General features: G+C 45.2%; 1 protein-coding gene across 1 annotated transcript; it reads right to left on the bottom strand.

Moving 5' to 3' along the window:
• Positions 1 to 5,556: 5,556 nt before the first annotated feature.
• LOC309550053 (von Willebrand factor A domain-containing protein 5A-like) lies at positions 5,557 to 225,655 on the bottom strand. The gene is made up of 20 exons (XM_082250520.1): positions 225,576 to 225,655; positions 209,178 to 209,380; positions 202,093 to 202,315; positions 186,189 to 186,358; positions 185,810 to 185,930; positions 151,193 to 151,362; positions 149,761 to 149,849; positions 136,479 to 136,623; positions 123,338 to 123,417; positions 122,811 to 122,925; positions 115,769 to 115,927; positions 101,022 to 101,125; positions 99,996 to 100,204; positions 78,900 to 78,971; positions 50,983 to 51,039; positions 44,027 to 44,077; positions 40,495 to 40,560; positions 29,522 to 29,676; positions 14,921 to 15,047; positions 5,557 to 5,809 (listed from the first exon to the last, which is right to left on the bottom strand). The coding sequence occupies exons 1-20, from the start codon at positions 225,628 to 225,630 to the stop codon at positions 5,730 to 5,732; spliced, it is 2,451 nt and encodes an 816-aa protein (XP_082106646.1). The 5' UTR covers positions 225,631 to 225,655; the 3' UTR covers positions 5,557 to 5,729.
• Between the last annotated feature and the right edge of the window lie 62,703 nt (positions 225,656 to 288,358).

Here is a 288,358-nt window from a genome sequence, read left to right on the forward strand (position 1 = left end):
TTCCCAGCTATTAGCAGAGTTACCCAATGCGCCGTGAAGGAAATGTAACGTCCCTGTCCATGCCTGCTGGACCAAGAGTCAGCAGTAATGTGATCCTTCCTGCTGACTGCTCTGTCCAATGAGGCCAAAACACTACCTTCCACATGATGGTAGAGAGCTGAAATGCCTTTTTGGTACCTGCCACTGTGGTACAGCACATTCCACAAATTCATAAAAAGGGAGCCGAGTCTACCAGATGAAAACACAGCAATTGTAATGCTAGCAATTTGGCCAAGCTAGCATTAGGATGCTGAACATGTGGATGGCTAGGACAGTATTTTTTTTCTACAGTTCAGCAACTGGGGTAGTGAAATTTGCCTGCTGCTCAAATCAAGTAGCAGATTGGGTGCAAGTCTCTGTGGCACTGATTGCTATACCATCGTCCCTCTCAATGCAGGTATTTGAGAAGACATGAGGTATAGTAGAGTTAGAGATCCCAGATGAGGAGCAAGTTGAAGTATGCTTGTTTTTATCTTGTGGCTCTTTCAGGTGCTGTTGCCAAAAGACTGCATGGCAAATCGTCTTATGTCTTGTCATGCATGTGGTGCCCAAGCGGCTGGTGTTCTGGCCACGCTTGATCGGCTTCAAACAGATGTTGCAAACAGCACCGCTGCGGTCTACTGCACATGTGCTGAAAAAAGCCCACACTAATGAACTTTTGAGTTTGAGTTTGCAGCACCCTGCACCTGTGGAGCTCTGTGCTGTGATGCAATAGGTTGGCAACACCTATTGCGGCCCTTGGAGCACATCCTGCCTCATTGGATTTGTGCCTCCTCCTCCTCCCCCTCACTTTCCTCTTCTATCCTGTCAGGCACCCACGTACAGTCAGTGACCTCATTATCCCCTCCCTCCTTGTCACTGGAGCAAACTTGGCAGTATGCTGCAGCTATGGCAACATGACAGGAGGGGCTTTTAAACTAGGTGTTGGGGGGGAGGGCTCAGAGGTAGAGTCAGTTAGTAGGGAGCAAAGGACAGAAGGTATAATTGGGGTCAGCAGCGACAGTAGAACCGTAGCGACAACCACTGGGGGGTCTGTGCGGACAAACCTCAGACCAAACAGGAATAAACTTAAATACAATGCTCTATCCACTTCCACAAAACTAAGATGGGTATACGCAAATGCCAGGAGCCTAGCTAATAAAATGGATGATTCGGAACTGTTAATGCATGAGGAGGACATAGACCTTGTGGAAATAAAAGAAACTTGGTTTGACCCCTCACACGACTGGCTGGCCAATATCCAAGGGTATTCTGTGTATCAGAAGGACCGGGAAGGAAAAAGAGGGGAAGGGGTATGTTTCTATGTCAAAAATAATGTAAGGGTGGTAGAGAGGAGTGACATTATGGAAGGGATGAGTACGTAGTAAGAATCTGTGTGGGTAGAACTCCATAGGGAAGAAGTAAAGGGGAAAATAATAGTGGGGGTATGTTATAGGCCATCCAACCAAAGGGAGAAGGTTGAGCTGGAATTTCTATCACTGTTGGGTAATGAGGCAAAGCTGGGGCCAGTCATCATATTGGGGGACTTCAATTATCCCCACATTGACTGGGAAGAGGGGACTGCACACTCACTAAAGGCCCGTCTCTTCATGAACATCTTACAGGACAACTACATGTCTCAGTTGGTGGATTCTCCTACTAGAAAGAATGCAGTGCTAGATCCTTTAATTACTAATGACACACATCTAATCTCAGATGTAGGAGTCCGGGACAACTCGGGTCCTAGCGATCACAGGATGATCACATTTAACGTAAATCACAAGATAGCAATGCAAGAGGGGAACATAAGAACCCTAAACTTTAGAAGGGCAAACTTTCCTAAACTGTGCTCAAAAATAGACAAAATAAACTGGGACCAAACCCTAGGAACACTGACCACGGAGGAAAAATGGGAATGCTTTAGGAACATATTAAACAAAAGCATCTCACAGTGCATTCCTATGGGAAATAAATTTAGAAGAGCCAAGGCCAAACCAGGGTGGCTAAACCGTAATGTAAAAAACTTATTAGGGAAAAAAAATGGTCTTTAAGAGATATAAATTTAAGGGGACTTTATCGGCTTTCCACCAATACAAGGAATCAAATAAGAAATGGAAATACGAAATCAAGAAGGCTAAAATCGACTGAGAGACATATAGCTGAGCAAAGTAAAAGGAATCCTAAGAAATTCTTTAAATATATCAATAGCAAAAAAGCGAGGTCAGAGCATGTTGCACACATACTGTATTTATCGACGTATAACGCGCGCCGGCGTATAACACGCACCTAAATTTTAGGGCAGAAATTTCAGGAAAAAAGCTGAAATTTAAAATAAACAGCTTTGAACTCAGAACATTTTTTTTAATTAAATGTAGTCTTACCAGTGCCCACAAATGCAGCCTCATCAGCGCAGTGTCCTTAAATGCAGCCTCGCCAGTGCAGTGCCCATACATGCAGCCTCGTCACTGCAGTACCCATACATGCAGCCTTGCCAGTGCCCATACATGCAGCCTCGCCAGCACCAGTGCCCATACATGCAGCCTCACCAGCGCCAGTGCCCATAATTGCAGCCGCACCAGTGCCCATAATTGCAGCCTCGTCAGCATCAATGCCCATACATGCAGCCTCGCCAGTGCAGTGCCCATACATGCAGCCTTGCCAGCGCCAGTCCCCATAATTGCAGCCTCACCAGCGCCAGTGCCCATACATGCAGCCTTCGCCAGTGCCCATAATTGCAGCCTCACCAGCGCCAGTGCCCATAATTGCAGCCTCGCCAGTGCCCATAATTGCAGCCTCGCCATCGCCAGTGCCCATACATGCAGCCTTCGTCAGTGCCCATACATGCAGCCTTTGCCAGTGCCCATACATGCAGTCTTCACCAGTGCCCATACATGCAGCCTTTGCCAGTGCCCATAATTGCAGCCTCGCCAGCGCCCATAATTGCAGCCTCGCCAGCGCCACTATACACATCACTTTTAAAAATCTCCAGAAAGCAGCGCCGAGAGGTAGAAGGGGGCGGGCGGCGCAGAGGAGAAGGAAGGATGCACTCTCATCGAAAGTCCTGGCGCCTATGATTGACGTCGGCATAGGAGGCGGGACTTCCGATGACAGCGCGTCCTTCCTTCTCCTCGGTGCTGCCCGCCCCCTTCTACCTCTCGGCGCCGTCTGCCCCCTTCTACCTCTCGGTGCTGCTTTCTGGACATTTTTTTTTTATATGGGCGTATAACACGCACAGCTACTTTTTCCTCCATTTTTAGGAGAAAAAAGTGCGTGTTATACGCCGATAAATACAGTAATTAACAATGATGGGAGGATGGTTACAGATGACACAGTGAAGGCAACTGTGCTAAATACTTTCTTCTCCTTGGTTTTTACACACGAAAAGGAGGGGTATACTGACAGGAATGTATGGTTAGCACATCATCACAAGACTTGCCGCAGTGGCTAACAGAGGGTGAAATCAAGGAAAGACTTGATAACATTAACACTAATAAATCACCAGGACCGGATGACTTGCACCCGAGAGTACTCAAGGAACTCAGTAGGGTTATATCTAGACCGATGTTCCTAATCTTCGCAGACAGTATATTGACAGGAACTGTACCAAGTGACTGGAGAAAAGCTAATGTGATCCCAATATTCAAAAAAGAGAGGAGGGATATTCCGGGAAACTATAGGCCGGCCACCCTGACATAAATTGTATGTAATTTTTTTTGGAAGGCATGATAAGGGACTATATCCAAGAGTTTGCTAAGGTCAACAGTATCATCAGCAGTAATCAGCATGGGTTCACAAAAGGACATTCTTGCCAAACCAATCTGTTAACATTTTACAAGGAGGTGAGCTGTGAGCTAGATAGGGGGATGTGGTGTATCTGTATTTTTTTCCCCACAAACGCTTAAAGCGGTAGTATCCCGCTTTTTGACACTTTTACCTACAGGTAAGCCTATAATAAGGCTTACCTGTAGGTATAATTAATATCTCCTAAACCGGCACGGTTTAGGAGATATTTGCAGTGCATGCAGCCGCTCACGCGAGCGGCGCATGCGCTCTGAAGGTCCGGGGGGACCTTCAGTTTTCCTAGCCGGCAGCTTGCCGGAAAATCACTCCCGCGCGCATGCGCGGGAGTGACGTCATCGCGGCTCCGGCCAATCACAGAGCCGGAGCCGCCGAACCCGGAAGAGACGCTTCCGGATCATGGCGGCGCCCGCAGCGATGTCCGGGGGTCCGCGTCGGGGCTTCGTTCTAAGGTAAGTAATGCATAATGAGCTAGTATGCGATGCATTCTAGCTCATTATGGCTTTGTCTTGCAGGTTTTTTTTTTTTCATTTTCGGGTTTACAACCGCTTTAATCTACAAACTAAGGACTGTAGGCATCGACTTCAAGGTTTGTTCTTGGATAGAAAACTGGTTACATGGGCATGTCCAAAGGGTGGTGATAAATAATGCATACTCAGACTGGTCTGGAGAGGTAAGTGGGGTCCCCCAAGGCTCAGTCCTGGAACCAATTTTGTTCAATTTATTCATCAATAACAGAGGACGGAATCAGTAGCTCAATCTCAGTTTTTGCGGATAACACAAAAATATGCAGGACAATAACTTCTAATCAAGATATAGAAATTTTACAGAATGACCTGAATAAAATAACAGCGTGGGCAACTACATGGCAAATGAGATTTAATTTAGAGAAGTGTAAGGTATTGCACTTGGGGACAAAAAATATAAACGCATATTATGCTGGGGGGGGGGGGGGGTTGGAAACCTCTGGGAGAATCCAGGATGGAGAAGGATTTGGGGGTTCTAGTAGAAGATAGACTAAGCAATAGCATGCAATGTCAAGCTGCAGCTGTCAAAGCCAGCAGAATATTATCATGCATGCAAGGAAGGGGATATATTCCAGATATAAAACTATAATCCTACCACTTTAAATAACTCTGGTCCGGCCAAATCTGGAGTATTCTGTCCAGATCTGGTCGCCAATCCTCAGAAGGGATGTGCTGTAAGTGGAGAAAGTCCAAAGAAGGACAACTAAACTAATTAGGGGATTGGAGGACCCTAATTACGAGGAGCGATTACAAGCACTTAATTTATTCTCCTTGGAGAGGAGACGCCTGAGAGGGGACATAAAAGCAATTTACAAATACCTCAATGGTGATCCCAGCATAGGAAAAAATGATTTAGTCTCAAGGAGATAAGAAGAGAGGCAGTTTAACCTAAAGCTGCGTAAGGGGTTCTTCACTGCAAGGGTGGTGAGAATATGGAACTCTCTTTCCCAATTGGTGGTAGCTGCAGGGAGTATGGTTTCTTTTAAAAGACTTGGATGTGCATCTCACAGATCACAACATTCAGGGTTATGGAAAATTATCAAGCCACTGACACACACACACACACCGTACAGGTTGAACTGCATGGACTGTTGTCTTTATTCAACCTTAACTACTATTTGACTATGTAACAAAGTGGTTTATTCCTTCAAACATTACTGCAACAAAGTATTACGCAGAATAGTAAAAAACAACGACATGTAAATACTTAATCCCTAAATAGCAAACTCTGCACATCTAACTTTGGTATCGCTCCCAGATACAGGAGCAGAGTATAAAGGCACAAAACCGGTTACACAATAAATTAGATGCAGCGACATTCCTGGAAGATTCCAGAATCCTTTAGGAGAAGTCTTCCGCCATCTTGGTTCCTCAAGAAGTCTCCTCTTACAGGCCGAACACTTTGGGATCCACGGAGGAATTCAGCTGCTTGTTCCCCGCTCTGACAAACTCACCAAGAGAGGAACCTGAGGAAACATCAAATGTCACTTTTTTTTTCTTTTTTTATTGCGGGGGCTATGTAATGGGGGTAAATTAACAATCTGATTTAAATGGTCTTTTGAGAATTATCAAAGACATAGTTCACCTTTACAAAAAAACTGCCTATGCAGGCAAGGGGCGTCTGTGGATAAATACAAACTGTGCAGCTTTGACTAAAATGGAATAATGTCCTTGGTATACAGTAGGTGTAGGTCATGTATGTACCCCCCTGAGGCCTGACTGTAAAAAAACTCGGGAGACACACAATGGTGCGCTGCAGTGAAATGTTTGATGTGTTGACAGCTCAAGCAAAGTTAATGGACTGTCCTAAAAAGGGCCTGTAATGTAAAAGCTGTACCCAAAAATAAAGGCAAGCAGAGGACAAAGCCACCAGTGTTACTTGTAGAACAAGAAAGAGACAGAGCGCCTCTAAGTGCAGCAATTTATTAAAAAGGATTAAAAGCACTAGTAATACAACTCGCTGGATAGAGGCAAAATGGAGGCTTGTATCATCCGGTGACATGTCAGGCGATGGAAACATTATCCCAGGGGTCCAGGAAGGTGGAAAAGACCGTGCCGGTCGGATGGACGGATGAACGCTGTATCGGGAGTTTTCCACCTTCCAGGACCCCTGGGATAATGTTTCCATCGCCTGACATGTCACCGGATGATACAAGCCTCCATTTTGCCTCTATCCAGTGAGTTTTATTACTAGTGCTTTTAATCCTTTTTAATAAATTGCTGCACTTAGAGGCGCTCTGTCTCTTTCTTGTTTTGCATGTTTACACAGCAGTGACTTCACTGTGTCATGGAGCCAGCCCTTAGTAGCAGCTAACACCACCCTTTGCCTAATGCCATCTGGGACTTTTCATTGTGGACTATCATGTGTGGACTTTTCTGCCATTCATTATCTGCCATAGTATATATTTTTTTTAATATTTTTTAAATATTTTTTAATATTGTCTATCAGTCCTGCTATAGCACTATAGCACTATTTGTACATAGTTGGTGCTCTATCTAGCCCACACCAGAGCGCTAGCTCCTCCAACCAGTGTTACTTGTGGTCTCTCTGCAGCTGATCTTTTCCCCACTGCTGACTTATCATGCTTTCTTCTTCACTAGGTCTCTGTGTAGGGTCAGATAGCTCTAATGTTAGTCTCCCCCACCTCAATGAGTATGGATCTGATGACTGGTAGGGTAATGATTAAAGAAGGAAAAGTGTGGGAGTGTATTAAAAAAAAAAAACATATATTTACCTCTATGGCTGCAGCATTGCTGTTCCGCTGCAGCTGTCCCATGCCGACTCTAAGACTGAGAACTGAGTGCTCACAGGACTGCTGATTGCTCAGTTCTCCACTCTGAGCAGAGAGTGGTGACTGTCAGGGCTCTGCCCCTCCAGTCAGCGCTAGGCTGTGGAGAAGGTGAAATCTGCTGGTAGCGGCTCTCTCAGGATCTCAGCAATTCACTGAGAGGCTGAGATAGCTTTGGTCTAGGTATCTGGGTAGATCTTGACATTTTTGGAGAGGCTTTGTGATGTCATTCTGGAGTGGCTCTGTGACATCAGCAGGCTTTAGCCCACTGTTGACTGATTCTGGGTCAAAGGGGTGCAAACGTAAGTGTGCTCCTGTGACCCAGAAGAGAAGAGTGAGCAAAAAAGCTTTGGCCATACTTTTCTTTTAAGAAGCATCAGGTAGGGTAACGAAGATAGCAGAAGCAGGAAGACCCTATCACTGCAGGTCCTCAAGTATAGTTTCCTCTCCAGCAATGAGAACAGTGAGCAGTACAGTAGTATTTCCAACTACCTAGGCGCAATTATAATTTCTAGATGGTCCCTATACCATAACAAATCTTTACGTTTTGAGTCCCATTTGCATCAAGCTCCCCATCAGAGTCCCCCCTTTCAGAAGGTTACCCATCAGAGTGCCCACTTACATCAGAATCCCTCCATATACAGGATACCCATTAAAGTCCCTCCTTACACCAGAAGTGGAGGCACAGGCAATCTATATTGCCCTTAAAGAGGAAGTAAACCCTCCTCTGCAAGTTGTACCTATAGGTAAGCCTATGATAAGGCTTACCTATAGGTACTGTAAATATCTCCTAAACATGTACCGTTTAGGAGATATTTATTTACCTTCGATACATCCAGTGACGTCACTGGCGCATGCGCTATGAAGGAACGGCAGCTCGTGCCGTTCCTTCAGAGCCCCGTGCCGTGACTGTCGGCTCCCGCGTGCGTGCGCGGGAGTGACGTCACCGCGGCTCCGGCCAATCAGATGGCCGGATGCCGCGATCCCGGAAGACGGGCGACTAGACATGTCGCCCGTCATAGAGGTGAGCGGACGGCACGGCGGGGGCTTGTTCTAAGGTAAGTATTGCATAATGAGCTAGTATGCGATGCATACTAGCTCATTATGTCTTTCTCTTGCAGGGTGTAAAAAAAAACAAAAACCCAAAAACGAGTTTACAACCTCTTTAATCCTCAGTCAGTACACATTGAGGGTATGCCACTGACGTTGGGGGCCAGATAAAATCTTGTATTGAGTCACATGTGGCCCATGGGCTGTAGTTTGGAGACCCCTGATCTACTTAAATATATCGGAGAAATAAGTGATGTCAAGATCTTTATATATTGTACAAGGTCCTTTGGGTTTTTGCAGTAGGTAGCATAGGCGTGCGCACACGGTGTGCCAGGTGTGCCTGGGCACACCCTAATCACCTAGGGCACATTAGCATTATCGCTCTGTTTGCCAGTGAGGAGATGGGAAAGATCTCCCTCGGACCTGCTCTGCCATAAGAGAAATGCCACACACTTCTATTTCACTTTGCCAGCAGGGAGAGTAATGTATCGGGGCCATGTACATGTAGGCAAACACATGCATGTGTATTTAAACTTTGGGGTGCACACCCTAATGCAATAGGCTGCGCACACCTATGGTAGGTAGGTACTACATGTGGTAACAATCATCCACATTATGAGTATTGCCTGATCATTAGCGATTCATATGTGATACTCGTGCCTATCCCTAACAGTCCTGGATTCAGCAGGTCTACTACAGAGTTTGATATCCAAGCTTTTTCTCAATATTCTGAACAGCAGATTCAGGGAAGGAGAAATGAAAGCTGAAATCAATTATTTAGCAGCTGGTCAGCAGTTTAGTAACTGTACTCTGTCAATCTAACATGCATCCATTTTGAGTTTCTAAGACTGCAGCCAATCAAGAGGTTTGATTACTATCATGGGACAGTGCCAGCCCTTTCCAGATTGGTTATAGTTCCAGAACATCTGAATGGTTACCTGTTAGAATATCAGAGTCAAGTTTTACTAAACTGATGACTGGCTGCTGATTGATTTCAACTGTCATTTCTCCTTTTCCTGTGCCCACACTGCAAGGGTTAATAGCTCATTTTGTCTAGGGGAGAAGAGAAACCATTTTACTCACCTGATCCTAAGCTTCCCTGGAAGGTAATGCACTCTAAGGGCTCTTTCACACGGGCGTTCCTTTTTTTTTGCCCGATCAGGTCCTTTTTTTTTTTTGTAACGGACACGGATGACACTTGTGTCATCCCGTCCGTATGTCCGTTTTTCATCCCATCCGTTTGCGGATGAAAAACTGACATAATGCATGTCTATGTAAATACGGATGTCTGCGGATGACACCACTGACATCCGTTTTTGCTTCAGTTCCGTTTTTTGAAAGGAAGAAAAAATAGGGTTCTCCTCCGTTCAAAAAAACTGAACTGAACTGACAAAAAACGGATGTCAGCGGATGGTCATCCGATGACATCCGTATTTACATAGAGATACATTATGTCCGTTTTTCATCCGCAAATGGATGGGATGAAAAACGGACATACGGAACGCCCGTGTGAAAGAGCCCTTATGCTCCAGCAGTTGACTGTCCCTCAGTGTTCTCATGTCTAGAGCAGGGCTATGGACCCTGTTTTGGTCTTGATAAAGTCAGGACTCTACACCAGTGGAGCATGAGGGTGAAGAGGATAGAGTATGTAAATCTTTTTATTGCCGGGCTTGGGCTTTAGGTTACTAAGTCTGGAGGTTTGCTTGTGTACCGCACTCCATGGGGAGCCATTTGATCCAAACATGTAGCAATTGCTCACTACAAAATGACTTTGGTTGCACGCTTGCACTACTACAAATCTGCTGCATATTCCTGGCCTCAGGGGTAATGAGGAAAAATGTAAAAAAATAACAAAAAAAAAAACATAAATGTAAAAAAAAAAAAAAAAAATCACTCAAAAGTGATGTAATTGTAGACATTAATCATAATTTGCTGTATGGGAGTCATATCAATAAAAAATGGATTTTTGTAAAATCTTACCGTAAAATCCTTTTCTCTTAGCTCATTGACAGACGTAGTCCTCGGTGATTCAGCACCTTCGGGTTATGCTGCCCTCCACAGGAGTAGGACTAGACAGGAAATAAAATGCTCTGGCCACACCCTAGGGGCAGTCCCCAAGGGTATATCCTCTCTCTCTCTGCCACAGCAAATCAGTTATGTCACAAAGCAGTGTTTAGAGAATTTAACCCAACCCAACTCCAAAACAGAGGGGCGGGTACTACGTCTGTCAATGAGCTAAGAGAAAAGGATTTTACGGTAAGATTTTACAAAAATCCATTTTTCTCTATCGCTCATTGACAGACGTAGTCCTCGGTGATTCAGCACCTTCGGGACGTCCCAAAGCAGTACCACAAATGAGGGGTGGGAAAAATGGAAATTAAATCCAATCTAGAAGGCCCAACCGGTGCCAACTAGAAGTTTTACAATGCTCATCCTCAATGATGAGACTCAATAAAAAAATTTTTCAACAGAAAAAATCCTCGAGGTAGAACTCCGGTCTCCTCAAATTGCGGCCTGCAAAACCTTGCGGCCAAATGAGGCATCCGCCGATGCCATCACATCAATTTTATAAAATTTTGTAAAGGTATGTACCGACGACCAGGTGGGCGCCTTACATACCTGGACTACTGACGCCTGATGGCGGAAGGCCCAGGAAGTACTGAGCGCTCGAGTGGAGTGCGCCCTAACAGGTAACGGAGGACTCCGACCCTTAATAGAATAAGCCTGTACCACCGTCTGTCTAATCCATTTGGCGATAGTCGCGGCAGATGCAGGCAACCCCTTTCTGGGGCCATCCGTGATCACAAAAAGTGAATCCGTCTTACGGAATGATTCCGTAGCTTTCAGGTATACCCTGATTGCCCGAACCACATCCAAGGAATGCAATGCATGTTCCCGATGATGATTGGGCTGAGGACACAAGGAAGGTAGTACAATATCTTCATTCAGATGAAAATCTGAAACCACCTTAGGAAGAAAGGATGGCTTAGGATGAAGTACTACCTTATCCCTATGAATCACTAAGTATGGGGACTGGCATGATAATGCAGCCAGTTCTGACACCCTGCGAGCAGAAGTGATAGCCACCAAGAAGGCCACCTTCTGGGATAAAGTAAGCAAGGGAATCTCCCTGATGTTTTCAAAGGGAGGTTTCTGTAGAACCGACAAAACCAAATTAAGATCCCAGGGCGGTAAGGGCGCGGGACTGGTGGAGCCAGGTGCCGCACCCCCTGGATGAAATTCCGCACCAAGGACTTGGTAGCTAAAGGTTTCTGAAAGAAGATTGCTAATGCTGAAACTTGACCCTTGATGGTGCTCAAGGCTAGTTTCTGCTCAACCCCTTTTTGCAAAAAGGCCAATATTCGAGTCACCGAATAGGTACGTGGAGGAAATCCTAAAGATTCGCACCACGCAATATAAGTCTTCCATGTGTGATAATAGACCTTGCTGGAAGTCGCTTTCCTTGCTTTAATAAGGGTAGGAATGACTGAAGCTGACAACCCTCTGTCCTTCAGTATTTGGGTCTCAATGGCCAGGCCATTAAAACCAGCGACTGTAAAGCACGATGGTAGATTGGTCCTTGAGACCGCAGACACTCCCTGAGACGAAGTTCCCACGGAACGTCTGCGACTAGCATGTCCAAGTCGGCCAGGCCGGCTTGACGAGGCCAGCCTAGAATTTCTAGGACCACTGGCGCTAACTGGATCTGAACCAGGCGTCCCTAGAGATATCTGGCCCCGACCATCCGAGAAAGTCTGGTCGTTTTCTGTTCCCACACATTTATCAGACACCTGATTCCTATCAGGAACGGTGATCTTTCCTGGTTGAACCTCAGGGACCGAAGTCACCTGGCTAGAGGCTTCTTGGTCTGTCTGGTCAACCGGATCCGATTCCTGTGGGGAATTGAGACTAATCTTTGGAAAAGGTAAAGGAAAAGATCTGTTCAGGGAACGGTGACTACCGCTCCCTGTAGTACTTAAAAGTTGGAAGGGAAGAATCGCACCGGTAGCAGTAGTCGATGCTCAATCTAATGTCCTGGATACCGGTGAAAACGTCCCCCCACCCTCAAACCGGGTGGGGGCGCACCTTCAGGCTGTGTAATCCTTTGCTTCGGGTTTGGCTGAGTCGGTCCTCTGTTTGTCTGACCAGCCCTTCTTGAACCCCCCTGGAGGAGCCTTGCCTTTCCCGCTAGTTCCAGCCGGGCGTACGAACCCTTTATGGGCAGTAAAGAAAGGTCCTCGCTTGTTACGAGGTCCCTTAGTTTTAGCCGCCTGTGGCAAGAAAGTGCTCTTGCCTCCAGTGGCATCCTTAATGATCTCATCTAGGGTGACCCCAAATAAGCGATTCCCCTGAAAGGGGAGATTCGTTAAGGTCTTTTTGGAACCTAGGTCCGCTGACCAGCACTTCAACCACAGCACACGTCTGAGGATTACCGCTGACATAGATGCATGCCCCAATAGAGGGGTAGCATCCAAGGCTGCATCACAGATAAACTGTAGTCCTTGTATGATCTGTTCCATTAAATCAGATGTTCCCTGGGGGATATCTTTCCCCTTCAGGTCATGGCGCACCAATCTCGCCCATTCTGTAAGTGTCTGGGAAACTAGACCAATGACAATTACTGGTCTAAATGCTGACCCTATTAGGGAAAAAATAGTGCGGGACTCCGCTTCCACCTTCCGATCCACCGGATCCTTAAAGGACGAAGTGTCCTCTACTGGAATAACCGTGGCTTTATTCAGCCTGGAAATAGGTGGGTCCACCACTGGTGGTACCGTCCATTTCTTAATGAGGGATTCCTCAAACGGATAGCGTCTAGCAATGCGTTTGGAAATAGTAAAGGTACGCTTAGAATGCTCCCATTCTTCTTTAATTTTATTACCAAAACACTTGGGTACAGGAAAAACCTTCACCGTCTTGGTGGGTTTGTTAGTACCAAAGGGAATCTCTGTTTCAGTTGCCTCTGCCGGTGAAACCTCAAGTCTTAATGTTTCCTGAACCGCCACAACTAGCGCGTCCACCAAAGCTTCTTCCCAAATTATGGCGGAAGTATTAACGTCCTCCTCACTGTCTGAGGGAACTTTACCTGAGACAACAGCCCTTGCAGAGGGACCTGCAGCTGCAATGACCATCTCAGACTCTGAGTCTGAAGTGTCCGATAATATAGGGGTAGGCGGGGGTCGCTTTCTTGACCCCCGTCCCTGACAGGCCGTCTCCACCCGAGCCACCAAAGACTCCAAAACTGCTGTAAATGCATCCATACTCTGTGCACCGGCGGGTCCCGTGTCCCCCTCGAGGGAAGCAGGTGGGGGTACTTGTGTGGCAGGGTCCATGATGATTCCAGTAACTACCCGGAAAATTCAATCCAAAATAAAAATAAAACTTTTTTTTTTTTTCAGACCCCCAGCGCCACAAAAGCCCCTCAGTGTTACCTGCTAGGGATCCCTATCGAGCGAGAGAGAGAGATAGACCCCCAGGCTCACCACTTGATGCTCAGAGTTCACTGCAACAGGTTACAGCGCTGTCTCCACAAACAGGAAGTCTTTTGGCTGGCTGCCCGGGAAGAAAGGAGGCGGCTCCGCCCCTCTGCACGCCTTCCGGCGCCTCCCCTAGCTCCACGAGGTGTTTGAGTCACCTCAAACATGGCTGCCCCCATGCTGCAGACACGAGGCTACGCCAAAATGGCGGCCTCGCGCGATCTACGGCGGTCTGTTCCAGCATAGCGGCGTCCTGCAGAGTAACTAGGCATCGCAATCTCTTTCTCTCATGGAGATCAGCTTGACCGGCGGTACCGAACCCTGGCGGAACCGCGTGGCCGTCGGGAGACATGCTTCAGCTGGAGGAATGACCTGGCAAGCCGCATACATGTCCTGTGGCTTCTGACAGGTAAGATACTTCTATTCTCACCGTAAGATTTCATTGCTGCCACATATTACAATCATTTAAACATACTTTGTAATTAGATTGTCAGCTCCCAAACCAAGCCTACTGGCTTTTTGTCCACACAAATCACATTCAATATAGGGGGATCTGTGCTATGTTATAGGATAGAGGGGAACCCATCCTTACCATTACAGAGAGGGGCCCGCGTTCACCACAAGACCCGTCAGGGGGAAAGGGGGAACATACTACTCACCATACCGGAGCCAGGCGGGCGCCAACTCCTGACAGTACCCCTCTCCACCGAGGTAGGAGGGCTGTCGACCAATACGGACGCCGTGACTCATGGTCTTTGGCATTTCAGCAAGACGTTTAACTCGCAGGGTCAGTCCCTTCAGTGGGACTATGTCGCGGCCGACCCAGCGCGGAGCTATGGCCTGCACGCGCTCGTAGGCTGAACTGGGGTGACCACCGGATCTCAACATCCAGCCCGTCGCCCAGTTCAGCTTTCTTGCTTGAAGATCTCACAGGAACACTGGAGAAAAAAAGTTGTCTAAAAAATTTTTTAAGAAAAAAAGCCTGCCAGGACCGAAGATCCCAGCAAGGTATCTAAGTCCTTACTCCTGACTAGACAGAAAAAAACTGATTTGCTGTGGCAGAGAGAGAGAGGATATACCCTCGGGGACTGCCCCTAGGGTGTGGCCAGAGCATTTTATTTCCTGTCTAGTCCTACTCCTGTGGAGGGCAGCATAACCCGAAGGTGCTGAATCACAGAGGACTACGTCTGTCAATGAGCGATAGAGAAAGGTGGATTCTGATTGGTCGATGAGAGTACTCCAGCTTACAATTAGCACTTACCTGCTTTAGCCCTGACCCAGGAGATGGCTTTCCCCTCCAGCAGCTCCCACTCCTCTCTCTGATCCAGGTAGGTGCTGTGAAGCCAGATCACCGCCAGGACCGTCACCCACACCGACACCTCCACATTCTGAAAAGGAGGGAAAGATGACTTTATTATACAAGATCTGAAATGTTTCATATTTGTCCAATTCTGCATTCTGAATTCCTGTGCTTTTGTCAGGTCAGACTTCACCCAGATCTAAATGCAGGGACTAGCTTGGATTTTGGAGGCCACAAGTCAACTGTCAAACACCACCTGCAAATAGGTTTATGCATGTATCACTGTAATACAAGTTTTTTTTTTTCCGTGAGTCTATGGACAATGCTGAGATCATAGACCCACATTGACATAGTAATCGCAGAACATTTATATATATATTTTTTTAAAACCAAGACCACACCGATAATAAACTGCTCAAAAAATTAAAGGAACGCTTTTTAATCAAAATATAGTATCAAGTCAATTAAACTCCTGGGATATTGATCTGGTCAGTTAAGTAGCAGAGGGAGTTGTTAATCAGTTTCGGCTGCTTTGGTGTTAATGAAATTAACAACAGGGGCACTAGCTGGGCGAACTCCGAAACTGGAAAGGTTTTACAGCTGGAGACCACTGGCCTTTTTTTCCCTACTCATCTTTTCTGACTGTTTTTCACTAGTTTTGCATTTGGCTAGGGTCAGTGTCACTACTGATAGCATGAGACGATACCTGGACCCTATAGAGGTTGCACAGGCAGTTCAACTGCTCCAGGATGGCACATCAATACGTGCCATTGGCAGAAGGTTTGCTGTGTCTCCCACCACAGTCTCAACAGCATGGAGGAGATTCCAGGAGACAGGCAGTTACTCTAGCAGAGCTGGACAGGGCCGTAGAAGATCCTTAACGCATCAGCAGGACCGGTATCTGCCCCACAAAATGACCTTCAGCATTCCACTGGTATGAATGTCTCTGACTAAACAATCAGAAACAGCCTTCATGAGGGTGGCCTGAGGGCCCGACATCCTTTATTCGGCCCTGTGCTCACTGCCCGTCACCATTGAGCTCAATTGGCATTTGCTATTGAACACCAGAATTGGCAGGTCCACCACTGGCACCCTGTGCCTTTCACAGATGAGAGTAGGTTCTCCCTGAGCACATGTGCCAGACGCGAAAGGGTCTGGAGAAGCCGTGGAGAATGTTATGCTGCCTGTAACATCGTTCAGTATGACCAGTTTGGTGGTGGGTCAGTGATGGTCTGGGGAGGCATATCCATGGAGGGACACACACAACTGTACAGGCTAGACCAGGGGTAGGGATCCTATGGCTCGCGAGCCAGACGTGGCTCTTTTGATGGCTGCATCTGGCTCGCAGAGAAATCTTTAATAAAGGGGGGCGTGTCCGGACGTGAGCCGCGCTGGACGTGTGGTTCCAGAGCTCTGCCACGTCTACCACTCAATCCAGTGCCATCCGCGTAGCTGTGCCCGGTGCCAAGGAGATTTCTGCACCCATCGACGGTACACTTTGTGGGCTACCCACCACTACCCTCAGTTTGTCTCTGGGTAACCGGATTGCCGCGCTACGGACCCCGCGGCCTACTCGCGGTACTGCCGCCGACTCGTGTGCTGTGCAACTGAGGCCTTGGCAATCACCGCCCGGTAAGGAGACCTGCCATCCGCTCCCTGTGCCCCAACAAACACAATGCCCAGCCTCCAAGGAGGATTGAATTGGGATTGGAGGACCCTAATTATGAAGAGCGCTTACTAGATTTATTCTCCCTGGAGAGGAGACACCTGAGAGGGGACATGATAGCAATTTACAAATACCTCAACGGGGATCTCAACATAGAAAAAAAACTATTCAGTCGCAAGGAACGCATGAGGACACAAGGCCATACAATGCGATTAGAGGAGAAGCATTTTAACCTCAGGCTACGCAGTGGGTTCTTTACAGTAAGGGCTACAAGACTGTGGAATTCTCTACCACAAGTGGTAGTAACTGCGGGGAGTATGGCTACGTTTAAAATACTCTTGAACAAAAGAACAAATTCCCCTAGTGTGTGGGACTTTGAATGGCAATGACCAGGACTTGAGTAGTAAGTGTATTTAAATAAATTTATTAACAGACAATATATAAAGATACATTTCAAGAGAAAAAAAAACTGAATAAACAAACACTTTAAAAATAAGTGGCCGTATGTTACGTCTCTAGGACTGGAGATGGCTGAGACTTCCAAAAGAGACCAGACGCATTTCGGTCAATCGCCTTTCTCAACGGTCAAATAGGGACAGATCTCAGACTAAGGGTACGAAAATATAGCAATCTGTGACAGACAATGATGGTAAATCAAACAAGTTTTACATGATATGAGGTTACAAAGTGTTTGCTGTGACAAAGCTATAGCTATAGTATATATTGTTCACAATGTGAGTATTATATATATGGATACGTACCACATAGCATAGTCCTAGACGAATAAGGCCACAGACATTTAAAACCAACAGGTTAAAACCTGTATCTCAGAAGACTGCTGTACTCCTTATAACTTCACTTAGCACTCCGCCACAGTAGTGGGTGTGCAGGTCACTGTTTCACAGTAAAAAGAAGAGGCAAAAAAGGCCCAGGGGTCGGCAGGGGCTATGTAGCAATGTAGGATGGTTATGCAGCGGTGGTGGCCGCACCTAGCCGGAGAGCTCCCACAAGGATCCCAGGGATCGGTCCAAAACAGAGGGCGTCTAAAAGGAAAAGAGGGGGACGAATAAAAGATGTCTGTCCTAGTATAGGGATGGGGAGGGGGTGGGGAAGGGGGAAAAAAGGGAAAGAGACAGAATGTCTCCACAGTAAGCAATAGTGAACCATAAAGATACATACTGTGTTGCGTGTCTCCGTCTATTATACTCCCAGTGGAGGTAAATTGTATGCAAGTATTTGAGTTGAGGGGTCCCTATGGAGAGAGTCCCTGGGAGGGAAAGAGACCCAATATTAAGTAGCTTGAATACATATTTGGCCAAGGAGCACAGTTGTATAGTAAGGAGTGCTAGGAATGTAGAAAGCCACCGAAGTAGGATAGATGGTAGGTATCAACAGGTGTGCAGTGTGTACAGGGATCTGTGCACCATGCATTTATAGGTTAGATGGAATTAATAAGGAGTAAAGATGCATATGTATACCACCAGGCATGAGGATAAGAGCATGTAAGAGGGAGAAGAGCCCGAATAGTGAGTTCGTATAGACATCCAGGGCTCAAATTAAAGAATACTTGGTGTTGCCCTAACTGGGCAGGAAGAGCAGGGAAGGGGTGAAGACTGAAATAGTAAAGGGTAAGAATCAGGTCAACATATCCTAAGAGCGGACCCTGGAGGGTAGCATCTGTTCTCTATCATGTTGCCTTACCTGGGTGTCGAGTAGGAGGATGTGCAATGGCGGCCCGCACTCAGGGTTGAGAGCGTCCGCCATTTAAAGACGCCGGCGCATGCGCAGAGACCAGAAGGTCTCAGCCCATGGCGTGTATGAGGACCAATCGGGGTCCCCCGTGTCCAGAGCGCACAGTGCCGCCAACGTGTCCGGGCACGTCAGGGCACGTCACACGGCCACCGAAGCTCATACAATGACGACACACAGGGGCCAGTAGGGAGCGGGGTCGCCCCTTTGTGCGCTGGGGGAGCTCAAGAAGGCAGCAGCCAACCACGTCCCGCTGTGAAAACATAAGCTTTAGACAATAAACACTTTGCTTACATCAATGGGAATAATTGTAATTGTTTACAAAAGTTGTTATAAGAACATAGAACATGGCACTGAAGAAAATATATGCATATACATATAGGAAAAGCGAAAACCTTTACTTAGAGGGATAACAGTAATTTGTATGGTCATACATACAGTATATACAAAAATCAGTTTGACAGGACTAGATCTGGCGCATAAAAGGAAGAACAGCAAGGTAGTAGATCTTAGAATATGTCAAATTTTTAAATATGAGTATGTTTGGCTAAAAGACATGGGTATTCATCTGTGTGATCCGGTCATTACCAGCGGATCAGAAGGGTGGAGTTAGAGATGAAAAATAACTAGGGTTTTTCTCTGTGCTTTGCACATATTGGTGGTTATGCCAATTAATGATTCAATAACTAGATCATTTATGTGGTTTAAATTTATTCTTATAAGGCATGGTAAGGTAGCTTGTTGTTGATCTTGTATTCTACCTACTAGAACCATCATCTGGTACACTGGGGGTGGTAAAGACCACATAAAAGCAAATATAAAAGTAGAAAAGACCTTTTATTTCTATGATAAGGGTGATTTGAAACGTAACGGGTGTGTATATTGCCTCCGTTAAAGCCCCATTCAGCACAGTGTAAAGAAAGAGGGATCTTACAAGGCATTGCACAGACCATAGTTGGACCTAAATGTATAATGTAATTTGTGAAGGAATATCTGGGGACGAAGATGCACGCCTCCCCAACTAAAACATCGGGGACGCCTGCATCGTACCGCATGCCAAATTGTTAGAAATACATGCCATCCATGTGTCAATATGGGTAAAGTACTGGTAGATGTTTTTCAACCATATATTATATGTTTTATTCCTAACATTTATTGTAGTCGCCAGTAGTACCTGTCGGTATTATAAGCGCGATCTTAAAGTATATGCGAAGACCAAGAAGACAGAAACCAGGAGATCACCTCCAGGATGTATAAATTGTGTCCACTTTTCAATTTGTCAATTAGATCATATGGACAATGGGCACCCGGAAGCTCACGCCTCAGGGGTCCCAGCCTCCTGAGGAGAAACCCTCAAGAAAGGGCTTAAAATTAATATTGTCATTGAGGCCTGGGGGTATGATGGCCTTCAAATTGTGAATCCATCCAGATTCTCTTTGCAGGAGGGTTTTATCCCAATCTCCTCCTCTGCTGCTGGGGTGCACTCTGTCGAGAATGATGAAGAAAGCTTGTGGGAAAACACCCTTATGTGTGCCTAGAACGTGTCTCCCCAGTAGGAGGTCGGGGTTTCACTGACGCATACAAGAGATGTGTCTTTGTGCTCGTTTGTGGAACTCCTTCTTGGTCTTTCCCACATAAAAGCACCCACAGGAGCAGAGGAGGAGATAGACCACTCCAGAGGTCTTACGATTTGCATAGTGCAAAGGCCTATAAGGTTGGCCATTGGGTAAAAGAATATTGGTTTTAGTGTACATGTGGCGGCAGATGTTACAGCCGCCACATTTGAATGTCCCCGATCGCTTACAAGGATCTCATCATCTTCACCGGTGAACGCACTGGTCACCAGTCTGTCCTTTAATGATTGTGCCTTCTGGTACGTTATCGCTGGTTTTTCAGTTACAAATGGGTTAAGGTTCGGGTCACATGTTAACAAGTGCCAATATTTCTTCACGATGTTGTGGATCCGGTCATGTTGTTTTGTATATTTGGTGATAATACGCGCTTGATGTTGTGTTTTGTCTTCATTTAGTGTCGAAATTGTCCCTTTCTTGTTTTTGAATAACAATTCCTGTCGCTTACATGCCCTTGCCTTCCGATAAGCCTTTTTTAGACACGTCTGTGAGTATCCCCGCTTTGTTAACCTGGTTCTTAGTTTGTCTGCGTCGATTTTGAAGGTATGTTCCTCGGAACAATTTCTGCGAAGTCGCAGATATTGTCCGTATGGAATAGATTTCAAAAGCGGGGTGGGATGGGAGCTAGTAGCGTATAGAATTGTGTTGGCTGCAGTCAGTTTCCTAAATAGGGTTGTTCTAATTTGTCCGCATTGGTCCTTTGTTATGGTGATGTCCAGGAAGTCGATAGTATTCAAATCAAAATTGAGAGTAAATGTTAAATTGTATGAGTTTTTATTCATACAATTCACACACTCAGAAAGCAGTTCATAAGTACCTGTCCAGATAATCAGTACATCATCGATGTACCGATGCCATGCTAGTATGTGTTGTGTATATGGAAGATGAGATTCCTCAGAGAGGAAAAAACGTTCCCACTCCCCCAGGTACAGGTTGGCGTACGATGGGGCACAACATGTCCCCATCGCAACGCCCTGCACCTGGAGGAAGTGGGAACCGCCAAAGGCGAATACATTTCGCAGTAAAATGTACTCCAACGATTGTAAGATGAAGTTCCATGTAGATGGTGAATCTAAATTTGATTGAGTCAGGACACGTCCAATCGTTCGGATGCCCTGCTGGTTGGGGATGGAGCTATACAAAGCTTCAACATCAATTGCCACCAGCAGGGCATCCGAAGGAACCGACATGCCCTCCAATAATTGTAGCAAATGTATTGTGTCTTTGACAAAAGAGGGAAGGATCTGTACAAATGGATACAGTTTGCTGTTGACGTATCTACTAAGATTTTCTGCAATACTGCCTGCAAAACCGGTCGGTTTTATTTTTGTGAATCTTTGGTAGGCTGTAGAACGTCGGAATTTGTTCATTACTATGGGATGTTGGCAATTTCCAGGGTAACCATTAGATCCGAATCCACTTTTTCCTTTTTTTAAAAGACTCTTGGACGTACATCTCAAGGATAAAAACATTCAGGGGTATGATAAATGATTACGGCCACACACACCTACACAGGTTGAACTGGATGGACGATTGTCCTTATTCAACCTCAACCACTATGTAACTGTGTAAAAATTGTTGCTGTTTTTTTGTTTATAGCGCAAAAAATAAAAATCGCACAGGTGATCAAATACCACCAAAAGAAAGCTCTATTTGTGGGAAAAAAAGAATATCAGTTTTATTTGGGTACAGCATCGCACGACCGCGCAATTGTCAGTTAAAATAACACAGTGCCGAATCACAAAAAATGGCCTGGTAATTAAGGCGGAAAATCTTCTACCCAGTCCATATCAGTATAGATATCCAGCATGATATTGTTCCCTATTGAGATCTGGTGTGTCTACAAAGTGTTCCCTTCATTTTTAGAGCAGTGTATTACTAGACTAAAGTTGAACCGGGGGCTCACGTAAAAAGCCACATTAAATGCTAACCAAGCAAATCATGTAAAAAAAAGCCTAAAAAAATTATATATATATATATATATATATATATATATAAATAAATAAATAAATAAACTATTTGAAATATCAATTTATTGAAAAGTTCAAGAAAAAATATACAGAAATATACAAATACCAGGGTGTTCCATAACAACCGTTTCAAGGTATGGTCGTTCACGCCCTTCCTCAGGTTGGAACATACAAAACGCTCTAATTCATCCCAAAGGTGTTCTATTGGGTTGAGGTTAGGACTCTGTGCAGGTCAGTCAAGTTCCTCCACCCCTAACTCGCTCATCCATGTCTTTAGGGACCTTGCTTTGTGCACTGCTCAAATTAATTTGGTGGAGGGGGGGATTATGGTGTGGGGCTGTTTTTCAGGGGTTGGGCTTGGCCCCTTAGTTCCAGTGAAGGAAACTCTTAAGGCGTCAGCATACCAAGACATTTTGGACAATTTCATGCTCCTAACTTTGTGGAAACAGTTTGGGAATGGCCCCTTCCTGTCCAACATGACTGCACACCAATGCACAAAGCAAGGTCCATAAAGACATGGATGAGCGTGTTTGGGGGTGGAGGAACTTGACTGGCCTGCACCTCAACCTAAAAGAAAACCTTTGGGATGAATTAGAGTGGAGATTGCGAGCCAGGCCTTCTCATCCAATCTCAGTGCCAGACCTTACAAATGCGCTTCTGGAAGAATGGTCAAACATTCCCATAGACACACTCCTAAACCTTGTGACCAGCCTTCCCAGAAGAGTTGAAGCTGTTATAGCTGAAAGAGGTGGGCCAACTCAATATTGAACCCTATGGACTACGACTGGGATGCCATTAAAATTCATGTGCAATAAAAAATTTTTTATTTTTTATCAGAGACCCTAGAGAATAAAATGGTGATCTTTGCTATATTTTATGTCACACGGTATTTGCAAAGTTTTTTTTCAAATGCTATTTTTTTGGAATAAGTACACTTTAATGAATTTTAATGCAAATAAAATCAAATATATAAACCCAATTTTTGGGGAAAAAAAGAAAAAATGTATGTTACGCTGAGTAAATGGATACAGATATGTCATGCTTTAAAATTGTGCACGCTTCTGGAGAGGCGGCAAATTATGATACTAAAAAATCTCCATAGGCGACGCTTTAACATTTTTAGATATTACCTATTTAGAATTACAGAGGAGGTCTAGCACTAGAATTATTGTGCTTGCTTTAACCTTGGCGGCGATACTTCACATGCGTGGTTTGAATACCATTACGTTTGTGTTTGCTTCTGCGTGTGAGCACTGAGGGGGGGTGGGGACCTTTTAAATTTTTTTACACTGTCACTTTAATTTTTTTTTTTCACTTATCACAAGGAATGTAAATATATCACTTGTAATAGAAATAAGAGATGACAGGTCGAGAAAAAAAAAACTTGCTCTAGACCAGAAGTGACGTTATGATCATAGAGGTGATCAGAGACCATCAGGTCTCTCTTCACTTCTGTGACCAGTGCACAATTCGTTGGATCGTTTCCCGGGCTCACTGGTAAGAATGGAAAGCCAGGGAAACACAGATGAGCAGCGGGAGGGGGGGTGATGACCCCTTCCGCTGCTTATGCGATCCAGTGGCTAATCTGCTTTCATGAGAAAGAGAATCACCGGCTGAAATAAAAATACTGGGGTTATAGCCGATAGCTTCAGCCATAAGCCTGGTAAACCACTACAAACCCAATGTATACCCAATGTATATATATATATATATATATATATATATATATATATATATATATACGTATTGCGGTCATGGCAGCCCATATTGATTAAACAAAATGAAAGTTCCATACAGAAGCACTAGCGCTCTTTGTTCTCCCAGACCACAGGCTTTTCAGGCTCAGCTTTGGTTGCAGCACCTCCCCTCCCAGGCCTTCTCATGGCCTGCAGACAGGGTTCGCTTAGCCTCTCAAGCTTGCTTATTCTTCCAGAGACTTCCGGACTCCCTCGTCACTTCAGCTTTATTTGCCAAACCAAATATGAATGTATTAAAGGACATGTATACGGTAGCTATGTGTTTTTTTTTTTTTAATTTATTATGGTCAGAAATAAAAAAAACAGTCACTGGTTTAGCAATTACTAAATACTGCCAAAGTGTTAATTCCGAGGTATTGGAAAATAGATCAGGCTCCTACTATTAAAGAGTGGTTGAAATCTTTTGACAGGATATGCTATTTAGAAAAAACTGTGGCTATCGCCAAAGATTCAACTGAGAAATTTGTAAAGATCTGGGGAGCGTGGTTCGCTTTCAAACACATCGGAGATTACCATAAATATATTGGAGGGTAAGAATGGAGAGGCTTTGGTAGTGGGTTGGCTGATTGACTACTTATTGGTTGGATGATTGATTGACTAATAAGTATTAATGGTTATTATGTAATGGTTTGGGATGGTGATAAATACTAGATATGGTTGAAGCTGGGGTTCCCCTTTTTTTTTTTTTCTTGCTGTTGTTTGTTTTGTTGTTTCCTTTTGGTGCGATGATACTTAGTATAATATGACATTATGCTTAATTGTGGTCTGATGGAAACTGTAATAGGATGGAAACTGTAATAGGATGTCGTTGGTAAAGGAGAAGAGTTGTACAAAGGATTTGTATAAATGATTGGTATAAATGGCTGGTATAAATTTTACAGATCGGATATTGTATAAACTACATTGAAATGGGAATGTGTATAAACTACTGTATATAACGATTATAAAACAATAAAAAGATGTTAACAAAATAAAAAAAAATAAAATAAATTGTAAAAAAACTGAAAACTCCTATCAAATACTTACCGTAATTTTCCTTTCCTGATAGTCTCCATGGCAGCCTACGTGTGGGTTAACCCCGCTTCCTCTCCAAGGGTATAGGACCCCCCCTCCCATAAATTTCAGCTCTCAGGTACAGCGTGTGTTCCATATCCAAGACCAGAGGGTGGGAACTCCGGCTGCCATGGAGACCATCAGGAAAGGAAAATTACGGTACGTATTTGATAGGAATTTTCCGTTTTCCTGACAGTCTCCATGGCAGCCTACGTGTGGGAAATAACTAGCTTGTGCCACACGGGTGGGAATGCTTAAACAAAGAAACTTTAATTCATATTGTTAGCAGACAAAACAGTCAGACAAAAAATTACCTGGTGTGGGTCATAAAGGTGTTGACCGAAGACCAGGAAGCCGCTCTACAGATCACATCTGGAGCCACTTGCCGCGAGGCCGCCCAAGACGTAGATATACTCCTTGTAGAATGGGCCGTCACCGCCTCTGGAGGAGCCAAACCCTCTGCCCTATAGGCCTGCTGGATAGCTGCCACGATCCATGATGCAATGGTTCTGGATGAAGCACGCTTCCCTCTATTTTTTCCCAGGAATAAAATAAAGAGGTTGTCTGACTGTCTGAACGATGTTGTTGCTTGAAGATAAATCCTCAAGGATTCACCTACATCCAGCGGATGAAGACAAGTCTCATCAGAAGACCAGAAAGTAGGGAGAACGATCTCTTGATTCTCGTGGAATACCGAGGTAACTTTTGGGTTTGAATTCAGCATGGGTATCAGAACTACCCGATCCGGGAAGAAAGTTAGAAATGGTTCTCTATAACCGAGGGAGCCTATTTCAGAGACCCTTTAAGCCGATGTGATGGCTACCAGAAAAACTGTCCAGATGGTAAGGTCCTTGATGGAAGAAGAGGACACTAGGTCAGTCTTTGAGAAGGCATTAAAGACAAGAGGCAGATCCCATTTCGGGAATCTAGGTTTTCTCTTTGGTCTGAGTCTGGCTGCTCCTTTAAAGAATTGTTGAATAAGTGGGTGTTTAGCCCACACAACACCGGAGAAGGCGGTTAACGCTGACACTTGGACTCTTAAAGTGCCTACTGAAAGGGGCATATCCAGACCAGCCTGAAGAAATTTTAAGACTTCTTTAATCCCAGGGACTGGGAAAGACATTCCCTCCGGATATGCAGATTCCATAAATTTTGTCCAGATTATATGGTATACCACATTTGTGCTCGGTCTTCTAGAGCACATTAAGGTGGGAATGGCTGTCGGCGGACAGCCGAGCGACTCCAACATTTCCCTCTCAAGAACCAGACCGTCAACCCGAGTACTGCAGGACAGGGGTGCACTGATGTTCCCTGTAGAAGAAGGTCTGGTCTGAGGGGAAGAGGGACTGGGTCCCGATAGCTGAGCTGTAGGAGAAGTGGGAACCATGGCCTGTTCGGCCAGAAGGGAGCCACCATCACGACCTAGACATCTTCTGCTTGAAGTCTCTGCAGGAATTTGAGAATGATGGGTACTGGGGGAAAGGCATAGGCCCTGCTGAACTCCCACCTGTCGGTTAATGCATCTGTCCCGTAGGCTTGATGGCACTTGCCTCTCGTGACATACTTCTCCAACTTGTGGTTGCAAGGAGAGGCGAACAGGTCGACTTCGGGAGACACTCCCAGTGACAGAATCCAGTTGAACGACTCATGCATAAAGAGACTATTCATTGTGGTTCATCTGGACCCTGGACAGAAAATCTGCCTGGACGTTCTGAGGTCCTGGAATGTAAACTGCGGATATGTTGACTAGATGAGCCTCCGCATCCCACCTTGTCTCTTCACATAAGACACTGCTGTGGTATTGTTCATCCTGAGCATTACCGACTTCCCTTCCACAAGGTGTTGGAAGGCTCGAAGAGCCTGATAGGCTGCTCGGAGTTCCAAGATGTTGGAAACTGGAGTGTGTCTCTGAGGAGACCACCCCTCTTGAGCTACTTCTGATAGACAATGAGCTTCCCCAGCCTGAGTTGCTGGCTAGGGATGATCGAACGGTTCGGGTCGACCATCGGTTCGACCCGAACATTGACTGTTCGAGGTTCGGCCGAATTCCGAACTTTTTGCTGAAAAAGTTCGGAATTCGGCAACCAGAACCGACCAAAATGCAATGGGACAGGAACTTTAAAAGCCCGTGATTGGACCAGAACCATCAGTAAAAGCCAATTGAGGGACAGGAGAATGCTAGGAATGTGATTGGAGTGACTAGGGGGTCCAGAGGCCAATCATTAGTGAATACGCCCCCCAGTATATAAGATAGCCCCGCCAAATCTCTACCATTTTAATACAGGGCTGTGGAAGAGAGTGGAAGCAATTCTGTTACTTCTGCTCTCAAAGTGTCATTTAGCAATTATTAGTGTGAGGAAAGGGATATCTAGTGTAGTTAGGCTACTATTTTCCACTATAGTTAGATTTAATAATCTAGTTTCTGTAGGGAAAGTGTTAAGTGTAAGGGGACTGTAGTGTAGTGTAGGGTTAACTGACTCTGACTGCTATGGCAGGGTGACAAAACCCTTCCATTTCAGGGTGACTGCTATAGAGAAAAGATCGTTTCTCTTACAGCACTTATAGAACCGGATAGTGGCTTCGCCCCTGTCACCCTGCTTTTTGTTGCAGGCATTTATAGGGCTTTTTTGGAGGACATGTTTGGAGTCAGGCATGACATCTGAACTTCTGTGTAGGGATATATACACACACACACATGTATTTATATATACACATACACATATATAGGTGTGAAAGTAGCAGAACACTATGCTTGCGCTAATGAAATAATTAACACCCATATGGCTTCTCTGCTATAACACCTATATATGTGTATGTGTATAAATACATATGTGTGTGTGTGTGTGTATATATACCCTTATACAGAATTTCAGATGTTTTGCCTGCCTCCAAAGACCCCCAAAAAAATGCCCAAAAAAAACGCCTGCTGCAAAAACACACCTGGGCGTTTTTGTAGCTGGCGTTTTTTTGGGCATTTTTTGGGCGTCTTTGGAGGCAGGCATAATATCAGTACTTCTGTGTAGGGGTATATATACACACACACACATGTATGTATATATATACACATACACATATATAGGTGTGAAAGTAGCAGAACACTATGCTTGCGCTAATGAAATAATTTACACCCATATGGCTTCTCTGCTATAACACCTATATATGTGTATATGTATAAATACATATAAGTGTGTGTGTATATATACCCCTTCAGCTGCTTCTTTTGGGGAGACACAGGATCCTCCCATTTTAGAGCTTCCTTAATGTCTCTGATTAAGGGCGGAACTAGGGTGAACTCAAAGCCTCCTACTGCCCCTTCCTCTTCAGAATCGCTATCTGATGATCTCACAGAAGCAAGGCTCGGTTGAGTGGGGCCCTGATCCTCAGGTGCTTCAACTGGAGAGCTGGTTGTGGCGGGACCATGGGCTGGAACAGTACCCCACTCCTTCAGGGACTGTTGTCCCACCCTTTTCACCAGGGTTTCTAACTTGTGGTCCTCGGACTCCCTCTCACCAGCTGTGCGAGCGAAGCATGGCTCGCAAAGGGACTTGTCCTCCGGGACATGCGCCCCACAACCTCAACAAGCTCTCTGATCCGTGCGGTGACCATGAGGGTGTGTGTGGTGTCTGGAGGAGGAATTAGAGCGTCTCTTCTGAAGCCTGCTCCCTGATGGAGACACATGGCGTCTTGATCTGGAGGATGAACCTCTACGTGGTCTGACAGGGTCCCTATCCTGAGGTGCTCCAGAGCTGGAAGAGCTGATGGAAAAAGAGAAATATTTGGGGAGACACTGGATTTAGCCATGAACCAGGAACCAGCTAGCCATCCCCCTGCCCCCCCTAAAAACGCTGTTATGAGAGGGCTGGCCACAGGAGGGCGGTGACGCAGGATCCATACTTCAGGCCAAACAACCAGACTGATAAAGAAAGGTAGCATACATCAGACACAAGGATAGTACAATGGATAGTACAATGTAAACCATCCCCCACTCTGCATGTCAGACACCAACCATCACTTTGCACATACCTGTAGCAAGGAAGCAGGAAACACAGGAAAGCTGCCGCAATGGCCACAGTACTTCCCAAGAGTACTGGGGTTTGACAGCTGTTTAAATTCCCCGCCGGAATGACATCAGCGGTGATGCGCCCGCGATCGCGAGTGCGCATACGCGAACCAAGCCTCGGCTTCGCTCACGGCGCACTTCGCATGCGCGGGACCGGGATGCGGTCGTCCGATTGGCCGGGACAGCAGAGGAGGAAGAGGAAGGCGTCTTGGAACGCAGGAAGCATTTCAGCGCCATTGGGCCCTAAAATACCACTAGCACCAGGGAAGAAACATAAAGAAAGACATATAAAAGAAAAATACTGCTGCCATGAAGAGCTGCACAGATAGTCTTCAGACCTTGTCAGAGGTATGTTGGCCAAGCTTCAGTCAACCGCAGAGAGCTGGGGGATTTCAGGTGTCACTCACCCGCCCGTGGCTGGGCCCTGGACACACAGATACCATCCAAACATCTTGAGGTGAGCCGGCCATAGAAAACATCCAATATGTAGGTCCTTGGAGGAGGACAAAAAAGGAACACTGGCTGTACCTGAGAGCTGAAATTTATGGGAGGGGGGTCCTATACCCTTGGAGAGGAGGCGGGGTTAACCCACACGTATGCTGCCATGGAGACTGTCAGGAAATACATTTTTCAGGTAAATAAAGAAATATTGCAATTATGGTCAGCAACACGATACCTGGTGGGGGTTCTCGGTCTTTATGTCTGTCTCAGATATTCCCAGAACAGCTGAGATTTCGGGGCTCAGGTTCCAGGATCCATCCGCATTCTGCAGGGAGATCAGCCTAACAAGGGCGGGGGTTTCCTCTGGGACAGCGGGTGAGTTCCATGAATCTAAATGTAGAAAAATAATATAAATATGATTATCACTGCTTATATCTGATGGTTGCATTCATTTTTTTTTTCAGGTTGTTTTTCCTTTATTTTGAACTGACATCCTGTGATCCTGACAGTAACACACTTCCTGTTCTATGGTGACAACTCTCACTGTACTGTACCTATGACGGACCAGCTTTGTCACACTAGGCTGCTTCCCTGATCTGAACTACAAACACCACCCCCCTCTCCTCATTTCTGTGATTTTTAGTCCACAGAAGTGAAAAGGGAAGAACCGATAACACTGCTTGACAAGCAGCACAGGCAGAGATCTTAGAAAGATATCAGCTTACTGGATTTCTGGCAGGATCAACAGGTATTTTTTACACTTTTTTAAAGATATGAACAAAAAAAAACAAAAAACTTTCAATGGAATATTTAAAACATAAGTATATAGGAGAACGTCATTGTCGGGGTTTACTGCACATATACTTTATGAAGGCACACATATCACACTCTACATTGTTAAAGTGAAATCTATAACCTTGCAGTCCATCAACCACTTCAGCCCTGAATGGTTTACCCCCCCCCCTTCATGACTAGGCCATTTTTTGCGAAAAGGTACTGCGTTACTTTACTTGACAATTGCACGGTCATGCGACGCTGTACCCAATTAAAATGTATATCCCCCCTCCCCACAGATAGAACTTTCTTTTGGTAATATTTGATCACCTCCACGGTTTTTATTTTTTGCGCTTTAAACAAAAAAAAACTGAATTTTTGTAAAATCTTACCTGTAAAATTCCTTTCTCTGAGTCCTCCGACAGTCGCCGCCTCTTCATATTCGTCACATATGGGGTATTAGACTTTGCTCCGAAGGAGTAGCTAGGCAACAGAATATGTTAACATTAAAGCTTTTAACATATCCCACCCTCAAGGGGTGGTCCCCTCAGTCAATACCCTCCTACTTCCTGCAACCATATCTCAGTTTTAGTGGAATAGCAGTAGAGCATACAACCAAACCCCAAAAGAGGGGCGGGGGCGGCGACTGTCGGAGGACTCAGAGAAAGGAATTTTACAGGTAAGATTTTACAAAAATTCCGTTTTCTCTTACGTCCTCCGACAGTCGCCGCCTCTTCATATTCGTCACATATGGGGACGTCCCAAAGCAGTGCAAACATGAGGGGTGGGAAACGCATCCGCGTCGAAAAGGCAATGCAGTCTCCGCATCAAAGAAAGGAACCTTACCAAAGGAAGGAACCCAGCTGGGCAACAGGAAAAAACAGGTGCTCAACAGGAGCAACAACCCAGGAAAAAACAAATAACCCGGGGATAAAAAACTTATCCCAACAGCCAGTGGTCCCCACAAGGGACCCTAGGGAACCGCCGCACTAAGAACCTTGCGGCCAAAGGAAGCATCCGCAGATACCTGAACATCTACTTTGTAGAATTTTGTGAAAGTGTGTACGGTCGACCAAGTCGCCGCCTTACACACCTGGGCCACAGAAGCCCCATGACGACAGGCCCAAGACGTACTCAGAGATGTAGTAGAGTGCGCCTTCACAGGCACAGGGGGAACCTTCCCCTGCAAAGCATAGGCCTGTTCAATGGTCTGCCTGATCCATTTGGCGATGGTAGAGGCCGACGCCGCCATGCCCTTCCGAGGACCCTCTGGAAGAACAAACAAGGAATCCGTCTTTCGAAAAGACTCAGTCGATTTAAGGTAAACCCTTATCGCCCGAACAACATCCAGAGCGTGTAATCTCACCTCCTTTGGATGTTTAGGCTTCGCGCACAGCGAAGGCAAGACAATATCCTCATTAAGATGGAATTCCGAAACTCGTTTCGGAAGAAAAGAAGGATTAGGTCGCAAGACCACCTTATCCAAATGAACAACCAGATACGGAGACTTGCAGGACAAAGCTGCCAGCTCCGACACTCTGCGAGCCGAAGTGATCGCCACCAAAAAGGCGACCTTTTTGGACAACATAGACAACGAGATCTCCCTGATCTGTTCAAAAGGAGCACGTTGCAACACAGACAGAACGAGATTCAAGTCCCAAGGGGGCAGAGGATCCCTCCTAGGAGGAACCAGATGCCGCACACCCTGAACAAAGGTGCCAACCAAGGAGTTGGAAGCCACGGGACGTTGAAACAGAACGGCCAGCGCAGACACCTGACCCTTTATCGTAGCCAGCGCCAAACGCTGATCGACACCCGTTTGAAGGAAGGACAGCACTCGGGAAACCGAGTACGTGCAGGGAGAAAATCCCCTGGACTCACACCAAGCAAAATAGGCCTTCCAAGTACGGTAATAAACCTTCCCCAAGGAAGACTTCCTCGCGTTGATCAAGGTATGAACGACCTCAGGGGAGAGACCCTTCTCCCTCAGGACCTCGGTCTCAACAGCCAGGCCGTCAAAGCCAGCGACTGTAAAGCAGGATGGTATATCGGTCCTTGAGACAGGAGATCGTCTCGAAGAGGCAGACGCCACGGGGCGTCGACCGCCAGATTCACGAGGTCTGCGTACCAGGACCGGCGAGGCCAGTCCGGTGCCACAAGAATCACCGTGCTGCGTTCCGAGTGTAACCTGCGAAGGAACCTGGACAGCAACTGAATCGGTGGAAACGCGTATATCAGCCTGTACTGATGCCACGGGGCCACTAACGCGTCCGACGCGTCTGCCCGAGGGTCGCGCGTCCTTGCCACGAACCTTCTCACCTTGTTGTTGAGACGAGACGCGAACAGGTCCACATCTGGAAGACCCCACTTCGCGCACAACATCTGGAAGACAGCCGGGTGGAGAGACCATTCCCCCTGATCCAGGGTCTGGCGACTCAGATAGTCCGCCTGCCAGTTCTCCACCCCCGGAATGTGAACCGCCGTTATCGCCGGGACATGAGCCTCGGCCCAAGACAGAATGTCGGCCACTTCTCGAGCCGCTCAGGCACTCCTGGTGCCCCCTTGGTGGTTGATGTGGCATTGTCCTTCTGCACCCGAACCGGGCAGCCCAGCAGCCGGTCCGTCCAGCGATGAAGACAGAGATTTATCGCACGCAATTCCAGAATGTTGATCGGAAGGGAGGACTCCCCCTCCGACCAAGTCCCCTGGGCGGACAGAACGCCCAGAACACCACCCCAGCCCGACAGGCTGGCATCCGTGGTGATTACCGTCCACGAGATCGGACGAAACGACTTGCCCCCGGACACCATCGGGGACTGGAGCCACCAAAGAAGGTCTCTTCTGGTGCGATGACTCAACGAGATTTGAAGATCCAGAGATTGAGGTCGCCCGTCCCACATGGACAGAACCTCCTCTTGGAGACCCCGCGTGTGAAACTGGGCAAAGGGAATCGCCTCGAAGGCCGAGACCATCAATCCCAGACATCTCATGCACGTCCGTAGAGACGAGTGCGGAACGTCCCTGAGGGACCTGACTTCCTCCTGAAGAGTTCTGAGTTTGTCTTCCGGCAGGAAGACCTTCGCCTGCACCGAGTCCAGAATCATTCCCAGGTAGGGAAGACGAACCGACGGACTCAGCGTCGACTTTGGAAAATTCATCGTCCAACCAAACTCCTGCAGAGTTTGCATCGTGACAGACAGGTCCTTCTCCAGACCCTGGCTGGTCGCAGACCGAACCAGAATGTCGTCCAGATACCCCAGGACAGAAATGCCCTGGGCCCTCAATAATGCCAGAACCGGTGCAAGCACCTTGGTGAAGACCCGCAGAGCCGAGGCGAGACCAAAAGGCAACGCCACGAACTGGTAGTGATCCTCCGCAATGGCAAATCGAAGGTACCTCTAGTGACCATCGAAAATGGGGATGTGAAGATACGCATCCTTCAAATCGATGGAGGCCATGAATTCCCCCGGAACCAGGGCAGCCACCACCGACCGCAGGGATTCCATGCGGAACTTGCGAACCCGCACAGAGCGGTTCAGAGCCTTCAAGTCCAGAATTGGACGAACCTTGCCCTCCTTTCTGGGCACGGTGAACAGATTGGAATAAAACCCCCGAAATCTGTCCCGATGAGGCACCGGAACTACCACTCCCTGAGCCCTCAGGTCCCACACCGCCAGGTGCAGGTCCCGTAAACGCTCTGGAGACAGTTGAAGATTTGAGGGAAAAAATCTGCTCTCCGGCCGAGAGAGAAACTCGATCTTGTAACCAGATCGAACGATCTCCTGAACCCATCTGTTCCGCACGCGGGCCAACCAGGGCTGAAGAAAACCGAGCAAGCGTCCCCCCACCCCAAAACTGGGTGAGGGCGCCCCTTCAGGCCGCACTGTTATGGGCTGCGGATCCGGATTGACCGGACTTCTGTTTACCAGACCAGGGCTTCTTCTGAGAGCCTTGACCTTTGAACGGTTTGCCCTTGTAGTGCGACCGAAAGGCACGAAAGGACCCCTGAGGGGGCCGAAAATTAGCATGCTTCTTCCCAGAAGCCCCCTTAGCCTTGGGGAAATGGGGCAAGAGAGTGCTCTTACCTCCGGTGATCCCCTTAATCAACACATCCAAGGACTCCCCAAAAAGGCGAGACCCATCATAAGGCAGATTGGCTAAGGTCTTACGTGAAGACTGGTCCACCGACCAACATTTCAACCAAACCAGGCGGCGAGACAACACCGCCACGCTGTGCACACGTGCAGCCAACGGAACTAGGTCCAAGTCCGCATCACACAGATACATGACACCCTGGTGGATTTGATCCACCATATCCAGGGTCGCCGGCGAGGCCGAATCGGCCACTAGGACGCGCCTAAGCATCTGCGTCCAACTTGCGATCGCCTGGGCCGCCATGAGAGAAGCAAACAGAGCCTTAAGCATAGAACCCGTAACAGAATAAGTATGACGGGCAAGAGACTCCAATCTCCTATCCGTGGCATCACGGAACACAGCGGAATCCTCTGCAGGAATCGCAGTGGATTTGTTTAAAACCGCAATTGCGTGATCCACTGGGGGGGGGCACACACCACCTTTCATCAGTGGAAGGCGAGAAAGGATAACGCAGCTTGAACCTACTTGGTACAGCAAAAGGTTTGCGCAGATTGCGCCATTGTTCCTTAACAGCGCGCTGAAAATCATCATTGCAGGGAAAAACCTGCGGCGTCCTGCGTTTTCTCTGCGTCCCATAAGCCGCCAAGGCAGCGGGGGGACACACTTCATCCTGCAAACGCAGCGTTTGCTTTATGGAAGCAATCAATTCATCCATGATTGCAAGCTCTTCAGGCGAGCCAGGGGGAGAATTATCAACCCCTTCAACTTCAGCCTCCACCTCAGACCCCACTAGATCCAGGGAGGAGCGGGACCCCGATAAGGAGGCCCCCGCCATAACAGCCCCATCACCTTCACCCTCAGAATCAGAGGAAAGAGCAACTCTGGGTCTTTTAGTAGATTGAGCAGCCACCAGCATCTGCACCTGAGCAGCAAGGCCAGCCACAATAGTGGCTAAATCCCCCCCTGGGGGGGGAAACAGCGGTCCCCTGGCTTTCCACCAAGGCGGTAGGAAATTTGCTCTCCTGAGAATCAACTGCCCCTATAACAAATGCCGGATAATAAAGGGTTAACTGCCCCTTTAACACGCGCGGCGAGCGCAGCCCACCGCACCACACACAAGCACAATGAGACCCCCGCAGGGACAATAAAACTGACACAGGCAATGGATAGGAAGGAGAAAACCTGAGGAGACCCTCGCCGCTGCTGCTGCCTCGATCGGTGTTCCTGGAGAAGAGGAAGTGATGCTGCCAGGGCGCTCTATGAAAGCCTATGGGAGGCTACAAGAAAATGGCCGCCATGCATGTAGAACATGCGGCCGGAGCGAGTGTAGGCAAAATGGCGCCGCTTGGCGCCGAAACCGCCGCTCCACAGTACAGTAAAGCACACATGTCTGTATAAAAAAACATGTCAGATCGCCGCAGCGATCGCTGTATAATGCCCAAACATGCCACAAAACATGCCCCACAGCACACAGCTTCTCACACTGACAAGGCTGACACACACAGTGTCACACAGCTCCCCCCCCCCCCTTGCAGCCCACAGCATGCAGCCGAGAGATAGGGAGACAAACAGTGTGAATAGAGGCAGGTTACACAGTCCCAGACTGACACCCCCCCAGACAGACAGGTCCCCACATAAATACACTTACCTCGCAGTGGCGTGGGGGACCCGCACAGGCGAACAAGCCGCTGCACATGAGGCAGGAAGAGTCGCATACAAGACGCACAGAATGGGGGTTAAGAAACCGCACAGCGTCCAGTGAGGTAGCCACCTCACCAATCATCCCTGCACCGAACAGGGAAGGGTCGTTCACTGTGCCAGGAGCGTTACCTGGCTGAACGCTCGATGGCAGGCTGGGAAGCCACTGACCCACGACCTGCGACCAGGGGGATCAGCCCGAGACCCAGCCCGCATGATCCTCTTCATCCGAAGAACTAACTAACGCTGACAAAAATAACAGCTAAGTAAAGGTAGAGAGAAAACTCAAACAAAAAATCAAAAAAGAAGAAAGAGTCTGGGGCACAAAGCCCCAGCACAGAGAGAGCCAGCCACTCCTGACAAGCTAGACATTGAAACTGAGATATGGTTGCAGGAAGTAGGAGGGTATTGACTGAGGGGACCACCCCTTGAGAGTGGGATATGTTAAAAGCTTTAATGTTAACATATTCTGTTGCCTAGCTACTCCTTCGGAGCAAAGTCTAATACCCCATATGTGACGAATATGAAGAGGCGGCGACTGTCGGAGGACGTAAGAGAAAATATTTTTTTTTTACTTTCTGCTATAAAACATATCCAATAAAAAAAAAAAAATGTAAAAAATCGAATTTCTTCATCAATTTAAGCCAATATGTATTCTGTTACATATATAGTTTTGGTAAGAAAAATCCCAATCAGCGTATACTGATTGGTTTGCGCATAAGTTATCGCATCTACAAACTATGGGATATTTTTATTTATAAATTTTTTTACAAGTATCAGCGACTTACATCGGGACTGATATTGCGGTGGACAAATCAGACACCTGACATATTTGACACTTTTTGGGGACCATTGACACTAATACAGTAATCAGTGCTAAAAAAAAAATGCACTGTCACTGTACTAATGTCCGTGGCAGGGAAGGGGAAGGGGTTAACATCAGGAGATAAAAAGGGTAACTTGTGTGCCTAAGCTGTGCTTACTCACTGTGGGGGAGGTGGTTTGCCTGGGGAAGGGCAAAGATCCGTGTTCCTGCTTAGCAGACATACAGGATCAATACCTTCCCTTCTGAAAGACAACAATCTGCCTTGTTTACATAGGCAGATTGTCGTTCTGCCTGTGTCCTCTGTAATTGGCGGGGGCCGATGGAGATCGAGTCCGCGGTACCCGCCGCTGGGCTCCTGTTGTTTGTGATCAGCAGTATATCTACGGTGGGCGGTTTGCAAATGGTTATGCTCGGTCCCTTTCTTCCACTTGTGCCTTTTAATTTGTTTCTGTTATAAAGTTATGCAAATAAGAAAAATGTATTTTTTTTTTTCATTTGTTGTCTTTTTTGTTTGTTTTGCAAAACATAACAAACCCAGTGGTAAATACCACCAATAGAAAGCTCTATATAAAAGGGTTTATGTAGTTCCGCGCTTAGTATAGGGGGTATATATGGAAAAAATGTGACACCACACCTGGCTGCTGCCCACTTCAAAAAATGCAACCCTGAAAGGGGAGCATTTAAATGAATAAGGAAAAAGAAGAAGTAGTTGGCGCTGCCTGATGGGGTATTGGGAATTCAATATGAGGTTGCTAGCCTCCTGAATTAAGTTATGTATGAAAAATCTATGCACTATAATTTAGGATATATAAAACAGCATGGACCAAATGGTAAAACTGGGTAAATCTATGTGTCAAATCAATGGTGTCCCATGTGTAGATCAAAACATAAAAACATAAAAATATAAAAAATATAAAAATAAAACATAAAAAATCGTAAAAATCAGATCAACATATACATACAATGTGTGCAATCGGTGAATATAAAGTGCAAAAAGTGCAATAGTGGATATCAGGAGTGAAATAATAATAAATTAGTTAAAATGTCCAATCATAAATAAGCAACCATATCATCACAATCAATAAATATAACCATAAAAATTCTGATAAATATAAGTGCAAAAAAAGTGCATATATATAGCTGCAAATAAATAAGTGCAAAGGTGCAAATAAGTGAAAAAAAGGAAAAAATCGAAAAAATCTCTTTCTGCTATACAGCTGTGCTAAAAGTGGCAGCACAAAAATTGGAGTGTCCGTGCAAATTATGGATTATGGAAATTATGGATTATAAATCACAACAAATGTGCAATCTCGGTGACTTGATAGATCCAAAAAAGTCCTAAATATGTATAGTCCATATATAGTGATCAAGGTGCTCTTTTCTCTATGCCCAGAGTGGGGTGAATGGGTGAATGGGAAGAAGGAAGAAGTGTTCCCCTGAGCCTGGGGTCCTGCGCTTACCAGATTCCCTTACCCCCACAGGGGTAAACAGCGGGTCGATAATAAGGGATCGCTCCCATATACTGGCAATCAGGATATCCCTAGACTTCGATCTCTCTCCTCCAATGGTATTCAGATGTCAGCTCAGTAGGTATAGTAAACTCCAGTGCAGTACCCAGGTATGTAGAAGAAAAGGGAAGGAGCCTCCGATAGTGTAATATTGTTTTTAAAAAACACTTTATTATTAAAAAAGGACATGTACTCACATAAAAATATAACCTATCGTGCGCCCGTCTGGCATAGGAACCGCAACCTCCTCACTCGCGGTGCACGCTAGGGGATGGCGTGCGCATCAACCGCCGGATGTGTGTTCCAGGCCTCGGGTTCGGTAGACGGAAAAGCCTGTTCTATCCGCGGTGCATTTCTTATATGCGCCCGTCTGCAACAGTTCCTGTGTCTTTAGTTCCGGGTCCTTTATTGGAGGGCCTTTGGACAAGTGTCCAATTTTTGTGCTGCCACTTTTAGCACAGCTGTATAGCAGAAACAGATTTTTTCAATTTTTTCCTTTTTTTCACTTATTTGCACCTTTGCACTTATTTATTTGCAGCTATATATATGCACTTTTTTTGCACTTATATTTATCAGAATTTTTATGGTTATATTTATTGATTGTGATGATATGGTTGCTTATTTATGATTGGACATTTTAACTAATTTATTATTATTTCACTCCTGATATCCACTATTGCACTTTTTGCACTTTATATTCACCGATTGCACACATTGTATGTATATGTTGATCTGATTTTTACGATTTTTTATGTTTTATTTTTATATTTTTTATATTTTTATGTTTTTATGTTTTGATCTACACATGGGACACCATTGATTTGACACATAGATTTACCCAGTTTTACCATTTGGTCCATGCTGTTTTATATATCCTAAATTATAGTGCATAGATTTTTCATACATAACTTAATTCAGGAGGCTAGCAACCACATATTGAATTCCCAATACCCCATCAGGCAGCGCCAACTACTTCTTCTTTTTCCTTAGAAAGCTCTATATGTCTCAAAAAAAAGACCTAAAATGTCATTGAAAATTGGTACAGTGTTGCATGACTGAGTAACTGTCATTCAAAATGCGACCGTGCTAAGATCTGAAAATTGGCCTAGGCAGGTAGGGGATGAAAGTGCCTGGTATTGAAGTGGTTAAAATATTACCTAGTGCTTCTGCCATGAAGGTCCTTGTTCAGTAATTTCCTGTTATAGTGTGACAACGCTCTGTCCCTTTTTCCCAATTGTGCTCCTGTGTTGTCTGAATAAGGACCTTCATGGAAGAAGCACCAGGTAATATTTTAACCACTTCAATACCGGGCACTTTCAGGTCTCAGGTGTGAATGGGGAGCAGCAGGTATGTTAAATTTCTTGTTATCGCTCTCACTCTCATACTGGTCACTGGAAGTTCAACATGGCACCTCATGTCAAAGAACTCTCTGAGGATCTGAAAAAAACGCATTAAGAACGTTCAGAGAGAAAAGTCAAATGGATAAGCAAAAGGCCAGCTCACAGCATTGGACCAAAAGGTTATTTCCAGGCATTTCCATAGTTCAACCCATAACCTTCCACTTCCATTCTAGAGCATGTCCCAGCATTTATATTTTTCCTTTAACTTAGTAAAAAAAACAACTTTAATTACTCTGTCAGATTGAAACCAGACTCAACTTCTTTGGTCGACCATGGCGAGGCCTGTTCTGAGTAGAACCTGTCCTGTTAAACCGCTGTATGGTCTTGGCCTCCATGCTGCAGCTCAGTTTTAGGGTCTTGGCAATCTTCTTATAGCCTAGGCCATCTTTATGTAGAGCAACAATTCTTTTTTTTTCAGATCCTCAGGAAGTTCTTTGCCATGAGGTGCCATGTTGAACTTCCAGTGACCAGTATGAGAGAGTGAGAGTGATAACACCAAATTTAACACACTTGCTCCCCATTCACACCTGAGACCTTGTAACACCAACGAGTCACATGATACTGGAGAGGGAAAATGGCTAATTGGGCCCAATTTGGACATTTTCACCTAGGGGTGTACTCACTTATGTTGCCAGCTGTTTAGACAATATTGGCTGAGTGTTGAGTTATTTTGAGGGGACAGCAAATTTACACTGTTATACAAGCTGTACACTCACTACTTTACATTGTAGCAAAGTGTAATTTCTTCAGTGTTGTCACATGAAAAGATATAAAAAAATATTTACAAAAATGTGAGGGGTGTACTTACTTTTGTGAGATACTGTACATGTAATGCAGATATACTGTATATTTTTTGTATTGCTCGACATACACTTTAAACATGTTATTGTAACTGGAAAATAAATACCTCCATGTTCTATCTCATAAGTATCACTGCATTCCATCATAGATGACAACGAGAACATATAAGGGGCTAAAACATAACAGAAAGGAAACTAAAATTAGTATTTTTATTTTGCACTTTGACCTTCAATATCTGACAGATTTCCCTGCCTTTTCCCTATATACCTGATACATTTCCCACTGTCACATGTCCTGGAGACTGGAAAGTTATGACCTTTCTAGAGATCCCCAAATTTTTCCTTTCTGACCACCATCTGGCAATTCTAAAATGTGCCGTATCGGTGCGGAATGTGGTTAAATGCCTAGTCTAATCCCAGGATCTCCCAGACCGTCTATTCCTATGGGATAACTCTTTAGTGGAACAACGTCATACAATTCCTGGTAATAGGTAGTGTAAAACTCTTGCGCTATCACAAGAATAAAACATAGCCCAAACACAGCTGGCAGACACCAATATAGCAAAACCCAAGCTAATGAAAGTAAGAATGATAACCCCACATTATCAGTCATACACCCCACATTATCAGTCATACACCCCACATTATCATTGTCATACAATGCCTGATATTGCCTGATGACGATTCCATCACATGTAACCCTCTCGGATGTTTATTAGGAGGGAACAATGTACTCATTTACTCACCACTACAATAAAACATGAACTGCTTCACAGTTTCTTCTACACATTGCTGAATTTGTGACAATTGGGTTCTTTTTCCCCTTGTTTGTGGTTTTGTGTATGGTAGAACCATGGTGTGCTATGGAGGGAGTGGGTGGGAGAATTTCATGGACTCCATAGAACAGACATATGAATCCAGTACCTAAACTGATGTGGGCCTGGGGGTATATTTCCAAATATTGACTAGGTTGATGGAAAAGAAATCAAATCTGGGGTGGCATATCCGTTACTTTGATCTATATTTAAGGTAGGGAATTAATCCCATAGGGCTGCGCATACAGATATATCCTTCCTTTGAAACACAGGACATTACCTTTAGGGAGCAGTGGGAGAGGAATTTGACCCAATGCTCAGCTAAAATGATGGAGTTGCTGAAGGAGAAACATGTATGCGATCTGACTGACATAGATAAAGAAATTGAGAGCTTGCGCTCGATAAATAATTCTTTTTTTCAGCATCCGGAATTTGCAAATCAAGAACAATTTCTTATGTAGCATTTGGAGAAATATAACAGAAATTATCTCTAAAAAAGATGTTAAGTTCATGAAAGACAAGCTGGCCTTCTCGGGTGGCTATGCATATAGATGGCAACGAGGCAGGGGTCCGAGGAGGGGTAGAATATCTGGACAGAGGGAATGGCTAGCTGAAATATCTAGGTCAGAATCAGAATTATTGGTTGTATCTTCTGTCTCCTCGCAGTATTCACCATCAAAACAAAATCAGAGAGGCAATCGAGGCCAAACTCGGAAACGAGGTAGTAGTGGGGGACAGGATATCCAACCAAATAGTCGAAAAAACAAGGGGTATCACCAGATGAACAGGTCTGAGGTAACTAAATATCCAATACCAGATATTACACGGGGACCTCAAAGTGATGTCCCACTATCCATGTTTAATGGAAAGATGGGGAATGTGTCCAAATCACAACAAGATCTGGGAGCCATTCCCAAGCTATCTAGGGTCAATACCTCCCTCCCTAAAAGCAACCCTTTCGGATCACAAAATATAAGTCAAACCCCAGTAGGGGACAGGAGAATGGGGACTTTGGACCCCTTTGTCAAGAAGCAACCCACAACCCCAATGCATTAGATATCATCAATTTGTCGTCCTACCAACTATCCCAAGAGGAAATTTATGTATTAAGGTTGGGACTACGTTTTTGCCCTTCACGAGGGTTAAACAAATTTGACCTTGTGAAGGATTTGCACCTGTTTGCCAGGAATCTGACATTTAAGTATCTTCATGATAGGAAACGGGAAAAAGCGATATTTACATAGGCAGATTGTTGTTCTGCCTGTGTCCTCTGTAATTGGCGGGTGCTGATGGAGATCGAGTCTGCGGTACCCGCCACTGGGCTCCCGTTGTGTGTGATCAACAGTATATCTACAGTGGGCAGTTTGCAAATGGTTATGCTCCGTCCCTTTCTTCCACTTGTGCCCTTCAATTAGTTTCTGTTATAAAGTTATGCAAATAAGAAAAACTTTTTCTTTTTCATTTTTGGTCTTTTTTGTTTGTTTTGCAAAACATAAAAAACCCAGTGGTAAATACCACCAATAGAAAGCTCTATATGTCTCAAAAAAGACCTAAAATGTCATATTGGTACAGTGTTGCATGACTGAGTAATTGTCATTCAAAATGCGACAGTGCTAAGATCTGAAAATTGACCTGGGCAGTTAGGGGTTGAAAGTGCCTGGTATTGAAGTGGTTAAAATATTACCTAGTGCTTCTGCCATGAAGGTCCTTGTTCAGTCATTTCCTGTTATAGGGTGACAACACAGGAGCACAATGGGGAGAAAGGGAGAATGTTGTCACCCTATAACAGGAAATGGCTGAACAAGGACCTTCATGGAAGAAGCACCAGGATATATTGAAACCACTTCAATACCGGGCACTTTCAGGTCTCAGGTGTGAATGGGGAGAAGGTGTGTTAAATTTGTTGGTATTGCTCTCACTCTCATACTGGTTACTGAAAGTTCAGCATGGTACCTCATGGCAAAGAACTCTCTGAGGATCTGAAAAAAACCCATTAATAACGCTCAGAGAGAAAAGCCAAATGGATAAGCAAAAAGCCAGCTCACAGCATTGGACCTTAAAGGTTATTTCCAGGCATTTCCAAAATTCAACCCATAACCTTCCACTTCCATTCTAGAGCATGTCCCAGCATTTATATTTTTCATTTAACTTAGTAAAAAAACAACTTTAATTACTCAGATTGACACCACACCAGACTCAACTTCTTTGGTCGACCATGGCGAGGCCTGTTCTGAGTAGAACCTGTCCTGTTAAACCTCTGTATGGTCTTGGCCTCCATGCTGCAGCTCAGTTTTAGGGTCTTGGCAATCTTCTTATAGCCTAGGCCATCTTTATGTAGAGCAACAATTTTTTTTTTCAGATCCTCAGAGAGTTCTTTGCCATGAGGTGCCATGTTGAACTTCCAGTGACCAGTATGAGAGAGTGAGAGCGATAACAACACATTTACACACCTTCTCCCCATTCACACCTGAAATCTTGTAACACTAACGAGTCACATGATACTGAAGAGGGAAAATGGCTAACTGGGCCCAATTTGGACATTTTCACTTAGGGGCGTACTCACTCTTGTTGCCAGCGGTTTAGACATTAATAGCTGTGTGTTGAGTTATTTTGAGGAGACAGCAAATTTACACTGTTATATAAGCTGTACACTCACTACTGTACATTGTAGCAAAGTGCCATTTCTTTAGTGTTGTCACATGAAAAGATAGAATAAAATATTTACAAAAACATGAGGGGTGTACTTATTTTTGTGAGATACTGTACATGTAATGCAGATATACTGTATATTTTTTGTATTGCTCGACATATACTTTAAACTTACAGTCAGCATCATCATCACTGCTATCCATCGTAGTTGAGAACGAATGGAAGGCTAAAACATAACAGAAAGGAAACTAAAATTAGTATTTTTATTTTACACTTTGACCTTCAATATCTGACAGATTTCCCTACTTTTTCCCTAAATACCTGATACATTTCCCAATGTCACATGTCCTGGAGACTGGACAGCTATTGACCTTTCTAGAGATCCCCAAATCATTCCTTTCTGACCACCATCTGGCAATTCTAAAATTTGCCATATCAGTGCGCAGGGCCGGACTGGCCATAGGGCAGACCGGGCATTTTCCCAGTGGGCCGCCCACGGCTCTCATCACAAACTACTGATACAGATATTACAGACTGTCAGTCACTCTCTCTGAGTCTGAGACACGGCCGGCGCTGGGAGGAGAGGGCGCCCGCCGCCTGGAGCTTCTCAGGGTGCCTCTAGTCTTCTCTGCCTGGCTGTCTACGATCATCCCTGTCTGAGTCTGGGACTTGGGAGGAGAGCTCCACGGCGGCCGCCTCCTCCTTCACCTCGGCCCCTGACCCCGCCCCCTAAAGAGGCGAGAATCAGCGGGCGCAGCGTACCCAGAGAGAGCATGGACGGCTTCTCCAACTTTCTCTTCGCTCTAACCGGCCCAGACCCGGCCGGAGGACAGGCTGATTGCAGCTGGGCACAGAGCTGCCTGTAACAGAGGACAGGCGGGAGGGGCAGGCTGCTGCGGGAGCCAGTGGAACTTACTGGACAGATCACAGCCAGACTGGCATGGCTGATGGCAGGAACTTAAGGTACTGTCCATTCATCATACACATACCTGGCCAGGCTGGCCAGCACATCTTCAGACAGAGACTGGTCACTGGGACAATGTAACACAGTGGGGATAGGAACAGGGCTAGGGAGGGTTCTCTCTCATCACCCACCTCACTCCCCTTTCTCTCTCTCTCAGCCCTCCTCCTCCCCCCTCCCCCCTCCTCCTCCTCTCCCCCCTCCTCCTCTCTCCCCCCCTCCTCCTCTCGCCTACTCTCTCCCCCTCCTTTCCCTCTCCCCCTCCTTTCCCCCTTCCTCCTCCTCTCCCTCCCACTCCTCCTCCTCTCCCCCCTCCTCCTCCTTTCCCTCCTCCTCTCCCCCCTCCTCCTCCTCCTCTCCCCCCTCCTCCCCCTCCCTCCCTCCTCCTCCTCCTCCCTCCCTCCCTCCTCCTCTCCCCCCCTCCTCCTCCTCTCCCCCCTCCTTCTCCTCCCCCCTCCTCTCCCCACCTCCTTCTCTCCCCCCTCCTCCTCCTCCTCTCCCCCTCCTCCTCCTCTTCTCCCCCTCCTCTTCTCCCCCTACTCCTCCTTCTCCTCTCCCCCTCCTCCTCTCCCCCCTCCTCCTCATCCTCTCCCCCCCTCCTCTCCCCTCATCCTCCTCCTCTCCCCCCTCCTCCTCATCTCCCCCCCTCTGCTCCCCCCTCCTCCTCCTCCTCATCTCCCCCCCCCTCTCCTCCTCCTCTCCCACTCGCATCCTCCTCCTCCTCTCCCCCCCCTCCTCCTCCTCCTCCTCCCCCCCTCCTCCTCCTCGGACCCAGTCTGTCAGATTAAACGAAAAAAGGTACCGTAATCGAATCCACACATCCTGGAACATTAAATCCTGTCATCAACCATCCTGACGAACGTCACGCCACCCTTCACGCCCCCACCCCACCCCTCCCGGGCTGCTCAGTCCAAAATGCCCGGGCCTATTTTTTGTCCCAGTCCGGGCCTGTCGGTGCGAAATGTGTTTAAAGGCCTAGTCTAATCCCAGGATCTCCCAGACCGTCTATTCCTATGGGATAACTCTTTATTGGAACAACGTCATACTATTCCTGGTAATAGGTAGTGTAAAACTCTTGCGCTATCACAAGAATAAAACATAGCCCAAACACAGCTGGCAGACACCAATATAGCAAAACCCAAGCTAATGAATGTAAGAACATTATCAGTCATACACCCCACATTATCAGTCATACACCCCACATTATTAGTCATACAATTCCTGATATTGCCTGATCACGATTCCATCACATTGTAGCCCTCTCAGATGTTTATTAGGAGGGAACAATGTACTCATTTACTCACCACTAGGGATGATCGAACGGTTCGGGTCGACCATCGGTTCGACCTGAACATTGGGTGTTCGAAATTCGGCCGAATTCTGAACCTTTTGCGGTAAAAGTTCGGAACTCGGTCACCAGAACCGCCCAAAATGCAATGGGACAGGAACTGGGCTTTAAAAGCCCGCGATTGGCCCAGAAACATCAGTAAAAGCCAATGAGGGGGCAGGAGTCTGCTAGGAACGTGACTGGAGTGACTACGGGGTCCAGAGGCCCCGCCTAACCTCTAGCACTGTAAAACAGAGGCTTTTGAAGAGAGTGGAAGCTGCTTGTAAAGCTCCAGCTCCATAATTTTGCAATTATCTTCTGCTGTATGGAGCTGTTCTTTTAGTGTGAGGAAAGGGATATGCAGTGTAGTTAGGGTACTATATACCACTATAGTTAGATTCAATAATCTAGTTTTTGTAGGGATAGTTTTAAGTGTCAGGGTTCCGTCTAGTGAGCAAGTTATATCTACAGCAGGTATATGTGCTTGCTAGTCAGCTATTGTGCAAAATACCACACCCCCTTACAGGAAGCACATGGTGACCCCACTCTGCCATGTCAGGGTGACCGGAGTTTAGGGTGACCTGACTCTGCCATGCCAGGGTGACCCCACTCTGTCATGTCAGGGTGACCGGAGTTTAGGGTGACCTGGCTCTGCCATGCCAGGGTGACCCCACTCTGCCATGTCAGGGTGACCGTAGTTTAGGGTGACCTGACTCTGCCATGCCAGGGTGACCCCACTCTACCATGTCAGGGTGACCGTAGTTTAGGGTGACCTGACTGATAAAGCCTCAGTGACAACTATACATAAATTAAAATTCATCACAAAAAAAACAGATTATCTTTCTTAGAATTTCAGTAGCGCAGGGATGGTGTTACCCTCCTTTCATAAAGTGCAAATAAATACAGTGCATAAATTGCATAAATAATCCAAAACATCCAACTAAGCAAGAACAGAGTCCTTCAAAAGTCTTTGTTTATGTAGTGCATTTATTTGCACTTTATGAAAGGAGGGTAACACCATCCCTGCGCTACTGAAATTCTAAGAAAAATAATCTGCTTTTTTTTCTGGTTCTGGACATGCTACAGAGCTGAAACTTCACGGGTACCCTTTTTAGACCCCCCCCCCCCCCAGACACTAAATCCAAAGAAATATAATTTTTCTTTTTTCAATAATTTTTTCAATAATTGGCTCTCTATCAAAAACGACAATTTTTAAGAACTTTTTTTTTTGCCTGATTCATAGTCCCTGGGGCATGACCCAGAACCCTAGGCACTTTTTAGGGGCATTTATTAGGTTTTAGGGCTTCAAAATGGTTATTTTTGATTCCCGAAGTTCGGGTCCCATTGATTTCAATGGGGTTCTGGAATCCGAACCCAACCTTCGGGAAATTCGGGTGTTCTGGTCGAACCGAACATTTCAAAAGTTTGATCATCCCTACTCACCACTACAATAAAACATGAACTGCTTCACAGTTTATTCTATACATTGCTGAATTTGTGACAATTGTTTTTTTTTTTTCCCTTGTTTGTGGTTTTTTGTATGGTAAAACTATGGTGTGCTATGGAGGGAGTGGGTGGGTGGGACTGAATTTCATGGACTCCATAGAACAGACATATAAATCCAGTACCCAAACTGATGTGGGCCTGGAGGTATATTTCCAAATATTGACTAGGTTGATGGAAAATAAATCAAATCTGGGGTGGCATATCCGCTACTTTGATCTATATTTAAGGTAGGGAATTTATCCCATAGGGCTGCGCATACAGATATATCCTTCCTTTGAAACACAGGACATTACCTTTAGGGAGCAGTGGGAGAGGAATTTGACCCAATGCTCAGCTAAAATGATGGAGTTGCTGAAGGAGAAACATGTATGCGATCTGACTGACATAGATAAAGAAATTGAGAGCTTGCGCTCGATAAATAATTTTCTTTTTCAGCATCTGGAATTTGCAAATCAAGAACAATCTCTTATGCAGCATTTGGAGAAATATAACAGAGAAATTATCTCTAAAAAGATGTTAAGTTCATAAAGGACAAGCTGGCCTTCTCGGGTGGCTATGGCGCTTTTCCACTGCATGGAACCGAACGGTTCGGCTCGCTTTTGTGCTTTTCCACTGCTGGTACCGCATGGTATGGTGTAGGAACGGTTCGGTACGGTACGGCGGCGCTTTTCCACTGCATGGAACCGAACGGTACGGCTCTCAAAAACAGTACCACCTCGATTGTGGTTCCAAGAGGTAACATACCCGGTACCATATCCCACAATCCTTTGCATGCAGTCACTACTAGCCACTGATTGGTGAGAGAATCCCACCCACCCCGTTGTTATCCCACCCACTTAACTTTAGTACTACTTTAGTGGAAAAGCAAACCACACCGTACCGTACCGAACCGTTCCAACACCGTACCATGCGGTACCAGCAGTGGAAAAGCAAACCGGGCCAAGCAGGGCCAAGCAGGGCTGAGTAGAGCCGAGTCGGTACTTGCAGTGGAAAAGTGCCATTAGATGGCAACGAGGCAGGGGTCCGAGGAGGGGTAGAATATCTGGACAGAGGGAATGGCTAGCTGAAATATCTAGGTCAGAATCAGAATTATTGGTTGTATCTTCTGTCTCCTCGCAGTATTCACCATCAAAACGAAATCAGAGAGGCAATTGAGGCTGAACTCGGAAAAGAGGTAGTAGTGGGGGACAGGATATCCAACCAAATAGTCGAAAAAAACAAGGGGTATCACCCCAGATGAACAGGTCTGAGGTAACTAAATATCCAATACCAGATATTACACGGGGACCTCGAAGTGATGTCCCACTATCCATGTTTAATAGAAAGAAGGGGAATGTGTCCAAATCACAACAAGATCTGGGAGCCATTCCCAAGTGTTCTAGGATCAATACCTCCCCCCCCCCCCCTAAAAGCAACCCTTTCGGATCACAAAATGTAAGTCAAACCCCGGTAGGGGACAGGAGAATGGGGACTTTGGACCCCTTTGTCACGAAGCAACCCACAACCCCAATGCATTAGATATCATCAATTTGTCGTCCTACCAACTATCCCAAAAGGAAATTGATGTATTAAGGTTGGGACTGTTTTTGCCCTTCAGGAGGGTTAAACAAATTTGACCTCATGAAGGATTTGCACCTGTTTGCCAGGAATTTGACGTTTAAGTATCTTCATGATAGGGAATGGGAAAAAGCAATGTTCTGCCTGTGTCCTCTGTAATTGGCGGGTGCTGATGGAGATCGAGTCTGCGGTACCCGTCGCTGGGCTCCGGTTGTGTGTGATCAGCAGTATATCTACGGTGGGCGGTTTGCAAATGGTTATGCTCTGTCCCTTTCTTCCACTTGTGCCCTTTAATTTGTTTCTGTTATAAAGTTATGCAAATAAGAAAAACTTTTTTTTTTTTCATTTATGGTCTTTTTTGTTTGTTTTGCAAAACATAAAAAACCCAATGGTAAATACCACCAATAGAAAGCTCTATAGGTCTCAAAAAAAGACCTAACATTTCATATTGGTACAGTGTTGCATGACTGAGTAATTGTCATTCAAAATGCAACAGTGCTAAGATCTGAAAATTAACCTAGGTAGGTAGGGGATGAAAGTGCCTGATATTGAAGTGGTTAAAATATTATCTAGTGCTTCTGCCATGAAGATCCTTGTTCAGTCATTTCCTTTTATAGGGGGACAACGCTCTGTCCCTTTCTCACAATTGTGCTCCTGTGTTGTCACAGGAGCACAATTGGGAGACAGAGACAGAGCGTTGTCACCCTATAACAGGAAATGGCTGAATAAGGACCTTCATGGAAGAAGCACCAGGTAATATTTTAACCACTTCAATACCGGGCACTTTCAGGTCTCAGGTGTGAATGGGGAGCAGGTGTGCTAAATTTCTTTTTATCGCTCTCACTCTCATACTGGTCCCTGGAAGTTCAACATGGCACCTCATGGCAAAGAACTCTCTGAGGATCTGAAAAAAAAAAGGCATTAAGAATGCTCAGAGAGAAAAGCTAAATGGATAAGCAAAAAGCCAGCTCACAGCATTGGACCTTAAAGGTTATTTCCAGGCATTTCCAAAGTTCAACCCATAACCTCCCACTTCCATTCTAGAGCATGTCCAAGCATTTATATATTATTCCTTTAACTTAGTAAAAAAACAACTTTAATTACTCGGTCAGATTGACACCAGACTCAACTTCTTTGGTCGACCATGGCGAGGCCTGTTCTGAGTAGAACCTGTCCTGTTAAACCGCTGTATGGTCTTGGCCTCCGTGCTGCAGCTCAGTTTTAGGGTCTTGGCAATCTTCTTATAGCCTAGGCCATGTGTATGTAGAGCAACAATTCTTTTTTTTTCAGATCCTCAGGAAGTTCTTTGCCATGAGGTGCCATGTTGAACTTCCAGTGACCAGTATGAGAGAGTGAGAGCGATACTACCAAATTTAACACACTTGCTTCCCATTCACACCTGAGACCTTGTAACACCAACGAGTCACGTGATACTGGAGAGGGAAAATGGCAAATTGGGCCCAATTTGGACATTTTCACCTAGGGGTGTACTCACTTTTGTTGCCAGCGGTTTAGACAATAATGGCTGTGTGTTGAGTTATTTTGAGGGTACAGCAAATTTACATTGTTATACAAGCTGTACACTTACTACTTTATATTGTAGCAAAGTGTAATTTTTTCAGTGTTGTCACATGAAAAAGATATAATAAAATATTTACAAAAATGTGAGGGGTGTACTTACTTTTGTGAGATACTGTACATGTAATGCAGATATACTGTATATTTTTTGTATTTCTCGACATACACTTTAAACATGACATTGTAACTGCAAAATAAATACCTCCATGTTCTATCTCATAAGTATTACTGCATTCCATCATAGATGACATACGTGGGGCTAAAACATAACAGAAAATAAACTAAAATTAGTATTTTTATTTTGCACTTTGATCTTCAATATCTGACAGATTTCCCTACTTTTTCCCTATATACCTGATAAATTTCCCAATGTCACATGTCCTGGAGACTGGACAGTTATGACCTTACCAGAGATTCCCAAATCATTCCTTTCTGACCACCATCTGGCAATTCTAAGATTTGCCATATTGGTGCGGAATGTGGTTAAATGCCTAGTCTAATCCAAGGATCTCCCAGACCGTCTATTCCTATGGGATAACTCTTTATTGGAACAACGTCATAGAATTCCTGGTAATAGGTAGTGTAAAATTCTTGCGCTATCACAAGAATAACACATAGCTCAAACAGCTGGCAGACACCAATATAGCAAAACCCAAGCTAATGAATGTAAGAACATTATCAGTCATACACCCCACATTATCAGTCATACACCCCACATTATCAGTCATACACCCCACATTATCAGTGATACAATTCCTGATTTTGCCTGATGACAATTCCATCAAATTGTAACCCTCTCAGATGTTTATTAGGAGGGAACAATGTACTCATTTACTCACCACTACAATAAAACATGAACTGCTTCACAGTTTCTTCTATACATTGCTGAATTTGTGACAATTGTTTTTTTTTTTTCCCTTGTTTGTGGTTTTTTGTATGGTAAAACTATGGTGTGCTATGGAGGGAGTGGGTGGGTGGGAGAATTTCATGGACTCCTTAGAACAGACATATAAATCCAGTACCCAAACTGATGTGGGCCTGGAGGTATATTTCCAAATATTGAATAGGTTGATGGAAAATAAATCAAATCTGGGGTGGCATATTCCTTACTTTGATCTATATTTAAGGGAGGGAATTAATCCCATAGGGCTGCGCATACAGATTTATCCTTTGAAACACAGGACATTACCTTTAGGGAGCAGTGGGAGAGGAATTTGACCCAATGCTCAGCTAAAATGAGGGAGTTGCTGAAGTAGAAACATGTATGCGATCTGACTGACATAGATAAAGAAATTGAGAGCTTGCGCTCGATAAATAATTTTCTTTTTCAGCATCTGGAATTTGCAAATCAAGAACAATCTCTTATGCAGCATTTGGAGAAATATAACAGAGAAATTATCTCTAAAAAGATGTTAAGTTCATGAAGGACAAGCTGGCCTTCTCGGGTGGCTATGCATATAGATGGCAACGAGGCCAAACTCGAAAACAAGGTAGTAGTGGGGGACAGGATATCCAACCAAATAGTCGAAAAAAACAAGGGGTATCACCCCAGATGAACAGGTCTGAGGTAACTAAATATCCAATACCAGATATTACACGGGGACCTCAAACTGACGTCCCACTATCCATGTTTAATGGAAAGAAGGGGAATGTGTCCAAATCACAACAAGATCTGGGAGCCATTCCCAAGTGTTCTAGGGTCAATACCTCCCCCCCTAAAAGCAACCCTTTCGGATCACAAAATGTAACTCAAACCTTGGTAGGGGACAGGAGAATGGGGACTTTGGACCCCTTTGTCACAAAGCATCCCACAACCCCAATGCATTAGATATCATCAATTTGTCGTCCTACCAACTATCCCAAGAGGAAATTGATGTTTTAAGGTTGGGACTAATGCCTCATACACACGCAACGATTATCGGCCGACCGATCGGCCGTCTTTTGTCGTGTTGTTGTGTTGGTTGAAATGTGCTCTGGACTGCACACAAATTTTCTCGGCCAACAAAAACCAACTTCAGAAGTGATGTCATGTGCTGGTTTACTTTCCGTGTGTTTTTTCTTCTCTGAGCATGCCCAGTCTTGCTCATCAGATTTTTGTCTGCCGAAATCTGTACTGTCTGACGGAAAATCGGCCATTCTGTTGACGGCCAACAAAAATTTTATAGCCTGCACACCAGATTTTGTTCGGCCGAAAAGTCGCAGTCGGTTGTCAAAAGCATCATACTAAAAAGCCGAAAATCGGCCGATTGGACGTTGGCCGAAAATTCACGGCCAACTATCGATGCGTGTGAACGAGGCATAAGTATCTTCATGATAGGGAACGGTAAAAAGTGAATGGTGGTGAGGAAGATCCATATAAGGACTTAAGGGCTCTCAAGATACTTGTTCAGCTCTTGGAAGAGAATGAACATAACAATATAGAGGAAGAGAGTGACTCATCCTCGAGTGAGGAGGAGTCGACTTCTAGCATTGATCCAATTAAATTTAAATCAAACAAGTTCCCTTAACTTCAGATATGCCCAGCTAAAACAATCCATCGAAAATCTTCCCACAGTCTTACCATTTAAATCCAACCTTACCCCATCTCAGAGAAGCGCATTATCTGGCCTTACACATAACGATGACATAATTATTAAGCCCTCCAACAAGGGAGGTAATGTCGTCATCATGGACAAAACCCAGTACGAGAATATGTGCACTGCGATATTGTCTAATCAGGAATGGTATTCGGTCGTTTCATCTGAAATTGTAGAAACTTTATCTATGAGATACAGATCCTTGATCTTCGATGCATATCACGAGAATATCATTGATCACGACCTATACATGTTTCTTAAAGTTAAATGGCCTGTTATCCCCATGTTTTATGCACTTCCCAAGGTGTATAAGAGCTTAGACAACCCCCCTGGATGTCCGATTGCCTCTGGCATTGGCTCTGAGACAGAGCCAGCCAGTAGATATATCGACAGCCAACTTAAGCCATTTGTTATGGGCTTGCCTTTGTACCTTAACCACTTTAAGACCGGAGGATTTTCCTGCTTAACGTAGAGGCCACTTTTTTCAACTTGGCACTGCGCGACTTTAACTGACAATTGCACGGTCATGCAACGCTGTACCCAAACAAAATTTACGTCCTTTTTTTCCGCACAAACAGAGCTTTCTTTTGGGGGTATTTGATCACCTCTGCACTTTTCATTTTTTGCGATATTAATAAAAAAAGAGCAAAAATTTTGCGAAAAATTGACATTTTCTACTTTGACAGTTAAAAAATATCCAATATATTCAATTTTTGTCATATATTTAGGCCAAAATATATTTAGCTACATGTCTTTGACAAAACAAATTCTCAATGAGCGTATTTTTAACCACTTTAAGGCCGGAAGATTTTACCCCATTCCTGACCAGGCCATATTTTGCGATTCGGCACTGCGTTAATTTAAAGGACAATAGCGCAGTCGTGCGACGTTGTACCCAAATTTTTAATTTTTGAGAAAAAGAGCGGCAATTTTGAAAAAAAAATATATATTTTTCACATTCTGATATACTGTATAACATTCCCCAAACAAATTCACAAATCAAAATGTTTTAACATTTTAGGCCAATTTGTTTTCTGCTACATATTTTTGGTAAAAAAAAAATCACAATAAGCATATTTTGATTGGCTTGCGCAAAAGTTATCGCGTTTACTAACTACGGGAAAGATTTGTCATTTTTATTTCAATACTCCCATGATTCGTATGAATACAATCAGCACAACAACCCCCATAGAGGGGATTTTTGGGAGAGAGGGTATGTAAGACCCCCTTGGAGAGGCAACCAATGGAGAGGATACAGAGGAAGAGGCAACCATTGGGGCCCCCGAGAGAACAAACACAATATTGGAGGCCGAGGGGAAATCAGAGAGGGCACTCAGCACCTTATTCTGCACCACCTCCCACCCCAAGAGAAGAAAGAAGAGAGGTTGCAGAGGAGGCCAGGGGAAAAAGAAAAAGAGAAACATAGGGCAAGAAATTTTTAATTTGAGTAGCACTGTTTTTACTAATGAAGAGTGGAACATTTTAGACAAAGGATTAAAATATGCACCCCCAAAAAGATTGGATAAATTTAAAACATATATTGATTTGCATAAATTTGTGAGAACGCTTAATATTAGGAAATATTTTGAGAATAAAACTTACATTAATGAAGAGCAAGAGGAAACGTTTATACATAGTGGACTTAGGAATAAGTCAACATTCAACATTAAAAAAAATGGTAATCAATGCTTGGACGTATTTAAAATGATGGTGGAACAGGATCTGGAATCACTAGAAATCCACCCTATAAAAGGCAGTGGGAAGATTAACCACTTGCCTTCAGTGCACTTTCACCCCCTTCCTGCCCAGACCGATTTTCAGCTTTCAGCGCTCTCACACTTTGAATGGCAATTACTCAGTCATGCAACACTGTACCCATAAAAAATTTGTGTCCTTTTCTTCACACAAATAGAGCTTTCTTTTGATGGTATTTAATCACTACTGGGTTTTTTATTTTTTGTGCTATAAATAAAAAAAGACTGAAAATATTGTGAAAAAATGCCTTTTTCTTTGTTTCTGTCATAAAAGTTTGCAAATTAGTCATTTTTCTTCACAAATTTTGGCCAAAATTTACACTGCTACTTATCTTTGGTAAAAATAACCCAAATAAGTGTATATTATTTGGTCTTTGTGAAAGTTATAGAGTCCACAAGTTATGGTGCTAATCATTGAAAAGCTATCACACTTGATCACACCTGATGTACTGAAGGCCTATCTCATTTCTTGAGACACTAAAAAGTCAGGAAAGTACAAATACCCCCCAAATGACCCCTTTTTGGAAAGTAGACATTCCAAGGTATTTAATAAGGGGCATGGTGAGTTTTTTGAAGTTGTAATTTTTTCCCACAACTCTTTGCAAAATGAAGATTTTTTTTTTTTTACAAATTGATGTATTAACAGGTTATTTCTCTCACACAGCATATGTATACGTGCAACTACACCCCAAAACACATTCTACTACGCCTCCTGAGTATGGCGATACCACATGTGTGAGACTTTTTCACAGCCTAGCCACATACAGAGGCCTAACATCCAAGTAGCACCGACTGGCGTTCTAGGAGCATAAATTACACATATAATTTCCTAACAACTTATCGCACTTTTGAAGGCCCTGGAGCACCAGGACAATGTAAACCCCCATAAAATTACCCCATTTTGGAAAGCAAATGCCCCAACGTATAATTTTTGAGGCATAATGAGTCTTTTGAACGTGTAATTTTTTTCCACAAGTTTTTGGAAACTGTGGAAAGAAAATGAAAATGCATTTTTTTTTACACAAATTTGTCCATTTATGAAATATTTCCAACACATAGCATGTACATAGCAAAAAGTGCTCCCCAAAATACATTCTGCTACTCCTCCTGATTATGTCAATACCACATGTGTGAGACTTTTTCACAGCCTGGCCACATACAGAGGCCTAACATCCAAGTAGCACTTTACACAAAATTGTCCATTTATCCACTTTAAGACTGGGCCTATTTTTGACACTTGGTGTTTACAAGCTAAAATCATTTTTTTTGCTAGAAAACTACTTAGAACCCCAAAACATTATATATATATATTTTTTTTAGCAGAGACCCTAGAGAATAAAATGGAGATTGTTGCAATATTTTTTATCACACCATATTTGCGCAGCAGTCTTCCAAATGCAATTTTTTTGAAAAAAAATCACTTTTTTTAATTAAAAAATAAGAAAACAGTAAATTTAGCACAATTTTTTTCCATAATGTGAAAGATAATGTTACGCCGAGTAATTAGATACCCAACATGTCATGCTTCAAAATTGCACACGCTCACAGAATGGCGCCAAACATTGGTACTTAAAAATCCCCATAGGCAACATTTTAAAAATTTCTGCAGGTTACCACCTTTAGAGTTACAGAGGAGGTCTAGGGCTCAAATTATTACTCTCGCTCTAACGATCGCGGCGATATCTCACATGTATGGTTCGAACACCGTTTACATATGTGGGCTGGACTTGCTTCTGCGCGTGAGCTAACGGGGACAGGGCGCTTTCATTTTTTTTTTCCTATTTATTTTATTTATTATTTTTTTATTTTTACACAGTTTAAAAAAAAATGTTTTGATCATTTCTATTCCTATTACAAGGAATGTAAACATCCCTTGTAATAGAAATAGGCATGACAGGTCCTCTTTATTGGGAGATCTGGGGTCAAAAAGACCTCACACCTCACAACTACACTAAAAAAGAAAAAAAAAAATTGTTGAAAAAGGAAAAACAAAAATAAAAGCGTCCCTTTAAACCGGTTGCTAGGCAACAACTTTTGACGTAGCTCCGGCCCTCCAAGGCCATAGAGTCGAGTGAGGGCCATCTTGCCCTCACTCGACTTCCTGTCTCTGAGGATCCGGGACCGGATAGTTTTCCCCGCTGCCGGCGGGTCCGGTAAGCTGGGAAAACGTCTGGGACGCGGCGGGAGGGGGCACCTCTTCCCCTGCACCGTAAGGGTAATTCTGCGGTGAATCTGCCACTGGGACCACCCTTTTCTGAAAGCCAACCGCCCGCCGTTTAAAAAAATACTGGGGTTATGGCAGCTATCTGCTGCCATGCCCATAACCCCAGTATTTAGTTTTTAATGGCCGACGTATATAGTCATTAGGCGGTCGGTAAGTGGTTGTATGTATATAGCAAAAATTGCACCCCAAAATACATTCTATAAAGGAAAGTGTACAGGAATAGTCCAAGTCTATCTCCGATCCGCTACTATTAGCGATGTCAAATTCCGAATCGGATTCGGGATTTGATTTGGATACTGATGAGAGCTCCCCGGTGCTCTCATCAGTCATGGAGAGGGCCTGAAGGGCCTCCTCGCTGCTGTACATCCTTTTTGACATGCTGGCTGTGATGGGCTGTGCGACGGGTGACGGTTGACTGCGGATGATCACTGATGGGTGGCAGGTGACGGTCACTGATGGGGTGACAGATGACGATGACTGATGGGGTGACAGGTGACGATGACTGATGGGGTGACAGGTGACAATGACTGATGGGGTGACAGGTGACAATGACTGATGGGGTGACAGGTGACACTGACTGATGGGGTGACAGATGACAATGACTGATGGGGTGACAGATGACAATGACTGATGGGGTGACAGGTGACAATGACTGATGGGGTGACAGGTGACAATGATTGATGGGGTGACAGATGACGATCACTGATGGGGTGACAGGTGACGATGATTGATGGGGTGACAGATGACGATTGATGGGGTGACAAGTGACGATGATTGATGGGGTGACAGATGACAATCATTGATGGGGTGACAAGTGACGATGATTGATGGGGTGACAAGTGACGATCACTGATGGGGTGACAAGTGACGATGATTGATGGGGTGACAGATGACGATGACTGATGGGGTGACAGGTGACGGTGATTGATGGGGTGACAGGTGATGGGCGATGGTCACCGATGGGTGACAGGTGACGGGCGATGGTGCACGGCGGTACTGATGGCAGTCTCTGGTGACAGGTGAACTTTAGGCTACGTTCACATGTGAGCGTAGTGATTGCGGGCAGAATCACCGCGATTCTGCCCGCGATCCGGAAATCATTGCAAATCGCGGGACGCCTGTGCGTTGCCTGTGATTTGCAATAGCACCCCAAACGCTGTGCGATGTTGCCGCGATTTCCGCCTGCCAAATCGCGGTAACATGGCGCAAACAACGCATGACACCCCAAAGAAGCTCTTGTACCTTTTTTGGGCGTCATGCGTTGTTTGTGCGATGTTACCGTGATTCGGCAGGCGGAAATCGCGGCAACATCGCACAGCGTTTGGGGTGCTATTGCAAATCACGGGCAACGCACAGGCGTCCCATGATTTGCAATGATTTCCGGATCACGGGCAGAATTGATGTGATCCTGCCCGCGATCGCTATGCTCACATGTGAACATTATGGGTGTCAATTTCTGGGCACTGAGGTGACTGTTGGGTGACAGGTGCAATTGGGGGGCTGAGGACTGTGTGGGGACCTTTATTAGTGTGCTTTTACATTGACAGGTACACAGAGCAGTAACTCACTGTTTCTGGCTCTGCTCTCCTCACACTGGAAACTGTGTGAGGGGAGAAGAGCTAGTAACAGTGAGTTACTGCTCTGTGTTTACATTTTGTGAATGGATTCACAGTGACTGTCAGTGACTGTTTACTACTGCCGGTGACTAGCTGTGTTCCTAGGGAACACAGAGCCACCGACATGACAGCGCTGCACGCTCCCGATCGTGCATGCGCGGCCTTCTTCCGGGCTCCTCTATTGTGATCGGCTGTGTCATTGGAACACAGCCGATCACGTGGGAAACAGCCATGCCCATTGGCTGTTTCCCCCCTGCCGGTGACGGGCTGTGTCCCAGGGACACGCCGACACCGGCAGTGCAGGGCGGCGCGCACACGATCGCGTGCCTGCCCTGTTTGAATGGGTGGACGTCATATGACGTCCGCCCAGAACAATGGCCGCACCGTCCCGCCGTCATTTGACGGCGGGTGGGCGGGCGGCAAATGGTTAAACAAAGTATTAGAGAACATGAAAAGAAAAAGGATATCATTATCAGACCCGCTGATAAAGGGGGAGGAATTGTTGTCATGGATACTGAAGACTATATCAATGAATTGAATAGAATAGTCAAAGACAAGAAAACATATGCAAAGCTGAAAGGAAACCCGATCAATAAATTAAAAGCGATGTTATTAAAAAAGATTAAGAAAGCACAAAAAGAAGGTATCTTAAATAAAAAAGAGGCAAGATACCTGGTACCAGAGGCACCCAAGATGCCAATAATATATCAAAACCCGAAAATTCACAAAAGGTTGACAAACCCACCCGGAAAACCCATTATTAATGGGGTGGAGTCTCTTTTTTCCAGAGTGGGAGAATATGTTGATCATTATTTACAGCCTCTAACACAAAAATTCCCTGCATATCTTAAGGATAGCACAGAATTGATTAATGTTATGAAGGATATACGAGTTACTAATGACACCATTTTAGCCAGCATCGACGTTAACTCTTTATATACAAACATCAGACAAATAGATGCTAGCAATGCAGTGGAATGGGCCTTAAATATAGACAAAAAAATACCTCAACAACAGATTGCATTTTTTGGACATTTTAAATACAGCTATGAGTAACAACTATTTTTGGCACAATAAGCAGTTTTTTAATCAAATTACAGTTGCAATGGGAGCTAAATATGCTCCAACAGTTGCCAATATTTTAATGAGCAAATGGGAGCATGAATATATATTCCATGCACGACACCCCAGCCTTAAAGCATACTGGCGATATATAGACGACATTTTTATCATCTGGGAAGGCACAAGATGCACTCATAGATTTTATAAGAGGGATGAATCACAATGCTTACAATATTTCGTTCACAGCCAATTACAGTAAAGAAGAGGTCAACTATCTGAACCTAACTATTTTTAAAAACGAAAATTACTTATTCACAAAAACGCACTTTAAAGGAACGGATAGAAATAATTATATCCCGACCTCAAGTGGACACCATCCCAAATGGATTAATGCAATCCTGAAAGGCCAGATATTAACCACTTCCTTACCGAGTCATGTAAAATGACGTCGGCAAAGTGGTTGTCTAGATCCGGGCCGCCGTCATATGACGTCGGCCCGTTCTAGCTGCTACTGCGCGCCCCCGGCGGCGCGCAGCGGCGCGATCAGGGATGAGGCTCGTCCCTCGGACATAGCCCATTACTGATCAAGGTAAACAGCCAATAGAAATTGGCTGTTTACCACGTGATCGGCTGTGTCAATCACAGCCGATCACATGAGCGGCTCCAGCACGAGCCGCTCGTTCTCTCTGCAATGCGCGCCCCCGGGGGCGCGCAGAGCAGCGATCGGGGACGAGGCTCGTCCCTCGGACAGAGTCGATCCCCGATCTAGGTAAAGAGCCAATGAAATTGGCTCTTTACCACGTGACCGGCTGTGTCCAATCACAGCCGGTCACAAATGTCAACAGAGAACACGGTAACTAGCTGTCACCGTGTTCTCCTCCTCACACACTGATCCTGTGTGAGGAGGAGATTGTGGTAACAGCTAGTTACCAACTACAGTGCACCCCAACCACACTGATTGCCCCCCCCCCCCCCCAATAAAGAGCACCTGTCACTAGCCCATCAAAGTACCCGAGTACCTGTCATCAGGTACTCAGATGACAGGTACTCGGGTACTCTGATGGGCTGGTGACAGGTATTCGGGTACTCTGATGACAGGTACTCGGGTACTCTGATGACGGATACTCTGATGACAGGTACTCGGGTACTCTGACGGGTACTCGGGTACTCTGATGACGGGTACTCGGGTACTCTGATGACAGGTACTCGTGTACTCTGATGACGGGTACTCGGGTACTCTGATGACAGGTACTCGAGTACTCTGATGACGGGTACTCGGGTACTCTGATGACGGGTACTCGGGTACTCTGATGACGGGTACTCGGGTACTCTGACAGGTACTCGGGTACTCTGATGACAGGTACTCGGGTACTCTGATGACGGGTACTCGGGTACTCTGATGACAGGTACTCGGGTACTCTGATGACGGGTACTCGGGTACTCTGATGACAGGTACTCGGGTACTCTGATGACAGGTACTCGGGTACTTTGAGTACCTGTCAACGGAGTACCCGTCATCAGAGTACCTGAGTACCTGTCACCTACCCATCAGAGTACCCGAGTACCTTCCACCTGCTCATCAGAGTACCTGACGCCTGAAGTACCCAAGTACTTGCCGCCTGCTCATCAGTACCCATCACTACTCATCAGTACTCATCAGTACCTATCACGTATCAGTACTGATCATCAGTACCCATCAGTACAGTATCACCTATCACCTATCAGTCAGTGAGTACTACTCATCAGTACCTATCACCTGCCTGTCACCTGCCCATCAGAGTACCCGAGTACCTGTCACCTGCCTATCGGAGTACCCGAGTACCTGCCACCTGCTCATCAGTACCAGAGTACCTGTCACCTGCCCAACAAAGTACCCGAGTACCTGTCACCCTTCATACAGCCACCATGTCCAAGTCCAAAAAGGTTTATATACGTCCTCCGTTTAAACCTAAATACCGGTGTTATGGTAGCAGATAGCTGCCATAACCCTGGTATTTTTTTAAACGGTGGACGGTTGGCTTTCCTATAAGGGTGGTCCCAGCGGCGGATTCGCCGTGGGATCACCCTTCCGGGATGGCGGAAGAGGCGCCCCCCCCCCTTCCGACGCGTTCCGGTCCTTTTCCCCGCTTACCGGACCCGCCGGCAGCGGGGAAAACGATCCGGTCCCGAATCCTCACAGACAGGATGTTTAGTGAGGGCAAGCTTGCCCTCACTTGACTCTATGGTCTTGGAGGACCGGAGCTACGGAAAATGTTGTTGCCTAGCAACCGGTTTAAAGGTCCTTTTTTTTTTTTTTCATTTTATATTATAATTATTATTTATTTTTTTTTTTTCTATCTTTTAGTGTACTTGTGAGATCTGAGGACTTTTTGACCCCAGATCTCACAAAAAAGAGGTCCTGTCGTGCCTATTTCTATTACGAGGAATATTTACATTTCTTTTAATAGAAATAAAAATGATCAATTTTTTTTTTTTTTTTAAACGGTGTAAAAATAAAAAATAATAAATAAAATAAATAGTAAAAAAAAAAAAAAAATTAAAGCACCCTGTCCCCATTAGCTCGCGCGCAGAAGCGAATGCATACAGAAACCCCGCCCACATATGTAAACGGTGTTCAAACCACACATGTGAGGTATCGCCGCGATCGTTAGAGCAAGGGGAATAATTTGAGCCCTAGAACTCCTCTGTAACTCAAAGATGGCAACCTGTAGAAATTTTTAAATTGTCGCCTATGGGGATTTTTAAGTACCAAAGTTTGTCACCATTCCGTGAGCGTGCGCAATTTTGAAACATGACATGTTGGGTATCTATTTACTCGGCGTAACATTATCTTTCACATTATGGAAAAAAATTGGGCTAACTTTACTGGTTTCTTATTTTTTAATTAAAAAAAGTGAATTTTTTCCAAAAAAATTGCGTTTGGAAGACCGCTACGCAAATACGGTGTAATAAAAAATAGTGCAATAATCTCCATTTTATTCTCTAGGGTCTCTGCTAAAAAAAAATATATAATGTTTGGGGGTTCTAAGCAGTTTTCTAGCAAAACAACTGATTTTAGCTTGTAAACACCAAATGTCAAAAATAGGCCTAGGCAAGTGGCTAGGATGCATGATGATGCTCCTTGGATGTTCGGCCCCTCTATATGGCTAGGCTGTGAAAAAGTCTCACACATGTGGTATTGCCATACTCAGGAGGAGTGGCAGAATGTATTTTGGGGTGTCATTTTTGCTGTGTACATGCTATGTGTTAGGAATATCCTATAAATTGACAACTTTGTGTAAAAAAAAAAAGTTTTCATTTTTTTCCCACATTTTCCAAAAACCTGTGGAAAAAAATGATATGTTCAAACGACCCATAATGCCTCATAGAATATACGTTGGAGTGTTTGCTTTCCAAAATGGGGTCATTTTGTGGACTTTTCCATTGTATTGGTGCTCTAGGGCCTTGAAAAGTGTGATAGGTAGTAAGAAAGTTTTATGTGTATTTATGCTCCTAGAACGCCTGAATGTGCTTCTTGGACGTGGAGTCTCTTTTTGTGGCCAGGCTGTGTAAAAGTCTCACACATGTGGTATCGCCATACTCGGAAGGAGTAGCAGAATGTATTTTTGGGTGTAATTTTTGCTGTGTACATGCTATGTGTTAGAAATAGCTTATAAATTGACAACTTTGTGGGAAAAAAAAGAAAAAAAAATTTTTTTCTTCATTTTCCCAAGAATTGTGGGAAAAAATTACAACTTCAAAAAACTCACCATGCCTCTTACTAAATACCTTGGACTGTCTACTTTACAAAAAGGGGTCATTTGGTCGGTATTTGTACTGTCCTGACATTTCAGGGCCTCAAGAAAGGAGATAGGCAGTCAGTACATCTGGTGTGATCAATTTTCAGTAATTGGTACCATAGCTTCTAGACTCAATAACTTTCACACAGACTAAATAATATACACTAATTTGGGTTAATTTTACCAGAGACATGTAGCAGTATACATTTTGGCCCAAATGTATGAAGAAAAATTAATTTTTTGCAAAATTTCATAATTGAAACTAAAAAAAAGTGTTTTTTTTTCAAAATTTTTGCTCTTTTTTTGCATATATCACGAAAAAAAAAAAACCCAGTTGTGATCAAATACCACCAAAAGAAAGCTCTATTTGTGTGAAAAAAATGATAAAAATTTTGTTTGGTTATAGTGTAGCATGACTGAGCAATTGTCATTCAAAGTGTGAGAGTGCTGAAAGCTGAAAATTGGTCTGGGCAGGAAGGGTGTCTAACTGCTCTGTATGGAAGCGGTTAAGAATAAAATGGAATTGCAATCGCAATTCAGATTTTGAGGAACAATCAAATTTATTGATCGATCGTTTTTGAAGAAAAGGGTTAAAAGAGAAGGCAGCTACAAAAGATTCAAGAAGAAATTAAAGATACAGACAGAGAAAGTCTTTTAAAAAAGAAAATTAAAACACAACAATCATATGACATCGCTTTTTGTACAGAGTTCAACCACCAATACCGTCACTTAGAAAAATTTGTGAAAACTCATTGGCCGATTCTTTTAAGAGATCCTGTTTTTAAAAAGATTTTACCAAAAAAAACAACATATTTATACAGACGTCCACCAGTTTTAAAAGATAAAGTAACCCCCCAAAGAAAACAGTCACATTCCTTGATCAAACAGGATTCTTTAAATGTGGTAGATGCATGGCATGCACTACATGTAAGAAAGATAAAAGAAAGAAAATTACACAGTTTATCTCAAACACTACAAAATTACAATATGAGATCAAAGAATTTAATTTATTACATGTTGCAGCACCCATGTAACATATTTATTAGATTGTGACTGTGTTTACCAAAACGTTGGACGCACAACAAGGCAACTCAAAGTGCGTCTACAACATATAAACAACATAAAGAAGGGTTTCTGCAATCACAGTCTATCCAACCATTTTAGATTATACCACAATCGGGTTCCAACTAGATTATATTTTTGTGGTATAGACAAAATAAACGTACATTGGAGAGGTACTAATATGAAAAGGCAATTTCACAAAATGAGACTAGGTGGATACACCAGCTCAAAAGTATGGCTCCGGCAGGGTTGAATGTAGAACTAGACATTAATTGTTTTATAAATAATTTTTAAGAGTTTTAATTAATATTCAGATATTTATTTTTTAATAATATTTTTAATAATTTTTAATAATTAATATTTCTGCACTCACGTACATTATGTGTTTTATAGGGGTAAAATATTTTTATATATTAATATTTACATACATCTTTATATATTAATATTTACATATATATGCATATATATATATATATATATATATATATATATATATAAATATATATATAAGATTATTTATTTATTAGTCCTAGGAATCATATAAGTTTAAATTTTCCACACCATAATAGCAAGGGATATATTATTCATATGTTTTTTTAATATGCACTTCAATTAATTTTTAATATGCACTTTATTTGTTAATTTCTTATTACACTTGCAATATTGGATACACTCATGCATATTTTTGATGAAGGTTAAAACATGACTGGCCATCTCAAAATACATGATAATATTTGATAATTAGTATTAATTAATGAGATCATGAGCTAATATATATAGGAGTATATGAGCACCAATATGGACTCTGGGGTACTTCTGGTGTTTAATATATACCATTGTTGAGTAGTAAGATGGAGTCTGAATCACATCCGGATATTGCTACATATATAATTGTAAATTGCTCCTATATAATTGTAAATTATTCTCAATATAATGCGATTTTTTCAATGTATTGTAATGCTGCATGGAATATGACTAAGTGTGCCAGCATATAGTATAAGGTATATGGCATTATGGTATTGCGATAGTTAATAGGTATAGCAATATGGCCGCTGACTGACTTCTGGTCGGTTTGGTGTCCAATGCGAGCATCACTGGGTGGAGCTTAGGGCTTTATAGATCGTACGTTGCGGAAATCACAACAGCTTTTGAAAAAGATCCGTTTGGTGGATCGAAACGTCAAGCCGTTGCCCGCACGTACGACGCACGTCACTTCCGGTGGTTGGAGCGCAGGACACGGAAAGCGGCGCCCACCTCCATGGAATACTAATACAAGGCAATTTGTTTTTCATCTGTTTGTAAGTGTAATGTTATTTCAAATAAAATACAAGTTTTAATGGTACTTCATTATGGAGATTTCTTTTCTCACATGGCTGGGGAGTATCCTTAAGGTCATCTAAGATAACGAGAGCCACCTATCCCTACAATTGGTAGTTGCAGTGTATGCAGAAAGAGGATTTGCAGTCTCCCTTGGTCTTTTCAAGTGTGGTTACAGGCGCTTTATATACTATTTTCTAGTGAGTGGGGAACCAAGAGGGGAGCACGGATTGCAAGCACTTTTTGGCACTTTTTTGTGATGAAGGTTATGAGCACAAAGCACTTTTTCTTGAAAAGGAAGAAGCACTGAGCACATTATATTCATAATTTATTGATGGACTTTTTATTTATTTAATATTTTTTGTAATTTATTTATCATTGATGAATTATTGATTTAATTGTATGATATTTATTGCACAAGGTTTATTGACTTAATTTATTAGTATATGGATACACAAATGTACATTTAAGCAGCCCTGACACTTTATTCACTTGTAATTTTTATTGTTTATTTTTTTTTTACTAGTAATGGTGGCGCTCTGCAATTTTTTTTGTGGGACTGCGACATTGCGGCAGACAGATCGGACCCCTAACTGACATTTTTGACACTTTTGGTGGGACCAGTGACATTACTACAGTATACAGTGCTATAAATATGCACTGTTACTGTAATAATGACACTGGCAGGGAAGGGATTAACACTGTTGGTGATCAAGGGGTTAAATGTATGCCTCATGCTTACTGACGTGTGTGGGGGGAGGGGGTTGTGTGACACAGACACAGATCGCAGGTTCAGCTATGCTGAATCCTGTGATCTGTCCCTGCCTGTCACAGAGGAGATCCGCCGCTTTGTTTACACAAGCGTGCAAATTTCCTCGGTCTTTCCCTGAAGATCGGGGAAGAGCGGCGGTAATCACCGCCTCTCCTCCCCTGGCCCGACTCCCGCTGTGTATAAATACAGTGGGAGCGAGCCTCCCGCGAGAGAGGGAGGTATTTGGCAACGTAGGTCTACGTCGCCAGACCCGACCGAGCCGCTCTGCTGCAGTAGCAGCAATGTGAGCGGTCGGCAAGTGGTCAAAGATACTTTGGAGTTACTTTGAGTGGTGGAGGGACTAGTGGTACCCATTGATGCCCTTTTGATGGCCATTGATATCGTGGGGATTGAAGTGGTGTTCATGTTTCTGCATGAACAGGAGCAATCTAAATGGCCTTTAGCTGACTTTTTGATTGTCCTATTGGACCATATTTTGCGGTCCAATGTGTTTATCTTTAAGGGCACCACCTACCTCCAGGTACAGGGTGTGACGATGGGGACATGTTGTGCCCTGTCATACACGACACTGTACCTGGGGGAGGGGGGGGGGGAGGTCCCTTTTTAATTATGATGCCTTGTCAATATACCTGCACCACATTCTTTTGTGGCGTAGGTACATTGACAACATATTCGTCATTTGGACTGGCAGCGTGATTGAGTTACATCGGTTCATGGATGTATTGGCGGTCAATACATTTAATCTTAAGTTTACCATACAGTACGATACTATAAGCATCCAATTTCTCTACACCAAATTAATGTTGGGTTCTGACCGCATTCTTCATACCACCTTATATCGGAAAGAGACTGCAGGGAATACTATTTTACATTACACTAGCAGTCATCCTCGTACCCTCGTACAAAGCATCCCCTATGGCCAATACCTCAGATTAAGGAGGAACTGCGCTAGACAGGAGGACTTTAAGGCAGAGGCAACAGCCCTAAGGGACAGGCTAATAATTAGGGGATATAGTAAAAATATCTTCAAGAAGGCCTATCAGAATGTTAAGGCATGTACGAGGGATGAGTTGATCTTTAACTTCAACAAAAAGGGGAAGCAGATTGAAACAACAAAAATGGTCACTACATTCAACAGTCATCACCAAGCAATTCAGAACTATCTTGGTGAGTAATTGGCACTTTCTCACCGATGACCGGACGGTGTCCAAATATGTCCGGCATCGTCCAGAGATTGTTTACAAAAAATCAAAATCTATAAGGGATCTTGTGGTGCAAAGTCATTACCAGTCACATGATGAGAAGGAAACTCAGGAAATATGGGGAACCTTCCATTGTGGACAATGTGATCAATGCCCCTGGGTCCGTGAGGGAACCACCCTTTAAACTTTATTATACTAATAGTGTACTGAAGTGTGATAAACACGATAGCACCCTGCAATACAGAGGCCTGGCTGGGAGGGACATTGGGGACAGTAGTATCGGGTGTCGTGGCGAATTCATCTACTTGAACATACACTACATTTGTTTAGGGGTTTGTGGCCTGTGTGGGTAGGAGGCTAATGCATCAGAGCGAATTTGTTCAGGGGGGTGGCCATTGGGATAGAGAAGGGCTGTGATAACTGTAATGGTATCATGCGCTGGGACACCATTTTGTTAGGCAACCATTTTGTTTAACGCAGCCATAACAGATAGACCAGGGACCACTGATTCACCCAGCCCCCTCCTCGAGCTAATTGACTCCCTGGGTCACTTAACATTAGTATGCGTGCTTCAAAAGAGCTGTTACTTCAAAGCAAACCTTATCTCTGCAGACAGGATGCCTGGCAGATGGCAGGCCAGGTTGTAAAGCCATAAACGAGCAAGCCATTAAGACTGACCAGGCTGGGTCGTAAATACCACACTGCCCAGCTGACCATTAGAACTGTAATACATTCACACACAAATTCATAATTGTAAACATAGCCAAGATATGTCTCTAGGAAGTATATATTTGGATGAGAAATAAAATACAGATCGAATTAAGATCATACATAATCACGTTCGCTCCTATGGAAGACAAGCTAGCGGTCAGATGCCTTACGGGTAAGAGGTTATTAGGAGATAACCTGTCTTTGGTGTCTATGAAAATAGAATTCAATACTGCACAAGAATATATCAGTTTCAAGAAGGCAACTGGTAGACATTGGAAGATATGAATTATGTTATAAATCTGTCTATACGGTAGGTTCCTTGATATTGTCTAAACTGTAGGGCCGCCCATGGCCACTGTGTTTATTGGTCAAGGACCTCTGGTGACGGCCCCTGCGGTCTCAGAGAAAAAGGAGAGAAGCAGATCAGTTCTCATTTTAACATCAAAGAAGTAACATCTATCTATCAAGTGGAGAACCGATCACACATGCTCAGCTCTGAACCTCTGATAATACACGGACATTGAATGCAAGTATATTCATTTCTAATTCTTTATCTTATTTTTCTAAATTGCTGAATTGTGTCTCTATTTCTTTGTAACCCATTTTTCTGTAAATATTTTTATTTTGCACCAATTTTAACCTTTTTATTAAACCTTATTTTGAAAAGTGTTAATCTTTTCACTAAGCTCTTAATGCAAAGCTCCCCAAAGAACCTGCCTCTTGAAGAGCGCTACGGTCTAGAATAAATCTCCTGGACATTCCTGTCTGCGGTGACAGCGCGTGTTACAGATGATTATTCTAAAGTCATAATTGGTATTTCTAAAATAACGAGCGTCCTCTGGGCTCATCATAACGTAGAGGTGGTGGCAGAGAAAGGGTTAATTGTTTAATTAGCCCAGTGACAATCGCTCTCAGCCTGCTGGCATCTAGATTGTTGTCCCGCAAGCTGGACAATCTGTGTGCCGGGTGCAGCTGAGAGTGGCATTGTTACGCAAGTGACGGCAGGGTGTGAGATTGCCTGGTCCTTGGTCACGAGTTGGATGAGAAGGCCAGGGGTCTGATACCCGCCACCGTCACAATAACGTCCTCTTGAAATTTTAGATAGGTTAGGGATCCTTGGGTACACTTGGAAAATATAACATAAGAATTGAACAGGGCTAGCTGAATTATATAAATGGCGACTTTTTTTATACCATAACAGTGATCTCCTGGTGGCCAAGAAGGGCTGTATCAGCTGATCGCTTATATCTACCCCCCCCCCCCCCCCATGAATAGGTTATATTCATGAATGCTTTTTGGCTTCTGGATGGGACCTCGTCTTGTCTGAAGTCTGAGGTTCCACCAGGGTGTCATCGTGTATTGTGGAAAGGATGTAGACGTCCCTTTTATCTCTCCACTTCAGAGCTAGTACCTCTTCATTATGCATACTGGCTTTTTCCCCCCCGATTTAATTTTTTGGTGATCAATCTCTGTGGGAAGCCCTTGCGATTGGACCGTGCTGTTCCACAGGCCACAGTCTTTTTCAGGTACAGATGGCGGAAAAGTGGGAGACTTGTGTAGAAATTGTCTACATATAGGTGGTAACCCTTCCCAAACAGTGGTTCTATCAGCTGCCAGACAATTTTGCCACTTGTCCCCATATAGGTAGGGCAACCGGGGGATTTAGCTGACTGTCCCTTCCCTCATAAATTTGGAAATCGTAGATGTAGCCCGTGGCCCTGTCGCATACCTTGTAAAATTTTACAGCATATTTGGCCCGTTTACTTGGGAGGTATTGTTTTATTCCAAGTCTTCCGGTGAAGTGGGCTAGGGATTCCTCCACACAAATATTTTTATCAGGGGTAAACATTTGCTTGAAGCTGGAGCAAAAAAAATTGATTAGGGGCCGAATTTTGAATAATTTATCGTAATTTGGATGATTTCGGGGGAGGCACTGGGCATTGTTATTGAAATGTAAAAATCGCATTATCATTTCGTAACGGGTTCTGGGCATCTAAGAGGAGTAGACTGGCATATGATGGATAGGTAGGGTAGACCAGTAGGAATGGAGTTCATTTTTTTTTTTCATCAGACCCATGTTGAGGGTCAGTCCAAGGAAAATTTTAAATTCTTCCACGGTGAGGAGTTTCCAAACAAAAGGGCGGGCATAGGAAGAATCAGGATTTCTGTCAATATGTTGGCTGGCGTACAGATTATACTGCTCCACAATGTAGTTCAGCAGATCATCTGTGAAAAATAAATGAAAATAATAAAGTGGGGTTACATTTTCTGATTGTATTTGAGGGCCTGGCTGTGCTGTAAAAGGGGGAATTACAAGTTCTGCTGAAGAATTGGGCAGCCACGTAGGATATAATAGAACATCCGGGAGGCTAGTATGGGCCCTGCCTCGTTGTGGGTGGGATGCCCCATTACCAGCAGCTGGCCTGTCATGTAGGAATGATGCCCTGCTTGTGCTTGCCACTGCACAAGGACTTGCAGAACTGCTGGAGGATGCCTGCGTATAATCGTGGGCGTGGAGTGCTGCGCTGCTGGTGGATGCCTCAGGATTTGTTGCCCTGTTGGTGGAAGCCTGCGCCTGCTCAAATCTCCTGAGCCTCTTTGTTAGGATTCTGTCATCCTCCGTTTCCATTTCAGAGCCACTGCTTTGTACTGGCTCATACTCGCTATCCGAGTCTGACGGAGAGAGTTCCCCGCTACTCTCATCCGACATACTCTGGAGAATATGGAGAGCCTCCTCGCAGCTATATAATTTTTTAGCCAAGTGGACAGGTGTGCACAGATGATTTCTGGGACAGATTTGTGACAGATGTTGAACTGAGATGCGGCAGATGTTCACTACGACAGATGTGGCAGATCACAGACAGATGTGGCAGATCACAGACAGGTGTGGCAGATCACAGACAGGTGTGGCAGATCACAGACAGGTGATGATGTGTGCCAGATGTGCGCTGGATGATCAGTGGCCGGGTGGGAGGTGGTTAATGACACAAATGCTCTGGTGGGGCACAGGCCTTGGGCATTATATGTTTAATAATATACCGTATATAATTGAGTATAAGCCGACCCGAATATAAGCCGAGGCCCCTAATTTAACCACAAAAAAATGGGAAAAATAATTGACTCGAGTATAAGCCTAGGGTGGGAAATGCAGCAGCTACTGGACCTAACTGGACCACCATGAGACCCAAAGAGGCGCAGAGGCTGCAGGCATGGTACAGGAGAATGCAGGGCTGTGGGCATAGTACAGGAGATGCGGGGCTGTGGGCATGGTAATGACACAGGAGAACGCAGGGCTGTGGGCATAGTACAGGAGATGCGGGGCTGTGGGCATGGTACAGGAGAATTCAGGGCTGCAGGCATGGTACAGGAGAATGCAGGGCTGTGGGCATGGTACAGGAGAATGCAGGGCTTCTGGCATGGTACAGGAGAATGCAGGGCTGGGGGCATGGTACAGGAGAATTCAGGGCCGGGGGCATGGTACAGGAGAATGCAGGGCTGGGGGCATGGTACAGGAGAATGCAGGGCTGTGAGCATGGTACAGGAGATGCAGTGCTGCGGGCATGGTACAGGAGAATGCAGGGCTGCGGGCATGGTACAGGAGAATGCAGGGCTGTGGGCATGGTACAGGAGAATGCAGGGCTGTGCGCATGGTAATGGTACAGGAGAATGCAGGGCTGTGCGCATGGTAATGGTACAGGAGAATGCAGGGCTTCTGGCATGGTACAGGAGAATGCAGGGCTGGGGGCATGGTACAGGAGAATTCAGGGCCGGGGGCATGGTACAGGAGAATGCAGGGCTGGGGGCATGGTACAGGAGAATGCAGGGCTGTGAGCATGGTACAGGAGATGCAGTGCTGCGGGCATGGTACAGGAGAATGCAGGGCTGCGGGCATGGTACAGGAGAATGCAGGGCTGTGGGCATGGTACAGGAGAATGCAGGGCTGTGCGCATGGTAATGGTACAGGAGAATGCAGGGCTGTGCGCATGGTAATGGTACAGGAGAATGCAGGGCTGTGGCCATGGTAATGGTACAGGAGAATGCAGGGCTGTGGGCATAGTACAAGAGAATGCGGAGCTGCGGGCATACTACAGGTAATGCTGTGCTGCGGGCATGGTACAGGTGTAGCATGCCCACAGCACTGCATCTCTTGTAGTATGCCCGCAGCCCCGCATAATGGCAGGTAGTGGAGGAGTCTCACTTATCTGTTCCTGAGGCACCTTAGATTTAAAAATGGCACCGCGCGGCGCCAACACGTCATTGCGCATGCGCCGCCACCGCTCAGGAAAGCTCGTATACGTTGGCTTTTCCCAGGAATAGCCGAACGTGTACGGCCTTTCCCAAGCGGCGACATGTTGGCGCCGGGTGGCACCATTTTTAAATCTAAGGTGCCTCATTAGCACGTCGGGCCGGCCGGGGACATTTTTTTTTTTAATGACTCGAGTATAAGCTGAGATGGACGTTTTCAGCACAAAAAAAATGTGCTGAAAAACTCAGCTTATACTCGAGTATATACGGTAACGTTCAAATTAAAGTTTTTTCCTTTTTCCGTTGAGGAAATGTTCTTCCTCATTCACAAAACTTCTGCTGTATTGCCCAATTAGTGTACCAGAACATTTATAAGGTCACCATACAATACAACTCCCCAACCAATCCACCTTACTCTGCACATTGTCCCATGATCTCTGCTTGCCAACCCCATTTCCCCACGCCCACAGCCACCTGCCAAATACAGCACATACCTCCCTGGACATCGGTCCCCCATTGCGGATTCTCCTTGCACTGTCCGCCACCATCAAATCTAGCTCACCTCTTCCAGAACCTAAATAGGGACAGTACCAGACAGCACCCCACACACCTCCATACCAGTCTGCCACTCACCTGCTGACCAACCTTACTTTTATGTCTCTGCTGTTAAATGTACTCCCCTTTACCTATGCAGACCTCAGATCAGCTGGAATAGGTTAAGAGGAAGATCTGCTCACATTCCCTAACTCCATTTAGACCCCTGATAAGTGATGAACGTGCTCATCAGTATACAGGGAAGTCTTCGGTCCCCAACTTTTCCCGCTAGGTCATGTGACATGCAGAGAGCCTCAAGAGAAGTCACGTTGAGATTTCCCTGTAACTGGTGGATGGGTGCATCGCTGATCAGAGGAGTTAGAGAGAGGGTGAGAAGATCTTTATAGTGACATATTGTACATGGAGTTTTGGTTTCAGCCGTGCTAAAATGAGGTCTGTATGGGTGGGTAATTAGTCTCACTGCCCCATTTCGCCTGACCCCCTTTTACAATTGCTGTGTTAACCACAGCCCCCTGGTTGCAGTACCTCTGTACCACCTTACCCCCAATGGTCTCAACGCTCCCTTATCTTCCCTGTTCCTAATGCCCTCCTTCTACCTCGTCCTCTCTGGTCATGGTGTATTCCCTCCTACCTCACCTCCCTACCTTATTTCCACCAACCATATACTCATCACCACCCCCTTTCTGGTTACAGCCCACCTTCCTGCATCATTCTTCCACCAACCAAATACCCATCACCACCCCCTTTCTGGTTACAGTCCACCTTTCTGCATCATTCTTCCATCAACCTCACCTTCAGCCCACGTTACGCCACCTGGTCACACCACCTCCTATTCACCTGTATCTCCTAGCCAAATGCCATGCTGGGAGAAGACAAGTAAAGCACGTATCAAAACTGTCTGAATTTTGATCTGTGTGTGCCCCCCTCTGTTCAACAGAAGCATGTCGTTAGACTGACTTCTGTTGAAAGGGCCTAATGGGAAATTAACATTCAATCAGCTGCTGCAGCCAATGGCAGCATCACTGATTTGTGAATTCTACAGAGGGGTGAGGCCCTGCTGTCAGAATACAATAGCAGAGTGGGGGAGATCCCTGCATAAACATTGCTTGTGTGGATCTGTTATTTATTTATTTTTTCGTTCAACCCACTGGTTGAAAGAAAAAAAAACAAAAAAACTAAAAAAGTGTATGCCCAGCTTAAGTCTCATTGCTGCATTATGCTTACCACCCCGCTTACCCTCCCAGGTCACAGCACCTCCTATACACAGGGCCATCTTTAATATTGATTGGACCCTGGGCAAACATTTTCTTGGCCCCCCCATGCAATTTCCCTCTCCACCTTCTTTGAGACATACAATAAACAGCAACTAGACTCAAAATCAGTTTACTTAATCAGATCAGGCAGCAATTGCGATTGGTTGCCAGAGGTTATAGTGTATCATTACTGCTCACTGACTGACTGCTAGAGGTTACAGCACACACTATGGCTCACTGTTTATTTGCTCGAAGTTGCAGCACATGACTATTGCTTGTTCATTGGTTTCTAGAGATTACTGTACAATAACACTGCTCACTGATTGGTTGCTAGAGGTTAGTGAATATCCTTACCACTCACTAATTGATTACTAGAGGTTACTGCACATTATTACTGCTCACTGATTGGTTGCTAGAGGTTACTGCACATCCTTACTGATCAATAATTGGTTGCAAGAGGTTAGTGCACATAATTACTGCCCACTGATTGGTCGCTTGCCTGCACACCATGGACTGGGGAGGTGAGGGGACCCATAGTTAGATAGAAAACTCCTAGGGATACTAGGACTCCTGGGATCAGTGGCATTGCTGGGAAAGGGGGGTGATCAGTGGCAATGCTGAGGGGTAGATGGGATCAGTGGCAGTGGTTGGGGGATGGGATTAGTCAGGAGGCAGTACACTGTGGCAAATTCTGAAACATGTAGAGCAAAGCAGGAAATCTTTGGCAAGCATATAGTGGGGAATTCTACACTGACCATCAATGTGAGGGGAGCATTTTTACCAACCCCCAGTGTAAGGGGAATATACAATGACCTCCATGTAGGTGGGAGTTTAAACTAACAACCATTGTTGAGGAGATTTGTACTGACCGCCAATGTAAGGTGACACTTCTACACCGACCACCAATGTTAGGGGGGATTTACACTGACCACCAATGTAAGGGCAATTCTACACTTACCACCACTGTAAAGGGAAATGAACACTGATTATCAATGTAATGAAGAAGTTACACTGACAACCAAAGTAAGGTAGTCATTTACACTGGCCACTAGTGTGAATGAAAGCATTTTTCACCAAGCCCCAATGTAATGAGAAGATTTACACTGACGACCACCAATGTAAATTACACATTTAGCCTGCATTCACATTTCTTGTGTCAGGAAAACATGCAAAATTGCTTTCCTGACACCACAGAAATGTGCTGCCCATCGCCTGGTACACAGCAGTGGCATTAATTGTTAATGACACCTTCACGCATCTGCTGAAATGTGCGTATTCACATCCACCAAAATTCAGGGTGCTGTGCTACCATGGTATTTTGAAAAAAGTTCCCCCTCCAATTTGCTTACCTTTGCAGGACAGGCTGATGGTAGGCTTAATGACCTCAGTTGTAGACAGGACTTTCAAGCATGCCCCTTTACCTCCCCAGTGGGCAGCATTCAACAGAAGTGAAGGTGGATATGACCTCAGGGTATCATGATATACATATGAATGCTGCCTCTATTTACATATCAATTCAGCTGGTCCATGGCTATTTACATATTAATGCAACGCAATTTACATATCATTGCAGGTTATTTACAGGTAAACACAGGGTCTGCAGGTGAGTCATCTGTACATGGCAATAGGGCAGAGCTGGGCAGTTATGGGACTAAAACTTTAAGGGAATTTAAGCAGGGATAGTTGGCAAGTATGAGGCATCTGCTTTGGGCCCCACAACAATGATGGGGCCCAGGGCAGCTTCCCCTTTTGCCCTGCCTTAAAGATGGCCCTGCCTATACACCTCACAGATCATAGTGCCTTCCACCCACCTTACTACCTCTAGTGCATTCCTTATATACTTAATATTTCCAAGGCACAACACCTCCCACTCACCTACTAGATCACAGTGCTTCCCACAGCCCACCTTACGGCCTTTTGCTGGACACCACCACAGTGCCCTCACAATCCTCACCCTACCTGGTCACAGCACCTCCCCCTTATCCACCTGTAGATGCCAGTTGGCAGGCGCCAAGTTCTGCATGGAGACTCACTGCTCCGCAGCACCTGCCACCCACTTTAATTCCAAAGTCATGGCTCCTCACCACACATCCTCAGTCACAGTGAATCCTATCATTTACCCACTCCCCTAGTCACAGCAACTTCCTCCCACCTCTCCCCTATGTTCGCCATATGGTTACAGGGCCCTTGCTCCATCCAACTGCAACTGCCAGAGTTCTGCAATGACTTGTGAGTCTTACTGCTCAACAGCACCTCCATCCACCCACCTCAACCCCAAAAAAGTCCTGGCTCTTTTCACCCACCTCACCGCATATCCACAGCACCTCCATCCCACTCACCCCCTCCCCTGCCTGCTCCACAGCACATCTGAATCCTCCTCACTACATACCCCCTCCCCCCTATCCACTTCACCACTCGCATTCCCTCCGATCCATCTCACCAACCTTCCTTAAAACAGCACTTCACTCCAGTCCACTGCATCTTCTAAATCAAAGCACCTTTCTCCCATAAAACTTAGCCTTTGATCACTGATTCTTTCTTCCAACCGTCTCATCAAACCCCCCTTGTAACAGAACCTCTTGCCCATTCACTTTATACCCTACATCACAGCATCTCCCTCATTCCTGTCTCAACAACTTCCCTGGTCATAGGACCTCTCTCTCACCAACCTCACAGCACCTTCCTCCCATCCAACTTAGCCTTTAATCAGAGATCCTTGCTATCACCGATCTCACCAACCCCCCTGGTAACAGCACCTCTCTCCCATCCACCTTATACCCTACATCACAGCATCTCCCTCATACTGGCTCACAAACTTCCTTGGTCATATGACCTCTCACCAACCTCATCCCCAACATCACAGCACCTTCCTCCCATCCAACTTAGCCTTTAATCAGAGATCCTTCCTATCACCGATCTCACCAACCCCCCTGGTAACAGCACCTCTCTCCCATCCACCTTATACCCTACATCAGTGGTCCTCAACTCCGGTCCTCGGGGCCCACTAACAGGCCAGGTTTTAAGTATTACCTTGGGGAGATGCAGACTAGAATACTGCAATCACTGAGCAGCAAATGAGATCACCTGTGATGTAATTTAGTTATCTTGGCCTGTTAGTGGGCCCCGAGGACCAGGGTTGAGGACCACTGCCCTAAATCACAGCATCTCCCTCATACTGTCTCACAAACTTCCTTGGTCATATGACCTCTTTCTCACCAACCTCATCCCCAACATCACAGCACCTTCCTCCCATTCAACTTAGCCTTTAATCGCAGCTCCTTCCTTCCACCCATCTAACCAACATCCCTGGTCATAGGACCTCACTCTCCCAAACCTCATCCACTACATCACAGCACCTTCCTCACACTCATTTCAGAAATTCTCCTTGTCATAGCATCTCCCTTCTGTCTTATCCCCTCAGTCACGCCACCTCCCTGGCCAACTCACCCAACTAATTTCCCACTTACAGCTTTTTCCTCCTTACTCACTTCAACCTCCAATCACAGCGCATCTCTTCCTGACCACCTCGCCCCCAGATTTCAATGCTTCTCTCCCTGCAACTTCTGTCCCCCATTGCAATGCATTCCTCGCCACCAACCTCCCCTCAACAATACATCCCTCTCTGCATCCATCATTTACGCTCTGCTTTCAGTAAATCCCTAACAGTCACCATTCCATCACCGCTACCACCTAATTTTACTCCATCAGTTCAAACGTCTCCTCCACTCCACATGTCTCCCCTCTGCTGTCTGTCCCTTGCCATTTGCATGTTAAACTTCATGCCAACCATCAGGCCAACCCAACAAAAAGCATACCTGTCCTGGAATGGAACTTTTGCTAATATACAGTACATAAGTATACATTTTTTGTCTTACAAATAAAGCTGCACAGACAGAATTCCCAGAGTGTCAATGGTTTTCTAGAGTGACAGCACAGCAGAAACAGCAACTACAAAAAACAAAACAAAAACAAAATGAAAAATGGCACTTACCCAATCTGTACATGGGAGCACTACAAGCCATTGCAGGTCCTCCATAGAATCCTGAGCCCATCATCACAAATGCTGTAAGACAGGACAAATAGTGATAGGCACCATTATACAGGATACTTGTGGATTCCTCACCATGACATGTGACTGTGCCTGTGGTCATTGGGACTGGAGGAATATAAAGTGCGTCTAAACCCAAAAACAAAAATGTGATATATTGCAGCTTACCAGTACTTAGATGGGGTGGCTGCATTCATTGCAGTGCTATAGATCTAACAAGTACTGTGCACAAAATTGCAATATGAGACAGCAGATAAAGTGCAAAAAGTGCAATATGAAACAGCAAACTATAAAGTGAAATATGGGACAGCAAATATTTAAACATGCATGTTCCAATATGGAACAGCAAATAAAGTCCCAAAACGTGCAATATGAAACAGCATTCAATATCACTTTAATAACATATGCTCTGGTATGCCTGACCTCCATATACAAAACCAAATGTCCAAATTGTACTGGCAAACAACAATATGTAAAGATATTAAACTTAGTGTGATCGCTCAGCAAAAACGCGTTTAAATTATACAAGTTCCAATATTCCTCACGGGGATGAGGACTTCTAAATCATAAGACAATATCAGGTTAGAACATTTGCAAAAAGATGTGTGCAGCAGTCCTCTTTAGCCCCCTAATATTTACCTGAGCCCCATCTCTATCCAGCAATGTCCACAAATGCCTCGACCGTCCCAAGACTCTCCCTCCTAATTGGCAGAGACACAGTAGCGGCGCCATTGTCAAACACATTCAGCCAGTGAGCAGAGAGAGGGGGCAGGGCCAGACCACAGCTCTGTGTCTGAATGGACACACGGAGCTGTGACTTGGCTCGGGTGCCCCCATAGCAAGCTGCTTGCTGTGGGGGCACTCACCAGAAGGGAGGGGCCAGAAGAGCCGAAAAGGGACCCAAGAAAAGGAGAATCTGACTGCTCTGTGAAAAACCAACTACACGGAGCAGGTACTGTAACTATGACATGTTTGTTATTTTTATTTTTAAGAAAACAAAACTTTACAATCATTTTACTAATGGCATTCAATGCCAAGCTGCAGTTTCCAAAGCAAGCAAAGTCGTTTCTTGTATTAGGAGAGGCATGGACTCCAGAGAGAGAGATATCATTTTGCCCCTGTACAGATCATTAGTAAGACCTCATCTGGAATATGCAGTTCAGTTTTGGGCACCAGTTCTCAAAAAGGATATCGGGGAACTGGAGAAAGTGCAGAGAAGGGCAACCAAACTGATAAGAGGCATGGAGGAGCTCAGCTATGAGGAAAGATTAGAGGGACTGAATTTATTCTCTCTTGAGAAGAGGAGATTAAGGGGGATATGATCACTATGTATAAATACATAGGGGTCCATATAGTGAACTTGGTGTTGTGTTATTTACTTTAAGGTCAACACAGAGGACAAGGGGGCACTCTATACGTCTAGAGGAAAACAGATTTCATCTCCAAATATGGAAAGGTTTCTTCACCGTAAGAGCTGTGAAAATGTGGAATAGACTCCCTGCAGAGGTGGTTCTGACCAGCTTGGTAGATTATTTTAGGAAAAGCCTGGATTCTTTCCTAGGTGTACATACTATAAATGGGTAGATAAAGTTGATCCAGGGAATATCCGATTGCCTCTCAGGGGATCAGGAAAGAATTTTTTCCCCTGCTGTAGCAAATTGGATCATGCTTTGCTGGGGCTTTTTCGCCTTCCTCTGGATCAACTGCGGGTATAGGATTGTGTATATGGGATTGTATGGTTGTGTTTTCTTTTTTGGTTTTTGTTGGTTGAGCCAGATGGACTTGTGTCTTTTTTCAACCTGACTAACTATGTAACTATGGCGTGATAATTATTTCTAGCTGCTGGTACATCTCTTGAACACATGCTAATGGTCTCTGTTTCCACTATATACTTCACAATTTCCTTTTTATTATGACATAAGGACATTTATATATGCATTGTGTTTGTTTGCACATTAGTTGTTACCTTTATGCATGGTTAAGTGTTGGATATATACCTGCAATTTATTGAATGCTGTTTCATATTGCATTTTTGGCACTTTATTTGCTGTCCCATATTGCACCTTACAGTTTGCGGTTTTATATTCCACTTTTTGCACAGTACTTGCTCGATCTATAGCGCTGCTTTCAAATAGGGATAGACCGATATGTTTTTTTCAGGGCCGATACTGATACTGATATTTTGGTCACTACATATCGGTATCGGTATCGGCCGATATTTTGTACATTTAAAGTTTTGAAAAATAAAGACAATTTATGAAACAAATCTGGTACTGAACATGTGGGGTAGGTCTTTTAGTTGTAATGTGCGGTCTTCCTTTCCCTCCCTGCCTGCCAGGAATCCCGTGTGAACCTAGTTTAGTGTCATTAAAATCCTAGAATCCACTTTATTAGTGTTTTATATAATGTCCAGTGTGTGTTTTTGTAATAGAATAGTGGGAAATACCTTCATTACATCGCTGCTCCAGATTCTCCTCGCTAATCTCCCACTCTGCTGTTTTCTCCTCTCAGAGCTGTCAGGAGGAGGATCTCAGCCCCTCCCCTCTGCAGTATAAACAGAAGCACCGAGTATTAGATTAGAAAAGTATAACTGTGAAAGCTAATCTCCCGCTCTGCTGTCCTTCTCTCCTCCCCCACTGACAGCTGGGGGTCACGGAAGGGCCGAGCGGTGATGTAACAAAGGTATTTCACACTAGTCTATTACAGAAACACACACTGGACATTATATAAAACACTAATAAAGTGGATGCTAGGATTTTACGCACACTAATATTACATACACTGATATCGGTAATATCGGCCAGCCAGTGGCGGCTGGTGCTCAAAATTTTTTGGGGGGGGCACAAAAAGAAAAATGTAATAGGTATTGCTTCGTGGCAAAAAACGCGGTAAAAAATTGCGTGACTTTGAGGTCATGGTACAGGCATGGCACAGGTGATGGTATAGGCATGGCACAGGTGATGGTACAGGAGATGGTATAGGCATGGCACAGGTCATGGTAAGGGCATGGCACAGGCATGGCACAGATTATGGCATAGGCATGGCACAGGTGATGGTATAGGCATGGCACAGGTGATGGTACAGGCATGTCACAGGTCATGGTACAGGAGATGGTATAGGCATGGCACAGGTCTTGGCACAGGTGATGGTACAGGCATAGCACAGATGATGGTATAGGCATGGCACAGGTCATGTCACAGGTTATGGTACAGGCATGTCACAGGTCATGTCACAGGTCATGGTACAGGCATGTCACAGGTCATGTCACAGGCATGTCACAGGTCATGTCACAGGTCATGGTACAGGAATGTCACAGGTCATGACACAGGCATGTCACAGGTCATGCCACAGGCATGTCACAAGTCATGTCACAGGTCATGGTACAGGCATGTCACAGGTCATGTCACAGGCATGTCACAGGTCATGGTACAGGCATGCCACAAGTCATGTCACAGGCATGTCACAGGTCATGTCACAGGCATGTCACAGGTCATGTCACAGGTCATGGCACAGGCATGTCACAGGCATGTCACATGTCATGTCACAGGTCATGGTACAGGCATGTCACAGGTCATGTCACAGGTCATGTCACAGGCATGTCTCAGGTCATGTCACAGGCATGTCACAGGTCATGGTACAGGCATGTCACAGGTCATGTCACAGGCATGTCACAGGTCATGGCACAGGCATGTCACAGGTCATGTCACAGGTCATGTCACAGGTCATGGTACAGGCATGTCACAGATCATGGTACAGGCATGTCACAGGTCATGTCACAGGCATGTCACATGTCATGTCACAGGCATGTCACAGGTCATGTCACAGGCATGTCACAGGTCATGTCACAGGCATGTCACAGGTCATGGTACAGGCATGTCACAGTTCATGTTACAAGCATGTCACAGGTCATGTCACAGGCATGTCACAGGTCATGGCACAGGTCATGGTACAGGCATGTCACAGGTCATGTCACAGGCATGTCACAGTTTATGTCACAGGCATGTCACAGGTCATGGCACAGGCATGTCACAGGTCATGGTACAGGCATGTCACAGTTCATGTCACAAGCATGTCACAGGTCATGTCACAGGCATGTCACAGGTCATGGCACAGGTCATGGTACAGGCATGTCACAGGCATGTCACAGGTCATGGTACAGGCATGTCACAGTTCATGTCACAGGCATGTCACAGGTCATTGCACAGGCATGTCACAGGTCATGTCACAGGTCATGGTACAGGCATGCCACAGGTCATATCACAGGCATGTCACAGGTCATGGTACAGGCATGTCACAGGTCATGGTACAGGCATGTCACAGGTCATGGCACAGGCATGTCACAGGTCATGTCACAGGTCATGGTACAGGCATGTCACAGGTCATGTCACAGGCATGTAACAGGTCATGTCAAAGGCATGTCACAGGTCATGGTACAGGCATGTCACAGGTCATGTCACAGGCATGTCACATGTCATGTCACAGGCATGTCACAGGTCATGTCACAGGTCATGTCACAGGTCATGTCACAGGGCATGGTACAGGCATGTCACAGGTCATGGTACAGGCATGTCACAGGTCATGGCACAGGCATGTCACAGGTCATGTCACAGGTCATGGTACAGGCATGTCCCAGGTCATGTCACAGGCATGTCACAGGTCATGTCACAGGCATGTCACAGGTCATGGCATCGCTGCAGCGGCTTCAATCACTTACCTGCTGACGACGGTCCACGGCGGCTGCTCCTCTCCTCCTCCTCCTCGAGTCCTCTTCTGACGGCGGCGGGAACCGGCGGGAAGGAGAGCGGCTTCTCCTCTCCTCGAGACTCCTCTTTGTTCTGCGGCGGCGGGAACCGGCGGGAAGGTGAGCGAGCGACTTCTCCTCTCCTCGAGAGTGACTTCTCTCCTCTTCGTTCTGCAGCGGGAACCGGCGGGAAGGTGAGCGGCTTCTCCTCTCCTCGGACCTCGAGACTCCTCTTCGTTCTTCGGCAGGAAGGTGACCGGGCGGTGACGGTGAGTGACTGATGCACGCACCAGCACCGCCCCCAACGACGTCACCGGAATCATGATTGGTCCAGGCTGGAGTCTGGACCAATCATAAGCCAGGACAGGACTTGCGCCCTGGTGACACCCAGCACGGCCGCCAATCGGCGCCTCTGCTTGGCCCACATGGGCTGCCAAACCCCACCCCCCCATAGCCAGCAATGAGTCCGGCGCCCCATAGTGGACAAAATGGAAATTTTTTTTTTTGTGATTGGGGCGGTGCCCCTGCGCCCCCTATCGGGCGGCCGCCACTGTGGCCAGCTCTGGCGGCCGATACCGATATATCGGTAAAAGTGAATATCGACCCTCCGATAATTGGCTATGCCGATAATCGGTCAATCCCTACTTTGAAATATGTACGTATATTATGAGAATTGGTATCCCAAGTTTTTAGCAAGCTGCTTTCTGATATTTATTTACCTGGCGGGATTTTTTTACACTTTTCATTTCTACAAATAACATACTTCCTGTACCCTCGTGTCTACATTTCTTTTTCTCCACTGTGGGAAGCCATGATTGTCACCCAGACTAGACTTTAAACATATCTGCCTTTTTTCATCTCCACTACATGGCCGATGGATAATACTAGTATTTCGCATAACAAAGATAATGTTTGTGCTTTCGTTTCTGGACAAGGACACAGCATTTCTGGCAAGATCAAAAGGTATTGTTTGAAGATAATAAATAGCTGGTATATACGTTTGAGAAACCACTTTTTTTGAGAAACCACTATTCATGTAAAAATTGTAAACATAGGTGGTATGGTGCTTTTGCTGAACAGTGCTACATATATACATGAATCAGATAAATCAATATATCAAATAAATAATTCATGTGCAATTGTGCAATATGTGCAAATCATGCGATAAATAATAAATATTAAATGATAAATAATATATACCATATAAAGTGCAAATGTGTGCCACTAGCAGTCAAAGTATTATGACTTAATAGTGACAAAAAAGTGATTTGTCACTTAATAGTGACAAATCACTCAAATTTGATATTTTAAAGTGCAAAAAATGTGCTCTCATGAATGATAGTCCATATAGTGATTGTAAAAGTGGACAAGAAATATCTTGTAGGTGACCAATATTCATCCAGTAGTAGCAGCACAGTGGCTAGTGCTAAAGTGGTTAAAGAGGAATTAAATGCATCACATATTAGCTCATTATGAAATACTTACCTAAAAACCAAGCCCCGCAATGTCGCCCGCTTAGCAACAGGGTGGCCGACATGTCCAGCCGCCCTGCTTCCTTGTTCGCGTCCTCTGGCCATCTGATTGGCTGGAGGCGTGATTACATCACTCCTGCGCATGCGCGCGGGAGCCGCCGGTCACGGCATAGGGTTCTGAAGGAACGGCATGGGTGGCCGTTCCTTCAGAGCGCATGCGCCGATGACGTCATCGGCTGCATGCATTGTAAATATTTCCTAAACGGTGCATTTTTAGGAGATATTTATAGCACCTATAGGTAAGCCTTAACCTCCTTCCGCCCGCGCTATAGCTGAAAGACGGCTACAGCGCGGGCTCTAATTTCCGGGAGGCCGTCTTTATACCCGTGGACACAGCCAATCACAGATCGTGGTGAATGGCCAATCACAGCGGCCATTCACCACGTGATAGGCCCATGCAATGAGAGATGATCTCATATGTAAACATATGAGATCTTCTCTCATCGCCAGCTCTCCTTCCTCACACAGAGACTGCAGTGTGAGGAAGAGGAGAGCCGATCACCGGTAAGGGGACACAGAGGAATGTAATCAGGGCACTGATCACCAGTGCCCTGATTACACAAGAGGGGAAAAAAAATGCCATAACTGCCCACAGTGCCCGCCATCAGTGCCCCCCAGCAGTGCCCACAATCAGTGCCCATAGTGCTGCCAGTCAGTGCCCATCAGTGCCTGCTCATCTAGGCACTGATGGGCACCGACTAGCAGCACTATGGGCACTGAGTGTGGGCACAGATGGTGCTGCCCATCAGTGCTCATCAGTGCCGCCCATCAGTGCCACCCGTCAGTGTCCATCAGTGCCACCCATCAGTGCCACCCATCAGTGTCGCCTCTCAGTGCCCATCAGTGCCACCTCTCAGTGCCCATCAGTGCCGCCCATCAGTGCTGCCTCTCAGTGCCCAGCAGTGCCACCTATCAGTGCCGCCTATCAGTGCTCATCAGTGCTGCCTATCAGTGTCACCTATCAGTGCTCATCAGTGCGGCATATTAGTACCTCCTCATCAGTGCCACTTCATCAGAGCCCATAAGTGCCACCTCATCAGTGCCCATAAGTGCCACCTCATCAGTGCCCATCAGTGCAGCCTATCAGTGCCCATCAGTGCCGTCTCATCAGCGCACATCAGTGAAGGAGAAATTTTTTTTTATTTTCAAAATTTACTCACAGAAAATAAGAAAAACTTTTTTTTTTTTTTCAAAATTTTCTGTCTTTTTTCTTTTTTTTTTGTAAGAAATAAAAAACCCAGAGGTTATTAAATACCACCAAAAGAAAGCTCTATTTGTGTGAAAAAAATGATAAAAATTTCATATGGGTACAGTGTAGCATGACCGGGCAATTGTCATTCAAAGCGTGACAGCGCTGAAAGCTGAAAATTGGCCTGGGCAGGAAGGGGGTAAAAGTGCCCAGTAGGTAAGTGGTTAATATAGGCTTACCTATAGGTAAATGTAAAAAAAAGTGGGTTTACAACCTCTTTACCTGAACCTAATCTGATGATGTTTGGTAACTACAGCGCTGTCCTATTGAAGTGCACTAAACCAATAAACAAAACATTCATTTAGTGTTGTACCAAAAAATTATTATATGTTGTCACTTGTCAGCATTTTATTTAACGTATAGTAATTATTTGGTACAACACAAAATGAATGTTTTGTTTATTCTATTCCTTTATTTTCTATTGTATTCTCTTTTATTCTACTTTATTCTTTTATTTTCAATTTGATTCTATTCCTTTCTATTCTTTTCTATTCTACTGTATTATCCACTTTAAAGTGGTACTAAACCTAGGACCCTGTAATCACCATATCTGGTCTCCCACAGTACACAGAACATCATCAGCTCATCAGCAGTATATAGCAATCTTGTGACTGCTATAAGATCCAGGTAAATCTTGTAGGAGGAGTTTTCATACTGCATCGAGCTGTCATATCAGGATCACTAACCCCTGATCCTTTGTCTGGACAGTGCTATTTGACCCTGTGCGGATCACATGCACCCTCACACGCAGTGGCGGCCGGTTTATAGGGGGCACAGCCCCCCCAATCAGTCCAAAGAAAAAAAATATTACGATTTAAAGCCCACTAGGGGAGCCAGACCTACTGCTGGCTATAGGGGGGGGGGGGGGGTTTGCATCCCATGTGCTCTCCCAGCCAGCAGCAGCATACCTGTAAGTTGATGATGATAGGTGTCGTGCTACAGCGTGAGGGTTAAAGCGGAGTTCCACCCTGGGAATACTTTTTTTTAATAAAAATACCCCCGGGACAGTCAGGGCTAGTACATTCCACAATGGATAGCCTATGATCTGTCCCGGGTTGCACTTACCTTTTAGAAGAAATACTTACCTTGAACAAGTATTGTCCAGCGCTGCCATCTCAGGTGTGGGCAGCTTGAGGCCAGCGGGATCCTCTTCTGCGTCCTCTTCCGTCTTCTTCGGTCCCACGATGCACTGCACCGGCCCCGGCGTCACTTCCGGTGCAAGCGCGTCATCCCTCCACAGCTTCTGGGCATGCCCAGAAGCTGTTTAGAAGGGAATGACGCGCGCGCACCGGAACTGACGTCGGGGCCGGTGCAGGCGCATTGATTCCTGGGAGCGATGACGTTCAGCTCCCAGGAATCATTGCAAAGCCAGGAAGTGACGACGGGCCGTGGCCGCCGAGGGGAGGAAGAAGGAAGTAAGGTAAGTATATTTTCTTCTATACGAGGTAAGTAAAAAAAAAAAAAAAATTGCGATTATCCATTTGTTTTTCAGGTGACCCGGAGCGAGAAGATGGAGGTAAGAATAAAATTAGGGTGGAACTCCACTTTAAGTGTCTCCACATACACTGTCCCCCCCCCTCTGGCCCCACCTCTCCCCCTTAGCTCAGTTGGTGACTCTTCCCAGCAATATGCTTCCCCTCCTCGGGCTCTTCTGCAGGCGGCTGCCGAGTGACTGCTCTACTCAGTGAGTAATGTGTTCTGCCATGATCCAGGCTCTCCCTCCCCCCCACCTCTGATAACTTTCCCAACTTTCAGCTTCTGCAGGGCTTCATGGAGGGGGGAGGGTGGGGCTGCTGGGTCTTGTGGTGCTGGGCAGTGATTGGCAGCTATGGAGTTTCCAAATCACAAATTCCTCCCTTCTCTCTACCTCTTCATCCCAAACAAAGCCCCCCACTTCTCCACCCTAAACAAACCCCCTTTCCCTGCCTCTCCACTCTAAACAATATCCCCCCTCACTGCCTCTCCACCCTAAACAAACCCCCATCCCTGTCTCTCCACCTTAACATACCCAACTTTCAGCTGCTGCAGGGCTTCATGGAGGGGGGTGGGGGCTGCTGGGTGTTGTGGTGCTGGGAAGTGATTGGCAGCTCTGGGGTTCCCAAACCCCACATTCCTACCCCATCCCTGCCTCTCCACCCTAAACAACCCCCCCCTGCCTCTCCACCCTAAACAAACCCACCCCCTGCCTCTCCACCCTAAACAACCCCCTTCCCTGCCTCTCCACCCTAAACAAACCCCCCCTCCTTGCCTCTCCACCCTAAACAACCCCCCTCCCTGCCTCTCCACCATAAACAAACCCACCTCCTGGCCTCTCCATCCTAAACAACCCCACCCCCTGCCTCTCCACCCTAAACAACCCACCTCCCTGCCTCTCCACCATAAACAAACCCACCCCCCTGCCTCTCCACCCTAAACAACCCCCCTCCCTGCCTCTCCATCCTAAACAAACCCACCCCCTGCCTCTCCACCCTAAACAACCCACCTCCCTGCCTCTCCACCATAAACAAACCCACCTCCCTGCCTCTCCACTCTAAACAAACCCACCCCCCTGCCTCTCCACCCTAAACAACCCCCCTCCCTGCCTCTCCACCCTAAACAAACCCACCCCCTGCCTCTCCACCCTAAACAACCCCCCTTCCCTGCCTCTCCACCATAAACAAACCCCCCTCCCTGCCTCTCCACCCTAAACAAACCCACCCCCTGCCTCTCCACCCTAAACAACCCCCCTTCCCTGCCTCTCCACCTTAAACAAACCCACCTCCTTGCCTCTCCACCCTAAACAACCCCCCTTCCCTGCCTCTCCACCATAAACAACCCCCCCTCCCTGCCTCTCCACCCTAAACAACCCCCCTTCCCTGCCTCTCCACCCTAAACAAACCCACCTCCCTGCCTCTCCACCATAAACAAACCCCCCTCCCTGCCTCTCCACTCTAAACAAACCCACCCCCCTGCCTCTCCACCCTAAACAACCCCCCTTCCCTGCCTCTCCACCCTAAACAACCCCCCTCCCTGCCTCTCCAACCTAAACAAACCCCCCCTCCTTGCCTCTCCACCCTAAACAACCCCCTCCCTGCCTCTCCACTCTAAACAAACCCGCCTTCCGGCCTCTACACCCTAAACAACCCCCCTCCCTGCCTCTCCACCCTAAACAAACCCACCCCCGGCCTCTCCACCCTAAACAACCCCCTTCCCTGCCTCTCTACCATAAACAAACCCCCCTCCCTGCCTCTCCACCCTAAACAAACCCACCCCCTGCCTCTCCACCCTAAACAAACCCCCTTCCCTGCCTCTCCACCCTAAACAAACCCACCCTCCCTGCCTCTCCACCCTAAACAACCCCCCTTCCCTGCCTCTCCACTCTAAACAAACCCACCCCCTGCCTCTCCACCCTAAACAACCCCCCTTCCCTGCCTCTCCACCCTAAACAAACCCCTCTCCCTGCCTCTCCACCATAAACAAACCCCCTTCCCTGCCTCTCCACCCTAAACAAACCCCTCTCCCTGCCTCTCCACCATAAACAAACCCCTCTACCTGCCTCTCCACCATAAACAAACCCCTCTCCCTGCCTCTCCACCCTAAACAAACCCACCCCTCTGCCTCTCCACCCTAAACAACCCCCCTTCCCTGCCTCTCCACTCTAAACAAAACCCCCTCCCTGCCTCTCCACCCTAAACAAACCCACCCCCTGCCTCTCCACCCTAAACAACCCCCCTTCCCTGCCTCTCCACCATAAACAAACCCCCCTCCCTGCCTCTCCACCCTAAACAAACCCACCCCCTGCCTCTCCACCCTAAACAACCCCCCTTCCCTGCCTCTCCACCTTAAACAAACCCACCTCCTTGCCTCTCCACCCTAAACAACCCCCCTTCCCTGCCTCTCCACCATAAACAACCCCCCCTCCCTGCCTCTCCACCCTAAACAAACCCACCCCCCCCCCGCCTCTCCACCCTAAACAACCCCCCTTCCCTGCCTCTCCACCCTAAACAAACCCACCTCCCTGCCTCTCCACCATAAACAAACCCCCCTCCCTGCCTCTCCACTCTAAACAAACCCACCCCCCTGCCTCTCCACCCTAAACAACCCCCCTTCCCTGCCTCTCCACCCTAAACAACCCCCCTCCCTGCCTCTCCAACCTAAACAAACCCCCCCTCCTTGCCTCTCCACCCTAAACAACCCCCTCCCTGCCTCTCCACTCTAAACAAACCCGCCTCCCGGCCTCTACACCCTAAACAACCCCCCTCCCTGCCTCTCCACCCTAAACAAACCCACCCCCGGCCTCTCCACCCTAAACAACCCCCTTCCCTGCCTCTCTACCCTAAACAAACCCCCCTCCCTGCCTCTCCACCCTAAACAAACCCACCCCCTGCCTCTCCACCCTAAACAAACCCCCTTCCCTGCCTCTCCACCCTAAACAAACCCACCCTCCCTGCCTCTCCACCCTAAACAACCCCCCTTCCCTGCCTCTCCACTCTAAACAAACCCACCCCCTGCCTCTCCACCCTAAACAACCCCCCTTCCCTGCCTCTCCACCCTAAACAAGCCCCTCTCCCTGCCTCTCCACCATAAACAAACCCCCTTCCCTGCCTCTCCACCCTAAACAAACCCCTCTCCCTGCCTCTCCACCATAAACAAACCCCTCTACCTGCCTCTCCACCATAAACAAACCCCTCTCCCTGCCTCTCCACCCTAAACAAACCCACCCCTCTGCCTCTCCACCCTAAACAACCCCCCTTCCCTGCCTCTCCACTCTAAACAAAACCCCCTCCCTGCCTCTCCACCCTAAACAAACCCACCCCCTGCCTCTCCACCCTAAACAACCCCCCTTCCCTGCCTCTCCACCATAAACAAACCCCCCTCCCTGCCTCTCCACCCTAAACAAACCCACCCCCTGCCTCTCCACCCTAAACAAACCCCCTTCCCTGCCTCTCCACCCTAAACAAACCCACCCTCCCTGCCTCTCCACCCTAAACAACCCCCCTTCCCTGCCTCTCCACTCTAAACAAACCCACCCCCTGCCTCTCCACCCTAAACAACCCCCCTTCCCTGCCTCTCCACCCTAAACAAACCCCTCTCCCTGCCTCTCCACCATAAACAAACCCCCTTCCCTGCCTCTCCACCCTAAACAAACCCCTCTCCCTGCCTCTCCACCATAAACAAACCCCTCTACCTGCCTCTCCACCATAAACAAACCCCTCTCCCTGCCTCTCCACCCTAAACAAACCCACCCCTCTGCCTCTCCACCCTAAACAACCCCCCTTCCCTGCCTCTCCACTCTAAACAAAACCCCCTCCCTGCCTCTCCACCCTAAACAAACCCACCCCCTGCCTCTCCACCCTAAACAACCCCCCTTCCCTGCCTCTCCACCATAAACAAACCCCCCTCCCTGCCTCTCCACCCTAAACAAACCCACCCCCTGCCTCTCCACCCTAAACAACCCCCCTTCCCTGCCTCTCCACCTTAAACAAACCCACCTCCTTGCCTCTCCACCCTAAACAACCCCCCTTCCCTGCCTCTCCACCATAAACAACCCCCCCTCCCTGCCTCTCCACCCTAAACAAACCCACCCCCCCCCGCCTCTCCACCCTAAACAACCCCCCTTCCCTGCCTCTCCACCCTAAACAAACCCACCTCCCTGCCTCTCCACCATAAACAAACCCCCCTCCCTGCCTCTCCACTCTAAACAAACCCACCCCCCTGCCTCTCCACCCTAAACAACCCCCCTTCCCTGCCTCTCCACCCTAAACAACCCCCCTCCCTGCCTCTCCAACCTAAACAAACCCCCCTCCTTGCCTCTCCACCCTAAACAACCCCCCTCCCTGCCTCTCCACTCTAAACAAACCCGCCTCCCGGCCTCTCCACCCTAAACAACCCCCCTCCCTGCCTCTCCACCCTAAACAAACCCACCCCCGGCCTCTCCACCCTAAACAACCCCCCTTCCCTGCCTCTCTACCCTAAACAAACCCCCCTCCCTGCCTCTCCACCCTAAACAAACCCCCTTCCCTGCCTCTCCACCCTAAACAAACCCACCCTCCCTGCCTCTCCACCCTAAACAACCCCCCTTCCCTGCCTCTCCACTCTAAACAAAACCCCCTCCCTGCCTCTCCACCCTAAACAAACCCACCCCCTGCCTCTCCACCCTAAACAACCCCCCTTCCCTGCCTCTCCACCCTAAACAAACCCCTCTCCCTGCCTCTCCACCATAAACAAACCCCCTTCCCTGCCTCTCCACCCTAAACAAACCCCTCTCCCTGCTTCTCCACCATAAACAAACCCCTCTACCTGCCTCTCCACCATAAACAAACCCCTCTCCCTGCCTCTCCACCCTAAACAAACCCACCCCTCTGCCTCTCCACCCTAAACAACCCCCCTTCCCTGCCTCTCCACTCTAAACAAAACCCCCTCCCTGCCTCTCCACCCTAAACAAACCCACCCCCTGCCTCTCCACCCTAAACAACCCCCCTTCCCTGCCTCTCCACCCTAAACAAACCTCTCTCCCTGCCTCTCCACCATAAACAAACCCCTTTACCTGCCTCTCCACCATAAACAAACCCCTCTCCCTGCCTCTCCACCCTAAACAAACCCACCCCTCTGCCTCTCCACCCTAAACAACCCCCCTTCCCTGCCTCTCCACCATAAACAAACCCACCTCCCTGCCTCTCCACCCTAAACAAACCCACCCCCTGCCTCACCACCCTAAACAACCCCCCCTCCCTGCCTCTCCACCATAAAAAAAACCCACCTCCTTGCCTCTCCACTCTAAACAAACCTCCCTCCCTGCCTCTCCACCCTAAACAACACCCCCTCCCTGTCTCTCCACCCGAAACAAACCCACCCCCGGCCTCTCCACCCTAAACAACCCCCCTTCCCTGCCTCTCTACCCTAAACAAACCCCCCTCCCTGCCTCTCCACCCTAAACAAACCCACCCCTGCCTCTCCACCCTAAACAAACCCCCCTCCCTGCCTCTCCACCCTAAACAAACCCACCCCCTGCCTCACCACCCTAAACAACCCCCCCTCCCTGCCTCTCCACCATAAAAAAAACCCACCTCCTTGCCTCTCCACTCTAAACAAACCCCCCTCCCTGCCTCTCCACCCTAAACAACACCCCCTCCCTGTCTCTCCACCCGAAACAAACCCACCCCCGGCCTCTCCACCCTAAACAACCCCCCTTCCCTGCCTCTCTACCATAAACAAACCCCCCTCCCTGCCTCTCCACCCTAAACAAACCCACCCCTGCCTCTCCACCCTAAACAAACCCCCTTCCCTGCCTCTCCACCCTAAACAAACCCACCCTCCCTGCCTCTCCACTCTAAACAAAACCCCCTCCCTGCCTCTCCACCCTAAACAAACCCCTCTCCCTGCCTCTCCACCCTAAACAAACCCACCCCTCTGCCTCTCCACCCTAAACAACCCCCCTTCCCTGCCTCTCCACTCTAAACAAAACCCCCTCCCTGCCTCTCCACCCTAAACAAACCCACCCCCTGCCTCTCCACCCTAAACAACCCCCCTTTCCTGCCTCTCCACCCTAAACAAACCCCTCTCCCTGCCTCTCCACCATAAACAAACCCCTCTTCCTGCCTCTCCACCATAAACAAACCCCTCTCCCTGCCTCTCCATCAATACCTCCTCCACTATCCCATTCCCAGGCAACAATACAGTTTGTGGAAAAAAAACAGATGTTACTGTTTAGATTCAGATGGAAGATCCCAACTGCTGGACAGAGTAATCAGAGATGATTGTCACTGATAACCAGTCATTTACAATGGTGTCTGACTCAGGATTTAAGCGGTTGATGTCCATCCTTGAGCCAAGCTACACACTGAAGAGTGAGAAGTATTATCGAACCGAAATGCTGGCAAAGCTACACCAAAAGGTAGTTGACAAAGTAAAGGTTATGCTGCAACCAGAGAATGCTGGCAACTTACTCATATTCACAACGGACTGCTGGTCACAAACAGAGTCCAAGTCACTGCTCATTCTTACATGCCCCTTCATTGACAGCGGATGGACAAAAAGGCAATTGGTCTTGAATACAAAAGTGATGGAAGGATCCCAAACAGCTGAGTACAGTAGAGAAATGTTTCTAGGCATGCTTGAAGAATGGGGAATCAACAAAGACCGAGTGATGCTTGCGCAAGGGTGAGTGAGTGGCACCAAGCCAGCCACTCACACAACAGGATGACCCCAAGCCAGCCCCCCACCACAGTGTTCCAGCAAGCCAGCTACCCATCACAATGTTCCTGCAAGCCAGCCAGCCACACAGTGTTCCTGCAAGCCAGCCACCCATAACAGGGTGACACCAATCCAGCCAGCCACCACAGTGTTCCTGCAAGCCAGCCACCCATAACAGGGGGACACCAAGTAAGCCACCCACCACAGTGTTCCTGCAAGCCAGCCACCCATAACAGGGTGACACCAAGCAAGCCAACCAGGCATCACAGACTGTTCCTGAAAGCCAGCCAACCATAACAGGGTGACACCAAGCCAGCCACCCACCACAGTGTTCCTGTAAGCCAGCCACCCATAACAGGGTGACACCAATCCAGCCACCCACCACAGTGTTCCTGCAAGCCAGCCACCCATAACAGGGTGACACCAATCCAGCCAGCCACCAAAGTGTTCCTGCAAGCCAGCCACCCATAACAGGGTGACACCAATCCAGCCACCCACCACAGTGTTCCTGCAAGCCAGCCACCCATAACAGGGTGACACCAATCCAGCCAGCCACCAAAGTGTTCCTGCAAGCCAGCCACCCATAACAGGGTGACACCAAGCCAGCCACCCACCACAGTGTTCCTGCAAGCCAGCCACCCATAACAGGATAACACCAATCCAGCCACCCACCACAGTGTTCCTGCAAGCCAGCCACCCATAACAGGGTGACACCAATCCAGCCAGCCATCAAAGTGTCCCTGCAAGCCAGCTACCCATAACAGGGTGACACCAAGTAAGCCAACGAGGCACCACAGAGACTGTTCCTGAAAGCCTGCCACCCATAACAGGGTGACACCAAGCCAGCCACCCACCACAATGTTCCTGCAAACCAGCCACCCATAACAGGGTGACACCAATGCAGCCACCCACCACCGTGTTCCTGCAAGCCAGCCACCCATAACAGGGTGACACCAAGCAAGCCAACCAGGCACCACACTGTTCCTGAAAGCCAGCCACCCATAACAGGGTGACACCAAGCCACCCAACCAGCCACCACAGACTGTTCCTGAAAGCCAGCCACCAATAACAAGGTGACACCAGTCACCAAGCCAGCCAGCCACCCATAACAGGGTGACACCAAGCCAGCCAACCAGCCACCGCAGACTGTTCCTGAAAGCCAGCCACCAATAACAAGGTGACACCAGTCACCAAGCCAGCCAGCCAGCCACCCACCCATAACAGGGTGACACCAAGCCAGCCAGCCAGTGCCACCACAATGTTCCTGCAAGCCAGCCACCCAGAACAGGGTGACGCCAACCAGCCACCACAGTGTTACGGCAAGCAAGCCACCCACAATAGGGTGACACCAAGCCAGCCACACTGCCAGGCGTCAACCACCAACCCACAACAGGGTGCCAGTGCCAGCATCAGCAGCAACTTCAGCTTCAGCAAGCTATTTCTTTAATCTTTTTTGTGTCTTTCAAGTTGAAATGGAGATGAATGAGGAGAGAAAGAGTAAAAGTTTGGTCTGGGACTATTTCTCGTCTCAACCATCTCCAGGAAAAGCAGCAGTGTGCAACACATGTACAAACAACATAAGCATGGGATCAGTAACTGCAAAAAAACAAAAATACATCAAATCTTTTGGCCCATCTAAGAGTTCATCATATTGAATTGTATCATGCAGCACAGAAAAAAACAAAATGAATATCAATGTGATTTTGATTCAATACCTCATCCACTATCCCATTCCCAGGCAACAATACCAGATATGTTTGTGAAAAAAAAACAGATGTCACTGTTTAGATTCAGATGGAAGATCCCAACTGCTGGACAGAGTAATCAGAGATGATTGTCACTGATAACCAGCCATTTACAATGGTGTCTGACTCAGGATTTAAGCGGTTGATGTCCATCCTTGAGCCAAGCTACACATTGAAGAGTGAGAAGTATTATCGAACCGAAATGCTGGCAAAGCTACACCAAAAGGTAGTTGACAAAGTAAAGGTTATGCTGCAACCAGAGAATGCTGGCAACTTACTCATATTCACAACGGACTGCTGGTCACAAACAGAGTCCAAGTCACTGCTCATTCTTACATGCCCCTTCATTGACAGCGGATGGACAAAAAGGCAATTGGTCTTGAATACAAAAGTGATGGAAGGATCCCAAACAGCTGAGTACAGTAGAGAAATGTTTCTAGGCATGCTTGAAGAATGGGGAATCAACAAAGACCGAGTGATGCTTGCGCAACTTCGAGACAGTGGAGCAAACATGCCTAAAGGAATGAGGCTTGCTGATACATCAGACCTATGTCATCATGGCACACAACACCCTCCCTTCAAATGATGGTCTGTCAAGCCAAAGAGCTTTGATTGATATATGTTTTGAGAAGCATGAATAGATTAAAAATGTTGTGCTTGCAAGTCTTTTGAATCCTCGATACAAGAACCATGCTTTCTCTTCTGATGATGTATTGGCTAAGGCGAAACAATGGCTGACAGAAGATATGGAGGTGCAGGAGGATCCTGCCGAAAAGACAAGTCCAGAACACTACTTTTATGAAGAGCAGCATGCTAAAAAAACAGACAAATGTCCAAAAATACATCAACGAACAGAAGAGAATTTGCTTCATCGTCGTCTAATTAATTGATCAGGAAATTTTCAGTGTTTTATTGGGGCCTCATGTGAAGGATTCAATTGCTTCTGAATCTGCAACGATGAGCCTGGATGATGAACTTTATCTCTATTTGAAAGAAGCCGTAATTGACAGAAGAAGTCATCCTCTTCAGTGGTGGAGAGAAAATGAGGCACGCTACAAAAGACTTGCTTCCCATGCTAGAAGATACCTCTCTCTCTCTGCTCCTCTGTCCTCCACTCCTGAGCATGTGAGCATGTTTACGAAGTTGCAGCATTGTTTCAACAAAACAGAGGACCTTTAATAGGTGACCATGGACATGCTGAAATGTTCTGCTTTCTGCATTATAATATTGTTCTACTTAACTGGGAGTATTGAAAAGAGTAGTGTCCACTCCAATCCAATCCACTGTCTAGCTGTTGTCTACCTTTTTTTTTTTTTGCAGTTTTCACTGACTGCAGTAATTGCAGGGAGTGCCCTTCCCTACTGCAGAGGTAGTCCACTGACTCCAATCCAATCCACTGTCTAGCTGTTGCCTAGCTTTTTTCTAGCAGTTTTGCACTGACTGCTGTAGTTGCAGTGAGTGTCCTACTGCTAAGAGTTCAAATCCAATGTCTAGCTGTTGCCTAGCTTTTTTTCTAGCAGTTTTGCACTGACTGCTGTCATTTCAGTGAGTGCCCTATGGCAGAGGTAGTCCACTGACTCCAATCCAATCCAGTGTGTCTAGCTGTTGGCTTTATTTTTTTCTACCAGTATTGCACTGACCGCAGTAGTTGCAGTGAGTGCCATAATGCAGACAGAGGTAGTCCTCCACTGACTCCAGTCCAATCAACTGTGACACGTGTAGCTGTTGCCTTGCTCTTTTCTAGCAGTTTTGCACTGACTGCACTGCATTAGTTGCAGTCAGTGGCAGTGCATTACTGCAGAGGTTGTCCTCCTTCACTGACTCAAGTCCATCCAATCCACTGTGTATGTGTGGTCACGGTGTATATTGTGTAGCTGTTGTTGTTGCCTAGCTTTTTTTCTAGCAGTTTTGCACTGACTGCACTGCATTAGTTGCAGTCAGTGCCTTACTGCAGAGGTGTTCCTCTTCCACTGATGACTCCAGTCCATCCAATCCACTGTGTATGTGTATTTTGTGTAGCTGTTGTTGTTGCCTAGCTTTTTTTCTAGCTGTTTTGCACTGACTGCACTGCAGTAACATATTGCAGTGTGTGAGTCCACTACTGCAGCACTTTATTATGCATGAATGCACAATCAGATGATGTGAAATGCAAAGCAAATGTCCCTGCAATTTAAGTTTTCATATCAGTTTTTATGCAGTTAAGGTGTGAAGAACGAACACTTAATGTTAAAAATGTTAATGAATAAAGATTAACATGTTTATTAAGAGATTTGTGTAGAATTTTGTTTTTGTTTTTTGGGTAATTTTTACATGTGTGAAAATATCGGCCAATATCGGCCGATACCGCTATGCTATCGGCAAAATATCGGTATCGGCAACGAAAAAACTATATCGTCGATCACAAATATTATATATATATATATATATATATATATATATACATATATATTTTTTTTTTAGCAGAGACCCTAGAGAATAAAATGGCGACCATATTCGCACAGCGATCTTTCAAACGCAAATTTTTTGGAAAAAAATAAACTGTGTTAATAAAAAAAACAGTAAAGTTAGCCCAATTTTTTCTATAATGTAAAAGATGGTGCAAACAGATACTGGACATGTCATGGTTTAAAATTGCGCACACTCGTGGAATGGTGACAAACTATGGTACCTACAAATCTCCATAGGCGACGCTTTTAAAAAATTAAAAAGTTACCTGTTGCAGAGGAGGTCTTTCAATCGCACGGATACCTCACATGTGTGGTTTGAACACCATTTACATGTGTGGGTGCAACTTACATATGCTTTCACTTCTGTGCGCGAACATGGAGGGACAAGGCGCATTACATTTTTTTTTATTCTGTATTTTTATTTTTTTATTTTACACTGTGCCTTCAATTTTTTTTATCACTTTTATTCCTATTAAAAGGAATGCAAAAATTCCTTTTAATAGAAATATGCATGGCATGTCCTCTTTATTGAGAGATCTGGGGTCAAAGAGACCTCAGATCTCTTATTTACCTTTAAAAGCAAGAAAAAAAAAAAAAAATAGTATTTTTGCCTTCAAGAGAAGAAAAAAAAACATTCCTTTAAAGCAGAAAGGCAGAAGTGACCTCTCCTGCCGCCTCTAAAAGTAATACCGTGGCGAATCCTTATCAGACGCAGAATCAGCTGCAGTACATAAAAATACTGGGGTTATGGACGGTTGCTAGCTGCTGCCATAACAACGGTATTTAACGTCAAAGTAATGAGGTAAATGTGCTGTGAGGGTCTTATTTTCTATTCTATTCTATAAAGCAGCCTAAGCAGGATTCATCATCTTATTTCACTTTTATACCTTACTGCAGTTATTGCAATATGTTTCAATTTCAAATTCATTTTCAAATTTAGAGAGCTTGTTTCATTATCATTTATTTCGGATTCGTTGAAATTCGTTACTATTATTGGTTGAACTGGATAGACTTGTGTCTTTTAACCAGACTAACTATATAACTATTGTGATTTGGAAATTTAGATACATCCGAATCTCTGAATAACGAAAATTTCATCCAAACTTCAGTTTGTAACGAAACTAATCGCACATGTCTAGTGAAAACTACATACCTGGAGATGGGACATCCCTGCGCACAGCAGGGCCCTCCACACGTGTTTTGGTGTCCTTGTTAACAGCTACATAGGCTGTGAGAGAGGAGACAACACCAGACTGCAGACTGGTCTCCAAGATCTTCTTCTTCACTTCTTCAGACTCTGACTCTGTTCCATATTCCAGCTCAGAGATCAGAGCTTTGGCTGCCAGTCTGTGGATGGTGGGTCTGGAAGAGAATAGACAATGCATGAGGAAACCCACATGATGGCAATTTGTGGATGGCGGATGAGAGAAGATAGACAAAGAACTGACAGTGTATGGATGTGGGTCTTAAAAAAAGATATGCCAGTGTGTGAAGAAACCAGGACTATGACCGTCTAAGAAAGATGGTTGGGAGAAGATAGACAACGCATGAGGAGATCTGAGCTCTGCCAGTCTGTGAACGGTGGGCCCTAAAAAAAAGATATACAAGTGCATCAGGATGCCACAGCTTTGCCAATCTTTGAATGGTGGGTAAGAGAACATAGACAGTGCATGAGAAGACCTGAGCTCTGCCAGTCTGTGAATGGTGGGTAAGAGAAGATAGACAGTGCATGAGAAGACCTGAACTCTGCCAGTCTGTGAATGCTGGGTAAGAGAAGATAGACAGTGCATGAGAAGACCTGAGCTCTGCCAGTCTGTGAATGCTGGGTAAGAGAAGATAGAGCAGGAGAAGACAGAGCTCCTCCAGTCTGTGAATGGTGGGTAAGAGCAGATAGGCAGAGCATGAGAAGACAGAGCTCCTCCAGTCTGTGAATGGTGGGTAAGAGCAGATAGGCAGAGCATGAGAAGACAGAGCTCCTCCAGTCTGTGAATGGTAGGTAAGAGAAGATAGACAGTCCATGAGAAGACCTGAGCTCTGTCAGTCTGTGAATGGTGGGTAAGAGAAGATAGACAGTGCATGAGAAGACCAGAGCTTTGCCAATCTGTTAGTAGTGACTCTAAAATGAGAACCAAGAAAATTTTGTCATTAATGTGGGGTGTTTCAAAGACTAAATATTGACCTTTCCGCATTCTGCACCTTCAGCGGGAAACGAAGATTATTCTTTATGATTTCATCATTAAACTTGTACTGCAGGCAGACCTCTCCATCAGCTTCATTCTCCACCTAGGAAATATTAAAAGAAAGAGTAAATCACCTCAAGCTCCAAGTCACTATATACTGTATAATGGATAACATACAATGTAAATGGGCGTTCTAACACCTAGTAACCTTGTTCTCACAGTCCTACTTGGCAAGGCAGGTGGGATTTGTACAGCAAGTCCTTAGCAGATAATGAAAAAAAAAAATCAGCTTTTTCAAGCCATTACCTAAACTGAGGTTAGTTCCTGACTAGGGTTGAGCGAACACCTAGATGTCCGTGTTCGACGGGTTCGGCCGAACTTTAAAAAAAAGTCCGGGTCCGTGTCCCGGACTTTTACCGAACTTTTCCCGGACACCGAACCCCATTGAAGTCAATGGGGACCCGAACTTTAAGGCACTAAAATGGCTCTAAAACACCAAAGGAAAGGGCTAGAGTGCTGCAAATGGCAGCAAAACGTAATTAAGAGCATGGCAAGTGCTCTGCAAACAAATGTGGATAGGGAAATAACTTAAAACAACAAAAAAAAAACAGAAAAATAAAACAATGTTCTTCTTCATCTCTGAAGGACGAGGCCCATATGGAGTAGGAGGGAGGTTGAGGTGGTGGTGGATGTGGCGGTGACATAGGCGTGCGCACAGGGTGTGCTGGGTGTGCCTGGGCACACCCTAATCACCTAGGGCACATAGCATTGCCAGTGAGGAGATGGGAAAGATCTCCCTGGGACCTGCTCTGCTCTATTTCTCCTTGCCTACAGGTACATGGCCCCGATACATTACTCTCCCTGCTGGCAAACACATGCATGTGTATTTCAACTTTGGGGTGCACACCTTAATGCAATAGGCTGCGCACACCTATGGGCGGTGTAGGTGGAAGCGGCGGTGGAGGAGGACCAGGGCCGGATTAACAGCATCATGGGCTTGGTGCTGAGGATTTTGAAGGGCCTTAAGGGCCGTGCCTTGCCATGCACCCAGAGGAGGAAGGGTGCAGCCATGCATGCCTAATTCAACATGGGATGCTGTCTCTGAAGCCCATAAACACATCCATGCATCGCCAACTGTCCCTCCTTGTCCGGCCTTCACGCTGTGTGGGGAGGTTCTGAGGGTGCTGCCTGGGGAAGCGAGCATAGAAGCCAGACTTCTGTGTTTACAAGTGACAGAAGAGCGGTAACAGTGAATATGGCCAACCCGGGGCCTATATAAAAGGTAGGGGCCTGGAGCTGCAGCTCCAATAGCCCCTACATTAATCTGGCCCTGAGGAGGAGGACGAGGTAGCCAACACTGCTTCTTTTCAAAAATTTTAAATGAGGGTACACCCCAAAAGAGTGAGAAAGAGCAAAAATGGAACAATGGGTGGGTAAGGTCGGTATCCATTGCTATTCTGCATAAGGTACGGAAAAGTCCCGTGGGATCCATGCCTGGTTCATTTTAATGAACGTGAGCTTGTCCACATTGTCTCTGGACAGGCGGCTGCGCTTGTCTGTTATAACGCCCCCAGCCGTGCTAAATACCCGTTCAGATAATACACTGGCTGCAGGGCACGCCAGCACCTCCAAGGCGTAAAGGGCAAGCTCAAGCCATGTGCCCAATTTGGAGACCCAGAAGTTGAAGGGGGCAGACCCGTCATTCACTACATGTAGGCGTGTGCACACATACTGCTCCACCATGTTGGTAAAATGCTGCCTCCTGCTAAGACGTTCCATCTGAGCTGCTGGTGCTGCTGTTTGTTGTGGCGTGCTGACAAAGCTTTTCCACATTTCGGCCATGCTAACCCTGCCTTCTGAGGTGCTGGCGGTGCCCTGGTTGCGTTGGCGACCTCCTCCTCCTCCTCCTCTGCCTTGTGCTTCCACTGTGGCCCCGCTGTCAGATGGGAATGCCAGCAGCATGGCGTCTACCAGCGTGCGCTTGTACTCGCGCATCTTGCGATCGCGCTCCAGTGAGTGAATTAAGGACGGTACGTTGTCCTTGTAACGGGGATCCAGCAGCGTGGCCACCCAGTAATCAGCACAAGTTAGAATGTGGGCAACTCGGCGGTCGTTGTGGAGACACTGCAGCATGTAATCGCTCATGTGTGCCAGGCTGCCCAGAGGCAACGAAAGGCTGTCCTCTGTGGGAGGTGTATCGTCCGTGTCCTCTGTATCCCCCCAGCCACGCACCAGTGATGGCCATGAGCTGGCCTGGGTGCCACCCTGCTGTGAACATGGTTCCATCTCCTCCTCCAGCTCCTCCTCCTCCTCATCCTCCTCATCCTCCAGAACTGTGCCCCTGCTGGACAATTGCGTCCCTGGCGTTTGCGTGTGCAGGAACCCACCCTCGGAGCCCCTTGCGAATGACTGCCCTGAAAGCCTTGGAAATGTTACCTCTTCATCCTCCTCCTCCTCCTCATCCTGTGCCACATCCTCTTCCATCATCGCCCGAATTGTTTTTTCAAGGAGGCATAGAAGTGGGATAGTTAAGCTGAGAACGGCGTCATTGCCACTGGCCATGTTGGTGGAGTACTCAAAACAGCGCAACAAGGCACACAGGTCTCGCATGGAGGCCCAGTTAAATTAAATAGCGGAATAGAAAATATGATCCAAAAAAAGTGTATGTATATCACACGTACACAACCACACTGGGCCCCAATTACTATTGTTTGTACCCCTAAAAGGCTAGATGAGGAGTAGGGGGAGTATGGAACAGGCAGCACCCTCAAACCTTCAGAAGTATGAGATGAACCCCAACAACTTGGAAAGGTGGATCTCTCTCACACGTACCGACACAGACTATCCCGCAATTCAATTGATCCTCAAAGGTTTTTATTGAATAGCGGAATAGGAAATATGATCAAAAAAAGTGTATGTATCTCGCACGTACACAACCACACTAGGCCCCAATTACTATTGTTTGTACCCCTAAAAGGCTAGATGAGGAGTAGGGGGGGTATGGAACAGGCAGCACCCTCAAACCTTCAGAAGTATGAGATGAACCCCAACAACTTGGAAAGGTGGATCTCTCTCACACGTACCGACACAGACTATCCCCCAATTTAACTGATCCCCAAAGGTTTTTGATTAAATAGCGGAATAGAAAATATGATCCCAAAAAAGTGTATGTATATCACACGTACACAACCACACTGGGCCCCAATTACTATTGTTTGTACCCCTAAAAGGCTAGATGAGGAGTAGGGGGAGTATGGAACAGGCAGCACCCTCAAACCTTCAGAAGTATGAGATGAACCCCAACAACTTGGAAAGGTGGATCTCTCTCACACGTACCAACACAGACTATCCCCCAATTTAACTGATCCCCAAAGGTTTTTGATTAAATAGCGGAATAGAAAATATGATCCCAAAAAAGTGTATGTATATCACACGTACACAACCACACTGGGCCCCAATTACTATTGTTTGTACCCCTAAAAGGCTAGATGAGGAGTAGGGGGAGTATGGAACAGGCAGCACCCTCAAACCTTCAGAAGTATGAGATGAACCCCAACAACTTGGAAAGGTGGATCTCTCTCACACGTACCAACACAGACTATCCCCCAATTTAACTGATCCCCAAAGGTTTTTGATTAAATAGCGGAATAGAAAATATGATCCAAAAAAAGTGTATGTATATCACACGTACACAACCACACTAGGCCCCAATTACTATTGTTTGTACCCCTAAAAGGCTAGGAGTAGGGGGAGTATGGAACAGGCAGCACCCTCAAACCTTCAGAAGTATGAGATGAACCCCAACAACTTGGAAAGGTGGATCTCTCTCACACGTACCAACACAGACTATCCCCCAATTTAACTGATCCCCAAAGGTTTTTGATTAAATAGCGGAATAGAAAATATGATCCCAAAAAAGTGTATGTATATCACACGTACACAACCACACTAGGCCCCAATTACTATTGTTTGTACCCCTAAAAGGCTAGGAGTAGGGGGAGTATGGAACAGGCAGCACCCTCAAACCTTCAGAAGTATGAGATGAACCCCAACAACTTGGAAAGGTGGATCTCTCTCACACGTACCAACACAGACTATCCCCCAATTTAACTGATCCCCAAAGGTTTTTGATTAAATAGCGGAATAGAAAATATGATCCCAAAAAAGTGTATGTATATCACACGTACACAACCACACTAGGCCCCAATTACTATTGTTTGTACCCCTAAAAGGCTAGGAGTAGGGGGAGTATGGAACAGGCAGCACCCTCAAACCTTCAGAAGTATGAGATGAACCCCAACAACTTGGAAAGGTGGATCTCTCTCACACGTACCAACACAGACTATCCCCCAATTTAACTGATCCCCAAAGGTTTTTGATTAAATAGCGGAATAGAAAATATGATCCCAAAAAAGTGTATGTATATCACACGTACACAACCACACTAGGCCCCAATTACTATTGTTTGTACCCCTAAAAGGCTAGGAGTAGGGGGAGTATGGAACAGGCAGCACCCTCAAACCTTCAGAAGTATGAGATGAACCCCAACAACTTGGAAAGGTGGATCTCTCTCACACGTACCAACACAGACTATCCCCCAATTTAACTGATCCCCAAAGGTTTTTGATTAAATAGCGGAATAGAAAATATGATCCCAAAAAAGTGTATGTATATCACACGTACACAACCACACTAGGCCCCAATTACTATTGTTTGTACCCCTAAAAGGCTAGGAGTAGGGGGAGTATGGAACAGGCAGCACCCTCAAACCTTCAGAAGTATGAGATGAACCCCAACAACTTGGAAAGGTGGATCTCTCTCACACGTACCAACACAGACTATCCCCCAATTTAACTGATCCCCAAAGGTTTTTGATTAAATAGCGGAATAGAAAATATGATCCCAAAAAAGTGTATGTATATCACACGTACACAACCACACTAGGCCCCAATTACTATTGTTTGTACCCCTAAAAGGCTAGGAGTAGGGGGAGTATGGAACAGGCAGCACCCTCAAACCTTCAGAAGTATGAGATGAACCCCAACAACTTGGAAAGGTGGATCTCTCTCACACGTACCAACACAGACTATCCCCCAATTTAACTGATCCCCAAAGGTTTTTGATTAAATAGCGGAATAGAAAATATGATCCCAAAAAAGTGTATGTATATCACACGTACACAACCACACTAGGCCCCAATTACTATTGTTTGTACCCCTAAAAGGCTAGGAGTAGGGGGAGTATGGAACAGGCAGCACCCTCAAACCTTCAGAAGTATGAGATGAACCCCAACAACTTGGAAAGGTGGATCTCTCTCACACGTACCAACACAGACTATCCCCCAATTTAACTGATCCCCAAAGGTTTTTGATTAAATAGCGGAATAGAAAATATGATCCCAAAAAAGTGTATGTATATCACACGTACACAACCACACTAGGCCCCAATTACTATTGTTTGTACCCCTAAAAGGCTAGGAGTAGGGGGAGTATGGAACAGGCAGCACCCTCAAACCTTCAGAAGTATGAGATGAACCCCAACAACTTGGAAAGGTGGATCTCTCTCACACGTACCAACACAGACTATCCCCCAATTTAACTGATCCCCAAAGGTTTTTGATTAAATAGCGGAATAGAAAATATGATCCCAAAAAAGTGTATGTATATCACACGTACACAACCACACTAGGCCCCAATTACTATTGTTTGTACCCCTAAAAGGCTAGGAGTAGGGGGGAGTATGGAACAGGCAGCACCCTCAAACCTTCAGAAGTATGAGATGAACCCCAACAACTTGGAAAGGTGGATCTCTCTCACACGTACCAACACAGACTATCCCCCAATTTAACTGATCCCCAAAGGTTTTTGATTAAATAGCGGAATAGAAAATATGATCCCAAAAAAGTGTATGTATATCACACGTACACAACCACACTAGGCCCCAATTACTATTGTTTGTACCCCTAAAAGGCTAGGAGTAGGGGGAGTATGGAACAGGCAGCACCCTCAAACCTTCAGAAGTATGAGATGAACCCCAACAACTTGGAAAGGTGGATCTCTCTCACACGTACCAACACAGACTATTCCCCAATTTAACTGATCCCCAAAGGTTTTTGATTAAATAGCGGAATAGAAAATATGATCCCAAAAAAGTGTATGTATATCACACGTACACAACCACACTAGGCCCCAATTACTATTGTTTGTACCCCTAAAAGGCTAGGAGTAGGGGGAGTATGGAACAGGCAGCACCCTCAAACCTTCAGAAGTATGAGATGAACCCCAACAACTTGGAAAGGTGGATCTCTCTCACACGTACCAACACAGACTATCCCCCAATTTAACTGATCCCCAAAGGTTTTTGATTAAATAGCGGAATAGAAAATATGATCCCAAAAAAGTGTATGTATATCACACGTACACAACCACACTAGGCCCCAATTACTATTGTTTGTACCCCTAAAAGGCTAGATGAGGAGTAGGGGGAGTATGGAACAGGCAGCACCCTCAAACCTTCAGAAGTATGAGATTGTGTTCACTGTACCCCACAAAGATTGAGTTCACTGCACCCCACAATGATTGTGTTCACTGCACCCCACAAAGATTGTGTTCACTGCACCTCACAAAGATTGTGTTCACTGTACCCCCCAAAGATTGTGTTCACTGCACCCCACAAAGATTCTGTTCACTGTACCCCACAAAGATTGTGTTCACTGCACCCCAAAAAGATTGTGTTCACTGCACCCCAAAAAGGATGTTGTTCACTGCACCCCAAAAAGGATGTTGTTCACTCCACCCCAAAAAGATTGTGTTCACTGCACCCCACAAAGATTGTGTTCACTGCACCCCAAAAAGATTGTGTTCACTGCACCCCAAAAATGATTTTGTTCACTGCACCCCAAAAAGGATTTTGTTCACTGCACCCCAAAAAGGATGTTGTTCACTCCACCCCAAAAAGATTGTGTTCACTGCACCCCACAAAGGATTTTGTTCACTGCACCCCAAAAAGATTGTGTTCACTGCACCCCAAAAAGGATGTTGTTCACTGCACCCCAAAAAGGATTTTGTTCACTGCACCCCAAAAAGATTGTGTTCACTGCACCCCACAAAGGATTTTGTTCACTGCACCCCACAAAGATTGTGTTCACTGCACACCAAAAAGGATTGTGTTCACTGCACCCCAAAAAGATTTTGTTCACTGCACCCCAAAAAGATTGTGTTCACTGCAGCCCAAAAAGATTGTGTTCACTGCAGCCCAAAAAGATTGTGTTCACTGCAGCCCAAAAAGATTGTGTTCACTGCAGCCCAAAAAGATTGTGTTCACTGCAGCCCAAAAAGATTGTGTTCACTGCAGCTCACACACAGAAAAATGGATGTGGATCACTGACACCTGCCTATCTCCAATCCCACACCACACAGCAATATCGATTGTAGTTTGTAGAACACAGTTTCCCTAAAATTCAGCAGACTCTGTCCCTAACAGGATTGAGAAGAGATCGTAGATCAGGATTGAGTGCAGATTCACCCCACCCCCCACACAGCAATATCGATTGTAGTTTGTAGAAGACACTGACCCTATAATTCAGCAGACTCTATCCCTAAAATGCCTACAACTCGCCCTGCCTAAACACTCCGACCTGTCCCTCAATTCTATCCGGACACAAATGGTTTTTTCCTGCCTATCTTTCCCTAATCAGCAGCCAGCACGTTGATGTGTGCTCTGTCCCTGAATCTAAGCAGCATAATGACGCCGCTGCGGCTGCCTCGAACTTATAAAGACTTGGTCACATGCTTCAGACGGCCAATCACAGCTACTGAGACATTTGCAGGCATGGCTGGGATGGCTTAAGGCACACCAGTTAAACGATTGTTGATTGGCTGTTGAAAGCCCGCCATGAAAAGAGCGCCAAAGCATGCAAAACCCGGAAATAAAACGACCGAACACGGATTTTTACCCGAACATACAGTAAAGTGTCCGTGTCCGTGTTCGGGTACAAAAAATCCAATTATTCGGTACGAACACGAATAATACAGTCCGTGTTCGCTCAACACTATTCCTGACCAACAAGGTGTCTCCTAATGGGTTCCCTAAAGAAAACAGGCAACTTTTGTTGTATCTTCTTAAGTGTTCTGTCAGTAATCAGCCTTTCCACCCAGCAGAATGCTCCGTGCAGAAAGAGTGTGAGAAAAAGATAGCCCTCAGACAGCTCCTCCATATATAAATTAAAGAGGTCTGGTCACCAGGTAAGATGTGGACCAAGGAATAACGGAATTTTTGTAAAATCTTACCTGTAAAATTCCTTTCTCTGAGTCCTCTGACAGTCGCCGCCTCCTCTAAGTCATCACTATTGGGTATTGACTTCCCCTCCACAGGAGTAGCTAGGCATAAGACTTAGTCAAAAGAACAAAAGGCATTTGCATATACACACCCATGGGGGCTGTCCCACTGGTCAATACCCCCCTGCGGTGACCACTCCCAACTCAGTTTGGTAGCATAGCAGTAGGTAATAAGAACACAACCCCAAAAGAGGGGCGGGGGCGGCGACTGTCGGAGGACTCAGAGAAAGGAATTTTACAGGTAAGATTTTACAAAAATTCAGTTTTCTCTTAAGTCCTCCGACAGTCGCCGCCTCCTCTAAGTCATCACTATTGGGATGTCCCAAAGCAGTGTAGACATGAGGGGTGGGAGACGCAACCGTAGAAAGGCAACGCAGTACCCACATCAGAGAAAGGAACCTTACCAGCACAGTAAGGGAACCTTCTGGGCAACAGAAAAAAACAAGGCTCAACAGGAGCAACAGCCCAGGAAAGCAAATACCAACAGCCAGGGACTCACAAAAAACACAAGGGTCCTTCATGGCACTGCCGCACTGAGAACTTTGCGGCCAAAGGAGGCATCAGCTGATGCCAGAACATCTACCTTGTAGAATTTGGAAAAAGTGTGCACAGACGACCAAGTCGCAGCCTTGCACACTTGGGCCACCGAAGCACGATGCCAATAGGCCCAGGACGCACTCAAAGATCTGGTAGAGTGCGCCTTAACAGGGAAGGGTGGAACCCGTTCCTTCAAAGCATAAGCCTGTTCAATGGCCTGTCTGATCCATTTGGCAATAGTCGCTGCAGACGCAGCCATGCCCTTCGGAGGTCCCTCAGGAAGGACAAAGAGGGAATCCGTCCTCCGAAAGGATTCTGTAGACGACAGGTAAACCCTGATCGCCCTGACAACATCCAAGGAATTCAAAGCAATCTCCTTAGGATGCTTAGGCTTCATACAAAGCGAAGGCAGGACAATGTCCTCATTAAGGTGGAACTCAGAGATCACCTTAGGAAGAAAAGACGGGTGTGGCCGCAAGACCACCTTATCCTTGTGAATTATCAAGTAAGGAGAGCGGCAAGACAACGCCGCCAGCTCCGATACTCTGCGAGCCGAAGTGATCGCCACCAAAAAGGCCACCTTCTTAGACAGCAGAGGCAACGATAACTCCCGGATGTTTTCAAAGGGAGCACGCTGTAACGCGGACAGAACCAAGTTTAAGTCCCATGGAGGTAAAGGCTCCTTTCTGGGAGGAGCCAAATGTCGCACACCTTGAATGAAGGTGCGAATCAAGGAATGAGACGCCACAGGGCATTGGAAAAGAATAGCCAGTGCAGACACCTGGCCCTTTATCGTGGCCAGCGCCAGGCGCTGGTCCACTCCAGACTGGAGGAAAGCCAACACTCTCGACACTGAGTAAGAGCGAGGGGAGAACCTTTCCAGGTACGGTAATAGATTTTACTAGATGAGGTTTACCTAGCCTTGATTAGAGTAGGGATAACCTCAGGGGAGAGACCCCCTGTCCCTCAGGACCTGGGTCTCAACAGCCAGGCCGTTAAAGCCAATGACTGTAAAGCAGGATGGAAAATCGGTCCCTGAGACAGTAGATCTTCCCGCATTGGCAGTCGCCACAGAGGCGCCACTGCCAGGTGAACAACTTCGGCGTACAGGACCGGCGTGGCCAGTCTGGCGCCACTAGAATCACAAGGTGCGGTTCCGAGGCTAATCTGCGGAGGAACCTGGGCAACAACTGAATCGGAGGAAAGGCATACATCAGACGATACTGATGCCAAGGGGCCACCAACGCATCCGAGGCGTTTGCCAGAGGATCGCGCGTTCTTGCCACGGACCTTTCCACCTTTTGGTTTAGCCGAGATTCGAACAGATCCACGTCCGGGGGTCCCCACTTTGCACACAGCATTTGAAAGACCTCCGGGTGCAGGGACCATTCCCCCTGGTCCAGGGTCTGGCGGCTCAGATAGTCGGCCTGCCAATTCTCCACACCCGGAATGTGAACTGCTGAAATAGCCGGAACATGAGTCTCGGCCCAAGACAGAATGTCGGTCACCTCCTGAGCCACCCGGGCACTCCTGGTGCCCCCTTGGTGGTTGATATAAGCCACCGCGGTAGCATTGTTCGTCTGTACCCGAACAGGACGGCCCCGAAGACGGCCTGACCACTGGAAGAGACATAGCTTGATCGCTCGAAATTCCAGCACATGGATCGGAAGGGAGGATTCCTCCGCCGACCAAGTGCCCTGGGCAGACAGGTTGCCCAGGACTCCACCGCAGCCCGACAGGCTGGCATCCGTGGTAACCACTGTCCACAGTAACGGACGGAAGGACTTGCCTTCCGACACCGCCGGGGATTGGAGCCACCACAGAAGATCCAATCTGGTCTGGCGACTCAACGAGACACACAGATCCAGCGACTGAGGTAGTCTGTCCCACCTGGCCAGGATCTCCGCTTGGAGAGACCGTGTGTGAAACTGAGCAAAGGGTATCGCCTCGAAGGCCGAAACCATCAACCCCAGGCCCCGCATACAGGTCCTGAGTGACGAGGACGGATTGTCCCTGAGGGACCTGATCTCGTCCTGCAAGGTCCGGAGCTTGTCCTCCGGCAAGAATACCTTCACCTGAGCAGAATCCAGGATCATTCCCAGATAGGGAAGACGAACCGATGGAGACAACGTCGACTTCTGTACGTTGATGGTCCATCCGAACTCCTGGAGCGTCTGTACCGTGGTGGACAGATCGCGCAGCAGGTCCTAGCTGACACTCGACCTTGGTAGGAGATCGTCCAGATACCCCAAGACCGCAATGCCCCAAGCCCTTAGCAGGCCCAGAACCGGTGCCAGCACTTTGGTAAAGAACCTTGGAGCCGAAGCGAGCCGAAAGGTAATGCCACAAACTGATAGTGGTCCTCCGCTATTGCGAACCGAAGGTACCTCTGGTGACCCTCGAAAATGGGGATGTGTAGGTACGCATCCTTCAGGTCTATAGAGGCCAAGAATTCCCCCGGACTCAGGGAGGCCACCACCGAACAGAGAGATTCCATACGGAACCTTCGAACGCGCACGAAGCGGTTCAGTGCTTTCAGGTCCAGAATAGGACGCACTTTGCCCTCCTTTCTGGGCACAGTTAACAGATTGGAATAAAACCCCTGAAACCTGTCCCGATGAGGCAACGGGACAATCACCCCATGGGCAAGGAGGTCCTGCACCGCTTGATGCAGGTCCTGCAGACGCCCCGGAGGCAAATGAAGATTTGAGGGAAAAAATCTGTCCGCCGGCCGGGAAAGGAATTTGATCTTGTACCCTGATCGAATGATTTCCTGAACCCACCTGTCCGGAATTCGGAGCAGCCAAGGTTGGAGGAAACCACGCAAACGTCCCCCCACCCTTGAAACGGGTGAGGGCGCCCCTTCAGGCAGAGGCGGATTGACCCGCCGAGCCGGCAGTGCCGGACTTCTGCTTGCCTGCCCAGGGCTTCTTCTGGCTACCTTGGCCCTTGAAGGGCTTGCCCTTAGTTTGGTTCCGAAAGGCACGAAAGGACCCCTGAGTGGATCGAGAAGTAGAACCCCGCTTGCCACGATAGGACTTGTCTTTCGGGTTCTGGGGTAGCAAGGTGCTCTTGACCCCGTGACGCCTTTCACCAAGGTATCCAACGCCTCGCCAAAAAGGCGAGAACCAGCATAGGGAAAATCAGCTACTGTTTTCCGTGACGACTGGTCAGCCGACCAGCTCTTCAGCCAGATCAGGCGACGGTTAAGCACCGCAACACTAGACAGGAGTGCTACTAAAGGGGCCTCATTTAAGGCCGCATCACACAAATACATGACTCCTTGGTGAATTTGATCCACCATAGCTAGCCTGGCAGGTGGAACCGAATCAGACACGAGGTTGCACCTAAGCACCTTAGTCCAATCAGCCACCGCCTGAGCCACCAAGACGGACACGAAAGCAGGTTTGAGCAAGGAACCCGCCACCGTGTAGGAATGGCGGGCTAGAGACTCCAACCGTCCTTGGGATCCCGAAAAACCAGGGTCTCCTCAGTAGGAATCAAGGTAGCCTTGTTTAACATGGCTACAGTGTGATCCACCTGTGGAGGCACACACCATCGCGATTCCGTAGCCGGTGCCATGGGATAAAGTAATTTAAACCGACTAGGAACCAGGAAAGGACGTTTCAAAGTGTGCCACAGTTCATCAACAGTGTAATGAAACTCGGCGGGGCAGGGAAAAACCTGCGCCGACTTGCGGGTCCTGTGTGTCCCAAATGAGGACACAATGCCCGGAGGACTGGGCTCATCCTCCAAATGTAGTGTTTCCTTCACAGAAACAATCAATTCATCCATGGTCGCGCGTTCTTCAGGCGACCCCGGGGGAGAATCATCAACCCCCTCCACCTCCGCCTCCCCCTCAGACCCCAGCAGGTCTAAGGATGAGCGAGACCCTGAAAAGGGCACGCCCACAGCAGCAGCCATATCACCATCTGAATCAGAGGAGAGAGATAATCTGGGCCTCTTTCTAGCAGCACGTTCAGCCATCAGCACCTCCATTTTGGACACTAAGGACGCCACTACAGCGGCCAAATCAGGTATAACAGGGGCCACAGCAGGATTGGAGTCCGCCACCAGAGCTGGAGGGAATTTGTTGTCCTGAGAATCCATTGCCCAAGGTGAAAAATGACAGTGCAATAAAAAAGGGAACTGTCACTTTAACACCGCTGCGGAGTGCGCAGCCCACCGCTATGTGAACAGTGACAAAAGACCCCCAATAGGAGAAGAAAACTGAGCCAGAAATGACAAAACAGAAGGTTATGGAAGAGACAGTCTGCAGAGCCCACAGAGTGTTACCACCTAGGTCGCTGCTTCAGAGGAAAAGGAAGTGAGTTCAGAAGAGGCTGAACTATAAGCTGCAAGGGACTCAGGGAAAATGGCTGCCCATAGAACTGAATGGGAGACTTCGGGAAAATGGCCGCCGAACATGTGCGGAACGATCGTTCTGCCACACGCAAGATGGAGCCGGATGGCACCAAAACAGCATGTAATACAGCCCACAGTGAAGCCAACATGCTTGCCCAAAGTAAAGATGGCGGACCGCGCAGTTTTTTCCCCGCTGTGGCCGCCACACACATCGCCTGCACCCCCAGTGAAACACCTAAGTGACACAGGGAAGGGGGCTCCTACAAACGCACAGCACCATAGCGCAGTGTATGTACAAAAAGACCCCACAGGGATCACAAACAGGGAGGCCCACACCGGCACAGACATGGGGGATACACAGCAACACAGGACTGCCACCCCACACAGAGGCCCCACACAGAAGTACTTACCTGTACCAGATGGCGTGGGGAGCCTCTCATAAATGGAAAGCCGCTGTCCTCATCTGACAGGGAATGCCGTTAGCCAAGGACATTACACTGCAGTATCGCAGATGTGTCCAGTGAGGTAGCCACCTCACGGCTGCATCCCTGCTGCGAGCATTGGATGGGTCGTTCATAATGCCAGGACGAACCACGGCTGAACGCTCGATGGCGGGCTGGGGGTCCCTCTGACCCTCTGCCCTGGAGAACCAGGGCGGTCAGTCCGAATCCCAGCTCCGCATGAATCCATCTTCATCCGAAGAATCGACTAAACTAAAGCTGACAAAATAAACAGCTAGTAAATCAAAGAAAAAACTGACATTTTCAAAGAAAATCAAATGAAAAAGATTAGAAAGGCTGAGACTGTAGCCCCAGCACAGGGAAGCCTAACTACTCCTGACGCTAGGCAGAAAGAAAACTGAGTTGGGAGTGGTCATTGCAGGGGGGTATTGACCAGTGGGACAGCCCCTATGGGTGTTTATATGCAAATGCCTTTTGTTCTTTTGACTAAGTCTTATGCCTAGCTACTCCTGCGGAGCGGAAGTCAATACCCAATAGTGATGACTTAGAGGTGGCAGCGACTGTCGGAGGGTGTAAGAGAAAGATGCTTTTCCTACCCAAAGCTCTACAAATTCCCTGGGCTCCAGTACCCAGCACAGAACTTATAAAGATCAAGAGATGCTCCTCTTATGGTACTTTCTTAGTTTTTTTGTGATCTTGGAACATACTGCACATTTATTAAATCCCACCTACCCACACCTTAAACCCCACCCATCTTCACAGAAAGCCTATCTACTCTGGATATAAATTGACCACTTTCCCTCAGATATTTACCACCAGCAGAGCCTATATCGACCTGGAAATATACCCAGGTACAGTATGACTATCCAATGTCTTTCAGCCAGCGTCCATTTATCCCAGTCTAAGTCCATAGCCAGTGCTTAGACCTCTTAATTTCTTCCAAACCCCATCCCACCCCAATTTTGTATTCTTCATTTAGAATTATTTTTAAAATTCTATTTCTGCAGCCTTGAAACACAAAACACAATTTTCCCTGGGCTCACAGACCTTTCCCTTTAGCTGAGCATAGACAATAGATCTTTGACCCTGGAAGATGGCAGTGGGGACTTTGGACAGGACGATGGCTTCCACACTGGAAGGAAGGGTCCATGTGAGAGAAATGTCCTTCACAGTGGGCTGTAAGGAGCATTTGAGTGCCCGAAGAACCTAGAGAGTAAAGTAAAAAGAAACAGAAAAAAATAAGTAAATTAAAGTAGAAATTGGGCCACAAATAAGATAAAAATGAAAAACAGACTTTAATGCAATATTCACATTCAATTCTGAGATTTTCACACAGTACTTTTTTGTGCCACCAGATGTCCTCAGTCTGATAGCCAATATCATACAACCTACTTGCTTTGAACCCAGGTCTTCCTTAACTTTACGATCAAGGTTCGTCTTCCTGGTGGGGTGAACTGATCCTTCCTCACACTGTCCTCCTTCTCACTACCTGATTTGGATCTACCCTGAGTTCAAGGTGAGTCCTGCCTGTTCATTGTTTGCAGTCCTGACAAAACGAATCCAGGATTACGCAGGATCGAATGCTTTGTAATCATAATGCACTTCAAAGGCCTTTGTTCTTAGGCCAGCTGGCTTAGAAAAAACAGGGGCTTTGTTTTTGTAATTTTTATTTCATGTTGGGGTGCTCAAAGCGCAGCATAATTTTTGGTGAGTGACATAGTCGGGAGGACTAGGAGGCACGCCTGAGAGGACTGGGATGGAGCAGACTGAGATGCTTGCTGAGTCAGTCAGGAGGACTTTGGTGGCACGGGAAGTGGAAAGGGGCAGCTACAGCCAGGAGGGCTGGCAGTGCCGGGAAGAGGTGGTAGTGGGAGCAGTAGCCAATTTTGGTATACTATAGGGGCCCGCAAACCCTGCCTGCAAAGGGCATCTGCTTTGGGTCTGACTGAGCCAGTGTCAGATCCTTGCATCAGTGCTAGCTGGTCCTGGGAGTGATCGTCTGCAAGCAAGTGTATGTGCTGGAGGTTGAGAAGAGATTGTATATACCGGAGTGTATAATGTTAAGTCCCTACAAATGTCCTTCAATCAAGTCGGCATCCCATATGCAACCTTCCCCATCCAAGTTCAATTCCCCTAAATTAATTACAAAAAAAAAAAAAAAAGCAGCAAAGACTGCTTCTTGTCTCTGAGTGAATGGAAATTCATGTGCCTGGCTGTGCAGGGTGGTAGACTACCACTTTCACCAGCAGCCCCTACGGGGATAGCAATACACTGGTAAGGCCTATTATGCCTGATAGCTGCTGCTGGCCAATTTTACACTGCTGTATCCTCTGTGGAATCCTAATTCTGGTGGTAAATCCCCAGCCTGTGCTATTTTCCGCTAGTAAATTTGGGCCTATCCTGGCTATTTAACCACTTGCCCACCAGGCCTATTTCGGACACTTTTTGTTTACAAGTTAAAAGCAGTATTTTATCCTAGAAAACTACTTAGAACCCCCAAACATTATATATATTTTTTTTAGCAAAGACTCTGGAGAATAAAATGGCGGTCATTGCAATATTTTTTGTCACGCGGTATTTGCACAGCGGTCTTTAAAACGCCATTTTTTTTGAAAAATTTTGAAAAATCACATTTCACTGCATTTAAAAAATACTAAACAGTAAAGTTAGCCCATTTTTTTGTATATTGGGAAAGATGATGTCACGCCGAGTAAATAGATACCCAACATGTTACGGTTTAAAATTGCGCCCCCCCGTGGGATGGCGACAAACTACGGTCAATAGAGATCTCAATAGGCGATGCTTTAAATTTATTTAACGGTTACCAGTTTAGAGTTAGAGTGTAGCTCTTTTTTTTAAATTATTGCTCACGCTCTGGCGATCGCGGCGATACCTCACATGTGTGGTTTGAACAGCGATTTAATTTGCGGCTCGACTTCCGTATACGTTTTTTTTTGTGCGCGAGCTAACGGTGACGGGGGGGGGGGGCGGCTACATTTTTTTTTTTCCCATTTATTTTTTTATTTTTTTAACTTTATTACAGTTTTTTAAAAAAAAAAATCTGATCACTTTTATTGCTGTCACAAGCAATGTAAACATCCCTTGTGACAGCAATATGCAGTGACAGGTACACTTTATGGAGGGATCGAGGGTCTATAAGACCCTAGACCCCTCCACTACACTTCCCTGTATGCAAAACGCCAAAAACTGAGTTTTTGCATACAGCCGTTTTTCAAATTTGCCGCCTTTTGCAGCACAGTAACCCAGATGTGACGTCATGGACGCCGCCTCCGTGTTACGTCATCGGAGACCCGATCGAAGCCGTTTCCGGCATTCATCGGGACTCCATCCAGCCGGCGGACGTGTCGGCTGGGTGCTCGGGGCTCCCGGTGGGACGGGAGCCCCGGTAAAGCCACGGAAGGCGGCAGGAGGGGGGGGGATGTCCCCTCCCGCCCCCCGGGTAACGATCGAGCGGCTCCCGAGCCGCATCGGTCGGTACCGACGGAAAGCCAACCATCGGCTCTAAACCACGGTAACGGGATGATGCCTCTAGCTAGAGTCATCATCCCGGTATACCCCCGCAAACTTTACGGACGTCATATGACGTCCGCCCAGGGAGAAGTGGTTAAAGTTGTCCTACTGCTGGCCACTTTTACACCAATGTGTATTTTGTGGTCTCCTAATTCTTGTAGTAAAACACCTCAGTAAACTGTCCTTTTTTCTTGTCAATTTTAAAGCAAAGAAATACAGAAAGGATAAAAGCGTCCGAGAAAATGTTAAATATTGTAAAAAAAAAAAAAAAAAGTCATATAAAAACAGCCAACATGTTTTCAGGGGCAACACCACTCCCTCTTCAGCAGGGCTCAACACAGACTCAGTGAAATCAGTGACTTCACAGATCTATATTGGAACCAGTATTAAACTCTCCACTTGGTGCAACAACATGACAGAAGTTGCTGAGCTGCAATGTATAATTCTTAATGAGAGTTTGATAGAAATCAGCAGGACAGCTTTGCATCAGCAAGAACAGGGGCATCCTCAGAAAACTATTAGCCAATTTCTGTCTGTCAGTCACTGCGGGAGTTTTATGATCACAGCAATCCCCATACCAGCGACATTTTACATCACTAAGGGGTCCCTCGATGCCTGAAAAGGGGCCTGTTGGAATAATAAGAGGAACCCTACATTTGATATGCAATGAATCTTATTGGAGTGCTGCAGTTGTATGGAATCCAAGCTAATTTTAAAAGAAAAAAATTAATTCTACAGCCAAATAAGTGCTGCCAGTGTATGCTGTTGCTGAGACTGTCTGTGAAAATAAGGGGGAATCCGAGAAGATGAGGATTGGGACTGCTCTGTGCAAAGCTATTGCATGCAAAACTTTTGCACAGAGCAGGTAAGTATAACATGTTTGTTATTTTAAAGAAAAAAAAATATGTTTAGAATCACTTTAACCACTTAAGGACAAGGCCTATTTCTGACATTTGTTGTTTACAAGTTAAAATCAGTATTTTTTGCTAGAAAATTACTTGGAACCAACAAACATATTTTTTTTAGCAGAGACCTAGAGAATAAAATGGAGATCACTGCAATACTTTATGTCACACTGTATTTGCACAGCAGTCTTACGAACGCAATTTTTAAAAAAAGAAAATACACTTTTACACAAATACAATTTTTTCTATAATGTGAAAGATAATGTTGCGCTGAGTAAATAGATACCTAACATGTCATGCTTTAAAATTGCGCACACTCGTGGAATGGCGACAGACTTTGGTACTTAAAAATCTCCATAGGCGACGCTTTATACATTTTTATAGGTTACATGTTTAGAGTTTAAGAGGAGGTCCAGTGCTAGAATTATTGCTCTCACTCGAACAATCGCAGCAATACCTCACATGTGTGGTTTAACCTTCCTAGCGGTATTCCCGAGTGTGGCTCAGGGTTAAATTTCAGTGCCAAAAGCGGTAACCCCGAGCCACACTCGGGGTACCGCTATGAAGATCGCTGGATCCTGGTAGAGGGGTTACTTACCTTGTCACCAGGATCCAGCGATGTATCCCGGTGGTGTGTGGCGGCGGATCTTCCTCCCGATGCTCTGTGTGCCCCGGCTTCCGTCTCCTGAGACGTGACGCTCGCGGGGGGTGGAACGGGCAGCAAATTCAAATGTAAATCACACCAAACACACTGATACCATTCAAAATAAAATAAATTCACATTAGTTTGCCCCCAGTGCCCTTTCCTGCAGCTTTACTGTACTTTTTATGTATATATATATATATATATATATATATATATATATATACACAGTGCCTTGCGAAAGTATTCGGCCCCCTCGAACTTTTCAACCTTTTGCCAAATTTCAGGCTTCAAACATAAAGATATAAAACTGTATTTTTTTTGCGAAGAATCAACAACAAGTGGGACACAATCATGAAGTAGAACAAAATTTATTGGATATTTCTAACTTTGTTAACAAAAAAAAAACTGAAAAATTGGGCGTGCAAAATTATTCAGCCCCTTTACTTTCAGTGCAGCAAACTTCCTCCAGAAGTTCAGTGAGGATCTCTGAATGATTCAATGTTGACCTAAATGACTAATGATGATAAATAGAATCCACCTGTGTGTAATCAAGTCTCCGTATAAATGCACCTGCACTGTGATAGTCTCAGAGGTCCGTTTAAAGCGCAGAGAGCATCATGAAGAACAAGGAACACACCAGGCAGGTCTGAGATACTGTTGTGGAGAAGTTTAAAGCCGGATTTGGATACAAAAAGATTTCCCAAGCTCTAAACATCCCAAGGAGCACTGTGCAAGCGATAATATTGAAATGGAAGGAGTATCAGACCACTGCAAATCTATGAAGACCTGGCCGTCCCTCTAAACTTTCAGCTCATACAAGGAGAAGACTGATCAGAGATGCAGCCAAGAGGCCCATGATCACTCTGGATGAACTGCAGAGATCTACAGCTGAGGTGGGAGACTCTGTCCATAGGACAACAATCAGTCGTATACTGCACAAATCTGGCCTTTATGGAAGAGTGGCAAGAAGAAAGCCATTTCTTAAAGATATCCATAAAAAGTGTTGTTTAAAGTTTGCCACAAGTCACCTGGGAGACACACCAAACATGTGGAAGAATGTGCTCTGGTCAGATGAAACCAAAATCAAACTTTTTGGCAACAATGCAAAACGTTTTGTTTGACGTAAAAGCAACACAGCTCATCACCCTGAACACACCATCCCCACTGTCAAACATGGTGGTGGCAGCATCATGGTTTGGGCCTGCTTTTCTTCAGCAGGGACAGGGAAGATGGTTAAAATTGATGGGAAGATGGATGGAGCCAAATACAGGACCATTCTGGAAGAAAACCTGATGGAGTCTGCAAAAGACCTGAGACTGGGACGGAGGTTTGTCTTCCAACAAGACAATGATCCAAAACATAAAGCAAAATCTACAATGGAGTGGTTCACAAATAAACATATCCAGGTGTTAGAATGGCCAAGTCAAAGTCCAGACCTGAATCCAATCGAGAATCTGTGGAAAGAACTGAAAACTGCTGTTCACAAACGCTCTCCATCCAACCTCACTGAGCTCGAGTTGTTTTGCAAGGAGGAATGGGCAAAAATTTCAGTCTCTCGATGTGCAAAACTGATAGAGACATACCCCAAGTGACTTACAGCTGTAATTACAGCAAAAGGTGGCGCTACAAAGTATTAACTTAAGGGGGCTGAATAATTTTGCACACCCATTTTTTCAGTTTTTTATTTGGTAAAAAAGTTTGAAATATCCAATGAATTTCGTTCCACTTCATGATTGTGTCCCACTTGTTGTTGATTCTTCACAAAAAATTAAAGTTTTATATCTTTATGTTTGAAGCCTGAAATGTGGCAAAAGGTCGCAAAGTTCAAGGGGGCCGAATACTTTCGCAAGGCACTGTATATATATATATATATACACATACACACGTATACATACATACTTTCACTTATTTATAGTTTTTCATTATATTATAATTTATGATTTTGTGTTTCAAACTTTATCATACCCGAGATATTATAAAGAAGAACGCACAGTAAAAAACAAATCATATGTAAATAGTTGGTTTGGGCTGCTCATTCTTAAGAATTACATGCAAAATAATGGTACCGCTTTCAGCACCTAAAATTCGAAAGAATCATACCTCCAGGGAGGTTAAACGCTATTTACATATGTGGGCGTGACTTGTGTATGTGTTCGCTTCTCCGTGCGAGCTTATTTTATGTTTTGTTTTTTACACTTTTATTCCTATTACATGGAATGTAAACATCCCTTGTAATAATAAACAAAAAAAAAAAACAGGACAGGTCCTCTTTAATGTGAGATCCGGGGTCAAAAAGACCTCAGATCTCACATTTACACTTTAAAAAAAAAAAATGTCTTTTTTTTTCCCAAATAAAATTGGTCCTTTAAGTCCATTGGGCGGAAATTATGTTTGCCGTCGCTCTGGTCCTCCAAGGGCATAGAGTCCAGTGAGGGCCATCTTGCCCTCACTCGACTTCCTGCCCATCAGCACAGGGGATCGGATCATTTCCCCCACTACCGATGGCTCCGGTAAGCCGGGGAAACGACCAGGAAGCAGCGGGAGGGGGGGGGGGGGGGGAGGGGGTGGGCACCTCTCCTGCTGCCCATAAAACTGATGCCATGGAGCAGGGATCCTCAAACTATGGCCCTTCAGCTGTTGCAGAACTACGCATCCCACAAGGCATTGTAAAACTCTGACATTCACAGACATGACTAGGCATGATGGGAATTGTAGTTCCTGAACAACTGGAGGGCCATAGTTTGAAGACCCCTGCCATGGAGAATCTGTCGCTGTGACCACTTTTATGTTAAACCGGACCGCCCGCCGTGTAAAAAAATAGCGGGGTTGTGGCAGCTATCTTCTGCCATAACTTCAGTATTTAACGTCAAATAGCGTCATAAATACACAGTGGGCGGTCTGGAAGTGGTTAGGCTTTCAAGTTGTTCGTTTTCTGCATTTGGAAGATTTATTCTCTTTTTGTTCTAGAAGCATACACTGTATTTGCAGCTCTCCAGTATACTCTTACCTTGGGCTGCATGCGGTCTTTTCCAGTGATAAACTCAAAGGATCCACTTCCTGCCCGGGCCATGCCTTTAATAAGGGATGTGGAGGCTCCTTCACCAATCCCAAATGTAAAACACCTTTAAAGAGGGAAAGAAGTTTAATAAGTCCCTGTTATTGGCAGTACAGGACAATTACAAATTAAAGCGCTTTAGCATCAAGCCATTCTGATAAGCAAAGATTTGGCACTTCCTGATGGTCCTTATGTTTTCCTGTCCCTTTCTGCCTTTTGCACATTTCTATTGGCCAGTGAGGCAACCTATTATAGTGCTGGGCTAGTAGGCGAGTGTGTGTGTGCATCGATAAGGCTGAGCAGGGCCAGAGTGTGCCTGCCAGAATTGTCCTCTGTCTCGCCAGCAGGTGGCAGAATTCTCAGGCCCATTTTTAACAGGCAGGCGGTGCAGGATGATTGGACTCCATGTTACTATACTGAGAGGTAGGGTACAGTGGTCAGATTTTACCTAAATTGAAGGATGTAATATTTATAATTACCGGTGTTTCTTAGCATTTTTCTGAACTTCGTTAATCACTTGCTTTGTGTTTCCGACTTCTCCGTCTGTGAAGACAAAAAGCTGGAGAGAGGACAGAGAAGGGATTAGATACAACAGAATAAGGAAAACCTGAACAGATCACACTGGATCCAGCATGCTGCAAGTATTAACAGAGATAATAGAGCAACAGAGGTCTTCAACACACTTTAAATGCTTGCTGCCCAGTGTACATACGTTGTATAAAAATGGCTGCAGCAGTCGCGATTGGCTTTCCTGTAAAAGTGATCAGGACAGCTTTACAAACGCTTAATCGCTTTTACAGCATTTAGAAGGGGCTCTCCCCCACCATTGCCAGCCACCATTCCTGGGCTCTCTCATTCCACTGCAGAGTCCAAGTCCTCTGTCCCCTGATCTCTGTGACAAATGAAGCCAGAAGGGGAATGAGGATTTAATCAATTCTGGTTTTCAGAGTGGTCTTTCCTTAGCTGTATTGGCTGCTAATAAAACAGATTTGTGTTTGATCAGCTGTCTTGGAAAGCAAAAAGAGGCTATGAAGACTACTTGTCACTGCCCAGAGTTATCACAATGGGCATGTTCATCCCTTGTGATAGCAATAAAGTTAAATGAAAAAAAAGGAAAAATTTTAATAAAATAAATGAAAAAATATTACAAAAATTGAATCATCCCCATGCTCATGCACACATGCAAACGCTCATGTAGGTTAGACATCACTGTGAACATCAGAGTGAAAGCAATAATGCTAGCGCCATAGCTCAAGTTTAACCTTAAATCGATAACCTGTAAAGCAGGGATGGGCAACCTGCGGCCCTTCAGCTGTTGCAGGAGTCATGATTTTAATAATCAGTCTTGAAATGCCTCATGGGAAATGTAATTCTGCAACAGCTGGAGGGCCACAGCTTGGCCACCACTGCTGTAAAGGTTTTTTAAATCATTGCCTATTGAAAATTTTAGGTACTGTAGTATGTCGTCATTTCTGAGGCATATGCAATATTAATTTTTGACATGTTTGGTATCTATTTACCCGATGCAACTTTATCTTTCATATTTTACAAAAAAACAGGATATTATTATGTTGTGTTTGTGTGCACTAAAATTCATTCAAGGGCATCTTTTCACGAAAATTTGCATTTGATAAATGGCTGCGCAAATATCATGTCACATAAAAAAATTAAAACAACAGCCACCACTTTATTCTCCAGGGTCTCTTCTTTCAGAAAATTTATACATTTTGGGAGTTCTAAGTCATTTTCTGAAAAAAAAAAAAAAAAGCTGATTTTAATTTTAGCATGCATGTGAAAAATTAAGATGTTCCCCATGGTAGGCAAGCAGTTAAACTTTATTTTACTGTTTTGCCTTACAATATAAAATGTATACTGAAGTTATACTATGTGGCAGGGCGAGTCAATGCCACTAAGATGGCGATCCGAGCCAGGTTTTCTTGGAAGCACACTAATGATGCAGATGTGTGCTGCGTTCATCGTAGGCCCCTTTCACACGGGCGATCCGATCCGCCTGTCAGTTTTTTAGGTGGACCAGATCGGATGCTCCATGCATCCCTATGGGTCAGCGGGTGTCAGTAAAGACATCTCCGCTGACACCCGCTGCTATCCGATCCGATCTGTGAAATCCGGACGCATGGAAACCCTATTTTCCATCCGTCTTGAGGATGGGATTGGATGAGAACAGACAGGCGGTCTGTTCTCATTCAAACTCCCCATATAGGACAGCGGGGATCTAACAGCTCTGTCTCTGCACACAGAGCGGAGACGGAGCTGTCATCCACCTGCTCAGCGGGGATCGGCAAGTCGATCCCCCGTTGAGCAGAACGAACTCCGTCGGACGGTGCGCCCGTGTGAAAGGGGCCATAGAATCAAAAGTAGAGGTGACTGCCCCACCCTCCCAAAGGGGTCAGTGATTGCAAGGGAGTAAGAGCCGGTTCACACTACCATGACCAGAAAGTCGCCCCATGAAGGAGTGACTTTTTAGCGCAACTTTGAAGAGACTTTTGAAGAGACTTGGAAGAGACTTGGAAGAGACTTTGGAGAGACTTTGGAGAGACTTTGGAGAGATTTAAATGATAGACAACTTTGTCTGTGGGGAATGCCTGGGTAATCTTTTTCTTCTTCCTGGAAAGTCTGATCACAGTCGCTTGAAAATAGATAAGGATCCAACTTCGAGGTGACTCCCATTGAAGTCTATGTGCACAAGTCGGATAGAGGTCGCCTTGAAGTAGTACAGGAACCTTTTCTGAAGTCGGAGCGACTTCATTAGTGCATATTAAGACGGCTCTCATTCATTTTCATTGAATTTGTAATGACAAGCGACTTGGGGCGAGGGTGCACAAGACGCGTCCCAAGTCGGAGTAGTGTGAATCGGCTCTAAGAGGTGCACGTTGCACTATGTGGATAAATAAATCCGCGCTAAGGATATCAAGGGATTGTAACAATATATGCACAAATAAGCTGCAGCCTCCCTTAAACTATAGCCAAAGGCTATAAAGAGATAAATAAAATGGAAGGTGATGGCGCTGCTTATTTAATAAAGTGCAAATAAATATAAGATGCTAAAGTATAAATATGATTGAGGAATAAGTTAATAGATAAAAGCTGCGGAGGTGAAAAACCAAGTAAAAAGATCAAACGTATAGTGTTATAAGGGATATAAATTAATCTAAAAATAAATTTAAATATATAAAAATATTCCAAAGGTATATGAGAGAAACAACCACCAGAGGGCGTAATAAATGGCAAAGTGTGACAATAAATATGCTTGTGTATATGCCAAAATAAAATAAACAATGTGAATATATGACAATGCTAAATAAATAAATAAAATATATACAAGGTGTATATTCCACAAGTGATAATATAAATAATAGTGAATAGGTAAGTAAATAAATAGGTGATAAATGTGCGGGAAACTATTAAGCACGGGATGGGTGTGCAAAACAACAGCTGATATACAGTGCAACAAAAGTGATATCAATAAATATATCAAGGTGAGTCAAAGATAAATGTGCCAAAAATAATTTTTTATATATAAATATGCAGGTGAATGTAAAAGTGCGGGAAGTCTATTTGTGCAACGTGCAAAAAAATCCAAAAAATTAGTCCATAAAATAATGGTGATAGCAAAAAATATATAGGTGTACTGGATATCTTACGGTGACCCCCAAGGTGGGTGACTGGTGAGTGGCTAAGTGGCCCCTGGTAAAAAGACCTACTCACCAGATGTACCCACCCCACACAGGGGTATAGAGCGGGTACTGAAGAGGTATCTTATGAGCCTGGATCTGTGTAGTAGTTCCCTTCCTAGGGTAGATGTGTTATGGAGTCCGGAGTGTCCTGAGTGGGGTCCGGTGGTGAATTGTGGTATCCAAAATCTCGTGGGTAAATCAAGTGTGGCCACTCAAGGGTATATGGATGGAGGAAAAAAAGGAGCTCGATAGTGTATTATCGTTAAGCTAGAAAGTTTATTGTAAATTACAGCAGCAAAATGGGTACTCACATATACAATGTGGGAAAACAGCGAGGTATCAGCGTCCCGGAACGCAATGCGTTCCAACCAGAGACCGGAACCGGAAGTGACGTGACGGCGCTGTACGCGTTTCGTCATGTGACGTCTTCTGCAGCGTCCTATCACTTCCAGCGTAGGCCCTTTTGTACATGGTGGTTGCTAGGCAACAAAGTAGGCGGAAATCAACAAAGGAAGAATGATGCCGTGGGTCGTAGTATAGGGAACAGGGCGTAAGATAATCTTAGCCAAATAGAAATCAGATGGTAAGTATAAATAGCAAAAACCCAGGCTAACCATTGTTGAATACTATTAAATGAATATAAAATATAACAATATAAGAAATGTAATGTTCCGTGCCTAATAATTGAACCACCGTGTATACATACAGGGAAGGATATCTCGTACATGTTATTACAATATATACAACAATACTTTATTAACAAATAAGATTAAGAATATGTTAAAATAAAAAAGTATTAGATTAAAATATATTACGCCATCTGGTGGATAGAGTAAATAAATGAAGTACATTTGGTTTAAGAACGTAGACATTGCGCCATCTAGTGGATAAATTGTTAATTGTATAAACTATTCATTTGATATAAAAAGTATATATACGATGTAAAGGTTATTAATGTTGTTACCATGAGTTTGTTAGTATGTGATTACTATCAGTATGTACCAATTTATGGAAAACATGATAGATAAAATATATAATTAAGGAGGACATCTGATTTGATATATGCTATATTGTAAAAACCATTATGGATAAAATTAGCATCAATATAAATTATTGTGTAGAAACCTTATTGAATAAGATTTTATGATTAAAAAATATTATGAATAAAAAATATATAATAATATTTTATAGGAGGATAGTACATCTAATGTGTGGAAAAATATATGTCTATTGATTATTAGAAGGATGTATCAAAATATATATAGAAAGATGTATATAAAAATAAAAAATATATATATATATAAAAATTAAGAAATGGAAGGTGAGATGACAATAGTGTGTATCGAACATTAGAATCCAGTATAATATATTAAGTTTAATACATATGAATATGAATACATACAGTGTAAGAATGTAATAAATGTGAATATAAAAATTAATAAATGGGAAGTGATATAGTAAAAAATAGTAAACAATAAAAATATGTGATTATAAAATATATTGTGATGATAGGATGGATAATATATTCATATATAAAAATTGATAGGAAAAGGATTAAAAATTAGAAATAAAACAGTTGAGGTCTATATCTAGGTTTAATCCCCTAGGCTGGAGTGTATTAAGCCGATATATCCAGCTGGTTTCATTTTTGGAAATTTTAATTCTTTTATTTTCACCTCTCCAGTGTCCTGTAATAGAGTCAATTCCAACAAATGTAAGTCCCCTGGGATCCTTGTTGTGTGCCTCTGCAAAGTGCCTAGAGAGGCTATGTTTCGGGAATCCATTTCTTATGTTCTTGATGTGTTCTCTAATACGCACGAAAAGAGGTCTGGTGGTCCTACCGACATACTGAAGTCGGCATGGACACTCTACCAGGTAGGTCACATGGGTGGTCTGACATGTAATTAGTTTGTTAATCTTGAATTCCTCTCCACTCCATCTGGATTTAAAATATAACGTCTTTCTGGGTTGTTTATTCGTTGATTTGCAAGGTAAACATCTATTGCATCGAATAAACCCTTTTAAATCAGGAAACAGTTTCACTGGTTTGGGGGGATCAATAGCATTATGTACCAATTGATTGCGTAGATTAGGGGCTCTCCTATAGATAAACCTCGGTTGTCTAGGGAGTAATTTGGACAAGGTCTTGTCGGATTTTAGGATAGGCCAATATTTTTTCATAATCTTCTCTGTTTGTCTGAAATTTTGATGGAATCCCGTAATAAAAGCTAGCTCATTAGATTTTTTGTTGGGGACATTTTTCTTTTGTAGGAGTTCTTCCCTATTGATATTTAATGTTTTATCTCTTGTCATAATTAACTTTTGTCTGTCATAACCCTTTTCCTCAAATCTTGTTATTAGAACATCCGTTTGTGATATATAATCTTCCACATTGTCACAATTTCTCCTGATCCTGACAAATTGGCTCTTTGGGATTCCTTCTTTCCATACAGGATGGTGACAGCTGTTAGTAGGTATGTATCCATTCCTATCTGTAGGTTTAAAATAGGTCCTACTTTTCAGTATATTATTGTCTTTAAAAATATTAAGATCCAAATAATTTATTTGATTAAAACTCCAGTCTCCTGTGAACTTAATGCCATATGGATTCTCATTCATTTTTAAAAAGAAATTATTCAAAGATTCTTCAGTCCCTTCCCATAAAATGATAATATCGTCTATATATCTTCGGTAGAATGTTAATTCTGGTATATCCTGAGTGTAAATCATCTTTTCCTCTAACATGTCCATAAATAGGTTCGCTACGCTAGGTGCGTAGCGGGCTCCCATTGCAACTCCCTTTGTTTGTAGGAAATATTCATTTTTATGCCAAAAGAAGTTGCTACTCATGGTGAGTTTTAAACCATCCAGGATATATTTTATTTGTGTTTGTTTTAACTTGCTACGTTCGTGTAAGGCAATATCTACCGCTTTTAATCCATCACTTTGTTTGATGCTGGTATAAAGGGAATTAGCATCTATTGTAGCCAAGATACATCCTTCTGGTAATTGTACTTCTTTGAGTGCTTTAATCAACTCTGAACTATCTTTAAGGTAAGATTTCCCCATCTTTACAGCTGGTTGTAGGTATCCATCCAGATATTCGCCCAATCTAGAAAACAAGGAGTCCACCCCACTCACAATGGGTCTCCCCGGGGGTTTGACAGGGTCCTTATGTATTTTAGGCAAATAGTACAATACTGGGATCTTACTTGAATCAGGTATCAGGTATTGTGCTTCCTTTTTATCCAATATTCCTATTTCTTTGCCTTTGTTGATGAATTCTTTAAGTTTCTTCCTATATATCTTGGTTGGATTCCTTTTCAGTTTTTCATAGGTGCCTTCCACTCTTAATAGATTGTTCATTTCTTCTTCGTAGTCATTTTTGTTCAGAATTACTAATCCCCCTCCTTTATCTGCGGGTCGAATAATAATTCCTTTTCTGTCTTCTAGTTGTTTGATTGCAGATTTAACCTGATTGTACTTTTTATGTGGTTTTTTAATCTTCCTCAGGTCCTCCTCCACCATTTTCTTGAATGCGCTAATACATTCACCTCCAGGTACTTTTGGATTAAAAATTGAGTTATTTCTGAGACCTGAGTGTACAAAATTGGGGTCAGGAATAGTGGGTGTGTGTCCTTTTAGTTTAAAAAATTTCTTAATATTCAGTTTTCTTAAAAATTTATGAAGATCAATAAAAATTTCAAAGGGGTCCGCATCTTTGGTGGGGGCGAATTTAAGGCCAAGATCTAAAAGCTGAAGTTCGTCATCGTTAAAAACTATATCCGTGAGGTTAAAAATACCTTGCCCTAAAATTCTCGCCTTCGTTTTCTTCCTCCCACCTCTCTTACCCCTCTTACGTCTTCTTCTTCCCAATAATGGTTTTGTTGATTGGGTCTCATGTATCCTCCTGGGGGTGGTGGTCCCCTCCATTGATTCTGGTAGTCTCCTCCTCTGTATGTATTGGGTCTTCTGTCTTCGTGATAATTGTGGTTCCATCTCGTCTGTTGGTCTTGTGGTCCTCTCCATCTCGTTCCTCCTTGTGGCCTGTACCATCCTTGTTGTCTGTAAGAGGGTGGTGGTCTTCTTTGGTGGCCTCCACGGAAAAAATCCCTTTGCATATTGTAGTTCGGTCTATCCCTATAATCTCTGCCTGGAGTATATGTATCCATCCTGGCTAACGGAGAAAATCTGTTATGCATAGGTAAATTAAAATTTCTGTGATTGGGTGTATCATTCCTATTAAAATCTCTGGGTGGTGTACGTGGTCTTTCTTGTACTCTGGGTTGATTCCTGGGTTGATTCCTACTCCAGCTCCTAGGACCCCACAAGTTTTCACCTTTAGACCCAATAGAGACATAGAAGACACCATACCTACTACCCAAGAAAATAGACTCATACCACCCAGGAATCAACCCAGAGTACAAGAAAGACCACGTACACCACCCAGAGATTTTAATAGGAATGATACACCCAATCACAGAAATTTTAATTTACCTATGCATAACAGATTTTCTCCGTTAGCCAGGATGGATACATATACTCCAGGCAGAGATTATAGGGATAGACCGAACTACAATATGCAAAGGGATTTTTTCCGTGGAGGCCACCAAAGAAGACCACCACCCTCTTACAGACAACAAGGATGGTACAGGCCACAAGGAGGAACGAGATGGAGAGGACCACAAGACCAACAGACGAGATGGAACCACAATTATCACGAAGACAGAAGACCCAATACATACAGAGGAGGAGACTACCAGAATCAATGGAGGGGACCACCACCCCCAGGAGGATACATGAGACCCAATCAACAAAACCATTATTGGGAAGAAGAAGACGTAAGAGGGGTAAGAGAGGTGGGAGGAAGAAAACGAAGGCGAGAATTTTAGGGCAAGGTATTTTTAACCTCACGGATATAGTTTTTAACGATGACGAACTTCAGCTTTTAGATCTTGGCCTTAAATTCGCCCCCACCAAAGATGCGGACCCCTTTGAAATTTTTATTGATCTTCATAAATTTTTAAGAAAACTGAATATTAAGAAATTTTTTAAACTAAAAGGACACACACCCACTATTCCTGACCCCAATTTTGTACACTCAGGTCTCAGAAATAACTCAATTTTTAATCCAAAAGTACCTGGAGGTGAATGTATTAGCGCATTCAAGAAAATGGTGGAGGAGGACCTGAGGAAGATTAAAAAACCACATAAAAAGTACAATCAGGTTAAATCTGCAATCAAACAACTAGAAGACAGAAAAGGAATTATTATTCGACCCGCAGATAAAGGAGGGGGATTAGTAATTCTGAACAAAAATGACTACGAAGAAGAAATGAACAATCTATTAAGAGTGGAAGGCACCTATGAAAAACTGAAAAGGAATCCAACCAAGATATATAGGAAGAAACTTAAAGAATTCATCAACAAAGGCAAAGAAATAGGAATATTGGATAAAAAGGAAGCACAATACCTGATACCTGATTCAAGTAAGATCCCAGTATTGTACTATTTGCCTAAAATACATAAGGACCCTGTCAAACCCCCGGGGAGACCCATTGTGAGTGGGGTGGACTCCTTGTTTTCTAGATTGGGCGAATATCTGGATGGATACCTACAACCAGCTGTAAAGATGGGGAAATCTTACCTTAAAGATAGTTCAGAGTTGATTAAAGCACTCAAAGAAGTACAATTACCAGAAGGATGTATCTTGGCTACAATAGATGCTAATTCCCTTTATACCAGCATCAAACAAAGTGATGGATTAAAAGCGGTAGATATTGCCTTACACGAACGTAGCAAGTTAAAACAAACACAAATAAAATATATCCTGGATGGTTTAAAACTCACCATGAGTAGCAACTTCTTTTGGCATAAAAATGAATATTTCCTACAAACAAAGGGAGTTGCAATGGGAGCCCGCTACGCACCTAGCGTAGCGAACCTATTTATGGACATGTTAGAGGAAAAGATGATTTACACTCAGGATATACCAGAATTAACATTCTACCGAAGATATATAGACGATATTATCATTTTATGGGAAGGGACTGAAGAATCTTTGAATAATTTCTTTTTAAAAATGAATGAGAATCCATATGGCATTAAGTTCACAGGAGACTGGAGTTTTAATCAAATAAATTATTTGGATCTTAATATTTTTAAAGACAATAATATACTGAAAAGTAGGACCTATTTTAAACCTACAGATAGGAATGGATACATACCTACTAACAGCTGTCACCATCCTGTATGGAAAGAAGGAATCCCAAAGAGCCAATTTGTCAGGATCAGGAGAAATTGTGACAATGTGGAAGATTATATATCACAAACGGATGTTCTAATAACAAGATTTGAGGAAAAGGGTTATGACAGACAAAAGTTAATTATGACAAGAGATAAAACATTAAATATCAATAGGGAAGAACTCCTACAAAAGAAAAATGTCCCCAACAAAAAATCTAATGAGCTAGCTTTTATTACGGGATTCCATCAAAATTTCAGACAAACAGAGAAGATTATGAAAAAATATTGGCCTATCCTAAAATCCGACAAGACCTTGTCCAAATTACTCCCTAGACAACCGAGGTTTATCTATAGGAGAGCCCCTAATCTACGCAATCAATTGGTACATAATGCTATTGATCCCCCCAAACCAGTGAAACTGTTTCCTGATTTAAAAGGGTTTATTCGATGCAATAGATGTTTACCTTGCAAATCAACGAATAAACAACCCAGAAAGACGTTATATTTTAAATCCAGATGGAGTGGAGAGGAATTCAAGATTAACAAACTAATTACATGTCAGACCACCCATGTGACCTACCTGGTAGAGTGTCCATGCCGACTTCAGTATGTCGGTAGGACCACCAGACCTCTTTTCGTGCGTATTAGAGAACACATCAAGAACATAAGAAATGGATTCCCGAAACATAGCCTCTCTAGGCACTTTGCAGAGGCACACAACAAGGATCCCAGGGGACTTACATTTGTTGGAATTGACTCTATTACAGGACACTGGAGAGGTGAAAATAAAAGAATTAAAATTTCCAAAAATGAAACCAGCTGGATATATCGGCTTAATACACTCCAGCCTAGGGGATTAAACCTAGATATAGACCTCAACTGTTTTATTTCTAATTTTTAATCCTTTTCCTATCAATTTTTATATATGAATATATTATCCATCCTATCATCACAATATATTTTATAATCACATATTTTTATTGTTTACTATTTTTTACTATATCACTTCCCATTTATTAATTTTTATATTCACATTTATTACATTCTTACACTGTATGTATTCATATTCATATGTATTAAACTTAATATATTATACTGGATTCTAATGTTCGATACACACTATTGTCATCTCACCTTCCATTTCTTAATTTTTATATATATATATATTTTTTATTTTTATATACATCTTTCTATATATATTTTGATACATCCTTCTAATAATCAATAGACATATATTTTTCCACACATTAGATGTACTATCCTCCTATAAAATATTATTATATATTTTTTATTCATAATATTTTTTAATCATAAAATCTTATTCAATAAGGTTTCTACACAATAATTTATATTGATGCTAATTTTATCCATAATGGTTTTTACAATATAGCATATATCAAATCAGATGTCCTCCTTAATTATATATTTTATCTATCATGTTTTCCATAAATTGGTACATACTGATAGTAATCACATACTAACAAACTCATGGTAACAACATTAATAACCTTTACATCGTATATATACTTTTTATATCAAATGAATAGTTTATACAATTAACAATTTATCCACTAGATGGCGCAATGTCTACGTTCTTAAACCAAATGTACTTCATTTATTTACTCTATCCACCAGATGGCGTAATATATTTTAATCTAATACTTTTTTATTTTAACATATTCTTAATCTTATTTGTTAATAAAGTATTGTTGTATATATTGTAATAACATGTACGAGATATCCTTCCCTGTATGTATACACGGTGGTTCAATTATTAGGCACGGAACATTACATTTCTTATATTGTTATATTTTATATTCATTTAATAGTATTCAACAATGGTTAGCCTGGGTTTTTGCTATTTATACTTACCATCTGATTTCTATTTGGCTAAGATTATCTTACGCCCTGTTCCCTATACTACGACCCACGGCATCATTCTTCCTTTGTTGATTTCCGCCTACTTTGTTGCCTAGCAACCACCATGTACAAAAGGGCCTACGCTGGAAGTGATAGGACGCTGCAGAAGACGTCACATGACGAAACGCGTACAGCGCCGTCACGTCACTTCCGGTTCCGGTCTCTGGTTGGAACGCATTGCGTTCCGGGACGCTGATACCTCGCTGTTTTCCCACATTGTATATGTGAGTACCCATTTTGCTGCTGTAATTTACAATAAACTTTCTAGCTTAACGATAATACACTATCGAGCTCCTTTTTTTCCTCCATCCATATACCCTTGAGTGGCCACACTTGATTTACCCACGAGATTTTGGATACCACAATTCACCACCGGACCCCACTCAGGACACTCCGGACTCCATAACACATCTACCCTAGGAAGGGAACTACTACACAGATCCAGGCTCATAAGATACCTCTTCAGTACCCGCTCTATACCCCTGTGTGGGGTGGGTACATCTGGTGAGTAGGTCTTTTTACCAGGGGCCACTTAGCCACTCACCAGTCACCCACCTTGGGGGTCACCGTAAGATATCCAGTACACCTATATATTTTTTGCTATCACCATTATTTTATGGACTAATTTTTTGGATTTTTTTGCACGTTGCACAAATAGACTTCCCGCACTTTTACATTCACCTGCATATTTATATATAAAAAATTATTTTTGGCACATTTATCTTTGACTCACCTTGATATATTTATTGATATCACTTTTGTTGCACTGTATATCAGCTGTTGTTTTGCACACCCATCCCGTGCTTAATAGTTTCCCGCACATTTATCACCTATTTATTTACTTACCTATTCACTATTATTTATATTATCACTTGTGGAATATACACCTTGTATATATTTTATTTATTTATTTAGCATTGTCATATATTCACATTGTTTATTTTATTTTGGCATATACACAAGCATATTTATTGTCACACTTTGCCATTTATTACGCCCTCTGGTGGTTGTTTCTCTCATATACCTTTGGAATATTTTTATATATTTAAATTTATTTTTAGATTAATTTATATCCCTTATAACACTATACGTTTGATCTTTTTACTTGGTTTTTCACCTCCGCAGCTTTTATCTATTAACTTATTCCTCAATCATATTTATACTTTAGCATCTTATATTTATTTGCACTTTATTAAATAAGCAGCGCCATCACCTTCCATTTTAGCACGTTGCACTATATTGTCTAAACGCAAGACAGATTGAGGCACCAGCCTGAGAGAGAAAGACAGTCTGGGGCAGACGGAGCAGCTGGGATGCTGCAGTAAAAACACAGAGCTGAGGTACAGAGGGCGTGCACAAGAACTGGATGTGTTTAATGGTCAAAAAAGATCAAAACTACTAAGTGGAGCAGTAGAGCTGCATAGAGAGCATCGAGGCTGAGTGTTGTTTTTCCTTATTGTATTAATCGTGAGAGCCCCCTGTGTAGGAAGTTATCCATGTGAACTTTTGCGTTACTTTTAAATAAAAGTCGGCAGAAAAAGCCTTAAAATGTACTTCTGACATGGAGTAAACTCACTGTTTGGCACTACCAATGAGCTACAAAATCCCCAACTTGTCACAGCTATATGAGAACTTCAAAGTCATACATAAGTTGTTAATAAGCTCTGTAACCCCATAACCCAAGTACTTGAAATGCTCCTTTTTCACACTTAACACTCAATAGCAGCTAGTCTACCAAATGCTATATAGCCTCTCTGACCTGTCGGGGGTGCTCAGCTCTCCCTGCTGTTTGGTAGATGTTCTTCAGGGGTTGGAGAATTTCTGTTCCTCCAAAGCTGGCATCCATTTCATTCACTTTCTTCACTGCCTCCTCCATGTATTGCTGTGTGTACTCCACACTCTTCCTGCAGGACATTATTTAACAAGGTCATATTATAAAGGTATACAATTTTTTTTTCTCTACTTACTATAAAATACATTTCTTGGAGTTTATTAAGGGATACAGGAATTTAGGTGCTGTTGGGTTATACTGCTGACTACAGGAGAAATTGGACATGGGTAAACCAAACAAATGTAGGCCAGCCAAGTATAACCTACTCCCTTGATGTTGTTGAAAAGCAGTACTGACAGTGTGACTATAGACACAGTGTGGTGGGACCTGTGTCCCTCAATAAATTCCAAGAACTGGATTTTAGGGTAAGTACAAAAATCCCATTTTCTCTCATTCATTGAGAGACACAGGAATTTAGAAACTGTTGAGAAGTCCAAAAGCAGCCCAACTGAGGGGTGGAGAACAGCAACAAAACACTAGTAGACCTACATTAAAACTACAAAACTAGAGAGTGCCTGTAGCTCAAAGAGCAGCTTAAAGGACATTATGGCTGAAGCTGCCATCAGACGAGGCCTGAATGTCCACCTGAAAAACGCATGAACCGAAGACCAGGTGGCAGTCTTACAAATTTAGGAAAAAGTGTTCTGTTGCAGAAAAGCCACTTACTGATCTGGTAGTGTCTGGTCTGGGAGTGTGCCCTGACATAATGGTGGAAGCTGATCCTTAGGAATATAAGGTTGAATGAAGATCTGTCTAAGCCACCTGGAAATGGTTGTGTAGGAGGCAGGTTCCCCTTTATGGGGACCATCGGGAATGACAAAGAGAAAGTCAGTCTTCCTAATGGAAGCAGTGGCTGGGAGGTAGACAGGTAAAGCTCAAACAACATCCAGGCAATGGAATGAGATCTCTTTCTGATAAATTGAAGGCACAAATGCACAACATCCTGAAAGATCTGGTCCTCACAATTAGCTGTTTCTTGTGTGGTAGCAGAAAGGGTTCTTTTAGTTCAAAAGGTGATTTTTTTGAATAGGAAGCTATCGATCTTTGGAACAAGATTGCAAGCACAAAGATGTGTCCCTTGATGGTACTCAGGGCTACATGCTAATCTGGGACATTTGTAGAAACACCAGGATACGCCCGAGAAGAGTTTCTTGCCTAGCGAAGTAATCTTTCCATGGGTGATTATAGACCTTGCAGGAAGCAGACTTTCTAGTTTTAAGTCTCATGGGGATCACTGAAATGCCTATGTCTTTCAGAACCTGGGTTTTAACATTAATGCCCCTAGCCATGAGGGAGAGTAGTAAATGGGTCCTTGAGACAGAAGATCCCAATGACCTGGGAGAGCCCACAGAGCATCGGCCAGGAGTGTGATCGGGCCAGAGTACCACATCCACCTAGGTTAGTCCAGAGCTATGAGGATCACTGTAATGTCCACCTGTGGAGCAGATGAGGAAAGAGTTTTAGGTGGAGAAAGGCATAGATGAGAGATTGTACTGATTACACAGAGCCACAAGAGAATCCACTGCTTCCACCAGAAGATCCTTGTACCTAAAGACAAGCCTGTCCAATTTGTTGAACCTAGAGGTCAAGATGTCCACTTCTGCCATTTTCTACCTGTGACTCAGGTCCAGGAAGACTTTGGGTCCAGATGCTGCTGGCCTAGGTAGTCTGCCTACCAAATCTCAATGTCTGTAATGTACATAGCGTAAAAGTCTGGATTGTGGAGTCCTGCCCAGGACACAATCATTTTAATCTTTCTTGTCCCTGCAAGACGTTTGGTTGCTCCCTGATGATTGATGTTTGCCACTCTTGTGGCTTTGACCAACTGAATCCTGATACTATGGCCCTCCAGTTGGAGTTTCCAGCACTGCAAGGACAGACAGGTCACCCAAGCTTCCAGTATGTTTATATGGGGGTCTACGTCCCCTGCATCAACAAAGTGTCAGAACCCCTTCCCTGCCTAATAGGCTGGTATCCATTGTGAGGATCTTCCATGAAACTAGAAGGAAGGACTTCTCCTATTCAAGAGCAGTATTACAGAGCCACTAGGCCAGGGACAACCCGGTCTTTGGTAACATACAGATGTGTCTGTCCACAATGTCAGGATATTGTATGTAGGGATCCAGAGTGCAACTGGGCAAATGGGACTGCTTCTAAGTAGGCTACAATCAGCACAAGATAGTAATAAAGAAATATGACCAGCGCTACGGACTAGATGTTTGGGAGAGAAATATATTAGATAGAGGTGTAAGCTGCCCCAATCAGACCTTGGGTGTAAGGTGCAAGTGTTATAAAAGAAGTGTGAAGATTGGTGGTGGCGCTACCTCTGAAATAAAAAATGCCCCTTGTGAAGTGTAAGGGGAAGTATACTGGTAGACAATAACCCACAAATGGTGCAATATCTAAAAATAATAATAAATGGATAACAAAGATATATTCAAATCAAACAATACATGCGAAGAAAATGTATATATATATATATAAACCGATGTTGTGACAAAAGACCCACAACCGAAGATATGTGAGTGATTTCCAAATGAATGTGCCACTTGATCTGTATCAGCGTGAGTGAAAAAAATAAAATAAAATAAAAAAAGTGGATAAGTGAAATTCCACGAGTGGCCACTAGGTGGCGCAAATAGCTTGGTACAACCTGTATGTGGATGTATGGAGATGTTCCTTTTCGAGATGAACGAGCAGTCAGAGAAGTCAGCGGCGGGTGCCCTGAGTGCTCACATGAAAGGAAAAATACCCCATGGTGAATAATAGTAACATACAGTTGTAAATAAGCGGCGTAGTAGACTCACTCGTACAGTAGATCAGGATCAGAATAGTCGTGTTCGCCGGGAGGCTTCCGCGTTCCACGGCCGACAACCGGAAGTGACGTTTGACGTCGGAGACTCCGCCCTACGCGTTTCGTCACAATGACGTCAACTGGAGCGGCGTCAACATAGCGTACTCCCGGAATATTTATAGCCGCCCGTATCCAGGTAACGGAGGGGACGGAACAAACACCGCCATCTTGCTACTCCCTCTCCGGAAGCCATATTACTCAGCCACTAGCTTCATTATGGATGTGCAGGGGAACGGCCATACTTCATCATATCTGATCTCATTAATTTGTCCGAGTGTGCTACGAGCCTTTAGCTTACTAAAAACATAACTTTATTGTGATCATATAAAACATGCTAAAAAAGCCCGGATTATAAAAAATAAGTGAAGAATAGATAAAAGAATATACATAAAAAAGAGGGCCATATCTACGTATATATCATACAAAGAATAAAAATATATATAAGTGTGAAGAAAAATTGTGAGATATATATACATAAATATATATAAAAACTAAAAAATACAAAATATAAAATATAAGAGAGTGTGTATACAGAAATCCTCGAACTATACAGGACAGGTCTTATGCAGTCTATGTAAACACGCAAGGGGCATCAAAAGTGAGGATGGTTCAGTGCGGATAAAAACTATATCATTTTGTGATACCTGTGCAGAGGATTCAGGACATGGAAAAGTATGTGCATATATATGTGTCAATGTTACTGGGTGAGGAGGAAAAACAAAAGAGGGTGGTACACACCAATGTGTCAGCGATCAATGATGCTGGATGAGAAGGTCAGGTGCCATGAAAAAAGGAAAAAAAGCAAAAAAAAGGACGGAAAGTCCACATGTATATCCAAAGGTGGATACTGATGTGAAAGGAAATTGTAATAGATACATGAAAAAGAATACGTACAGTGCGGAGCAAAAAAAAAATTTTTTTAAAAAAAATATATAAACTTATTTTGTGAGACTGATAAGCTAAAAGAAGTAAAAAATATATATAGTATAAAATTAAATATAAAAAGGTAATTCATACAACTGTATCAAGGAGGGCATGGGAGGAAAAACAGAAATGTATTTGAAAAAAATATTCAAAAAATATATATTCAAAAAAATATATTCAAAAAAATGCTATATTCAAAAGAATGTGAGGATGGAGCACTAAATTGTGTACTTTTGGATTGCAAAAAAAGAGGGATTCCATAGATGCTGGATGAGAAGGGTAGTTCAAAACATACCTGTGTGTAAAAAATTCTTAAACCGGTATGTTTTACGGTTAAGGTAAACAACTGATAGAAAGCCACAAATCATTGGTAAAAACGTCTAATGGTAAAAAAGACTGGTTTTTAAGAGCTTTCTAAATAAGACTATATAAAAGGACTGGTTATATATAAAAAAGTAAAAAAATATATTTTTATAAAATATCCTTTTAAATGTTTAAAAAGTATATAAAAATTGTATAAAAAAGGGAGGATAAAAGAGTTGGATGTTTATGTATCCGTAATAAAGCAGTTCAGGTCTATGTCAGTATTTAGTCCTTCGGGCCGGAGAGATCTCATCAAGTAAATCCACTTGGTTTCATTGCGTGAAACCATTCTGCGTTTATTACTACCTCTCCAATCGTCTTTGATCTTGTCTATCCCATAGAATATAAGGCCCGAGGGATCTTGACCATGTGCCTCTTTAAAGTGCCTGGAAAGGGTGTGTTTCTCAAACCCCTTTCTAATGTTTTTGACATGTTCGCGTATCCTGACGTACAACTGTCGGGTAGTTCTTCCGATGTACTGTAAGTGACATGGGCACTCAATGACATATGTCACATAGGAGCTGGTGCACGTGATGGTATCTTTTATCCTGAACAACTCTCCTGTGGTGCTAGAAGTAAAGTTGGTGATCTTCCTCGGCTGTTTTTTATTCGTTTTACACGGTAGGCATTTCTTGCATCTAAAAAAGCCATTAAGGCTAGTCGGAAGAGTGATCCGTTTTGGAGGGTTAATCACATTTTTCACCAGTTTGTCTCTTAGAGTTGGGGCTCTTCTGTATATAAAGGTAGGTTTCTTTGGTAGAATTTTCTTAAGTGTCTTGTCTGCTGCAAGGATGGGCCAATGTTTTTTAATTATTCTCTCCACCTCTTTATGCTGTCTGTTAAAACCGGTGATGAAGGCAAATTCATAGTCGTTCTTCTTTTCTTTTTTATCTTTATCCCTAATGAGTTCCTCCCTATTCATATCTCTCACTATTTCCTTAAGGTTTCTCATTTCCTTCTTGTTGTATCCCTTCTCAATAAATCTCTCTATAAGGAGATCTGCTTGTATGTCATAATCCCGGGCATTACTACAGTTCCTACGTATACGTAACAACTGTCCTTTGGGGATATTCCCCAGCCATTTAGGATGGTGGCAGCTCCTCTTTGGTATGTAGCCGTTCTTATCGGTCTTTTTAAAAAATGTCTTACTGAAAATACTTCCATCCTGTTTGAACAGCTCTAGGTCCAGATAGGATATTGTTTGTTTGTCCCAGTTGCCTGTGAACGATAATCCATATCTGTTTCCACTAATTTCGTCAAAGAAAGTCTGTAAACTTTCAGCATCCCCTCGCCAAATCAGGATAATATCATCTATATATCTCTTATAGTATTGCAAGTTGGGTCTTTCTACACTAAAAATCTGTTCTTCCTCCCATTTCTGCATAAAAATATTTGCAACACTAGGTGCATATTTGGCTCCCATCGCGACGCCCTTGGTTTGTTCGTAATACTTCCCCTTATACCAAAAATAATTGGAATTCATGGCCATTTGCAGGCCCTCAAGAATAAAGTGCATCTGTGCTTGTCTGAGGTCAGTGTATTTGTGCAGCGCCCATTCAACACTGTCTAACCCATCACTCTGTATGATGTTAGTATATAGGGAATTTACATCAATAGTTACCAGAAGGTCTTCTTCTGTGACAGTTAAATTTTTAATTTCATTTAGTAATTGTTTACTATCCCTAAGGTATGATCTCCCCTTGGGGACCAGGGGCTGCAAGAATTTATCTAAATACTCCCCTAGACGTGAGTGCACTGAATTAATGCCACTCACTATGGGGCGTCCTGGGGGCTTTTTTTCATCTTTGTGAATCTTGGGTAAAAAATATATAACAGGAGTTCTTGCTTCTTCCAACTGGAGATATTCCGCTTCCTTACTGTTTAAAATGCCCATCCTCTTTCCTTTTTCAATAAAATCCTTTAAAACTTTTTGTAGTCTCATCTTAGGGTTTCCACGAAGTTTCTTGTACGTGTCTTCTGCGCTTAATAGCCTTTCCAACTCCTCCTCATATTCTTTTTGGTTTAAAATGACTAAACCACCCCCTTTGTCAGCGGGTCTGATGACAATCCCCTTCTTTTTTTCAAGTTTTCTTATTGTGTCCCAAAAATTCTTCTCTTTCCTCCTCTCAATTTTCAAGTTCCTAATTTCATCCTCTACCATTCGTTTGAACACTTCCAGATTTTCGTTTTGTGGATTTTTGGGATTGAAGGTCGATTTATTTTTTAAAATAGTGTGTTTAAATTTGGTGGGTGCTGGGGGGGTGGTTTTGTTTTTCTTGATCTCAAAGAATTTCTTTATGTTAATCTTTCTGATATATTTTTGAAGATCGATATAGGCTTCAAACTTGTCCAAATTCTTATCAGGGGCATATTTTAGGCCTAAATCCAAGATTTTTAATTCCTCCTCATCAAACGTTATTCCACTGAGATTGAATATTCCTTTTCCTAGTAAACCCTTCTTCTTTTTCTTTGTCCCTCCTCGTTTTCCCCTTGGTTTTCGTTTCTTCCGTATTCGAAGTACCTCGGTGGTTCTTCCCTCCTGTTGGAATTGAACCCTTCTGGTCTCCATGTTTCTCCTTGATATCCTTGGGGTCTTGGACCTCTCTGTTCCCCCCTCCATGGAGTGTGTCGGCCATTGGGTGGCCCCTGGTATCCTCTTTGTGCTCCCCATTGTCCTTCTCGTCTCCAAGGTTGTTGCCACCCATGGTTCCTCCCACGGTCCTGTTGCCATCCATTTTTGTCTTCCTTGTTCCTGTTGCCATCCGTGGTTCCTCCAGTCGTTGTAATGTCTTGGTGGGGCCCCTCCTCTCGGGGGCCTTCCCCGGTTGCCCCTTGGAAAAAAATTTTCCATCTCTGGGGGGGCCTTGATCCTCGTATCGGACTTCTGGACGGTAACTTAGCGGGGCAAATCTATTGGATGTGCTAACACGGGCTTGGTTTGTTCCTGGAGTTCTATTTGCTCTGGTATTGGTGTGTGTGTTGGACCTAGAGTTAGACGTTGATGGTTCTGGTTCCCAGTCTGTATCCATATTATCTTCAATTTCGGTTCCTGGAGTCCTGGGTGTCCTGGGGGTGCCTATTTCCAACCAGGGATCGTTCTCATCATCTCCTATTTCAGAGGGGTCCCTGGATGTTAAATCAATGGGATCCACACTGCTGCCTTGTCCATTGGATGAACTCTATAATGGACAAGGCAGCAGTGTGGATCCCATTGATTTAACATCCAGGGACCCCTCTGAAATAGGAGATGATGAGAACGATCCCTGGTTGGAAATAGGCACCCCCAGGACACCCAGGACTCCAGGAACCGAAATTGAAGATAATATGGATACAGACTGGGAACCAGAACCATCAACGTCTAACTCTAGGTCCAACACACACACCAATACCAGAGCAAATAGAACTCCAGGAACAAACCAAGCCCGTGTTAGCACATCCAATAGATTTGCCCCGCTAAGTTACCGTCCAGAAGTCCGATACGAGGATCAAGGCCCCCCCAGAGATGGAAATTTTTTTCCAAGGGGCAACCGGGGAAGGCCCCCGAGAGGAGGGGCCCCACCAAGACATTACAACGACTGGAGGAACCACGGATGGCAACAGGAACAAGGAAGACAAAATGGATGGCAACAGGACCGTGGGAGGAACCATGGGTGGCAACAACCTTGGAGACGAGAAGGACAATGGGGAGCACAAAGAGGATACCAGGGGCCACCCAATGGCCGACACACTCCATGGAGGGGGGAACAGAGAGGTCCAAGACCCCAAGGATATCAAGGAGAAACATGGAGACCAGAAGGGTTCAATTCCAACAGGAGGGAAGAACCACCGAGGTACTTCGAATACGGAAGAAACGAAAACCAAGGGGAAAACGAGGAGGGACAAAGAAAAAGAAGAAGGGTTTACTAGGAAAAGGAATATTCAATCTCAGTGGAATAACGTTTGATGAGGAGGAATTAAAAATCTTGGATTTAGGCCTAAAATATGCCCCTGATAAGAATTTGGACAAGTTTGAAGCCTATATCGATCTTCAAAAATATATCAGAAAGATTAACATAAAGAAATTCTTTGAGATCAAGAAAAACAAAACCACCCCCCCAGCACCCACCAAATTTAAACACACTATTTTAAAAAATAAATCGACCTTCAATCCCAAAAATCCACAAAACGAAAATTTGGAAGTGTTCAAACGAATGGTAGAGGATGAAATTAGGAACTTGAAAATTGAGAGGAGGAAAGAGAAGAATATTTGGGACACAATAAGAAAACTTGAAAAAAAGAAGGGGATTGTCATCAGACCCGCTGACAAAGGGGGTGGTTTAGTCATTTTAAACCAAAAAGAATATGAGGAGGAGTTGGAAAGGCTATTAAGCGCAGAAGACACGTACAAGAAACTTCGTGGAAACCCTAAGATGAGACTACAAAAAGTTTTAAAGGATTTTATTGAAAAAGGAAAGAGGATGGGCATTTTAAACAGTAAGGAAGCGGAATATCTCCAGTTGGAAGAAGCAAGAACTCCTGTTATATATTTTTTACCCAAGATTCACAAAGATGAAAAAAAGCCCCCAGGACGCCCCATAGTGAGTGGCATTAATTCAGTGCACTCACGTCTAGGGGAGTATTTAGATAAATTCTTGCAGCCCCTGGTCCCCAAGGGGAGATCATACCTTAGGGATAGTAAACAATTACTAAATGAAATTAAAAATTTAACTGTCACAGAAGAAGACCTTCTGGTAACTATTGATGTAAATTCCCTATATACTAACATCATACAGAGTGATGGGTTAGACAGTGTTGAATGGGCGCTGCACAAATACACTGACCTCAGACAAGCACAGATGCACTTTATTCTTGAGGGCCTGCAAATGGCCATGAATTCCAATTATTTTTGGTATAAGGGGAAGTATTACGAACAAACCAAGGGCGTCGCGATGGGAGCCAAATATGCACCTAGTGTTGCAAATATTTTTATGCAGAAATGGGAGGAAGAACAGATTTTTAGTGTAGAAAGACCCAACTTGCAATACTATAAGAGATATATAGATGATATTATCCTGATTTGGCGAGGGGATGCTGAAAGTTTACAGACTTTCTTTGACGAAATTAGTGGAAACAGATATGGATTATCGTTCACAGGCAACTGGGACAAACAAACAATATCCTATCTGGACCTAGAGCTGTTCAAACAGGATGGAAGTATTTTCAGTAAGACATTTTTTAAAAAGACCGATAAGAACGGCTACATACCAAAGAGGAGCTGCCACCATCCTAAATGGCTGGGGAATATCCCCAAAGGACAGTTGTTACGTATACGTAGGAACTGTAGTAATGCCCGGGATTATGACATACAAGCAGATCTCCTTATAGAGAGATTTATTGAGAAGGGATACAACAAGAAGGAAATGAGAAACCTTAAGGAAATAGTGAGAGATATGAATAGGGAGGAACTCATTAGGGATAAAGATAAAAAAGAAAAGAAGAACGACTATGAATTTGCCTTCATCACCGGTTTTAACAGACAGCATAAAGAGGTGGAGAGAATAATTAAAAAACATTGGCCCATCCTTGCAGCAGACAAGACACTTAAGAAAATTCTACCAAAGAAACCTACCTTTATATACAGAAGAGCCCCAACTCTAAGAGACAAACTGGTGAAAAATGTGATTAACCCTCCAAAACGGATCACTCTTCCGACTAGCCTTAATGGCTTTTTTAGATGCAAGAAATGCCTACCGTGTAAAACGAATAAAAAACAGCCGAGGAAGATCACCAACTTTACTTCTAGCACCACAGGAGAGTTGTTCAGGATAAAAGATACCATCACGTGCACCAGCTCCTATGTGACATATGTCATTGAGTGCCCATGTCACTTACAGTACATCGGAAGAACTACCCGACAGTTGTACGTCAGGATACGCGAACATGTCAAAAACATTAGAAAGGGGTTTGAGAAACACACCCTTTCCAGGCACTTTAAAGAGGCACATGGTCAAGATCCCTCGGGCCTTATATTCTATGGGATAGACAAGATCAAAGACGATTGGAGAGGTAGTAATAAACGCAGAATGGTTTCACGCAATGAAACCAAGTGGATTTACTTGATGAGATCTCTCCGGCCCGAAGGACTAAATACTGACATAGACCTGAACTGCTTTATTACGGATACATAAACATCCAACTCTTTTATCCTCCCTTTTTTATACAATTTTTATATACTTTTTAAACATTTAAAAGGATATTTTATAAAAATATATTTTTTTACTTTTTTATATATAACCAGTCCTTTTATATAGTCTTATTTAGAAAGCTCTTAAAAACCAGTCTTTTTTACCATTAGACGTTTTTACCAATGATTTGTGGCTTTCTATCAGTTGTTTACCTTAACCGTAAAACATACCGGTTTAAGAATTTTTTACACACAGGTATGTTTTGAACTACCCTTCTCATCCAGCATCTATGGAATCCCTCTTTTTTTGCAATCCAAAAGTACACAATTTAGTGCTCCATCCTCACATTCTTTTGAATATAGCATTTTTTTGAATATATTTTTTTGAATATATATTTTTTGAATATTTTTTTCAAATACATTTCTGTTTTTCCTCCCATGCCCTCCTTGATACAGTTGTATGAATTACCTTTTTATATTTAATTTTATACTATATATATTTTTTACTTCTTTTAGCTTATCAGTCTCACAAAATAAGTTTATATATTTTTTTAAAAAAAATTTTTTTTTTGCTCCGCACTGTACGTATTCTTTTTCATGTATCTATTACAATTTCCTTTCACATCAGTATCCACCTTTGGATATACATGTGGACTTTCCGTCCTTTTTTTTGCTTTTTTTCCTTTTTTCATGGCACCTGACCTTCTCATCCAGCATCATTGATCGCTGACACATTGGTGTGTACCACCCTCTTTTGTTTTTCCTCCTCACCCAGTAACATTGACACATATATATGCACATACTTTTCCATGTCCTGAATCCTCTGCACAGGTATCACAAAATGATATAGTTTTTATCCGCACTGAACCATCCTCACTTTTGATGCCCCTTGCGTGTTTACATAGACTGCATAAGACCTGTCCTGTATAGTTCGAGGATTTCTGTATACACACTCTCTTATATTTTATATTTTGTATTTTTTAGTTTTTATATATATTTATGTATATATATCTCACAATTTTTCTTCACACTTATATATATTTTTATTCTTTGTATGATATATACGTAGATATGGCCCTCTTTTTTATGTATATTCTTTTATCTATTCTTCACTTATTTTTTATAATCCGGGCTTTTTTAGCATGTTTTATATGATCACAATAAAGTTATGTTTTTAGTAAGCTAAAGGCTCGTAGCACACTCGGACAAATTAATGAGATCAGATATGATGAAGTATGGCCGTTCCCCTGCACATCCATAATGAAGCTAGTGGCTGAGTAATATGGCTTCCGGAGAGGGAGTAGCAAGATGGCGGTGTTTGTTCCGTCCCCTCCGTTACCTGGATACGGGCGGCTATAAATATTCCGGGAGTACGCTATGTTGACGCCGCTCCAGTTGACGTCATTGTGACGAAACGCGTAGGGCGGAGTCTCCGACGTCAAACGTCACTTCCGGTTGTTGGCAGTGGAACGCGGAAGCCTCCCGGCGAACACGACTATTCTGATCCTGATCTACTGTACGAGTGAGTCTACTACGCCGCTTATTTACAACTGTATGTTACTATTATTCACCATGGGGTATTTTTCCTTTCATGTGAGCACTCAGGGCACCCGCCGCTGACTTCTCTGACTGCTCGTTCATCTCGAAAAGGAACATCTCCATACATCCACATACAGGTTGTACCAAGCTATTTGCGCCACCTAGTGGCCACTCGTGGAATTTCACTTATCCACTTTTTTTATTTTATTTTATTTTTTTCACTCACGCTGATACAGATCAAGTGGCACATTCATTTGGAAATCACTCACATATCTTCGGTTGTGGGTCTTTTGTCACAACATCGGTTTATATATATATATATACATTTTCTTCGCATGTATTGTTTGATTTGAATATATCTTTGTTATCCATTTATTATTATTTTTAGATATTGCACCATTTGTGGGTTATTGTCTACCAGTATACTTCCCCTTACACTTCACAAGGGGCATTTTTTATTTCAGAGGTAGCGCCACCACCAATCTTCACACTTCTTTTATAATCAGCACAAGAACTCTCATGCAGAAATGAAGAGTTGAGTGACTCCTGGACTGAAGATTCTGAGTCTGTTAATAGAGAGCCTAACATTTCTTCTGGGGAGAAAAAACTCTGGATTAGGCTGTATCTAGTTTAAAACACAGATATTCCAAGCGATGAGTCAATTCAAAAGTTAACTTCTAAAGCTTTAAGACCCAATTGAATCTCTACAAGCTCTAACTGGATTGCACTACATTGTCAGCTGGAACTTGCACCAACTGTGCCTCCAACAGAAGATCATTCAAAAATCACACAATGGAGATGCTCTGAGAGTGCAGCAAGGCTAGCACAGGAGCTAGCATCTGAAAATCTGATGAACACAAGATAGACACAAGATAGGGTATAACCACAATTTTAAAAATTTTTGGGATCCATAGCAAGGTCAAAGGATTGCAAATGTGAGGGAAATTTGCATGCATGATGTCCGCAGAGGCTAGGGAATCTCTCTGAATGCATGAGGCTGAGGCTATGACATACCTGGTGGATTCAACACAGAATTTATGAAAATGAATGAAGGCATTTATGGCCTTGACATCTAAGATGAAGCTTGGTTTGAGAAGTTTAAATAGGATGGAGTAGAACTCCTGGAAGTGTTCTGTCAAAGGTATTGGAGCAATGACCCTCTGCTTCAGAAGATCTCAGGGAGCTTGAAGGAGATTTGCTAATCTATGGGGTGACACAGGTAGGTTGAAAGACATGAATCAGGGAAGGAGCTGAGAGTGGAAATCTGGCTTTAGCCCATGAAAACCCTCCCACACCCAAGATTCTGAGATGCTATCCATATCTGGGAAAAACTGCTTCACTTAAGACTGCCCAACCTTAATACTCACGGGAAGAAAGCCTCAAAATGGGAGCCAAAGCCATAGATATTAAAGTAACAACCGAGAGGTAAACTCTTCAATAGAAGAACCAGCGTCTCCTGCAGGGAAAAGATAATAAATGGGGTCACTGGAAAGGAAAGAAATATATAAATTTATATAACTATGAATATATATTGCTTAAAAAAATTAAAGGAAAACTTTTTAATCAGAGTATAGTATCAAGTCAAGTAAACTCCTGGGATTTTGATTTAGTCCGTTAAGTAGCAGAGGGTGTTGTTAATTAGTTTCAGCTGCTTTGGTGTTAATGAAAATTAACAGGTGCACTAGATGGGCAACAATGAGACGACATGAAACACAACCAGCCACGCAATTCCCAAATCCAGCAACACAAATCCGGCTGTACAGAGTCCAGGAGGGCGAGGATCCTTTGTAGGTGTTCACATTCCCTTACCGATCCTCAGCACACTGCCAGCAAAGTCTCACCGAACCTGATCCCCCTCCTCTGAAGATGAGAGCAGATCTGTACAGCCGGATTTGTTTTGCTGGATTTGGGGATTGCATGGCTGTTTCATGCAGAGGAGGAGTGGATGGTGTACGCTCGGTGGCTGCAGTGGAAAAAGGGATCTGATCTGTCATTGTATACACGGAGGCTGGACAAGCTGTGACTTCAGAGCTGCATAAATGCCTGCAGAACTCCCAACAGATATCCCTGTTTAAACTGATGGTGGGTCAGCAGTCCTTTCGGCTCTAAGGAATAGGGTTCTTCCTTAAAACGTGTCAGCCAAGCTTTACATGGACACCACTAGGTCTCCTTGCATCATTGGTGTATCCCAGCAGTCTTGCAGGCGATTGGTTCCATTGTATTGATACCCATGGTCCTGAGGGGGCAGCATGACCTTAGGTTGTGATACCAAGGATCACATAGACCACTCACCTTCCTGCATACCACTTAAGCGCAGGAGAAATACTTTTTGGACTATTTAGATTCATGGCCAGGTTGACAGAGACAGGCTCTCCTTACCTGCTTTGCTGGAAAAATGCACATTGTTTATAGCCCTATAATATACAGTTAGTCCCCTACATACGAACCTTCAAGTTGCAAATTTTCAAAGATACGAACATGTCCTTAGCCCCTTTGATGCACTGTGCGGCCTATGCATACTTTTGCGGCTCCAGCAGTGTGGTTCATCCTGAGGGAGGCCCTACCTCCCTTGCTTCAGCCTAATGCCTTGCGCTAGTTATAGAATTAGCATCAGTGGAGCTGCTAAATTGCACAACTGCATGTAGGATGCTCATAGCAACATAGGAAATGCTGAGGACTAAAATGCTAAGTGACTTTTCCATAAATGTACAACTGATTAGTATTTACAATAGGGGATCTGAAACACTTTTTCATTTTGTCAGATCTACAGTAGATGGTCAATTTGGGAAATTTACTGACCCTAGCACTATGAATTCGCTGCGGGGCATTTGGCTCAAAATACATTGGACACTCCATACTGCCAGACTGGTCCACAAGGAAAATAAACTCGCCGCAATTGGACTGCTCCTGTACAGCTGGGAAACTTGGGTAGAAATTCAACATGGCCACTGACTCCGCCATGATGGATCCTACAGAACACAGGGATAAAATAAGATTGTAACAAAGAGACAGAGAAAACAAATTACTTCACCATTTTCAGCAAAGCTTTTACAGAGGTCACTGAACTATTTTAATGGCTTTCATCCCTGTCACAGACCATCATTGGTATTACCAGCAAAGTTGTGTCTTTCACCAACTTCACTTGCAAAGTGCACAGTCTATTTGTCTTTAGTAAATCCACCCCATATTGTTTTACCAGAAATGTTGCATGTTTCACCAACAGAGTCATTAAGGGTTGGGTATATTTACCTGGTGCTTTCATATTTAAACAACCCCGCAGTTGCTCCGGGCATTGGTTTCTCTGCATATTTCAGGTAATGGATCTACTCCAGCAACACAGGCCTAAATAAATTCTATTCCTCGGATGGCATAAAACCCTTCTATTTTTTCCAAAACAAATACAAGTTCCGTGCCCCTGGGCTGTTTCAGCACTTTCTGGGGAGTCTCCTACTTACAGTCTGCTCTTCCAAAAAGAGAAGAACCAATTGAGGTTGGTATCATACTGTATAAAGAGTTTTTAGAAGTCTGTATCAAGTATCTCTTTCCAAAAAGATCTCTAATTAAAAAGGAGGCCACCCCAGGACACTCCTCTGGCATTATATCCACCAGATGGCCAAAGAAGACCTTGGAACAAAAGAACAAGGGCAGGCAATACACAGTCTGGTCTGCTCAGTCTCACCACCACTAGGACCAAACAAAATTGATGACAATACACAAAAAAGTTTTCCACAAATTTTAGCACAAGTGATTTTCTTTAATGAATTAGTGAAATACCACAACCTTGCCTCCCAAAAATCTGAAAATTGGAAAATAAGTGCTGCTAGTAATTTCTGCAAATTGTGTAAGTCATCATACTGTTTAAAGGCAAAATTGGATTCCTGATAGCTGTGTAACTACGGTTCTATATTCGGTACGCTCTCTGCCTTCATTCCACAACATTAGCGAACAAAACCGCCATGTGCTGCAAGAGGTCTCCTTTCAAAATCACACGTTAACTGGTTCAAGTCCACCCAATAGCAGCACCTGTGCGCCGCATCACATATATATACATGACCTGACATTTCTGGGTAGGGGGCACGCATTCGCGCCGCCGGCAGCTTGCTAACCGCTGTGAGATCGGTGGATGTCCTTTGTCACACATCGATTGTTAGGCAGAGAGCCATCATAAACATATGATGATTTGGGAAGCCATGTCATCTGCTGGTGTTGGTCCACTGTGTTTTTTCAAGTCGAAAGTCAGTGCAACCCTCTACTGCGAAATTCTAGAGCACTTCATGCTTGCCTCTGCTGACCAGCTTTATGGAGATGCAGATTTCATTTTCCAGCAGGACTTCGCACCGCCCACACTGCCAAATCTACCAATACCTGGTCACATGATCATGGTATCACTGTGCTTGATTGATCAGCAAACTCACCTGACCTAAACTCCATAGAGAATCTGTGGGATATTGCCAAGAGGAAGATGAGAGACACCAGACCCAACAATGCAGATGAGCTGAAGGCCGCTATCAAAGCAACCTGGGCAATAACACCTCAGCAGTGCCACAGGCTGATCGCCTCCATGCCACACCGCATTGATGCAGTATCTCATGCAAAAGGAGCCCTGACCAAGTATTGAGTGTATACTATACTGTGCATGGACACTCTTTTCAGTAAGTCAACATTTCTGTATTAAAAATCCTTTTTTTTTTTTTTATTGGTCTTATGTAATATTATAATTTTCGGAGATACTGAATTTTGGGTTTTCACTAGATGTAAGCCCTAATCCTCAAAATTAAAAAAAAAAGAAATGCTTGAAATATATCACTCTGTGTGTAACGCATCTATATTAAATATATGAGTCACTTTTTGAATTGAATTACTGAAATTAACTTTTTGATTATATTCTAATTTTTTGAGATGCACCTGTATATCTGAATGGCCCTAATGGTTTCTGTACCATTCCAGGTATTTTGTTTATGCGATCCTCATTTTGTACATTAGTTCCACCATTTTCTTTTGTATACACAGAACAATGGATGATATTTAATCGTTTTTTGTGCCCAATGAGTCACTCTGAGACATTGCGGGAGATTTACTAAAACTGGTAAGTGCAAAATCTGGAGCAGTTTCTTTCTTCTATCACTGCTTGTAATTGGGAGCTTTCTGATCATGTGATCTCCATGACAGCCAATCACGGTGGTCACATCAACATAAACCCTGCCCTACCTCCCAGCATCTGAAACCCCTTAAAGGGCCAGGAGACGACGGTACCAAGGGGTTAAAGTGGTTGTAAAGCCATAAGGTTTTTTATCTTAATGCATCCTATGCATTAAGATAGATAAAACCTTCTGTGCAGCAGCAGCACCCCCCCCCCAGCCCTCCTAAAACGTATTTGAGCCCTATCTCAATCAAGTGATGCTGCACCTGAGTGCTTTGGCTGTCCGGGACTCCCCCTCCTGATTGGCTAAGACACAGCAGTGACACCATTGGCTCCCGCAGGCTGTCAATCAAAGTCAGTTAGCCAATGAGGAGGGAGAGGGAGCATGGCCAAACCGTGGCTCCATATCTGAATGGACACACAGAGTTGTGACTCGGCTTGGGTGCCCCCATAGCTTGCTGTGGGGGGGAATTGGCAGGAGGGAGGGGCCAGGGAAAAGGAACAGAAGGATCGGGGCTGCTCTGTCCAAAACCACTGCACAGAGCAGCCAAATATAACATGTTTGGTATTTTTTAACCACTTGCCAACCAACCGCCGAATCTCCGTACCTGTACAGCGGTTTGCGGGAGCGCTCCTGTGGGCGTGCCCGAGCTGCCGGAAGCTCATGCCTGCTCCCACTTGACAGCGGGGAAGCCGAGGTCCGGGGTCGGCGGCTGTGAAGAGAGAATGGCGGTCTATTGTTGTAAACACAGCAGACTCTTGTTCTCTCTGCTATCAACATAGAGCTCCTGTGTTCCTGCTATTTAGGAACACAGGTCTCTGTGTTGACATTAAAATCCCAACCCCCCCCCCCCCCAGTTAAAAAACACCCCCTAGGCTCACACTTAACCCTTTGATCACCCCTGGGTTAACTTCTTCCCTGCCAGTGTTATTATTACAGTAACAGTGCATATTTTTAGCACTGATTACTGTAGTAATGTCACTGGTCCCCCAAAAGTGTCAAAAATGTCAGTTAGGTGAACGATCTGTCTGCCACAATGACGCAGTCCCGCTAAAAATCGCAGATCGCCGCCATTGCTAGTTAAAAAAAAAATAATGATATAAATCTTCCCCCTAGTTTGTAGACGCGATAACTTTTGCGCAAACCAATCAAATTATGCTTATTGGGATTTTGTTTACTAAAAATATGTAGCAGAATACAAATTGGCCTAAAATGGTAAAAAATTGGATTTTTTTATTTTTTGGAATGTTATACTGTATAGCAGAAAGTGAAAAATATTGGTTTTTTTTTTTTCAGAATTGTCGTTATTTTTTAGCGCAAAAAATAAAAATTGCACAGGTGATCAAATACCAACAAAAGAAAGCTCTATTTGTGGGAAAAACGGAATTTTTGTAAAATCTTACCTGTAAAATTCCTTTCTCTGAGTCCTCCGACAGTCGCCGCCCCTTCATATTCATCACCAATGGGTTATGTCCTCTCATCCGTAGGAGTAGCTAGGCAATAGAATATGTTAGTACAAAGACTTTTAACATATCCCCACCCCCAGGGGGTGGTCCCCTCAGTACATAACCCTCCACTTCCTGTATCCAACTCAGTTTCAGTGGAATAGCAGTAGAGAGTACATCAAAAAACCCCAAAAGAGGGGCGGGGGCGGCGACTGTCGGAGGACTCAGAGAAAGGAATTTTACAGGTAAGATTTTACAAAAATTCCGTTTTCTCTTACGTCCTCCGACAGTCGCCGCCCCTTCATATTCATCACCAATGGGATGTCCCAAAGCAGTGTAAACATGAGGGGTGGGAAGAACGCAGCCGCGCCCAAGGCAACGCCGTCTCCCCATCAGAGAAAGGAACCTTACCAAAGGAAGGAAACCAGTTGGGCATAAGAACAAAACACTCGCTCAACAGGAGCAAGAAAACCCAGGGAAAAACAAATGTCCCAAACAGTCAAAGAACCCGTAACAAGGGCTCTAGGGAACTGCCGCACTAAGAACCTTGCGGCCAAAGGAAGCATCAGCCGATGCCTGAACATCTACTCTGTAGAATTTTGTGAAAGTGCGTACGGTCGACCAAGTCGCCGCCTTACACACCTGGGCCACAGAGGCCCCATGACGACAGGCCCAAGACGTACTCAGAGATCTGGTAGAGTGCGCCTTCACAGGTATAGGGGGAACTTTTCCCTTCAAAGCATAGGCCTGTTCAATGGTCTGTCTGATCCATTTGGCGATGGTAGAAGCCGACGCCGCCATGCCCTTCCGAGGACCTTCCGGAAGAACAAACAAGGCATCCGACTTGCGAAAAGACCCAGTCGATTTTAAGTAGACTCCAATCGCCCGGACAACATCCAAGGAGTGAAGCAGCACCCCGTCGGACGCTTAGGCTTCGCGCAGAGCGAAGGTAGGACAATGTCCCCATTGAGATGAAAGTCCGAAACCCTTTATGGAAGAAAAGAAGGGTTAGGTCGCAAGACCACCTTGTCCAAATGCACAACCAGATACGGAGATTTGCAGGACAAGGCTGCCAGCTCCTACACTCGACAAGCCGAGGTGATAGCCACCAAAAAAGGCGAACTTCTTGGATAACAAAGACAGCGAGATCTCCCTGATCTTTTCAAAAGGAGCACGCTGCAATACAGACAGGACTAGATTCAAGTCCCAAGGGGGAAGAGGGTCCCTCCTAGGAGGGATCAGATGACGTACCCCCTGCACAAAAGTGCCAACCAAAGCGTCAGATGCCACAGGACGTTGAAACAGAACGGCCAAAGCGGACACCTGACCCTTAATCGTAGCCAGCGCCAAACGCTGTTCAACACCCGTCTGAAGGAAGGACAACACCCTAGACACTGAATAAGTGGTAGGAGAGAAATCCCTGGATTCGCACCAGGCAAAATACGCCTTCCAAGTACGGTAGTAAACCTTCCCCGAGGAAGACTTCCTCGCATTGATCAAGGTGTGAATGACCTCAGGGGAAAGACCCCTGTTCTTCAGGACCTCGGTCTCAACAGCCAGGCCGTCAAAGCCAGCGACTGTAAAGCAGGATGGAAGATCGGTCCTTGCGACAGAAGATCTTCTCGAAGAGGCAGACGCCACGGGACGTCGATTGCCAGGTTTGCGAGGTCTGCGTACCAGGACCGGCGAGGCCAGTCCGGTGCCACAAGAATCACCGCAGTTGGTTCCGAGTGCAACCTGCGAAGGAACCTGGACAGCAACTGAATCGGTGGAAACGCATACATCAGTCGGTACTGATGCCACGGGGCAACCAACGCGTCTGCCCGAGGATCGCGCGTCCGTGCCACGAACCGTGGAACTTTGTTGTTCAGACGAGACGCGAACAGGTCTACCTCCGGGAGACCCCACTTCGCGCACAACATCTGGAAGACATCCGGGTGAAGGGACCATTCCCCCTGGTCCAGGGTCTGGCGGCTCAGATAATCCGCCTGCCAATTCTCCACCCCCGGAATGTGAACTGCTGATATTGCCGGGACATGCGTCTCGGCCCAAGACAGAATCGCGGCCACTTCTCGAGCCGCCTGGGCACTCCTGGTGCCCCCTTGGTGAATGATGTAAGCCACCGCCGTGGCATTGTCCGTCTGCACCCTGACCGGACAGCCGTGGAGACAGTCCGTCCAACGGCGAAGACAGAGAAGTATCGCACGCAGTTCCAAAATGTTGATCGGAAGGGAAGACTCCTCCGTCGACCAAACACCCTGGGCGGACAGAACGCCCAGAACACCACCCCAGCCCGACAGGCTGGCGTCCGTGGTGAGCACCGTCCATGAAAAGGGACGAAAAGACTTGCCCCCCGACACTGAGGGGGACCGAAGCCACCACAGAAGATCCCTTCTGGTCTGAGAACTCAAGGATATCTGAAGATCCAGAGAGTGCGGTCACCCGTCCCACTTGGACAATATCTCCGCTTGGAGACCCCGAGTGTGAAAACTGGGCGAAGGGAATCGCCTCGAAAGCCGAGACCATCAAACCCAGACACCGCATGCACGTCCGAACGGACGAGAACTGATAGTCCCTGAGGGACCTGACTCCCTCCTGAAGAGTCCTGAGTTTGTCGTCCGGTAGGAAGACCTTCGCCTGGACAGAGTCCAGAATCATTCCCAGGTATGGGAAGCGGACCGACGGACACAATGTTGATTTTTGGGAAATAGATCGTCCAACCAAACTCTTGCAGAGTCTGCAACGTGACGGACAGATCCTTCACCAGACCTTGGTTGGTCGCAGACCGAACCAGAATATCGTCCAGATATCCCAGGACCGATATGCCCTGGGCTCTCAACAAGGCCAGAACCGGTGCCAGCACTTTGGTGAACACCCTCGGAGCCGAGGCGAGACCGAAAGGCAAAGTTACAAATTGGTAACGATCCTCCGCTATGGCGAATCGAAGGTACCGCTGGTGACCCTTGAAGATGGGGACGTGAAGATACGCATCCTTCAAGTCGATGGAAGCCATGAATTCCCCCGGAACCAGGACAGCCACCACCGACCGCAGGGATTCCATGCGGAACTTGCGCACCCGAACAAAGCGGTTCAGCGCCTTCAAGTCCAGAATCGGACATACCTTGCCCTCTTTCCTGGGCACGGTGAACAGATTGGAATAGAACCCCTTAATCTGTCCCGATGAGGCACCGGGACCACCACACCCTGAGCCTTCAGGTCCTGCACCGCTAGGCGCAGGTCCCGCAAACGCTCCGGGGATAACAGAAGATTTGAGGGAAAGAAATCTGCTCTTCGGCCGAGAGAGAAACTCGATCTGGTAGCCAGACTGAACAATTTCCCGAACCCACCTGTCCCGAACCCGGGACAGCTCCACGGCTTCTTGTGGGAGCCTAGACCCTTAGACGGCTTGCCCCTATAGTGTGACCGAAAGGCACGAAAGGACCCCTGATGGGGTCGAAAGGAAGCATGCTTCTTACCGGGAGCCGCCTTGGGCTTGTGGGATTGAGGCAAGAGCGTGCTCTTACCACCCGTAACTCCCTTAATCAGTGCATCTAAGGATTCGCCAAAAAGGCGAGAACCATCATAAGGCAAATAGGCCAAAGTCTTACGGGAAGATTGATCCACAGACCAACACTTCAACCAAACCAGGCGGCGATTTAACACCGCCACACTGTGTACACGTGCAGCCAACGGAACCATATCCAGGTCCGCATCGCACAAATACATGACACCCTGGTGGATTTGATCCACCATATCCAAGGTCGCCTGGGGGGCAGAATCAGCCACCAGGACCCGCCTAAGCACCTGCGTCCAGCTCGCGTCCGCCTGGGCCGCCATAAGAGAAGCAAATAAGGCTTTCAACATAGAACCCATAATAGAATAGGTGTGACGGGCAAGAGATTCCAATCTCTTGTCCGTGGCATCCCGGAACACCGGGGTGTCTTCAGCCGGAATCGCAGTGGATTTGTTCAAAACCGCTATCGCATGATCCACCGGCGGTGGAATACACCAGCGCTCATCAGTAGCAGGCGTAAAGGGATAGCGTAGCTTAAACCTACTAGGTACAGCAAATGGTTTGCGTATATTACGCCACCGTTCTTTCACAGCGTTTTGGAAATCAACAGTGCAGGGGAACACCTGCGACGCTTTGCGACTTTTCTGCGTTCCATAAGCCGCTAAGGCAGCTGGAGGACATGATTCCTCCTCTAATCGCAGTGTTTGCTTGATAGAAGCAACCATTCCATCCATGAGTGCAAGCTCTTCAGACGAGCCAGGGGGAGAATTATCAACCCCCTCCACCTCAGCCTCCATCTCTGACCCGATAAGGTCCAGGGAGGAACGGGACCCCGATAAGGAGACCCCAGCCACAGCAGCCCCAGCACCATCACCCTCTGAATCAGAGGAAACTGACACCCTGGGCCTTTTTCGTGGATTGAGCAGCCACCAGCTTTTGCACCTGAGTCGCAAGGCTAGCCACAATCGCAGCCAAATCCCCCCCGGGGGGGGGGAGATTGCGGACCCCTGGCTTCCCACTAAGGCTGTAGGAAATTTGTTTTCCTGAGAATCCATGCCCCTGTAGCAGAAAAATAAATGGGTGACCGCCCCTTTAAGAGAGCGCTGCGATCGTAGCCCACTTCACACAAAAAACCCCCCACACAAGGGACCCCCACAGGGACAATGAACCAAGGCAGGACACAGGGAATAGGGGGAAATGAACCTGGAGATCGCTGCTGCTGCTGCTGCCTGCGGTGCTTCTGAAGGAAAGGAAGTGCTGGTATACAGGGCGCTCTATTAAAGCCTATGGAGGCTACAAGAAAATGGCCGCCATGCATGTAAAACATGCGGCCGGAGCGATCGCAGCCAAAATGGCGCCGTTTGGCGCCGAAACCGCCGCTCCCACACCCCATGAGGGTGAAATAGAAAAATACACCAATTGCCCAGCAAAAGGAATAAACATGTTAAACCGCCGCAGCGGCGCTGTAATGTGCCCCAAGCATGAGAACTCAAGCCCCACAGCACACAGCCGTTCACATACAGACTGACACAGAGTGCAGCACAACCCCCCCTCCTGCAGCCCACAGCATGCAACACGAGGGAAAGGGAGACAGTAACAGTGTGAACACAGGGTAAGGTAACACAGTCCCAGACTGACACCCCCCAGACAGACAGGTCCCCACATACATACACTTACCTCTTACATGGCGTGGGGAACCCGCACAGGCGAACAAACCGCTGAACATGAGGCAGGGAGAGTCGCATCTAGGACGCACCAGAGGGTGGGTTGAGAAACCGCACAGCGTCCGGTGAGGTAGCCACCTCACCTGGCATCCCTGCACGGAACAGGGATGGGTCGTTCAGATAACTCAGGAGCGATACCTGACTGAACGCTCGATGGCGGGCTGAGAAACCACTGACCCACAACCTGCGATCAGGGGGGTCAGCCCGAGACGCAGCCCGCATGATCCTCTTCTTCCGAAGAACTAACTAACGCTGATAAAATAACAGCTAACAAGAAAGAGAGAAAAACTCAAATAAAATCCAAAGAAAGGAAAGAGAGCTGAGACAAGGTGTCCCAGCACAGAAACATCCAGCCACTCCTGACAGCTAGACAAATGAAACTGAGTTGGATACAGGAAGTGGAGGGTTATGTACTGAGGGGACCACCCCCTGGGGGTGGGGATATGTTAAAAGTCTTTGTACTAACATATTCTATTGCCTAGCTACTCCTACGGATGAGAGGACATAACCCATTGGTGATGAATATGAAGGGGCGGCGACTGTCGGAGGACGTAAGAGAAAAAAGGACATCACTTTTTTTGGGTACAGCGCCGCACGACCGCGCAATGGTCCGTTAAAATAATGCCGTGCCGAATCGCAAGAAATGGCGTGGTCATTAAGGGGGAAAATCTTCCGGTCCAGAAGTGGTTAAAGAAAAAAGAAAAAAACAAGACTTTACAATCACTTTAACTCAGTATTGATATGGTTATTCAGTTCAAAGCAAAAAAAATTATCAAATTGAGTAATCTTCCTGCATCTGGCGCACTGTGAGGCTATCCCTCCTGACACAATAGGGGCTAACATATTGTGGGAACATTTCCTCTAAGCAAGTTGTGGAACCATCAAGTTTTGGATATTAGGCCTATATGCTATAAGACTTTTGGCACTATTCATATAAAAATAAATTTAAATCCCTGGCATGAAGATACTTCCAGCTTAATCAATGAGATTTTTGCAAATATCCTTTCAAAGGAAGTCCACATACAGTATCTGAGATGGCCCACATGATGCACTGGGAGTTGGAGTGATGATCCCTTTCTCTCCCTCTGGTCCAGTAGGCCCAGTAGAGCATCAAATCTAGTTGGGGCTTCTATAAATTGTCCCATTATATGATTCTATAATAAGTTTATACATTTCCACATTTTCAATGTGCAAGCAATGTTATAGCACCAGTCGATTTCAAGGTAGTTAAAATCTCCATTAACACCACTGTCCAAGCCCATGCAGTGATTGTTTCCATCTGTGAAAGGGTTGGAGTTTCTACCTCATTAATACTGGGAAGTCTATAATATAAAACAATATTCAACTTATCAGTGTGCACATCCATATGTAACTCTGCCTATAATGCTTCAACATTATCAAACTTTCCAACAGGATTGTCTTTTACACTTACACTTTTCACTTATACCAATATATTCTATTAATCTTTGTCTTCAAAAGAGAGCATATTCTGGAATATGAACCGTTCAGTCATGTGAAGAATTAAGTCAGGATTCTGCAGTCTTGTTCAACAAGTGTTCTTCATTCAATGTTTTACTTGTCATACTTTTGGCGTTTATGAACAGAAACTTAAAATTGCCATTGTTTGTTAGGTTTAGATTTCTCATATCATCATGTGTACAATTAGAACGGTCTTCTTCATTGTTTATTTGTAACATAGGGATCTCCTTGTCATCTGCCATAACCCTTCCCCACCTTCCTTACCAGTTTCACTCTCCAGTAGTATTTGGTTCGTCAAAATACTGCTAAGTCTTTGAAATATATTAAGGACTATCCACTTCCCATGTATTCCATCATTGTTTTCTCTTTTTTTTTTTCACAATTTTAAACTTTATTCAAAAATGGAAAAGTCAAACAGTATGCATTACAATAGTTGGTTTTAAAGCAAAAGTTTCAAGTAACAGTGAACAATGAATATAAACAATTGCATAGAACAATATATTCTGAAAACATTTTTAAGTAAGAAAGACGATTACAGTTCTCGATCAATATCATAGTACATATTTCCAGTAGCATGAAATATGAAAACGTCAGATAATACAGTTACTTCTATTGAAATATCTAGATGGATGAGCCCGTGCACCCCGTTCATCCGTGATAAGAAGAGAAGTAATAGAGAGAAAGAAAGGTATCGTTTGATAATAATGCAGTCAGATAGCAGCCATCTGAGCATCTAAGTTACTGTTAAAGGTGCCAATCCTCAAATTTTGCATAGAATTTATTGGAAGGTTGGGAAGGAAGGATTTTCCGGCACATAGATTCTTAAAAAATCAATTTTATTCAAATAACATAACACAAAAAGCAATCATGAAAAACACACAAAACATATAAACAAACAAAACAGAAAATATTGATTAAAAATTGACTGGAGATACTACTGTGTGTACTTGTTTACTCCTATATGTCTCCACACGGTTTTTCTTGGGAGGTGTATATCAGTCTTTCATCACGATTCACCTATATACTTACTTATGGCTCTACAACCTTCTATAAGTCCTTATAGACAATATATATTACCTAACACTAGTACTAATGGCCCATGGGTATGCTATTACATCCTTATCCAGGTGGCTCCCAGGCTCCACTACCCCTGGGTTAATCTTCTCTCTATATATACCGAGCTCTGTACCTATCCATGATTGTCCCTTCGTTATTCATTACCATTTGTCTGCGGTGACAGTTGTCCTGCATAACAATTATACAGGTATGTATGTACCCAGCTATTTTTTGGTATATATACCACCTCCTTATATCCAATAGATAAAATAAGCACTGCGTGGCCCCCCACATGTGATTCTATGGGTGACCTCCGGGGTGCACTGCCCATTGCACCCATGGAGTTTAGCCGCTCGCCTGGTTTGCACTGACCCAGCCGGTGACTGGATACACCACTATGAACATGCATGTAGTTCTCTGATTTTAGATGTTCATTATTATAATACAAAGTTTGAAAACTACCTATACCATCAGTAACTCTGTATGTTTCTATCCTATATAGAACCATTTTCTTTGATCACAAGCAGGCTCCAGATGAAGCTTCTTTATGAGGCGAAACATGTAGAGCAACCTGATCAAGCGTACTACTAATTTCTGTCATCACGTTTCTAAGTATATAAATATGTACATGTAGTCGCATTATGTGACTAATAATATGAATATGTGTATGATTACATCAAATAGAACTGCTGTATGTTATTCATTTCTGACTGGTTAACCCATTTTGGCTCCAGTCAATTTTTAATCAATATTTTCTGTTTTGTTTGTTTATATGTTTTGTGTGTTTTTCATGATTGCTTTTTGTGTTATGTTATTTGAATAAAATTGATTTTTTAAGAATCTATGTGCCGGAAAATCCTTCCTTCCCAACCTTCCAATAAATTCTATGCAAAATTTGAGGATTGGCACCTTTAACAGTAACTTAGATGCTCAGATGACTGCTATCTGACTGCATTATTATCAAACGATATTTGAAATCGGTGGAAGCACCAGCTATTTCTTTTGGGAAAATAGCTAGCAGCATTATATACTCCTTTTTTTAAAAAATTATTTCTACGTTTCTATGCCACTAATACTTTATGGAAGGTTTGGAGGCAAGGTATGCATAAATATGCTATTTGGATTATGATGTTCTCTTTAGGGTGAGGGGGGTACCGCCATAGACCGTGGCCATTGACAGCTGACAGTTTCGTTTTTCTGTTTTTTTCTTTTGTTCTTTATAACATATTCATTTTGTTTTTGATCTATTACATTACGGTTTGGGGTTTTTCTGTGACTCATGGACTGATAAATCATCATTCCTGCTACTTCTCTAATCAGGTTGGGTGATCTCTTCTGATCGGGTAAGAAACACTTTTTTATTATTCAATATGGAATTTATCGGTAACGCATGGACGGGTTACATGATGGAGATTGAGTCCACATGTAATGTTCCAGTCAAGGAAGACCTTAGTTTAAACCAATATATAAGTACGGTCAGAAAACTGCTCAAGAAAAAGTCCAATTTATATTGGCATATTGAATTCTTTCTAAAATACATTCAGGCAAATATTTGCCCCATGGGTCTTAGAATCCACCTCTTCCCTACGTTTGATAATGTTTCTAGCGAATTTAAAACTCACTGGGAACATATTTTGACCAAATGTAGTATAGACTTATGCCAATTATTGGTTTCACAGTACAAGCTAGATTTAACAGCATTAGATACTGAACTATCGCTTCTATATACCAAGAACGAAAATATTAAAAAACATGGACAATATGAACAAAAATGGAAGGAAGTGAAGGATTATGGCATAAAACTAAATCGAGACATTATTTTTAAGAAACAGACCAAATTTCTAAAAGACAGAATGGCCTTCACGGAGGGCTATGCCTACAAATGGCCAGGATCGGGGGGCTCACGAGGGCCGCGCCATCCGCGAGGCCCCCGTGAACCCTACAAATATCCTGAGTCAAAAGAAACTGACTGTGAATCTGACTCATCATCAGTATCTATCCAGTCCGGTCTTTCTAGAACGTCCAATCAGTCAAATTTGGACGCTAGACCAAGAACGGATTCAAATGTGCGTAAACGTAGCCAACAAGAAAATGGACACTACACACCTCGATCTAAAAAACCACCAGAGGGACACCTGAAATTTCAGCATTCTACAGGAACCACAGGTCTAGGACACCCCCGAAAATCACTCAGCACTAACACACCAGACTCTCTGGAAGCACCAGACCCATATTTAGGGGCGCTGGCTCTTCAGGCTGCCCAAATGTTGCAACCTACACAAAATACAAATGCGAATACACCAGCCTTACAAGGCTCTATCACTAATTTACAAGTTCAAAGTTCACAATCCAATGCACTAACTTCCTTTCCCCCACCATCACTGAACCCTCAATTATCTAAACAAACGACACTAGATGCACACTTTCATCAATCACAAGCACCAAATTTTCAGGGGGGGTTACTTCTCAACCCCCCAACCTAAAATTGTCCATTATAAATTTAACCCCTTATACTTTTACAAAGGAGGAACAACAAATACTTGAACTAGGACTTACATTTTGCCCATCAACATCTATGAATAAGTATGAAACCATTAAAGACCTATATCTTTTTGCTAGAAAACTAACATATCGTTACCTGTTTGACCCAGATAGAAAAAGAGAGCAGCAGGAAAGGGAATTGTCAGAAAGTATCAAGCATTTTACTATGCAGGAATTCCGTACACTACGTGATCTTATTTTATTACTCGAAGAAAGTACTCCCTTGGACTCCCAATGCCCGAGTCAGGGATCCCAACCCAACTCTTCAGCAATTTACTCTACGAAATTTAAACCAAAATCAACTAATTTTCCAGATTTAACTAGTAACCCAAATATATGGGCGTTCCTAACAACTTGTGTTGGAGAAATAAAAAGATGCCAATTAGACAAAAAACAAAGTAATCTTTCATACCAACAACTGCAAATACTAACCAGATTAAAAAACCACCCTGACCTAGTCATCAAAACGTCAGATAAAGGTGGGAATGTGGTTTTGATGACAAAGCAATTTTATGAACAAATGTGCCTTGATATATTAACCAATTCCAACTGGTATAAAAAAATTGCTTCGTCATTAACTTCCAATTTCAAAACTGAATACCTTGAGCTGATCGGATGGGCATACCAATCAGCTCTAATTGATCAAGACACATATGACTTTTTGAATAACCGCTTCCCCAGACAAGCGACGTTTTACGCCTTACCTAAAACACACAAAAACCTTACATCTCCACCTGGTCGACCCATTGTCTCCGGCATTGGGAGTCTAACGGAAAATGCTAGCAGATACCTTGACTTTTTTTTGTTACCACATGTAATTAGTCTTCCATCCTACATCAAGGACACACTTGATTTTCTTAAAACATTGAATGATATGGTCGTTCCTCTCGATGCCCTGCTCGTGACTTTGGATGTTGAGGCATTATATTCCAGCATCCCTCACGAGCAGGGCATCGAGACGATACGTACCTTTCTATATGAACAGAATCATCGAACTTGGCCTTTTTGTGAATTTTTGTTACAATTACTTTCTTATATTCTTAGACACAACTGCTTTGTCTTCAATGGTTCCCACTACCTCCAGGTACAGGGCGTGGCCATGGGCACTTGTTGCGCACCGGCTTACGCCAACCTGTACCTGGGGGGGTGGGAACGATATATCACATCTGCTGATGTTTTGTCCGAATATTTCGTCTATGTAGCCGTATGGCTTAGATACATAGACGACATATTTGTGATATGGACAGGGTCCAGATCTATGCTAGATGAATTCATTACAGCACTGAACTTTAATACTTTTAACCTAAAACTAACAAGTACGATCAATTCATCACAGGTCACATTTTTGGACCTTACAGTGCATAAATTAGCAAATGGACATTTGAGTACGGACCTGTACCGAAAGGAAACCGCAGGGAATGTTATTCTTCATGCCTCCAGTGCACATCCCCCGGCATTAATTCGTAGCATCCCGTATGCTCAATATGCTCGTCTCAGACGTAATTGTACGTCTGATTCTGATTTTAGAAAACAAGCAAACTCACTCCGTGATCGTCTTAAAATTAGAGGTTACAGCAAACGCACACTCAGAGACGCATTCAATCGAGCTGCAGAACATAATAGGAATGATTTGCTGTTTCGCAAAAAAACAGTTCCTACTCAACAAACTGTCAAATTCATCACAAAATACTCTGTACATACAGATATTTTACGATCCATTCTACAAAAACAATGGCACATACTCCATAACGATTCTACTATCAAAAAATACATTACGGATTATCCCCAAATAGTTTTCAAACGTACAACATCATTGAGAGACCATCTTATGTCTAGCCACTATGAACCATCGAAAACCAAATCTAAATCTCCTAGAGGTACATATAAATGCAGACGGTGTGAGTTCTGCCCCTGGGTTGAAGAAGCTACACAATATCCATTACCCAATGGGGAAACGTTAAGACCTAACTTTAGGGCAGATTGCAATACCCGAGGCGTAGTGTATTTAATGTACTGCGCCTGTGGTATCTTCTATGTCGGAAAGACAATTAGAGAACTACGACAACGGATAAAAGACCATGTCTATGTATCAGCCGGGGGGAAAATGCTCACACCGGTGAGTAGACACATAGATCTTCACCATAGATTTAACCCTAAGAAGGCTAGGTTCTTTGTCTTAGAGATTATCCCCCAAGATCCCCGAGGGGGTAACTGGGATAAACGGATCCTCCAGAGGGAAACCCTCTGGATCGAACGACTAAATGCCACTCAGAGGCCAGGAATCAATGAGATGTTATCATATAAACCCTTTCTATAGTTTTAACCTTTAAATGGCTAACTCATCTGGGGGTACGTGTTCCAATATCCCTAGATAATATTCTAGTCTATGTATATGTCCTTTGTTTGTTTCTCTGGTCACGGTCTATGAGTATATCCTTTCACTCAAATCCAAAATATACCATAAAAATAATCTTATTTTAATTCCAAACATAAGCTTCCCTTTCATTGGCCCAATATTATTCTTTGTATTTGATTTATTTCATTACTTTTGGTATTTTTTATATAACTAACATAATGCTTGTTATTATTATTATAACATTTTCAAATTGTTATATTTCAAAGCTATTACTGCATTTTGTATGGTGACAATTAGGTACGCTGATTGACAAATTTTATAATTAGATTTGTTATAATTAATTATATGCTTTCCTTTTTCTGTTTATTTCCTTATTTTGCTTGGTTCGCTGTAGTGGTGATCCACTTTCAGTCACGGACTGGGGTTTGCTTGCTATGCGGGCGACGACCATGGGTGGCGCTGGGCATGCTTCCTCGGTTTTTCCCCCTTTGACACATGTGCGGCCAGACAAGCCGCAGTGAGGTGACGCACTTCCGGTGCGCATTTCCTGCGGCATAATGGGCGGATGCAGGGACACCACGTGTCCCATGCACACGCCTGTTCCCGCTATACGTACCCGCGTTTTCCCGATGCGACCCATGTGATCGCTCGGGTCATTATGTGGGTACGTCGCGGGGCGTGGCCGAGGCGGCGACGTCATTGACGAGCCGCTTGGGGTCCACGCTATAAAGAGGCCATACACGCTGGCCTCAATATGGCGGCGGTTCCCCATCCGGAGGAGACATCATGGAACTTTAGGACAGAGCCAATGAAAGGTATACACCACCTCTATACGCCATCTTTATTCGGCAAGTCTAACTATCCCTTCTCTGACCCTTTGAAACTTATAGAATATACCCTAAAGAGTTTATTTATATCTACCTAGGATTTTGACATACTAACACCTGTTGGCATATCCACATGGCCTTCCTCCATGTAATATATGGAGAGATGCTTCCATAGTACAATTTGTTTGGTAAGATACTACTGTGTGTACTTGTTTACTCCTATATGTCTCCACACGGTTTTTCTTGGGAGGTGTATATCAGTCTTTCATCACGATTCACCTATATACTTACTTATGGCTCTACAACCTTCTATAAGTCCTTATAGACAATATATATTACCTAACACTAGTACTAATGGCCCATGGGTATGCTATTACATCCTTATCCAGGTGGCTCCCAGGCTCCACTACCCCTGGGTTAATCTTCTCTCTATATATACCGAGCTCTGTACCTATCCATGATTGTCCCTTCGTTATTCATTACCATTTGTCTGCGGTGACAGTTGTCCTGCATAACAATTATACAGGTATGTATGTACCCAGCTATTTTTTGGTATATATACCACCTCCTTATATCCAATAGATAAAATAAGCACTGCGTGGCCCCCCACATGTGATTCTATGGGTGACCTCCGGGGTGCACTGCCCATTGCGCCCATGGAGTTTAGCCGCTCGCCTGGTTTGCACTGACCCAGCCGGTGACTGGATACACCACTATGAACATGCATGTAGTTCTCTGATTTTAGATGTTCATTATTATAATACAAAGTTTGAAAACTACCTATACCATCAGTAACTCTGTATGTTTCTATCCTATATAGAACCATTTTCTTTGATCACAAGCAGGCTCCAGATGAAGCTTCTTTATGAGGCGAAACATGTAGAGCAACCTGATCAAGCGTACTACTAATTTCTGTCATCACGTTTCTAAGTATATAAATATGTACATGTAGTCGCATTATGTGACTAATAATATGAATATGTGTATGATTACATCAAATAGAACTGCTGTATGTTATTCATTTCTGACTGGTTAACCCATTTTGGCTCCAGTCAATTTTTAATCAATATTTTCTGTTTTGTTTGTTTATATGTTTTGTGTGTTTTTCATGATTGCTTTTTGTGTTATGTTATTTGAATAAAATTGATTTTTTAAGAATCTATGTGCCGGAAAATCCTTCCTTCCCAACCTTCCAATAAATTCTACGAGAAAGAAAGGTAGAGAGAAGAGGGAAAGGGAGAAAGTAGTTAGAGGAAGGATGGAAGGGTGGGAAGAGGAAGATGGGTGGGTAGGGAGGGGGTAAGGAGGGGGAATTCTGCTCAGTCAGAGCTAGTGGGATTAAATGTTAGGATTTTGTTTATTTGTTCATAAGTTCACTATATTCTTCCGAAACAGTAAAGACTTGCCAAGGAGACCATAATTTTTGAAAGAGGTCATTTCTTTCCATTCTGATGGCTAGTGTCTCTTCCATCTCATAAATGTAGCCCACCTTAGTGAGCCAATCTGAGATAGCGGGAACATTTTTGGTAGGGATGCACCGAATAATCGGCGGCCGAACATTATTCGGCCGAAAATAGAAAAAATAGCCCTTTCGGTGTTCGGCCGAATAAGTCAAAAGGCCGAATAATTTTGTGCCGAATAATAGGGCTGAACGATAGTCGATATGATATTGACTATCGTTCTGTGGCCGTAGGCGATATTCATATCGCCGAGGTCACGATATTTACAGGGGGAAGGGACTCGGAGGAGGACAGGAGGACTCACAGACTTCCGTGTTAGGCAGGGGAAGCCGGGACACTTCAGCGGTGAGCATACATACATTACTCACTCGTGCACTGCAGCCCGCCCCACACATTCAGTGAGTCTTACTCTCCTCCCTAGTTTTTTCAATGGCACATTCAGGAAGCCAATCACGCCGTGATTAGCTGCACAGCGAACCAATCACGCGTTCCTGCACACCTGATTGGTTCCGCTGTGCCGCTACTCACGGCGTGATTGGCTTCCTGAATCTGCCATTGAAAAAACTAGGGAGGAGAGTAAGACTCACTGAATGTGTGGGGCGGGCTGCAGTGCACGAGTGAGTAATGTACGTATGTGGCTGTGCTCCTTTCCAGGCTACTACTAGTCCACCTCCAGCCTCCTACTACCACCACTATGAGAGACTGTCTGTCACTGTATAATCTGATCGAGTCCACACTGACACTGATTGACTGTCACTGAGTAATTGATGTTACCACATTAACCCTGACCTGCCCAGTGCCCTGTAGCTGCAATTAAAATTTACAAGGCTGCGTGCATGCTTCCTGATTTCCATTCCCAGCATCCTTCCCAATCCCTACAGTGTCACTAACATTAACCCTATGGTACAAGGCTGCAGTGTGCACTGAATCCCATTCCCTACAGTAACATTTAGGGAGAGAGAGAGACATGAGAGGACAAGAGAGAGAGAGAGAGAAAGAGACATGAGAGGACAAGAGAGAGAGAGAGAGACATGAGAGGACAAGAGAGAGAGAGAGTGAGAGGACAAGAGAGAGAGAGAGAGACACGAGAGGACAAGAGAGAGGACAAAAAATTGGCAAAATAAATGGAAAAAATGCAAAACACCGCGTTCGGTATTCGGCCTTCGGCCTTCGGCCAAACATTTTATTATTATTCGGCTTCGGCTTGGGCTTCGGCCAAGAATTTCATTTCGGTGCATCCCTAATTTTTGGTATTCCAGTATAAGGGTATCAAGGATTTGGCTGCGTTAAGGAGGTGTCGTGTCAGCGATCTTTTATACTTTCTATAGGGGTATCGATTTATATGTAAAAGGCAGCATGCCGCATCTAGGTTTAACGTGGTTTCCGTAATATGACGCACCCAGTTAAGAACTTCCTTCCAAAAATTCTTTAGTAAGATGCAATCCCACCAAATGTGGAGAAAGGTGTCTCGGTCAGAGCCGCATCTCCAACAGATATCTGATGATTGTTTGGACCATTGGTGTATATTAACAGGTGTGCGATACCATTGTGTCCTGAGCTTGTAAGAGGTTTCTTGTAATCTGGTGCTTAAAGAGCATATATGTGAGAAGTAACAAGCCTTCTCCCACTGAGCCGGAGTGAAGGAGCATCCCAAGTCTTTTTCCCATATGCTTTTATATGGGTCTATAAAATCTGGAGGAGCTTCAATGAGTCTTTTATAGGATTGGGATGTGGCCCCCTCAATTCGGTCTCCGCGTATGCACTGCTCCTCAAAGTCAGTCAATGGTCTGTGCATTAGATTCTTGTGCTTGTTGCGTGAAATGAAATCACGCAGCTGCATGTACGTCCAATATGGTAGGGGTGCGTCAGATGAGCATTCCTGTTTCAGCTCAGTAAAGGATTTGATGTTTGAATTTCGGAAACATTGTTTAACCCGAAGAGGTTGGGTCTTGTTTTTCTGATGTAGAACAAATGTGCGATTGTTAATACCAGGTTGAAACTCTGGGTTGTTTAGTAATGGAATGAGGGAACTCGGAATTGTGGAGATATTATGTTTAGTTGCGACTTTCTGAAATATCTTTAGGGTAGTGGCTATAAGAGGGTGTTTTTTGATGTATAATGGGAAGTTTTGCTTATCTGTCCACAAAAGATGATGGGCTGGGGTAACACTCCAGCCCAGTTCCACACCCACCCAGTCCTTGCTGTCAGGATGGCAGTGCCAGTCCAGAATTCTTGTTAGATGTGTGGCTTGATAATACTTTTGGAAATCTGGGAGACCTATGCCTCCATTCAGTTTTGGTAGTTGTAGGTATTTGAGTTTTATTTGTGGTTTCTTATCAGCCCAGACAAAGGCTCTCTGCAAATTAGCTAATTTACGGAAAAAGGATATAGGTATCTGGACTGGTAGGGCATGGAAGAGGTAAAGAAGCCTAGGAAGCACCGTCATCTTTATTATGAAGGCTCTGCCAAACCAAGAAAAGGTTTTTACATTCCATCTCTTTAGATCAGCAGCAATTTGTTTCATAAGGGGATTGAAATTTGCCTCAACTAGGTCCTCTAATTTTGGTGTAAGTTTAATGCCTAAGTATTTTAAAGCGTGCTTTTACCATCTGTATGGGCAATTTTCCATTGTAAGTTTTAATAAGTCCGGGGATAGTGTCAAGTTTAACGCCTCCGATTTGCTGTGATTTATTTTAAAATTAGATAGGAATCTATAGAGTTTAAATTGGTTATTTAAATTGGGGATGGAAATGTGTGGTTGAGAAATAAAGAACAGGAGGTCATCGGCATAAGCTGAGTGTTTGAACTCCCTGGACCCTCTATGGAATCCGTGTATGTCTGGTGTAACATTGTTTTCAACATGGACAGGGAATCTTACTACCTGATCAACCATCTGCTGAACTCTGGCACCAAAGAGACAGCAAATCATTTGGTTGGGATGAACCTGATGGCAACTTACTTCTTTTGTCTTCCTGATGATGAAATTCATATTACTGCCACCTGGCTAAGCCTTCCTGTATTACAATACCTGTCACTGGTAGGATAAGGTGACCAGATTTTTAAAATGAAATCTGGGGACATATTTTTTTTTTTTATTGGCAAATGGCTCAGAACTACATAACACAGAGTGCTGGGCACAGGACTACATTATACACAGAGCGCTGGGCACAGGACTACATTATACACAGAGCACTGGGTACAGGACTGCATAATACACAGAGCATTGGGCACAGGACTACATAATACACAGAGCGCTGGGAACAGGACTACATTATACACAGAGCGCTGGGAACAGGACTGCACTATACACAGAGCGCTGGGAACAGGACTGCATTATACACAGAGCGCTGGGCACAGGACTGCATTATACACAGAGCAATGGGCACAGAACTGCATAATACACAGAGCGCTGGGCACAGGACTACATAATACACAGAGCGCTAGGCACAGGACTGCATAATACACAGAGCACTGGGTACAGGACTGCATAATACACAGAGCACTGGGCACAGGACTACATAATACACAGAGCGCTAGGCACAGGACTGCATATTACTCAGAGCACTGGGCACAGGACTACATAATACACAGAGCTCTAGGCACAGAACTGCATAATACACAGAGCACTGGGTACAGGACTACATAATACACAGAGCACTGGGCACAGGACTACATAATACACAGAGCGCTGGGTACAGGACTGCATAATACACAAAGCGCTAGGCACAGGACTACATATTATACAGGAGGGTGTTAGATACTGTAAGTATTCACAGCCTTTGCTCAATACTTTGTGGAAGCACCTTTGGCACCAATTACAGCCTCAAGTCTTTTTGAGTATGATGCTACAAGTTTGACACACATATTTTTTGGGCGGTTTCTCCCATTCTTCTTTGCAGGACCTCTCAAGCTCCATCAGGTTGGATGGGGAGCGTCGGTGCACAGCCGTTTTAACATCTCTCCAGAGATGTTTAATCGGGTTCAAGTCTGGGCTCTGGCTGGGCTACTCAAGGACAATCACAGAGTTTTCCCGTAGCCACTCCTTAGTTATCTTGGCTGTGTGCTTAGGGTCCTTGTCCTGTTGACAAGGACCCTAAGCACACTTTGCCTTTGCCCCAGTCTGAGGTGTAGAGGGCTCTGGAGTAGATTATCATCAAGGATGTCTCTGTACATTGCTGCATTCATCCTTCCTTTGATCCTGACTAGTCTCCCAGTTCCTGTCGCTGAAAAACATTCCCGCAGCATGATGCTGCCACCACCATGCTTCACTGTGGGGATGGTATTGACCAGGTGATGAGCGGTGCCTTTTTACCTCCAGACATGACGCTTGCCTTTCAGGCCAAAGAGTTCAATCATTATTTTATCAGACCAAAGAATTTTGTTTCTCATAGTCCAAGAGTCCTTCAGGTGCCTTTTAGCACAGAGCCAATCAGCACTGTCAAGACAGAGGGACAGGGGTCCTGCATCCTGATAGGACAGCTCAGTGCAGTATGAAAACTCCTTCTACAAGCTTTAACCAGGCACTGATAAATGTCACAAGACTGCTATATACTGCTGATGAGAAAAGATATTTAGCAGTTTATATTTACTAAAATAATTGCATTTCCATGTTATGTGTACTGGGGGAGATCAGATATAGTGAATGCAGGTTCCTGGGGAGATCAGATATAGTGATTGCAGGCTCCTGGGGAGAGCAGATATAGTGAATGCAGGTTCCTGGGGAGATCAGATATAGTGACTGCAGGCTCCTGGGGAGAGCAGATATAGTGAATGCAGGGTCCTGGGGAGATCAGATATAGTGACTGCAGGCTCCTGGGGAGATCAGATATAGTGACTGCAGGCTCCAGGGGAGACCAGATATAGTAAATGCAGGCTCCAGGGGAGACCAGATATAGTGAATGCAGGTTCCTGGGGAGATCAGATATAGTGAATGCAGGTTCATGGGGAGATCAGATATAGTGACTGCAGGCTCCAGGGGAGACCAGATATAGTAAATGCAGGCTCCGGGGGAGATCAGATATAGTGAATGCAGGTTCCTGGGGAGATCAGATATAGTGAATGCAATGTCCTGGGGAGAGCAGATATAGTGAATGCAAGGTCCTGGGTTTAGTAACACTTTAATGTCTAAATAGAAAAGTTTTAGCTACAGCCCAATTGCATGCAAATACAATCATCTCAAACTTACCGGGGATCTTTTTTAGGTTCAAATTTGATCTGAATTTTCCTTGGACTAGGGCCCACAATTTTTTTGCAACTATAACAAAAACAAACCAGATAAATTACTTATTTAAACAGGTTAGTAGAAAAAAAAAAAAAAAAGTGGGTAAATTAAGTGACAGCCTATGATTTCAGAAGAAAGGTTCAAAAAGACAAATATTCTGGGCAGAAAAAAGGTTGAAGTATGAATGAAAAAGTTCATCCTTATATCTCTTAGACTGTCATATGAACAAATGTAAAAAATACATGCGAATAATAGACCAAGGTTTAACAAATATTCAGGTCAATGCAACAAATGTTCTCCTTATGATTTTGATAACCTGATTTTGGTACACAGCTAATAATCCCTGGATGATGTTTCTTGGATAAGCCAAATAGGTCACCTCTATAATATAACAGATGAGGCTCTTCTCTGTGGTCAACACAATCAAAAAGCCCAACGGTGGTGATCTTACAGTTTAGGAGAGGTATCATTGATATTGTTCCACATACTTTAAGGCCCCTTTCACATGGGTGGTGCGCCCGACAGACTCCGTTTTTCTCAGTAGGGATCGATCCGCTGATCCCCGCTGAGCAGGTGGATGACAGCTCCGTCTTCGCTTACTTTGCAGAGACGGAGCTGTGAGAGCCCCGCTCTCCTCTATGGGAGATTGGATCAAAACAAACCTCCTGTCCGTTTTCAGCCGATCCGATCCTCCAGACGGAAGGAAAATAGGGTTTCCATCCGTCTGGATTTCACGCACAGGATTGGATCGGATAGCAGCGAGTGTCAGCTGAGATGTCATCGGTGACATTCCTTGCCTCGTAGGGCTCCATGGAGCATCCGATCAGGTCCGCCTGAAAAAACTGACAGGTGGACCAGATCGGAAAGCCCGTGTGAAAGGGGCCAAACAGAGCACAAAAATCAGCTTTAACCTGATATCAGCTACAGGAATATTACAAAGAAAGACTTTGCAAATGTGATGTGACTGGTTACATCCTAGCAAGGAGCCCATAATTATTTGGTAGGAAATAATTTTTAACTACCTCAGTACTGGGCCAAATCTGACACTTATATACAGGTCAAAATCAATTTTTTTTACTAGCAAATTAGAACCCCTGAACATTATATATTTTTTTAAGCAGAGACCCTAGAGCAGGGGTCTTCAATCTATGGCCCTCCAGTTGTTCAGGAACTACAATTCCCATCATGCCTAGTCATGTCTGTGAATGTCAGAGTTTTACAATGCCTCATGGTATGTGTGGTTCCCGAACAAATGGAGGGCCGTAGTTTGAGGGTCCCTGCCCTAGAGAATAAAATGGTGGTTGTTGCAATATTTTATGTCACACGGTATTTGCGCAGCAGTCTTTCAAACGTAATTATTTGGGTAAAAAATACACGTTAATGAATTTAAAAAAAAACAAAACCGTAAATTTTTTTGTGTAATGTGAAAGATGAGGTTATGCTGAGTAAATAGATACCTAACATGTCATGCTTTAAAATGGCACACGCTCGTGAAATGGCGACAAACTACTACTAAATTATCCATAGATGATGTTTTAAAAGACTTTTCAGGTTACCAGTTTAGATTAACAGAGAAGGTTTGGCCCTAGAATTATTGCTCTCTCTGACGAACGCGGTAATACCTCACGTGTGTTGCAATCACTGTCTATATATGTGTGCGGGACCGACATATGGGTTTGCCACTGTGTGTGAGCACGGGGTGCTTTAAAAATATATATATTGTTTTTAATATTTATCTTAATTTTACAGTGTAAAAAAAACAATAAAAAAAACAAATTTTGATCACTTTTACAGCTGTCAAAGGAATGTAAACATCCCTTTTGACAGCAAGCAATGACAGGTACTCTTTATAGAGAGGTCTGGGGTCTATTAGACCCCCTTTCTCTCCTTTGGGCTCCAATGCAGCCGATGTGACACAGATCGGTCTGATCGGCTGCTTCGCTGGCCGCTATGCTGGCAGTAAACAAAGAGCCGGAACAGGAAGTGATGAAATAGTCGAGTCTCGCCGGTTCTGAAGTCACACAAAGGGAGGAACAGCTTCAGTTCCTCTCAATGAGGCCGGACAAGGATGCCATCGGTTGCATCGCTCCCTCGCTTCCCAATCGCTCGGGAGAGCCCAGTAATGGCGGGGGCGGGAGGGGGCCCCTTTACGCTAACCTGTAAAAGTATTCCAGCGGCTGCCCAGCTGCTCGGGAATACTTTAACATGAAAAAGAATCACCGGTTGTAAAAAATTACACCGGAAACATGGTTGTAGACTCAGCCGTGATCCCGGTACAACTTCTTCCCTAACAGGATGTTTATATACAGTGGCCGGTAGGGAGGTGGTTAAAATGGTTGTCAGAAAACATTTCTCCACACAGTTCTTTCAAGAGATCCCATAAAAGTGCAGACAAACCATTATAATAAAACAAAAATAAGATTTCTCAAAATAATGGATATTTAACTATCCACTGCAAATCAGTGAAGACATTTGTTACCTACTAATCTAACTTTAGGGAAAGACCATGAAGAACAAAACATTTTAAATCCATGTTCACTCAACTTGCTTGGATTTAAAAGTACATCAACTACTGATCGCTGAAGACATTTGTCCAAATATTTGCAACAATTGGTAAATAATGGATTTTTATTTGGTGACTTCGTCAAGGAGGTTTGAACGGTAAAGAGCCAAGAAAGGCATGTCTCGGGACTTCTCTAACATACTCTTACAGATCTCATAGGCAAAAAAGTTTGAGCCGAAACCAAGTTTACAGCAGATCTGTGTGTTTGTTTCTGGGGCAGCAGGGTTACAGGGGAAAAGAGGCACAAATATTTACATGGCTAGTCGCTTTAATAAAGTGCAACCAAAAAGACAATAATTCATTAATAAAAAAACATTATGCTAAATCGGAAGATGATATAGAGCAGCCTTTTTCAAACCTTTTACTCCAGAGGAAGACTTGAATTTATTTTCAGGTCTTCAGGATCCATTGTTAAAATCTCTTCATTTGAGGTCAGTAGGGAAAATGGCTGTTATATTGGTGGCCATTAGAGAGAATTTACAGCGGTGGTATAAATTTTGCCTGATTGCTCGCAGTTCCAAGACATTTATCGGCAGGGAGGATTCCTCCTCCGACCAAGTGCCCTGGGCAGACAAGTTGCCCAGAACGCCACCCCAGCCCGACAGGCCGGCGTCCGTAATGACCACAGTCCATAGCAACGGCCGAAAGGATTTGCCTTCCGTCAGAGCCGGAGACTGAAGCCACCACAGAAGATCCGTTCTGACTTGGGGGCTCAAGGAGATCCTCCTTTCCAAGGAATGAGGATGCCTGTCCCACCTGGTCAGAATCACTGCTTGCAGAAATCGCGTGTGGAACTGTGCAAATGGTATCGCCTCGAAAGCCGACACCATCAAACCCAGGGACCGCATGCAGGTCCGGAGCGAAGAGGACTAGTTGTCCCTGAGGGACCTGACCTCGTCCTGCAGAATCCGGAGTTTGTCCTCCGGAACAAAGACTTTCGCCTGGGCGGAGTCCAGAATCATCCCCAGGAAAGGGAGACGAACAGAAGGGGACAATGTCGACTTCTGAAAATTGATGGTCCACCCAAACTCCTGGAGCGTCTGAACCGTGGTTGACAGATCGAGCAACAGAGTGGCACTGGAGCTCGACCTTAAAAGGAGATCCTCCAGGTACCCAAGGATGGCAATCCCCTGTACCCGCAACAATGTTAGAACAGGAGCCAAAACTTTGGTAAACACCCTTGGAGCCGAAGCGAGGCCGAAAGGCAACACCACAAACTGATAGTGCTCCTCTGCTATTGCGAATTGGAGGTATCTCTGATGACCCTCATATATAGGGATGTGTAGATACGCATCCTTGAGATCGATGGAAGCCAAGAAGTCCCTTGGACTCAGGGATGCCACCACCGACCGGAGGGACTCCATCCGGAACTTCTGAACCACTCCTTGGGCGAGGAGGTCCTGAAGCGCCCGGTGGAGATCCCAGAAACGATCGGGAGTTAAATGAAGATTTGAGGGAAAGAACCTGTCTGCGGGGCGAGACCGAAATTCGATCTTATACCCTGAGCGAATTAGTTCTTGAACCCACCTGTCCTGAACCTTGGACAGCCATGGCTCGGGAAAACAATGCAGACTCCCCCCACCCCTGAGACGGGTGAGGGCGTCCCTTCAGGATGAGGTGGACTGGGTCGCTGTGCCAGCGTGGCCTCCTTTGGACTTACCCGCCCAAGGCTTTTTCTGGCTACCAGAGGCCTTGAAGGACTTTCCCTTATCCTGTGTCCTGAAGGCACGAAAGGACCCCTGATTAGGTTTAAAAGAGGGACCCCGCTTGGCGCGGGACGATTTTCCCCTAGCCACCTGGGGCAAAAGAGTGCTCTTACCCCCAGTGAGCCCTTTGATCAGTTCATCCAGAGAGTCCCCAAAAAGACGACTCTCCGCATAAGGGATGTCGGTCACTGTCTTTTTTGAAGACTGGTCGGCCGACCAGCTTTTCAACCAGGTAATGTGGCGGATTGCAACCGCGACCGTCGTGCGACTAAGGGGGCCTCATCCAAGGCCGCTTTACACAGGTACAGCACGGCCTGGGCCATTTGATCCACCATCTCCAGTGCAGCAGAAGAGGCGGATTCAGCAATTAGAGTGCGCCTAAGTGTCTTGGTCCACTCTGCAAAAGCCTGAGATACCATTACCAAAGCGAACATGGGCTTCAGCAAGGAACCCGCTCCCAGATAAATGTGGCGGGAAATCGTCTCCACCCCCCTTTCTGCCGGGTCTTTAAACACCGGGGAATCCTCCATGGTCATTAAAGTGGCTTTATTTAACCTGGACACAGTGTGGTCCACAGTCCAGTGAGAATCCACCGGATCCGCAAAGGAATAACGGTACTGAAATCTCTTGGGCACCACAAACATATGTTTGATACGGCGCCATTGGTCATTCACGGTTTCCTGAAACTCCTCGGGACAAGGAAAAAACCTGACCTGATTTTTGGGCTTTGCGGGTCCCGAAGGAAACATGCTTACCCGACAGGGTGGGCTCATCATCCAAATTTAACATTTCCTAAACGGTCCCGCGCTGACCCAGAGGACGAATCCTCCTCCTCCACATCTGACTGAGAGGACAGGGACCCCTCAGGGGGGGACGTTGTCCGTGGCAACCAAATCTAGCTCTGAATCAGAAGACTGAGAGGACATAGGCCGTTTTTTAGAAACCCGGTCAGACATCAGCAAATCCACTTTTGACGCTAAAGTCGCAAGTGCAGCAGATAGAAAGGCTATGGAAGCGGATTCAGGAGTACCTGAACCACCCACCAGGTCTGTGGGGAATTTGCTTTCCTGGGACTCCATAATAGCAATAAACAAATTAAATGACACTGGCTCTTTAAAATCGGCGATTCCTGCGGGCCCCACCGCAAACCTGCACCGTAAATGGAGACCCTGTCCCCTGCTACAGGAATCCGTAAAAATTAGAACTAGCAGGAATCCAGGCCAGAAAAAACAGTAAAATACCCCCCACAGTGTGCTATACTTAGCTGCACTGCTGAGGAGCTGAAGGGAAGAAGGAGGAAGTGACCTCACGCCCCTAGAGGCAAAGCCAGCCCTGAGCCACAAGAAAATGGTTGCCAATAGAAGTCAGTGGGGAGAAAAGCCCTGGCAAAATGGCCACTGCTCACAAAGGACATCATGCCCACACTAAAGATGGCACCAAACGGATGACAGAAAATGGCTGCAGCCCTCACTATGAGGCCGACCAGCCTGCCCTCACCCAAAATGGCAGCCTCGCGGAGTAGCGCTAAATGCGGCCCCAAAAACACCAGCACTGGCCCCCACAGAGCCCCACAAAGCACCCCTGGGAAGTAGGAGACACCCGCACCTCCCACACAGCGGTCAAACTGCGATAGCGCCCCCGCAGGGACAGGGAAGGGACACACAGGAGCTGCACCTACAGCCATGAGGGGGATATCACAGAACCCATACCTGAACTGTCATCTCCAAACAGAGGGCCCACATACACACCCCAACAAACATGGTCCAGAGACAGAGGGGTAGTAATAGTACTCACCAGTCCAGCGAACGTGGGCACCTCTCTGAGACAGGAAACCTCCCACTCTGAGTTGGGGTGCCGTCAGCCGAAGGGGACGCTAGCAACACGTGGGCGTACCATAGTTGAGACATCCCAGCGAAGATAGCAACTTTGCAGGCTCATTCCTGATGCCAGGGACACTGTCGTTTGCGAGGCCTGGGCGTACCAATAACCTGCTAACGCTCGATGGCAGGCTGGGAGTCCGTAAGGTTCTAGAACAACCAGTGCGAGGCCCAGCTCTGCAAAGGCTGTAGTCTTCTAGAGTCTGACTAACTAGCGAAGGAGAAAATAAAAAGCTATCTTTTAAAAGAAAAACACTTTTTTAGAGAAAAAACAGAAAAAGAAGAAAAAAGCTGACACTTAAGTCCCAGCCAGGGAAACCCAGCCTACTCCTGAGCTAGGCAGCAGAAAACTGAATTGGGAATGAGGCTAGCTGGGGGTATTGACCAGAAGGACAGCCCCCTGTAGGTGTGTCTAGTTTTTGTGATTATTCTAACAAAATCTTCTGCCTAGCTTACTCCTGCGGAGAAGGCCAATACCCAGACGTGCAGAATTGAATGAGTGGGCGGCGACTGTCAGAGGACGTAAGAGAAATATATTTTTTTTTTTCAAAATGGTTAGTCTTTTTTTTTTTATAGCATAAAAAATGAAAAATGCAGAGGTGATCAAAAACCACCAAAAGAAAGCTCTATTAGTGGGAAAAAATGGCAAAAAATGCAATTTTGGTACAGCATTGCAGGACTGCGCAATTATCAGTGAAAGTAACGCAGTGCCATATCACAAAAAACGACCTGGTCATAAAGGGGGGGGGGGGTAAATCTTGCGGAGGTCAAGTGGTTAAAGAAAAAATTGGCTTGGTACCTACTATGTTCATATATTAAAGGCTGTTCTTCATGACACAGTTCGAAAATTTTTGGTTTGGTTCCCTTGGATTACAAATTATTTTCCTGGTGTTTTTGACAAATCCTCGTGGACCACCTAATACCCACCTAGTTAAGGGTGCTATGGGTCCCAGCGTAGTGGTGTCCTGACTGGTCTTTCTTCTTTCCTCTCTTTACCATATCGTACCTTTTCCCTTCCACCCTCTCTTTACCTTTCCTTTCTTTTATTTCTCTTTATCGGGCCTGAATTCTTATAGAAGTTCCTTCATGTAATTTGTATCTCAACAACACACTTCATGGCCAAACACTCGTCAGAAGAACAAGGTTTTGTTATAGAAGGTATTTTCTGTTTAATATGGAATTCATTAATATGGAATTCATTGTATGATTATACTCTATCATTTCTCCCCTTAGGTTGGATTCTTCTTTGTATGTTCCACAAAGTTCTGTAGGTCTGATCTTTTGTGCTGACCTTTATTATCGATGAAAACATTTTTAATAAAAACTTTTAGGAAACTGAAAAGCACAGGAAAAGTACACTGCAAAAATGCATGTGGATGGAACCCCACGGGAAGAGTACTTGTTGGTGTACCTATCAACTGCAAACTGGTCCTACAGATTGGTGGAGAGTTCTGGCTCTAAGGGACACAGATAATTGGGACCAGACAAGGTTCAATGAACACTGCTTGCAATACAGGACAACATCCTTTGTTAAATACACAAAGCCGCACACTTTGTTTTTTTGCTGAACAGGTTTTATGGGTACCAGACTGGATCAGAAAGACACAGTCACATGTGACTCCACCTCTGACACTTTTCACCCAATGGGCTTAATCGTAATAGGTCAGGGACACCCATTGGGTGAAATGTGTCAGCTGTAGACACGTGAAGAACGGAAAAATGTATACAAAAAAATGTTCCACATAGAGCTCGGGAAAAAAAGAAGGTTAAATTAACCTTTTTTTCCACGCTCTATGTGAAACAATTTTTTGTATGCCTAGTTTGGTTAGGTTGGTAACCGTATAAAATGTACGTGAAGGCATAGCAGAGCATTATTTTCTATGTGAAAATTCCCTTATTTTCCCCTACCCTATACACTTTTTATTCATGAACGAAAAAATGTGTTAAGTTTCAGATTGATCAGTTAACGTACTCATTTCGTTTCGTTGCATTCATAACAACGTTTCATTTAGTTTAATTTTATTTTGTTTATTAATTTTTGACCAGATTTTTATTTTTCCAATGGAGTCTAATTATTAGAATCAAAAAAATCTAATTTGAATTTTGAAAGGCTATATTCTATTTTATCCTCTTCTATTATATTTTCTATTCTATTCTTTTATTTTCTATTCTATTCTTTTGTTTTCTATTCTGTTTTACTCCATTCTATTCTTTTTGAAATTCAAATTTTATAAGACAGCTACCGTATTTTCCGGCGTATAAGACGACTTTTGAACCTCAAAAAAATCCCCCAAAAATGGGGGGTGGTCATCTTATAGTATGAGTATGAAAGTAGTAGTGAGTGAGTGTGAGAGTTAAGTGAGTGTAATCTAGGTATCGTAAGTACCGTAAATGTATTCTCTTACATCTGTATTACCGGTAGATGTATAATCTTCTCCCGCTGACTGTGCGGGAATCCTGTACCGGTATATTGTACCGTAGCTTCGGCTACATAGTATACCGCGCTGAGCCAATCACTGTGAGTGATGTATTCTATTATTGAATGCAAAGCCTGCTAGGATTGACGGAGTCAGAGAGAGTAACATAATCCTGCATCTCTGACTCCGCCAATCCGAAAATTCAATAATAGAGTACATCGCTCGCAGTGATTGGCTCAGCGCGGTATACTGTACGTAGCCAAAGCTACGGCACATACGGTATACTGGTATAGGATTCTCACACAGCCAGCGCATTGAGAGATGTTACATCTACTGGTAATACTTAGTACTTACAATACCTTGGAGATTTATAAGAGAATACATGCAGATGAATAGGGCACAGACAGCCAGGGCTTTCCTAGATTACGGTACACTTACCTAATTACCTTTGGGATTTTTATACTTACAATACCTTGGAGATTTATAAGAGAATATATTTACGGTACCTTGCAGATGAATAGGGCACAGGCAGCCAGTGCTTTCATAGATTACACTTACTTAATTAACTTTGAGATTTTTATACTCTGCATATATGGTGTTGCCTTGCTTTGCTTCGGAAAGGGGGGGTAGTCTTATAATACGTTGAGTATAGCCCAAAACCTATATTTTAACTTGAAAAGTAGGGGGGGGGGGTCGTCTTATATGCCAAGTTGTCTTATACGTCGGAAAATTAGGTATATTCTATTATATTCTATTCCATTTTATTAAAAATTCTAATTTCAGAATACGGGTATATATTTTCTATTTTTTCTAATCTATTCAAAATTAATTTTTGTGAAATTTGAATTTCGGAACACCATTACTAGTAAAAAAAAATAAAATGAATAAAAATATCCCATAGTTTGTAGACGCTATAACTTTTGTCCAAACTAATCAATATACGCTTATTTGGATTTACTTTTACCAAAAACATGTAGAAGAATAAACATTAGCCTAAATTTATGAAGAAATTCGATTTTTTCAAATTTCTTTATTGGATATGTTTTATAGCAGAAGGTAAAAAAATATATATTTTGTTTCCAAATGGTTGGTCTTTTTTTTTTTTCAAAAACCACCAAAAGAAAGCTCTATTAGTGGGAAAAAGAGGCAAAAAATTGGTAACTTAACAAACCAATCCGAAACTAAACACATTTTTTCGTTCTGCACATGTCTACAGCTGACACATTTCACCCAATGGGTGTCCCTGACTTCTTATAATGAAGCCCATTGGGTGAAAAGTGTCATGAGTGGAGTCATATGTGATTGTGTCTTTCTGAAATAGTCTTTATCTACTATTTCTTATTTTCTATTCTATTCGGTTTAATTATATTCTATTCTACTCTTTTCTATTCGGTTTAAATATATTCTATTCTACTCTTTTCTATTCTGTTTTATTTTATTCTATTCCTTTATTTTGAATTCTATTTTATTTCATTCTTTTATATTCTATTCCATTTTATTCCACTCTTATATATTCTTTTCTATAAAGCAGCCTAAGCAGGAATCATCATCTTATTTCACTTTTATACCTTACTGTATTCATTGCAATGTGTTTTCATTTCCAATTCAAAGTCATTTTTGAATCTGAAAAATGTGTTTAGTTATCATTTATTTCTGATTTATTTCTTAATATTGTGATTCAGAAATAGTGATTAGAAATCCAGATACATCCGAATCTCTGAATAACGTAAATTTAATTTGATTTTTAAATTGGTAATTACATGAATTGCACATGTCTATTCAGTGGGCAGAGCCACATCCGATGGCGGAGAGACTGTCTGTGTGACCTGATCTGCTATCAGTAAAGCTTATTGTGGTTCAGAAATAAAAAAAAAAATACAACCTTGTGTGTTTATATTTCTAGAGGGGAGAAGGTTGATTGTGGAGAGCCTGTCCACCCACATTTGGCTGTTGCATATATTAGTGTGGAGCAGTGTCATTTGTAATAATTTTTAGCATCTGTAATAACATTGACATTGGCACAAATGTAACAAGCCATACTATGGCTCAGAGTGCTAGCTGTAGATGTCATGTCCGCCTATTTTGTCACCTGATGGCGTCGGTCGTGATTCCTGGGCAGCATCCACGGTGACGCTGGGTTTGTTCACATCCGTATAATAAGCCAATAATTCTACATCTCGCTCAAACTTGTGTCCCTCCGCCAGTGACACCTACAAAGGAGAAATAACAGAATAATAAGTTGTAATTGTAGATAGCACATTTGCTGCCTTGGTAATCAATCATCTTCACTGTATGTAGGGGTGACATGAACACATGAGATGACTGCAAAATTATAATAAACGACGTACATAAAAGACTTGATGGTTTATCTACACTTTTCAACCCCAACACCATGTATTAGAAGAAGTAGTTATCCTGTGTAATCAACAAAAGAAATGAGCCTTGATATTATTCTGTGCCCCACTCACCTTGGCACTAGTGTTGTCACTATCTGTGTATTCCAGAGGGGTGATGTTACAGTTGGACTCGATCTTGGCGATCCCATATGCAGATTGGAAGTGAGCGTTCAGACTCAGCGTGTACGGGATCTCACCAATTGGCACCTGCGGACGTGTGGCTGTTATGCTCACATCATGATCTGGAAGAGATAAGATGCAGAGTCAGTAAATTATCATATTTTGATACATTTCGATATATTAAAAGTTAACTTTACCTGGCCTAATATGTTTTTAAGATAAAAATAGTTCACGTACTTGTGTTCACCCAAATCTCTACTGCCCTGATGCCCAACCTGCTATTGTCATTTATTTTGTGGCCCTTGCAGCCTGTATTTCCTTATCTAGATGCTTACGAAGGCCAGAGAAGAAAAAACAAGATTTTTGTATTAACTGTAAAATACTACTTTTGGAAGTCCATTGAGGGACACCAGAATTCAGATACAGTAAGGTTACACTGCCATCTATAGGAGGACTGAACATGGCAAACATAAAAAACTGAAAGCCAGCCCCTTAAAAACTCTTCCTCTGCTCAACATGCACCAGTTCTGTGATAAAGCAATATCAAGAGCATGAAATAAAACACAGAGGGGAAGGCAATTTGGCTATACTGCCACCTATAGGAGGAATTTGACACTGGCAGCAAAAAACAGTAATCAGCATGGATAGCCCCTCCCTCTCCCAGCATTCCTCAGTGCAGGAACCATACTAGGAGTAAAAAAAAAAAAAAAAAAACAGGGTCTCCTGATGACGAAACACGTAGAGGCGGGCATATCGATCACGTACTACGTCACTTCCCCCTAGTGGATGCACACTGGCTTCAGGGGATTGTGAAGCAGCAGTGGTTTACCTTAAACAATCGGCAGATTATTCCCAGTGCCAGGAGATGGCACCTATTTTGCGAGTGGAAATTCTTTTTACTTATATGCAAATAATTGACATAAACGGTATCACGTTATGCCATTTCCTATGGTTTTGTATTGCCCTCTGAGTTGGATTCAGTGGTGTGGCCTCCATAATTACGGGTGACAGCATTTTACAGAAGCCGTGTATACCTGCCTTGATATAAGCCTAGGGGTCCACATTTTCAGGTGAGTGTGCACCCTGATGGGAGCAAGCACGGTGATTTGCAGTGACATATTGCATGTGCAAGGAGCACTTTATTTTGGAATTCCCTTGATGTATTACCTTCACTGCCCTCACTGGGAGCATATTTGATTTCTCGTTTTTGGACTTTTTAGTTATTCTTTCTGATGATTTTTCACATCATTTTTTTAAAGTCGCTTATCATATGAATATCACTGCAAACATACCTATCAGCACTTAATGTGTATATTTATTTTTGCACTAATTGCAGTCTGATTATATTAATGCACTCATAGCACTTTATATTGTATATATTGGTTTACAGTGCATTTGAGCAGGGTAGCGCAGCTGTCACTATAAGTACTAGGGGTAAGATTTCAAAATCACAGAGAAGTGTGAACTGTGTCCCGTAAAATAATCTCTTTCTTGTTTATTAAAGCAGAACTACATTGCATATGAGCACCTCAAACAGGGTTTAATTCATTTTTAATATTCAAACTAAACTCCCCCCATCCATCCATGTCCCCATGCTTTATTTGGTTGAGAAATCACTTTAAAAAAAACACCCTCTACCATTTCTGGTTGTGGCCATCTTGAGTAAGGACAAATGATTCATGTAGCATTAACTTCCTGGAATCCATGTGCCCTTAGCTCAAGCATGCATGCAGGAGGGTGTGCTTAGGTGAGAAAACCCCCTTCTCCTCTCCTCTCCTCCCCTCCTGAAAATTGCTGGGATGTATGACATTTGCCCAGGCGTGAAACCAGGACGTAACTAAAGACATGTAAAAGAAAAAAAAAAAATTAATACGTTTAACACAAGTAAATATAATATACTTTCCCATCTATTTCCTAATGCCAGCAGCATAAGGATTAAAAATGAACAAAGTTGATGAGGCCTGAACATCCACCTGGTAAGAAAACATGCCAACAAAGAACCATTTGGCAGCCTTGCAAATCTGGGAAACAGATTGTCTGAGGCCAAAAAGCCTAGGAGGAAACCTACAGATCTAGTAGAGTGAGCTTGACCATATGCTTGAACATTGATCTGTCTGAGCCACTGAGAAATGGTGGAATGAGATGTTGGTTCTATTTTACGGGGACCATTAGGAATGAAAAGAGAGAATTAGTCTTTCTAATGAAAGTGGTGGCTGCATAGCACAAATTACACCCAGACAGAAATCTTATGTCCTGGAGCTGGACAGAGAGGCCTGACTACCTTAGGAAGGGAAGAGTTTCTGGGCCCTAACCCCATGTTATCCTTTTGTAAGATCAGAAATGGTTCTGGATAAGACAAGGCTGCCAGCTCAGATGCAGGCCTCACAGAGGTGATAGCAGCGAAAAAATGCAACCTTGTAAGCCTGGAAAGGAGAATATCCTGGATGTGTTCAATGGGGCAAAGTGAACTAAATTAAAATTTTACAGAATAACAGATGATTTTACTGGAGGAGCTACATGAGATAGCACAAATACAAAGACCTAAAAGATAAGTTCAGGAATAAAAAAAATAAAAAAATAAATAGATACTCACCTAGACAGCTGTAGCACCAATCCCAGCTGCAGTTGTCCCCTGCCGCCTCTAAAGACCAAGAACTGAGTGATCAAAGGCCTCTGATCACTCAGTTTTTGGTCTTTAGCCTAGTCACCAGCTCCTCCGCTCTGCCCCCCCGCCCCCAGCGCTCACTGGAGTGCCAGGCCGTGTAGGGGGTGAGGGCAGCTGGCTCAGGCTCTCAGAGTCTCACTAAGAAGCTGAGTCAACTGCCAGTCAAGATTAGGATCTGTTCAGGGCCTGGACCAGCTGAGGGAAAAATGGGTCGCAGGATTGCAGAATGAAGTGCACTCCTGTGATCCATAGGAGAAATAGGGCCAATTGAGCTTTGACACTACTTCTCCTTTAACAAAAGTAGGGGAGGCTTGCGGTCTTTGGAATATGATCTCAAGGATCAAAATTCTTTCCTTGATGGAGTTCAGTACCAAATACCAATCTAGACCTGATTGTAAGAGGTACAGTTTTTTCCCCACTGAGTATTTCCAGGGGTTAAAGCTACTTTCTCTGCACTGGGAGAAGTAAACCTTCCGTGTGTGATGGTATACCTAATGAGAAGTAGACTTCCTAGCTTTTAACCTTGTGGAAATTACCAATTCAGATTGTCCTATCTTTCTCAAGACCCCGGCTTTAAAAGCCATGCCGTTTAAGCTAGCAAATTTAAAGCAGGGTGGTGAAGCACTAGTTCTTGGGAAAGAAAATCCAGTGGATTTGGAAGAACCCACAGAATGCCTGCCACTATTTTGATCAGGTCGGAGTATCACATCTACCATCTGCGCCTGAGGCCAGGTTAAGCCAAGTCATTTTTGGGGCAATTTGCTTGTTTACAAATGGCTTTTTAAAGCCATTTGTGTTGGGGAGATTTGGAGTTTAGCATTGAAGGTTTACTTTAACATGAATTTAGTTAAACCCCCTAAGTTTTGACAGACTTCCATCAGGGCCACAGCAGGCTGTGAATCAAAGCCTGTTAAAGAAGACAGGGATTTAGAATCTTTTAGATGGAGCTTCCAAACATTTGTCAAATGACTCCTTTATGCTGGTGCCTCCTCAACAGTAGGAATGGATCACTTTGTGATAAATTCCTTCGCAAAAGGATATTCTGCAAAACGTTTTGGAGGTTTGAATAGATTATCAAGTGTATTCCAGTCTTTGTACAGAAAACTTCTGTGTAAGATGTGTAGAAAGGTTTATTTACTTTTGGGACCCCTTAGAGATCCTAGACCAGTAACAGCGCTGTTAGAAGCTACAGGCTGCTCTTCCATTTTTATGATGGTACGTACCATGTCAATAAGAGCCAATATTGTTTCATTAACCCTGGCAGCTGCCTCCGACTCCTCCAGAAAAAAAATAATCTAGCATGAATTTCTGAGACTTTTCATCAGATGGAGTCTTCATAGCTGAAGACTCTGAGGTGGCTACAGCTGCAGGCATGTAAGCAAGTATTCTGGAGAGGAAGCTGTTGGAAGTTTGCTTATGGCCTCTGTAGTCAGCATTCAAAGTTGCAACTTCCTCAAACTCCTGCAAAATAGCAGACAACTCCTTCCTGTATTTAAGGCCCCTTTTACATGGGCTTCATCCATTCAGTCACATTTTTGCTAAGAAAAAACGGATTCAGTTCAAATCAGTTAACATTAGGGTTGAGCGGACACCTAGATGTCCGTGTTCGACGGGTTCGGCCGAACTTTAAAAAAAAGTCCGGGTCCGTGTCCCGGACTTTTACCGAACTTTTCCCGGACACCGAACCCCATTGAAGTCAATGGGGACCCGAACTTTAAGGCACTAAAATGGCTCTAAAACACCAAAGGAAAGGGCTAGAGTGCTGCAAATGGCAGCAAAACGTAATTAAGAGCATGGCAAGTGCTCTGCAAACAAATGTGGATAGGGAAATAACTTAAAACAACAAAAAAAAACAGAAAAATAAAACAATGTTCTTCTTCATCTCTGAAGGACGAGGCCCATATGGAGTAGGAGGGAGGTTGAGGTGGTGGTGGATGTGGCGGTGACATAGGCGTGCGCACAGGGTGTGCTGGGTGTGCCTGGGCACACCCTAATCACCTAGGGCACATAGCATTGCCAGTGAGGAGATGGGAAAGATCTCCCTGGGACCTGCTCTGCTCTATTTCTCCTTGCCTACAGGTACATGGCCCCGATACATTACTCTCCCTGCTGGCAAACACATGCATGTGTATTTCAACTTTGGGGTGCACACCTTAATGCAATAGGCTGCGCACACCTATGGGCGGTGTAGGTGGAAGCGGCGGTGGAGGAGGACCAGGGCCGGATTAACAGCATCATGGGCTTGGTGCTGAGGATTTTGAAGGGCCTTAAGGGCCGTGCCTTGCCATGCACCCAGAGGAGGAAGGGTGCAGCCATGCATGCCTAATTCAACATGGGATGCTGTCTCTGAAGCCCATAAACACATCCATGCATCGCCAACTGTCCCTCCTTGTCCGGCCTTCACGCTGTGTGGGGAGGTTCTGAGGGTGCTGCCTGGGGAAGCGAGCATAGAAGCCAGACTTCTGTGTTTACAAGTGACAGAAGAGCGGTAACAGTGAATATGGCCAACCCGGGGCCTATATAAAAGGTAGGGGCCTGGAGCTGCAGCTCCAATAGCCCCTACATTTATCTGGCCCTGAGGAGGAGGACGAGGTAGCCAACACTGCTTCTTTTCAAAAATTTTAAATGAGGGTACACCCCAAAAGAGTGAGAAAGAGCAAAAATGGAACAATGGGTGGGTAAGGTCGGTATCCATTGCTATTCTGCATAAGGTACGGAAAAGTCCCGTGGGATCCATGCCTGGTTCATTTTAATGAACGTGAGCTTGTCCACATTGTCTCTGGACAGGCGGCTGCGCTTGTCTGTTATAACGCCCCCAGCCGTGCTAAATACCCGTTCAGATAATACACTGGCTGCAGGGCACGCCAGCACCTCCAAGGCGTAAAGGGCAAGCTCAGGCCATGTGCCCAATTTGGAGACCCAGAAGTTGAAGGGGGCAGACCCGTCATTCACTACATGTAGGCGTGTGCACACATACTGCTCCACCATGTTGGTAAAATGCTGCCTCCTGCTAAGACGTTCCATCTGAGCTGCTGGTGCTGCTGTTTGTTGTGGCGTGCTGACAAAGCTTTTCCACATTTCGGCCATGCTAACCCTGCCTTCTGAGGTGCTGGCGGTGCCCTGGTTGCGTTGGCGACCTCCTCCTCCTCCTCCTCTGCCTTGTGCTTCCACTGTGGCCCCGCTGTCAGATGGGAATGCCAGCAGCATGGCGTCTACCAGCGTGCGCTTGTACTCGCGCATCTTGCGATCGCGCTCCAGTGAGTGAATTAAGGACGGTACGTTGTCCTTGTAACGGGGATCCAGCAGCGTGGCCACCCAGTAATCAGCACAAGTTAGAATGTGGGCAACTCGGCGGTCGTTGTGGAGACACTGCAGCATGTAATCGCTCATGTGTGCCAGGCTGCCCAGAGGCAACGAAAGGCTGTCCTCTGTGGGAGGTGTATCGTCCGTGTCCTCTGTATCCCCCCAGCCACGCACCAGTGATGGCCATGAGCTGGCCTGGGTGCCACCCTGCTGTGAACATGGTTCCATCTCCTCCTCCAGCTCCTCCTCCTCCTCATCCTCCTCATCCTCCAGAACTGTGCCCCTGCTGGACAATTGCGTCCCTGGCGTTTGCGTGTGCAGGAACCCACCCTCGGAGCCCCTTGCGAATGACTGCCCTGAAAGCCTTGGAAATGTTACCTCTTCATCCTCCTCCTCCTCCTCATCCTGTGCCACATCCTCTTCCATCATCGCCCGAATTGTTTTTTCAAGGAGGCATAGAAGTGGGATAGTTAAGCTGAGAACGGCGTCATTGCCACTGGCCATGTTGGTGGAGTACTCAAAACAGCGCAACAAGGCACACAGGTCTCGCATGGAGGCCCAGTTAAATTAAATAGCGGAATAGAAAATATGATCCAAAAAAAGTGTATGTATATCACACGTACACAACCACACTGGGCCCCAATTACTATTGTTTGTACCCCTAAAAGGCTAGATGAGGAGTAGGGGGAGTATGGAACAGGCAGCACCCTCAAACCTTCAGAAGTATGAGATGAACCCCAACAACTTGGAAAGGTGGATCTCTCTCACACGTACCAACACAGACTATCCCCCAATTTAACTGATCCCCAAAGGTTTTTGATTAAATAGCGGAATAGAAAATATGATCCAAAAAAAGTGTATGTATATCACACGTACACAACCACACTAGGCCCCAATTACTATTGTTTGTACCCCTAAAAGGCTAGATGAGGAGTAGGGGGGGTATGGAACAGGCAGCACCCTCAAACCTTCAGAAGTATGAGATGAACCCCAACAACTTGGAAAGGTGGATCTCTCTCACACGTACCAACACAGACTATCCCCCAATTTAACTGATCCCCAAAGGTTTTTGATTAAATAGCGGAATAGAAAATATGATCCAAAAAAAGTGTATGTATATCACACGTACACAACCACACTAGGCCCCAATTACTATTGTTTGTACCCCTAAAAGGCTAGGAGTAGGGGGAGTATGGAACAGGCAGCACCCTCAAACCTTCAGAAGTATGAGATGAACCCCAACAACTTGGAAAGGTGGATCTCTCTCACACGTACCAACACAGACTATCCCCCAATTTAACTGATCCCCAAAGGTTTTTGATTAAATAGCGGAATAGAAAATATGATCCAAAAAAAGTGTATGTATATCACACGTACACAACCACACTAGGCCCCAATTACTATTGTTTGTACCCCTAAAAGGCTAGATGAGGAGTAGGGGGGGTATGGAACAGGCAGCACCCTCAAACCTTCAGAAGTATGAGATGAACCCCAACAACTTGGAAAGGTGGATCTCTCTCACACGTACCAACACAGACTATCCCCCAATTTAACTGATCCCCAAAGGTTTTTGATTAAATAGCGGAATAGAAAATATGATCCAAAAAAAGTGTATGTATATCACACGTACACAACCACACTAGGCCCCAATTACTATTGTTTGTACCCCTAAAAGGCTAGGAGTAGGGGGAGTATGGAACAGGCAGCACCCTCAAACCTTCAGAAGTATGAGATGAACCCCAACAACTTGGAAAGGTGGATCTCTCTCACACGTACCAACACAGACTATCCCCCAATTTAACTGATCCCCAAAGGTTTTTGATTAAATAGCGGAATAGAAAATATGATCCAAAAAAAGTGTATGTATATCACACGTACACAACCACACTGGGCCCCAATTACTATTGTTTGTACCCCTAAAAGGCTAGATGAGGAGTAGGGGGGGTATGGAACAGGCAGCACCCTCAAACCTTCAGAAGTATGAGATGAACCCCAACAACTTGGAAAGGTGGATCTCTCTCACACGTACCAACACAGACTATCCCCCAATTTAACTGATCCCCAAAGGTTTTTGATTAAATAGCGGAATAGAAAATATGATCCAAAAAAAGTGTATGTATATCACACGTACACAACCACACTAGGCCCCAATTACTATTGTTTGTACCCCTAAAAGGCTAGATGAGGAGTAGGGGGGGTATGGAACAGGCAGCACCCTCAAACCTTCAGAAGTATGAGATGAACCCCAACAACTTGGAAAGGTGGATCTCTCTCACACGTACCAACACAGACTATCCCCCAATTTAACTGATCCCCAAAGGTTTTTGATTAAATAGCGGAATAGAAAATATGATCCAAAAAAAGTGTATGTATATCACACGTACACAACCACATTGGGCCCCAATTACTATTGTTTGTACCCCTAAAAGGCTAGATGAGGAGTAGGGGGAGTATGGAACAGGCAGCACCCTCAAACCTTCAGAAGTATGAGATGAACCCCAACAACTTGGAAAGGTGGATCTCTCTCACACGTACCAACACAGACTATCCCCCAATTTAACTGATCCCCAAAGGTTTTTGATTAAATAGCGGAATAGAAAATATGATCCAAAAAAAGTGTATGTATATCACACGTACACAACCACACTAGGCCCCAATTACTATTGTTTGTACCCCTAAAAGGCTAGATGAGGAGTAGGGGGGGTATGGAACAGGCAGCACCCTCAAACCTTCAGAAGTATGAGATGAACCCCAACAACTTGGAAAGGTGGATCTCTCTCACACGTACCAACACAGACTATCCCCCAATTTAACTGATCCCCAAAGGTTTTTGATTAAATAGCGGAATAGAAAATATGATCCAAAAAAAGTGTATGTATATCACACGTACACAACCACACTAGGCCCCAATTACTATTGTTTGTACCCCTAAAAGGCTAGATGAGGAGTAGGGGGGGTATGGAACAGGCAGCACCCTCAAATCTTCAGAAGTATGAGATGAACCCCAAAAACTTGGAAAGGTGGATCTCTCTCACACGTACCAACACAGACTATCCCCCAATTTAACTGATCCCCAAAGGTTTTTGATTAAATAGCGGAATAGAAAATATGATCCAAAAAAAGTGTATGTATATCACACGTACACAACCACACTAGGCCCCAATTACTATTGTTTGTACCCCTAAAAGGCTAGATGAGGAGTAGGGGGGGGTATGGAACAGGCAGCACCCTCAAACCTTCAGAAGTATGAGATGAACCCCAACAACTTGGAAAGGTGGATCTCTCTCACACGTACCAACACAGACTATCCCCCAATTTAACTGATCCCCAAAGGTTTTTGATTAAATAGCGGAATAGAAAATATGATCCAAAAAAAGTGTATGTATATCACACGTACACAACCACACTAGGCCCCAATTACTATTGTTTGTACCCCTAAAAGGCTAGATGAGGAGTAGGGGGGGTATGGAACAGGCAGCACCCTCAAACCTTCAGAAGTATGAGATGAACCCCAACAACTTGGAAAGGTGGATCTCTCTCACACGTACCAACACAGACTATCCCCCAATTTAACTGATCCCCAAAGGTTTTTGATTAAATAGCGGAATAGAAAATATGATCCAAAAAAAGTGTATGTATATCACACGTACACAACCACACTAGGCCCCAATTACTATTGTTTGTACCCCTAAAAGGCTAGATGAGGAGTAGGGGGGGTATGGAACAGGCAGCACCCTCAAACCTTCAGAAGTATGAGATGAACCCCAACAACTTGGAAAGGTGGATCTCTCTCACACGTACCAACACAGACTATCCCCCAATTTAACTGATCCCCAAAGGTTTTTGATTAAATAGCGGAATAGAAAATATGATCCAAAAAAAGTGTATGTATATCACACGTACACAACCACACTAGGCCCCAATTACTATTGTTTGTACCCCTAAAAGGCTAGATGAGGAGTAGGGGGGGTATGGAACAGGCAGCACCCTCAAACCTTCAGAAGTATGAGATGAACCCCAACAACTTGGAAAGGTGGATCTCTCTCACACGTACCAACACAGACTATCCCCCAATTTAACTGATCCCCAAAGGTTTTTGATTAAATAGCGGAATAGAAAATATGATCCAAAAAAAGTGTATGTATATCACACGTACACAACCACACTAGGCCCCAATTACTATTGTTTGTACCCCTAAAAGGCTAGGAGTAGGGGGAGTATGGAACAGGCAGCACCCTCAAACCTTCAGAAGTATGAGATGAACCCCAACAACTTGGAAAGGTGGATCTCTCTCACACGTACCAACACAGACTATCCCCCAATTTAACTGATCCCCAAAGGTTTTTGATTAAATAGCGGAATAGAAAATATGATCCAAAAAAAGTGTATGTATATCACACGTACACAACCACACTGGGCCCCAATTACTATTGTTTGTACCCCTAAAAGGCTAGATGAGGAGTAGGGGGAGTATGGAACAGGCAGCACCCTCAAACCTTCAGAAGTATGAGATGAACCCCAACAACTTGGAAAGGTGGATCTCTCTCACACGTACCAACACAGACTATCCCCCAATTTAACTGATCCCCAAAGGTTTTTGATTAAATAGCGGAATAGAAAATATGATCCAAAAAAAGTGTATGTATATCACACGTACACAACCACACTAGGCCCCAATTACTATTGTTTGTACCCCTAAAAGGCTAGGAGTAGGGGGAGTATGGAACAGGCAGCACCCTCAAACCTTCAGAAGTATGAGATGAACCCCAACAACTTGGAAAGGTGGATCTCTCTCACACGTACCAACACAGACTATCCCCCAATTTAACTGATCCCCAAAGGTTTTTGATTAAATAGCGGAATAGAAAATATGATCCAAAAAAAGTGTATGTATATCACACGTACACAACCACACTAGGCCCCAATTACTATTGTTTGTACCCCTAAAAGGCTAGATGAGGAGTAGGGGGGGTATGGAACAGGCAGCACCCTCAAACCTTCAGAAGTATGAGATGAACCCCAACAACTTGGAAAGGTGGATCTCTCTCACACGTACCAACACAGACTATCCCCCAATTTAACTGATCCCCAAAGGTTTTTGATTAAATAGCGGAATAGAAAATATGATCCAAAAAAAGTGTATGTATATCACACGTACACAACCACACTAGGCCCCAATTACTATTGTTTGTACCCCTAAAAGGCTAGGAGTAGGGGGAGTATGGAACAGGCAGCACCCTCAAACCTTCAGAAGTATGAGATGAACCCCAACAACTTGGAAAGGTGGATCTCTCTCACACGTACCAACACAGACTATCCCCCAATTTAACTGATCCCCAAAGGTTTTTGATTAAATAGCGGAATAGAAAATATGATCCAAAAAAAGTGTATGTATATCACACGTACACAACCACACTAGGCCCCAATTACTATTGTTTGTACCCCTAAAAGGCTAGATGAGGAGTAGGGGGAGTATGGAACAGGCAGCACCCTCAAATCTTCAGAAGTATGAGATTGTGTTCACTGTACCCCACAAAGATTGAGTTCACTGCACCCCACAATGATTGTGTTCACTGCACCCCACAAAGATTGTGTTCACTGCACCTCACAAAGATTGTGTTCACTGTACCCCCCAAAGATTGTGTTCACTGCACCCCACAAAGATTCTGTTCACTGTACCCCACAAAGATTGTGTTCACTGCACCCTAAAAGGATGTTGTTCACTGCACCCCACAAAGATTGTGTTCACTGCACCCTAAAAGGATGTTGTTCACTGCACCCCAAAAAGATTGTGTTCACTGTACCCCCCCAAAGATTGTGTTCACTGCACCCCACAAAGATTGTGTTCACTGCACCCCAAAAAGATTGTGTTCACTGTACCCCCCAAAGATTGTGTTCACTGCACCCCAAAAAGATTGTGTTCACTGTACCCCCCAAAGATTGTGTTCACTGCACCCCACAAAGATTCTGTTCACTGTACCCCACAAAGATTGTGTTCACTGCACCCCAAAAAGATTGTGTTCACTGTACCCCCCCAAAGATTGTGTTCACTGCACCCCACAAAGATTCTGTTCACTGCACCCCACAAAGGATTTTGTTCACTGCACCTCAAAAAGATTGTGTTCACTGCACCCCAAAAAGGATTTTGATCACTGCACCCCAAAAAGGATGTTGTTCACTGCACCCCAAAAATGATTTTGTTCACTCCACCCCAAAAAGATTGTGTTCACTGCACCCCACAAAGATTGTGTTCACTGCACCCCAAAAAGATTGTGTTCACTGTACCCCCCAAAGATTGTGTTCACTGCACCCCACAAAGATTCTGTTCACTGTACCCCACAAAGATTGTGTTCACTGCACCCCAAAAAGATTGTGTTCACTGCACCCCAAAAAGGATGTTGTTCACTCCACCCCAAAAAGATTGTGTTCACTGCACCCCACAAAGATTGTGTTCACTGCACCCCAAAAAGATTGTGTTCACTGCACCCCAAAAATGATTTTGTTCACTGCACCCCAAAAAGGATTTTGTTCACTGCACCCCAAAAAGGATGTTGTTCACTCCACCCCAAAAAGATTGTGTTCACTGCACCCCAAAAAGATTGTGTTCACTGCACCCCACAAAGGATTTTGTTCACTGCACCCCAAAAAGATTGTGTTCACTGCACCCCAAAAAGGATGTTGTTCACTGCACCCCAAAAAGGATTTTGTTCACTGCACCCCAAAAAGATTGTGTTCACTGCACCCCACAAAGGATTTTGTTCACTGCACCCCACAAAGATTGTGTTCACTGCACACCAAAAAGGATTGTGTTCACTGCACCCCAAAAAGATTTTGTTCACTGCACCCCAAAAAGATTGTGTTCACTGCAGCCCAAAAAGATTGTGTTCACTGCAGCCCAAAAAGATTGTGTTCACTGCAGCCCAAAAAGATTGTGTTCACTGCAGCTCACACACAGAAAAATGGATGTGGATCACTGACACCTGCCTATCTCCAATCCCACACCACACAGCAATATCGATTGTAGTTTGTAGAACACAGTTTCCCTAAAATTCAGCAGACTCTGTCCCTAACAGGATTGAGAAGAGATCGTAGATCAGGATTGAGTGCAGATTCACCCCACCCCCCACACAGCAATATCGATTGTAGTTTGTAGAAGACACTGACCCTATAATTCAGCAGACTCTATCCCTAAAATGCCTACAACTCGCCCTGCCTAAACACTCCGACCTGTCCCTCAATTCTATCCGGACACAAATGGTTTTTTCCTGCCTATCTTTCCCTAATCAGCAGCCAGCACATTGATGTGTGCTCTGTCCCTTAGCTAAGCAGCAGAATGACGCTGCTGCGGCGGCTGCCTCGAACTTATAAAGACTTGGTCACATGCTTCAGACGGCCAATCACAGCTACTAAGACATTTGCAGGCATGGCTGGGATGGCTTAAGGCACACCAGTTAAACGATTGTTGATTGGCTGTTGAAAGCCCGCCATGAAAAGAGCGCCAAAGCATGCAAAACCCGGAAATAAAACGACCGAACACGGATTTTTACCCGAACATACAGTAAAGTGTCCGTGTCCGTGTTCGGGTAAAAAAAATCCAATTATTCGGTACGAACACGAATAATACAGTCCGTGTTCGCTCAACACTAGTTAACATACATCTTTCATTTAGTTCTGTTCCATTTACATCAGTTTTTCATCCATGTTTACATCTGTTTTTTGTCTGCTTCCATTTTTTAACCACCTACCGCCCGCTGTCAAATGACAATGGAGCGGTGCCGCTCTTATTATGGGACGACGTGATACGACAGCGCCCAGTTTAGCTGCAATCACGGGTGCCCCGTGTTCCTGGGACACGGCGTGACCCTGATCTCGGCAGAGAGCCGGGGCTGCAGCTCTTTAACTATGTGATCGGCAGTATCCAATCACAGCTGAACACATGTAAACAAGGAAGTGGCGTTTATCGCAGCCTCAACTCACAGGGAAGACTTGTAAAGGTAATCAAGGAACTGCACATCAGTGATGCCACTCTGTGCACATCAGTACCACCAGTCTGTGCCTATCAGTATCACCTATCATGCCCATAAGTGCCATCAGTTATGCAAATCAGTGGTACTTTTCAGTGCCCAGCAGTGCCTGTCCATTAGTGCCACCTATCAGTGCCCATTAGTGCCACCTATCAGTGCCCATCATTGCCACATATTAGTGCCCATCAGTGCCACCCCATCAGTGCCTTTCAGCGCCTATCAGTGCTGCTTCACCAGTGCCCATCAGTGTAGGTGAAAAATTACTTATTAAAAACTTTGCTGACAAAATTTAATTATTTTTTTTCAAAATCTTAGGTCTTTTTTCGTTTTTTAGCAAAAAATAAAAATAAAACCAGCAGTGATTAAATACCACCAAAAGAAAGCTCGGTTTGTTTGAAGAAAAATACTGAAAAATTCATTTGAGTACAGTGTTGTATGACCGCGCAATTGTCATTCAAATTGTGACAGCACTGAAAGCTGACAATTGGCCTGGGCAGGAAGGGGGTAAAAGTGCCCAGTATTGAAGTGGTTAAACAAAAGAAAAATGCAGAATTTATTGGAAGTGAGCGAATAACTGATGTAAATGGATGACATCCATTTTTCATCAGTACAAAGACGAAAAGCGGACAAACGGAACGCCCGTGTGAAAGGGGCCTAAGGGGGGCCACACCGGATGGAGCTAAGGAGCACTCGGAGGAATGTATGGACTCAAGCAGGGACAATGTTCCAGGCTGTCCATGTCAGGTCTTTGAGAAGAGTCACAGCAGGTTCCCCCTGAAGGGTTAGTGGACTGTGAGTTAAGCGATCCGATGCAGAGGACTGCTCCTCTGGCACTTAGGATCTGAAGTTTTGCACTGCCTGACAGACAACCTAATTGAGAACATTGGGAAAAAAGAGGGATATTAATAGGGCCCAACAGTTCTAATAAATATAGTAATTTCTAAAGCTCAGCCCTCACAGCCTACTCATGATGAATCTTCATAGACATAGCAGAAACTACTACGGCTCTTGGATAGCAATCTACGACTAACTAAGGGTCCTTTCACACGGCACGGTCCGTTTTCTTTTCCGCTCAGGCACTTCTTTTTTTTTTTTAAACGGACATGGATGACACTTTTGTAGGGTCCGTTTCATATGTCCATTTTTCATCCATCCATTTGCGGATGAAAAACGGACAGAATGTATGTCTATGGGATTGTGGACGTTAGCGGATGACATCCACTGAATCCATTTTTGCGTCCGTTCCGTTTTTTAAACGGAAGAGAAATAGGGTTCTCTTCCGTCTCAAAAAACAGAACTGAACGGAATGGACGCAAAACGGATGTCAGCGGATGGTCCATCTGCTAATGTCCGCAATCCCATAGACATACATTATGTCCGTTTTTCATCCGCAAACGGATGGGAGGAAAAACGGACATACGGAACGCCTGTGTGAAAGGACCCTAAGACAGTACACAAATGTCAAGAAAGCACCACAAGCAGAGCCCAGTGCCCAAAGGTCACATTAGTCCCTCAATCTTCAGTCCAGTGGGGTCCAGGTATGGCCTCCAAAGCTATGGCTTAGGATACGTTGATCAGAGTAGCTGAATAAGAAGTCTGAGTTGAAGCAAAAATACCTTGAAAAACAAAAAATGGCTAGTCTTCTCTACTTCACATAGAAGTTCTGGCATTTCGTGTTCAGGCACAGGGATACAGCAAATGGTTTGAAAGTACAACATAATTAGCATCTGCAATTCTTGGAAACATTTTAAGCCATGTCAGGTTCACTTTAGGGTTAGTGGTCCTTTCAGAAAAGCAAATAAAAGCATTACATTTAAAAATAAAAAAATAAAAATAATTAAAAAAATCTGATTTGTACTTGTACCTTTTGGGGTGTATCTTGGGTTTAGGACAGCCGGGAGTACAAAACGCACAGCTCCGTCTGCCTCCACTGGCAGCTCCCGTACATATTTCAGGGTGACCTCGGCATCCTGGCCAGGAGGGAGATTCCCGACACTGCAGCTAAAGATGTCCGCTGAGCTCTCATCTTCCTCTAGGAGAAAGGCCTGTTTACCGCTGCTGATGGCCTCATCGTACGTTTTGTGAGCCTGGAGAAGAGGGAGGAACAGTAAAACTGTAACTGTTGTCTAATCTGAACCTTTTTTACAGCAATTTAGATCTGTGAATATGATCTATGAACACAGTTTCATATATGTGTGTATATATATATATATATATATATATATATATACACAGTATATTTATATATATATATATATATATATATATATATATATATATATATATATATATATATATATAACAGACATACACAGTATATACAGTGCTCAGCATATATGAGTACACCCCAACGGATTTGTCAGAAAACCTTTGCTTTCCTTTCAGAATCAATATTTTCTATGGGACATTATACTATAAAATACTCCCACAAATGCGGGCCATTAATTGTAACCAATGTGTGTTAATTTATACACACAAATTATTTTTTCCTAACAAATTCATTCAAGACCATGTTGCAAAAATGAACACACCCAAATGAAGGTCTTAGAGCCCATTCACACTAGCGCGACTTGTCAGGCGACTTGTCAGCCTGACAAGTCGCGGTATGTCGCGGTCCATTGAGTAGTACAGGACCCGTTCTAATAGGAGCGACACAAGTCGCTCCGACTTAGAAAAAGGGTCCTGTACTACTTTGGGGCGACCTCGGAGTGACTTGCATAGACTTCCATTATGTGAAGTCCCTGCATGTCGCGACGAAGTTACGGTGCACAGAGGTGCACGCGACTTCACAGGTCGCCCCCCGAAGTCGGATCGCCTCAATGTGAATCGGCTCTTAGGAGAAAAGCTAAATTTTAGACAACAAAATCCTAACGAAAATTCAACAACAGGTGACTCTAATTATTCATTAAAAAGTGTGTCCAGCAGACAGTTGATCAAAAAAGAGCGTTACTTAAAAGGTAACTCCACTTTCGTGGGGAAAAAAAAATCAGCAAATAAAGAAAAAACAATATAGCGTATACAATTGCAACACAAATCATATTGTTATTGAATGTTATTAAAAATTATCTTTCCTTTTTGATCTGCAGCTGTTGTAAGTTTCTGAAAATGAAATGCAATATGGCTACCACACCCCCAGAAACATCATTTCCTGCTTGTGTGATTGGCTCACCAATTTTCCCAGAAGCCAGCCATTCGGCATGTGCGAAAAAAAAAAAACTGGCTCCTAATTTTTTTAGCTGGCTCCTAGATTTCAAGCAAATTTGTCAAGCCCTTTGTTTATAATGTATTTTTAAATATATATAGATTTTTTTTTAAATATATATATATATAAATATATATATACAGTGCCTTGCGAAAGTATTCGGCCCCCTTGAACTTTGCGACCTTTTGCCACATTTCAGGCTTCAAACATAAAGATATAAAACTGTAATTTTTTGTGAAGAATCAACAACAAGTGGGACACAATCATGAAGTGGAACGAAATTTATTGGATATTTCAAACTTTTTTAACAAATAAAAAACTGAAAAATTGGGCGTGCAAAATTATTTAGCCCCCTTAACCACTTCAAAACAGGGCACTTTCACCCCCTTCCTGCCCAGGCCAATTTTCCCCTTTTAGCGCTGTTGCATTTTGAATGACAATTGCGCGGTCATGCAACACTGTACCTACACCAAATTTATGTCATTTTCCCCCCACAAATAGAGCTTTCTTTTGGTGGTATTTGATCACCTCTGGGTTTTTTCCTTTTTGCTAAACAAATAAAAAAAAACGAAAAGTTTGAAAAAAAAAAAAGTTTTTTTATTTATGTTATACAATTTTGTAAATAAATACGTTTTTTCCTGCACTGATGAGCACTGATGAGACTGCACTGACAGGCACTGATGAGGAGGCACTGATGGAGTGGCACTGATGGGGTGGCACTGATGGGGTGGCACTGATAGGTAGCACTGATAGGCGGCATTGATGGGCACTGATAGGTGGCACTGACGGGCACTGATAGGTGGCACTGATGGGCACTAATGGGCGCTGATAGGCGGCACTGGTGGGCACTGATGGGCACTGATAGGCAGCACTGATCGGCACTGACGGGTGGCACTGATGGGCACTAATGGGCACTGATAGGCGGCACTGGTGGGCAATAATGGGCACTGGTGGGCGACACTGAAAGATGGCAATGATGGGCACTGGTGGGCAGCACTGATAGGGAGGGCACTGGCGGGCAGCACTGATGGGGAGGGCAATGGGGGGGCTCCCTGAGCCCTGATTGCCATCCCTGGTGGCCATAGTGGGCATCCCTGGGGTCATAGGTGGGCATCCCTGGGGTCATGGGTGGGCATCCCTGGTGGTTCTAGTGGCATCCCCCCCAGAGGGTCTGCACTGGTAATCAATGATCTGATTACCAGTGCCGACCCACCCCCTGTCAGGCACGAACTAAGGAAAGCCGATCAACGGCTGTTCCTGTTTACTATGTGACCAGCCATGATTGGACACGGCTGATCACATGGTAAAGAGCCTACGTCAGAGGCTCTTTACCGAGATCGGAGATGCAGGGTGTCAGGCTGACACCTCGCATCACCGATCGCCGCTCTGCGCGCCCCCGGGGGCGCGCAGAGCTGTATTATCCTGCCGAAGTCATATGACGTCCGGTCAGGATAATACAACCACATTCCCGCCGTCAATCTGCTATAGGGCGGGCGGGAAGTGGTTAAGTTAATACTTTGTAGCGCCACCTTTTGCTGCGATTACAGCTGTAAGTCGCTTGGGGTATGTCTCTATCAGTTTTGTACTTCGAGAGACTGAATTTTTTGCCCATTCCTCCTTGCAAAACAGCTCGAGCTCAGTGAGGTTGGATGAAGAGCGTTTGTGAACAGCAGTTTTCAGTTCTTTCCACAGATTCTCGATTGGATTCAGGTCTGGACTTTGACTTGGCCATTCTAACACCTGGATATGTTTATTTGTGAACCATTCCATTGTAGATTTTGCTTTATGTTTTGGATCATTGTCTTGTTGGAAGACAAATCTCCGTCCCAGTCTCAGGTCTTTTGCAGACTCCATCAGGTTTTCTTCCAGAATGGTCCTGTATTTGGCTCCATCCATCTTCCCATCAATTTCAACCATCTTCCCTGTCCCTGCTGAAGAAAAGCAGGCCCAAACCATGATGCTGCCATCACCATGTTTGACAGTGGGGATGGTGTGTTCAGGCTGATGAGCTGTGTTGCTTTTATGCCAAACATAACGTTTTGGATTGTTGCCAAAAAGTTTGATTTTGGTTTCATCTGACCAGAGCACCTTCTTCCACATGTTTGGTGTGTCTCCCAGGTGGCTTGTGGCAAACTTTAAACAACACTTTTTATGGATATCTTTAAGAAATGGCTTTCTTCTTGCCACTCTTCCATAAAGGCCAGATTTGTGCAGTATACGACTGATTGTTGTCCTATGGACAGAGTCTCCCACCTCAGCTGTAGATCTCTGCAGTTCATCCAGAGTGATCATGGGCCTCTTGGCTGCATCTCTGATCAGTCGTCTCCTTGTATGAGCTGAAAGTTTAGAGGGACGGCCAGGTCTTCGTCGATTTGCAGTGGTCTGATACTCCTTCCATTTCAATATTATCGCTTGCACAGTGCTCCTTGGGATGTTTAAAGCTTGGGAAATCTTTTTGTATCCAAATCTGGCTTTAAACTTCTCCACAACAGTATCTCGGACCTGCCTGGTGTGTTCCTTGTTCTTCATGATGCTCTCTGTGCTTTAAACAGACCTCTGAGACTATCACAGTGCAGGTGCATTTATACGGAGACTTGATTACACACAGGTGGATTCTATTTATCATCATTAGTCATTTAGATCAACATTGGATCATTCAGAGATCCTCACTGAACTTCTGGAGAGAGTTTGCTGCACTGAAAGTAAAGAGGCTGAATAATTTTGCACGCCCAATTTTTCAGTTTTTTATTTGTTAACAAAGTTTGAAATATCCAATAAATTTCGTTCCACTTCATGATTGTGTCCCACTTGTTGTTGATTCTTCACAAAAAATACAGTTTTATATCTTTATGTTTGAAGCCTGAAATGTGGCAAAAGGTCGCAAAGTTCAAGGGGGCCGAATACTTTCGCAAGGCTCTGTATATATATATATATATATTTAATATACTTGGAAACAAATGTTTTGCCTTTCATTTATATTTTAACTACCTCCGAACCTCCCACCATGTATTTGCGTCACTACTTTGACGTTAAATACCGGAGTTCTGGCAGCAGATTGTAATACTATCTAATACTTTATGAATATAATTGCCTCTCATCTAATCACATTGCTACAAGCTCAGGGTCGGTTTATCATCAATCTGTTAGAATTTACCTCCAAACACAACTATTTTTTGTTTGACGGCCACTTTTACTTGCAATAGAAGGGCGTCACAATGGGGGCAAAATTTACCCCGAGTTTGGCCAATTTATTTATGGCCAAATGGGAGGAGGATGTCATCTATTCCCACAACAATTCCAATCTTGTTTTGTGGGCCAGATATATAGATGACATCCTCCTCCTATAGAATGGCAGTAGCGAGACTCCTTAGAGAGGTTTTTTGTTTTTCTGTACAAAAATGATAGGGGTATCTCCCTAACATATGAATTTAGTCGAGATAAGATTCACTTTCTAGATTTGGAGATTGAAATCCACCATCGACAATTACAATTGAAGTTTAAAACTTACTTCAAACCCACAGATTGTAATCGTCTAATTCCCATAGATAGCTGCCATCACAAGGTATGGCTACAGTCTGTCCCTCACAGCCAATTTCTTAGACTGTGAGGTAACTGTACAGTGGTTCAAGACTTCAAACAACAAGCATCCATCTTGAAACAAAGATTTTTAGATAAGGAATATAATCATAGGGAGTTAGACTCTGAAATCCAGAGAACCCTAGCAGTGGACAGAGAGTCACTTCTGATAGACAAACCATGTCGAACTAATGACAAAGTGTTCAAATGTCTATGTTTACTTCGTTCTCCATTCAGCACAAAGGGATCCCACAAATCTTCAAAAAACACTGGGATGTTCTAAAAAGTGATCGCATCTTGGGGTCCAGGTTACCAGACAAGGCCAAAATTATCTATAGGGGCAATATCTATATTGTTGTCAGGGAAGTTGATAAAGAATGGCAAAGATGCCAATTTCCAAAATGGCCGCGCGGGACTGTCAGGGAATGGCAGATATGCTAATTTCCAAAATGGCCGCGCAGGACTGTCAGGAAATGACATATATGCTAATTTCCAAAATGGCCATGTGGGACGTCCTAATTAGTGCCAATTATCAACACCCACTTTCTATATAAACTCAGCACTGGCTGCCATTCATTGCTGGATTATCTTCAGCTAGTACCTGATTTCCTTGTGCCTTGAAACTCCTGCTTGAGTGATTACCCGTTACCGACCCGGCTGTCCTTGACCTGCTCTGGCTTTCTCCTGCTCTGAACCCGGCTTGCCTTACGGACTTCTCCCTGCCTGCTCCTGATTGACTACCTGTGTTTGACCCTCGGCCTGGCTTCTGACCTTGATTTGCACTAACCTGCCTGCACTTCCAGTGATCCAAGTGACTGTCTTTCCTACTGCGGATCCGATTCCTGACACAGCCACACCTGCAGGCCACCCGTGCACTCAGCCGCAAGGGGAGCCCTCTCGTTACTTCAGCCTCCAACCAGGTTCGTGACAATTGTCTTTATAAAGAAAAATTGCCCCCAATATTATCAATCCCCCAGTCATACCCTCCTTCTTTCATAACCTTATAGGTTATTACCCTTGCAAAAGGTGTAATGTATGTCAACACAATGTTCGGGGCAAAAGAAAGACACAGGAATTTATAGCTTCCGTTACTCACAGTACTTATTGTATGAAACACTTCTACACTTGCTCTACTAAGAATATTGTGTATTTGTTGACCTGCCCTTGTGATAAACAGCATGTAGGCAGAACTATACGTTCATTTACAGTGAGGATCAATGAACACATAGCTAATGTTAAGAAAGGGATGACTAATCACAGCATCCCTAAACATTATCGAAAACATCATAACTGTGATCCGAAAGGTATGCAATTTATCATTATTGACCAATATATGCATGCACTAGGGGCATCTTGGATCTATGAATTACATTCTTACTATCTATTTGGTATGAATATTGAATGGGATATTAATGCATTTATTAACAAACCTTGATCTATACATCTATATGCAATCCCAACTGCATGATATATTTATATATTTTTTATTCCCATTCTTACTGTTAAGCAGGGGAGTAACCCACAGGGGTTGCAATTGCAACCGGGCCCCATGCTCCAGAGGGCCTGTGCGGCTCCCCTGTACACCTGGATAGGAGGGGCGGCGGGGGTAGCATGTAGAGAAATCACTGTCCTTTTTCATCCTGTAGCTGCAGGAGGAAAATGGAGGAGATTGGTTCCTCTGTATGCTGCCCCCGCCACTCCTCCTATCCAGTTCCCTTGTGTTCAGCTGTCTCCAGGACCCTGTGTGCTCCCCCGCCCCCCCCCCCCCCTACTGGGCTCCCTTTCCTCTCCTGCCAGCTGCTGCAGGGGATGTGTCACAATAGAGAACCAGGAAGGGGTCGTTAAATATGTAATTTACCAGCTCCTTCCTTTTCTGAATGGACAGAGTCATAGTCAGTGACATTGTAAAAAACTAAAATAAAATGATAAAAAATATTACAATTAAATACGAAGAAAAAACGATATTGGTCGATCACTAGTTTACAGCCTTGGCCAGAGATCAACGGTGATCTACAAGGTCTCAGTCATCAACAAGAAAAGCAAAGGGGGGCCCAGTGATTGTGCTACAGGGCCAATAATGTATAATCATATACCAAGCCAAAGAGTGTATAGTCATGTCTCTAGTGAAATTTTATTGTTGTCTGATGTGTTTGTCTTGTAATCCTCATTACCTGCTTCTTTTCCTGGAGGTCGGCTACAATCTTCTTTCCCTCTATTGTGGCCTCAAAGCTGTAGACGGCAGAGTCTTCATCCATTGGGAAGACAAAGACCGCTTCTATCGCCTTCTCCTCCTTGTTCTTATACTTGAGAGTCGCTGATACATCCGCCACAAAGCCTTTCACCTGGACATCAACCCAGATCCCCTGTAGAGGGACTGAACACACACAGGAGAATCAGAAAATGATACCTGCTGTTAAGTAACTTGAGGTATACATTTGGTGAACACTTAGAAGATGGGTGTTCTTTAAAAGTACTCTACAATCAAGCTGAGGACCAGAAACACAATTACTGCCCATAAAGAGGTTAGTAGTTTACAACTCTTAGCTTAGCTTAGATTAGTTAAAGTAAGCTCAGGGGTCTTCAAAAGTTTCAAGTATGAGGGCCATATTATGGATTTTGGAAATATTTGCGGACTTATATAGTCCCCCCCTTACATTCAGGATTGCCCATCAGATTCCCCCCCTTACATCATGAAGTGCCCATCAGAGTGCCCCCTAACATCCAGGATTGCTGATCAGATTCCCCCTTATATCATGAAGTGCCCACTAGAGTCCCCCCTTACATCAGGTCATGCCCACTAGAGACCCCCCTTACATAATTAAGTGCCCTTCAGGGACCCCCCTTACATCATGAAGTGCCCATCAGAGTCCCCCTTATATCCAGGATTGCAAATCAGAGTTCCCCCTTACATCTTGAAGTGCCCATCACAGTCCCCCCTTACATCCAGGATTGCCCATCAGACTCCCCCCTTACATCATGAAGTGCCCATCAGATTCCCCCTTACATCATGAAGTGGTGTCCATCAGAGTCCCCCCTTATATCCTGAAGTGCCCCTCAGAGTCCCCCTTATATCCTGAAGTGCCCCTCAGAGTCCTCCCTTAGATCATGAAGTGCCCATCAGATTCCCCCCTTACATCCAGGATTGCCTATCAGAGTCCCCCCTTACCTCATGAAGTGGTGTCCATCAGAGTCCCCCCTTACATCCTGAAGTGCCCATCAGAGTCCTCCCTTACATCATGAAGTGCCCATCAGAGTCTCCCTTTACATCATGAAGTGCCTTTCAATGTCCCATCAACATCACAAAGTGCCCTTCAGAGTTCCCCCTTACATCATAAGTGCCCATCAGATTCTCCCCTTACATCATGAAGTGCCCATCAGAGTCCCCCCTTACATCATAAGGTGCCCATCAGAATCTCCCCCCTTACATCATAAGGTGCCCATCAGACTCCCCTTTACATATAGGAGTGTCCATCAGAGTCCCCCCTTACATCATGAAGTGCCTTTCAATGTCCCCCCTACATCATGAAGAGCCCTTCAGAGTCCCCCCTTACATCATGAATGAAAGACCAGGCGGAGGACTGGGGAAGGGTCATGGTTTGATGGCTGGCAATGGATGTGCCAGTTTCTGTATTACGATAAACATACCAGTGTATTTACTGCCAACCAGCTGGGGTATTTTTACAGACACTTGCTGCAGGGCGGATAACATTTTGGGAGGACCAGATGTGACCTGCGGGCCTTAGACCCGGCTCTTTCCTTCTGTTAGACGCCCCCCTGCCAGCACATGTGCACTGCAGCAGAGCCACATGGACTTAGAGCGATGACTGGAGACACAGATCAGCTGACTGCTGCCACACCCCCTGCTAGCTACAGCACCACCATGATGGTAGACTCTGGGTGTGAGATCACATCAGTGGAACTTAAACTTACCACCGAGACTTGAGTATTGTGAGACACACTGATATCTGTACAGTTAACTTCTACACTAGGATGCATTTGCAGTCACTACCATGACAAGTGGAATATATTATATCCAAACGATTTTAAAGAATTAATATATTTTCCACACTTCTAAAATATACTTAAGCGCACAGCACTGGCTAGAGCAAGAATTACATGTACATGCTAGAGACCGCCAAAGAGGGCAACAACAGACGGCAAACACCGGCATACCAAGTACCAGGAAGTGTAAGAATGTAAATATACTGTACTGATAAATCTGCAACATAGTAACAGTTTAAAAGGTGAATTCTAAGTCTGGCAATTTATTAATGTTTAGATTGGTCCAGCTTGACCCAATGTAACTTTGCATATAGAATATGATGGTGGTACCTCTCTTGAACAGCCGTTCTCAACCAGTGTTCAGAACCCTAGGATTCCTCCAGAGCTTGCTAAGGGTTCATTGAACTATGGCTGATCAACATATCATCTGATTGTGCTTGAACACTTACAAGCCATTACCATCTAGCAAAGCAAGCAACATTACACCAACAATCTTTTTAGGTGTCTGTAAGGGTGGCATTCTGACCTTCACTGTAAGCAGGACATCCTTCTCACTGGCCACCTGTCTATCCAGGTCAACCTGTGTATGTGTGTGTGTGTTTATGTCTGTTCCTTTTCTCATATCCCTGTATATTGCGCTCGCTAAGAAGCCCATCTAAGTTTTTTTTAAATTGTCAACACACTCCGCTGACACAACCAATTGTGGAAGGGAGTTCCACATCCTTACCGCTCTAACAGTAAAGAACCCCCCCTTGCAGTTCAAGGTTAAACCGCTTCTTGTCCAACTTCATTGAATGGCTGCATGCTTCCTTAAGTGACCTGAGACTGAATCGTTTTCTCCCAATACTAGAATTACCATTTAGATCATATGTCCTTTTAAAGCGGAGTTCCACCCAAAAGTGTAACTTCCGCTCATCTGCTTCCTATCCTCCTCCGGTGCCACATTTGGCACCTTTCAGGGGGGAGAGGGGAACAAGTACCTTTTTTTTTCGACAGGTACCCTTCCCCACTTCCATCCCTTAAAAGTTCCTTCCCCTTTCTCCTTCCCCCGCCGCCGAGCCAATGAGAATTTGCAGTGCGATTCATGCATGCGCAGTAGGGAAGTGGCTGTGAAGTCGGAAAGGCTTCATTGCCGGTTTCCCTTAAAATGAATGGTGGTGGCAGCACCCGGCAGCCGATCCGAAAATCGGCTGGGGTGCTGACATCGCGGGCTCTCTGGACAGGTAAGTGTCCTTATATTAAAAGTCAGCAGCTACAGTATTTGTAGCTGCTGACTTTTAATTTTTAGTCTCCATTCACACTACCGCGACTTGTCAGGCGACTTGTCAGCCTGAAAAGTCGCGGTCCCTCGCGGTCCATGCAGTGCTACAGGACTCTTTCTGAGAGGAGCGACACAAGTCGCTCCGACTTAGAGAAAGAGTCCTGTACTACTTCGGGGCGACCTCGGAGCGACTTGCATAGACATTCATTATATGAAGTCCGTGCAAGTCGCGCCGAAGTCGCGGTGCACGCGACTTCACAGGTCGCCCCCGAAGTCGTGCCGCTTCGGTGTGAATGCGGTCTTATTTTCTACAGCTGGAACACTGCTTTAAATGTCTCCTCCAGGAGGAATAGGTTTAATGTTTGTATACATTCATGAGGTCCTCCTGTCCCTTTATTAGCTTTGTCAGATGATTGGGGTGGTGCCAGCATGGATTCCTTTGTCTGAACTGCTATAAAAACATTGACATAAAAATGAACAAATACCCTGTAGGTGTGGAAAGAAAACATAATAACTATATACATACCACTGTTAAAAGAAATTGTAACAATAAATGTCAAAATAAATAACAAGCAGAAAAAAAAAAAACCAGAACAATAAAAGACCAAACTGATAACTGAGCAAACCATAACAAAATATAATGGCCAATTATTATGACATAATCAACATAAAAAAAAAACAAAATATAGAATCAGTATATGAAAAAACTCCTCATTCTTTTTCCTCCTTCGTCTTTTCCCTCTTTTTCCCCCCACTCCTTCTCCCCCTTTTTTTTACCCTCCTCTCCCTTTCACTCTCTGCTACTCTTCACCCTTATTTCATGTCGACCGTGCACGACATTTATTGACACATGTATTATCCGGATGATCCCGGAGGACACGTTAATGACCACCAGATGGCGGTCTCTACTGGTACGTGGGTTGCTCGTGCATATATATGTATGAATACAATAACACAGACATGTGACATGTGAGTGAGATATGCCTCATTTGATTCATTCCATTCTAGATCTGTTTCGTTTTTCCTTTGCTAGGCTATGTACTAGAGCTGCACGGTTAATCGTTAAAAAATCAACCTCCCTCGCGATCTTAATCTGGCATTTCTACAATTCAGTGCAGAGCCGTTGTCTGCTCAGAGCTGTCAAAAAATAAATAAATAGCAGCCGGCAAATGTTTATCAGCATTGCGCTGAGACATAAATATAAATATTGTATCATTTGCTTCTTTTAGATCAAACAGAGGAACTGCAGTCTGTAAATCAGGGCAGTATAACCACACAAAGACTAAACCTTTTTCTGACACTTGTTGCTTATAAGTTAACTACTTCAATACCGGGCACGTTCACCCCCTTCCTGCCCAGGCCAATTTTCAGCTTTCAGCGCTGTCACACTTTGAATGACAATTGCGCGGCCATGCTACACTGTACCCATATGACATTTTTATCATTTTTTTCCACACAAATATAGCTTTGTTTTGGTGGTATGTAATCAACACAGGGTTTTGTATCTTACATTAAAAAAAGAAAAAAAAAAGAAAAAAGAGAAAATTTTGAAAAAAAAAGTTTTTCTTATTTTCTGTGAGTAAATTTTGAAAATAAGTAATTTTTCTCCTTCTCTGATGTGCGCTGATGAGGCGGCACTGATGGGCACTGATAGGCTGCACTGATGGGCACTGATGATGTGGCACTTATGGGCACTGATGAGGAGGTACTAATATGCCGCACTGATGGGCACTGATAGGTGGCACTGATAGGCGGCACCGATGAGCACCAATAGGTGGCACTGATGAGCACTGAAAGGCGGTACTGATGGGCACTGAGAAGTGGCACTGATGGGCACTGTGGGGCGGGACTGATGGACACTGATGGGCAGCATCATCAGTGCCCACAATCAGTGCCCATAGTGCTGCCAGCCAGTGCCTAGATGAGCAGGCACTCATGGGCACTGACAGGCAACACTATGGGCACTGATGGTGGCACTGTTTTTAACTTTTTTCATCAGTGCCCTGATTACCTGTCCTGGTCTCCGCTGTGAGGCGAGGAGAGCCGATAAACGGCACTTCCTCATTTACATGTGACCGGCTGTGATTGGACACAGCCGATCACGTGGGTAAAGAGTCATGTCATTGGCTCTTTACCGAGACGGGGGTCGCACCGTGTCCTAGTAACATCGCGAGAGAGGCTGTTTTGGTGCGCCGCCATATGACGGCATCCAAGAACAATAGCTGCACCGCTCTGCCGTCATTTGACGGTGGACGGGCAGTATGTGGTTAAAGAGGAACTGCAGTCTGCTCACATAATTTGTAATAAAAACATATTTGCCATTCTGAAGCTTCCCTTCAACCACTTTGCATATTATTTTATATATACTGTGATTTTGTACTTACCAAATATGCTGCAGAAATCTCCCTCCACTAAGTCTGGCTGCAGCCATTTTAACTGTGGGCAGCTGAAGCTGCTGACTGTTCACTTCCTGGATTTACACAGACACACTCAAACCACTGCTTGCCAGACCATTTCTCCTCTTTGGATGGATACACATAGATGTCTGCAGTCTCCTGTTATCTCCGCTCTCATCCAACCCCCTCCAGCTCTGCAGTTATCATTGGCTTTCCTATGACTCATCCCTCCTCCCTTGCTGGAAAACTCTCACTAGAGTTAACGAGAGAGAGCTGTGCATGATGTCATTAGCCTAGGCTAATTACCGTACAAGAAAGAGGAAGTGGGCTGTATAAGGTATTTACTGGCAGAAAAAAATGTTTTACTATCCAAAATTAAAACAACAAGGGCAGAGGATTTAATAGATGAAAAGATGAAAAAAATGACTGAAGAGCCACTTTAAAATCAGTATTTTTTTGCTAGAAAATTACTTAGAACACCCAAGCATATATATTATTTTTAGCAGAGACCCTAGAGAATAAAATGGCGGTCATTGCAATATTTTATGTCACACTGCATTAGCGCAGCAGTCTTTCAAACGCAATTTTTTGGGAAAAAATACACTTTAACGAATTAAAAAATAAAACGTAAAGTTAGCCCAGATTTTTTGTATAATGTAAAAGATAAGGTTACGCCGAGAATCGTGATTTTTTATTCCAAGCAAAAACAATTCCCATTTTATCCAGAATAGTGCAGCTCTACTATGTACCATGTTTTTTTCCACTGTACTCCTGTTGGAATTATACTCCACTTCTTCCAATGTCGGTTGTGCATGATATCCATCGGTGCATGTACGATCTTGAGGGTTTGATTCATGACCACTAGGTGGGGGCTTCTATTGGAATGGATACTGCTGTATACAGGGCTTTTTTTCTAAGAGAATAGGTGAAGGAACTCCCCCCTTGTCTCTGCCCCCCACCCACCTCTGAGCACTGTCCCTTGGTTCCACCCCCTACCCTCCTCCTAATACTGTCCCCTTTTAGAGAATACAGAACCAAGTATCATTTTGTGGTGCTAAATAATTTGTATGGAATTTGTTAATAACAAGAAAAGCAGTAAAATAGATCCCCTGCAGTGGATCCCTACCAGCAACATAAGACCCACTAGCAACAATAGATCCCCCACCAGCAACATAAGACCCTCACAAAAACAGATCCCCACTAGTGAAAATAAATCATCCAACAGCCAGCATCAAAGGACCCTTCAACACACCCCACACCCCTTGCATACATTCAGTGCTAGAGGTGCCGGAACTGCGTTCCCCCGCGTTCCTGCTGAAAAAAAGCCCTGGCTGTATATATACAAATACAACTATAGGAACACATGACCTTCATGGCCCCTTTATTGTAATATATACATGTATATAGTTTTGTATTTTATGGTCTTTGGTGTCCAGAGATCACAATGGCCCACATCTACATATATTTCTTTGCTTTTGTGGCATGATATTTTTCCCCCACATGCAGATTACCATTTAACCATATTTTACACCTATAGTGGCCCGACACTTTCATTATTTATATACTGCCTTTTTACATATATATACATATGGGATATTTCTTTTACCCTTTCTTCTTTTCTTTTCTGTTTTTTCCGTCCTCCCGCTGTCCTCCTGCTGTGTGCTCGGCCGATGCCGACACCTGTCTTCCAGTTCCCTTCCCTGCGAGCGTTGCGACACAGGGGGGTGGAACCGGCGGCAATTTCAAAAATGTAAATACACCAAATGAGATGATACAAAGCTGTGATCCTAACGGATTACACTGTATCATGCCATTTTACCACAGGATTTCACCTGGTGACTTTTCTAGTGCCCTGCCTGTGCTTTTCCAGTCCTTTGTGCCTGGATAATTGAGAACGACAATGGTGTCCAAAAAGCATTCTTTTTGCGCAAAAGCACTTTTAGATGAACTAGAAAACAGCAACAGCGAAACTGAGTTACTTGAAGAACTGAGCGATAGCGATTCATGGGAAAATTCGTCATTAGGTACGGAAAGTGAGGACAGCGACGATTCTGATGTCTCTTTCTGGCACATCGCTCTGTTGGAAATTCTGAAGAATCATTTGATATACTTCCCAAATTCCAAAAGCGATGTGCCAGAAAGAGTCATCAAAATCGTCGCTGTCGTCACTTTCCGTACCTGATGACGAATTTTCCCACGAATCGCTATCGATCAGTTCTTCAGGTAACTCAGTTTCGTTTTTCACTGTTTTCCAGTTCTTTTGCGCAAAAAAATAGAGTTTTTGTAAGAACTTACTGTAAAACTCTTTTCTCTGAGTCCTCTGACAGTCGCAGCCCGTTCAGTAAGCCTTCACGAGTGGGACATCCCAAAGCAGTGCAGGAGGGGTGGGAAGACTCAACCTACAGAAAAGGCAACGTGTCAACCAAGCCAGAGAAAAAACTGAGCCAACAGGGCAAGCAGAAGCTCAACAGGAGCTATCCCAGAACAAAAAACACCCCAGAAAGAGACATAAAAACACCTCTCTTCAAACAACCGTCGCGCTCAAAACCTTGCGGCCAAAGGAAGCATCCGAGGATGCCATCACATCAAGTTTGTAGAATTTTGTGAAAGTGTGCACAGACGACCAGCTCGCCGCTTTGCACACCTGAGCCACAGAAGCCTGATGGCGAAATGCCCAAGAGGCACTGACAGCTCTAGTAGAATGTGCCCTTACAGGGAATGGAGACACCTGACCCTTGACTGAATAGTCCTGAACAATAGTCTGCCTGATCCATTTAGAAACAGCTGCAGCGGACGCAGCCAAACCCTTCCGAGGCCCCTCGGGAGGGAAAAACAGGGAGTCAGACTTCCTAAAAGACTCCGTGGCAGACAGGTAAACCCTGACCGCCCGGACCACATCCAAAGAATGCAAAGCAAAATCCTTGGGATGCTTGGGCTTCGCACAAAGTGAAGGTAGAACAATATCTTCGTTGAGGTGGAAAGCAGACACCACCTTGGGGAGAAAAGACTGATTGGGTCGCAACACCATGTTATTCCTATGAACAACCAGATAAGGCGAATGGCAAGACAGAGCCGCCAATTCCGACACTCTGCGAGCAGAGGTGATAGCCACCAAAAAGACAACTTTCTGGGATAACACAGGCAGAGCTAGTTCTCTGATGTTCTCAAAGGGAGGTCGTTGTAAAACGGATAAAACCAAATTCAGGTCCCACGGAGGCAAAGGAGCCTTCCTCGGGGGAGCCAGATGACGCACCCCTTGAATAAAGGTGCGAATCAAGGAATTAGTCGCCAAGGGACGCTGGAAGAAAATGGCTAAGGCTGACACCTGACCTTTGATCGTGGCCAGCGCCAAGCGCTGATCCACACCTTCCTGCAGGAAGGCAAAAACCCTCGCCACCGAAAAGGAGCGTGGATGAAACCCTTGCGACTAACACCAAGCAATATTTGCACTCCAGGTACGATGGTAAATCTTCCTGGAGGTAGCTTTCCGAGCCTTCAGTAAGGTAGGAATGACAGCATCCGAGAGACCCTTGTCTCTCAAAACTTGGATTTCAACAGCCATGCCGTTAAAGCCAGAGACTGTAAAGCAGGATGGAAGACCGGCCCTTGAGACAGTAGATCGTCTCTCAAAGGCAGCCGCCAGGGAGACTCAATGACTATCTGCACGAGGTCTGCATACCAAGACCAACGGGGCCAGTCTGGGGCCACCAGAATTACCTGCACTTGTTCCGACGACAACCAGCGGAGGAACCTGGACAGCAGTTGAATCGGAGAGAAGGCATAAATCAGCCAATACTGGTGCCAGGGCACCACCAATGCGTTCGTGTTGTCCGCCAGAGGATCGCGGGTTCTGGCCACGAACCTTCCCACCTTTTTGTTGAGACGGGATGCAAACAGATCCACGTCCGGACTCCCTCATTGGCACATAGGAGGCGAAACACCTCCGGATGCAGGGAACATTCCCCCTGGTCCAAGGACTGGCGACTCAGATAGTCGGCCTGCCAGTTTTCCACTCCCGGAATGTGAACAGCCAAAATTGCTGGAACGCTAGAGATGTAAAATTTCCAGAAATTTTGAAGCAAGGAAAAAAAAACGTTTTTTTTTTCGTTTTTTGGGGGAAAAAACAAACTTTTGGAAAAATTGAAAAAAATGCTACATTAGCACTTTTTTGTCTTTTTAAGATTGAAAGTCATTCTGTTACTTTAGGAACATAAAATATGACTATGGACAATTTGACTTGGCATAAAATTATCACAACTAGCATATTAAAAATATAGTGTAGCCAAGCAATTATCACAAACAGAATGTACTTTTTTATAATATTTATTTGTAACAAAGGGAGCAACAATCTCCTGAACTATTACTGCCACTGATACAATATACATTTATTGTATCAGTGGCACATTTAAATACCCTTTGGTTCCACCTCTGTCCACTCTGGACAGGGTTGGAAACAGTGTTAATTTTGGCAGCAAATTTCAATTTAGTTTTAGTCTTAGTCTTAGGACTAAAATGGCATTTTAGTTTTAGTCCCATTTTAGTCTTCTGCAAGTGTTTTAGTTTTAGTCCTATTTAGTCGACTAAAACTCCAGTATATTTTAGTCGACTAAATGTCCTACATTTTAGTCGACTAAATGTCCTACATTTTAGTCGACTAAATGTCCTACATTTTAGTCGACTAAAACTCATTTTAGTCGACTAAAACTCATTTTAGTCATCTATAATCAAATGGGTGTAGTTCAATTGTAATTTGTAATGCATTATTTAAGCATTTCTCTACAATTTCCAAACTCATTATATACTACTGCTGGTCCTGGAGTGAAAAATCTAATATGTTAACAGTGTTAATTTTGGCAGCAAATTTCCATTTAGTTTTAGTTAATAGTCTTTTGACTAAAATGCCATTTTAGTTTTAGTCGTATTTTAGTCTTAAGACTAAAATGCCATTTTAGTTATAGTCGTATTTTAGTCATCTGAATTATGTTAGTCGACGAAAACGTTTTAGTCGGTTTTAGTCGACGAAATTAACATTGGTTGGAAACCCCCTCCTTTTCCTTACACAATCTCCTGAACTGCTTATTAGTTTATGTGGAACAGCCAAAAAGTCTCCACAAAACAATTTTCAAAACCAAAAGTAACAATTTTTCATATTTCCTCTCCACATTATTAAATAAAAATAAAAATCCCATTCTCATAAAAAGAATTGAAGAAGGGGGAAGTGTTAAGAAGAGAGTGGGACTAAGTTTCAATGGACATTTAATCAGAATCATTTTCTGAGCTGAAATTGTCAGTATCCGTCTCTGCTTCTGCAGCTACTCTTTTTTGTCCGTCATCACAATTAGGAACTTCTAAAAACTGAAGGTTTGCCCAGGTCGAAACAAGCTTCTCTACCTTTTCACATGTCAGTTTATTTCTTGACTTAGTGTGAGTGTTTCCAAACATAGACCAGATTCTTTCACATGCTGCAGAAGATGGAGGTATCTGGAGAAAGGGAGAAGCAATAGGAGTCAGAGGCTGTGTTGTGCAAAGACCTTGCCACCATGTTGCAGGAGGAATATGTTTGGCAGAATCCCAAATTGCATTCCTGGACCAAATCCCTGAAGAAGTTCTATATTCTGCAACATTTGAAAGTACCTTCCCAACATCAAGTCCTAAATGTGATGCTTGTTTTGTGATCACTGGGGGAAGAACAATTCCAACTATCATACATTTTTTTAGAAATGATTTGGAAAATATTTGAACATCCTGTCTTAAAATATCTTTGTGAAAGTGTGCACGGACGACCAGGTCGCCATCTTGCACACCTGAGCCACAGACGCCTGATGGCGAAAAGCCCAAAAGGCACTAACGGCTCGAGTAGAATGAGCCTTAACCAGGAAAGGAGGAACCTGACCCTTGATGGCATAGGCCTGAACAATCGTCTGTCTGATCCATTTAGAAATGGTCGCCGAGGAGGCGGCCGATCCCTTCCAAGGTCCCTCAAGAAGAACAAATAGAGAATCAGACTGCCGAATCGACTCCGTGGTGGACAGGTAGACCTCGACCGCCCGGACCATATCCAGAGAATGCAAGGCAAACTCCTAAGGATGCTTGGGTCGTGCACACAGCAACACGACATCTTCATTGAGGTGGAAGGAAGAAACCACCTTGGAATAAAAGATTGACTCAGTTGCAGCACTACCTTATCTCTATGAAGTACCACATAAGGAGAACGGCAGGACAAGGTCACCAATTCAGACACCCTGCGAGCCGACGTGATGGCCACCAAAAAGGCAACTTTCTGTGACAACGCAGACAGAGAGAACTCTCCGATGATCTCGAAAGGAGGTTTTTGCAAAACTGACAAAACCAGATTCAGATTCCAGGGAGGCAAAGGAGCCCTCCCCGGGGGAGCCAAATGCCGCACCCCTCAAATAAAGGTGCGGATCAAAGAATGCGACGCCAATGGTCGCTTAAAAAAGGACGGCCAAGGCCGACAACTGACCCTTGACCGTAGTCAGCACCAGATGCTGATCCATGCCCTTCTGCAGGAAGGCCAAGACCCTCGCCACCGAGAAGGAACGAGGGTGAAAACCATGCACTTCGCACCAAGCGATATACGCTTTCCAGGTGCGGTAAGAAACCTTCCTAGAAGTGGCTTTGTGAACCTTTTACACGGTAAGGATGACCGCCTGAGGAAGACCTCTATTCCTCAGGATCTGGCCTTCAACAGCCATGCCGACAAGGCCAGAAACTGTAAAACAGAATGGAAGATCGGTCCTTGAGACAGAAGATCGTCTAGCAGCAGAAGCCGCCAGCGATGTTCGACGACCATCTGAACGACGTCCGCGTGCCAGGACCGTCGAGGCCCGTCCGGGGCCACCAGAATGACTGACATCCGTTCCGACGCCAACCTGCGGAGGAACCTGGATAACAGTTGAATCGGAGGAAAGGCATACGTAGCCGATAGCGGTGCCAAGGCACCACCAACGCGTCCATGGCGTCTGCCAGAGGATCGCGAGTCCTGGCCACGAACCTTACCACCTCTTTGTGGAGACGGGGCACAAGCAAATCCACGCCCGGGGTCCCCTACCGGGCGCACAGGAGGTGAACCATCTCCAGATGTAGGGACCATCCCCATTCTGGCGACATAGATAGTTCGCCTGCCAGTGTTCCACACCCGGAACGAGAACGTCCGAGAACGCAGATACCTGCGATCTGACCCAGGACAGAATCTCGGCCACTTCCTTGGCCGCCCGGGCACTCCACGTGCCCCCTTGGTGATTGATGTAAGCCACAGCCGTGGCATTGTCCGTCTGCAACCGCACCGGACACCCCTGAAGCTGAGATGACCACCGGAACAGACAAAGCTTGATCACTCAGAGCTCCAAGACGTTGATCGGTAGCGAAGTCTCCCCCACTGACCACGTCCCCTGGGCGCAAAGCATGCCCAGAACTCCTTCCCAGCCCGACAGGCTGGCATCCGTGGTGACACCCGTCCATAATAGAGGTCGGAAGGACTGACCCAGTGTCAAGGACAGCGGCCAGCGCCACCACAGGAGATCCGACCGCACCGGATGACTCAAGAAAATACTCATTTTGACGCTAGGCAGCTTCAAACTGAAGTAATATTAGATTGGGTTCTGGTAATGGCTGAAGGATGGCCCCCTAGTGGTGTGCTGAGGTACAAAAGTTTTTTTGTATTAACATGATAATTAATTATCTGCCTAGCCTGCTCCTGCAGAGTGCGCCATTACCCATTAATGAAGGCTAATACCATCGGGCGGCGACTGTCAGAGGACGTAAGAGAAATTTTTTTTAGGACACTGGCCCTTTAAATCGGCAAACCTTCACCGCTGGTAGAGACCCCTTTAAAATTGATATAGTAACAGAGAAAGTACAGTTTGCAGGAAAAAAACTGAAAAACAGCCAAAAATCAGCCCCACAGTGTCACAGTGTACTGTACCAGACCTCACACACGCTGCTGCAGTGAAGGGAGAAGTGAAAAAGAAGTGACCTCACGCACTAAAAGCCGATCTATGCCATGAGCCACAAAGCAATGGATGCTCATTAAAAGTAAATGGGAGGAAGCACTCGCAAAATGGCTGCCGCCCTTACTAGGTGGCCGCCCACAACAAAGGGGGGGTAGTGTAACTCACCATACCACGGACCGCGGGCTCCGCTCCGATATGGAAAACACCTCCTACCCTGAGTGGTGGTGCCATCAGCCAGGAAGGGATGCTAGCAACACATGGGCGTTCCGGTGTTGAGACATCCCAGCGAAGATCGATTCTCCGCAGGCTCGTCCCCGTCCTCAGGGGCACTGTCGTGGCGAGGCCTGGGCGTACCCATGACCTGCAACGCTCATTGGCAGACTGGTACACCGTAAGGATCTATATAATCCAGTGCGAGGCCCAGCTCTGCTGTCGCTTGTAGTCCTCCAGGGATCCCCCTGACTAACTAGTGATAGTGAGTGAGGAAAGAAATAAAAGGAAAAAAACTTTTTTCAAAGAAAAAGACAAAAAAACTAAGACGTAGGTCCCAGCTGGGAAGACCTAGACCTACTCCTGACGCTAGACAGCAAGAAACTGGAGAACAGTACTAAGTGTGTCTGGGTAATGTCTGAGGGATGGCCCCCTAGAGGTGTGTCTCAGTGTAAAGGTTTTTACTAATCCTTTCATTGCCTAGCTTACTCCTGCAGAGGGCGCCATTACCAAATCGTGAAGGCTAAAGGGCCATGCACACTATAAGATTTTCTGAAGACTTTTTTCTTCAGATTTACCTTTTCTTTGTAGTGCAAGGGCCTGCCAGATTGCATACAAATTAAAAGTGTTTAGGTTTGACCTCATATTATATGGTTTTGGTAAGTCTAAAGGAAAAAGTCTTCAGAAAATCTTATAGTGTGTATGGCCCATTAGTGAACGGGCTGCGACTGTCAGAGGACTTAAGAGAAAAACGCTTTTTGGACGCCATGGTCTTTCAAAATTTTCCAGACACAAAGCACTGGGAAAGCACAGGCAGGGCACTGGAAAAGTATCCCGGTGCAATCCTGTGCTGAAATGGCATGATACAGTGTGATCTGTTAGGATCACAGCTTTGTATCATGTCATTTGGTGTATTTACACTTTTGAATTTGCCACCGGTTCCACCCCCCTGCATCGCAACGCTCGCAGGGAGGGAACCGGAAGGCAAGTACCGGCAATCGGCCGAGCACAGAGCGAGGAGAGAGTGTCAGGACGCCGGGGAGGACGGCGGGGGGATCGCAGGGAAGGTGAGTAACATTGTGGGATAATCCCGAGTGTGGCTCGGGGTTACCACTTTTGGTACTGAAAATTAACCCCGAGCCACACTCGGGAATACCGCCAAGGAGGTTAATGTCCCTCCATTTTGGTCACCAAGCTGTCCTTATAGATTAGGAATAATGGTCTAGCTAACCTGGCTAAGTTCTTTGAGGGCTCTCAGGTGTAAACCATCTGGTCCTGGGGATTTATTCACATTAAATTTTTCCAGTCTCCTTTGAACATTGTCATTCCTTAGCCACTTGGGAACAATAATTTTAGCAGGAGTAAAAAAATTATTTCAAGGATTCCACCGGGGTAAAAAGATTGAGAATGACTGCTCTAGAATCTGGAAATCAATGTATTAGGCACAGCTACTGAAGTGTTATCCACTTGCTTCTGGGTCCCATGCTGAATGGCTGCCCTGATGCATTTTGAACACAGGAGGTTGGCCGCTGGACATGGTGCCATTAAATGAATGAAAAGCATTGTCTGATTGGATGAAGTGGAGAGTGTGTAATGTTCTGGTACCTTTGGGTACCCTAATTACTCTTTCATAAGTATATGCGCCCCACCATTCTCTTTTGGTAAGGTGCGCATACACCTTTAAGACTGATGCTGTCATCACTGAGCGCCGGACTGGATGGCTATTTAGATCGCCGGCTCTCACTCACATGTGTTCGTTCAAACTGCTTTGTGCCTTGATGCTAACCTGTCTTGAAGCTCTCATGCTTGCAAGCATACCTCGCTGTCGGAACCACGCTGCGCTGATCCCTGTATCCCGCTACCGGATCATCCGCTCTTGCCGAACCTCTCCTCTGCTACATTGCTATTAGTGATAAGTACCCCACAGGGGAAACCTCTATAACCTTTATACTAAAGCTGACACTATCTAGCTCTGCATACTAAGGACTATTACTACATCTGCATTATCTAAGATTGCTAGCTCTTGAGCCTACTACCACCTGTTCTTGCACTGGGTTGATCTCTCTTGTATGTCCACCTGCTACTCTGTCATCTACTACCATACATGATTGCTAAACCTATCTGCATCCCATCTGCTACTATCTTACTTTCAAGAACATTTCCTTTCAAGTGTCTGTCATCTACCATCTCTACCCAACCTGTCTCTTCAGCCTATCATCACTGTGTTACTATATACATAAGTCACTCTAGGAAACATCTTATTGAGTGTGTGTATTTACTTGCTGAATTGAGATCATCCACACATGATGAGTCATTGAGAGTTGGGATTGGTGTCTCAGCGTTTCTCTACATGACTACTGAAGTGGAATATTTCTGCAGCTGAAAATCCACATCATACGTAAAACGCAGGAGCGTTACAGAGTGTTACTATGCCCACATGTCCACCTTGCCCAACTAGAGAACGTTTTGCATTCATTGAAAAAAAATGCAAAGAAATCTTTGAATGGCACCTGTGTCCAGTGACCAACCTTCTGTTTTCACTTAGCAGCAGGGCAGCTTCTCAGCACAGGACCTGGAAACTAGAGAATATCACAGGAGTATCAGTGTCTACTACAGTGATTTTCAGCTTCTATAGGGATCCCACAGGTATGGTATATACTGTACATAGTTACATTGATCCAAGCTGGAGGCGTCCATACTGTAATCTGTCGTTGCTTGTACACTCACCTGGCTGGCGGGAAGCCACAATGATGAGGCCACAACATGACGGAAATGGCGGCATTTTTGCAAGTTATCTGAAAGGAAATAAAATATATAAAATGTCAGCCTGTGTGACATAATACAAACTACCCCCAGAACCCTCTTCCCTCCTTTATCACTTATTGCTGACTCTAAGAACCTGCATGCACTCGGCTACGTATGTCCTCAACTGGGTTGTCATGATGTCAGGTAAAGCCATCTTGTATGTGTTCTATCCACTAGGTACATAAGGCCTTCTTTAAAGCTGAACTCTTGGTCAACATGTACAATATGTTCTGGTATGACAATAAAATATCCTTAACATCTAAATCCATGAATTCACTGTGGCTGATAACGGCTATGGAACTTCTTCCTTTGTTGCTGCTGTATTATCCTTCTGCAGTGTGGACAGGGATAAACTAAATATTCATTCATGCAGAAGTGCAGCGGCCATTTTTAAGGAGACCACTTTGTAATGCTCGTCTATGAAGTGTCTCCAGTGCAGGATGCAGCCATCTTGGCTGGATCTGATTTGATCATGGGGGACAGTGATTGGCTGGTGCAACAGAGCAATGAGAAGTTTGTCTGCAGGTTGCTAAGAAGAAAGAAGAGGACTTTCTGGAATCAATCAAGTGTGTAAGGGAAAGTTTAGGATGCCTGTTAAATTGAACCCTGCTATAGCTGACCACAATCAGATGAAATCTCAGAAGCAAAGAGACAGTACAAGGTGTGATTAGGATGTCTAGTGAGATCAGACTGCATTAGAGAGCTCTCCTACAGCTTGCAAGGAAGAAAAAGAGTTAAGGTAGGTTCACACATGTCCGGGGTGAATTTACTATCATTTTTCACTGTGAATTTCCAAAGCAGCTGTTCAGCTAGGAATTCAGATGCAAATTTTTGGAGCCAGCAGCCACCAGTGTCTAACAAATAGCTGTTTGTTAAGCAGTGGGCAAGGAAGCTAGCCACTGCGTCCTTCACAATGGATGACTCATCAGCTGTCAGCAGGGTTCTCTGCAAAGCACATCCCTTAGTGAAAGCAGCACACAGTACACACAAAAACACTAGTTAGGCACATATTTAACCCTTTGATCATCCTAGATGTTAAACCGCTTCCCAGCCAGTTTTATTAGAACAGTGACAGTGCATATTTGTAGCACTGATCACTGTATTAGTGTCACTGGTTCCCACAAAGTGTCAGTTTAGTGTCAGCATGCCTGCTGCAATATTGCAGTCCCACTATAAGTCGCTAATCGCTGCGATTACTAGTATAAAAAAAATAAAAATTCCAGTATCTATCCCACAGTTTGTAGACTCTATACCTTTTGCGCAAACCAATCCATATATGCGTATTTCGATTTTTTTGTAAAACTATGTAGAACGCCACATATCGGACTAAATTTATGAAGATATTTGATTTTTTAAATTTTTTTTATTGGAAATGTTTTATAGCAGAAAGTAAAAAATATTGTTTTTTTTTTTTTAAGTTGTCGGTCTTTTTTTGTTTTATAGTGCTGGAAATAAAATAAAAAAAAAAAATAATAATAATTTTCAGTGGTGATCAAATACCAACAGAAAAAGCGCTATATGGGGGGGGGGGGGGGGGGGGGGAGAGAAAAAATGTCATACAGTAAACTTAATTTGTGTATATTGTATGACCATGCAATTGTCACTTAAAGTATAAGTTCACCCGTTTTTAGGGTGGAACATGTAACATGTTCACAATGTTGTAGCCACTCCTCCCCCCTCCCTGTGGCAGCACTACAGGGAGAAGTTTCCCATACTAGCTGTCACGTTTTGACATTAGCGCGGCCAGGCGGGGCTCCGTTGGTGCAATGCTTTACAGTCTCCAAAAATACTTGCAAAATAATGTGCATTTATAAATTATTTCTTGAAAGTGAACTTACCCCTTAAATAATGCAGTGCCGTATAGCAAAAATGGCCTGGTCATGTAGGGCAGTGTTCCCCAACCCCTGGGCCACGGACCGGTACCGGTCCGCCCAAAGAACATTACATTATTTCCATTTTAGAAAAAAACATTTTTTCAGAAAAGGGTGGACCGGGGGCGCAAAGCAGTGCGCCCTGAGCCCACCCATTTGTGTGACAATAGCGAATGAATATTCGCTATTGTCACATGGATCCTCCTCCTGACCAATCAGGAAGCGGGTCCGAGACGCGTTTCCTGATTGGCCGAAAGGTGAACCCATGCCATTGGCCAAGGAGGAGGAGGAGAAGGGAAGACTCGAGGAGACTCGGGGAGACTGAGGAGAAGCCGCCGCTGCAAATCAGGTAAGTGCACTGGTCACTGTGCATTGATTGGGGGCATGCTGTGGCACTGTGCATTGATTGGGGGCATGCTGTGGCACTGTGCATTGATTGGGGGCATGCTGTGGCACTTTGCATTGATTGGGGGCATGCTGTGGTCACTGTGCATTAAATGGGGGCATGCTGTGGCACTCTGCATTGATTTGGGGCATGCTGTGGCACTCTGCATTGATTGGGGGCATGTTGTGGCACTCTGCATTGATTGGGGGCATGCTGTGGTCACTGTGCATTGATGGGGGCACGCTGTGGCACTCTGTATTGAGGGGGGCACGCTGTGGCACTCTGCATTGAGGGGGGCACGCTGTGGCACTCTGCATTGAGGGGGGCACGCTGTGGCACTCTGCATTGATTGGGGGCACGCTGGTCACTCTGCATTGACGCCCCCCCCCCTCAGCGGGCCACAGAAAAATGATCAAACGTTGACCAGTCCGTGGCGATAAAAAGGTTGGGGAGCACTGATGTTGGGGGGTAAGTCTTCTGGGGGGTCAAGTGGTTTAAAAATACATTGTATCGTTCAGTCTTGTCAGGAAAATGTCAAAAAACAAAAGTGTGTGTAAAATAAATAAATACATTTTTTTTAAAGAAAAAAAAAAAAGCTAGATCAAGGTTTGATCGAGGTCAGTGTTAGGGTTAATGTTAGAATCAAGGTAAGGGTCAAAGGTCAAGGTCAGTATATTTTGAGTAGGATTTAGAAAAAACAAATGTTTTTTTTTAAATTGATATCAGTGTGTTTTAGGTAGGAAAAAAAAAGACAATGTTCACGTGCATGTATTGTTTCTGGGCCCCTACAAACAAAAAATATCATACACATATATTGCAACACTGCAAATATCAGGAGCAGTAGAATTTATTTTGGGTTGTTCTTTAGTGATAAGTGTTCATAATAGCAAGCAAATACACAGCTAAATTTAAAAAACATTTGGATTTTTTGACTTACCGTAAAATCCATTTCTCTGATGTTCATTGATGGACACAGATCCTGGTATTCATAACCATTGGGTTATACTGCCCCTACAGGAGTAGGACACCAGGAATTCTGGCTACACCCATGGGCAGTCCAAGGGGGTATCCCTCTCTCTGCTATAGCCACTCAGTTTTGTTACAAGCAGTGTCAGGAAAATAATAATTCCACAGGGGTGGGTGCTGTGTCTGTCAATGAACATCAGAGAAATGAATTTTATGGTAAGTCAAAAATACCATTTTCTCTTTTGTTCATTGACGGACACAGCTCCTGATATTCATAACCATTGGGGCATCCCAAAGCATGTTAAACATGAGGGTGGGAACAACAAAAAAATTCCCAAGGCTAAACATTAGCCAACCAGGCAACAGGAGCTCAACCAAACAACTAGAGCCCAACTGGAGCCCAACAACTGAAAAAAACAATACACCCTCAAATAGGATCAGATCCTCCTAAACAGCAGCCTGCAAAACCTTGAGGCCAAAGGAAGCATCCGCAGATGCCAACACATCCACTTTATAAAACTTTGTAAAAGTGTGCACCGACGACCAGGTGGCCGCCGTGCAAACCTGCGTCACTGACGCCTGATGACAGAAGGCCCAGGAGGCAATAAGCGCCCTAGTATAGTGCTGCTTGACAGGGAAAGGAGGAACCTGACCCCTGATGGAATAGGCCTTAACCATCGTCTCTCTGATCCACCTGGTTCAGAGGAAGCAGACAACCCTTTTCGAGGTCCTTCCGTGAGTACAAATAGAGAGTCTGACTTTCTGAAAAACTCTGTAGCTGCCAGGTACACCCTAATTGCCCGGACCACATCCAAGGCATGCAAGGCAATTTCCTTTGGATGTTTAGGCCTGGGACAAAGGGAAGGCAACACAATGTCTTCATTCAAATGAAAATCAGAGACAACCTTTGGAAGGAAAGACGGACAGGGGCGAAGAACCACCTTATCCCTTTGAATCACCAGATAGGGTGAACAACAGGATAACGCCACCAGTTCTGACACCCTGCACACCTTTTGGAATGGTGTAAGCAGGGGAATCTCCCGAATATTTTCAAAGGGAGGCTTCTGTAGAGTTGAAAGCACCAAATTGAGATCCCAAGGCGGCAACGGAGCCCGCACTGGAGGGACTATATGTCGGACACCCTGAAGAAAGGTACGCACCAAGGAGTGTGTGGCCAAAGGTTGTTGGAAGAAGACCACCAAAGTCGACACCTAGCCCTTGATGGTACTCAAGGCCAACTTCTGTTGAAGGAAGGCTAAGATCCGAGCCACCGAGAAGAAGCGGGGATGAACCCCAAGCGACTCACACCACGCAATGTGCGTCTTTCATGTACGATGTTAGATCTTTCTAGAAGTAGATTTCCTAGCTTTCAACAGTTTAGGAATCACGGATTCAGATAAACCTCTATCCTTCAGGACCTGGCGTTCAACAGCCAAGCCGTCAAAGAAGACGACTGTAAAGAAGGATGGAAGATTGGTCCTTGGGACAGCAGATCCTCCCTGAGAAGAAGCTTCCAAGGAATGTCGGCAACCAGCCGTACCAGATCGGCGTACCAAACCCGATGAGGCCAGTCAGGAGCCACTAAGATGTCCAGAATTTCTTCTGCCTTGATCCTGCGTAGAAGTTTGGGCAGAAGCTTGAGAGGAGGGAAGGCGTAAATCAGCCGATATTGACCCTACGGGGCCACCAGCATGTCTGTGGCATCCGTCAGAGGATCCCTTGATCGCGCCACAAACCTCTGCACCTTTCTGTTGAGCCGAGATGACAACAGATTCACCTCGGGGTACCCCCCCAGAGACACAGCTGATGAAACACCCCTGGATGAAGGGACCACTCCCCTTGGTCCAACGCCTGCCAACTGAGATAATCCGCCTGACAATTTTCCACCCCGGGAATTTGTACAGCAGAGAGGGCTCTGTTCTGCTCACCTTAGAATGCCGGCTACCTCCAGAGCCGCCAGGACACTTCTTGTGCCCCCTTGGTGATTGACATAAGCCAGGGCCATGGCATTGTCTGATTGAATGTGCACTGGACAACCCTGACGACAATCAGTCCAATGATCCAGACACAGACTATGATCGCTCGGAGTTCCAAGACTTTGATCGGTAGTCTGGACTCTCCGAGCGTCCAGATTTCCTGAGCAGAATGCTTGCCGAGGACGCCTCCCCAGCCGGACAGGCTGGCATCCGTTGTGACCACTGTCCAATACAAGGGGAGGAAAGATTTTGCCTAGCCGAAGCGCTGGAGAATAAAGCCACCATATCATGGACTCCCTCGCTCCCACAGCAAAGCAGAGAAAACGCTGGTGACTGGCACATATTGGAATGTGAAGGTAGGCATCCTTGATATCGAAAGAGGTGAGGAAATCTCCCTGACACAGGGATGCCACCACTGTTCAAATGGATTCTATTCTGAACTTCTGTACCCGCACAAAGCAGTTGAGCGCCTTGAGCGCCAGGATTGGACACACTTTGCCTTTCTCCCTGGGGACTGTGAATAGGTTTGAGTAAAAACCCTGAAAACAATCCGAAGGCGGAACGGAGACAATCACCCCTTGAAGGAACAGGTCTTGTACTGCCCCAAACAGGCCCTGTAAGTGGTCTGGGGACAGGCGCAAGTTGGAAGGAAAAAACTTTGCCGGGGGACAAGAGCAAAACTCGATCTAGTAGCTGGACCAAATGACTTTGTGGACCCACATGTCTTGCACCAGGGAAGTCCACAGATCTGGAAACCAGCGAAGATGTCCCCCCCCCCCTCCGATACAGTTGAGGGAGCACCTTCGTGCTGAAGGGGCCTTATCCACGGGTCTGAAAAAACCCGGTCTTGGCTTGCAAGACCAGACTCGTTTGGATCTCCTGAAGAGGCCCTGAAAGCCTTCGAGCAATGTCAGTTGACCCTGAGGGACAAAAAAACTTCTAATGAGCTGATAAGGAAGGCCCACGTCTATGACGAGGTTCCTTGTCCTTAGTAGCCTGTTGAAGAAAAATACTCCCCCCCCCCCCACCAGTGAGACCTGTAATGATGTCATCCAGGAAACCTGCAAACAGGCGATCTCCTTGGAAAGGAAGATCAGTCAAGGCCTTTTTTGAAGTCTGATTCACAGACCAGCACTTGAGCCAAACGACACGCTGAAGGACCACTGCTAAAACAGAGGCAAGCCATCAGAAGAGCTGAATCCAAAGAGGCATCACAGATAAACTGCAGCCCCTGGACCTGCTGGTCAGCAAGCTCGGCAAAGGCAGGGGGGAGCCGTTCCCCCTCCAGGTCACGGCGTAAGAGCTTAGCCCACTCAGTCAGGGTTTGCGACACTAGGGCAATGGTGAGCACCGGCCTCATTGCCGAACCAGGAAACCAGGAAAGGAAACACTTTTGCTGCTCTGGATGGCTTGTGAGTGCCAAAGGGTACCTTCACCTTTTTCGCAGCTTCAGCTGCATCCTCCATCTTTAGGGTCTCATGCACAGATACAATCAATGCATCCACCAGCGACGGTTGCAGATCATCCTCACTATCAGAGGGTTCTAGGCGCGTGGTTGCAGATGCAGCAGGGTGACCCACGTCTGTGGCAGGTGAATCAGATTCAGGATCTGAGACAGAAGGGGCAGGGGAAGGCAGGGGGGGGTGCTTTTTGCTATCCCATCGCCCGAAAGCCACCTCCACTCGGGACACAAGGAACTCAAGGACCGCCGTCAGTGCATGGATGGATGGTTGGGACCCGGAGGGACCCGCAGCCTCAGAGAGGGGATCAGGTGGGGAAATGTGCTCCGAATACTCCATGAATCACAAGGGGGATCCCACAAAAGGTGTAAAACACTATTAGGGGCAATCGCCACCCCGCTGGTAGCACCACCCAGTCGCCAGGCACAAGGCACAAAGCGATCCTCAGCAGAGAGGGAGAGGACCCCACCAGACTCACCACCCGCAGAAACAAGCACCTGCAGCCACCAGGATAATGCACTACACATGCAGCAATCAGGGAGTAAAAGCATCCAGGAGTCAGCACCAGGGGCTCCCACCATCAAAATCGCCGCCCACAGGACTCCACTGTCATGGCTGCCACTATTTTCAATGGCAAACCACAGCAAAATGGTCACTGGTCTACACAAACATGGCCGCCGTGTATAGGAATAGACAGGCTACAACAAAATGGCGGCTCCGCACAGCAACACAAGGCATACAGAGACCCAGGGGATAGACTAGGCCTCAGGGACAGATCCAGGCACGGCCCCCATCGCTAGTATGCGCACTGCGCCCACTCCAGGAACAGTGACCAGACTACCCAAACAGCCCCAACATATGTTGGGGGGGTGCCAGCGGGAAGTAGAGTAACCTTGGGGGTCCAACTGTCCCTAGGAGGGGCCCACGTTCACCCCAAAACCCTCCAGGGGGAGACAACTTCTCACCATACCAGGAACCATGCGGACATTGCTCCAGACAGAGCCCCTCTCCATACAAACGGGGGAGGGGGCTGTCGGCCAGGAGGAACACTGCGACTTGGGCCAAGACCCGATCGTATGCGACCTTCACAAGGCATTTAACTCACAGGCCAGCCCCTGTGCAGTGGGGCTATGTCGCGGCTGACCTAGCGCGGAGCTGAGGTCAGGGCGCACTCGCTAACCGGACAGGGGTGACCACTGGATCTAGATTATACAGCCCGTCGCCCAGTCTGCCAGTTGATTATAGATCTCACAGAAAAATGGCAGGAGAAAACAATTCTATCTAAAAAGAAAAAAATTTGCCAGGACCAAAGATCCCAGCAAGGAACTAGGTCCTTACTCCTGACTAGGCAGAAAAAACTGAGTGACTATAGCAGAGAGAGGGAGTATACCCCCTGGGACTGCCCATGGGTGTAGCCAGAATTCTTTTCTGCCTAGTGTCCTACTCCTGTAGGGGGCAGAATAACCCAATGGTTATAAATACCAGGATCTGTGTCTGTCAATGAAGGAAGGAGAAATATATATTTTTTCACCAATTTTCCTTTGTTAATAAAAAATAGATAAAAATCTGGAGATATGTGTAACCAAATGAAAGCCCAATTTGTCTTGAAACAAAGCAAGTTATAATCCACCTGGATGCATATAGTAGTTGTGATGATATGTACGGATTTATTAACACATGTCAAAGTAGCAAAATTGTGTTGAGACATTAAGATTTGTTTTACCCTCCATCAATAAGGGTCCTCTCATACGAGCGGTCCGCTTTGCTCAGTGGGAGATCCCTCCGCTGATCCCCGCTGAACAGGTGGATGACAAGTGCACAGTGGAGCAGAGACGGACAGAGTCCTGCTTTCCTCTACGGGGGAATTGGGTGAAAATGGACCGCCTGTCTGTTTTCACCCGATCTTTTCCGAACCGATCCTCCAGATGGATGGAAAATAGGGTCACCATCAGTCTGGATTTGGCAGACAGGATCGGATAGCGGCAGGTGTCAGTGGAGATGTCACCGCTGACACCTGCCGTTCCATAGGCCATCCTAACTAGGTCCGCCTGAAAAACTGACAGCCCGTGTGAAAGCGGCCTAAGGGGTTAAACTGTATGAAAACAAGCGGACTGAAGCCAAGATGACTCAAACAATTTTCTGCAGAAATTGAATTATTCTCCTACTCCCAGCAGCGCTCTCTCCAATGGTACAATCACAGGGCTCACGCTCATGACAGTAAAAGTTTTATATCAGTGATTGAAGATGTGACAACAATTATGAGTCACGGTCAGGACTGCGGGGAGTGGCAGCAAATCCAGGTCAACAGAGAAGACCAAAAAAAAAGGACCTAGTGTATAAAACAGGAGTTAGTGTATAAGTAGTCAAATATTAAAGGTTCAGTCCACCCAAAACTAATATTTCTCTTCTACATAGACACTGGAGAGAAACTATTCATAAGTGTGCTGGATGTGCCTGAGCACACCCTAATCACCCCACGCGGTGCTGATTCCCCCTGCTTCCTGGCTCCCCCTGTCTTCCCCCTGCAGTGCTGCCAGCTTCCCTTCTCTCCTCTTCCACTGACTGCTGCAGGGGAGGTTTCAGGATGGAGAGCGGCAGAAGAGGTTGGTAAATCCTTAATTTACCAGCCCCTTCCTTTTCTGAATGTGAGTACCGATCGCTCCTGTGTTCAATGTTAGCCACTTGCCAACCGCCGCCCGACTATATACGGCGGCGGTCAGCCCCTCCCAGGCAAAGTGACGTACTGGTACGTCACTAGCCTGGGAGCCAATAGGGGGCGAGCGCTCCCACTCCCGCTCGTACCCTAAGAAGCCCGCGCGTGTGACCCGATGTCCGCCGGTCACTCGCGATCGTCCGGTGGAGAGGGAGAAAGGCAGGCGGCTGATGTAAACAAAACCGCCTGTCATTCTCCCCTGTGTAAAAGCACAGATCATACGGTCCTGCTATGTAGGACTGTTGATCTGTGCTGTTACACACACAGCCACATCCAATCACAGTTAGAAACAAGCCCCTAGGGACACACTTAACCCCTCCCTCTCCAATAAAGTTAACCCCTTTCCTCCCAGTGTCATTTTTACAGTAACAGTGCATATGTATAGCACTGATTACTGTAGTAATGTCACTGGTACCCCCAAAAGTGTAAAAAATGTCAGTCAAGGGTCCGATCTATCCGCCGCAATGTCGCAGTCCCACAAAAAAAATCGCAGATCGCCGCCATTACTCGTTAAAAAAAAAAAAACAATAAAAATATTAGTAGACGCAATAACTTTTGCGCAAACCATTCAAAATACGCTTTTTGTGATTTTTTTTTACCAAACATATGTAGCATAAAACAAATTGGCCTAAAATGTTAAAAAATTTAGATTTTTACTTTTTTTTGGGGGGGGGATTTCATATAAAAAAATTTGAAAAATATTGTTATTTTTGCAAAATTGTCGCTCTTTTTTTGTTTATAGCGAATGATCAAAAAGCGCAGAGGTGATCAAATACCACCAAAAGAAAGCTCTGTTTGTGGGAAAAAAAGGACATCAATTTAATTTGGGTACAGTGTCGCACAACCGCGCAATAAAGTCCATTAAAATCCGTTAAAGTCACGCAGTGCCGAATCACAAAATAGGCCCTGGTCAGGAAGGGGGTAAAATCTTCCGGGGCTTAAGTGGTTGAAGGGGTTGTAAGGTCAGAAGAATTTTTATCTTAACCACCTCCCACCCGGGCCATAGTACATATACGGCCGGGTGGGAGTCTCGTCCTTCTGAATGGACGTTCCGGAACGTCCTTCAGAAGGAGAGAAATCGCGCCGCCGCGGGTACGCGCAGCGGCGCGATCTCGATGTGCCTGTGTCCCTAGGACACAGAGCAACAAGACTCGGCAGGAGGGCCCTGTGATTGGCCCTCCTGATCACATGACGGCTGTGACCAATCACAGCCGTCATGTAATGTCAATACAGCCGTTGTAACGGCTTCGATCTCTTCTCCTCCTGACAGATCCTGTCAGTGAGGAGAAGATCAGAGGATCGATTCTGCAGCCGGGGTGATCAGTGAGTATTTCTAATTACTCACTGATCACAGGGGGGGGTCTGTGCTGGTAATCAGATGATTGATTACCAATGCAGCCCTGGGGGGAGGGGGTGCCACTAGAGCCACCAGGGATGCCCACCCATGACCACCAGGGATGACCACCAGGGATGGCAAACAGGGCTCAGAGAGCCTGCCAGTGGTGCCCCCCTATCAGTGCTGCCCACCAATGCCATCTATCAGTGCTGCCCACCAGTGCCCGTTATTGCCATCTATCAGTGGCGCCCACCAATGCCCATTATTGCCCACCAGTGCTGCCTATCAGTGCCCATCAGTGCCCCCCATCAGTGCCGATCAGTGCCGCCCATCAGTGCCACCCATCAGTGCCGCCTATCAGTGCCCATCAGTGCCCATCGGTGCCGCCCATCAGTGCCCATCAGCGCTGCCTATCAGTGCCCACCAATGCTGCATATCAGTGCTATCTATCAGTGCCACATATCAGTGCCCATCAGTGCTGCATATCAGTGCCACCCCATCAGTGCCACCCCATCAGTGTCTCCTCATCAGTGCCTGTCAGTGCGGCGTCATCAGTGCTCATCAGTGCAGGAAAAAACTTATCTATTTACAAAATTTTATAACCTAAACAAAAAAAACTTTTTTTTTTTTTTCAAACTTTTCGGACTTTTTTTATTTGTGCACCAAAAAAGAAAAAACCCGGCGGTGATCAAATACCACCAAAAGAAAGCTCTATTTGTGGGGAAAAAAAGGACATCAATTTGGTTTAGGTACAGTGTTGCATGACCGCGCAATTTTCATTCAAAATGCAACAGCGCTAAAAGCTGAAAATTGGTCTGGGAAGGAAGGGGGTTTAAGTGCCCAGTATTGAGGTGGTTAAAGAAGAGGTGAAGAGGTTACAATCCCCAGGAGAAAAAAAAAAAAAAACCTGTAAGACAAAAGGCATAATATGAGCTAGTGTGCTTCGCATGCTGACTCACTATAAATTACTTATCTTAGAACGAAGCCCTCCAGCGGCGTCCGCTCACTGCTGAGGCAGCTAACATCTTTCCCAGAGTTTCTTCCGGGTTCATGGGCTCCGACCCTGTGAGTGGCCGGAGCCGCTGTGACGTCACTCCCGCATGGGCGAGGGAGCCTCCGTCTACAGTACGGGCTCTGAAGGTCCGGCACGCTAAGCTGGACATTCAGAGCGCATGCACCCGATGACGTCATCAGCTGAATGCACTCTGAATAAACTGTGCACGTTTAGGAGATATTCAAAGTACCTACAGGTAAGCCTTATTATAGGTTTACCTGCAGGTACAAGTAAAAACTAAGACTTTACTTAAAAAAAATGAGACTCTACAATCACTTTAACTGTAGGAGACGGGCGGCTGCCTAGAGACGTGTGGCTATATTAATGCGGGTACTATAGGCAGCGTGACTCCTTCCCTACTGAGGAAGTCCCGACTATAGAACGCAACACGTACAGGAGGTGGAGTGCCGTACATAACGTCATCCCACGGCCATCTCTGCACTAAGCTGTTTGCGGGTGATTGTTACACACAAGCGATATACGGCGAGCACTGCTTATAGTGCGTCAGTTGTAAGTGCAATACTTTACCTTTTCTATTAACCAGTTGCCGACCGCCTCCTGTATATTTACTGCGGCAGGCTGGCTCGTACTGGCAAAGCGACGTAGGGATACTACATGGCTCGCCTGGCAGGAGCTAGGGGGCGAGCGCAGCGGGGGAGCCTGATATGTGTGTCAGGAGGCTCCGATTGCTGCCTGACACTCGATCGTTCCCCGCTGAGAGAGAAGGATGGTCGGCTGTTGTAAACACAGCCAACCGTCCTTCTCCCTGAAATGATCACAGAGATCATGTGATCCTTCTATATAGGATCACATGTCTCTGATCATTTCACAAGCCCCACCCCCATACAGTTAGAATCACTCCCCAGGCTCACAATTAACCCCTTGATCACCTATACTGTTAACCCCTTACCTGCCAGCATCATTATAACAGTAACAGTGAATATTTATAGCACTGATTACTGTAGTAATGTCACTGGTCCCCCCCAAAAGTGTCAAAAATGTCAGTCAGGGGGCCGATCTGTCCGCCGCAATGTCACAGTCCCACTAAAAATCGCAGATCGCCGCCATTACTAGTAAAAAAAAACACATTAAAGATGACATAAATCTTTCTCGTACTTAGTAGACACGATAACTTTTGCGCAAACCAATCAAAATACACTTATTGCGATTTTTTTTACCAAAAATAAGTAGCAGAAAACAAATTGTTAAAAAATTTTGATTTTTATTTATTTATTTATTTTTTGAGAATATCATATAATAGAATGTGAAAAATATTGTTTTTTTTTTTTTTTTTCAAAATTGTCGCTTTTTTTTGTTTATAGCGCAAAAAATAAAAATCGCACAGGTGACCAAATACCACCAAAAAAAAGGACGTCAATTTTTTTTGGGTACAGCGTCGCACGACCGCACAATTGTCCATTAAAGTAACGCAGTGCCGAATCGCAAAATAGGGCCTGGTCATTAAGGGGGCAAATCCTTCCGGTCTTAAAGTGGTTAAAGGAGAGTTTTAAAAATAGAGAACACTATACGGTTTGTGTGCTTTTTGTCCCAATGTGCATATCGGTCATATCTGAGGCCCATCCATGTGTCTGGATAGGAGGCAGTGAGGATTTAGAAGTGGTAACTGCTATCTCCATCCCTCCAGAGGGAAAACTGCATGGTGTGACCTGTGACAGAACCGTCCCACACTCCGCTTGAGTGCTTCCTCCAGTCTTGAACATAGATATCAGATATTATAGCCGCATATTGCAACCGAGAACTATGCAGAACTAGTTTTATCTGCAAGATTGGAACCGTTTATTCAAATTAGCCAACATATACTAGAAACATCTAACCACCCGTAATCGTAATAGCAAGAGCAATAATTGTAGCCCTGGAACTCCTCTGTAACTCCAAACTGGTAACCTGTAGAAATATTTTTAAAGCATCGCCTATAGAGATTTTTAAGTACCAATGTTTGTCGCCATTCCACGAGCGTGTTCAATTTTGAAGCCTGACATGTTTTGGAGCTACTTACTCAACATAACATTTTCCTTCACATTATAGAAAAAAATGGGGCTAACTTTACAGTTTTCTTATTTTTTAATTCAAAAAAGTGTATTTTTTTCCAAAAAAATTGTGTTGTAAGAACGCTGCTCAAATACTGTGTGACATCATGTATTGCAACGATCTCCATTTTATTCTCTAGGGTCTCTGCTAAAAAAAATATATGTAATGTTTGAGGGTTCTAAGTAATTTTCTAGCAAAAAAATACTGTATTTTTGACAACATGTGTCAGAAATAGGCATGGTCCTTAAAGCGGAGTTCCACCCTGGAAATACTTTTTTCAATAAAAATACCCCCGGGACAGTCAGGGCTAGTACATTCCACAATGGCTAGCCTCTGATCTGTCCCGGGTTGCACTTACCTGCAAGAAGAAATACTTGCCTTGAAAAAGTATTGTCCAGCGCTGCCATCTCAGGTGTGGGCAGCTTGAAGCCAGCGCGATCCTCTTCTGCGTCCTCTTCCGTCTTCTTTGGTCCCACGATGCACTGCACCGGCCCCGCCGTCACTTCCGGTGCCGCAGCGTCATCCCTCCACAGCTTCTGGGCATGCCCAGAAGCTGTTTAGAAGGGAATGACGCGCGCGCACCGGAACTGACGTCGGGGCCGGTGCAGGCGCAATAATTCCTGGGAGCGATGACGTTCAGCTCCCAGGAATCATTGCAAAGCCAGGAAGTGACAACTCGCCGTGGCCGCCGAGGGGAGGAAGAAGGAAGTGAGGTGAGTATATTTTCTTCTAAACCAGGTAAGTAAAAAAAAAAAAAAATTGCGATTATCCATTTGTTTTTCAGGTGACCCCGGGCATGAAGATGGAGGTAAGTATAAATTTAGGGTGGAACTCCACTTTAAGTGGTTAACTGGTGTTTTTGCGAATATTTCTTCCCCTGCAGACAGTGAGCCCAGGCCCCACCTACATACGTTAACTGTAAGGCCTTGTTCAGACATGTGGCAGCCCTCTGAAAAGTTATCTGCAATGGATCGCTTTTCACAGACTAGGAGGCGATATGTTGCATTCTCATTGCCTCATTGTCTACAGCACAGGGCAGTTGTGGCATGGCCCAATTCACTTGAATGTGTCGTGTACAGTCCTGAGCGGCTGCATGTCCTTCTTTAGGCAAACCAATCAATAAACCCTTATTGGGATTTGTTTTTTTTTTTTTTTTTTTGCTATCAAAGATATGTAGCAGAATACATATTGGCCTAAATTGATAAAGAAGTTCGATTTTTTTTTTTTCTTCATTTTTTTTATTGGATGTGTTTTATAGCAGAAAGTAAAAAATATTGGTTTGTTTTTTAAAAAAATGTCAGCCTTTTTTCATTCAAAGCGCAAAAAATGAAAAACCCAGAGGTGATCAAATACCACCCAAAAAAAAAGCTCTATTTGTGTGAAAAAAAAAGTTATATACATTTTATTTGGGTACAGCGTTGTGTGACTGAACGATTCCCAGTTAACCACCAGCTGACCCTGGCTTTTTCTGACATTTGTTGTTGTTTACAAGTAAAAATCTGTATTTTTTGCTAGAAAATGACTGAGAACCCCCATATATTTATATATATATATTTTTTTTTTTTAAGCAGAGACCTTAGGGATAAAAATGGCAGTTGTTGCAATATTTTATGTTGCACGTGTTTTTGCGCAGCGGTCTTTCAAGTGCAATTTTTAGTGGAAAAAATACACTTTAATAAATTTAAAAAAAAAAAAAGAGTAAAGTTGGCCCAATTTTTTGTATAATGTTAAAGATAATGTTATTCCGAGTAAATAAATACCTAACATGTTATGCTTTAAAATTGTGCACAGTCGTGGAATGGAGAAAAAACGGAATTTTTGTAAAATCTTACCTGTAAAATTCCTTTCTCTGAGTCCTCCGACAGTCGCCGCCTCTTCATATTCGTCACATATGGGGTATTAGACTTTGCTCCGAAGGAGTAGCTAGGCAACAGAATATGTTAACAATAAAGCTTTAACATATCCCACCCTCAAGGGGTGGTCCCCTCAGTCAATACCCTCCTACTTCCTGCAACCATATCTCAGTTTTAGTGGAATAGCAGTAGAGTATACATTCAAACCCCAAAAGAGGGGCGGGGGCGGCGACTGTCGGAGGACTCAGAGAAAGGAATTTTACAGGTAAGATTTTACAAAAATTCCGTTTTCTCTTACGTCCTCCGACAGTCGCCGCCTCTTCATATTCGTCACATATGGGGACGTCCCAAAGCAGTGCAAACATGAGGGGTGGGAAACGCATCCGCGCCGAAAGGCAACGCAGTCTCCACATCAAAGAAAGGAACCTTACCAAAGGAAGGAAACCAGCTGGGCAACAGCAAAAATAAGTGCTCAACAGGAGCAACAACCCAGGAAAAGACAAAAAACCAGGGGATACAAAACTTATCCCAACAGCCAGGAGTCCCCAACAAGGGACCCTAGGGAACAGCCGCACTAAGAACCTTGCGGCCAAAGGAAGCATCCGCCGATGCCTGAACATCTACTTTGTAGAATTTTGTGAAAGTGTGTACGGTCGACCAAGTCGCCGCCTTACACACCTGGGCTACAGAAGCCCCATGACGACAGGCCCAAGACGTACTCAGAGATCTAGTAGAGTGCGCCTTCACAGGCACAGGGGGAACCTTCCCCTGCAAGGCATAGGCCTGTTCAATGGTCTGCCTGATCCATTTGGCAATGGTAGAGGCGGAAGCCGCCATGCCCTTCCGAGGACCCTCTGGAAGAACAAACAAGGAGTCCGTCTTTCGAAAAGACTCAGTCGATTTAAGGTAAACCCTAATCGCCCGAACAACATCCAGAGAATGTAGTCTCACCTCCTTTGGATGTTTAGGCTTCGTGCACAACGAAGGCAAAACAATATCCTCGTTAAGATGGAATTCCGAAACTCGTTTCGGCAGAAAAGAAGGATTAGGTCGCAAGACCACCTTATCCAAATGAACAACCAGGTACGGAGACTTGCAGGACAAAGCCGCCAGTTCCGACACTCTGCGAGCCGAAGTGATCGCCACCAAAAAGGCGACCTTTTTGGACAACATAGACAACGATATCTCCCTGATCTGTTCAAAAGGAGCACGTTGTAACACAGACAGGACTAGATTCAAGTCCCAAGGGGGCAAAGGATCCCTCCTAGGAGGAACCAGATGCCGCACACCCTGAATAAAAGTGCCAACCAAGGAGTTGGAAGCCACGGGACGTTGAAACAGAACGGCCAGCGCAGACACCTGACCCTTTATCGTAGCCAGCGCCAAACGCTGATCGACACCCGTCTGAAGGAAAGACAGCACACGGGAAACCGAGTACGTGCGGGGTGAAAACCCCCTGGACTCACACCAGGCAAAATAGGCCTTCCAAGTACGGTAATAAACCTTTCCCGAGGAAGACTTCCTCGCGTTGATCAAGGTATGAACAACCTCTGGAGAGAGACCCTTCTCCTTCAGGACCTCGGTCTCAACAGCCAGGCCGTCAAAGCCAGCGACTGTAAAGCAGGATGGTAAATCGGTCCTTGAGACAGTAGATCGTCCCGAAGAGGCAGACGCCAGGGGGCGTCGACCGCCAGATTCACGAGGTCTGCGTACCAGGACCGGCGAGGCCAGTCCGGTGCCACAAGAATCACCGTGCTGCGTTCCGAGTGTAACCTGCGAAGGAACCGGGACAGCAACTGAATCGGTGGAAACGCGTACATCAGCCTGTACTGATGCCACGGGGCCACTAACGCGTCCGACGCGTCTGCCCGAGGGTCGCGCGTCCTTGCCACGAACCTCTTCACCTTGTAGTTGAGGCGAGACGCGAACAGGTCCACATCTGGAAGACCCCACTTCGCGCACAACATCTGGAAGACAGCCGGGTGGAGAGACCATTCCCCCTGATCCAGGGTCTGGCGACTCAGATAGTCCGCCTGCCAGTTCTCCACTCCCGGAATGTGAACCGCCGTTATCGCCGGGACATGAGTCTCGGCCCAAGACAGAATGTCGGCCACTTCTCGAGCCGCTCGGGCACTCCTGGTGCCCCCTTGGTGGTTGATGTAGGCCACCGCCGTGGCATTGTCCGTCTGCACCCGAACCGGGCAGCCCTGCAGCCGGTCCGTCCAGCGATGAAGACAGAGCCTTATCGCACGCAATTCCAGAATGTTGATCGGGAGGGAAGACTCCCCCTCCGACCAGGTCCCCTGGGCGGACAGAACGCCCAGAACACCACCCCAGCCCGACAGGCTGGCATCCGTGGTGATTATCGTCCACGAGATCGGACGAAACGACTTGCCCCCGGACACCAACGGGGACTGGAGCCACCACAGAAGGTTTTCCCTGGTGCGATGACTCAACGAGATCTGAAGATCCAGAGATTGAGGTCGCCCGTCCCACTTGGACAAGATCTCCGCCTGGAGACCCCGCGTGTGAAACTGCGCGAAAGGAATCGCCTCGAAAGCCGAGACCATCAATCCCAGACATCTCATACACGTCCGCAGAGACGAGTTCGGAACGTCCCTGAGGGACCTGACTTCCTCCTGAAGAGTCCTGAGTTTGTCTTCCGGCAGGAAGACCTTCGCCTGCACCGAGTCCAGTATCATTCCCAGATAGGGAAGACGAACCGACGGACTCAGTGTCGACTTTGGAACATTTATCGTCCAACCGAACTCCTGCAGAGTTTGCATCGTGACAGACAGGTCCTTCTCCAGACCCTGACTGGTCGCAGACCGAATCAGAATGTCGTCCAGATACCCCAGGACAGAAATGCCCTGGGCTCTCAATAATGCCAGAACCGGTGCAAGCACCTTGGTGAAGACCCGCGGAGCCGAGGCGAGCCCAAAGGGCAACGCCACGAACTGGTAGTGATCCTCCGCAATGGCAAAGCGAAGGTATCTCTGATGACCCTCGAATATGGGGATGTGAAGATACGCATCCTTCAAATCGATGGAGGCCATGAATTCCCCCGGAACCAGGGCAGCCACCACCGAGCGCAGGGATTCCATGCGGAACTTGCGAACCCGCACAGAGCGGTTCAGAGCTTTCAAGTCCAGAAGTGGACGAACCTTGCCCTCCTTTCTGGGCACGGTGAACAGATTGGAATAAAACCCCCGAAATCTGTCCCGATGAGGCACCGGAACCACCACTCCCTGAGCCCTCAGGTCCCGCACCGCCAGGTGCAGATCCCGCAGGCGCTCTGGAGACAGTTGTAGATTTGAGGGAAAAAATCTGCTCTCTGGCCGAGAGAGAAACTCGATCTTGTAACCAGATCGAACGATTTCCAGAACCCATCTGTCCCGCACACGGGCCAACCAGGGCTGAAGAAAACCGAGCAAGCGTCCCCCCACCCCAAAACTGGGTGAGGGCGCCCCTTCAGGCCGAACTGTTATGGGCCGCAGGTCCGGATTGGCCGGACTTCTGTTTCCCAGACCAGGGTTTCTTCTGAGAGCCCTGGCCCTTGAACGGTTTGCCCTTGTAGTGCGGCCGAAAGGCACGAAAGGACCCCTGAGGGGGCCGAAAATGAGCATGCTTCTTCCCAGAAGCCCCCTTAGCCTTGGGGAAATGGGGCAAGAGAGTGCTCTTACCCCCGGTAATCCCCTTAATCAACACATCCAGGGACTCCCCAAAAAGGCGAGACCCATCATAAGGCAGATTGGCTAAGGTTTTACGTGAAGATTGGTCCACCGACCAACATTTCAACCAAACCAGGCGGCGAGACAACACCGCCACGCTGTGCACACGCGCGGCCAACGGAATCAGGTCCAGGTCCGCATCACACAGATACATGACACCCTGGTGGATCTGATCCACCATATCCAGGGTCGCCGCCGAGGCCGAATCGGCCACTAGGACGCGCCTAAGCATCTGCGTCCAACTTGCGATCGCCTGGGCCGCCATGAGAGAAGCAAACAGAGCCTTAAGCATAGAACCCGTAACAGAATAAGTATGACGGGCAAGAGACTCCAGTCTCCTATCCGTGGCATCACGGAAAACAGGGGATCCCTCTGCAGGGATCGCAGTGGCTTTGTTCAAAACCGCAATAGCATGATCCACTGGCGGAGGCACACACCACCGTTCATCAGTGGCAGGCGAGAAAGGATAACGCAGCTTAAATTTACTTGGTACCGCAAAAGGCTTGCGCAAATCGCGCCATTGGTCCTTAACAGCGCGCTGAAAATCAGCATTGCAGGGAAAAACCTGCGGCGTCCTGCGTTTTCTCTGCGTCCCATAAGCCGCCAAGGCAGCTGGGGGACACACCTCGTCCTGCAAACGTAGCGTCTGCTTAATGGAAGCAATCAACTCATCCATGATTGCAAGCTCTTCAGGCGAGCCAGGGGGAGAATTATCAACCCCCTCAACTTCAGCCTCTACCTCAGACCCCACTAGATCAAGAGAGGAGCGGGACCCCGATAGGGGGGTCCCCGCCAGAACAGCCCCATCACCTTCACCCTCAGAATCAGAGGACAGAGTAACTCTGGGCCGTTTAGTAGATTGAGCAGCCACCAGCATTTGCACCTGTGCAGCAAGGCCAGCCACAATAGTGGCCAAATCCCCCCCTGGGGGGGAAACAGCGGTCCCCTGGCTTTCCACCAATACTGTGGGAAACTTGCCCTCCTGAGAATCCATTGCCCCTGTATGCCAGACAACCAAGGGTTAACTGCCCCCTTACAGCAAGCGCGGCAAGCGCAGCCCACCGCACCACACTCAGGCACAATGAGACCCCCACAGGGAATATACAGACTGAATACAGGCAATGGAATACAGGAATAGAAGGATAAAACCTGAGGAGACTCCGCTGCTGCTGCTGCCTCGATCGGTGCTTCCAGGAGAGAGGAAGTGATGCTGCCAGGGCGCTCTATGTAAGCCTATGGAGGCTACAAGAAAATGGCCGCCGTGCATGTAAACCATGCGGCCGGAGCGGGCGCCGGTAAAATGGCGCCGTTTGGCGCCGAAATCGCCGCTCCACAGTGCATAAAATCACACACAATATTATCCCATAATATGGATACATGTTAGATCGCCGCAGCGATCGCTGTATATGCCCCAACATGCCATGAAAAACATGCCCCACAGCACACAGCTCCTCACACTGCCCAGCCTGACATACTCAGTGTCATACAGCTCCCCCCCCCCTTGCAGCCCACAGCATGCAGCCGAGATATAGGGAGACAAGCAGTGTGATTAAAGGCAGGTTACACAGTCCCAGACTGAGACCCCCCCCAGACAGACAGGTCCCCACATAGATACACTTACCTCACATGGCGTGGGGAACCCGCACAGGCGAACAAGCCGCTGCACATGAGGCAGGGAGAGTCGCAAGTCAAGACGCACACAATGGCGGTTCAGAAACCGCACAGCGTCCGGTGAGGTAGCCACCTCACCAATCATCCCTGCACCGAACAGGGATGGGTCGTTCACCGTGCCAGGAGCGTTACCTGGCTGAACGCTCGATGGCAGACTGGGAAGCCACTGACCCACGACCTGCGACCAGGGGGATCAGCCCGAGACCCAGTCCGCATGATCCTCTTCGTCCGAAGAACTAACTAATGCTGACAAAAATAACAGCTAAGTAAAGGTAGAGAGAAAACTCAAACAAAATATCAAAAAGAAGAAAGAGTCTGGGACAAAAAGTCCCAGCACAGAGAGAGCCAGCCACTCCTGACAAGCTAGACATTAAAACTGAGATATGGTTGCAGGAAGTAGGAGGGTATTGACTGAGGGGACCACCCCTTGAGGGTGGGATATGTTAAAGCTTTATTGTTAACATATTCTGTTGCCTAGCTACTCCTTCGGAGCAAAGTCTAATACCCCATATGTGACGAATATGAAGAGGCGGCGACTGTCGGAGGACGTAAGAGAAACTATGATTCTTAACCACTTTTGGACCGGAAGGTTTTACCCCCTTAAATGACCAGGCCATATTTTGCAATTCGCCACTGCGTTACTTTAACGGAAAATTGTGCGGTCGTGCGACGCTGTACCCAAATACAATTGATGTCCTTTTTTTCCCCCACAAATAGAGATTTCTTTTGGTGGTATTTGATCACCTCTGTGGTTTTTAGATTTTGCGTTATAAACAAAAAAATAGCGACAATTTTGAAAAAAAAAAAAAAAAGCCATATTTTTTACTTTCTGCTATAAAACATTCCCAATAAAAAATTTTTACAAATTTTTTATACAAATTGTATACTGCTACGTATTTTTGGTAAAAATAAAAAAATCCCAAAAAGCGTATTTTAATTGGTTTGCGCAAAAGTTATAGCGTTTACAAACTACGGGATAGACTTTTGGACTTTTTATTTTTACAGCGTCGCACGACCATGCAATTGTCCATTAACCACTTGCCGCCCGCCGCCCAACTATATATGGCGGCGATCAGCCCCTCCCAGGCAAAGTGACGTACCGGTACGTCACTAGCCTGGGAGGGAATAGGGGGCGAGCGCGCGCCGCCGGAGGCGCGCTCCCGCCTCCGCTCGTACCCGAAGAAGCCGGCGCGTGTGACCGGCGGACCCGATGTCCGCCGGTCACTCGCGATCGTCGGGTGGAGAGGGAGAAAGGCAGGAGGCTAATGTAAACAAAGCCGCCTGTCATTCTCCCCTGTGTAAAAGCACTGATCATACGGTTCTACTATGTAAGACCATTGATCTGTGCTGTTACACACAAAGCCTTACCAATCACAGTAAGAAACACGCCCCTAGGACACACTTAACCCCTTCGTCTCCAATAAAGTTAACCCCTTCCCTCCCAGTGTCATTTTTACAGTAACAGTGCATATGTATAGCACTGATTACTGCAGTAATGTCACTGGTAACCCCAAAAGTGTCAAAAATGTCAGTCAAGGGTCCGATCTGTCCGCCGCAACGTCGCAGTCCCACAAAAAAAATTGCAGATCGCCGCCATTATGCGTTAAAAAAAACCCAGCAAAAATGACAAAAATCTTTCCCTTAGTTAGTAAACGCAATAACTTTTGTGCAAACCAATCAAAATACGCTTTTTGCAATTTTGTTTTTTTTACCAAACATAGGTAGCATAAAACAAATTGGCCTAAAATGTTAAAAAATTTTGATTTTTACATTTTTTTGGGGGGAATTTCACATAAAAAAATTTGAAAAATATCGCTCTTTTTTTGTTTATAGCGCGTGATCAAAAAATTGCACAGGTGATCAAATACCACCAAAAGAAAGCTCTGTTTGTGGGAAAACAAGGACATCAAATTTTTTGGGGTACAGCGTTGCACGACCGCGCAATTGTCCATTAAAATAACGCAGTGCCGAATCGCAAAATAGGCCCTGGTCAGGAAGGGGGTAAAATCTTCCGGGGCTTAAGTGGTTAAAGTAACGCAGTGCAGAATCGCAAAATATGGCATGGTCATTAAGGGAGAAAATCTTCCGCTCCATAACTGGTTAATATCATGGTCGTGACGTATATTTACAGTTAGGCGGTTAGCAAGTAAAGTAACGCAGTGCCGAGTAGCAAAAAGTGGCCTGATCATGAAGGGGGGGGGGGGGTTAAATCTTTCAGGGGTGAAGTGGTTAATGCGCATCCAAAGCCAATTATATTTCTTTTTAGTCTTTGTTGGGAAAAGTTACAATCCATATCAGAGTTTCTGCGTTGTTTGTGTCCCCAGCGGGGAGATAAACCTTCACTTCCTGTTTCAGAGACACACCAGGAAGTTAGAGGAAATCTCTCCATAGCGAGTGAAAATCCCCTTGAGGTGCAACATGTGCCCCCCCCCCCCCCAAAGGAAGATTTCCCCTCACCTCCTGTTCTGGTGGCAGCTGTAAAATGTTGGATTCTAAAACCCTCTAAAGCAGGGATTCCCAAACTACGGCCCTGCAGCTGTTGCAGAACTACACATCCCATGAGGCATTGTAAAACTCTGACATTCACAGACATGACTAGGCATGATGGGAATTGTAGTAGGTTGAACTGGGTGGACTGATGTCTTTTTTCGACCTCACTAACTATGTAACTATATAAGTTCCTGAACAACTGCAGGGCCGTAGTTTGGGAATCCCTGCTCTAAAGTCTTATCTGACCTCCAATGACGCTAATGGAGCACAGATCATGCTCCATTAGCTTCAACACCTAGCTATACTGGCTGGGGAAAGTAGAAGTGACATTTTATAAAATACTTCCGGGTCATTGGCAGGAAGGGGAGATTGGTGAATTACCTTTCACTGGTCTCCCTCCCCTCTACCCGGAGGTACCCACCATGCCGGTCCTGCTGTACTACGTACGGTGGTGGCAGTAAAGGGTTTAAGGCCCTCCCACTTTCAGTGCAGTTGTGCCATACCGTTCTCAGAAAATCAGTTTTTTATAGGTTCCCAGATATAAGAATGAATGAAAGCTCCGCCTCCTCCATTCATAGAGCACTTTTTATTAGAGAAGCCGAAATGCAGAGGACATTTGTTTTGGTGAGGTGATGAAAAAGTGAACTGACCCTTTAACCACTCGCCAACCGCTCCACGCAGATTCATTGAGGCAGGGCGGCTCGGCTGCGCTTAATCGCGTAGATCTATGTGATTGTATGCACGCGGTCTCGGCGGTGCGTGCTCTCCCACTGTGATTAGACACCGGGGGCCAGACCGCGGGAGGAGCGGGGGCTCGATCGTTGCCGGCCTCCCGACATCTTCAGAGAAACTGACAGGAGAGCCGCCTGTCTATGTAAACAAAACAGGCGACTCTCCTGTCATACAGGCATAGAGAGATCGTGTGTCTGAGCTAAGCTGAATCACCGATCTCTGGGTGCCTGTCACAGAGCCCCTCCCCCACACAGTTAGGCTCACAATTAACCCCTTGATCACCCACAATTTTAACCCCTTCCCTGCTAGTGTCCTTATTACAATAAAAGTGCATATTTATAGCACTGATTACAGCAGTAATGTCACTGGTCCCCCCAAAAAGTGACAAAAATATCAGTCAGGGGTCCGATCTGTCTGCCGTAATGTCGCAGTCCCGTTAAAAAAACGCAGATGGCCGCCATTACTAGTAAAATAAATAAATAAAAAATGACATGAACTCTTTTCACGTAGTTTGTAGATAAATTTTGCGCAAAAGTGTCAAAAATGTCAGTTAGGGGTCCGATCTGTCGGCCGCAATGTCGCAGTCCCGCTTAAAAAAATCGCAGATGGCCGCCTTTACTAGTAAAATAAATAAATAAAATATTACATAAATCTTTTCCCGTAGTTTTATAGATAACTTTTGCGCAAAAGTGACAAAAATGTCAGTTAGGGGTCCGATCTGTCAGCCGCAATGTCGCAGTCCCGCTTAAAAAAATCGCAGATGGCCGCCTTTACTAGTAAAATAAATAAATAAAATATTACATAAATCTTTTCCCGTAGTTTTATAGATAACTTTTGCGCAAAAGTGACAAAAATGTCAGTTAGGGGTCCGATCTGTCGGCCGCAATGTCGCAGTCCCGCTTAAAAAAATCGCAGATGGCCGCCTTTACTAGTAAAATAAATAAATAAAATATTACATAAATCTTTTCCCGTAGTTTTATAGATAACTTTTGCGCAAAAGTGACAAAAATGTCAGTTAGGGGTCCGATCTGTCCGCCGTAATGTCGCAGTCCCGTTAAAAAACGCAGATGGCCGCCATTACTAGTAAAAAAAATAAATAAATAAAAAAATGACATAAATCTTTTCCCGTAGTTTTATAGGTAACTTTTGCGCAAAAGTGTCAAAAATGTCAGCTAGGGGTCCGATCGGTCTGCCGCAATGTCGCACTCCCGCTTTTAAAAAAATCGCAGATCGCCGCCTTTACTAATAAAATAAAAAAAAAAAAAAAAAAGTCCAAAAATCTTTCCTGTAGTTTGTAAATGCTATAATTTTTGCGCAAACCAATCAAAATACGCTTTTTGGGATTTTTTTTTTTTTTTTTTAACAAAAAATATGTAGCAGAATACAAATTTCCCTAAAATGATAAAACAATTAGATTTTTTAAATGTTTTTATTGGGAATGTTTTATAGCAGAAAGTAAAAAATATTGAGTTTTTTTTTTTTTTTCAGAATTGTCGCTCTTTTTTTGTTTATAGCACAAAATCTAAAAACCGCAGAAGTGATCAAACACCACCAAAAGAAAGCTCTATTTGTGGGGAAAAAGGACATCAATTTTATTTGGGTACAGCGTCGCACAACCGCGCAGTTGTTAGGTAAATTAACGCAGTGCCGAATCGCAAAAAATGGCCTGGTCATTGCGTAAAACCTTCCGAAGCTGAAGTGGTTAAGGCTCCATTCACATTAGTGCGCATCCAACGATTTCCAATTCGACTTTGGACCACGACTTTAAAGCGACGTCTGGTGCGACTTTGCTCAGACTTTACATTCTCTGGATCAAAGTCACAGAAGAAAAAGTGGCACCAAAGTAGTGCAGCACCTTTTCAAAATCACTGCGACTTTCTGTTGCGTCGATTTGAACGGGTGCCATTGAAAAGAATGGGGTGCGACTTGCCATGCGACTTTGATTCCCAAGTTGCATAAGTGTGAATGGAGCTTAGGCGTTTTACATGGGAACAGATCTGAGGAGGCCGCGTCACTCACCTCACAGCCGTTACCTCAGGAGTTCCCGCTTCACAGCTCCACTTCTGGGATTGGCTAAAAGCACACCTGCAGCTGGCCAATCACAGAAAGAGATCTGAGGAGGCCGTGTCTCTTACCTCACAGCCGTTACCTAAGGAGTTCCCGCTTCAGGGCTCCACCTCTGGGATTGGCTAAAAGCACACCTGCAGCTGGCCAATCACAGGAAGAGATCTGAGGAGGCTGTGTCACTCACCTCAGGAGTTCCCGCTTCACCGCTTCTCTCCTGGGATTGGCTGAGAGGAAACCTGCAGCTGGGCAATCACAGAAAGAGATCTGAGGAGGCCGTGTCTCTTACCTCACAGCCGTTACCTCAGGAGTTCCCGCTTCAGGGCTCCACCTCTGGGATTGGCTAAAAGCACACCTGCAGCTGGCCAATCACAGGAACAGATCTGAGGAGGCTGTGTCACTCACTGCAGGAGTTCCCACTTCCCCGCTTCTCTCCTGGGATTGGCTGAGAGGAAAGCTGCAGCTGGCCAATCACAGAAAGAGATCTGAGGAGGGCGTGTCTCTTACCTCACAGCTGTTACCTCAGAAGTTCCCGCTTCACAGCTCCTCTCCTGGGATTGGCTGAGAGCACACCTGCAGCTGGCCAATCACAAGAACAAATCTGAGGAGTGTGTGTCACTTACCTCAGGAGTTCCCGCCTCACAGCTTCTAATCTGGGATTGGCTGAGAGGAAACCTGCAACTGGCCAATCACAGAAACAGATCTGAGGGGGGGCGTGTCACTCACCTCACAGCTGTTACCTCAGGAGTTCCCCTTTCACAGCTCCTCTCCTGGGATTGGATGAGAAGAAACCTGTAACTGGCCAATCACAGGAACAGATCTGAGGGGGGGCGTCACTCACCTGTCACCTCACAGCTGTTACCTCAGGAGTTCCCCTTTCACAGCTCCTCTCTTGGGATTGGATGAGAAGAGACCTGCAGCTGGCCAATCACAGGAACAGTTCTGAGGAGGGCGTGTCACTCACCTCACAGCTGTTACCTCAGGAGTTTCCCCTTCACAGCTCCTCTCCTCGGATTGGCTGAGAGGAAACCTGCAGCTGGCCAATCACAGGAACAGATCTGAGGGGGGGGGCGTGTCACTCACCTCACAGCTGTTACCTCAGGAGTTCCCCTTCACAGCTCCTCTCCTGGGATTGGCTGCAGCTGGCCAATCCCGGGGGCAGTTCCTGGTCTCCACAAAGATGGCACCACACATATACACTGTGCGTTCTGCTTTGTACTGTATATACCTTCAGTGATGATAAATGGATTGTTTAGCCAGATCCTCACATGGTTCAGTTTTCCTTCATCTCTAAGCCAAGGATATGCAAACTGTGGCCCTCCAGTTGTTGTAAAACTTCATCTCCCATCATGCCTCTACATCTGGGTGTCATGTTTGTGGCTGTCAGAGTCTTGCTATGCCTCATGGGACTTGTAGTTCTGCAACATGTGGAGGGCCACAGTTTGCAAATCCCTGATAAGCCCTCGTTCTCATTGGAGCAACCTGTCAAATCGCATGACAAGTCGCATCCTATTGCCAGCGATTGCACTGCTCTAATCGGTGCAACGCCGACTTTGTGGTGCCACATCGGTTTGAACAAGTACTACATGCACTACTTTTGGCCATTTTGGGTGCAACTTTAACCATTTCTGGACCGGAAGGATTTGCCCCCTTATTGACCAGGCCATTTTTTGCGATTCGGCATTGACAACTGCGCGGTCGTGCAACTCTGTACCCAAATAGAATTTTTTTTAAGCAAAAAAAGAGAAACAATTTTGGAAAAAAAAACAAATATTTTTCACTTTCTGCTATATAACATTCTCCCCCCCAAAAAATTAAAAATCAAATTTTTTCATCATTTTAGGCCAATTTGTTTTCTGCTACGTATTTTTGGTAAAAAAAAAATCCCAATAAACGTATTTTGATTGGTTTGCGCAAAATGTATCACGTCTACAAACTAGGGGAAAGATTTATGTCATATTTTTTTTTTTACTAGTAATGACGGCGATCTGCGATTTTTAGCGGGACTGCGACATTGCGGCGGACAGATCGGACCCCTAACTGACATTTTTGACACTTTTGGGGGGACCAGTGACATTACTACAGTAATCAGTGCTAAAAATATGCACTGTTACTGTAATAATGACACTGGCAGGGAAGGAGTTAACACTGTGGGTGGTCAAGGGATTAAGAGCCGGGTCACACTATTGCGATGCGGGAAGGCTGCGAATTCGCAGCCTTTTCCCGCATCGCACACGCACCCCCGGCAGTTCACACTGCCATATGCGATCCGCTGGGGGTGTCAATGTAATCTTAACGACACCCCCAGTTTGATCGCATATCGCAGTGCGATCGTGCAGTTCGCACAGGATGGGATCGCACAAGTGTGAACCGCTGTGCGATCCGATCCTGATGCGGCTGCAAAAATGCCTCCTGTGCGTGTTTGCACCGGGTGCGATGCGAATTTAGCCATACAAACTGTATGGCTAAACTCGCACCGCACAGCTGATCGCATGTAATGTCGGAGCAGTGCGCTCCGACATTACATGCGAACCCGGCACTCGCATCAGTGTGAACCGGGTCTTAATGTGAGCCTAGGGGAGTGATTCTAACTGGGGGGGGGGGCGTGGCTTGTGAAATGACCATAGACACCTGTGATCTTATATAGAAGGATCACAGGCGCTCTGTGATAATTCCAGGGAGAAGAACGGTCAGCTGTGTTTACAACAACCGACCCAGTGGCGGAACCCGGGGAGGGGGGGGCCGCGCCGCACCGCTGGCCTGTACTGAGGTGCACTGGTTGCTATTGCAGCTCGCCTCAGCGTCTACCAACCAGTGATGTCATCTGAGGAGAAGAGCGCCCCAGAATTCACTGCAGTGCCTCCTCTGCTGCTCGCCGAGTGGAGTGCTGGCTCCACCCACCTCCTCTCTCCAGCTACTCCAGGCCAGCAGAGTGTCAGCATGCAACCGTGAGTACAGGAGGCTCTTTTTTAATGTTAGAGGGGGAGCTCTGTGGGGACCCTGTGAGGGGGGATCTGTGGGGACCCTGTGAGGGGGGGATCTGTGGGGACCCTGTGAGGGGGGCTCTGTGGGGACCCTGTGGGGGGGGGATCTGTGGGGACCCTGTGAGGGGGGCTCTGTGGGGACCCTGTGAGAGGGGGGATCTGTGGGGACCCTGTGAGGGGGGCTCTGTGGGGACCCTGTGAGGGGGGCTCTGTGGGGACCTGTGAGGGGAGGGCACTGTGGAGACCCTCTGAGGGGAGGGCACTGTGGGGACCCTGTGAGGGGAGGGCACTGTGGGGACCCTGTGAGGTGGGGGCTCTGTGGGGACCCTGTGAGGGGGGATCTGTGGGGACCCTGATGTGAGAGGGGGCTCTGTGGAGACCCTGTGAGGGGGGATCTGTGGGGACCCTGATGTGAGGGGGGATCTGTGGGGACCCTGTGAGGGGGGGCTCTGTGGGGACCCTGATGTGAGGGGGGATCTGTGGGGACCCTGTGAGGGGGGGGCTCTGTGGGGACCCTGTGAGGGGGGGATCTGTGGGGACCCTGTGAGGGGGGCATCTGTGGGGACCCTGATGTGAGAGGGGGCTCTGTGGGGACCCTGTGAGGGGGGATCTGTGGGGACCCTGATGTGAGGGGGGATCTGTGGGGACCCTGTGAGGGGGGGGGCTCTGTGGGGACCCTGATGTGAGGGGGGGATCTGTGGGGACCCTGATGTGAGGGGGGGATCTGTGGGGACCCTGATGTGAGGGGTGGTTGTGTGGGGACCTTGATGAAAAGGGGGCTCTATGGGGACCCTGATGTGAGGGGGGATCTGTGGGGACCCTGTGAGGGGGGGGGCTCTGTGGGGACCCTGATGTGAGGGGGGATCTGTGGGGACCCTTATGTGAGGGGGAAGTGGGGACCCTGATGTGAGGGGGGATATGTGGGGACCCTGTGAGGGGGGCTCTGTAGGAACCCTGATGTGAGGGGGGAGCTCTGTGGTGACCCTGTGAGGGGGGGCTCTGTGGGGACCATGTGAAGGGGGGCTCTGTGGGGACCCTGTGAAGGGGGGGGTTGTGGGGACCCTGTGAGGGGGGTCTGTGGGGACCCTTTGAGGGGGGCTCTGTGGGGACCCTGATGTGAGAGGGGGCTCTGTGGGGACCCTGTAAGGGGGGGGATCTGTGGGGACCCTGTGAGGGGGTTCTGTGGGGACACTGTGAGGGGGGATCTGTGGGGACCCTGTGATGGGGGCTCTGTGGGGACCCTGTCAGGAGGGGCTCCATGGGGACCCTGTGAGGGGGGGCTCCATGAGGACCCTGTGAGGTGGGCTCTGTGGGGACCCTGATGTGAGGGGGCTCTCTGGGGACCCTGATGTAACAAGGAGGGCTCTTGGGACCCTGGTGTAAGGTGGGGGGCTCTGGGGACCCTAATGTAAGGAGGGGGCTCTCTGGGGACCCTAATGTAAGGAGGGGGCTCTCTGGGGACCCTGACGTAAGGAGGGGCTCTCTGGGGACTCTGATGTAATGAGGGGAGCTCTAGGGACTCATATGTAAGTGGGGGGCTCTCTGGGGACCCTGATGTAAGGAAAGGGGGCTCTCTTTATGACTACAGTGTGCCCATCTTCTGATGGCTCCTTCCAGCAGGATAATGCACCATGTCACAAAGCTCCAATCATCTCACCACTGGTTTCTTCACCATGACAATGAGGTCACTGTACTCCAATGGCCTCCACACTCACCAGATCTCAATCCAATAGAGAACCTTTGGGATGTAGTGGAACAGGAGATTCTCATCAGGGGTGAACAGCCGACAAATCTGATGCTATCATGTCACTATGGACCAAAATCTCTGAGGAATGTTTCCAACCACCTTGTTAAATCTATGCCACGAAGAATGAAGGCAGCTCTGAAGGAAAAAGGAGTCTAAACTGGTACTAGCAAGGTGTAGCTAATAAAATAACAGGTGAGTGTACTGTGTGTATATACTGTATATACAGTGCCTTGAAAAAGTATTCATACCCCTTAAAAGTTTCCACATTTTGTCATGTTACAACCAAAAACGTAAATGTAATTTGTTGGGAATTTATGTGATAGACCGACACAAAGTGGCACATAATTGTGAAGTGGAAGAAAAGTGATACATGGCTTCAAATGTTTTTACAAATAAATCTGTGAAAAGTGTGGTGTGCATTTGTATTCAGCCCCCCTAATGCCCCGTACACACGCGTCGATAGTTGGCCGTGAATTTTCGGCCAACGTCCGAACGGCCGATTTTCGGCTTGCTAGTATGATGCTTTCGACAACCGACTCCGACTTTTCGGCCGAATAAAATCTGGTGTGCAGGCTATAAAATTTTTTGTTGGCAGTCAACACAACGGCCGATTTTTGGTCAGTCAGTACAGATTTCGGCAGACAAAAATCTGATGAGCAAGACTGGGCATGCTCAGAGAAGAAAAAACACATGGAAAGTAAACCAGCACATGACATCACTTTTGAAGTTGATTGTTGTTGGCCGAGAAAATTCGTGTGCAGTCTAGGCACATTCCAACCAACAAAACACAACTCTGCATAAAAGACGGCCAATCGGTCGGCCGATAATCGTTGCGTGTGTACGAGGCATTAGTCTTGGCTGCTTCTCTGATGAATGTTCTCCTTGCCCGGCCTGTCAGTTTAGGTGGACGGCCATGACTTGGTAGGTTTTCAGTTGTGCCATACTCTTTCCCGTTTTCGGATGATGGACTGAACAGCACTCCATGAGATGTTCAAAGCTTGGGATATATTTTTTATAACCTAATACTGATTTAGGCTCCATGTACACGGGACGTTAGAAAAAACGTCCTGCAACGCTATTTCTGACGCCGGGAAAAAGCAGCTGTTAAACGTGCTTTCAGTAGCTTTTTCCATTTGCGTTATTGCACGTTTGGCCACGTTGCTTTTAGCAGCGTTTTTTCTGCCTCCATTCAAAATCAATGGTTCCCTATGGGAGCCTATTGATTTGAATGGAAGTCGCACCGCAAGTCGGATCTTGCACTGTGAGAATCTTGAGGGGGAACTCCACGCCAAAAATGGGAAAAAAACTGCGTGGGGGTCCCCCCCAGGTTCCAAGCCAGGCCCTTCGGGTCCGGTATGGAATTTGAGGGTAGCCCCACGCCGAAAAAACGGCGTGGGGTCCCCCCCAAAATCCATACCAAACCCTTATCCGAGCATGCAGCCCGGCAGGCCAGGAAAGGGGAGGGGACGAGCGAGCAGCCCCACCCCCCCTGGACCACACCAGGCCACATGCCCTCAACATGGGGGGGTGTTGGTGCTTTGGGCAGGGGGAGCTCTGCACCTCCCACCTCAAAGCACCTTGCCCCCATGTTGATGAGGACAAGGGCCTCATCCCCACAACCCTGGCCGGTGGTTGTGGGGGTCTGCGGGCAGGGGGCTCATCGGAATCTGGAAGCCCCCTTTAACAAGGGGGCCCCCCAGATCCCGGACCCCCTCCCTATGTGAATGGGTATGGGGTACACTGTACCCCTACCCATTCACCCCATGAAAGGCAGTGTATGTAAATAACGACAGGAGACGTTTTGGAAAGTTTATTAAAAATCTTCATCTGTTCTTCTCTGCTCTGGTCTTCTCCCTCTCCTGGTCTTCTGCTCTTTTGCTGTCCGCTCTTCTGCTCTTTTGCCCTCGGCTCTTCTCTTCTTCTTCTTCCTCTGGTCCTCCTCCGACGATGTCTCCAGTGATTATGCCGGTCTCCTGTCTCTGCACTTTTGGTATATAACCATTGTGGGCGTGGCCCCCAATGACGTCATCGGGAGGCCCCACCCCTCATGTCACAGATGACGTCATCTGTGACATAAGGGGGCGGGTCCTCCCGATGACGTCATCGGGGGCCACGCCCCTAATGGCTATATAATAAGCTGCAGAGACCGGCATAATCACCGGAGACGTCGTCGTCGGAGGACCGGAGGAAGAAGAAGAGCCGACAGCAAAAGAGCAGAAGACCAGAAGACCGGAGAGGAGAAGACAAGAAGAGCGGACAGCAGAAGAGCGGACAGCAAAAGAGCAGAAGACCCCGGAGAGGAGAAGACAAGAAGAGCGGACAGCAAAAGAGCAGAAGACCGGAGAGGGAGAAGACCGGATGAAGATTTTTAATGAACTTTCCAAAACGTCTCCTGTCGTTATTTCCATACACTGCCTTTTATGTGGTGAATGAGTAGGGGTACAGTGTACCCCGTACCCATTCACATAGGGAGGGGGTCTGGAATCTGGGGGGCCCCCTTGTTAAAGGGGGCTTCCAGATTCCGATGAGTCCCCTGCCCGCAGACCCCCACAACAACCGGCCAGGGTTGTGGGATGAGGCACTTGTCCTCATCAACATGGGGGCAAGGTGCTTTGAGGTGGGGGGTGCAGAGCTCCCCCTGCCCCAAAGCACCAACACTCCCCCCATGTTGAGGGCATGTGGCCTGGTGTGGTCCAGGGGGGGTGGGGCCGCTCGCTCGTCCCCTCCCCTTTTCTGGCCTGCCAGGCTGCATGCTTGTATAAGGGTTTGGTATGGATTTTGGAGGGGACCCCACGCCGTTTTTTCGGCGTGGGGCTACCCTCAAATTCCATACCGGACCCGAAGGGCCTGGTTTGGAACCTGGGGGGGACCCCCACGCAGTTTTTTTCCCATTTTTGGCGTGGAGTTCCCCCTCAAGATTCTCACAGTGCAAGTCGCGCCGCAAGTCGGATCCGACTTGCGGTGCGACTTCCATTCAAATCAATAGGCTCCCATAGGGAACCATTGATTTTGAATGGAAGAAAAAAAAACTTATAACGTGGCTGAACGTAGGTTCATCACGTTCAGTCACGTTTAGTCACGTTCGGCCGCGTTTCTGCGTTTGAAATGCCGGGAAACACACGTTCGAATGCACATAATTGCGTTCTAAAAAAAAGTCCCTGAACGCAACTGCCTGCAAATGACTGTAAACGACCATGTGTACATGGACAGATAAGATAACATGGAGCTGCGTTCAGGGGCTTCTGAAAAAAACGCCCAACTGCACCTAAACGGCCATTTCCAGCGTCCCGTGTACATGGAGCCTTACACTTCTCCACAACTTTATCCCTGACCTGTTCAGTGTGTTCCTTGGCCTTCATGATGCTGGTTGTTTACTAAGGTTGTCTAACAAACCTCTGAGGGCTTCACAGAACAGCTGTATTTATACTGAGATAAGATTACACACAGGTGGACTCTATTTACTAGTTAGGTGACTTCTGAAAGCAATTGGTTCCACTAGATTTTAGTTAGGGGTAGCAGAGTAAAGGGGGGTGAATACAAATGCCCCCACACTTTTTACATCTTTATTTGTAAAAAAATGTGAAAACGATTTATCATTTGTATTCCACTTCTACAATTATGTGCCACTTTGTGTTGGTCTATCACATAAAATACATTTTTGTTTTCGGTTGTAACATGACAAAATGTGGAAAATTTCAAGGGGAATGAACACTTTTTTAAGGCATTGTGTGTGTGTGTGTATATATATATATATATATATATATATATAATTTGTGTACAGTATTGCATGGGCCATTGTCAGTCGAACTATCACAGCACTAAAAACTATCTTATAATGAAGAGATGCGTACAAGCTGGTATTCAAGTGGTTAATGGAAGCTGCAGATTTAGAAATACTGAGATTGGCTTCTGAAATTACATCAAGGCATTTAGTGCTTGTATTACATTCATCATTGGGTTTATGTCTATTTAAGGTTTGGTTCTGCTCACAGGGACAATCGATGATGACACGGTGGCACATTATAGCCTACATTGGTACACTGTAATATTATTTTCTGTTATTTGTAGCTGGGTTGTGTTGCTTCTCCTTCTCTCGTAGTTATTCCTCAATGTTTCAGTCTATCTGGCACAGGGACATTTCTAATTGCCCACATTGACAAGTTCGGGGTGTGGTGTGAGCTTTCTGTAAGGAACGTAAACTGAGCAATCCTACAGATAACAAACCTCCACGTTCTCTATGGGTCATTGTCTATGTGAGCCTGGAGATAAATATGGACATTCCTCTACGCCCTTCCACCTTCTATTGACAGCGTTGCCCCCAATGATGCCACCACACCCTGCCGCCCCCAGCATTGCTCACATATCTATCCCCATTCATATCTCTATAGCTAGACAAGTTTACCAGGCTGCAACCATTCACGTTTTGTATCTGTGGATTTCATATCAATTTTATTCTGATGCTTATAAAGGTGACTTAAAGAGACCCTTTTGGCCCCCCTCCCCACCAAATCCTACATTATTATTAGCTCCAAGATTTCCCATACGAGTGTACTGTTAACAAAACTGTTCAAGTCTATAGTTATACTCTTTCCTGCATGATAAAAGGGAACACCTCAAGATGATACCACATACGGGTGAAAGTGTTGACACCATCCTGAGACACAGTATGTCCCCAGATGGGGTGTCTCTGAGTGCCGGACAATGCCCTAGACCTACTTTCTACCAACCTATTAGGTTCGCCCTTTCTACAGTTACATGTTAATGCTGATCTGTTTATTACAATCCCTCACAAGATGTTAAGATTTTGTACAATTTTGACAATGTTCGCAATGTTTACTTCTGTTCTTGTAAAAAAACTCAATAAAGACTATTGAAATAAAAAAAGAGAGACCCTTTTGGGTTTCTACATACATAAAAATGCCATTTCGTTGTAAAAGAAAAAGTAGTATATTCATCTTTCTGGTGGCCCGCATCTTCTACCTTCTTGCTCTGCAGCCTCTGTCAGCCTCTTTGGTTTTTGACACTTCCTCCAACCCCCTACATCACTAGATGACTCAGCAGTGATGTAGAAATACATCTTTAGTAAAAGCCTGTGGGAGTAGCGTAACAACAGAGAAAAACAATTGTACGGCAGGGGCTGAGTGTTATCACCCTATAACCCAAGTGCCTAAACAAGGGCATTATTGGCAGGATCGAGCGGAACCTGACAAGAGATTCCTAGAGGGGACCCTGACAGCAACCCTTTGCTACACCAACCAAAGAAAAATGCGTTTTAGTGGTTTCTGTTTAGGTTTTAAGTTTACATTTGTGCACAAATATTCAAAAACAAAATAAAAAATCCTTGATAGTGTAGCTTGTAAAGTCCAGCATAGTGCAGTTTGTAAAGTTCTCCATGGTTCAGTTTGTAAAGTTCTCCATGGGGCAACTTGCAAAGTCCTCCTTGGCCAGCTTGTAAAGTCCTCCATGGCGCAGCTTGAAAAATGTCCAGCATGGGCCAGCTTGTAAAGTCCCCTATTGGGCAGCTTGTAAAGCCCTCCATTGGGCAGCTTGTAAAGCCCTCCATTGGGCAGCTTGTAAAGCCCTCCATTGGGCAGCTTGTAGAGTCCTACAGGGGGCAGCTTATAGAGTCCTCCATTGGGCAGCTTGTAGAGTCCTCCAGGGGGCAGCTTGTAAACTCCTCCATGGGCCAGCTTGTAAACTACTCCATTGGTAAGCTTGTAAAGTCATAAATAGTCCCGTTTGTAAAGTAATATATTGGGCAGTTTGTATACTCCATTGGTTAGCTTGTAAAGACCTAAATGGGCCAGCTTGTAAAGTCATCTATTTGGGCAGTTGATAAAGTCCCCCATGGGCCAGCTTGTAAAGTCCTTGATAAAGTCCCCCATGGGCCAGCTTGTAAAGTCATCCATGAGCCAGCTTGTAAAGTCCTCCATAGGCCAGCTTGTAAAGTCCTCCATGGGCCAGCTTGTAAAGTCCTGTATAGGCCAACTTGTAAAGTCCTGAATGGGTCAGCTTGTGAACTCCTCCATGGGCCAGCTTGTAAAGTCCTAAATGGGCCAGCTTGTAAAGTTATTCATGGGTCAGCTTGTAAAGTCCTCCATGGGCCATCTTGTAAAGTCCTCCATGGGTCAGCTTGTAAGGTCCACCATGGCGCAGCTTGAAAAATGTCCAGCATGGGCCACCTTGTAAAGTCCTCTATTGGGCAGCTTGTAAAGCATTGGGCAGCTTGTAGAGTCCTCCATTAGGCAGATCTGATTTTATTGGCGGGGGGGTGGGGCTTCTGATGTGAAGGGACTGACCTGATGTGAAATGGTATGTAAGGGGTGACCCCCCTCTATGTAAGGAGGGCTTGTGTGATGTGATTAGGAGGCTTCTGATATGGAGGCTGAACTTCTGATGTGATGTAGGGCTTCTGATTTGAAGGCTGTACTTATGATATGAAGTTTTTTCTTGGAGAATGTTCATTCATTTACATTTTTTTTTTCATTAAAAAAAAAAAAACATTTAGGCCGGCAAATATTGTGTAAATTATACAATGTGGCCCTCGTACTGAAAGGTTTGAAGAGCCCCTAGCCTAGAGAAAGACTCCTCTTCGCCATGTACTTCTCCCTATTACTGCTCCTACTCTCCCTATCCAATGGGACTCTGTCCCTAATATAATCCCACCAAATGACACAGATGCTATTTACTCACTTCTGCGTCAACACGGCTGCCCAAGCCATCCAAAATTTTGGTATTCATTTAGTGATGTTTTCTTCCTCAAGATGGTCAGATGGAGCTCATAGCAGGGGACAATTTAGTCCTCCATGGTCTCCTGCCAGTCTGAAGAAATGGCACAGTGCCACCCATAGGTCGGCAGATGTACTGCAGCCTGATACCTACCTTGGTACTGCCTGCAAGTGACGTTCTGCCTTGAACCTCAAGTCTGAGAACCTGTCAAGGAGCCATCCTAAAGATTCAATTTCCAGCCAATATAGCCTAGTGAAAATGGAGACCAGAAAGCTAGAGAGACTAGCAAGAAGACCAGAGACTTGGTGGAAAGGTGAAGGTATCCTGTGCTCCTTTCATCCCCCTTCCCTGCTCGTCGTGTACATGTGCAAGAACACTTTCAAAACCCAAAGCAATGTGACTGGTGTCCATCATTCTAACCTACCTAAAGGAAAGAACTTCACCAGAGGAATGGTCTGGGATATTATGACCAAGTAAGGGGGCCTGGGACAATCATAATGTAGCTTTTGGGATGCTAAAGAGCTATAAACCCTTTGAAATTTGACTGTCTGTTTAATAATAGTTCTACATTTGAAAAAATGTTTTTGGCTTGATGTACACTTTAAGGTAGACTTGTCTCTGTGTGTAGGCCACAAAGCTAACCTCTCACAGGGACACAAGAAACTGTGCTAATCCATAGTCCTAGAGGTCCCTAAAAACTGGAGACACCAACGGTATGCAGTTTTTTTCCTTACCGAAAAGTTGGTGTCAATGTGAAACCTCGGCTATGTAGAGTAAAAAAAATCATATGCTCCACCCTGCGAAACACACCAAGTTTTTTTTGTACAAAAAATAAAATATTTTCCTGCAGTCTTCGATCTGGTTCGGCCGTATGTACAGTATGTCCCGTGCAGTCCTACTGTATTGTGATTTTGTCCTGCCAAAGGGAATCACCAGTGCTGGACCAAGAATAAAGAAGCTGGGGACAGCACCGAGGCATTGAGAGAGGTAACTTCTGAGCACATTTTTTTCACATGGGGAAACCCAAAAAATGAAGAAAAATTAGGCTTCCACTTCGACACTAAAATCTGGTTAAAAAAAATCTATTCACTTATGTATTTTACCTGCAAAAAGTCCCTTTTGTTGCTCTCAGCCGCCTCCAAATCCCAAAATCCCAAAATTCCTTTTTTTTTTCCTTTTTTGTTTAGCTGCTGTGATCTAACTTTCTTTTAGAATGTGGCTAGACTTGTTCTCCATGGTCCCCACTGTATGTAGGAACATAGCAATTAATTACAAACCCTCTCTTGTTTGCTCCCAAGATAGACTATGGGTTAAGAACTAAGGAATATGGGATGCGTAGTGTGTATAGAGCATTGCACCACAAGCAGTGGCGGCTGGTGCTCAAAAATTTTTTTTGGGGGGGGGGGGGGGGCGCAAACAGAAAAAATCAAATAGGCATTGCTTTGCGGCAAAAAAACGTGGCAAAAAATTGCATGACTAGGAGGTCACAAAAGTGTGAAAGGGGCCTTCAGTAATCAAAGTATAGTGTGCCCCCATCAATGCAGAGTTACTACAGCATGCCCCCATTCAATGCAGAGTAACTACAGCGTGCCCCCATTCAATGCAGAGTTACTACAGCGTGCCCCCATTTAATGCAGAGTTACTACAGCGTGCCCCCATTCAATGCAGAGTTAGCACAGCGTGCCCCCATTCAATGCAGAGTTAGCACAGCGTGCCCTCATTCAATGCAGAGTTAGTACGGCGTGCCCCCATTCAATGCAGAGCTAGTACAGCATGCCCCCATTCAATGCAGAGTTACCACAGCATGCCCCCATTCAATGCAGAGTTACCACATCATGCCCCATTCAATGCAGTGACCAGCATGCCGTGCCCCCATCAATGCAGTGACCAGCGGGCCGTGCCCCCATCAATGCAGTGACCAGCATGCCGTGCCCCCATCAATGCAGTGACCAGCATGCCGTTCCCCCATCAATGCAGTGACCAGCGTGCCGTGCCCCCTTCAATCCAGTGACCAGCGTGTCATGCCACCATCAATGCAGTGACCAGCTTGCCATGTCCTCTTCAATGCAGTGACCAGCGTGCCGTGCCCCCATCAATGCAGTGACCAGCGGGCCGTGCCCCCATCAATGCAGTGACCAGCATGCCGTGCCCCATCAATGCAGTGACCAGCGGGCCGTGCCCCCATCAATGCAGTGACCAGCATGCCGTGCCCCCATCAATGCAGTGACCAGTGTGCCGTGCCCCCATCAATGCAGTGACCAGCGTGCCGTGCCCCCTTCAATGCAGTGACCAGCGTGCCGTGCCCCCTTCAATGCAGTGACCAGCGTGCCGTGCCCCCTTCAATGCAGTGACCAGCGTGCCGTGCCCCCTTCAATGCAGTGACCAGCGTGCTGTGCCCCCATCAATGCAGAGAGACTTACCTTCAGCCGTGGATTCTCCTGTCCCCCGGTGTCTCCTCGAGTCCTCCCGCCTCCTCCTCGGCCAATGGCATGCGTTCGTCTTTCGGCCAATCAGGAGCGGGTCTCGGACCGGCCTCCTGATTGGCCAGGAGGCGGATCCATGTGACAATAGCGAATTTTCATTCGCTATTGTCACACAATGTGTGGGCTCGGGGCGCACTGCCTGCGCCCTGGGTCCACCCTCTTCTGAAGCCTATTAGAGCCTCTGGCTCTAATCAGGTGACAAAAAAAAATAAAAATCCCATTGAACTCCATGCGTGAATAAACTATAATATCAATGTATCTTTCATTTCACACTGGTGAAAACTGTCCCTCTCTTTGCAGCACTTTCCTCTCATTTCCTGCAGTGTTTTCAGGACAGGAAGAAAAGGAAGATCTTCCCAGCGGGGACACAGACAGCAAAAAATAAAAATAAAGTGAAAGGGGTTTACCCGTTCCCCACTCTATCCAAAATTATATACGAGAAAAACGATTGGCTATACATACACTAAAATAGGTTTGTAAAGTCCTGATATGAGATGTTCCTTCTCTCTCTTCTTTCTCATTCTCTCTCCTTCTCCTTCTCTCTCCTTCTCTCTTCTCTCTTCTCTCTCCGTCTTTCCCTCTCCTTTTCTTTCTCTCTCTATCCTTCTCTCTCCTCCTTCTCTCCCTCTCCTTCTCTCTCTCTCTCTCTCTCTCCTTCTCTAGCCTTGTCTCTCTCTGCTTCGCTCTCCTCTTTTCTTTCTCATTCTCTCTCCTCTCTCCCCTTCTCTATCCTTCTCTCTCCTCTCCTTCTCTCTCTCTTTCTCTCCTTCTTTAGCCTTCTCTCTCTCTCTCTCTCTCTCTCATTCTCTCTCTCTTCCTCTCTCCTTCTCTACCCTTCTCTCTCTCTCCTCTCTGTCTTTACCCTTCTCTCTCTCTCTCTCCTCTCTGTCTTTACCCTTCTCTCTCTCTCTCTCCTCTCTCCTTCTCTACCCTTCTCTCTCTCCTTCTCTATCCTTCTCTCTGTCTGTGTGTCTCTCCTTCTCTCTCTCCTCTCCCTTTCTCTCTGGCTGTGTCTCTCTCCTCTCCTCTCCGCCCCTCTCTCTCCTCTCCTTCTCTCTTCTTTCCTTCTCTCTCGTTCTCCTCTCTTCTCTCCTTATCTCTTCCTTCCTCTATCCTTCTCTCTCTCCTCTACCTCCTCTCTTTCCTTCTCTCCTCTCTCTCTCTCCTCCTCTCTCCTTTTCTCTTCTCTCCTTCTCTATCCTTCTCTCTGTCTCTCTTTCCTTCTCTCTTCACTCTCTCCCCTCTTCTCTCCTTCTCTATCCTTGTCTCTCCTCTCTTCTCCCTTACTCTCTCCTTTTCTCTCTTTTCTCTCTTCCTCTACATACAATGTCTGTCTATATGTAATGTATATACAGCGTCTGTCTATATGTAAATGTATATACAGTGTCTGTCTATATATAATGTATATACAATGTCTGTCTATATGTAATGTATATACAATGTCTGTCTATATGTAATATATATACAGAGTCTGTCTATATGTAATGTATATACAGTGCTATATGTAATGTATATACAGAGTCTGTCTATATGTAATGTATATACAATGTCTGTCTATATGTAATGTATATACAATGTCTGTCTATATATAATGTATATAAAGTGTCTGTCAATATGTAATGTATATAGAGAGTCTGTCTATATGTAATGTATATAGAGAGTCTGTCTATATGTAATGTATATAGAGAGTCTGTCTATATGTAATGTATATACAGAGTCTGTCTATATGTAATGTATATACAGAGTCTGTCTATATGTAATGTATATACAATGTCTGTCTATATGTAATGTATATACAGCGTCCGTCTATATGTAATGTATATACAACGCCTGTCTATATGTAATGTATATACAATGTCGGTCTATATGTAATGTATATACAGCGTCTGTCTATATGTAATGTATATAGAGAGTCTGTCTATATGTAATGTATATACAGCACCTATCTATATATAATGTATATACAGAGTCTGTCTATATGTAATGTGTATAGAGAATCTGTCTATATTTAATGTATATACAGAGTCTGTCTATATGTAATGCATGTACAGAGTCTGCCTATATGTAATGTATATACAGAGTCTGTCTATATATAATGTATATACAGTGTCTGTCTATATATAATGTATACAGGTCCCTCTCAAGAAATTAGCATATTGTGATAAAGTTCATTATTTTCTGTAATGTACTGATAAATATTAGACTTTCATATATTTTAGATTCATTACACACAACTGAAGTAGTGCAAGCCTTTTATTGTTTTAATATTGATGATTTTGGCATATAGCTCATGAAAACCCAAAATTCCTATCTCAAAAAATTAGCATATCATGAAAAGGTTCTCTAAACGAGCTATTAACCTAATCATCTGAATCAACTAATTAACTCTAAACACCTGCAAAAGATTCCTGAGGCTTTTAAAAACTCCCAGCCTGGTTCATTACTCAAAACCGCAATCATGGGTAAGACTGCCGACCTGACTGCTGTCCAGAAGGCCATCATTGACACCCTCAAGCAAGAGGGTAAGACACAGAAAGAAATTTCTGAACGAATAGGCTGTTCCCAGAGTGCTGTATCAAGGCACCTCAGTGGGAAGTCTGTGGGAAGGAAAAAGTGTGGCAGAAAACGCTGCACAATGAGAAGAGGTGACCGGACCCTGAGGAAGACTGGGGAGAGGGAAATGCCAAAATGCCTGAAGTCCAGTGTCAAGTACCCACAGTCAGTGATGGTCTGGGGTGCCATGTCAGCTGCTGGTGTTGGTCCATTTTGTTGTATCAAGGTCAGGGTCAATGCAGCTAGCTATCAGGAGATTTGGAGCACTTCATGCTTCCATCTGCTGAAAAGCTTTATGGAGATGAAGATTTCATTTTTCAGCACGACCTGGCACCTGCTCACAGTGCCAAAACCACTGGTAAATGGTTTACTGACCATGGTATTACTGTGCTCATTTGGCCTGCCAACTCTCCTGACCTGAACCCCATAGAGAATCTGTGGGATGTTGTGAAGAGAAAGTTGAGAGACGCAAGACCCAACACTCTGGATGAGCTCAAGGCCGCTATCGAAGCATCCTGGGCCTCCATAACACCTCAGCAGTGCCACAGTCTGATTGCCTCCATGCCACGCCGCATTGAAGCAGTCATTTCTGCAAAAGGATTCCCGACCAAGTATTGAGTGCATAACTGAACATAATTTTTTGAAGGTTGACTTTTTTTGTATTAAAAACACTTTTCTTTTATTGGTCGGATAAAATATACTAATTTTTTGAGATAGGAATTTTGGGTTTTCATGAGCTGTATGCCAAAATCATCAATATTAAAACAATAAAAGGCTTGGACTACTTCAGTTGTGTGTAATGAATCTAAAATATATGAAAGTCTAATGTTTATCAGTACATTACAGAAAATAATGAACTTTATCACAATATGCTAATTTTTTGAGAGGGACCTGTATACAGTGTCTGTCTATATGTAATGTATATGGAGAGTCAGTCTATATGTAATGTATATACAATGTCTGTCTATATGTATTGTAAATACAGAGTCTTTCTATATATAATGTATATACAAAGTGTCTATATGTAATGTATATACAGCGTCTGTCTATATATAATGTATATACAGTGTCTGTCTATATGTAATGTATATACAGTGTCTGTCTATATATAATGTATATACAGTGTCTGTCTATATATAATGTATAGGACACATGTACGATGTATACGGTACCTGCGTATAGTACGATGTTTCCTCTTCTGCTCTCTGTGTCGCTCTTCCTGGAGTGCTGGGAGTGATCTCTGTGTAGTCACTGCGGGCAGTGTCCTGCAGGGGGAGAGGAGTAAACATAGAGGGGGGCGTAGTACAGGAGGGAACATAGAGGGGGGCGTAGTACAGGAGGGAACATAGAGGGGGGCGTTGTACAGGAGGGAACATAGAGGGTGGCGTAGTACAGGATCCATGTCTCTGATTACTGTACAATCTGATTTACCAGCAGTGTGTGGCATGATGCCAGCAACCCATCCCCACATGACAGCTTATAACTGGCACAAAATAAAAGTAACCGCATACAATTGTATCACTCACAGATGGGAAGTGCTGGGATTGTACAGTGCAGCCCCAAGCAATACAGAACGGTACTAAACCCAAAAGCTGACATTTAATATATTGAAACTTACCTATTCTTGGATGTGATGGCTGCTTTTGTTTTCTTTTTAGGCTTTCTTTCTTTTATTTTTAGCTGGTGATTCAGACGGTAAATCTGTTTTTCAACAGAACAAGCTCTCCTGTAAAGGGGATGTGTACTGCTTTTTATTAAATATCTTTACGTTTCCCTCTGTACAGAGCTCTGTGTTGATTGGACACAGCCAATCTGCAGGTCCTGGACAGGAATCATTGGCTGGGACCTGCTGACAAAATCCCGCTGTGTGTAATCCCAGTGGGTGTCAACACAGGGACATACATGCACATGCCCTGAACTTGGAAGAGGCCAATGACGTACGGGTATGGGCAGTGGCATAGCATGGGAGGGCTGAGGGGACTGTGGCCCCGGGCACAAAATTTAGGGGGGAAAAATCCCGCGCCAGAGTATTTGCTAAGATGCATGGTGAGTATTTTGCAGCATTTTTTTTTCTCTTTTTTCCAATTTCAAAACTTTGTGACAAAAGGTGAGATCTGCAAAACACTCAACATGCCTCTCTGCAAATAGCTTAGGGTGTCTACTTTCCGAAAAGGGGTCATTGGGGGGGGGAGGTTTATTGGCATTTCATGGCCTCTGAAACTGTGATAGGTAGTGAGGAGTGAAACAATTTACGCCCTTGGAAAGCCTGAAGGTGGCGATTGGTTTTCGGGGTCCTGTACGCGGCTAGACTGCCAAAAAGTCTCACACATGTGATATCCCCATACTCAGGAGAAGCAGCAGAATGTATTTTGGGGTGTCATTTCACATATACCCATGGCATGTGTGAGAAAAATATCATTTAGTGACAACTTTGTGTTAAAAGAAAAAAAAAATGTAATTTTCCCAAAACATGTGGCAAAATATAAAATATTCCATGGACTCAACATGTCTCTCAGCAAATGGCTTGGGGTTTCTACTTTCCAAAATGTGGTCATTGGGGGGGGGGGGGAGGAGTTGCGCTATCTTGCAATTTCAGGGCCTCTGAAACTGTGACAGGTAGTGAGGAAGAAAAATAAGCAATTTACGCCATTAGAAAACCTGAAGGTGGTGATTGGTTTTCGGGGTCCCGTACATAGCTAGGCTCTCAAAAAAGTCTCACACATGTGGTATCCCTGTACTCAGGAGAAGCAGCAGAATGTATTTTGGGGTGTCATTTCACATATACCCATGGCATGTGTGAGCAATTTTTCTTTTAGTGATAACTTTGTGTTAAAAAAAATGTAATATTCCCAAAACTTTTGGCAAAATATAAAATATTCCATGGACTCACCATGCCTCTCAGCAAATAGCTTGAGGTGTCTACTTTCCAAAATGGGGTAATTTGGGGGGGGGGGGGGGGTTGTGCTATCTTGAAATTTCAGGGCCTCCAAAACCGTGATAGGTAGTGAGAAAGTGAATGAGAAATTTACTCTCTTTGAAATTATTTATTTTTTTTTTTTAGTCATATTTCAAACACCTGTGACAAAAAAATTAAATATTCAATGGGCTCAACATGCCTCTCAGTACATTCCTTAGGATGTCTACTTTCCAAAAAGTGGTAATTTGGGGGGAGTTTTGTACTGCACTGCCATTTTAGCACTTCATGAAAGTAAAAGCTGCATAAAATTCCAGTATTTACACCATAGTTTGTAGACGCTATAACTTTTGCGCAAACCAATAAAAATATGCTTATTGAGATTTTCTTTTGTCAAAGACATATAACTAAATACATTTTGGCCAAAATATATTACAAAAATTGAGTATATTGGATATTTTTTAAAGACAAAAGTAGAAAATGTAATTTTTTCCTCAAAATCTTTGCTCTTTTTTTATTAATATCGCAAAAAATAAAAAGCGCAGAGGTGATCAAATACCACCAAAAGAAAGCTCTGTTTTTGGGAAAAAAAAGACGTAAATTTTGTTTGGGTACAGCATTGCATGACCGCGCAATTGTCAGTTAAATTCACACAGTGCCAAGTTGAAAAAAAATGGCCTGGTCATTAAGGGGGAATATCCTCCGGTCTGAAAGTGGTTAAAAGGACTATATTTACAAGTCATGATACATTAGTGCAGTGGCATAGCGTGGGTTGTCAGCGTCCGGGGCAAGGCAAGTCATTTGCACCCCATAACCTGCGGATTTTTAGCACTCCCTGAGTCTATTCCTACAATAGTACTGATCAGCCTGATTCATACACTGACCACTACACTAACCTACCTAATTCCTAAACTGACCTTCCCTTTCTACTTCACTAATCTACCAGATTCCTATACTGGCCACTACACTGACCTACCTGTCCACTACACTGACCTACCTGATTCCTACACTGTCCACTACACTACACTGACCACTACACTAACCTGACCACTACACTGTCCACTTCACTACACTGTTCAGGCTGGTCAGTGTAGTGTAGTGGTCAAAGTAGTGTGGTGGTAAGTGTAGTAGTGTAGTGTCAGTGTAGTAGCATATTACACTGACCACTACACTACCTACAGTATTCCTATACTAACCACTACACTACACTGACCACTACACTACACTGTACTACACTGACCACTACACTGTCCAGTCCACTACACTATTCCTATACTGATCACTACACAGCGTGACCCTAACTGCTCATTTATAATAATGGACGAACATCTGATGGGACGGTTCACGAATGCGATCGCGCAAACTTGCTCAAATGTTCGCAAACCGCAGGTTCGCGGCGGGTTCCATTTATTTTAATGGCAGGCGAACATGAAAAACCTCCAGGTCATATTTGCAGCCACAAAATACTTACTAGCTGTGCACACATAGTTCCACAACATGGACACTGACATACCAGAAGTATTAAGCAAATTTTTCGTCAATTAAGGAGCGCATGAAAGCCATGGAGGAGAGGCAACGCCATGCTAGGAAGGGGGTGCAGGAGATGTTCCTGCTATTGGAAAAGTTGCCATAATTTTTTTCATAAACAGTTATAACGCATATTTTGTTTTTTGTAATATTGCTCCATTTTAGTGTCAATCCATAAATAAAAATGGGGGTTTGGTCCCACCATATGGCCATATCGTGCTCAAGCCCACTACTGCGTCAAAGTACCCCATTATCAGTGGGTCCTACACTAACCCCCATTTTTATTTATGGATTGTCTTCAGATTTGGTAGTTATTTCTTTTGCATTTGCGCGCTATTCTTTTTTAATATACATGTCTTTTGGTTCATAGCTGCAGCAGCTTTAGAAATACATGGGTATGCTCCCCCAAATTTTTTGCCTGTTTATTATGTATTCGGTCTGACCAGACTATCGAGGTTGAGCAATCCTCCCCACCCCCCCCCCCCACACACACACACCTGTACTCAATCAGTGTCCACCATCAAGTGGATATAGGAGGAGTCCCCTGTAGTGCATTTGCACATCCTTCCCAGCAAGGAGTATTATCTCCAAGGGTTAGAAAGGCTGGATTCATCTCTTTTTCATGGATAGTGTAGGACCCACTGATAATGGGGTACTTTGACGCAGTAGTGGGCTTGAGCACGATATGGCCATATGGTGGGACCAAACCCCCATTTTTATTTATGGATTGTCTTCAGATTTGGTAGTTATTTCTTTTGCATTTGCGCGCTATTCTTTTTTAATATACATGTCTTTTGGTTCATAGCTGCAGCAGCTTTAGAAATACATGGGTATGCTCCCCCAAATTTTTTGCCTGTTTATTATGTATTCGGTCTGACCAGACTATCGAGGTTGAGCAACCCTCCCCACCCCCCCACACACACCTGTACTCAATCAGTGTCCACCATCAAGTGGATATAGGAGGAGTCCCCTGTAGTGCATTTGCACATCCTTCCCAGCAAGGAGTATTATCTCCAAGGGTTAGAAAGGCTGGATTCATCTCTTTTTCATGGATAGTGTAGGACCCACTGATAATGGGGTACTTTGACGCAGTAGTGGGCTTGAGCACGATATGGCCATATGGTGGGACCAAACCCCCATTTTTATTTATGGATTGTCTTCAGATTTGGTAGTTATTTCTTTTGCATTTGCGCGCTATTCTTTTTTAATAAGACAGGGACCATGAATTGTTATGGGTGGTGGCGGATATTTGTGGCCTGTCCTGAAAATTTTGAATCAAACATGGTCTATTGGTCACATGTGTTGAATTCCTCCGAGATCCATGCCTCATTCATTTTTAGAAATGTGAGGTAGTCAACACTGTCGTGACCTAGGCGAGTGCGCTTATGGGTCACGATCCCCCCTGCTGCGCTGAACGTCCTTTTGGACAGGACACTGGACGAGGGGCAAGCCAACAGTTCCATTGCAAATTGTGCAAGCTCTGGCCAAAGGTCAAGCCTGCCCACCCAGTAGTCCAGGGGTTCATCACTTCTCCCGTTAACCCGATGTAGTCGGACACCTGTCGGTCTAGGCGTTCCCTGATGCTGGATCCGGAGGACAGCTGTCGATGGGTCGGCTGAAAGAATGATCTCGTATCAGAAGTGACCAACACATCTTCAAACCGCCCTCTTCTTGCAGGCGCTGTTGGATTGCTACCCGCAACTGTTTCTCTGTGAGTGGAAATTCCTCTGCCAGCGCTAGCAAAAGCAGAATGCAGCATTTCTCTAAGCAAGGCCTGGAAGCGCTGCATTCTGACAGCCCTCTGTGATAGTGGTAACATTTCCGCCATTTTTTGTTTGTACCAGGGGTCTAAGTATGTTGCCACCCAGTACTGGTTCTTGCCCTTTATGCTTTTTATACGGGGGTCCCTCTTAACACTGGAGCGTGAAGGCCCCAATTTGCACTAAACTGGATGCGGTGTAGTGGCCTGGCTCCTGCTCATCATCCAGGATAATGTCGTCCTCGTTCTCCTCCCCCCCATCCACAGACAACACCAGGGATCCCAGAAAGATTTAAAGCATGCTCTTCTTGCTCCTCCTCATCCACCCCGGCACCATCCTCCTCTGACTCCTCTTCAGACTCCTGTTGTTGACTTATCTCAAATGGAGTAGCCCCCCCTGGGAATTCATCCAGCATTGCGACTTCCTCATCTTCCTGCTCCTGCTCCTCGACGGCTTGATCAATGACACGATGCAATGCACGCTCCTGAAAGAAGGCGTAAGGTACGATGTCACTGATGGCGCCCTGTCCGTGACTGACCAGTTTGGTGATCTCATCAAATGGCCGCAGAAGTCTGCATGCATTGCGCATGAGCAGCCACTGGCTCGGTGAAAAAAAACCAAGCTCCCCAGAACCTGTCCTGTCGCAGAGTTCGTACAGGTAGTCGTTAACTGCACGTTTCTGCTGGAGCAGCCTATCAAGCATATACAAGGTTAAGTTCCATCGCGTCAGGCAGTCACAAATAAGACGTCTGGCGGGCAGGTTGTGTCGCTGCTGAATGTCAGCAAGGTGAGCCATGGCTGTGTAAGATCTTCTGAAATGGCCCGAGATTTTCCTGGCCTGCCGCAAGACGTTCTGGACCCCAGGGTATTTGGCAACGAATCGCTGCGCGACCAAGTTCAGGACGTGTGCCATGCATGGCACGTGTGTAATTTTGCCCTGTTTCAGCGCGTTCAGCAGATTGGCACAGTTGTCGCACACCACTTTACCAACTGTCAAATTGAGCGGTGTTAGCCACTGATCTGCCTGTGAACGCAAAGCTGAAAGGAGTGCAGGACCAGTGTGGCTCTTGGCTTCCAGGCACAACAGACGCAGCACAGCATGGCAACGTCTCACCTTACATGTCTAATAGGTTCTGGGGATCTTGGGTGGCGCAGCGGAAGAGACGGTAGCAGGGGAAAAGGAGGAGTCAGCCGAGGAGGAGAGGGGGGATGGAGGAGGAGAAGAAGAGGCAGGCCTGCATGCAATCCGTGTTGGTAAAACCAAATCTACACGGGTGCCACAGGTTACATGCTTGACGGCCGTCAGAAGGGTTACCCAGTGGGCAGTAAAAGTTATATACCTTCACTGCCCGTGTTTGCTAGACCACGTGTCTGTGGTCAGATGTATCTTGGCACCGACACTGTGTGCCAGAGATACATTCACTTGCCGCTGAACATGGCCATATAGCTCTGGGATGCCCTTCTGCGAGAAATATTTCCTTCCTGGGACCTTCCATTGTGGTGTTCCAATGGCCACAAATTTTCTAAAGGCCTCCGAGTCCACCAGTTTATATGGCAGTAGTTGGTGGGCTATCAGTTCCGACAAGCCAGTGGTCAACCGTTGGGCAAGAGGGTTATCTGGCATCATCATTTTTTTCACGCTTCAACATTTGGGCCACGGAAGCCGGCCTTTTTCCAGAAAAACTTGAGGACGGCATGATGGAAGGTGGAGTGGAGGGCAATTGTGAGGAGAGAGGAGAAGGAGAAGAGGCTGGATGGTGAGAGCCTGGAGTGTGGCTTTGTGGGTTCTGACAGCGTTGCTCCCACTGGGCTCGGTGATGGGAGTCCAGGTGCCTTCTTAAGGCGGTCGTCTCTAGGTGAGTGTTGGGCTTACCGCGACGTATGCGTTGACTGCAAAGGCTGCAGATGGCAACACTATTGTCAGCAGTGGACAGGTTAAAAAAAGCCCACACTGCGGAGGCATATGTCGGTGTCCTGGGAGCGCCAGATGTGGCCTTACATGGTTGATGGCTCGCTGATACATTACCAGTCTGGTTTTTCTCTCCAGTAAAAAGAAGGTTCGGCCGACTTCTCCGCCCTATCTGCTGGTCTATCTCTCCCTCTGAATTCCCCTCCTCTTCCTCTCTTGTGGGCACCCACGTGATGTCCATAGACACGTCATCATCAACGTCACCTTCCCCAACACTAACAATTGAGACCTCGGAGTAGGCAGCAACAGCGGGGACTAACCTCCTTGGGCTGATCTGGGTACTGTCGTCAGACTGCTACCACCCCTGTGGAAGGGCCTGCCTCTTCCTCTGCCTGTCATTTTTTAGATGACCCTGTGACAAAGTCTCTAGAGAAGCGCAGTATATGTGGAAGAAGGTATATAACACCCAGCTTCAATCTGTCGTTTTGGGGTGCCACTGAATTATCACACCAGTTCTGAAAAATATTTTCTAGTAACGTTTGTCACTGTGTGTAGCAGAGTTAACACAGCGAAAGAGGCAACATTTCTTCAGTACCCAAATACACTATTATGAAAGTATAACACCCCGCTTCAATCTGTCATTTTGGGGGGCCACTGGTTTATCACACCAGTTATGAAAAATATTTTCTAGTAACTATTGTCACTGTGTGTAGCAGAGTTAATGCAGTGAAGGAGGCAAAATGTCTGCAGTACCCAAATACACTTTAATATGCTTTCTATATTAGAAAGTGTATTATAAGTGTATTACACCCCTATATACTAGGGCTGCGCATCTTCACTTACCTCACGATTCGATTCAAATACGATTATTAGGGTCACGATTCGATACGATTCGATTCTGCGATGCATCACGATTAATGCCCATGGTTATTTTATCTGTTCTTAAAACAAACAAAAAAAAAACCTCCCTGCATGTAGCAAAGTCCAAACACAGCAGACAACAACTTAAAAAGCTCAAGGCTCCCCCCTAAACACTACAGAAGAGGGTCAGAGGCCATAGACACACTACAAGAGAGGGTCAGAGGCCACAGACACACTACAAGAGAGGGTCAGAGGCCACAGACACACTACAGGAGAGGGTCAGAGGCCAAAGACACACTACAGGAGAGGGTCAGAGGCCGCAGACACACTACAGGAGAGGGTCAGAGGCCGCAGACACACTACAGGAAAGGGTCAGAGACCGCAGACACACTACAGGAGAGGGTCAGAGACCGCAGACACCCTACAGGAGAGGGTCAGAGACCGCAGACACCCTACAGGAGAGGGTCAGAGACCGCAGACACCCTACAGGAGAGGGTCAGAGACCGCAGACACCCTACAGGAGAGGGTCAGAGACAGCAGACACCCTACAGGAGAGGGTCAGAGACCGCAGACACCCTACAGGAGAGGGTCAGAGACCGCAGGCACACTACAGGAGAGGGTCAGAGACCGCAGGCACACTACAGGAGAGGGTCAGAGACTGCAGACACACTACAGGAAAGGGTCAGAGACTGCAGACACGATACAGGAGAAGGTCAGAGACTGCAGACATGATACCGGAGACCGTATCAAGAGAAAGTATTTGGCTCTTGATAGCAAGTATCAAAGCTCTAAACAAGTAGTTAATTTTCCGGCTCATTTGGAGAACATACCCCTACACCTAAGAGATCAACTCAGGCACAGCAGTCTCTAGCTCATAATCCAATGTACTTTTCCTTGATTCTAGACATCTATGTAAAGTACTCCACTAGTAATAGACTTAGTTTGGTAATGGATGTAGTCCCAGAAGTAATCAACAAAGCTGCAAGGCAATCCAATCTAGTTACAAGTAGAAACTTTGCAAATTTCCCCAATTGAATCACAAGAATTCTGAAAGGTTTAAACAGGTTGCCTTTCATGATATAGGTTTCATACTCAGTTACTTGGACTCCACATAGCAGCAGTGCACTCCTAATTCAAGTTGTCAGAAGAATTCCACTGACAGAATTCAGCACCGGTTCTCAGGAAGGATGTGCTAGAACTGGAGAAAGTCCAGAGAAGAACAACAAAAATAATTAGGAGAATGGAGGACATCAGCTATGAGGAAAGACTACAAGCACTGCACTTATTCTCTCTGGAGAAGAGACGATTGAGGGGGGATATGATATCAATGTACAAATATTGTACTGGCAACCCTAGCATATAGAAAAACCTATTCAGAGAAAGGGAATACAATAAGGCTGGCCATACACTATACAATTTTCTTATTCAATTTCCTTTAGATTTACCTTAAACTATGTAGTACAAGGGCCTGCCTGATTGCATACAAATTAAAAGTTTGTAGGTTTGACCCTATATTACATGGTTTTGGTAAATCTAAAGGAAAGTTGAACAAGAAAATTGTATAGTGTATGGCCAGCCTAAGACACGTGGCCACTCACTAAAACTACAGGAAAGGCGGTTTAACCTTAAAATACGCAGGGGGGGTCTTCACTGTGAGAGCAGTAAGGATGTGGAATTCTCTTCCACAAACAGTCGTATCAGCAGGGAGCATTGATAGTTTCAAAAAACTATTAGATGGGCACCTTAAAGACCACAACATAGAGGGGTATACAATGTACGGTTAACAGCAAACACACATCATAGGTTGAACTGGATGGACTGATGTCTTTTTTCAACCTCACTAACTATTTAACTATGTAGCCATAAATTGCAGATTACTCAGGGATGGTAATAGCAATGCACTCCTATTCCAGCTGTCAGGGAAATTCCACTGACACAAAATCTAGCCATAAAATGCAGTTTGCTCAGAGAGTTGAGGCAGTCTCTTTGGAGTAGGGTTCAATGTGTAAATCAGCCTTATATATTGTTAGTGGGTTTCCCCATCAGCTAAGCAAGAATCCTTTTAGGCTTTAAAATAAATTCCTTCCACCTATCAATAGCTTCCCCAAAGAGTGATCGTCCCATCAGCTAATCAAGAGCCCTTTTAGGCTTTAAAATTAACTCCTTACCCCCATCAGTAGTTTCCTCAAAGAGCAATCGTCGGTCAGCTTTCCAAGGGATTTTTTCAAAGGGAGCGCTTCACCGCTGCGGGAGGAGCCTTTCCCGCCATTTGCACGGTGTCCGGAACTTGGTGGTTGTACCTGGAAGCTTGCCAGAATTAAGCAGAGCTGTTGCGCAGGAGAGCTAGGCGGGAAGCGGACGCCTACATGTGTCTTTTCCAGCAATGACAGAAGAGGGAGGGGGAGGAGACAGAAGGGGGAGGAGACAGAAGAGGGAGGGAGGGGGGAGCCAGAAATCGATTATTGGGGGGGTCCGCATCGATGCAGAATTGCGGGTGGCCGCATCGATGCAACGATTATTTTCAACAGCCCTACTATATACTGCACACCAAACAATAGTACACCTATACCAAATACCAGTCCTTGAAAGGACATTTGTGGACCTATAAACGAGCGATCTGTGTCACTGACAACCTGTACCTGCTCCCCACAGCAAACCTCTCCCTACACTGACAAAAGAGAGAATATAGATAGTACACCTATACCAAATACCAGTCCTTAAAAGGACTTTTGTGGACCTATAACAGAGCGATCTGTGTCACTGACAATCTGTCCCTTTATCATGGACTTGCAATAGTGTTTGGCAGCTTACCTGTTCCTTCATGTCTGCATTAGAGGCCAGACTCCCCTTCTGGCTCCTTTTTATCATCTCTCCTCCCTGTTCGGCCCCACCCCAGGCCATTCCAGGAAGTCTATATTAACCAGTGCACTGCAGGTCTGCTTTGCTGTTCAACAGTGTTTGTTAGTTGTTTCCTGTCTGCCGTGTGCTTGATCTACCTTTCTGTGTACCGACTTTGGCTTGTCTCTGACTTCTCCTGTTTGCCTGTGACCCTGACCTTTGGACTGTTCCTTGAATACCCTCGTCTGCCTGTTGTCCCGACCTCGGCTTACCCATCACTATCCCTTGTGTTCTGACTGGCTGCTTCCCCTCTCTTCCTACGGAGCGTGACCCAGGGGACCCCAGGGGCCGCGACCTGGGCCCAGCTACAGCCAAGTCCATCCTCACCACTAGAGGCTCTGGTGAACACCTGCTGGGTCTTAGACTCCGCGCCCTGGGGAATCTTGGGCTCACATTCCTGTCCATCCGCAGCAGTCAGCTACTGGGTTCACTACCTTGCGGTGCACCCCTGCCTCCAACAGGGTGCAGTCGTCACCTGGCCACAGGTGACCTGACAGTTTGAAAAGCCATGAACCCGGCTGACGTGCCGCTCCCCCTAGACAATCCATTACAGGGCTTAGTTCGAGAAGCTAATCGGACTCAGGTGATGCGATTCCTACAAGATCTGGCTTCCCGCTTTGAACAGCTTCAGACCTCGTTGGGAACCCCGGATCCGCAACCCCAAGAGCAACCAGTGGCTGGGCCTGTCGCACCAGTCACAGACTCCCATTCGCTGCAACTACCTCCTCCAATCCGTTTTTCTGGACACTCCAAGGCCTGCAGGGGGTTTCTTAGCCAATGTACCATCCATTTTGAGCTTCAGCCACAAAACTTCCTGTCAGATTGGGCAAAGGTAGCCTATATTATTTCCCTCCTTTCCGGTGAAGCGCTAGCCTGGGCTGCCCCCCTATGGGAGAAGAATGATCCGGTAGTTTCTAACCTGTCCGACTTCTTGAAGCTCTTTCGTAACATCTTTGAGGAGCCGGCTCGGACCTCTTCAGCGGCTAGTGCTCTTTTACGTCTCTGCCAAGAATCCCGTTCAGTGGGACAATATGCTCTCCAGTTCCGTATCCTCTCAGCTGAATTGAGCTGGAACAATGAGGCCCTGGTCGCTACCTTTTTGCATGGCCTCTCTGACCGAGTGAAGGACGAACTAGCGGGAAGAACCGTCCCCGTCGGTCTGGACGATGTCATCTCCTTATGCAACTAGATCGATATTCATTTTCAGGAGAGGTCCATAGAAAAAAGATGCCAACACTCCCTAGGTCTTAGCCAGTCTGAGCTCCCCTCACTTCGTCCCGTGGAGCATCCTCTACCTATTGAAGAACCTATGCAGCTGGGCCGGACCAGACTTACCCCTGAAGAAGGTGCTAGGCGCAGAACTTTGGGCTTATGCCTCTATTGTGGAGGCAAGGGCCACTTTCATGACTCCTGCTCGCTGGGAAACGCTGGGGTAATACATTTAGAAGGTGGAATATTGGACCCAGAAACATCACCTTCCCGTATTCTTCTTCCGGTGTCCCTTCATGTAAGAACTTCTCCCCAATCGACCCTTGCATATCTAGATTCTGGGGCTGCCGGCAGCTTTATGGACTGGGGAACTGCTTCTTCTATGAAGCTCACCCTTTCACCCCTCTCTACGCCATTGGTAGTCTCGGCAATTGATGGCACTGTTCTCCCAGGGGGCCCTATTCACTTCCAGACACTACCCATTAGGATGTCGGTAGGGATTCTTCACCAGGAGTGGATACCCTTTCTCATCCTACCCAAAGCCTCTAACTCCATTGTGTTGGGCCTTCCTTGGCTACGGCTCCACTCTCCCCATGTGGACTGGGTCTCTGGGCAGATCCTGGCTTGGGGTCCCTCATGTTTCTCATCATGTCTTTCCAAGGTGACCCCAAAGGAGAGACTTCAGGTTGCTACCACATCGGTATCTTCTGACCTTCCCGCTGCATCCAGCGATTACCGGGATGTGTTCTGTAAGAAATCAGCTGAGGTGCTTCCTCCCCACAGGTTTTTTGACTGCGCCATTGACCTTGTTCCCGGGGCAACTCTGCCCAGGGGTCGTACCTTCCCATTGTCCATCCCAGACACCCAGGCCATGTCTGAATATGTCGCAGAGAATCTTGAGAAGGGTTTCATCTATAAATCCTCATCGCCTGCAGGAGCAGGATTCTTTTTTGTCGCCAAGAAGGATGGTACCTTGACACCCTGCATTGATTATCGAGGCTTAAATGCTGTTACTATTAAGAACCGATACCCCTTACCCTTAATATCTGAACTATTCGATAGGTTGAAGGGTGCCTCCATTTTCACCAAGTTGGATCTCAGAGGAGCGTACAACCTCATTTGAATTCGAGAAGGTGATAAATGAAAGACTGCGTTTAACACTCGAGACGGTCATTACGAATACCTGGTCATGCCTTTTGGGCTGTGTAATGCCCCAGCTGTGTTTCAAAACTTTGTCAATGAAATCTTCAGGGACCTGCTGTACCAGTTTGTTGTCATCTATCTGGATGACATTCTTATCTTTTCGGAAAATCTGCCTGTCCACAGAAACCATGTCCGCACTGTACTCCAGCACCTTAGAGAGAATAATCTCTATGCCAAGCTAGAGAAATGTTCCTTTGAATGTTTTGATGTCCTATTTCTAGGATGCTTTGTCTCAAGTTTGGGTCTTCGTATGGATCCTGGGAAGGTCTTAGCCTTTACCAACTGGCCCCTTCCTGCTAGCCTTAAGGCCACACAGCGCTTTCTTGGCTTCACAAATTACTATAGGCAGTTCATAAGGAATTACTCTTCCATTTCCGCGCCTATTATCGCTTTGACCAAGAAGGGTGCTAATGCCAAAGTCTGGCCCCCCGAAGCTGTCGCTGCGTTTCACGATCTGAAACAGGCCTTTGTCTTTGGACCCCTCTTGAGGAGACCTAATCCTGGGTATGCATTCTTTATTGAAGTGGAGGCTTCTTCAGTGGGGCTGGGAGCTGTGCTTCTTCAACTCTTTGAGAAGAAACGTCAACCATGTGCGTTCTTTTCCAAAAAATGTTCTCAGGCAGAGAGAAATTATGCCATCGGTGACCGGGAACTTCTCGCAATCATATTGGCGCTGGAAGAGTGGCGTCATCTTTTGGAAGATACTCCTCACTCCATAACGATCTTCACTGATCACAAGAATTTACAGTACCTACAGAATGCTAAACGTCTGAATCCCAGACAGGCCAGGTGGAGTCTCTTCTTTTCCCATTTTAATTTCATGATTACGTACAAACCTGGTTCCTGCAACGCTCGGACTGATGCACTCACTAGGTCCTTTGACACTTTAGACAAGGAGTCCACTCCTGAACCTGAGCCGATCGTCCCAACTTCATGCATTGTTGCCCATTCTACCACCCTGGACTCAAAAATTCCTCCTGGTAAGACCTTTTGTCCCCACTGAGCTAAGAGCTAAGATCCTGCGTTGGGGACATGATTCCAAGGTGACGGGCCACGCAGGGTTTCTCAGGTCCTTCTTACTCATCAGCTGTCACTACTGGTGGCCTAATCTCCGCTCGGAGGTCAAAGACTATGTCAAGACTTGTCATGTCTGTGCTCAGCCTAAATCCTCAAGACAAGCTCCTGCTGGTCTCCTCATGCCTTTGCCCATTCCTAAGGAACCCTGGGCTCATATTGCCATGGATTTTATCACCGATCCCCCACTGTCGGAGGGTAATACGGTCATTTGGGTGATAGTCGATTGGTTTTCCAAGATGGCTCATTTTGTTCCCCTTCCTGGTCTTCCTTCTGCTCCTGCCTTGGTTCCCATTTTTATTCGAGAAATTTTTTGCCTCCATGAGGTTCCTTCTCACATTGTTTTCGACAGGGGCGTTCAATTTACGTCTCGTTTCTGGAGAGCCTTTTGCAAATTCCTCAATATTGCCTTAGATTTTTACTCTTCCTACCATCCTCAATCCAATGGGCAGACGGAGAGGGTTAATCAGGAGTTACAGGTTTTTCTTCGCACCTTAGTCTCCGCTCATCATGACGATTTGTCCTCTCTACTTCTGTGGGGGGAATTTTCCCATAACAATCATGTAAATACCAGTTCGCAGAGAACACCCTTTTTCGCAGTTTATGGAAGACATCCTCAACTTCCGCATCCCATGACCTGTTCTCCGGATATCCCACCGTTGGCTTCAGCTCAGGAGTCCTTCAATTCTATCTGGAGTGACATTCATGATTCCCTCCGGGCAGCTGCCAACAAATTCAAAGTCTTTGCTGTCCGCCACAGGCGTAAACCTCCTTCTCTTCAGCCAGGGGACAAAGTTTGGCTCTCCACCAGGAACATCAAGCTTCGAGTGCCTTCCTTGAAGTTTGATCCAAGATTCATTGGTCCATATACTATAATTTCTTAACTGAATCCGGTTTGTTTCAAACTTCAGATCCCCAAAAGCCTCAGAATCGCAAACTCCTTCCATGTTTCCCTTCTGAAACCTTTAGTCCTCAATAAGTTCTCTCGTCCCCTCCCTACCATGGCACCGGTCTCTGAGGATAATCAGGAATACGAGGTCAGTCAAGTTCTGGATTCCCGACTCTGTAGAGGCGTTCTTCAGTACCTTGTTCATTGGAAAGGATTTGGTCCTGAGGAGAGGTCTTGGGTCCCTGCATCGGAGTTCTTTGCACCTCGTCTGTTAAAAAGGTTTCATCTGAAGTCTCCCACAAAACTCGGGCCCAGGCGGGGTAGGGGAAGGCCTCGTAAGAGGGGGGGGGTACTGTCATGGACTTGCAATAGTGTTTGGCAGCTTACCTGTTCCTTCATTTCTGCATTAGTGGCCAGACTTCCCTTCTGGCTCCTTTTTATCATCTCTCCTCCCTATTCGACCCCACCCCAGGCCATTCCAGGAAGTCTATATTAACCAGTGCACTGCAGGTCTGCTTTGCTTTTCAACAGTGTTTGTTAGTTGTTTCCTGTCTGCCGTGTGCTTGATCTACCTTTCTGTGTACCGACTTTGGCTTGTCTCTGACTTCTCCTGTTTGCCTGTGACCCTGACCTTTGGACTGTTCCTTGAATACCCTCGTCTGCCTGTTGTCCCGACCTCGGCTTACCCATCACTATCCCTTGTGTTCTGACTGGCTGCTTCCCCTCTCTTCCTACGGAGCGTGACCCGGGGGACCCCAGGGGCCGCGACCTGGGCCCAGCTACAGCCAAGTCCATCCTCACCACTAGAGGCTCTGGTGAACACCTGCTGGGTCTTAGACTCTGCGCCCTGGGGAATCTTGGGCTCACGTTCCTGTCCATCCGCAGCAGTCAGCTACTGGGTTCACTACCTTGCGGTGCACCCCTGCCTCCAACAGGGTGCAGTCGTAACCTGGCCACAGGTGACCTGACACCCTGCTCCCCACAGCAAACCTCTCCCTACACTGACAAAAGAGAGAATATAGATAGTACACCTATACCAAATACCAGTCCTTAAAATTACTTTTGTGGACCTATAACAGAGCGATCTGTGTCACTGACAATCTGTCCCCGCTGCACACAGCAAACCTCTCCCTACACTGACAAAAAGTAGAATGTAAAATGGCAGCCAGGTCAGGTCTATTTATAAGGTAGGGGGTATGTCCATGTGCTGAAATGTCTCAATTGGCTGTCCTGTACCACCTGATGGATGTGTCATGGGTCAAAGTTCTTTACAATGTAAAAGAATATGGCCGCCGCGAACATCGCCATATGTTCGCATGATCGGCGGACAGCGAACGAGCAAAGTTCGCCAGCGAACCGACCACGGGGCAACCGCAAGGCCATCTTTACTCACGGTACTGTTTTTCCCCAAGATGATTCTGCCAGCAGCTCCACTTGTCAGCACTCTGGATCCTCTGCAGATCAGCTCCACACTCAATAGGCCGACTGCCTGAACCACCTTCCTCACACCTGCAGGAGGAGAGATCAGCCGTATGCCTGCTCCTGGGACTCTGGGACTCCTGGGACTCTGGGACTCCTGGGACTCTGCTTCCCGCCAAAGACGCCCTGTCACATGCTCCCTCCGGATTTATTGCCAATCCCAGGATGCATTGCAGCAATGCCCACCCACTGAGACAGCCATAAACCCTGGTGTGCTACTGGCTAGGTTTCCTCCACTGTCCAACAAGCTCCCTCATTGGATACCAGTGGGGACACTCCCTTAGACCCAGTAAATCACACCTGGAAACATGTGACAGGCTAAACTAAAAGATCAGGCTCTCCTGATAAGCAGAACAGAGCCACCAAATGCGTTTTCCTAGCACCTAGGAGGGTGCTACATATGTACAGTTATTTGATAAAAGAGTAAAGTACATTAAGATATGCTTATGTCAGGAGCCTGAACATGGTGCCAGCAAGGAGCCTGGGCTAGACTTATCGGGAGATCCCATCACAAAATGTGAAGCAATAGGGAGGCTCTAGCTCCCCGCCTTTCTCTTCCTTTTCTCTTCTCCTACTCACGGTCTTGAGCCGGCTTGCAACGGACTAGAGCGGGGCGAGTGAACTGTGATAAGTGCTGCAGTAGAGGAAAACTGCGGTGATCCAAGGCGACACTGGCTGGAGGAGTGGGGGAGTGTGGAGATAATGTGCCACACACAGCTACATACAAAGCAGCTGCCGAGAGGGGGAGAGTGGCAGCAAAGCAGTGCGGATGCATAAGCGACTTCCGGAGCTGCCCGGATGAGCTTGGTTAACCTCGGAGTGGATCGGTGGAGCTCAGCTCAACACAGCATACGCAGCAACCAGATGGAGCAGTAGCTTGGAGGGTTGAGGTCTGGTTCTGACACAGCAGGGCGAGAGTTGAAAGGAGCTGTTCCGGGCCTTTAGTTCATGGCTCAGAAAAATGGTAGGTGAAATATCACCATTACAAAGGGGCAAAAAAACAAACAGGCTAATAATAGACTGAAATAGAGGCAAACAGCAACAGCCTAGAAACCGAGAGCTAAAATACAGAGCCACATACATAAGAGAATAGCATCATAGATGCAAATCCACAACAGCCCCGGGACATAGAGCAATATCCTGAGCCAAGAATTTCATCCGTACCTCCTCTCTAAGGACTAAGAACCTCCACTAGAGTGGTGAGTCTTCCTATTAACTAAAAGATCAGGCTCTCCTGATAAGCAGAACAGAGCCACCAAATTTGTTTTCCTAGCACCTACCTAGGAGGGTGCAACATCCACCCCCCACTAAAAATGAGCGACGTCCCGCTGGCTCTGGGGAAGCTGCCCCCTACAAAAATCCTACCAAAAACTCAGGAGTATCCCACAAACTTGGAAAGGGGAGAAGGGAAGAAGAACAAATGTACAAATAATTTAAGTGCAAAAATATATGTATACATCTACTGTACAAATATACAGGTTGAGTGCATTTGCAAAAATGCACCCCCCCCCCCCCCCCGCCAAACAAAACTCTGCTTGGTGGGAAATAAACAAAGAAAACACATCCTAGCTGACTATCTCTAGAGTTGGTGTCACCTGTAGAAGAGGAAGAAAGGGGTTAAATATATTACACACATATACAGGGACCATGGCTATCTATATCTGTAGATGATGAGAAGACCCTCCCTGCAAGGGCGACCTTCTCATCCTAATCCCTGACTTCTCTGCATGTCCAGTCTTGACACGATGTTCAACCTCAGTTCCTGCAGATGAATCTGTGCCCTACCGCTGGCTACCTAATGCAGATTCCATGAAGAAAAGTGTATGCAGCATCAACTTGGCTGCAATTCCAGCACTCTTCTATTTCTGGAGCAGGATGGGCCACTGGAGCCTGAGTGACCTACATTCCTGCCAAGTCAGGGATAACTTCTTCAGTGGTCTCTGGCACCAGATCACCCCCCACTAAACAAACTTCCAGGATGCATTGCCCACTTTCTCTGATGGTCACCCGCACAGTTCTGCTGTGGCCCATTGGCCCAAAGGTAGCCCCGCTGGAACTGTAGCAATTTTTTTTTTTTTTTGTAATCCAATGACCCAAAGGATCTGCAAAGTGAAAGTCCCTTTTATATATTTTTT

This window comes from Pelophylax lessonae, assembly GCF_965119305.1.
Source record: "Pelophylax lessonae genome assembly, chromosome: 1".
NCBI lineage: Eukaryota > Metazoa > Chordata > Amphibia > Anura > Ranidae > Pelophylax > Pelophylax lessonae.

Bases quoted from the DNA above. Each gene is read 5' to 3' on its own strand.
- LOC309550053 (XM_082250520.1), bottom strand. From the start codon at position 225,630: ATGCCGCCATTTCCGTCATGTTGTGGCCTCATCATTGTGGCTTCCCGC. The intron at 209,381-225,575 runs GTGAGTGTACAA...GTGTGTGTTCAG, and splicing joins TGTGGCTTCCCGCCAGCCAG to TCCCTCTACAGGGGATCTGG. The intron at 149,850-151,192 runs GTCAGTAAATTT...TTTTCCCTGCAG, and splicing joins AGCGAATTCATAGTGCTAGG to GAGACGCTGGTTCTTCTATT.